This window comes from Canis lupus, chromosome 30, assembly GCF_003254725.2.
Source record: "Canis lupus dingo isolate Sandy chromosome 30, ASM325472v2, whole genome shotgun sequence".
NCBI lineage: Eukaryota > Metazoa > Chordata > Mammalia > Carnivora > Canidae > Canis > Canis lupus.
In genome coordinates this window covers 14,823,073-15,111,430 of record NC_064272.1, presented here as the reverse complement: position 1 = coordinate 15,111,430, position 288,358 = coordinate 14,823,073, and the positions used below count along the sequence as shown (strand labels likewise).

Below are 288,358 nucleotides of genomic sequence, written 5' to 3'. Positions count from 1 at the left end.
GCACTATGGAACCCACAGAGGAAAAGTTCTGACCAGATCAGAGTCTGAGATTCCTTCTCTAGACTCACTGTGAAGGCTTGTCACCATATTCATAGTGCAGGGGAAGAGGAAACATGTGGGAAACACATTCCAAGAGGGAATATATAGTTCATTATACAGAGATCTCATCTGTGTGTGGGTTCGGTTATTCTCAACAAGTTTATATGTACTCTTCAGTGGGTCTTGAATTAATGAACCCCTTCATGGTATTATGTGTAGATTCCTGTGCTGGGTGTACTTACTTAACCACAGAATGAATAATCTTATGAGTAAAGCCAATAAGCAGTCCTTTACCCCTTAGAGAATTCTGTTGGAGGATGTGTATGTGCAACTAACTGCTGTGTTACTTAATGAAATGTATTGATGATGAGTTGAGTAGTATTATAAAAATGTATTAAAAATAATAAATGAGGGGATCCCTGGGTATCTCAGCAGTTTAGTGCCTGCCCTCGCCTCAGAGCATGATCGGAGTCCCAGGATCAAGTTCCGCATTAGGCTCCCTGCATGGAGTCTGCTTCTCCCTCTGCCTGTCTCTCTCTCTCTCTCTCTCTCTGTCTCTCATGAATAAATAATTTAAAAAAATCTTTAAAAAATAATAAATGAATAAAGCCAGCATATAGTAAATGTTATTATGTGCCTGGAACTGTGCTAAGAACATTATGCCATGTAATTTTTACAACTCTGGGAGGTTTTAGCCACATTCTGAGATCAGAAAACTAAGACTCAGAGAGAGTAACTAACTTGTTCAAGATGGTAGAGCAAGTGCATGGCACTGAGAACTCAAACCCAGATCTGCCTCACCCCTGAGCCTATGCACCCAACCACTCTGGCAAAGCAAGTGGTGACTAATTGTCTAATCCTTTTTCTGGCCCTTAATTATTGCTTTCTGCTGCTTTGTGGCCTGAAATTTATTTTAATTTTTCCTGTGGCTGATGGCCTATGGCATAAGATTCCACATTCATATGCTATGATTGCAAAAAGCTTATGTGGATGGCCAAGGAAAACTTCCTTTTCAGATTGTAATCACTTGGAAATATTTGTCTTTACTTTCTAGGCTTGCATTTACAGTCGGAATGCATAAGCACTTCTAGTTACTCTGCTTGTCCATTTTTTTTTTTAATGTGTTGGATACTTACTATGTGTCAGCCAGAATTCTTAGACGTTGGGGATACCAAGTTCCTGCTCTGACAGAGTTATTATTCTGTATAGATATGATCTCACTGGAGGAGATAGATGACTTCAAGTTGACATAGATAGCATAAAAAATGGTAATAAAGTGCCAATAAGAGCAATACTGGGAGATAGTGACAGGGGTGTATGTGTGTAATGTATTTTTTTCTAGGATTCTCAGGTAGGCTTTTATGGTAAGATCAAGTTTGAACAAGGATATGAAAAAAATGAGGAAGAGTGTCCTGCAGATATGTGGGATAGCACTTGCTAGGTAGAGGACCAGCAAGTATAAAGGCCCTGGGGTAGAAGTGTACTTGGCTTGCTTGAGAAATGGCAAGTATGACTTGGGTATGAATACAATGTAGTGAATGAGGGGGAAATGGTAGAGAAAAGAGTAAGATAATACAGGGTCTTATGGGCTCTGGTAAGGACTTCGAATTTATTTAAAGTGAAACATTATAGAGCATTGATCGGAGGAGTAACATGATCTCAATTACTTTTCAGAAGGATCACTCCAGTAGCTGGATGAAGTTTATGATAAAGTAAGGCAGCAGTGCAGGCTCAAAGCCAAAAGAGGAAGCTCTGGCATTACTCAAGGTTTGACATGGATTGGATTCATGCGGTAGTGGTAAGGCTGGAGAAAAGAGACGGGAATCTTGATATACTTTGAAAATAAGCTTATAAGACATAGAATCCAAGTGAGTAGATAGGACTGGAGATATTTCAAGGGGGTTGTCAGCATATTGGTGGGACTGAATGAGATGTCTGAAGAGGGAGCGTAGTTAAGGGGCAGAAAAGGTCCTATGGTTGAACTCTGGGACACCACAGTGTTTAGAGGTTGGAAAGAGGAGGAGGAACCAGCCAAAACAATGGAGAAGGAGTAAACAGTGATGGGAAAGGAAGACCAAAAAGTGTGACATCCTGGCCAGGGCACCAAGTGAAAAAAGTGTTTCATGAAGGAGTGTGGGATCAATCACCTCAAATGCTGTTTGAGAGATTGAGTAGCATGGGTCAGATGATTGAGGATTAACCATTGGATTCTACAAAATTGAAATTGTTGACAGTTTTGACAATAACTCTTTAGGGGAATACTGGCATTGAATGAATGAGAAAAGTTGGTGTGGAGAGAGCAGGAAGAGCTAACTTTCTTCTTTATAGAGAAGTGGGCTGGAGAAGAATATTGATAAAAAAATTTTTATTTGGTTTTTAAATATGGAAGAAATGACAGTATGTGTGTTGATGCGAATGATCCATAGAGAGGAAAATTAGCCTTAAATAGGAGTGTGATTATCCACCTTTGAAATGGGAGGGAAGGCAATGTATAAAGACATAGATGCAGGTTAGTGGAGGGGGTGCATATAGATTTACCCTTCTGGTTGCTTTTGTTTTCTCAGTAAAATAATAACCAAAGTTAGCAAATGAGAGGAGGAAAGCAGAGTTTTGGGAATTTGAGAAGAGAGGAGAAAGGGTGAAATAGAACTGAACAGGAAAATACAGGAGTGCCAGGCAGTGTGAGGGCTCACTCAGGTTTTTGTAGCTATGAATTCAAATGGTGACGAGTCAATATGGTGGTGGGATTTTCTTCAGCCATCCTCAGCTGCTTGGGTAGAGGCCTGAGGGAGCATGTGGAGAACCGGATTTGACAGGATTGTGCTCAGCCTTGCAAGCACAAGAAATTTTTTCTAGGCAGAACACTTATAGAGGAACAGAAGGGGAAGGGAGTTGGGCAGATGTAAAGGAGTAGTTATAATGACAAGGTTAGATGCCCCAGTAGGGTCAGAGAATTAGCAGACTTCAGGTGCTAAAGAGGGGTAGCTGGATATATAGTTATATGGTGATCACAGAGTGGAATGCCGAAGCCTGAGTTTATAAAAATACTCAAGTATTGTGATGACACCATAGTTGTGTAAATTGCAACCTGGAGATTCTTGAGCAGTGGCCCTGTAATGTGGAAAGTAGTCAAGCATTCCTTGGTTGTAGATAATCTGCCATTTGGTTGTTAAAAACTCCTATTTTATGAAATGTATTATTGAAATAATGTTGGAAGAACATGAGTTTGATATTATTGTACTACTGAGTCTTTTTTCAAAAAGAATTTTACTTAAAATAATTAAGAAAATACGAAGACTTCCTTTGGGCCCAGGAATCCCATATCCAGAAGATAATTAGAGATGTATACTAAGATGTGTTTTCATACTGTTCACCACAAAATTAATTATAATAGCAAAATCTGGGGAGAAGTCTGATGGGCATATATTGATTAAATATATTACAGAATATATAATGGAATACTACTATACAGGCATTAAAATATGATATGGAAAGAATATTTTTTTGGCATGGGAATATCTTCATCACACTTAACTAAGAGAAAAGTATATAATGATATTTTTTATAAATAGCATTTATAAAATGCTAGCATTTTATATGCTATATATATATAAAGCATATGCATATATAGCATTCAAATGGTCTATTTGAATGAACAATATTGCATGAAAATACAGCAGGAGTCAAATTTGGCTGGTGGCATTGTAGATATTTTTTCCTCTTTGTGGAAAAAGTTTTCTCTGATTTTCAGGGTATTTTAATTGAGCATGTATTACTCTTGAAATCAAAAGATAAAAAACAATAGTTGCTATGTTAAAAATTCTACCTTTTTGCAGTAACCTATATTTGTTAACAATTATTGCCTGTTTATAACTTGGTTCTTTCCTTAAACTTCAGCAGAACAATTCATCTCAAGTTATTCTTAGTTTGATTAGGGTTCCTAGGCCTATAGGTAGCTAAACTTGACATTCTTAGAACAGTTATTTAGCTTCTGTTTCATCTGAGAGATTTTTAATGGCTATAGACTTTTTCACACTTTTAACCATATCTATTTCCATCTGTCACTTCACATGTAGCTTGAAAAAATAAGGCAATAACGATTTCAAGTCAATTCTAACGGCATATATAAAATAAAAAATAATCTTGATTCTTTTGTAGCCATAAAAAGATGGTTTTCTTCTTAAAAAACACACAACATTGCCCTCTATCATCATATATTTAGCTGATCAGTGTTTACTGATTAATTTCTTGAATATGAGTACAACTGACATCCCTTGCCAATAATGACTGCAGGCTTCCAGATCATTTCCATATCCAGATCTTTTAAGAAATCTGTCCCATTGTCTTTTCTGGAAACAAGCATTTAAAAACTATGTTTAATCAAAACCAACCATAGTTTTAGTTTCCGTTTAAAGAAAATCTAACAATCTCTTAGCATTCTCATTGGGTTGTCATAAGAATCTAGTCTTTTTTGTTAATGGCCTGGTTTGTTTCTGATTTCGCTGTTGCTTAATCTCCTGGGGAGTAGAGCCAAGTGCATGTTTTCAACATTCAACTATTTTCTCTGCACCCCAGGAAATGTGAAATGTGTGTCACATTCAATGAAAGATTGTACTTCCACCATGGAGTCTTCATTTGAACGTCTACGTTTGTTTATCATTTTCTATTTTCTTGCACAATCTGAGGCAAGTAAGTAGTTCTGAGTCCCTTATTCTAATACTAGAATTTTCCAAACCAAATTTCCTCTTAGCAATGTTCATTTCTAGATTTTAATGTGATGTAAAAATTTTACTATCTTTGTGGCTTGGTTTTATATTTTTCCCATATTATAAGCAAGATTGAGATAGATATGTGTATGTCAGAATTTTCTTCCTATCAATGGTTCTGTGGACAAAGACTGCATTTAAATTTGCAGAACATTTACTGGAAAGTCATCTACAATAAGACGCTGAATTTTGAGGAAGATGATGTCAGATTAGTAATTATTTGGTTTGACAGTCTAACTTTTGACTTTGTGTGTATGTTTCTGTGTGTGTGTGTGTGTGTGTGTGTGTGTGTATGATGTCTACCACCAGCTGTACATGCTTCTATTTCCTTAACTATAAAAAGAATTCCTAAATAGCAACCATTTAATTTGTCTGAATTCCCTTCCAATATTTACCCAGATGTATTAGTTTTACCAGAGGTACAATCATATACATATACCTTTTCAGTTAAATGTACACTATGTCATCACTAAATGAAAACAAATTGTGGAAGGCACAATTCTGAATGAGTGGAGAATTTGAATTGCAGGATATTTATGGAACTTGTTTCAGAGGCTTTGAATCAAGGCTGCTGAGTGTAACTCCCCAGAGGTTTTGCTTTACTGAGCAACCAAGACGGTTATTTATAATCAATTTCTCAAGGGCTTAATTGTTCTCAATGTAAGGAAGGGTGCTTAAGGAAGCTGTATTTCTTCAGTTGGGGTCTGTTGGATCTCAAGTATTTATTTAAAATGCAGCTTCTATTTTCAGTTTTAGTTCTGACATGCAACGAGCTTAAAAGTGGTCACTCTTGGCTTTACAACAAGAAAACGCTGAACAAACTGAAAATCAGCATCGTTTCTTGGACTCGTCAGAGAACTGAGGTTGCAGAACAAATCAGCACCCTGAAATCTGGAGAGACCAACAAATCTAGAGTCATAATTGAGATCTGCTTACCTGGAGAAGAACTACTAGAGTCACAGACTATTATGACCACTTAAGTGTTTGTTTTGATGAATTAATTGGAGGTTGATTTTATATTAGCTTAAGAGTGAAAATCTCCTTGGGGCAATAGTCTTGGAAGTGATGATGGAAGTGTCTCTGCATTGCATGGGTTTACCTCCAGGAACCTTACCATGTTCTCATAGTAAAGCGCAAAGAAAGAATCCCTTCATAGTTCTGTCAGGGAGAAAGGAAAAGCGATTATTGTGAAACATGACTAAACATTCTTTATCACAAAATCCTACTCTCTGTGGGGGAAACAATACCAGAGTTTTAGTCCACCTAGAGGAAGAGCATTTCTCTGATAATTGCCCCCTGTACCCCTCCTGTCTCACCTAAGCAGGATGGAGAGAGATAGGAAGCAAACACTGGTGAATGTCCTAGCCCAGAGATGCAGGCCCACTAAAAGACAGTTTAACCACCTGGCCACCACACAAATGGGACTCTAATACCTCAAGCTGGATTATAGCTTAAAAAGCTACAAGCTTCAGACTCCCAGTGAGAGTTTTTAGAGAAACCCAAAGATACCAGGAGAGAAGAAAATGAGGTACTAGAGGAATTTGAAGTTATTGGCACCTTATAGTTTCAGCACACATAAAATGCAACCCAGATAAACATAAAAACCTCATACTATAGGCTTATTTACCTTAGTTCCTATTAATCAATATGGTATGGTATACTTTCATCAAAAACTTACAGTGCATGGTAAAAATTAAGAAAAGTCACTATTTGAAGAGACAAAGTGGGCATCAGAACCAGACTCAGATATGACATAAATTTGAAATGATCAGATAGGATATTTAATGAATGAATGAATGAATGAATTAGTAGAGGGGCAGAGGGAGAGAGAGAATCTTAAGCAGACTCTGTGTCCATCATGGAGCCTGGTGCAGGGCTCGATCAGATCATGAGATCATGATCTGAGCTGAAATCAAGAGTCAGATACTTAACCAACTGAGCCACTCAGTACCCTCAGATAGAGTACTTTATCTTATTTTTTTCCAATAGGATATTTTAATTAACTGATTAATATGTTAAGGACTCCAATGATAAAAGCAGAAAACATGCAAGAACAGATGGATAATGTAGGCAGAGAGAAGAAAACTCTAAAAGAATAAAAAATGTTGGAAATAAAAAATATTGTCTCAGAAAAGAAGAATGTGGGACTCACAGGTAGCTCAGTGGTTGAGCGTCTGCTTTCAGCTCAGGGTGTGATCTCAGGGGCCAGGACTGAGTCCCACATCGAGCAGGGAGCCTGCTTCTCCCTCTGCCTATGTCTCTGCCTCTGTCTCTCTTGTATCTCTCATGAATAAATAAAATCTTAAAAAAAAAGAAGAATGGCTTTCCTGGACTTATAAATCACTAGACATGGCTAAGGAGAGTCAAAGAAAGGAAATGGCAATAGAAATTTCTCAAACTGCTGTGCAGAGAGAAGAAAGAATGGGAGAAAGAAAGAAACCAACCAACCAACCAACCAACCCAAAACTCAACCGAACAGAATGTCCAAAAACTGTGGGACAACTTCAAAAGGTGTAACATACATGTAACTGAAATATCAGGAAAAGAAAGAAGAAATATTTAAATTGATTATGGCCAAGAGGGGCATCTGGGTGGCTCAGTGGTTGAGCATCTGCCTTTGGCTCAAGTTGTGATCCCAGGATCCTAGGATTGAGTCCCACATCAGGCTCCCTGGAGGGGAGCCTGCTTCTCCCTCTGCCTATGTTTCTGCCTCTCTCTCTCTGTCTCTCATGAATAAATAAATAAAATATTATAAAAAATAATGGCCAAGAATTTTCCAAAACTAATTACAGACTCCAAGACACAGAATCAGAAGCCCAGAGAACAAGTAGGATAAGTAGCAAATGACTACCATTATACATATTATATTCAAACTTCAGACAGAGAAGAGAGGAAAGGAAGTCTTATGTATAGAGGAACAAGGATAAGAATTACAACAGACTTCTCATCAGAAATCATGCAAGAAAAGAGTGAAGTACTTAAAGTGACGCAAGAAACAACTCTACCAATCTAGGTTCTATATCCAGTGAAATCATCCTTTAGAAGTGAAAGAGAAATAAGGCTTTCTCAGGAAAACAAAACTGAGGGAATTCATTGCCAACAGACCTGTCCTGCAAGAAATGTTAAATGAGGTTCTTTAGGGAGAAGGAAATTGACACCATCAGCAACAGGGATCCACATAAAGAAAGGAACAACATCAGAGAAGGAACAAAATAAATGAATATTAAAATTATTTCTCTTAATTGAACCAAAAGATAGCTGTTCATTTTAATCAATAATAATAGTGCACTGGGTAATTATACCATATGATAAGTGAAATGAAGGATGGGGATGTCTTAAGGGACAGGTTGGAGGCAGTGGTGTACTCTGTTAAAGGTACACATGGAGTGGAATAGTGTTATTTAAAGGTGGACTTAAATTAATTGTAAATGTATATTGCAAACTCTAGGTCAAACATTAAAGTTGTTTTTTTAAAAAATATTTTATTTATGTATTCATGAGAGAGAAAGAGGCAGAGACACAGGCAGAAAGAGAAGCAGGCTCCATGCAGGAGCCCAATGTGGGACTCGATCCAGGACTCGATCCGGCACTCCAGGATCATGCCCTGGGCTGAAGGCAGGCACTCAACTGCTGAGCCACCCAGGTGTCCTTAAAGTTGTTTTTAAAAGAAGTATAGGGATCCCTGGGTGGCGCAGCGGTTTGGCGCCTGCCTTTGGCCCAGGGCGCAATCCTGGAGACCCGGGATCGAATCCCACATCGGGCTCCCGGTGCATGGAGCCTGCTTCTCCCTCTGCCTGTGTCTCTGCCTCTCTCTCTCTCTCTCTGTGACTATCATAAAATAAAAAATTTAAAAAAATTAAAAGAAGTATAATTGGGGGCACCTGAGTGGCTCAGTAGGTGAAGCATCTGCTTTAGCTCAGGTCATGATCCCAGGGTCCTGGAGCCCCACATTGGGTTCCCTGCTCAGTAGGAAGTCTGCTTCTCCCTCTCCCTTTATCTTCTCCCCACAGCTCATTCAGTGTATCTCTCTCCCAAATATATAAATAAATAGAATCTTTAAAAAAAAATAGGTATAATTGATAGGTTAAGAAAGGAAATAAAAAGGAATTACATAAAATCTTCAGTTAATACCAGAAAAGGCGGGGGGGGGGGGGGAAGGGGGGAAGGAACAAAGAACAAATACAATGAATTGAGAATAGTTACAAATGGTAAATAGGTTTACATTGTGTCTCTTTGGTTAAAATAAAATGTTTCAGACTTGTGCCTGCCATGGCCTGTTTGAGACTTTGTCACTACCACACAGCTAATGTATGAGGGCAGCCTCTGCATCTGAGGGACACTGGGCAACAGTGTCCTTAGTTTGGATCCCTTTGCTTGTTCCTGGGCCTCTTTCTCCTTTGTGGAATTGATTTGAACGGAACCCATGGAATATTAGACCAGAGGAAAACCCTGGACAGTTGTGGGGAAGAGGTTTTTCTGCCAGAGGGAGCCTGTGCTGATTGTTGTGTTCATTTCTTTACCCTGTGGAGCTCTCAGGAAAGATATTTCACTCAGAATTTTGGGGTAAGCAAATGAAGGTAGCAATGACAATAAACCCTTGGGGGAAATAATCATACAATTTATATTCTGGAATTCTATGACGATCATAAGAGCAAGCAAGTTCCTGCTCCCACCTCCCCCACTGGAATAGTCTAATTTCCAAGCAGATTTATCAAATGCTAGTTTTGTAATAAGGCAAATAGCATAAAACTTTAAGACTTCATATTGATCTAATAAGTAGTTGTTGGATGTAGTCAACTGACATAATATTAACTTTTGGGATTCTGTAGAGTAAGTAAAAGGGCTCTCATCAGTGCATGGCCTTAGAAATATCTCTGTGCTTTTTCTTGTCAAGCATATCCTTATCATCTTGCCTTTCCACCTCAGTTTCCTCTATTAAAATTCTATTTTCATCTTTATTTTTACTACAAAATTCACATGCTCATTCTGTCACGTTAAAAAAGTAGGCTAATGATTCACTCTCATGTTTTCTCATGTTTGTCACCAATGTGGGTCCCTTCTGCATGTCCTATATGGAATTAACATTTAACTTGATCAGAATAAATATGCTTTCTAGTACTGAAAGACAATTGCCTAGGGTTACAAAATTCCTGAGTGACAGTCCATTTTCATTGTTCAGTTTTTTTTTTTTCCTAGGGATTCCAAGAGTGTCTTTTAAGTAAAAAATAAGATCTGCCTTATTATCCACACTTAACAAATACTGGTCAGTTTATTTGCCATCAGAGGTCCATCAAATGTTTATCATTGTAAATTATCATTGTAAAGTACTACAGCCTCAAGTTCCTGAGAGGATACTTAAAATATTTTCCATAATTTAATATACTCAGATGCTTTCATACAATTAGACTACATTTCCTAAAATGATGTTCCCTGAATATTAATAGCTTGCCACAGAAGTTTCTTGCTGAAATATTTTTGAGAAAATGTACTAAAGTCACTTTAAAGATTTTAGTACACTAACATACATAATGAATTGCTAGAAAGTGGTTTATTGTTAAATATTTGGACAATGTTCATTAGGACACTTCCTCCTGCATGATGAATTTGGCAGTTAACTGGCATTTTTATTATTTAATTTTGAATAGATATTTTTTGAGAGAAACCATGGGAAGTCTGAACACACACACAAAACTACTTTAAACCTTGTTTGTGTTGGTATGTTTTTGTGCGTGAGCCAATCACTTATTTTGTAGGGACTGAACTTGATAAAATGGTGTTTATGATGCAACTGATATTCTGGTTTATTAGAAGTGATGAAGAGATTCTTAGGACAAATCAAGTACTTAAGTAGGAAGTCAGAGGTGGAGGTGGGAATGGGGGATTCTTGATAAAGAACCTGGAAGTTGGAAATATGTTAAGAGGCTGGTTAAAGTAATAAAAAAGAAAAGAGATGACATCCTTGAAGTGATACAAAAGATCAGAGAAGTTGGGTCTATAAAGAGACCATTCAGAAATGAAGCACTAGCATTCCCTTGCTCCAAAATATTAAGGAGCCTTTCCACGTGGGGGCAGTTTATGGAGTTCTATGATCCAGGCTGAGGAGGAAGAGACACAACCATGGTTGCTAGTGCGGACTTCTTACTGAGAAGAATGGAGGCAGCTGGAGAGAGCACACACATAGTAAATAGGGAAGAAAGCATTTCTCCTGGATTACATTTCCAAAACAAGATGGTCAGTGCTAAACCACATTACTGCTATGCATTTCTGCAGGTTCATGCAGAATGAATCACGTTGCCTCAGGAGACATGGACTGTTTATCTAGTGGTTGCATTCCTGAGAGGGAAGCTAAAGGGCATGTAGCAGAAAATAATGAGCTTTGGAGTAAAAAATCTGGATCCCAGTCCTAAAACTGTCGCTCATAAGTAGTGTGATTTGGGACAAGTTAGCCTTCCGAAATTCCAGTTTCTTTTTTCATTTCTAAAACAAAAATGATGTCTGCTTCTTCAGAACATATTAATAGGTGTAGGATAAATTTTGCACATAGAAGCAGAAGCATTTTTTAAAGTTCCAAATATATTTAATTCAGCTTTGATTAAAGTGAAAACTAGAGGTCCACAAGTTATTTCAAGAAACTTTAGAGAGCAAGAAGCAATATTTAAAAAAAAAAAAATCAGAACACGACATTCTGGAAAAGGGAAAAACTGTGGAGACAGTTAAAAGATCAGTGGTTTCCAGGGTTAGAGAGGAAGGAGAGATGAATAGGGGGAGCACAGAGGATTTTTAGGGCAGTAAAGATACTCTGCATGATACTATAACGATGGCTACATGCCATTGCATGTTTGTCCAGATCCACAGGATGTACAACACCAAGAGTGAACTGGCATGTAACCTATGGATGTACAGTGATAATGTGTCCAATGTAGATTCATCAGTTGTAACAAATGTACCACCAGTTAGGTGACAGGGGGCAATGTCGATAGTGGGGAAGGACACACATGTCAGAGTAGGGAGTACATGAGAAATCTCTCTACCTTCCTCTTGATTTTGCTGTGAACCTAAAACTGCTCTTAACAAAAAAGTTTTAATTTAAAAAATCAAAGTGTTAGGTTAGTCATTAAACTCTGTTTAAATGGAGAAAAGATAACAATTACTTAAATAGCCTTAAAATTAATTTTAAATCTATAAGTTACCATAAAGATGAATTTCCATTTCAATTTGTTTGCAAAAATATTTTTGTTTTAATAATTTAAGGACGATTGAGTTGTAGCCACAACTCATTCCATTGCATGAGTGCTTGCAATGGAAAACTCCAGTTGTTGAAAGGCTCAGGTAGAAAACAGTTCTCCTAAAATGATAACCACTTTTTAAGAGGTTGATTTCACCCACCAACTTAGCAAAAATTAATCCACTAATTATTCTTTGAGTGGTTTATTGCATGAACTACCAATATAGAAAGACTGCACAGACTCTCAAAATTATGAATAGATTTAAAGTGTTTTTTCCTTGAAAAATGTATCTTACATATAATTTTAAAAGTGGATAAAATGCATGAACTTTAAAATACAATGCAGAAACTGAATTTTCTTCAACACATATAAATATTTGTCTTAATCAGTTTGGTCTGCAGCCTGTTCCCTGTTCCTTGAAAGTTCCTATTCCCACATAGCTCACAGTCTGTCAAAACCTCAAGAATTCGAAATTAAATATTCTAAGTTAGAGGTAGAGAACAACCCTACCTGTCCTTGTTATCACCTTGCTTCCAAGGGGTTCTAACCTACCTGGCTGGCATGTTTGTTGGTTTAAGAGTCATTCTAACTTAGCTGGGAGATGAAGGACAGGGGAGAGATGCAGATTCCAGGCAGTCATAACCATCCTACCCTTTCATAAAGTTTTCATTATCTCTGGGTTGGCTGCTGACTCTGTTTAGATAGCACTCTTCTATATTGGGGGTGTGAATGTGTGCGTAGACAGCAAGGGAGAGGAAGAGAATGATAACGCAGATTGGCCAGAATGTTCACAATTAGTAAATCTAATGTATATCGGTGTTCTTTGTACTATTCTTACAATTTTTTTTAACATTTGAAATTATTTCAAAATAGTTAAAAATAAAAAAGAAGTATGGCCTGAGTTCTATAGAAGAATCTCCCGACACATCCCAGTTTGGTTGGGAGGTTGGTGTGGACATAAAAAACCTCTAAGACATGGTGCTGCCTGGCTTCCCCTTTTCGGCTCTGACTCAGCTGACACACTGTGTTTTAAGTAGATGAAGAAGTAGTAACCTAGAAGGAAAGATGATTGCCTAAGGAGGCGTATTACATCTCTGGTTTTTGAAAAAGTTGGGAATGTAATCTAGGCTTCCTGACCTGTGTGAAGCTGTAATAAGTGACTAGAAAGGCTCGAGAAAGCCAAATGGACATTTGTCATCCAAATTCAAACCCTAGTGAAATTGTCTTAAAGGAAAGAGAAGTGTGTGTGTGTATTTGTGTGTGTGTTGGGGCAGAGGGTGGGGAAGGGAGTGGCCTGGACCATTTTTCCACAAGCCCAGCCTTGTTCTCTCAGTTCATAGTCATAGTGCTCACATTTCCTTCCAGCTTCCCTCATCCCTGCCATATTATTCTTTTAGGAATGATTCCCGCCTCTGGAGGATTCCACACCAGTGTGGCTCATATCCTTATACCCTGAATGCCATGAAATTTTGCTTAGAAGCAAGAGTAAGCCAGGGTCCAGGAAGGGACACATGTTGCAGCAGCCCTGATGCGGAGTCTTGGTGCAATGCAGGCAGTGAGACAGCATCATGGCAGCAGATGACCTGATGCGCCATACGGATGTTCTCCATGTGGACACCCTTCTCAGCACCCTGGCAGGGGAGCTCTGGGCAGGGCTACTTCCTTTCTTGAGACAAGTTCATTGATTGGCAACCAAACTTGGGCTCAAATTTGACCAATGCTTTAAAATACAGTGTGTTAATGGAAAACTTGGGATATAATAAGACCAATATAGCAGGAAGTGATTGCCATAGACAAGAGAGTTTATTACTCACAGTTCCCAAGAGGAGGGGGCAAGCCATGCCATGAGGTGAGGACACATGGGCCATTTAAGAGGCAGAGGAAAGAGAGGATCTGTTGGTGGCAAGAACCTTTATTGTGGCTCCTGTGAGGATGCGTTTAAAATTTGCATCCAAAGCATTATCATATCCTCCATCTAACTGGGCAATTTGTGTTATCCTCCCATTACATCCACCGGTTTCTTGAGGCACCATAATACTAAGAATAATGTAAAAGATTCTAATGAAAATAGAGTTAGCAAGCCCAGAGGCAAAGGAAACTTTGATGTGAAGGTAAGATGGCTTTGACTGTTCAGAACTGGCATAATGGCTGGCTATGAAGGGAATTTGGAGCTTTCTGTGAAGTTCAAAGCAGGTAGAGACCAGACTTAAGATGGTAGACTTGATACATTGTGGTCCCCAGGGAGTAAAGCTACATGCACATGAGTTTGAACTAAATGAATTCTTACCCTGTCCACCTCTAGGGACCATAAGCTAACAGATGGAGAAGTTCAAGGAGAGAAGACAACAGGCCAGCAGGATCTCCAGTCCAAGTCTTGGTTTCCATCTCCTGAGTCCCAGGCCACAAATATTTTGGTACCACTTCTGGTCACAGGAGATTCAGAATACTTGCTTTCTTCTCCAAAGAGATAAGTTGCTCTTGATGTCAACTGCAGCCTGTCTTAAATCAGGTGCCCAAAAGCCCCCAGGACAGGGCTAGCTGGGAAACTGTGTGCGAAATGAGCCACTTTGGAAGGCACAGAGGAATTCTGTAACAGGACAGAGCATCCCCAAACGATGAGGGAGATGGTTATGTTGGTGGGACGTATACTTTAGATTGCTGTCATTCGTGTTACCACTTATCCTCCTGCAGTGTTTTATAATAAAGAGAAGGCTGAACGGGGTGGTGAGTACCAGGCCAAGTGTTTGCAGGCATGACCTCTTACTTCTGACTTTGTGAATCCTTGTCTTGGATCCTTGCCATTTTGCCTTCCTAGGCTGCCTCCTAATGCTTCCCAGTTCCTCATATTTCCCTAATAATATCTGACTCATAACTGGCTCTCTGGAGAGTTTGAAAAGCATTTTATATTGAGTGTCTGCCTTGGTCACCTCTGTGAAATCAGTCGGGGGCTTTGCACTATTGGATCATTTGTTTTTATGTTGGGCCACCTAAGAGGGCATTGGCTAGACTGATATTTAAATTTTCCTTTTCCCCTGTGATGTCTGGTTTCAACTTTCTTGTGATACCTCAGAGTATATCTCCCTTCAATGTGTTTTGACCATGCAACTGCCAGCTAGAACCAGAGCTTAGATATCCTGGGTGGCAAGATTTAATGAGTAGCTTTTATTAATTCCTAGGTAATAAAATTTAAAAATAGGTCTTCAGATGCATTTAAAAATGTGTCATGTATTATTTTAGGCATGTGAGCTATGAAATAATGGCAATAATGATGTGTTTAAACCCATTAAATCATGTAGCTGGCTGAAAGTGTTCCATAAAATAGAGTGGGAGTAATAACTGTAGGTCAAATTGAATTTTGAAAGATGACCACACAGGGACCAGGCAGGCTCAAGAACATGAATATACTCTGAGGCAGAAATCATTTTAATGGAATTTCCTGAGTTTTGCAGAGAACACATGTAGTTCATAAGACAAAGATAGCACAAAGGTGTAGATATTCAATAATTGATTCAGACATCAAGCAGGATGGCCTGCTGGGATACTCCTTCCCTAAATCAGTCAGTGATCAACAAGTCCTATGTGTAAAGCAATCTGGTAGGCACTGAGGAATTCCCTGTGGATTTGTTCTAAGATGCATTTTTATGCATCTCGTTCAGTTCTCTCATGGACCCTAGTGAGGCAGGCTGAGCAAATAGTTGTCTCCCCATCTCACAGATGAAGCACTTGAAGCTGTGGTACCTCTCAAATTTTAATGCACGTATGAAACAACTGGAGCTTCTGTTAGAATGCAGATTCTGCTACAGTAAGCCTAGAATGGAGCCTGAAAATTTGCATTTCTAACAGTTTTCCAGATGATACTGATGCTGTGACATATGGCGAGATCTTATAGGACATAAATGATTCCAACTGGTCTGGCCAGGAAAAATCCATTCAAGGCATAAATAAATGGCCATCACATGGTTGCTGAGTTATTATCCTGATGCTATTGGCTAATGGTTGAAAAATATGTAGTGCAGATCTCCATAATAGAATTTACCATGATGAATTATATTTTACTGTGCACTGAACTGCTTCCTCAAGCAGCCTGTAGGTTCCTTGAGGAGAAGTAATGGTGGTGGTGGTGGTGGTGGTGGTGGTGGTGGTGGTGGTGGTGGTTGTCGTCGTTGTCGTAAGGGGGTAAGGTGGTAACAAGTAATGGCAAAGATGATGATCCTGAAAGTAATAGCCAAAATGTATTGAGCACTTACCTTGTGTCAGGCATTGCACTAAGTCCTTCACATTACTGTCCTTAATCTTTACCACAATCTTCTTCATGGGACAAGTACAGTCATATTCCTAACCTACAAAAGAGATATGGAAGGGCTAAAGAAGATAAGCAGCTAGTTTTCAAACCCAGATCTTTCTTGTTCAGGATGGGAGCCTTATCTTCCTCATCTTTGTCTTTTGACACCTTGCATAGAGCTGCTGAGGGGTGGCTTTTGTTTTTGTGAAGTAGGTATTTTGGGCCAAGAAAAGGTTGGGCTTCCTCATAAGTGCCACAGTAACACAATAGACTACCCCGGTGGAGCGACTGCCCTGATTCTAGGGATTTTTGAATTGGGTGGGTAACTGGACTAACTTAGTGGTTTTTAAACTGTGTTTTATAGAGTTGCTTCAGAGATAACCTGAATGGGGTGAAATGCAAACCTAAAGGGCAGGCTCTGGACTTTCCTCTGCTTTTACTAGAGTAGCACTGTTTGATCTGATTTATAGATTCAGGTTGTGTGTTAGCTTGTGTTTTAATAAAAGTTTCTGATGCTATAAACATGTCTAAACATGTCTTTAGACCAAATGATCGCTAAGATCTTGTCTAAAATTGACATTGTTTAGTTTGTCAAGGACTCGTGCCAGCAATTGGCGGAGCTTGGATTAGAATCTGGGTCAACTGGCTCTTTCTTCTAACCCATGCTATTCTGATGCCTAGACCCAGTATCTTATTCCTCAAGTAATTCACTGATGAATTTAGTTCTCTGAGGCCCAGTAGTTTAGGGAAAAGAACTGCAAGTTGGATGACCTTTGTACAAAACCTGGCTCCTCCACTATTTAGCTATAGAATCTTGAGCAATCATTTATTTATCTCTCAGATATTTATTCTACCTTGCTACAGACCAGGCAGCGTTTGATACCCTGGGAATATACTAGTGAACAAGGCAGACAGAGTCTCCACTCTTATCAAATGCATATTTAAAGTGGTGATACAGAGGGGTACTTAGGTGGCTCAGTCAGCTGAGGATCCAACTTTTGATTTCAGCTTAGGTCATGATCTCAGGGTCCTGGGATTGAGCCCACGTCAGGCTCTGCTTGGGGCTCCATGCTCAACAGGGAGTCTGCTTGTCTCTGTCTTCTTCTGCCCCTCCGCCCCACTTGCCTTCTCTGTCTCTCTCAAATAAGTCTTTTAAAAAATTTTTAAATAGAGTGGTGATACAGAGAATACAAAGCATATTGGCAAACAAGATAATTTCTACCAATAAGGACCACCACACAGGCGAAAAAAATAAAAGGGGTAGGATCAGACAGGAAAGTGAGAACCGTGGAATGAGGATCTACCTTGGACTGTAGCAGGGGCTCTTGATGAATAGCTGTTTACTTTTCTACCTTCCAACAGGAGGAAAGATTCTGTTAAAAACAACAGCAACAACAACAAATGAAACAAAAACAAACTGAAGCAAAACAAAACGAAGAGATCCATATCTCTTCCCAATTGGATCCATCCTTTTGTTGTCAGGTGACCCGCACTCAAGAGGAAGGAGAAGACGTAGGTCTGTCTTCTGAGGCTCGTCTTCAGAAGGCTTGCCTGGGATGTGCAGGCACTCAGCACATGCTTGAGGAGGAATGAGAAGGCCCCACATGTGGCGGCACGGTGCTCCAGGTCTCCCTCCCCCCTGGGTTTCACAGTCTGCCCAAGCAGTGAACAAGCATCATAAGAAGCAAACACGAGTTCCCAGGTGTTTCTGCTGTTTCCTCCTTTTGTCTTGTCTTGGCAGATAGTTTGCATTAATAAAAGGAATCCTCCACCAGGAGACCTGAGCTCCAGTTAGAGACGTGTCAGTTGACCTTGAGGAGTCCTAGAATTTTAGAGCACAAAAAGATTTTAGGGAAATTCTTCCTTTTGCAGGCCAAGAGGTCAACCTTAATTCAAGATTATTTGGTAAATGTGGACAGGTCTAGAATCTCAGGTCTCATGATTTCCAGTGCAGTGTTCCTTCCGTAACAAAGTGTTCTCACTCTGTCTCTGGGCCTTAGGTACCTCATCCATAAAATGAAGAGATTAACATGGCTCAGGGTCCTCATCAGTGCACAGATAGGCTTTGTCCAGCTAGCATGGGGCTGTAAAGTCCTTCAATGTGAGTCCATGGGATGGGTCAAGTCTCTGGTTTGACACAGACCCTGCCAGTCCCGTTCACCATTCACTGTCATCTGCTTGGCCCCTGTTTACATGAGTTTAGGATCCCAGACTAGAGGTTTCTCTTAGATCCTTCCAACCTTGAACACATCTGATCCCCTGTCTACTCCCTTCATACTTTTAGACAGCAGACAGAATTTCTGATGGGAAAAGAGAATCTTTTGGAGCGACTTTGTCCCTTTCTGGCAGAAATACCACCCATCAAATCAGAGAGGAGTGAGGGAAATTACAAAAGTTTAGTCATCTCAACCCAGAGAGGCCAAAATCTGACTAAAGGCAGCCTCAGCTTATTAGAAATTTAACTCGTGGAAAACCACTCGGCAAGATCAAGAGGTGAGCCTCTGTGGGCTTTAGAAATAAAGGGCCCCTTGTAGCTAAAACTCCACCCTTTCAGGGAGACCCCTGCATCACACATGCAGAAAGTATGTGAGGCTGGAACACCATGTTTTCTGGGATGGCGGCGTCCCAGTGGATCCAGTCTGAAGCTTAGTGCTGGGAGGAGCAATGTTGGCTCCAGATATTGGCTTCGAATGAAACAATGACTATGCATGCTTCAGGGAATTTTACTAAGTATGAGATCACCCTGGCTGTTCTGGGCTTTCTTCACAAAGCCTGTTATCTATAATTGGGGAGTTAGAAAAGGCAGAGACTTTAAATATTTTGGGGAGCTTAGCCCCTGCCCCACAGAGTGAAGCTCCTCTAGCCCTGCTATCCCCCTACCCACAAACACTGGCCTCAGATTCGGGGAGGCTTTTACTTCCAGTCATTCTGCAGTAGAAATGCACATTGCTGCACGTTTGCTCTGTCAAAGGACCTGTGTGGCCCAAGTGACAAAACATTGATTCCATTATATCTCATCTACCTAATCTCTTCATTCCCCTCTTTGCTCACTTATTTAACAAATATTTATTGAATACTTGCCTACCATGTACAATGTACAGACATTATTCTAGTGCTTGGGGTACATGAATGAACAAATCAAGAAAGAAATTCTTGTGCTTATAGAGCTTACATTTTATCTGTGCAATAGGTGATTATTCTGGGTGGTTCCTAAAAAGGTCTAAGGTTTTATGAGTGCCTTCTTAGTTACTTGACAATCTCTTTGATGAGATTTTAAGGGATACCAAGGGTCTAAGACGTGTTTTCTTTACTCACTTTTCTCTTTACACCCCACAATGACTGTGAGGAGCAAAAATATGATTTCCCAGATTCTATGGCTCTTTTTCTTCCTCCAATCCTATAACCACTAGAGAGCCTCAAGGCTTCATTGTCATAGCCTGAACTCCCACTCTAGATTTCTGAATGCTTAAAATGGGCTTTTTAAACTTCTGGTTTATATCTAGTTTAAAGACACTTCTTGGATCCCCATGTGGAAACTCAAGATGTCTATAGATGAAATGGTCTCTCCACAACCAGCTATCCATCCTGGTTTTGATATCTCTGTCATCAATAGTAGTTTGTTTATTTTCTTTCTTTTCCTTTCATTTTCTTGGTTTAAAATCTTGTCTTCACTCACTTCCAATATTTCTGACACTCAGCTTATCTATGAATTTCTTTCATCTTGTTCCCCCATGTCTGTTCCTGTCTTTTCATTGTCATTGCCTCCCTCCCCCCACCCACCCTGACCCTCTGTGCTCATTCTTGGGTGGGTACATCAGCCCCTGCCCCCCCATCTCTCCTGCATATGCACTCCAGACAGATGTGCCTTAAACACAGCGTTCCTCTCACCACTCCCTGCTCCTGTCAGACGTCTAAATCCCTGACCAGGTTTCTGAGGCCCTTTGTGACTCCCCTCTACTGATCCGACAGCTTTTTCCATTTTCCCATTTTCCTCTACATGTACTCTCTGCTCTGAGTCAGGTGGGTCTCTTAACATTTCTCAGATGCACAAAGCTCATTCTGTTTATGCTCATGCTTTTATTCAGCCAGGATGGCCTTCTCTTCTTTCTTTCCTTAGCCTAAATAGATCACACACCTATTATTTGGAATAATTCAAGTGTCACTTCCTCCCTGGAGCCTCACTGGCCAATGAAGAACCTCCTTCCTCTGGTTTTCACAGGTTTGCCCATAGTAGTTAGCAATCATTTACATCAGTTGTTAGTGGTTTGCCCATTGTTTCTCATATTAATCTCATCTCTCCAGTCAATCAAAGCTCCTTGGTGAGGAACTGTAGACTATACTACAACATATATAGTCTGTTGTACTACATTATACCTACACTATAAAATTTTGAGCCTAAGCTTTCAAACCTAAGCTTTTTTGATTGATTGTGTTTTGGTAGACTCTACCCACATTTCCCCCATGAAATAGGATGCTATTGCACTTCATTGTCCCTTACAACATTTTATGTCAAGGATAAATAAAAGTTGATTTATATGAAGAAAAAATAGCTAACCATGTTTGGCCCATCTCTGCGATCCCTATTTATGTACATAGATACATTATGCGCTTTCAGGCACAGAGTTTATTCTGGTGTTCTTGGCCATATCTTTTATATTAAATTAAAGCTCTCACTTTTTAAAAAATCCCCTACTCACCTGATCTCAAAGGAGAAAAATAATGTTAAAAGATATTAGAGAGGTTGGTTCATCTTTAAGATAGGTATTTTTTCTGTTAAAGAGCTAAGGTTTTATAATCATTTACATAGAAGAGAAGTCACTTTATGCCTGTCAATGTGAAAAATAATTTGCCTAGAAGAAACGGGAATATGATTGTTTATGCTCTGGCAATATATGCAACTTAGAACTCAATGAGCTAAAAATCTGTTCTTTTCAGAATATAAATCAACTGTCAAGAATCTGTGTACCAAATGATTATGTGTTGCATATTTCTCTCTTAATTCATGCACACCATGTATTGTATAACATTACCTCATATGCCGTAATCATCATGTGTCACATGCAAGATACATAAAATACATCATGAATGTCCCACTAGATATCAAAGCCATCCAAGTCTAATTAACTTACTTTACAGACTCTTTCTAGTTCCTGTCCCAGAACATATAAACATTAGAAATCAGAAGTCAGCCTAAATGTTTGAATACCTTATCATAGTAAATCATAATATCTTGACTTGCTATTCTTTGGTTATCTGTACATTGAGTCTGGATGTCTTTCAAGTGTACTTCTTGTTTTTTAATGTCACTTCAATGCAATTTAAAAAATGATATAAACAGGAACCTCTTTTCATATTGAATAGGTTCATGAACTGTGAATTATTGGATATGGCTCATTTACCATTTTAATCATCTGTAGGTTTTTCAAGAGTCAGAAGGTTCTATCTTGCTTCCTGGCAGAGCAAAAATTATACTCCTTTTAATTCAGGAGAATCCATAGGCCAGAGGAAAATCTGCAGAAGAGAACAGAGATATTTTGTCCACAAGCCCCATGGGCATATTGAGGTTTCTAGCCATTTGGGATCTGCACTACCTCAGAAGAAGATAATATGCAGAATGTGGAGGGCACAGAAGGAAAGTACATGGGGTGGCCTGGCCTCCGTGTCTTTTCAGCGCATGTCATCATGTCCACAGAGCTCAGACAAAGGAGAATATGAGCTCCAGCCCATGACTGTGTATGTGCATTATTCATCAAGGGAACAAGCCTTAAACACATTCCTCCACCCACATCCATTCCCTTCTTCTTCTGACACATGCTTTCTGCATCCTCGACTTTTCCCATATGCATCAAGGTCTGGAACAACATAGGAGTAGCACGGGCTGGACAGTTTGGGGAGCCCTGTGTCAAGAACAGATATGCACCCTTTGCCTGCTTTGGAAGAGATAGGAATTTTTCTTCTCAAGAAAACTTGCCATATTCAAACGAAAAGGAGTAAGAATAAGAAGTAATCCTTACTTCTCATCCATTAATGTTTTAAAAAGCAAGACCTTGTAAGCACAAGGCCTTGAAACAGAACCCTCAGTTACAGGTTAAAACTCATGAGTTCACACAGTCTGAAGTTCTGATGTTCACTTGGATACGTGTTGCCACCAAGGAATCAGCAATTGTGTATCAGGGCTCCCCAACCATCTTACTCAGGGCAGCTGGCCGTTGCCATATTCATCCTGGTCAGGCCTGCTGAGATCCCCAATCTCAGGGTGGAGGAAGCCCTGAGCCTTCCCAGAAGACCACAAAGGAAAGGAAAATGCTAAGAAATCTTGCCAACTTGGATTGTAATTTCAGCAGTTTTATGACAAATTCTTGTAATGTTTACTCATTCCCCCCCCCCTTTTTTTTTTCCCAGAAAAGGGTATATCTCTGCCTCCCAGGGTTTTGCAAGTAATGCTTACACATTTTTGTAGCAGCTGTCATTAAACAATGCTTACTTTTCTCCTAGTTTTCATTATGAAGTTAGAATTCATTGAAGTGGGACAAATGAAGTATTGTTTTTCCTGCAGTTTTGAGACCATACTGAAGCAGCAGCAATGAAGGAAATGGGTGGGGAATTGCTATTAACTCTATTGGACTTGAGTGTTCCCAAACTGAACACATTATCTTTCTAGAAAGTGTCTCTGAGCTCCCTAAATACTAAATTCCTTCCTTTTTCTCTCTCCAATTTTGTCGCCTTTCTTTTTAAGTAATCTGAAATGTGAATTGTTTTTCCTGCTAAGTGATACAGAATACCTATGGAACAGTGCTTTGCAAATAATAAGTAGTCAATAAATGTTTCAGAATGAAAGAAAATCGATTGTGGTTTTAACTGTCATGCCTAGGAGTCATGAATTCCAACAAATAATTCTTTTCCTACCCTTTAAAATGGTGTTTACTTCTTTCTAATGCATCTTCTTTGTAGTAAACTATATACGGTACCAACGAGAAAAGATCACTCAAAATTCCCTTGTTACAGTGAAAATATCTTTTTTAAGATTTATTTATTTTAGAGAGAGAGAGAGTTGGGAGTGGGGGAGCAGAGGGAAAGAATCCTAGACAGACTCCCCCACTGAGCATGGAGCCCAATGTGAGGCTTGATCCCACAACCCCAAGACCACAACCCGAGCCAAACCAGGAGTCAGGTGTCCAAGTGACTGTAGCACCCCTACAATGACAATATTTTTATGTGTATTTTCCTTTGGCTTATATGTATATTTACATAATCATATTTATTTATATATTTAACTTTCTATCATATAGTCAACATTTTCCAAATTATAAAGGGCATGATTTTATTTTATTTTTTTAAAGATTTTATTTATTTATGAGAGACACACAGAGAAAGAGAGAGAGAGAGAAAGAGAGAGAGAGAGAGAGGCAGAGACAGAAGCAGGCTCCATGCAGGGAACCCAACGTGGGACTTGATCCCAGATCTCCAGGATCACACCCTGGGCTGAAGGCAGCACTAAACCACTGAGCCACCTGGGCTGCCCTAAAGGGCATGATTTTAAATAGAAATATCATATGTTATATAATTCTATCGTATTGGTTAACTACTGCCCTTTTAGTCAACAAGATGGTTTTTAATATTTCAGTATTACAAATAGTTTTTAAAAGATTTTATTTATTTATTTGACAGAGAGAGAGCAAGCACAAGCAGGAGGAGTGGCAGAAGGAGAGGGAGAAGCAGGCTCTCCACTAAGCAGGGAGCTAGATGTAGGGCTCAATCCTGTGACCCTGAGATCATGACCTGAGCCAAAGGCAGATACTTAACCAACTGAGCCACTGAGAAGCCCCTCAGTATTATAAATATTGAGATGAGGATACTGTGACCATTCTGATATATTTAGTTCTGAATGTTTTCTTAGGGTTGATTTCTGGAATTGAAATACTAGGTAAAGATGTATTGGCATGTTAAGGCATTTTTATTATGGACAATTTAAAGCATAAGGAAAAAGGACAGAATGGCAAAGTGAACCCCATGCACCCATCACTCAGCTTCAACTATGACCAGTTTATGGGCACTCTCCACCCATCCTGGCGATGGGCTTCTCCACCATCACTACCCACACTCCCTTCCCCATCCTGGGGGTAGTTTGAGGCAGATACCAGGCATCTGACCATTTGGTCCCAGAACTCACCCCCACAGTTAACTATTAGCACGTCCCATTGCTTTTGTCTCCAAAATATACTTTGTCCTCACTCCTCTCCATCTCTGTTGGCATCACTCCAGTTCAGGCCACCTACTCTGTCTCACCTGGACCACTCCAATAACCTCCTAATTGGTTTCCCTGCTTCTATTCTTGCCCACTTATCTTAAGGTAAAGATTTAATACTTCTAATAACTATTTTAAGACTAATCCCTATATCAACTCACAATAAATTTGTCTAATTCTTTACATTTTTCTGTTGAGCATGTTCTTTTTTTAAAGGATTGCAAAAAGTTTTCAACTTGTTTCAGAGAGATCATTCCAGGTGCAACTTGAGCAAGTAATCTCTTGATAGAGGAGGTAGGGGAGAGAGGGAGGGAGAGATGTAGGTATATATATATATATTCAGGAATATATAGATATATATGTAGATTATGAAAAGATATATATAGTTAAAATCAATCACTGAGTATATCTAAAACTAGTATATCTATAGGACCTCTAAAAATTATATATAGGTGTGTGTGTGTACACACATATAATTACATATAGATCTAGAGCTAGATTGTGGAAACAAATAGAGATAGAGATATAATGCCAAAATCAGTCACTAGGTGATATCTAAAATTGATGTATCTGGACATATTCTAAAAAATCATATATGTATTTTGATTTCTATGGTTGAGGGATAATTCTGCCTAGAGAGAGGAGGCTAAGTTAAATGAATTTTAATTAAACTCTTTTAGCTATTAAATTATTTGAATCTATGACTTTTTTTTTTTTTTAAATAGACTCCACACCTAGATTGGAGCCCAATGCAGAGCCTGAACTCATGACCCTGAGATCAAGACTTGAGTCGGAGATCGGGAGTTGGACACTTAACTGAGCTACCCAGGTGCCCCTCTGACATTTCTTGTTGTAATGTAAATTTCTAGGTAAAATATTTTTTTCTAGGTAAAAATTGAACGGAAAGAAACTTACTGCTTTTGAAAACATGACAAAGATGAGCTATCAGCCTTTATCAGGTTAAAGTCAAGAAGAGGTTGATTAAGTAAATGATGCTGATGCTGATGCTTACAATATGTCCATTTATATTTTGTCTGTCCTGCAGTTGCTGAAGCCATTGATGTCATGGAAAGTGTAGGAGGACTGGGACGTGGTAATTTATAATAGTCTGGAAATTTAATTGTGCTGACTCCTCAAGGTAGAAGGCCCAGTTTGTTTGTTTCTCTGTTTCTTTCTTTCTGAAAAAAAAAAAAAAAGCCAGAGGTGGGGAGGGGCAGAGGGAGAGAGGAAGAGAGAGAATCTTAGGTAGGCTCCATGTCCAGCACAGAACCTGATCCTGAGATCATGACCTGAGCTAAAATCAAGAGTCAGACATTTAACAGACTGAGCCACCTAGGCACCCCTAGAAGACTCAATTTCTATCACTTCAGTATTTGGACCTCAGACTATGTCAGACAGCTCTTTGCAACACTTCTGATCTCCCCATTTTAGCAATCTGGGGCAACCCACCCCATGCAGACCCTCTCCATCTTCATGCAGATGTGGTGGTGGCATAGCCTCTCTCTCAGGACAGTCCCAGGGCTGCTTCGTGTACCTCTCACCTCCTGCACACTCCTGGGAAGAAAGTAAGCCTACCTCAGCCTGTGCTTGGAGGAGTGAGAGTTCTTTTCTTGTGGGGCAAAACTTAATAGATATATGCACCCTCTTTTCCTTTCCTGGATGCAGCTCTGAGAAGCATATTATAGTGCTCTATGGGGGATCCCTGGGTGGCGCAGCGGTTTGGCGCCTGCCTTTGTCCCAGGGCGCCATCCTGGAGACCCGGGATCGAGTCCCACGTCAGGCTCCCGGTGCATGGAGCCTCCTTCTCCCTCTGCCTGTGTCTCTGCCTCTCTCTCTCTCTCTCTCTCCCTCTCTGTGACTATCATAAATAAATTAAAAAAAATCTTTATAGTGCTCTATGTCCACTTACTAACACCTCTGGGGCTGCCTCTCCCTCTTTTCCTATGCTGGGCCCCCACCCCTCCGGGTAGGAAGCCTCTACATTCCCCCTGGTATCCTGCTTCATAGTATTCATATAGTTGGTAATCCTTTGGTAATCCTCTCCTTGATTGTGGGCTGGACCTAGCGACCATTCTAAAAACAGAATATGGCAATGGTGGTAGAATGTCCCTTCTGAGGTTAGATTATGAAGAGACTCTAGCTTCTACCTAGTTTGCCCTCTTTTGCTTTCTCGCTCCCTCTTGGAGCCCTGTTTCTGGAGAAAGCAACCTGCCATGTTAGTGTTGTGAGCCCAGTGGAGAAGCAAAGGAAGGATGTCATCAACCGATCGCCAGTGAGGAGTAAAGGCTGCAAACACCCACCTGAGTGAGGCTGGAGCAGATCCTCCCCCAGCCCACCCATGAGGGACCTTCATTGCACCTTGTACCACTACCACCCCAGCAGATACTTTGTTGCAGCCAGCCCTATGGGGGAACCTGGGGGAATTTAGCACCAGGCTAAGCTGCTTCTGGATTCCTGATCCACAGAAATGGTGCAATAATGTGTTGCTTTAACCAGTGAACTTTTGGAGTGTAATGGAGCATCTGCAACAGTGATAGATAACCAAGGCATCCTACACCCTGCATCACCCCTCTCTTTCACTTCTGCTCCCTGTGTGCACACTCCCCAGTAAAGTGCTCACAAATAGGGTTTTGTCTTAAATGGTTTTCTGGGGAATGCTAACCTATCTTCTTCATGTTTTCTGGTGTTTATTTGCTCATTCTCCCTGTGACATGCAAGCCTCCATTTATTTATTTATTTATTTAGCCTAGAATAAGGTAAATCTTTTTGATTTGCTCACTCCCCTCTTTTTTTCAGCTCAGGGTAATTTTCCTCAGTGGTATTATTGGCTGTTATTCCTGTGCCAGGTTTTCTCATTTCTCTCTCAGGAGCGCTAACAAGTGTTTGGCATGCATCTCCCTGTCCTGTCCTCCCTGCTTGATATCTTCTCTCTCATCTCTCTGTCTGAAAAATTTTTTCCTTTGCATTTTGAAGCAGGCTCTCATGATGGTTTTTCATATTTCTGATTCTGTTTTCAACTATTTCCATTACGGACTCCAAACGATATTGACTTCTGGGATTGATGAAAATACCTTTTATGAAAAACCTTTAGATATTTTAAATTAAGTTTTACATTGCCCTTTGGTCGGTTGATAAAATCTATTTTTGAGATATAGAAGATTGTGGTAACTCAGGAGCCCCGGGGGACTCAGGAGAGGGACAAATCTGTGTAGGACCAGGGGTGTGGTGAAGACTTGAAGACAATGTAAAGAGACTAAAGAGGGGGGTATATTACTTTGCTTTAATAACAAGCCCAACTATATTATAATCAGCCTACATGTTTCCCATAAGAAGTGCCAGCCAGACAATATTATGTGCTCATGTGTTCCCCTGAGGCTGCACATTGCCTTTCTCTGTTTTCTTATCTCCTTCAAAGCTACACTTGATATTCATTGGAATTAGGTTTCATCTATATCAGAATATTTAGGGTGGGACCATGCTACTATGATTTATTCCAGGAATGGCCTTGGCAGTAAGCAGCAGTGTCTTTATTTCATAGCTGGGAAAAAATGGTTCATAGAGAAGTTAAATAATTTATCCAAGATTGGAAATCTGAAGGAAGAGCAGAGAACTTTTTAGCAGTCTCCTATTTTCAGAAATTCTTCATTTTAACATTTGCACTGTTTCAAAATCAGGTAATTATGAAATTTTTTGTTTTTTACTTTATTTTTTTGTTGAAAGGCTTTTATTTTATTTTATTTTATTTTATTTTATTTTATTTTTAATTGGAGTTCAATTTGCCAACATATAGCATATCACCCATTGCTCATCCCGTCAAGTGCCCCCCTCAGTGCCCGTCACCCAGTCACCTCAACCCCCGGCTCACCTCCCTTTCTACTACCCCTTGTTCGTTTCCCTACGAACTCCCTAGGAGTTCTAGGAGTCCCTAGAGACTCCTAACGAGTCTCTCATGTTCTGTCATCCTCACTGATATTTCCCACTCATTTTCTCTCCTTTCCCCTTTATTCCCTTTCACTATTTTTTATATTCCCCAAATAAATGAGACCATATAATGTTTGTCCTTCTCCGATTGACTTATTTCACTCAGCATAATACCCTCCAGTTCCATCCATGTCGAAGCAAATGGTGGGCATTTGTCATTTCTAATGGCTGAGGAATATTCCATTGTATGCATAGACCACAGCTTTTTATCCATTCATCTTTCACCGAGGCTCCTTCCACAGTTTGGCTTCCATATATTTCACCAAGGCTCCTTCCACATTGCTGCTACAAACATTGGGGTGCAGGTGTTCTGGCGTTTCACTGTATCAGTGTTTTGGGGGTAAATCTATCTCCAGCAGTACAATTGCTGGGTCGTAGGGCAGTTCTATTTTTAACTCTTTGAGGAACCTCCACACAGTTTTCCAGAGTGGCTGCACCAGTTCACATTCCCACCAACAGTGCAAGAGGGTTCCTGTTTCTCCACATCCTCTCCAACATTTGTTGTTTCCTGCCTTGTTAATTTTCCCCATTCTCACTGGTGTGAGGTGGTATCTCATTGTGGTTTTGATTTGTATTTCCCTGATGGCAAGTGATGCAGAGCATTTTCTCATGTGCATGTTGGCCATGTCTATGTCTTCCTCTGTGAGATTTCTGCTCATGTCTTTTGCCCATTTCATGATTGGATTGTTTGTTTCTTTGCTGTTGAGTTTAGTAAGTTCTTTATAGATCTTGGATACTAGCCCTTTATCTGAGATGTCATTTGCAAGTATCTTCTCCCATTCTGTAGGTTGTCTTTTAATTTTGTTGACTGTTTCTTTTGCTGTGCAGATGCTTTTTATCTTGATTAAGTCCCAATAATTCATTTTTGCTTTTGTTTCCCTTGCCTTCATAGATGTATCTTGCAAGAAGTTGCTATGGCCAAGTTTAAAAGTTTAAAAAGGGTGTTGCCTGTGTTCTCCTCTAGGATTTTGATGGAATCTTGTCTCACATTTAGATCTTTCATCCATTCTGAGTTTACTTTTGTGTCTGGGGTAAGAGAATGGTCTAGTTTTATTCTTCTGCACGTGGCTGTCCAATGTTCCCAGCACCATTTATTGAAGAGACTGTCCTTTTTCCAGTGGATAGTCTTTCCTGCTTTGTCGAATATTAGTTGACCATGGAGTTGAGGGCCCACTGCTGGATTCTCTATTCTGTTCCATTGATCTATGTGTCTGTTTTTGTGCCAGTACCACACTGTCTTGATGATCACAGCTTTGTACTACAACGTGAAATCTGGCATTGTGATGCCCCAGATCTGGTTTTCTTTTTTAATATTCCCCTGGCTATTTGGGGTCTGCTTTTTACCTTAAATTGGGTCTTACTTTTGGTGAAATTCTCAAAATTTGTCTTCACTACATAAAGTCTTCTATTTCTGTGGTCTTTTCCTGCCTTCCCTCTTCTTTCCATTTCTGCTTATCTGTAATGTTTCAACCAAGGATCCTTTATCAAAACCTGGTCTTAGCAAAGGAGCTGAATCTATACCCTCATACAAGAAAGGTATTAATTAATGTTTAAGATATTACATCTCCCTGTGAATTACAAATAAAGGAATCTTGTGCAATTAGGGGGACTTGATAGGTTAGAATACAAGGTTGGAGGAACTGAGGTGAAGAATAGGTAAAAAAGTTTGGAAAAATTTCTTTTCTTGGCCCTTATAGCTCACCATGTAAGTTCTACTTCTCCTGTTATTGTATTGTGACACAGTACACTGTACCCTGTATACACAGTACACTGTCACAGAGACTAGCAGGATGCACTAGTCAAAGTACATCAGGAATAGGTATCCTGCTTGCTCAGGTTTACATTTAAAAAAAAAAAAGAGAGAGAGAGATATTTTATTTTATTTTATTAGGCTCCATGCTCAGTGTAAACCCAATGCAGGGCTTGAACTCACAACCTTGAGATCAAGATCTGAACTGAGGTCAAGAGTTAGATGCTTAACCAACTGAGCCACCCAGGTGTCTCCAAAGACTAATTTTGAGAGCAGTTTTAGTTTCACAGCAAAATTGAATGGGAAGTCCAGATTGTTTCCATGTGCCTTCAAACCCCATCTCTCCCCACAGACTTCCTTACTACCACTATCCTGTACCAAAGTGGATATGTGTTACAACTGATGAGCCTACATTGACATAATAATAATTTAAATAATAATCCTCCAAAGTCCATAGGTTATATGAGGGTTCACTTTTGATGTACATTCTCTGGGACTGGACAAATGTATAATAATGTATCCATCATTATAGTATCACAAATCGTTGTTTCACTGCCCTAAAATTCTTCTATGCTCACCCTAATCATCTTTCCTTCCTCTCTAACCCCTGGAAACCAGTAATCTTTTTACTCTCCACAGTTTTGCCTTTTCCAGAATGCCATATAGTTGGAATTATATAAAATACAGCATTTTCAGATTGACTTCTTTAACTTGGCAATAACATTTAAGGTTCCTCCTTTCAGTCTTTCAATGGTTTGATAGCTTCTTTCTTTTTAGTGATAAATTATAGTCCATTGTCTATATGTACCACAGTTTATCCATTCACTTACTGAAGAACATTTGGTTGCTTCCAAGTTTTGACCATTATAAATAAAGCTGCTTGTAAACACTCATGTGCACATTTTTGTGTTGAGTAAGTTTCTAAGTGGACCATACTCTGACTGTATGGTCAGAGTATGTTTAATTTTGTGAGGAACTGCCAAAATGTCTTCCAAAGTGGCTGTACCATTTTACATTCCTACCAACAATGAATGAGAACTCCTGTTGTTCTACATCCTTATCAGCATTTGGTGTTATCAGTGTTTTGGCCAGTCTAAGATGTGGCTAGTGGTATCTTGTTGTTTTGACTTGCAATTCCTAAGAACAAAGGATGTTTAGCATCTTTTCATGTGCTTATTTGCTATCTGTATATCTTTTTTGGGGAGATGTCTGTTCAGGACTTAACGCCCATTTTTTAATCTGTTTGTCTTTTCTTACTGTGAAACTTTAAGAGTCCTTTGTATATTTTGGATGACAGTCTTTTATCAGATAGGTCATTTACAAATATTTTCTCTGAGTTTGTGGCTTGTCTCATTCTCTTGAGGCTTACTCTTTTTGAAAGTTTGCGTTACTGCACTTCACTTTTACAAAAAAACCGACATTAGTACCTACTTTCACTAACTGAAAGAAATCTTGGGATTTTTGCTTTTCCAAAAAAAGATTTATTCATTTATTTTAGAGAGAGGGTGCATAAGTGTGTGTGGGAAGGGCCACAGGGACAGAATCTTTGGCCATTCCCCCCCGCCTCCCCCAGCACCGCTGAGCGTAGAACCCATCTTGGGGTTTGATCGCACCACCCATGAGATCATGACCTGAGCTGAAACCAAGAGTTGGTTGCTCAATGGACTGAGCCCCTCAGGCACCCCTTAGGATTTTCACTTTATGAAAAGCAAAAAATAGCATTTAATGTTTGCTTTGTGGTGAGCTATTATAGAGGCAGCACACTCCCAGCAGCAACAGTGGTACTGCCAAGCTCCTTCCCTGGGAACTACACCCAAGCATCTCAGCATCAAGCTGCCATAGCTTTGAAATGTGTCTGTGAGCATCTGTGCTTTATCTCAATTTATTTTGTGCATCTGCTAGCAAGATGTGTCCTTAAAATATTAGAAAAGCCTAAGAAGAAGTTATTTTTTGGGTCTGGGAATGCTCAATTGTTTTTTCTAGTATAAGTTAATGGTGATTGCCTCTTTGTTTTACACCATTTCATCTTTAGAGAGAAATGCTCTGCTTGCAGATAAGGAGGGCAACCTGTATACGAAAAATAGTTTCTTTTCCATGTTCATTTCCTTATTTGTTTCTGAGAAGCAGCCAACAGAACTGAGGTGATGAGAAAAGAACATTATGTTCTGGTATCCATGGAGTAGGGAGGTCCAAAGAAGGACAGTTAATTTCTTGTCTGTTTTCAGCTGCTTGGTTGCATACATCTCAATACTAGAAGCTATACAGAGATTAAGGAGTGGAATATGTGGAACTGAAGTTTACCTAGATTTTTGCTATATTCTTTGGAGCTTTAAGGCCTTGTTGCTCTTGGAAGTTACAGATCCCAAATCTGTGTCAATGTCTCATATGGACTGTAGGATCAGCCCTGTCTCACAGGGACGCTTATCAATAAAACTTATCAGGTCCTCCAGTGTATAGTGATCTTATTGTGGTTTGAATTTGCATTTATTTGATAACTAATAATATTGAACATATTTTCATGTGGTATTTATATAATCTTATGAAATTTAAATATTGTGATCATTTTAAAAAATTGTTTTCTTACTGAGTTATAGAAGTTCATTTATATTTTGATACAAGTCCAATGTCAGGTATCTATTACAGCCATTTCTCCCTTTGTCTTTTCTTAACAGTGTCTTTGATGTTTTAGTTTTGGTGAAGTTCAACTGATCATTTTTTTCCTTTTATGATTAGTGCTTACATTTTCCCTGCCTAAAAAAAAATCTTTGCCTATCCGAAGATCACAAAGATATTTCCCCATATTGTTATCTAAAAATGTAGGTCCCTTTTAAGATTTTTATGTAGTGTTAGATAAAGATCAAGGCTTACTTATATCTGTCTGGCTATCAGTTTTACAGCATCATTTACTGAGAAGAGTGTCCTTTCTTCATTGACTTACTTTGGCACTTACATAAAAAATCAATGGGGTGGTGGAGCACAGCTGGAGCAGGAGTCAATATGGCAGCGAGCACCAGATGAAATCCTTGAAAAACCTGCTGCACATGAAGTTCATGCAAAGGGCACTGGACTCGGAGACCAAGAAACAACTAGAAGAGGAAGAAAAGAAAATCATTAGTGAAGAGCACTTGTATTTGGATTTGCCAGAGCTTAAAGAAAAAGAGTGTTTCATAAAAGAAAAGCAGATTTTCTTGTTACGTGAAGATCTTCTCTGTGGAAGAAAGTCAGAGGATTTAATCTTGAGGTTGAGAATGCTTCAGATGAATGCTAAGAACAAAGCAGGAAGAAGTTGAGGGTGAAGCAGTAGAAGCTCCATGTATCAGATGAAGAAATGGCCAGAAGAGAGGAGACCTTGGTGGGGACAATTGGAAAAAAATTTGCCAAGAAGAGAGACCATGTCAATTATGAAGAAGATGAAAATGGACACATATAACCAAAAGTTAAAGTAAAGAAGATGTTTTTAAAGCCCCAGGATTAAAGTGGATGCTTTAAAACAGAGCTCAGGGAAGCTTTGCAAGAGTTAGCATATTGTGGAACTCATTCTGATGGCTCTCTGTAATTAGTAATTAATACTGTAATGTTTATTTGTAAAGAAATGGATACTTTTGGAAATATGCCATTTTTGAAACAGATGTGTGGTGGATATTATACATCATTTGCTTAATGGTGTTCATCAAGAATGGATTTTTAGCCCTCGATCTTCAAATGTGCATAGGTATGTGATTCCTTCCTAAAGATCTTTATGACCTCAGATTTTTTCAGATTTTTTAATAGACTTTTCCAGTCACTGACCTTGAATTGACACACATTAATTAAACTAGTGTTTAAGTTGTCCTTATGTTTATATTTTACTTTAAGTTATTAATCATGAAAAAAAGTTATTAATCATGCCAAGCCAATTTATACATACATTTTAGAATTGAATGTCATGCGGACTTACATATAAATTCATCGAGAACAAATATGCCTCTCCAGACAGAAGTACTTGAATGCTACTAAGTCATTGTTAGTTTGTGAAATTATGGGTTGTTGTTTTTTTTTAAGATTTTATTTATTTATTCATGAGAGACAGAGAGAGAGAGAGAGAGAGAGAGAGAGAGAGAGAGGCAGAGACACAGGCAGAGGGAGAAGCAGGCTCCCTACAAGGAGCCCAAAATAGGACTCTATCCCAGATCCTGGGATCACGCCCTGACCCGAAGGCAGATGCTCAACCCCTGAGCCACCCAGGCATCCCTGGGTTTTTATTTAAAGCTTTTATTAATGAAAATTGTTCTGTAATAAAAAAATCAATGGCTAATATATATGTGGGTCTGCCTCTGGACTCTCTAATTACTTCATTGATCTATGAACTATCCTGTTACAAGTACCACACTGTCTTGATTACTTAATTACAGTGTAAGTTCCTCTAACTGTGAGATTTGTTTCAAATGAACTTCTGGCTCATCTAAATGTTTAGCTCCATTCCTCTCAGCTCTTTTTTCTTACAACTAAAAATCCTTGCATTTAACATAACCATGAACTTAGGAAGTCTCTGAAAGGTAGAAAAAAGAAGATGGGTTGCAGAGGGGCCACAAGACTTAAGGAAGATCAGGTAGTGAGTTTCTGGGTTTCTCCTTTATCTTGAACTAGGAGCTGTAGAAATCTTCAACCCAGATGGCTAACAGGTACAGACACAAATAGCTCCCAACCCTCTCCTTCCAAGTAAATAACAAGTAACTCTGTTCCCCCTTGCCAAAGTTTGGGAAAAAGATGGCCTAATAAAATAATATTTTAGGCATACTGGCCCTACTCCATCCAAACACCAATGGAAAAACCACACTCCCTTATCCTACCCCACAAAAACAAACTATGTGCTCCAGTTCCTCCATTGGATGTCAGCAGGGCTGAGCAGGAAGCTGATCTTCCATTCCTGCCCAATGGAAGCACATGGTGCTCTAATTTCTATGCCAGGGTAGTGTGTACAGAGTCCAGTGATCAGCTAAGTCTCCATGCTCACCCAGAAGCCACAAGAAATAAAGAGGCAGTGCTAGTCACTACTAGGTTGAATGGAGAGGTAGACACATCCACAGTTATAGTTGGGAATATCAATACCCCACTCTCAGCAATTGATAAAAATAGTGAACAGAAAACTATTTTTTGCCATTCTTAGTCCTTTGTATTTTCCCTAAAAATTTTGAGTCAATCTTTCAATTTCTGAATAAAACTCTAATAGAATTTTAATTGCGATTATGTTTATAGGTTGTACATCTCTAGCCCAACTTAAGAAACATGGACTTCTTACCAATATTGAGTCTTTCAATATATAAACTGCTATCTTCCCATTTGTTTAAGTCTTTAATTTATTTTTGTAATGTTTTATCATTTTAGTGTACAGATCTTACATGTTTTATTAAGGTTATTCCTATCTATTTCATATTTTTATAGTACTTTAAATGATTTACTTAACAAAAATGTCTTTATTTGTCCTTGGAAGATATTTTTGCTAGGTATAGACTTTGGAGGTGACAATTTTTGTTTGTTTCAACACTGTTAAGATACTGTTCCAGATTTTTCTTGCTTTCATTATTTCTGATAAGAGGTCAATGTTTCCCTTGTACATGATGTGTCATTTCTATATCTCCTTCCAAGATTTTCTCTTTATCCTTGCTTTTCAGCAGTATCAGCATAGTTTTCTTCATATTTATTCTCTAGGGGTTTCCTAAATACCTCTAATCAGTAAATACAACTTTCTCCAAAATAGGAAAATATGTGGTTACTATTATTCAAAAATTTTTCTGGTCTCTTCTCTCTCTCTCTCTTGTCTCCTTATATAATTTCAAATATATGCATTATAGACATTGATAAAATAAATCCTTGAGGCTCTGTTAATTTTTTTCCAATCTTTACTCTTGTGATCTTTAAATTGGATAAATTTCTATTGGTTAGTATTCAAGTTCCTTGACTTTTTTCTCTATTGTCTCAATTCTATTATTAAGCTCATCTAGTACATTTTTAGTTTCAGATATTTACCAATTTTAGAATTTTGGTTTTTTTTTAATAATTTCTATTTCTCTGTCTTTCATTATGAGCATGTTTTCCTTTGCTTCATTGATCAGAATTATAATACCTGCTTTAAACATTCTTGTCTGCTAATTCCAACACCTGGAACATCTCAGGGTTTGTCCCTATTGATTGTCTTTTCTCTGGAAAATTGCTTGCATTTTTCTGTTTCTTTGTGTGTTGAATATTTCAGATTATGTCCTGAACATTGTGAATTTTAAGTTGTGAAGACTTTCAGTTTTGTTGTATTTCTCCAGAGAGAGTTGTGGTTATGTTTGGTTTAACAGGCAATTAACTTTGCTGGACTCAGACTGTGAACTCTGTCTCTTGGGCAGTAGGCTCAAATTGCAGCTCGGTTCTTATATCCTTCACTGGGTTGGTTGCAGTCTGTCCACCTATCTGCAAATTAGGCAGATATTTGGGATGAATATATACACACAATTTGTAGCTCCCCATTTCTGTATTCTCCTTTTGGGGGATTCCACTCTCATTTTTAGCAACTGAATTGCTCCAAACTTTGTATTCTGTTTCTTTTGTCCTGAAAGACTGACTTTTCTCTTGAAGGTTTAGTCACCCTGAACAATGCTGGTTGCAGTCCTCTACATCCAATGTGGGGCTCAAACTCATAATCCCTATATCAAGAGTTGCATGATTTACTGTCTGAGCCAGCCAGGCACCCCAAGAAAAGATAAAGTCTGGGCAACTGGTAGATATTCAATAGCAAGAGATTTGCAGAGCCAGTATGGAATTTGGCTTGATGAGGGCCAAGGAGCAGAGAAGTAAATGTGGAAAGGGTCCAAAAGATGCCCATTAACTTGGGTCCCCTAGGTTCCTGGGGGCCTAGGAAAGTGGTTAATGTCTATCCTAGAAGCAGTGATAAGTCTACTAACTAATAATATCAACTTTTCTTTCTAATGCTGGCTATTTTTGCTGATGGACACCTAGACTGATGAAAATGGATATTCATTTTTGCTCAATAAATACAACAAAATCTTTCAACCATGGGTATCTGTTTAAAAATTAATAGAGGAAGACATTAGTGGTAAAAAGTTGGAGCATCAAGTGAAAACATTCTGGTTTATTTTTTGTTTTTAAAGATTTTATTTATTTATTCATGAGACACAAAGAGAGGCAGAGACATAGGCAGAAGGATAGGTAGGCTCCCTGTGGGGAGCCTGATGCGAGACTCGATCCCAGGACCCTGAGATCATGCTCTGAGCAGAAAGCAGACACTCAACCGTTGAGCTACCCAGTCCTCCCAAAACATTCTGGACTAAAATCAACAGCAAGAACATACCTTTAGGTTCCTGATCAAGAATGTAATTCTAAAGTATTCTCAAATCTCAAGTCAAGAGCTGCAGATTTAACTCTGGAAATGTAAATTTATTATTGCATATTATAAACAGATTTTATTTTGATTTTTAAAAAATTTTATTTTTTCTTTCAAAATTTTTATTTAAATTCCAGTTAGTTAATATACAGTGTAATATTCATTTTAAATGTAGAATTAAAATGATTCAGCACTTACATACAACACTCATTGCTCATCACAGGTACCCTCCTTAATCCTCATTATCTATTTAACCCATCCTCCCACAACCCTCCCTCCAGGAACCCTCAGTTTGTTCTCTAGGGTTAGGAGTCTGTTTCTTGGTTTGCCTCTCTCTTTTTCAACCTGATGTTCATTTATTTTGTTTCTTAAGTTCCACACATGAGTGAAATCATATGGTATTTGTCTTTCTCTGACTGACTTATTTCACTTAGCATAATACTCTCTGGCTCCATTCCATCATTGTGAATGGCAGATTTAGAATGAAATGAATGTTTTGATGGCTGAGTAACATTCCATTCTAGTTGATGACTGACTAACATTCTCTCTATATATAGAAAGTGGAGTATATATATATATACACACACACACACCACATCTTCTTTATCCATTCATCAGTTGATGGGCATTGGATTGGGCTCTTTCCATAATTTGGCTATTGTTGATAATGCTGCTATAAACATTGGAGACAAGTTTTAAAGAATTGCCGTCTCTTAAAGGATAAAAAACATTTTGCAAAGCTTTCTTTAATTGATGTCATTTGAGTACACACATGCATTTATAATATCATTCACAAATCATCCAGAAGCGAATGCAGTACATGAATGTAGTTTGTTAGTCATTCCCAAAATTCTGACCACAAATGGAGATTTGCAGGTCTTTTTTTCTCCTGGTATTTGCCAGGAGCAGGGTCTATTTCTGGTATTTAGAGGATGTCCTTTCTTTCCTCTTTAGTTAATCAAAATTCCTACCCTTCTTGTTAACAGAATCTGTTCCTAAGAATATATCTGAAACCAGAGGACAAATGCTGGTTAATTATAGGGTTATCCCCCCCCCCCCCCCACAAAAAATTATAGGGTTATCCCTTCCAGGTCAATTTGCTTATTTATTAGAAATCAAAACTCTAAACTATAGGAAAACACAATTTTAATTACCTGGTAAATATAATTTCTTACAGATCCTCACCCATCTAAACCCCTTGTCACTCCTAAACAACCCTCTGCATCTCCTTTGTCTACCAGCTACTCCAGCTTAGCTGAGCTGCCTTTAGAACTGCCACATATAACAAGCATCAAACTCATGTTCTTTTCTCTTCCACGTTCCCGATATCTCTCCTCCTCCAGTCCTCAATTCTGTTCATCCCCCATCCAACCTGTTTCTAGTTTCACTATCACCTTTGGTTCCACCTCTCCATTGCTCTTCATATCCAATCATTTATCCAGCCATGATAGTTCTACCATGGAATCACACAGTAATCTTTCTTTTGTTTCATGTGTGCTGTCATATCCCTGGAGCTCACACTCATCACCAAGACACAGAGGCTGTATTTGCTTTCTGACCTTTCTTAAAAGATTTCTGTTCCTCAGTCCCACCAGCATAATCACAAAAATTTTCTAAATCATGTCACTCCCATGCTCTATATTCTTTAATGTGGTATATTTCTTTAAGACCTCAAACTTCTAAAAAAAAAAAAAAAAAGACCTCAAACTTCTGACCCCACTTCCTAATCTCATCTTTCATTCTTCTTCTCCTTTATAGACCACCTGGTTTTGTCCATTTTCTAAACAGGTGGTATACTTCCTTGTCTTTGGCCCTACCTTGTACAAGAGTTCCTCTTCCCTTAGGAGAGAAGGGCTCTAGTACTCACCTGCAAAAGATTGTCCCAAGTTTTCAATCCTTACCTTAGCTCCTCTTTTCTCCATGGCCTCTCTTGTATAGAGTTCTCATTTTCTCCTCTGAACATCTAGATCTCCAATTCTCTACCTACTTAGTATTTAAATATGTATTGCCATATATTATTGGTTTCATTTTCTTAATGTATAGGTTAAATATATTTAATATAAATCTCATAATATTATATGAGACTTACATATGAACCTGTTTCACCCTCCAGCTGGAGAAGGATCCCAGGCTGATTTTTTCTTTTGTAGAACACATGGAAGAAGCTGAGAGAAGGGAGAAATACTCTACTTAATAAAGAGCTTGTGAACATGGAGATAGGCTGAAGAATCCCAGGAGAGAGTCTAGGGAGGAGAGGAAGAGAACCAGGGTGGGGGTAGGTGAAGTGGTTGTTCTGAGAGATTTGGAGAGAGAGAAAAGAGGGATTGAGAGAGAGTTTCTACAGCAGAGAAAGTCTTGCCATGTTTGGTGTGGCACAATTTTCCCTTTACAACTCCTCAAGAGACAAAACAAAAAACAAAAAACAAAAACAAAAAAAAAAAAAACAAGAAAACAACAACAAAAACCCCCCAAAACAAAAACAACTCCTCAAGAGATCTTAGTAGAGATTTACATTACTTTTTTTTTTTTTTGGTATTTTTTACATTACTTTTTATTGAAGATTGCCTCAGATGGTTTCTCATTACGTCAGGTTCTCTTTCTTTTGTGTGTGTTTGTATTATGGACTGAATGTGTACCCTCAAAATTCATATGTTGAAGTCCTAATCCCCAGGGTGATGATATTTGGAGATTGGATTTTTGAGAAGTAATTAGGGTTAGATGACATCATGAGGATGGGGCACCCATGATAGGATTAGTGGGAAGAAGAAGGAGAAGGAGAAGGAGACGAAGAAAGAAGAAAGAAGAGGAAGAAGGAGAAGAAGAAAGAAGAAAGAAGAGGAGGAGGAGGAGGAGGAGGAGGAGGAGGAGGAGAGATTGTTTGCTCTCTGCCATGTGAGGATGCACAGAGATCACCATCTGTAAACCAGGGATATGGCCCTTACTAGTGAAGGGGAGCAGAATATGCCATCCCAAAAATATGTCATTTTAGCATATTATTTTAAGTTCCTTAAGAAACAGTTTGGGCAAGGACACTCTGATCCTCCTTAGTTACCTTGAAAGCAGGAAATAAATTTCCCACGTGAAAGGTACCCTCCCTGTACCAGGAGCGTAGAAGTCATCCCTTACCACCAGAAATAAGGAAGTTAGGGCTGAAACTTTGTAAATGAACCTGGTTGCTTCTTCACTTACTTACTACCCCAAGTCCAAACTTCTTTGTCCTGTCAATTCATCACAAATTTATTATTTGTCTAAAAGATGTAAAAGCTGACTGCTTTAGTCACTTCTTTGAGTTTCATATTTTTTCTAGAGCTTCCATACATACAAATTAATTTTTTTTTCTCTTAGTCTATCTTATGTGAATTTAATTTTTAGACCAGCCAAAGAATCTAGAAGGGGAAAGTTTTCTGCCCCTATACCAGGAACTGAATAGGCCAAAACTTTAAACATTTATTTATTTAATTTAAAATTCCAGTTTAATTATCATCTGGTGTTATATTAGTTTCAAGTGTACAATATATTGTACAGTATAGCGATTCAACGGTTCTATGCATTGCTCAGTGCTCTTCAGGATAAGCATACTCTTATTCCCCTTCATCTTCGTCACTCATCCTCCCCATCCACTTTCCTTCTGGCAACCATCAGTTTATTTTCTATACTTAAGAGTCTGGTTTTTGGGTCTCTTTTTTTCTTTGTTCATTTGATGTCTTTCTTAAATTCCACACGTGAGTGAAATTATATGGTATTCATCTTCCTCTGATTGACTTATTTCAATTAGCATTTACCCTCTTGATCCATCCATCTTGTTGCAAATGGCAAGATTTCATTTTTTATAGCTGAGTAATATTCTGTTGTGTTTGTGTACATATTTATGTGTATATGTATTATATATATTTATATATGTGTAATATACCACATCTTCTTTATCCATTCATCTATCAGTGGACACTGGGGTGCTTCCATAATTTGACTATTGTAAATAACGCTGCAATAAACGTAGGGTTGCATGTATCTTTTTGAATTAATGATTTTGTTTTCTTTGGATAAATACAGTAGTAGAATTACTGAATTATACGGTAGTTCTTTTTTTTTTAAGATTTTATTTATTTATTCAAGAGACACAGAGCGAGAGAGAGGCAGAGACACAGGCAGAGGGAGAAGCAGGCTCCATGCAAGGAGCCTGACGTGGGACTCGATCCTGGGACTCCAGGATCATGCCCTGGGCTGAAGGCAGGTGCTAAACCACTGAGCCACCCGGGATCCCTCATATGGTAGTTCTATTTTAAACTTTTGAGGAACCTCCATACTGTTTTCCGCAGTGGCTGCTTAGGCTAGCATTTTGTTCTTGGACTTGCCAGCCTCCAAAACTGTGAGAAATATGTCTATTATCTAAGCCACCCAGTCTGTGGTATTTTGTTATGGCAGCTTGAACAAATAAAATGTTGAGATTGGCTTTCAGGTTCAGAGAGGAAGAACTAATTCTTGTGCATGCACACACACACACACACACACACACACACACGCCCACACACTCATCTAGTCTGTAAATGCCCTTGGACCAATAATTTTTACTTATTATGCAATACCAAGCAGTACTGTGAATATAAGAAACCCACCTGCTAACCTGTTTGTCTTTGTTATTCCTGGACCTTTGTGCCTCTCTTCACGCAATTCCAATAGACATCATAGTCTAGTGGGTATTCCAATGAAGTGGATATGTCCCAGTCACTATGCAAAGAGATACATTAGGGTTTGGGAAGAAGAGAAGGTGGGAGAAAATAAGATATAATCATTTATAGGAAATATATATTTTGTCATTTGGGTTACCAAAATATATTTCTCATATATATTTGGTCTTTGTCCAAATTCTTTGTCCAGTTCCTGGCTCACAGCTTCCAAAACTCTTGGAATTTCCTGAGTGATGAGAGCAATTGGGAGCATCTTTTGTTATATTTGGCCTCTTTTCCTAGTTCCCGAAAAGCTTCAGAGCCAAAAAGGTAAATGGGTGTCTTGTTATTCATAACAGGTCCCTATCCACCACAATTTGGTTTCTGTGAATGAGATGACTTTTGGAAATCAACTAAGGATGGGGGCTGGTTGCCAGCAGAACCAACCCTGAATAGAGGGGTTGAAATTTCAGTCCCAACCCTGATTCCTGGGAGAGAGGAAATAGGCTGGAGACCGAATCATCATGAATGACCAATGAATTTTTTTTTTTTAATGAAGTTCAGTTTGCCAACATATAGTATAACACCCAGTGCTCATCCCATCAAGTGCCCTCCTCAGTGCTGGTCACCCAATTACCCCATCCCCTCGCCTGTGTCCCCTTCCACTACCTTTGTTCCTTCCCCAGAGTTAGAAGTCTCTCATGTTTTGTCACACTCTCTAATTTTTCCCACTCATTTTCCCTTCTTTCCCTTATAATCCCTTTCACTATTCATTATTTCTTATATTCTCTGTATGAGTGAAACCATATGATAATTGTCCTTCTCCAATTGACTTACTTCACTCAGCAAGATACCAATGAATTAATCAATCATGCTTATGTAATGAAGCTTCCATAAAAACACAAAAAAGGAGAGGATTTGGAGAGCTTCCAGATTGGTGAACATGTTTAGATTTAGGGAGAGTGGTGCACTCTGAAATATAGAAGCCTTGCCCCTGTCCACATATTGCTTCCATCTGGCTGTTCCTAAGTTATCTGCTTTTTTTTTTTTATCTGCTTTTATAATAAACCTGTGATCTAGTAAATAGAATGTTTCTCAGAGTTGTGAGCTCCTCTAGAAGCTCTAGAACCCTCTAGAACCCAAGGAGGGTAATGGGAATGTCTGATTTATAGCTGTTTGGTTGGAAGTACAGGTGACAACCTGGACTTGTGATTGGCACCTATAAAGGGGAAGGGGCAGTCTTGTAGGAGTGAGCCCTTAGCCTGTAATGCAAGAAGGGAGCTGTTGGAACCTCCAATCTGTAGCTGGCTGGTCAGAAGCACAGATAACAAAGTGGGTGTGTAATTGTTGTTTCAAGTGAAAGGCATCTCATGAGACTGAGCCCTTAGCCTGTGGAATCTTATGCTGTCTCTGGAAGAACTGAGTTGAAACTGAGTTGATTATGGAACACCTAGATGGTGTCCAAGAACTGCTACTTGATGTTGTGGGGAACTCTCACCCCACACACCTTGGAAATTTTGCACAGAACCCCTTTACGCATACATGTACACACACAAAATCATCCTATAAATTTTTAATTTTTGTGTTTTATAAAGTAAAACTGGCATATAATAGAAAGTGCTTGGCAATTATAGCATTAGGATTATAAATGTCCAAGGTGCCTAGGTGGCTCAGTCAGTTAAGTGTCTGCTTTTGGCCCTGGTCATGATCCCAAAGTCCTGGGATCAAGCCCCAAATCAGGCTCCCTACTCAGCAGAAAGCCTGCTTCTTCCTCTCCCTCTGACACTCCCTGCTGTTTTTGCTCTCTCGTGCTCTCTCTCTGTCAAATAAATAAACAAGATATTAAAAAAAGAATTGTTAATTTCCTTTGAGAGGGTAAAGTTAAGGATTTTTATACCTGGATATACTTCAGAGAGCTGGTCACTTTAGAAGTACAGATTTCTAGGCCACATCTCAGACCTGCTGAATCAGCAGGGTGTGAATATTAGGGCTAAGAATCTGAAGTTTGACAAGCTCCTTAGTTCATCTTAAGCAACCCACCCATGGCTCTGCTTTTCGCTGAAATTTAACCCCCTCATTTTCTTTTCTCCGCCCCCCCCCCCTGCAATTTTCTTGAAGAGGAAACTGAGGCTCCCAGAAGTAAAGAGACTTGCCAAGAACACAGTAGGTTAGGAGCGAAGCCCAGACCAGGACCCACATGTGTCTTCTAATCCCATGCTTGTCCCATCCCAGTTTCTGTGGTTGATGTTCAAGCTACAGGCATCATTTTCTAGTTTCCCAGCCTCTCCCTTCTTCCATTCTATCACTCTGGACACTTCCCAGGGGCTGATTATCTGTGGAAAGTTATCTAGTGTGATGTCATTAACATTGTTACTAGCAGAAAGTCATGTAGAAATAGAGAAAGTTCTTGCTACAGCATGTTATGTTTCACAAATGGCTTGGTTTCCAGATGGAACTCACAGGAGGCAAATTTTAAGTTTACTAAGTCATGTCGATTGTGGTTAAAAAATACAAAAGCATGTGAGCTTTTGTGGCTGTAAGAAACACAAATGAAAATGTCCAGCAAATCTATTGTCAGCATAGGTGAATGGATGCATGGCAGTCCTGGCTATAGAAATAGAGAATTTAGGGGAAGGAACAGGTTTAGGGAGTTTGCTGATATATTAGTTATCTATTTCTGTGGAATAAATTAGCTCAAAATTTAATGGCTGCAAGTTCCACACATTTATTATCTCAGTTTCTGTGGATCTCTCTGGACACTGCTTAAGTGTGTGCCTTGGGCTCCAGGTCTCTCACAGCTGCAATCTAGTTGTTGGCTGGGGATATGGTATCAGTTGAAGCCTTCCAAGCTCACTCGTGGTTGTTAGCAGAAGTGGGTTCATCCAAGACTGGGTACTGAGGACCTTAGGTTTCGCCCGCTGTGCCCTCTCTCAGTTCTTTGCCACAGGGCCTCTCCACAGGGCAGCTCAGAACATGGCAGGTGCCTTCCAGCAACAGGAGCAAGCAGGAGAGCAAGAAAGGGCAAGCAAGATGGAATCCAGAGTCTTTCTGTAACTGTAATATCACAAGTGACATCTTATCACCTCTGCCACCCTCTAGCTGCTAGAAGTGAGTCACTAGGTCTAGCCCACACTCATGGGGAGGAGATTACCCAAGGGCATGAATACCAAGAGGTGGAGATCTTTGGGGGATGATCTTGAAGGCTGCTGCCCAGCCTGTGGGAGGACGAGGTGGAGACACCCAGCAGGAACTTGGACAGCTAAATTTGAAGCTCTAGAGGGATATCTGGGCTGGATATACAGATCTGGGAGTTAGTAGCATTTAATGAGCAGGAGGTGAAATCATGGGAATAGATAAAGTCAACCAGAAAGAACATTTTTTTTAAAAAGGTATCCACCATTTACTAGTATCCACTAATTACTAACTTCTTAGAGAAAATTCAGATTGAAAATAAAAACAAAAACATGGAGGAAAAAATAAATGTCACTAAGCAAAGCTACTTGTCATTGCTAACTTGATTAAGACTTTGAGATTTGCCATGAAAATTTGGGTTAGGGCATGCTGCATTTCCTGGTAAGATTAGAATATTATTAAGATCCTGAGAAAAGCTAGTTGTCCACAGAAATTACTTACAATGAGATGACAAATTGAAACCCAAGCAGTCTCCTGATGAAGAAGAATAAAGTCTAGTTTGTCCTCTATATTTTAAACTACAGATCTGATGGATCTCAGTGTTTCCAACAAGTTTGGGTGATGAATACAATAAATATTCATAAAATACAATTAATCATGGTCCTTTAAAGGCCTCCTCCCACAGGACCCCTCCCCTTCATAGACACCCGGCCCAGGGCGTGTCACCGAAGCCTTGGAGAGTTAGAGGTATGTCACAGTGAAGGATGGGAAAACACCTCATAGTCTACTTTGGCCCACGATCTTCCCTCCCTATGTGCCTTTGCCTCATGCTCATCGGTTCTGCTGGAATGTTCTCCCAGACTCTCTTATGCAGCCAAATCCTACCCTCCCTTAAAGGCTCTGCTCAAATCCCATTGCTTCCATTAAGTCTTCCTGACTGGACAGGCCCAGCCCAGCCCACCCCACCCCTCTTCTCCTGGACTTCTGTCTTGGTGCCGCCCATTTTGCAGGCTAATCTCCAGCCGTTTTCTGTGCTTGCTTTTGTCTTATTCAACAAGGGCTGGCAAACTGAGGTCCATGGGCTTAATCTGATCATACTGCCTGTTTTTATACAGCCTGCAGGCACAGAATGTTGCCTTTTTAAATTGTTGAAAAAAAGAAGAATAGTATTTTATGTGGATAATACGTGATATTTGAATACAGTGTTCATAAATATTAATTTTTGTCTGTAAATTTTGTGGAAATTTGCTTTCTTTCGCCTCTCTGCCCACAAAGCCTGAAATATTTGTCATTTTAGGGAGAGTTTGCTGACCTCTGCTAGTAGGCATCTGATGTCTCCCTCCTAAGAGAGGCTGTAACCTTTCCAGGAGGACACAGCGCTGGCACTTTCTGGTGGCTTCTGTGGGGTCTACCATAGCGTAGAGCACTGAGTTGGTGATTGGCAAATACTGTTGAAGGGAGCTGAGAGAGAAGGCATTTTAATTTGTGATGGATACAATGTTACATCCTTTCTTGTTGTTCAGGCCTTTTCTCTATTCTGTTATGTCTGGTAGAAAGAAATGACAGGGAATACCAGGGTGGGTCGCAGAACTTATGGCAAACACAAATGAAATGAAGTCTGGGAAACAGAGCTTTTGTTTTGGGTGGGGAGGAACTGTTTGCTTTGGGGATTGAGGTAATGAAATTTATTTCAATAACATAATTTAACAGTTGTACATGCTTTCTGCCAGAAGTACAGCTAGGCAAACCTCACCCAGGAACCCCCATCTGCAAAATGTGAAGATTAAACCCTGCAATGCTGAACAAATTCTCTTCCCTGTTTGGCAGAATGCAAAAACCATACACAAACACCTTGGTTAGACTGTGTAAAATGCACCATATCGACACAGACTAGAGAGGAAAGCAGAAAAATAAAAACAATTGTGTTAGTGTGGTGGGATTATGGGAAAAGACTCACAAAAAATACTGTTTTCTTTAAATAGCTCAAATATTTCAACAATAAAATCTCTGAAAATAATTAAAATGAAAAAAGTCACATTCTTTCTCCAGCATGCATACATTTTAAAGTTTTTTTTTTTTTCTTTTCACTTTTCTCCCTCACAAAGCCAGAATTTTACATTGAAGCAGAAATTTTTAGGAGCCTGGGTATAAATATAGACACACACATGTACAAATTTTCCCTAAAAGGAATATCTATTTATATCATCTGAAACTGCCCCTCCTTAAATTCAAAATCTCTAAAACTGTAAAATGGGAAGAACATTACTGATGTCCCACTTAACACAGTGCTTGGATAACCCAGGCTTCAGAAATGGTAGTTGTCACTAGAAGGGTCTCTTCCAATGCACTAGACCTTGTGATTCTTACAGGCAGATATTAAAGCTCCTTCATAGTCAAACCCTCAACTTCTGGCAATGGCTGGCACATTGTACCTGACTTTCAACTGAATTTGGTTAAATGAATAAATGAGCCAACTAATAATAATAATAATAAATTATATATATATACTGCTTCTATATATAGAAGTAGTCTGCTGGCAAGCAGGAACTTAACTCTGCCTTCATTTCCTTTTCAAAGCCAAGCCCCATTCATTCATATTGCCTCCCGGGATGGAACATCTAAAGCTCAGCCAGGCAATGTGACATGGCAGGGCTTCATCAATAGCTGGGAGCCTTAAGACTTTCCTTACAGAGTGATAAGGAAGAATGGGGTGAGGCTTTTAAGTGGCCATGATATCACCATCTTGAAAGGAAGTTAAGGTATTCATCTGTGCATTCAACAACTATTCATTGAGCACCTGCTATGTACAAGGAATTGCTCTATGTGAAAGAATGTGAGTAGGAACTAGAAACTGAAGCAGAGAGGCAGGGAAGTTGACTATAGTAGCTGTTATGATCCCTTCATTTCCTGGGGAGATGTTAGTGACTGTAGCATAGGGTAAATGGAGCTCTCAAATAGGATACAGTGGTATATTCAGACTGTGATAGAGCTCGAGGAATGAATTATCCATAATAATAGCATGTGTTATGGATACTGGGAGTGGCTTCCATCTACATCAATCCTAGATCTTGACTGGCATTTTTCTGGCTGATGGGTGAGGTAGTGGTGATGCAATGAAAAGTACCCTTGACTTGCTGTCAAAGGCATGGTTCTGAATCTAGCCCTGCCTCTAGTACTAGTTTAATGAATGTGAGTGAGTTTCTTGGCTTTTTCTGAGTGTGAGCTTATTTATCTATTAAAATTGAGACAGAAGTGTTTTCCGTCCTAAGTTTGTATTAGCTATCTATTCCCATATAATAGACCATCCTAATAATTAAGAGGCTTAATTAAAACTACAATGAGATCTTTATTTTGTGAGTTCACTGGGCAATGCTTCTGCTGACCTACTGGGCTCACATTTGTAGCTACATTTAGCTAGCAGCTTGGTGAGGGTCTCAACTTATTTGAGACAAAGTTTTTCATCCTGGACTTCTTCAAGGCATGACCATCTCAGGGCCCTAATATCTCAAGGCAAAAGAGGAAGCTGCGAGGTCTCTAGCCTTGGAAGTCATACCACATCACTTCCATCATATTTCTGCTGGTTAAGGGAAGCCACAAGACCAACTCCGATTCGAAGAGTTGGGAAATAGTCTCCACCTCTTGATGGAAAATGATAAGAAATAGTGTGCTTATATTTTTCAATCTACCATAAAGTTGTGGTGAGGATTAAATGAGATTATGTATGTGATTTAGTATTGTTTTTCTGATGTAAGTAGATATGGTTTCTGGTAACTGTCATATATACATTCTATTTTTGTAACTTCAAAATTCTATAATGAGCAGTATTCTATGAGTCCAAAGCTAGTATTTAATGGTATGACTGGTTGTATTATAAAGTATCTATTTGCCAGCATCAATGAAGAGAATTGGGGCTACCTGAAAGTCTAGTTAACTCATTTCACAAAGTAATGCTTTAGTTTTCTTTTTTTTTTTAAAGGTATTTATTTATTTATTTATTCATTCGAGACACAGAGAGGAAGAGGCAGAGACATAGGCAGAGGGAGAAGCAGGCTCCATGCAGGGAACCCAACATGGGACTCGACCCCGGGTCTCCAGTATCAGGCCCTGGACTGAAGGCGGCGCTAAACCGCTGAGCCACTGGGGCTGCCCAATGCTTTAGTTTTCAATAAAAGACCCAGAATCTGATTTTCGAGGGTACAGAGGACATCTGGACATTTCGTGTGTGTGTGTGTGTGACAAGCATCAATGCTCCCAGTTTTGGTAATAGTGTTTTGGTCATTCTTTATGGAGTAACCCCCTTCCCATGGCATGCATCTTGTTAGGACCATGCATCAAGATGCTCCATCATCTTCTAACTAGGATTGTGGGTAGGTTCCTTAAACTAGCTAAGCCCGTTGGACCCTAGCCTTTGAAATTGAAGCCTAAGAGAAGTGGCAGAAGGACTAAAGTGGTTGGAATTGATTCACCCAAACAGTATTACCTTGATGAGATTCTCCATTTGTTTCTGCTGCCTCTACCCAGAATTGTATGAGTTCCCATTATATTCTAGTGTCAGCTTCAATGAGCCATCTCATAACCTGATAATCCTTTAAACAATTATGTTTGTTTAAATTATCCAGAGTGAGTTTTCTTGTAGATAGAGACTGCTGACATAGATATTTATTCAGTAGCTATAGAGTAGTGAGAGTGGTCTGGGAGCAAAAATGCCGGAAGACTAAAGGATCAAACAGCAGCCAACAAAGTAGTTCGCTTTTGTAACGATTTTCAGGATAGTGTACAAATTTCCTTGAATAAGGCATATAGCCTCATCCTTAAGGATCTGTAATCCATCTAGGGAGAATAAGTACAATAATTACAGAAAAAAAATTATAGTTCACCACAACAATATGTATTCTAATTGTCAGTGCCTGACATAGTGCTTGACACACAGAAAAGCTGCCTATAATTATGCATTACATGAATATATTATTAGATGAGTGACTCAGGTGCAATGAAGTTCAAACAAGAGAGGATCTTGAGCAAAAATTCCTCAGGGACAAGGAGGAATTCGAGCAGGTTCTTTTACAGTGGGTAGAATTCTTTGAAACGAAGAGGAGGAACAAGGGATTTCTAGCCTGTAGACTTATTTTATAAACAGTGGTATAAACTGATAAGATTAAAGAGAGGTGGCTCCTGGATCATCTGGCATCAAGAAAATCTTTTTTTTTTAATTTTTATTTATTTATGATAGTCACAGAGAGAGAGAGAGAGAGGCAGAGACACAGGCAGAGGGAGAAGCAGGTTCCATGCACCGGGAGCCCGACGTGGGATTCGATCCAGGGTCTCCAGGATCACGCCCTGGGCCAAAGGCAGGCGCCAAACTGCTGCGCCACCCATGGATCCCTCAAGAAAATCTTATTACAAAGACATGAGTTTCTGTGTTTGTTACTGAATTTTGTTACTGGTAACATGCTGCTTTAATATATGTTGATTGCCTAGATAATGGAAATATTTCTTACATATTTAAAAGTACGTTTGGCTTCCAGTGATCAGTTTTTTTTTTCTCTTACCCCTTATGGTTAAGCCTTGAGACTTACTGCCCCAAAAGGGTGTAGAGCTCCCAACCATACAAAGTGGAAGTAGAAAGTCTTTGCTCTAGTGAAGGAGGGGGCCAAGGGGACAGAGGAGGAAAAAAAAGGGCAAAGGCCAGAAGCAAGCTTTAATCTAAATCTCTCCCTTTGAGGTAAAACCCTGGAAGGCAGTCTGGAGTTGAGTTAGGGGTACATAATGGAAATGTTCAGAAATGTTGGAAGGGGACTCACAGGGCACCAGGGTCTGCTCTTTGTTTTGTGGGCAAAGCCTTAGAAAAGCCTGTGTTTAGTTGCTTCTGTACAACATGTCACTGAGTGGAGGATTCTAAGAGAGATTACAGTGTCTCACATGCTGCTGGAGTGTAGGGATAGCAGGCAGACTTTGCAGATTCCTCAGAGGGTGAAGGACAATCCAGAATACTGTGGGGTCTTCTCGGATCTCCAATAGCCCTGCTTCTCCTGAGCCATGATTCCTCTGCTTAGATCCTTTTCCCTGTCTGAACAACTCCCTTACCTTTCCCTGCCTGGGGAGACAAACCATGAAAAACTCCTAACTCTGGGAAACAAACGAAGGGTTGCAGAAGGGGAGGCTGGGTGGAGGGACTGGGTAACTGGGTGACAGACACTAAGGAGGGCAACATGAAGAGATGAGCACTGGGAGTTATACTCTATGTTGGCAAATTGAATTTAAATGAAATGAAAAAAATGCCTGTGTCAAGGTTCCACTCTAGGCTATTTAAGTCAGAACCTCTGGGGACTGGGTCATGGTGTCAGGTTTTTTTGTTTTGTTTTGTCTTGTTTTTTAAGGTCCCCGGGCATTCTACTGTATAGCCACGGCTGAGAGCCGCTACCATAAGTAAAGTCTAATTACGGGTCTAGACATCAGTTAGTATCACTTCTTCAGGAAAGCCTTCCCTGATCAGTCCCAACCTAGGTCAAGTAGCCCTGTTATATATCCTCCAAGAGAGCATCCAGTATTTCTTCCTCTTGGCATTTAACAACTGGGTCATTACTCTTTCAAGTCAAGTTTTCCTGTAGACTATCTGCTGCTGTGTGAGGGGAAAAAACCTTTCTGCCTCGCTCACCAAGGAGCCAGATGCAATTATGCACCAACAGGTACATAGGTGGTGGTGCTCAGAAAATTCACATCTGGGATGAATGTCAACCAAGGGGGTGTGACCAAGCTGCCAATTCATAAATCTGCTAAGAGAACTTTTACAGGTGAGACCTTAAACTACCACATACTTGTAGGACTATGACTTTAAAGGGGCTCGTGTTTTTGACAATTGCCCTGTTTTCATCTTCAAGCTCAGTTGTCCCCAGTTGGGCAGGCTGATCATCGCCATTGTAACTCTGTGTGGTCAACATTATTATTTCCATCTGGCAATCAGAAAGAAGCTAAACAACTTGCCCAGGTTCCCATACTCTATTATCTAGGTACAAATAATTGCAAATAAGGAAAGCCCCCTTCAGCAAGAGCCCTGTTATTGCTGAGCTCTGATTTCTGGCTTGACAGCTGTGGCTGCTATGCGGGGATTTTCTGGGGTCTCCAGTTCCAGCGGCAAGGGCCCAGGGTGTGATTTCCTGCGCTCCTAAGCCTTTATAGAGTACAGGCAACACGGGGCCTTATCCATATAAGGATGCCATAAATACTGTATCCTTCAAAGTCACCGTGCCTTGCTTGTCCTGGAAAGGCAGTCGTGTGTGTGTGTGTGTGTGTGTGTGTGTGTGGTGTGTGTTTGGGGGAGGTGAGCTAGGATTGCCTAGAAGCTGCCCAATCTTAGCTGTCGGCTGGGCGCGAGGGCCACCCCAACCATCATCCTCACCTCCATCCCAAATTTCAGTTCCCAACATTCACAGGCCTCCGACTCCGAGGAATCCCCCTCAGACGCCTGGAGCGTCTTGGATCGGCCTGGGTGGCGTGACCTGAGCCTCAGAAGAGGGAGCCTCGAGTGGGCACTCGACGCCCAGGGGGCAAGTGGCAGCGGTGGGGACCCCCTTCCGCGCCCTCACCAGCCCCCGCAGCCACGCGCGCCGCGGCCGGACGCGCCCTGCCCCCCCCCCCCCCGCCCCCGGGACTCGGGGCTCCGCTGCGGGCCGGGCGCGAGAGGCGCAGCGAGGCGGCGCCGGCGAGGCGCGGGCGGGCGGCGAGGACGCGTCTCCCCTCGCGCGGGGGCGGCGGGGGCGGCGGGGGCGGCGGGGCCCCTCCCGGGCCTCGGGGCCGCCGTCTCCAGCGCGCGCTGTCGGTGCAGGTGGCACAGCCCTCCGCGCCCGCCGGGCCCCCGGGTCACGGGTGGCTGATCTCGGGGCGGGACCTCCCCGCGGCGGAGAGAGCTGAGCCGCGACTCCCGCGTCTTCCCACCCCCCCAGCTCCTCACCCCGACACCAACAGTCCCGGGCCGGGCCGAGCGCGAGCGCCGGTGCCGCCTCCCAGCCGCGCTAATCCCGCGAGCGAGGGAGGCCCCCGCGCCGAGGCGGCGGCTGGCGGAGGGGAGTGGAAAGGGCGGATGGATGGGGCCGAGGGGTGGGGTGGCGGGGAGGGGGATGTAGGAGGGGGTGTCGTTTTCTTTTTCTTTCTTTTTTTTAAAAAAAGTATTTCTCTCGCGAGAAACCGCCGCGCAGACGATACTTGAAGAGGTGGGGAAAGGAGGGGGCCGCGGGAGCCGGGCAGAGGCTGTGGGTGCCGCGGGCGGACGGGCGGACGCGCGGACGGGCGGCCGCGGCGGCGACAGCTGCGGGCGGAGCGGGGCCGCGGCTGCGCGGCCAGGACCGGGGCAGCCGCCGCCGCCGCCGCGGGAGCCGGAGCCGCCGCTTCTCCAGTGGGTGCCGCCGGGGTCCCGGCCGGGGTCGGCCGGCCACGGGGCTGGAGCGCAGCCGCGGAGGCTTTTGCGTTTGCGCCGCGCGGAGGCAGGGACGGGGACGGGGACGGGGACGGGGACGCGGACGGGGACGGGGACGGGGGCGCGGACGGGGGCGCGGACGGGGGGCTGTCCCGGAGCGTCCGCAGCCGGCGCCGGCCCTCCCCCGCCCGACGGCTGCCCGGCCCGGGGCTCCGCGTGCCGGCTCCGCGTCGGATGCTCGGGGGGCGGTGGCAGCGGCCGGGGCCGGCGGGAGAGGACGGCGGGGCGGCCGCGGCGGGCGAGGCGAGCGCAGGGCGCGCGTTTCGTGCCGTCAAAGTAAGAACGGTGACGGGCCCCGCAGTACGCGCAGCGAGCCGGCCCCGGGGCTGGGCGGCGTCGGGGAGGCCGGGGGTCGGCGGGAGCCGCGGCCGGCGGGGGGCGGGCGCCGGCGGGGGCAGGCGGTCCTCGCTCCCCCGAAGCAACTGCGCCACGCTCGGCGGCGCGCGGGCTGGGCTCGGGGACGGGGACCCCGAGGCTCCGGCGTCCCGGTGCCCTGACCGTCCCCCCCCGCCCCCCCGCCCCCCCGCCTCGGCGATTTGTCTGTTGCAGCTGGCAGGGGCCGCCTGAAGCGGGAGCAGCGCCTGGAGCAGGCGGGAGGAGCCGGCCCGGGGGACGGGCGGCGGGACAGCGGGACCCCGGCGGCGCGGCGCGCTTCGGGGCGCAGCGGCGGCCGCGGATCGAGCCCGGGGCGCGGCGAGAGGCGGCAGGAGCCGGCGGCCGCTCGGCATCATGCGGCGGGGAGGGCTGCTGGAGGTCGTCCTGGGATTTACCGTGCTCTTAGCGTCCTACACGAGCCACGGGGCGGACGCCAATTTGGAGGCTGGGAACGTGAAGGAGACCAGGGCCAGCCGGGCCAAGAGAAGAGGCGGCGGGGGACACGACGCGCTTAAAGGGTAACGGAACGCGCCGGCCCCTCCGGGGTGGGTCTCGCCTCGCCCTGCTGCCGCCGGCGGGGTCCGAGGGAGCGGACGGGCAGGGCCGCGTCTCCGCGCCTCCCGGATCTTGGACAGCGTCTCCCGGGGGCTCCCCAGAGGCTCGGGAGGTGTCCGGCCCTCGCCCCGCTCGGGGCAACCCACTCTGCTTCTGCTCCTTAAAGACTGCTGCCCCAGAGGGGATGTCATGGCTAAAAGGAATCTTGGGCCATTGTCGAGGCGGATTTTTGGAGGCGAGAAGGGCTCTTTGAGGAAGAAGGGGAGGAGCCCATTCCTTTCCCTTCAGACCAATTCCGGTTGCGTCCAGGGGAAAGTGCTGGTCTTGCGGGCACCTTTGCAGATGCCCCGTCGGGAAGGGAGCGCGCGAGGAAGGAATGTGATGACAGGCAGGCCGGGCGCACGCAGCCCTTGGCTCTCCTGGAGCTAGGCTCACGAAAATCGGGCTGAGTTTTCCGGCTGATACTGCCTTTCAGGTGTCCACACTGGAAGTAGAGCAGGGCACTTTTTATTATTATTATTTATTTATTAATGAGAGACACACACAGAGAGAGGCAGAGGCACAGGCAGAGGGAGAAGCAGGCTGCATAGAGGGAGCCCGACGCGGGACTCGAACCAGAGTCTCCAGGATCAGGCCCTGGGCCCAAGGCTGCGCTAAACCGCTGGGCCACCCGGGGCCGCAGAGCAGGGCAAATTTTTTGAGAACTTGGGTTCTTTGGGGTTGTAAACAGGTCCTCTTTTCATTGGGGCACTGATACTTCTGTGGCCGGCCTTAAAGGGATGTTTTTAACGAGTGGTGTAAGTGTTGTGTACATGCGACCAAGCATTTCGCTGGCTACTCAAGTCCCCATTACAGGAAATGTTTCAGCAGGAAATATTTACATCAGGCAGGTTGACTGTCTGAGCCCTGTCAGTTCCCTGAATTGAAGGAGGGTGGGAATACAGTTCCCTTAAAATTGTTCAGGTCGAAAGAAAAATCTGTCTTGGTGAGATTGTTGGAATTCGAGCCTCTATAGAAGCAGCAGGGTGAACTGTAAATGATCCATTTTATCTCCTTGGAGTAGTCTGTTAAATGAACCCAGACAGTGTGCGGCACACAGAGGTTTTCTGTTAAGTTCTCATGATTCTCATTGTTGATCCTTTTTGAATGATTCTGTAGCTTGATTATATGATCCTGAGTGACCAGGTGATGATGTCCAATCCGATATGTGGCTGAACATCTCCTTTATTTTTGTTGTTGTTGTTGCTGTGGGCTGTTTTGACATATATATATGGATATATACATATATATATATCCATATATAAATATAGCCATATATATATGGCGTAAAATTTATATTTTATATAATATTTTATATAATAGTTATATTGTTTGTATGGCCCAGGTACAGGAAGAAAATGTGTAGTAAACTGAATGGACCAGTTTTTGAGTCTTGGTCTAGACCTTGGAGGGACAAGGTGATTGTCAGGGCCAACCACTTGGGCTGCGGTAAAATATGCATGATTTTCTGGCCTCAGGAAGTAGTTATGATTAATTTAGTTCCATCTTGGCCTTTGTGGAAAATAAATCCAGGACTCCAGCAGTGTTGGAAAGGAAATTCCCTTATCATGTTAAGCCTGATTCTGATCAGGCGGCGGACCTTCACTGCTGTGTGCAAGGCCCATGCAGGCAAGTTCAACAGATGAACTAAAACTCTGATTTTCATATGTTCTTCAAAGGACCTGATTTAGTCAGCAGTGTTCTTTAAAAAAAAAAAAAAATTATATATATATATATATATATATATATATATATATATATATATATTTCTGCTATATGTATTATCTTAATAGCTATACTGGATGGCATTGCTCTTACAGAAAGAGAGGAAGTGAGGTTTAATTTTGTGGATGAAAGTCTGCAGGGAGACATTGGGCCCTGCCAGACATTTGTCTCATCTCTGTGCGCTATCACCAACCAGCGTTGTTTCCTCGGGAAGCACAACTCGATGTGAAAACAGAAACCAAGCTTTACTTTGTTGCTTAACAGAATGTCCCTAGTTTTACTCACACCAACACTTATTTCAAAGGTATTGCTTTTTTTTTAGGATTATAGGGCAACATCTCTCTGTGTTCCTCATGGGTTTTGGTCACTAACATAGATGTTACTCTATTGCAAACTATTCATAAAGTCTTCCTAAAAATGTGTTATTAGTAGAATAGTAATTATGAGTGCCTCACTCTCACATTACCTGTAAGATTTCATGTATATATAAAGATATTAGAAATAATTATAATTAACATTTACAGTGTACTATATCATATACTAATATAATAATGAACCTTTATAATAAAAAGGGTTTCGTTTTTAGAATTCTATGTTACCTTATAAGGTTTTATATATATACATATACACACACACACACACATATGTATATATATATGGGGGAGGTGAAAAATAATTTAAAAGGATATGTAATTAAAAAAATTCCCTCTTCCCTCTCAGGCACCATTTTTGTGTATAATTTTGTAGAACTATTATAGGCATCTATATGCATATACAAATATATATACATACATGTGTATGTATTTGGCTCGCATTTGTCCTATTTAATACATGCAATATGCTATACATACTTTTCTGAGCCTTGCTCACTTCCATGTATTTTTAGTGCATCTGTCTGTTAATTCATGTGGATGTACCTTGTGCATTCTCTTAGTATACGGAATCCCATACTGTGGCTAGAATAGTTCCTTAAGGTGGCTCTCTAGATTATATTAATTTTTTTGCCGCTCCCAAATTCTACACGCCTTTGTGTGCCCATGTGCAAATGTATATGTGGCACAAATGAATAAAAAGTACAATCTCTGGATGAAAGGTTTTCCCACAGATTTTTAAACAAGATTTTGAATTTGAGTAGCATTTACAAGGTATTCTCTCTGCTTATTGCCATTACAGCCTCACATGAATAAGTCTTTCAACCATGCCCTGCTGTATAAATCATCAGGAGAAGCAGTTGTGTGTAACGTTTTTCCAGTTATTGCTTAAAATCTCTATTTTTGCTAGTTAAAATGTTACCGGCTTCAAAACTAACCTCTTTGACTACAGCAAAAGCTGTTTACCATTTTGATGGCAATGCACAGTTCATGAAGTGAAAGTGATTTGTAACCCCAAGTCTGTCTGATGCCCAGTTGGTGGCAGCAACTTTCAGCACCTCACTAATATTTCCTCTAGTTAAAAGGTGCTCTAGATTCACCAGTGTCCACTGTGCCTGTGTCTCATCTCTTCCACAAATCGTGCCCTCTTGTCTTTCTCTGATGTGACAGGTGACTACAGAGTTTGCCTTGCTCTTCTTGGGATGTAAATTCCTTTCCTGTCAGCATCCCCGCTTCACAGACTAAGGACCTGCCTCATTTTTCCCTTTCTTGGAGTGTAGTCCTAGCTTGTCTTCTTCTCCTCCCATCCTGTTGCAGGTGTTTTTTTTTTTTTTTTTTTTTCCCTTCCCACTGGGCAGCAGAAGCTGTTCCACAGTGGAAATTTAAGCATCTTCAAGTTTCTTCCCAGCTTTCACTGTGTTTTCTTAGACTAAATTGCCAATTTCTGTTTTTACAGGAAATCCTTTTTTTATGGAATGAGTGTGGTCCCCATTCACTCTGCAAAAATTGCATATTTCTCTATTTTGAAATGAGAATTTTGCAAGTTTCAAAAATATTTTCAAATAAGAAACGTATAGCAGTTTTCCTTTGCCAGAGCACTGCTTCGCATGTGTGAAATGACTTTATGACAAATCATAAAATCCTAGCTTTATTGTGAGAATTTCAGTTCACAAGACTTTTTCAGCTAAAGTCTTAACTTCTGTGATTAGGCAAAATGTGTGGGAGACAATTCAATTAAAAAAAAAAACACACAGCTCTACTTGAATAGCAGTAGTTAGGAACCATTTATTTAAGAGTGCCTTTTTGCTTTAGCTCTCAAATAAGGAAATATTGCAGTTTCCTGTCAAAGGGAAAAAAATTCTTTAGAGTGAAACCTCTTTTTCTCAAATCTCTGATAAGATGGATTGAGAATTTCTATCTTCGTTACCTCATTTATAAGTATATGAGACTAGATGTATCTCACACAATTTGTGCTCTTGTGCGTGATTTTCTTTTTGGTCTTTGTTTGTTTGTTTATTTTTTCCAGAGGTCTTGTTACCAGAAAAATACACATGGAACAGTTCGTACACAGGGTAGATTATGTGACGGCAAACTCCAAGGGATTAATTACACAGAAGTCTGTTATTAAAGAACTTTAGCAGGGAACACAGAAAAGTTCTGTAGACTTTATAAAGTCCATTTATTTTACAAAGATGACTTTAAGACTTCATCTGAAGTCAGGTAGGTTAATAATTAAATATGGGGAAAAGACTCCTGCAGTGGTATGGTTTGTGCTTGTGTTTATTGAAAAGATTAAGCTAAAATATTGCAATATAATTAAAAAAATATATTTTTAAAAAGATTTTATTTATTTGAGAGAGAGAGACACTGCACATGTACGTGCATGGGGGCCAGATTGGAGAAAGGGTAGAGGGAGAGGGAGAAGCAGACTCCTCGCTGAGCAAGGAGCCTGAGTTAGGGCTCCATTCCAGGACCCCAAGATCATGACCAGAGCGGAAGGCAGACACTTAACTGACTGAGCCACCCAGATGCCCCCTCTCTCCCATAAAGGATATTCTTAAATAGAAGTTCTTAACAATTCTACATTTTAAATGAGAAGATGGAGACAAAATATTTATTTATGTGACTCACATTGTAGCATTAAGACCTAGAGGCTATTTACAAAAATGCCTAAGTTGTTGATATCACAAATTAATTAAAACATACATCAGCCTATGGTGAGATGAGCTTGAGGCTGATGGAAATGGAAGTACGACATCCCTCCAAGCTTATTGGGAGTTTAAAGAATATCGAAACATTCCTTTGCTGTCTTGTGTAGCTGATGATTAAAAAGATTACAGTATTATGCCAATGACGCTTATCAAACAAAATACTGAACAGATTATTAGTGTATTTGCAGAGAGTTTGTTTGCTTTTTCTTTCAGTAAATCAGACAACCAATTTGTGAAGTTTAGCCTTTAAAATGAAAAAATAAGATTTTAAATATTTTCTTGAAATAGAAATAAACTGTATTAACAATTTCTTCACTTCTGGAAACTAACCCAACAAATGGGCCTATTCAAGCAACTTAGAATTTTGTTTTCCATGAAATTTTTTAAGAAAGCTGAAATTGATTAATATATCAGGCCTGAATTATATGGCAGGCATTGTTAAGGTTGATATTCATTCCCATTTGAGTCATGAATCCTATCAAAGCCATTTTAACACTAACTGATCATTAGATCAGTTTCAAAGAGTTCATTAATTCAGGAAGCCTTGATTGGATGCCAGCCTGAATTTAACTCTGTGGAATGCCAGAGACATCCAGCCGGCAGTCTGCAGGGGCTTCATATTTGGTAGGAGGATGAGATGCATCATGGGAACCAGGAGTCGATGGAAAGGCAGTGGATGGCATGGGACGTAGGATTAAGTAAGAACAAATAACAACAATAATTGTAACAGTGATAGGTGACTTTCGGATGACATTTATGTGTGCCAGGTCCTGCTCTCAGTGTTTTACATGTGGTAACTCTTGATACTCACCACAGCTCAATGGGGTGGTTCTTTTATTAGCTTTTACAGCTGTAAGAGCTAAGGTGCATAAAAGTTAAGTTTTAAGGACAAATTCGCAATATTAAATTTTCTTTCTCCATTAATTTTAGTTATGGTTTTGGTTTTTCATTCCACTGGACAAAAAATGCAGGACTAAGACTTTGGTAAAATTCCACTTAAAATTCCTAATATTCCTTCGTGCTAGTTCACACATCCCAAGTGTGGCTAATAATATTCTAATATTTGTCAAGTGAGAAACTTTCTCTAACATTTCTACAGAGACATTGAAAAAAACACAGAAGGAATTAGAGAATGCCAGAGTTGGTGGGGGCTTTGGATGGCACATATATTATATTTTAGTATTACACCTTGAACTTTTACTTGAAGGTGGAAGGTCACCAGCACAGGTATCCTCCTGCATTGCCCATTTCTCTGAGTGGAACTCTTTCCTCGTGATGTCATTCAGAATCTCTTGTTCTCATGTCCTGTGTGAAAAATGTCTCTTAGAATAGAATCGCAAGAGATGTTCGTCTTTTCAGGGGAAACTGGTATGTGTGTTAAGTTTTTACCAACATGACAAGTTATTTGATTCTTCCTGTTTCATTTTTTCCCTTGGCCACCTGTAAGCTCAGAGCCATTACTATCATGTAATTTTTACATTAAATTGCAGTAATAATGGTAAAGGTTAGCAAGCTCTGATATATCACTCAGTAATATACATTACATACATTAATTCATGTAATGTATAACTTCTCTATGAGGAGGATTATACCTACTTGCCCATTTAATACGTGAGGAGACTGGGGTGCAGAGTTTCAGTAATTCTTCTGGTGACGTAAACTAGTAAGAGTTGGGAAATCTGGTCTCATAGTTTCATTGCTCTTAACCAGTCTCTCTTACTGCTTCCCAATTATAATAAATCTTATACTTGGTAGGTTTCTTTCTTTCTCCCATACTCGTGATAGCTTCATTTCCTCAATCTTCCCCCATCACTACTGTGGGAGAGACTCAGTATCTATTGAAGGCAAATGCAGTCACGTGACAAGGGAAGCATCACACTGGGAATAGAATTCATCAGAAAAGACTTCAAAGTGAAAGTCTATCGGGGTTGGCAAACTGTGGACCAAGCTGCCTCTTTTTGTGAGATTTTATTGAAAAAAAAAAAAAAAAAAGGCAGAGTGGAGTAGTTGTGACAAAGCATGGCTGGCGAAACTAAACGATTTACAACTTGGCCCTTTACAGAAAAGAGTTTGCCAATGTCTGGTCTATGTGATAAATAAGTGACTATCTACTAGCACTGAGAACTTTTTGAAGATAGAGTTCACCTTTGTTTTCTTTATCACTGGGATATTGAGGAACTGGGCACATGATAAGTGCTCAATAGATGATTTTTAAAAATTTTTTTTCAATAGATGATTTTTGATTGACCAATATTGATTGACTGGGTAAGGTAAATAATATAAGTTACAGCTTGGAGGAAATATAGAAGAGAAGTAAGAGAGAATTTGACCAAAGAAAGCATAAAGTGAACAGTGTGAAGGCATTGAGGACACTGAGTACAGTTGGGCAGGGTTTGCACAAGTTCAAGGGGTACAGTTCATACATAGGGTGGCCTAGGAAGTGGTAGTGCCCCCTACAGTATGCAACTGTGTGTGGCTATCCACAGCGTGTGACACTGTCAGGGGTGGGGGAGGGACTAAAGGAAGCAGAACATTACTGTCTGTTGTGAAAGGTGAGCTAGAAAAGGATTCTAAAATGGGAACATTTTAGACCTTTGCTGTTCTGATGAAAGGTGTGTGGTTTAGAGGGTAGGGAGGCCAGAGGCAGGGAGATTGGGAGGCTAATAGAGGAGTCAGGGTGAGGGTGGATGATGGCCTGAGTGGTGAAGGGGGTGAAGAGGAGGTGCAAGTAGTGTTTCAGAAGTAACACAAGTAGTGCTTGATCACTTAGTTGGTCAAGAGGAGAGGCAAAGGGGAGAACACACCTAGGATGCCTCCACTTCCACGGATTGTAAACCTCATTATACCTAGAAACATTACAGCACTGTTCATGAGAAACTAAAGAGAAGTGAACCATTCCTAGTCCCTCTACTACAAGGAAACAAGCTATTTTCACTTGTGAGTGTTTTGATTTTCTTATTGCTACGTAACGAATTACCCCAAACTTAGTGGCTTAAAACAACAACAATTTTATTATTTCTTATGATTCTGCAGGCCAGGAATTTGGACAGGGCACAGTGGGGAATCTTGTCTCTGCTTCCCACAATGACTGATGGGGCTGGAGTGAGCAAGATGATTTCTACACGTGTATTTCTGGTTCCATGGACTGGTGCCTGCTGCCCTGTTTACTTTGGTGTGGTTAATCTAAATGGATGGACAGAGGAAGGGAATAAAGGAAGCAAAGAGCTACTTGTCAGGCTCTGCTGAGTGCTTTCCAGGTTTTAAAGCTCTCCTATACAGTCTCCTGCCTGGGCCTATCACTGGGGGTGGAGGCCCTGAGTGTGTCTTTCCAAATGGAGAGACTGAGTCCCAAGTATAGCTACCAGGCCTTGCACAGGGTAAGTGTCTATCCTGGCCAGCTCTTCCCCCCAGTCACGTGCTTTGAGCCCATACATTGACTACAGAACTGACTTGAATGGCTGAGGGCTAGCCGGAAGGGCTCAGGTGGGCTTATGTGTTATCAGCATTGGCAGGGTTCGTCAGCTCTCCTCCAGATGGTCTCAGGTAGTCTCCCTTGCCACGTGGCCTCCCCACACGACTCTCCAGCAGGAGAGCCACACTTTTACCATATACCTCAGGATCCCAAGAGCGCAAAAGTGGAGGCTACCAGACTTTCTCCAAACTTAGCCTAGAGTGGCATGGCCTGGAATTCCAGCAAGTCCCAGGCCATCCACATTCAAGAGCATGGACTTATAAACCCAACCTCTTGATGTGTGGAGCAGCATGTGTCTGCAGGGAGGGGAGGAATTTGGGGGGACATCTCTGGAGACTAGCTACCACAGTAAGGGATTAGGTTTTTGAGGAGGAGAATCAGATGTTTTAATCCTACCTTGATCCAGTTGGATTGATTTACTTCTTCATTGAAGATGCTGCTTTGTATTTTGCTTCTCTAACTTCAGGATGAAAAATGCCTACCCGCACAATGTGTCTTCATGATCTGTTAGATTAATGTTAAGGATATTGTTCCTAACTCATCCATAGTTGTCCATTTAAAGGACTCACATACTCCATGAATAATTTTAGTCCCTAATAAACTAGCAAATTTTGTTTTTTCAAAAATTAGAATTATGAAACTCATAACATGACCCTCCTTTTTCCTTTAGCTTCTAAGACAGGGACCAATTGAATGCACAATCACTTTCATTTAGTAACTTAAGTATCTGGTGTGTTTTGCCTTCCTTCTATGGAATTTTGCTTTCAATTTTTATTAATAGCTTCATATTTATATATCTGTTGGGTAATTTGCCTCAAAAACATTTTTGGGGGAGCCAGGGATTATAACTGATCAGTAAAAATAGATCCGCAATTGCCAATAGTCAATATTGTAGTGAACCGAACTCTTTGTTATTTTTGCTGTAAATAGAGTAGCCACATTGTTAATAGGATAAAACTGGATTCAGAATACCATCAAGGTTGGATTGTGGATCCAGTGCTCTATTAGCTCTATTATAACAAATCCTAGTTTTAAGTTCTTGTGACTTCACCAGTTTCTCAAGTGGCTTTTTTGTTGTTGAAATTATCACTGAGTCTATTTACTCAGCCCTTCAGAGCGGAAGGGAGAGAGGAAGATTCCCTATGTCCGCCATTCCAGCCAGAGATAGATTCCAGACGGCGAGCAGGCTCCGGGTTTGGAGAGTTGCTCCATTAGACAAGTGATTTGGTTCAGTGTTTTGAAGAGTTGTGAATTCCTAGATCATCAGTCATACTTACATTCAAATATAAGTATCCAAACACTGAAGCCCAAATATAGAACAACCATGTTATGATGTTGGTGTTGGGAGACAGAATTTATGGAGGCCCTATGGACACATTATGTTTCTTGTTAAGTTTGTGGTTTTGAACTGAAGTATAGGAATATCTCTATTAATCAAGGGACAGGGCTTTGTTTTGTTTTTCTGTTTCTTTCCCTTTTCCTCCTTGCTTTCCTCTTTTCCTTCTTTCTTATCAGCATTTCCTCCTCCTTTTTCTTCTTCTTCTTCATCATCATCATCATCTCATCTTCCTTTTCTTGCTTTTGTACTAACTTCAGAAGCTGAGCTATAGATAAAATAGGGATAATAGGAATATCAAATAAGAGTTAAAACATTAAGAAAAATAAATTCTAAGTAAAATGTTAAATTTTTATTTGGTAGTCTCAGGATGTTGCAGAAGAAAAGTGGAGGTAAGTAAGGATTTTGTTAGGAGAGGGAAGGAGAAAGATTAAAGGAGACAAGGGGAAAGAGTTGGGAGAAACTCCTAGACTGGAGAGTCTTACCAGCCATGGATCTGGGCCAGATGGAGCAGGTGGTGGGTTCAGACAGATAGGAATGACTACCCCCCACCCCAGGTGGCCTTTGGCTTTAATTAGCCTCTTCAGGGGACTGGGAGCTTCTGGAGGAATCAGGGCACATGAAATAAAGACATCTGGATTTCAGAAAAGATTCCTACAAAAACATTTAGAGAGATGCCCTGGAAAAGCAGGTTAATTTATCATACATGATGAGCCTATATATATGGTGCCATGTAAAGTTTGGTGCATCCCCTTCTTCCTATAGATAATGATTTATTGTCCACCATTTCTCCTACCCATTGGTACTGATTTATAAGATTGTGTAATCAGACCCGAATAGGTTGGTACCTTTATTGAATAACTTTTAAAGACTCTTATTTGAAAAAAAATTTTTTTGGATATATTATAATCATGACTCAGATCTTTCTTTATACTCAGAGCATCTATCTTTACAAAAATATTATAAATTAATGTTATAGTGGGACAGACTTCAGAAACTTATAGATGCTGAAACCAAGGCCCAGAGAAAGTTCATTAAAAATTGCTCGCTGTACTTGCTTTCTTCTCCCTTTCACACATGTGGAAGCGGAGTCACACAGTGACAAAAGACAATTTAAGTATAAGTGTGTGCTTGGGTACAAGATTATACCTCTTCTTTGTCTTCATGTCTTAGGAAGGGCGACTGGTATCTCTAAGTCCTCACTTGTGCTTCACATAAGCAAACCTCCCGCAGCATGTGGATGTGGACATTTGTCTTGTTCTTGTTTATTTAGCCTTAGGCAGTGCCATCAGTCTCTCAGTGATCAACCCTGTTGGGAAGCTGGGCACTAGGCTTTAACTCCTCAGCGACACACTGGTATCAGTGATGTCAGTCCATATTAGGTGAGGTTCAATAAGATGGGGCTTTCCAATAAGATGGAGGTAGTCACCAGTTAGAGTATTGGGAAGGGATGGGAGGACGAGAAGGAGAAATCTTCTCTGCGAATCTAAAGAGTAACATCCCCTCCTACCACCACCACCCTGCTCATACTTGTAATTGCCAATTCGAGTGCCAAACGTCCTGGGACAGGCCATGGCACTTCTAGGTACGTAAGCTCAGACTCTTATCTTGTCATTACCTGACTCAGTTATCCAAACTACTGATTTATACATTTAGATTCCATGTAAGAGGCATGCCAATGAAGAAAACAAAACTTAAGTTCTTATCTTTTCTTCCATATCCCTCTTCTAATAATTTTGTAGAACATCTGCCTAAACCAAGGGACAACTATTTATTCGGCATTAAGCGGACCTAATGTTTAACTTTCAAAGTGAACACCCCATCTCAAGTCTGTTGATATTATTATATTCTTTCCAGTGGTTCTAGGCAGAACTACATTAGGAGTATCTTTCTCTCCTTTGATGGGTGGGATTAATGTCCAAGGTGACGTGGACAAGTGCTTTACAAAGAAGGACTTGATATGCAGTGTTCAAGTTGACAAATAGTTTTTAATCTTTCATGGGCTGCTGCTGCTTCACACCCAGAGTTTAGGCCACTGAACTCAAGTTTGCAAATTTTATATCCCATTACCACCCTGTGAGCTCTGTATTCCCCAGGGCCACATAGTTGATGTTTTAGCTGGAATCTGAGAAAGTGTCTGAACATTTCCTGAAGAGTTGGCTAGGAGTGATTTGGCAGTTCAGTCATAAAAACCGGGAGCGAGTGGCTGGGGTATATGTTATAATTACCTCACACCGTTTCCTATTTGAGCCTGGTTGTGGGTAGCTGGGTACAGTGGTATTGCTTGTGAGACTATATTTTAAAGGACTGGGGAGTCATTTTCAATGAACACTAATGACCATTGGCCATGTTTTTAGGGAGGCTTGGAAGTGTGGACATAGACATGCCTAGAGGCAAATCCTGGCGTCACCACCTTCTAGGAAGGAACCTCAGACAAGTGGTTTGACTTGTTTGACTGTCAGTTTCTTCACTTGTAAAATGTGATTATAACACCCTTCTGGGTTTTCTAAGGAGATGATACATTTCAAGTTCCTGGTGTAGTGCCTGATGTGCTTAGCTACGGTGATGAGGATGATTATAATTCTGTTATGGATAAGGATAAAGAGGGCTAGAGTCATACAAAGAGGCAGGATTTTTATGACCAAACATTTAGCAAAACATTAGATAGCCATTAGTATCTGGAAACCGCAGTCTCAACTTTCTCATTTTGGAACTTATTATTTTCAGAAACAGAGGGAGCAAACTTGAACTTCAAACATTTAAAAAATATAATTTTAATGGAAACTCACTTTGTCTGTGGAAATCTGGTTATACCTAAAGACAATGTGCTGATAAGGTTTTAATTTTTAAATTTCCCCTTCCCTCAAATTGTGTCATATTTATTGGAAAATAAATTTACTGAGTGTGTGAGTTCTCATTAAACCACCCTGCCAGAGAAGGTATATCTTTTTACTGGTAGCTCTGGCAAAGTGGCCTTGCTCCTTCCTGCCAGTCCCTTCTTTCGGCACCACTCCTGTCACTGTACCCAACACTGTGACCAAAGAAATGGGGCACTTGGGTGGCCAGGCCTGAGTCATGTGGAAAGGGTTTAAAGAAGTAGGAGGAGTGCTAGGTTGTTAAACACAGTATGTGCACCCAAATTGAGAAAACTCCCTTTCCATAGACCCAGAACTCCTTCAGCTCAGTCTGTCATTCCCATTCCCTCTGGGCGCTTTGTGGGCAGGCTATCTTATGTGATTTGGGGTGAAGCTGACACAGATTGGCCACCTCCGAGAAGAGCCATGGCCTTTGCTCTGCAACTGAGCATTCCCTTCCTTTGGCTTCACGCCGTGTAGCAATGTAATGCTCATTCAGTACAAAGGATTCTTACTTGTTGTTGTTTTCCTTCTGTGCCCAATTTCTCTGGAGAAATGGAAAATCTTCCTATTTTTTCATTTTCTTTTAATGATTCCCATTTTGATTCTAATGAGGGTTGACTTTTAAGAGATATTAAACTATTGGGCATCTGGGAAAGTGGAACAAAAACATATATTATCTTAATTTAGACAGTGCTTTGGTAGAGTTCCTATACCCTGCACCCTTACATACTAAACCCTAGTTAACTGGTTTGGCAATAAACCCGAGGAAGTTGCGGTTGCTTCATGTTCATTCACAGGCTATAAAAATAAGAGTGCCTTAAATAAGGAATGGCTTAAACAGACAATAATTATTTTTCTGTTTGTCATTAAAAATGTTCAGATTACCTAATCTCTCTCTCATTTCTTTGGGGTAAGTCACACCATCACCAATACAATCAAAGTTTATAAAAAAACAAAAATATGAAAACAAATGAACAACCAACCAGGTACTTTCTCTAACTTCCCATAAAAGAAATAAACCCTAAATAATGAAATAAACTTTTCTTTTTAAACTTTTGAAGACCTTTCAGGAATTTAACAAGAATATGCAAGTCGTCGTCGTCTTCTTCTTCTTCTTCTCCTTCTCCTTCTCCTCCTCCTCCTCCTCCTCCTCCTCCTCCTCCTCCTCCTCCTCCTCCTCCTCCTCCTCCTCCTTCTCCTTCTTCTCCTTCTTCTCCTTTCTTCCCTCCTCCTCCTCTTCCTCCTCCTCCTCCTCAATTATTACTCTTTTTTTGTTCAGCAATTCTGACTTTGTGTAGATATTTTTGAAGATCTGACAATTCTAGACAATGGAGCCTAAAATGTTTTTTTTTCTTATTTTTGAGGGTTTTTAATAAGATTATTTGCTTATTTATTTGAGAGAGAGTGAGAGCAAATGCATAGGAGCAGGGGGGAGGGGCAGAGAGAGAAGGAGAAGCAGATGTCCTGCTGAGCAGGGAGCCCAGATGCTGCTGGATCCCAGGACTCCCAGATTATGGCCTTAGTCAACGGCAGAAATTAACCAACTGACCACACAGGTGCCCCTAGATAACAGAGTCTAATTGGACCTTGGACTGACTCCTCTGCTCATTTGCGTTTTGGGCCCTCCTTGAAAATAGGTTTTTTTTAACACACATTCTCACGTTTTGAGGAGTCAGAAAACATATAGGATACCTTGCTAAATGATTTTCTTCTTCTGTTTCATATTTCCCATAACTATAAGAATTCTTCTGCTTGTGAACAGAAAAGCCAACATTTAGCCCCGTGATGGATGAGATGCAAAATAAGCCCTTTTCCCTCAAACTCATCTTTTGTTGAGTGATGAGTTTATGTTGGTCATAAGGAAAAACAAGGTGTACTTACGAAAATGGATCATGTCAAAAAGTAATTGTGATGCTCAAGGAAACCCATCCCCTGGGACTAACAAGCTTAGTTATTTGCAGGGGTGTGGTTAAGTCCTTTGTTTTTGGATTCCTTGTCTAATGAACATTAATTAACCTTCTTTAGTAGCTGCATAGAAACATTTTAGTTAGTTCTGCTTGTTTAAGATGGGAAACATTTTGGGATTGGACTGTTACTATTTCCAAATGGGGATCCCCATCCCACTCAAGAATGTTAAGTTGCAAAACAGATAAAAAGTGGGCCTTCAAATGAATGAAAACAGAAAGCAACATGTGTTGTCATGGTAGCATATAGGAGAGGATGGCTACCAGAATGAGCTAGGCCACATGCTGCCTCAGAGTTGTTATTTTAACTTTTTAATATGGAGAATTTCAAATATACATGAAACTAGCAAGAATCTTGCCATGCAGACTGTCCAGGTTTAGCCCTTACCAATTAATAGTCAATCTTATTTCATCCACTTCTTTCTCTTGCCACAGATTATTTCAAAGTAAACCCATGAGAAACTGTTTCATTTGTTGTGAACATCTCAATATGCACCTCTAAAAGATAAGGGCTTTTGAAGAAACATAAAATACAATACCACTATTGTTATTATTATTCTTTAAAGATTTATTTATTCATGAGAGATAGAGAGGGAGATCTCTCTGCAGAGACATAGGCAGAGGGAGAAGCAGACTCTTTGCAGGAGCCCAATACAGGACTCGATCCCAGATCCTGGGATCATGACCTGAGCTGAAGGCAGCTGCCCCACGCTGAGCCAACCACTCGTCCCACAATACCACTATTACACTGAAAATTAGCATTAGCTTTTTTAATATCCTCAACTATCCAGGCAACATCATTTCCTTCTTAGAGGTTGTCACTATGTTGAAGTTTTGTGCTGGCATTGAGACCCCAGGCTGCTTAATTATAGCTTGCAACAGGAATACTGTCAGACCTTCCCCAGAGCTCAAAAAGTTTTGAGAGGACAGGGCTGGCATCATTCAGGCTGAGAGGGAAATCTTTTGGGTTGGATTTCAGGGAAGAGATATGCTAGCAGTTGACATGTGAGTTGCCACTTTCTCCACGTAATGGACAGTGTGTCAGCAGGCTTCAAATTAAGTCGTAGAGACATGAAACTGGAGGGTTTTAGAGAACATCATCTGGGTCACCCTGGCCTTTGTGCAGCTCATTGTCATCCTAAGCCAGGTCAGACACTTGCCTGCATGATCTGATGGTTTTGCTTGAATGTAACTTTTAAAAAGACAAGTCATACTTGTATTCAATTACATGTATAAAACACATTCCAGGGACAGCTATGAGTAGGTTTTGAATTGTCACATTTTGAATCTCTACCTTGCCTCCCACCCACCCATTCCCTCCAAACACTGAACATATTAACAACTGACTCATATTTTCGCTAGATGGAATAGGAAAAGGATACTCACCACACAGAAGTATCAGTCTATAGGAGTTTTTTTTTTTTTTTTTTTTAAGATTTTATTTATTTATAAGAGTTACCCAGAGAGAAGCAGAGGCTCAGGCTGAGGGAAAAGTCCCCCTATTGGGGAACTCCATCCCAGGACCCCAGGACCATGACCTAAACTGAAGCCAGATGCTCAGCCACTGAGCCACCCAGGCATCCCTATAGGAGTGTTTCTAAAATGTGTTCCTTTTACCGTTGCTTTCCTTTTCCAACATGTTTTGTAAGATCTGTCTCAAAATGTTTGTTTTTGCAGACCTAAAAAAAGAAAACCAAAATATAAAAAATTATGCATAAACTAGTTTATATAAACGAACACATTCTTGTTAGGGTATTTATGGAAACATCTTTCTAATCTCTAATCTAAAAATCTCTAGTATTAACCTTGGAATGTTTTATTAATAAATTCTTTTTGTTTTTAATTAGTGATTGATGACATGTTTCCATTGTGTGGCCTTTGCGCAATTACTTCACTTCTCTGAATTTCAGTTTCCTCATCTGAAAACGAGCACAGCAATATATTTTCTTTGATAGGATGTGGGGGAAGAGTCACATGAATCACTTTGTAGATTATAAAGCTCTCCCCAAATTGTTAATTATTATTTTTAGTCTACAGTGTGTCTTCAGATGGACTAGATAAATTCCTGACTTAGTGAAATTTCTTTAAATTTAAATTAGAGGGACTCCTGGGTGGCTCAGTGGTTGAACGTCTGCCTTTAGCTCAGGGTGTGATCCTGGGGTCTGGGATTGAGTACCGCATTGGGCTCCCCATGGGGAGCCTGCTTCTCCTTCTGTCTATGTCTCTACCTCTCTCTCAGTGTCTCTCATGAATAAATACATAAAATATTAAAAAATTTTAAATTAGACTATTCTTTTTTTTTAAATTAGTCTATTCTTAAAAATAAAATTTTTCCAGAGATTTAAATGTTTAGATATAAATGTTTACAACTCTACCTCAATTGCAAAATTTTAAAAAGTTACCAAGTTCTTTATCCTTAATACTGTGCATTGTTAATTTCAATGAAATAATCTCAACAACTGCATGCTTTTAGCTAACTTCTAACTTTCTAGAGACTTAAATTCTATCAGTGATTTATTTTCTATTTTTTTGTTCCTTAGCAACAATGTTGCTCTATTCTGATGAAAAAGTTTGGTAGACAAATGTTTTAAAAGACCCATTGCGTCTGGATGGCTATGAAATAAAGTTTGAGGCACAAGGTTTCTGAAACTTTTGTAGCTGTAAAGTGTTTCTAAGCAATTCATCTGAAACATGGAAAAATTTCACTTTCAGATCCCATGAATTCTATTTATGGGTCTCTTACACATTTGATTTTTTATTTTCAGTTTAAAAGTTTTTAAAAAGTAGACGAAATATTGATTTTTGAGTAGTAATTATCTTTTTCATTACTATTTTGATATTTAATTTTTTATAAACATTTACCTTTTCAACAAATTAAATGCTCACTATTCTGACAGAAATCTCTCCCACTTTTGTCTTAGTCAGTGGAGATACATTTGGAACCCTAAACCTCCATTTACCATTGAAGATTCAGGTATTGTGCTAGGTGCTGGGTTGTAAAGATAAATATGAATTTTCTGTCTTTAGGGAATTCACATTGCAAAGCAGAGGGTAATCATTGGAGTCCAGGTGATCTGAAATGCCTGAGTAACTTGAATATGAGATTGAGGCCACCAAATAGAATTCAAAACTGACCCGTTCCTTTGCTTCATCTGGAAGCCCGTCTTCCTGGAAATGGCTCACTGAACTCTTGGTCTGTGAACCAGTCCAGGATACTGATCTCATATTATAGTTGCTGGCAGGGTGAAACCTTCTGGTGTTTAAAGAAATCAGGTATATTAAGGATTAGAATATCCAATTGCTCCCCAGTTTGGCTTTTTTTTAAAAATTTGAGTATAGTTGATACACAATGTTATACTAGTTTCAGGTGTATACTCTCAGTTTTTAAATCACTGATTTTTAAAATATATTTTATTTATTTATTCATGAGAGACACAGAGAGGCAGAGACCTAGGCAGAGGGAGAAGTAGGATGCCTGTGGGGAGCCTGATGTGGGACTTGATCCTAGGACTCCAGGATCACACCCTGAGCCAAAGACAGATGCTCAACCACTGAGCCACCCAGGCGTCCCCAAATCCCTGATTTATTGACTTATTGGATCTGCCCTGTTGGCTCTGACAGTCTCATGCAGGGGTGGGGGATGGCCCTGGGCCTGGGCAAGCTCCTCTTCCAGCTGCCCTCTCAGGACAGTGGAGTGGCCTGAGTTTAAGATGTTGGGTTCTCACAGCTCACTGGGCAGCCTACTGTAGCTGCAGGGACCATGAGTTTGAGTAGCCAAGTTTCCCTCTGGTTGCCTGCTGTGGAATGTGTTTTCCCATAGAAACAACATTTTAAGTTGTGGTCAGGTTCCCAGACCAGCCTACAATAGCCTATTTAGCTGATAGAGACTGCTATTTGACTAGCCTGGGGACCAAACCACCACCTATTAACATTGTTTCTATTGGAAGAGCCATTCCGAGTTTTAAATACCAATAGAGAAATGACATTTTGGAGCTCTACCTGTTTGTCCAATTGGGAGCTGCCAGTACTCAGAACTAGGGTATCGAATCGCTGTGCACTACTAGTTCCTTGAAGGACCCCATTCTTTCCCCTAAGCCTGACCCCATTGGCTGGTTTTCCTGTCTTTCGTGGGGCTGCCAGTACATTCAGAAGATATTATTATCTCCCTGGACAGAGCTCTTGGTTTGAGAATTTCTGGGAAGTGGTGAGAACCATGGTTTTTTCTGTTGGTGGTAAAGACAAGGGAAGAGTTGGAAGTGAAGGGAGCAGTGAATTCCCCAGACACCACCTGGCACTGCCTTTCACCACGCAGATTTTGGATCACCTCCTGATTTTACTTGCCTGTGTTTCAACCATTTCTATAATTTCATCGATCCTTTGGAAAAGTACAACATGGCTTTGGCTTGACTGAATGGAGTAGCAGCCCACTCAGAGAAACTATCACCATAATTCTTGAACTCATAGGTAAAGCCAAGGGGTTGCAGAGTTCTGGAAAGCAGTTTTCTAGAAGTACTCTGTGTTTTCATGGTGTCATTGGCCAGACCCTCTCAGATGCTGGCAAGATGCAAATTTGAAACAGGCTCATTTTTCTGTTTTGAGGCTATCCCTTCTCAACATTGTGGTGTCCAATAGTAAAATTCCAACTTCATAAATGCATACATCTCTCCCCATGTGTAGATGGAGGACCTTTTATACAACCAACTGTGAGTTCAGTGATGCCAGCTGGCCACATGCAAATCTCGCTCCCTCCCAGTAGGTTCAGTGCAGACTATGACAGCAAGTTAGTCCAGTCATTGCCTTTAGAAGCTTGGGGGCCACTTGGATGGTTCAGTAGCCTGTATTCTAGGGTTGTAAACAATCCAGAGTACTAGGAGCAGAAAGTACTCAGTACTTCAGCAGGATTAGGACCTGCTATACATAGTGATACTTCTCGTCTTCATGGTTCAATGTCTAGTTTCCTGTTACAGTGTACCCTGTGGCTTTAGATTCTTCTTTTTTTTTCTCAAAGGAAAGCATGCACACACACACACACACACACACACACACACACACATGTTCCAGTCACCTGTAAAAGATTCCAAGGATTTAAATTGGCCTCTAGTTTAATATGTCCTCCCAGATTTGAGGTACTGTCTTTGCAGCCTTCTGTTTCTTCAGTTTCTTTTAGGCCATTTGTGTGGTGTGTGTGTGCCCCTGATATGATCACCTAAATTCTTTGGCTTTTAAGTTTGCGGACAGTTGCTTTTGATCAACACAAAATCCCCACAAAAGCACAGTTTACGGTGCACAGCAAATGACACTGTTGTTGCAGTACCCTTGGTGTGGTGCCTGTGCTGTGAGTTACCTCACTCAGCAGTGAGAAAAGTGATCCCCCAAGAAGCATCTCCAGGCAGACCTTTTAGTGCACGACCCTGTGAACTTTGTGACTGTTGCCTTTAGGAATTGGCCACTTATGGCTGACACCATCTTTTGATCAGTTGCAACAATCAGCCACAATGAAATATGCACCAATTTGTGAGCTGAGAACTTTTTGTTTAGTTGCTTTGGGATTTTTGTTTTTCTTTAGCTAAAGAAATAAATAGACTCAATATTCATTTATGAGTGTTTTGTCTACACTGAGTTTTTGAAGGAATATATTGATCCCTGAAGTAGATATTGGTAACTTCACTGATCACAATAAATTAATGATTAGCACATCAGCAAAATAACCAAGGCATGAAATTATTATATATTATTGTTTACCTAACAATAACCTTTCAAAGGTATGAAATGTTTTTCTTTTAAATAGATTAATTTGTAAGACATTGTTCCCACTATTAGACAGTTTCCATGTTGGTGACATTGATAGATGGCCTATTTAGGAATTCAAAGACATATTATTAATGTTTGTTAATTGTACTTTGTACTTCCTAAGGCACTCAGTTCAGTCTTATCTTGTATGCTTCTACATAGGCTCCAGGATATTTTAGGCATGACAGACATAGTTTCTCTGCCTGAAGAACTATTCATTTTGGAACAGAGAGGGTAGGGGCAGGTTTCAGGGGTGAGAATCTAGCATATAATTATTTAAAATATATAACTACAGTATAGCATTTGTAGGGTTTTGAAAGGTATGTCTAGAATTGTGTTGGTAGGTTGAAAGGTGGTTGGAGTTAATTGAGGAGGAGGATTACCACTATAGCGGGATATGAAATTATATATTAAAAAGGAAAGATGGAAGAGCATGTATAAAGATAGAAGAAGCATTTGGATTTAGCATGTATGTCATGGAGGAGAGGTGAATGCATGAATGAGGGCTGAAATGATGAGGGGAAGGAGTGGGGTGGGAGGGTTGAAGTTGAAGGTGTAGGTGAAGATGAGAGTAGGCTGATAAGACCTACCTGGCAGAGATACGAAGCTAATAGTGAGATGTTTCATATCTTAGGGAGGGTGAAGGTCTATGCCTGGAATGTAGGAGAACAGAGCTAAGCATGATGAACACGAAAAGGTTAGGGTTGGCTACATTGTTCTAATGAAATAGAGAGGATGGAGGAAGCCAGGAAGAAAAAGAATGTAGTATCAGGCAAGCAGTGAAACACCAAGGGGTTGGCCTGAGGGTCAATGGAAAGAGGTGGGTGAGGGATGGGCTAACTGGGTGATGGGCCCTAAGGAATGCACTTGTGATGAGCACTACATGTTATATATAAGTGATGGACCACTGAATTCTATACCTGAAACCAATTTTACTATATAGGTTAACTAGGACTTAAATAAAAACTTGAAATTAAGAAAAAATAAAGAACAAAGGCTTTTTTGTTAATGGAATTAGAGAATTTAAGAGGAATCTCAGCAGTGGGATGAAATAAAACTAGTGATTCCTCTTAGCAAGTGGGAAACATTAAGTCTTAGCTCAGAGAGGTTTCTGCTGAGCGTACCTGGATGATGGGGCTGAGCACCCTTGTTCTGGACTCCTAGGTCTCCAGGCTGATCTTGATATTTGTGTTTTACCTCTCTGCATATTTGCCTGTCTTCTTCCAAGAGCAAATACTGTGTCTTAGTCATCATCAAAACCAGGAAAGAGTTTATTTATAATTGCATGGTTAGAGTATTTCATTTTACTTTTTTAAAAAAGATTTTATTTATTTATTTGAGGGGGGCTGTGAGGGGAGAGGGACAGTCAGACTTCCCACTGAGCGTGGAGCTCGACTCAGGGCTTGACGCAGGGCTTGATCCCAGGACCTTGAGATCACAACCTGAGCCGAAGTCAGATGCTTAACCAACTAAGCCACCCAGGCCCCCCTATTATTTTACTTTTTAAGAAATGTTTCACTGTAGAACACTTTTAGATTTACAAAAAATCAGGAGGATAACACTTCATGAAGTAGGTTGGAGAGGTTGGCTGGCTTATGCTTTCAAAGTTGGAGACCAGAATTGTCCGAGTCCCAGCCAGTGTTGACCCAGACAATCCAGAAATGGGTTGCTAGGTCTGAAGAGCCCCCACTAAACCTTGAGGAGACTATGGAAGCCGTTTTTATTACCAGGACTTGAAGTTTCATTACCTGAGATGTTGTGAATGTTGTGACTGACAGATGGGCTGGAGGAGTAGTCACATGTGGTATTCAAATCACTGCTAGTAGATGTGTCATCTCCCTCTAGCAAAAAGGCCAGAATAAAGGCATCCAAGTAAGGGGAGGAGCTCTTGCAAAGTTTACTGGAGTAGTGGCAGATCCCCTCCTCAGATAGTACTCATACTGTTTCATTTATTTTTTTTCTTTTTACCTTGATAAAAAAAAAAAAAATCTGTCAAAAAAACTATTAGAGCCAGGGTGTATTGTTCACAATATATATAGCTCATTTATGTGTTATCGTTTCTTTCATGATCTTTCACATTTTTTTGACAGTGAAAATTATGATTTTTAAAAAGTGGAACAGTGGGATATTAGGATATTACCTTGAGGCATGTTACATGGACAGTTGGGTACCCTTTATATTGTAGGGTGTATGCCTTTGATACCCCTCCACACTAATACTTTAGAGGACTAAGTCATCATCCCCCACACCCCCATTGCAGTTGAAAAAAGCAAGCAACTCATGCATGGAGTAGGGTCAGCCTCATTAACCTTTATCTTCTTGCCCAGGGATTTAATCACTTCACATGTATATGAAATAAGAGTCCCCTGAATTTGTTTTTATTACCCAGTCTTGTCTGAAAGGGAATTTGAATTTGGGATAGGAAGGAGAAAGGCTATCTTGCCTATAAGAGAGGCCAGACTTGCAGAAGTGGATTCTGGCTAAGGAATGTGGACACACTATAGACATCTTGCACAGAGGCCAGTTCCTGCAGTGATGTGGTCAGACATGGTAAAGCCCAGCTGTTTGCTCCACTGAGAGGGGCTTTGCTAGCCCACACACTCTCTGAGTGCTGTGTCTGAACTGAACTGGATCCGAATATGTAGCCTGCTGAGGCTCACCTACTCCCCACAGAGATTGGAGGTGGGTTGTTGTAGAGCGCTGTATTCAAAGCAATTGGTAAGAGAAGTTACAGATAGAGACTTAGCAATTAAAACAGTATGATATTCAGTGGTGAAGTGGACTCTAAATGCATTTTCCTGTTTCCCCCCTGAACTATTACAGTATCGGTAAAAACTATTTATGCTTAGTTGTTGGTTTATTGATGGACATTCTGTGGCTTTTGTTACTCATACCGTCATGAATGCCATTGGGTGGAATACCATCTTGCCCCTAAATGCATCTCTTTGCCTTAGCATAGGGATTGAAAGAGTGTACTCTGGTGTCAGGCTTCCTGAGTTCAAATCCCTTTTCTTTATTTCTAAGCTGTGGGACCTTGGCTGGTTTGTTTAACCTTCCTAAGTCATAGTTTTCTTAGTGTTAAAGACAATAATAATAGAACTTACCTCAAAGGGTTGCTATGAGGGTGAAATAAAGTAATATATCTTTAGCACTTAGCATAAAGTTCTTCTGTCTTTAAGCTCTACTTTTAATTTGCCAAATGCTGCTGCCACTTGTACTAAGCTTTAACCCTCAGCTTTTTTTCGTGGTGGGTTGGTGGGTATGACTGATGAAGTGAAAAGGAAGAGAAAGTTAAGAGTGCTACACTTTCATTTACACACACACAAAAACTTCATTAAAGATTTATCTTCTTTGTTAATGTTTTTTTTTGTGCTGAAACCTTAGAATAAAATCTTTTATAATGGAAATAATCCAACATGTCCACCTTAGACTCTACATATTTTTGTGCTTTCCAGCTTAAATAAGACATTCATTTATTTCTAGAATTAGAGTTGTTTTTTTTTCTGTGTATAAGTAGAATAAACGCTACCCAGTTTGTTTGAATGAGTGCTGTTAGTTTGCAGTTTTCAAGACCAAAGTTAGCAGAGGAAAAATCTCATGTCTTTCTACTACCTTGCATTAAGCCATATAACCTAGTAGTATTTAGGGTGTTAAAGAATGAATAACTATGATATAAAACAGTCATTGTTTGAGGAGGTTGGTTGAAACAATTGAAATTAAATCACATATTACTACAAAGGATAAAATGATTACACTTAAAAAAGATCAGGACCTTCAAACAAAATAAATCACAATTAGACATTATGTAGAATTTTAAGTAATGCAATGAAGTGCAAATGTGATCACTAATGAAACGGAACAGTAGGGACACCTGGGTGGCTCAGCAGTTGAGCATCTGCCTTTGGCTCAGGGCATGATCCCGAGATCTGGGATCGATTCCCACATCTGGCTCCCTGCGAGGAGCCTATTTCTCTCTCTGCCTATGTCTCTCTGTCTCTCTTTCTTCTCTGTGTGTCTCTCATGAATAAATAAATAGATCTTAAAAAAAAAAGAAACAAACAAAAAAAAAGAAACTGAACAGTAAATGAACAAAACAGTTCATACAATGAAGCAGAAAGTTCCCTATTTATGAGCGATGTTTATACTTTTAAAGTAAAGTTACTTCTTTAAATAAAAGAGGATGATCAAGTATGACAGCATGAATTAAAAAAATGAGCAGTTAGGAATGAGTATTAGGTGAGAATGCAAAAGAATTGTCTTCATTTCCCCAGATTCTCATCTTTTGAGGCAACCAATTTTAGCCATTTCTGGTTTCAGTTCTTCTTATGCTTACCTTCATGACACCATGTACTGTGCCTGTACCTCTATTTCTAGATTTAAACAGTACCCATTGCCTCCTTGCCATGAAAGCTAGGAATGTAGCTCACTTAGATATCGATACCTTTCTCTCTTTTCCTTCCCACTTTTTTGTAATAATAGTATGACTTTCAGTTATTGGTTATTTTAAAACCTATAATATACTTAAACTGCTATTTCGTGGATCAACTACTTTTTCTCCAAACCTTTCTTCCCAATTCATTTCCTGACTTATGACAGCTATAGTATTACTTTTACAAGTGCAGGTTTAAAAATTTACATTTTGTTTTGCAGTCATTGTAAATCATAACATCTTCCATGGTTTGTCTGTAGGTTGATTGTAAACATTGAAGAAACGATGAGGATTGTTTATATTATTGTGATTTTTCAAACACCTTGGAAAATAGTTTGAATATTTTGTTTTGTAGGACTGAAATTATTGATTCTGGCCTCTTTTTTCTTAGCCTTTTCCATGTCATACGTGTTATTGCTTCATAAATACACTCATTCTTGTCAGACAGTATGTCCTGATTTTTGTTTGGAAACATAGTTACTCTGACCGCAGGACACCTACAAAGGCTCAGAGGTCCTCTGAAGCTATTCCAGGATATGGTTTGGGATTGGACTGGATCCAGTGGAGTTGTTGTAATGAGCTGTTAGTGGGGAAGATTTGGGGTGGTTGACTCTGGCTTGGATTATCATTTTCAATATAGGGAACTTTTGTGGAGTTTGGAAGGTTCAATTGTTCCCCCGACCCTAGCTCCCTATCCTGACTTCTTGCCTCACTCCCCTTTCCAAGATTCTGAGTTGCCCCCAGAAGTTTTGGGTACTCTGAACTGAAGTTTGGGGCACTGTTTGTCACAGGAGGGGCGCAAGATTGAGAGCCACTGGCTTAGAATTTGTGATAAGCTCTCTCTTCCTTAACCTCTTATAGTTCCTTTGGTTGAGTCGCTAATTTAGGTGAGCAGATAATGCTGTGTTGCATTCTTGTCCATATTTCATCTGATACACACATGATGTGGCCAAGGGAGACATTTCATTATCTCCATGTGTGGAGACTCAGAGCCCCTCGTTTCGGACATGTAGTAAACCGCTCTATCCCATTATTCTCTGGCTAGCTTTGGAGACATCCAGGGCTATTGGGAATGGATTTAGGGCTCTTTCCCAGATTCTTTTAACTTTCTTCCTCCTTCTCATTCTACCTTGACATCAGTCAGTCTGAAGTATGCATTTTGCCCTGCAGTGTTCTAGGTCCCCTGGGGCTGTAAGATGAGTGCAGGACCAGGCAAAGACTTTACCTTGATTCCCAGTCCTGCTTATGCTTGAAGTAGTGAGTTCAGAGGAGGTGCAGGAGGCTTCTGTACTGTTACACGTGGTCTGCACACACAAGTGCGCCGCAGCCAGAAGTGCATTTAAGTTACACAGTTGTTTCTAAAGGGTTACGTGAATGGGACTCAGGATTTATAACACCAGGCCTTGGAACAACTACTGTTTATGAAATTGATTGCAAAACATTTGACCTTATTATTCTACAGCCCTCAAGCTTGAGGAAGTAGCATCAATGTTTAGGCCCTTGGATGTGGCATAGTGAAATGAATGGTTTCTTTGGGGTCACTGTGTGTTCAATCCTATGCCTCAGTGTCTAAGAACTAGTATAGAACTAGCTAGATCCTTACCCAGTTACTCCCTTAAATTGTTAAATATGGATCCTCTGGACTCTGCATGGAGGCTTTCCACCAAGAAACCTGATGAAATATCTGTATACAAGAAACCCAAAGTTACATTGACTTTATTTTTCTGTAACTGCCGGTATCAACTATTGTGTTTCCAAACTTTGGCTAAGGAAATATTTACATTTTTTGGCTTTTATTTTTTCTGACTAATGTCAGAGTTTGTATTCCCGTAATTCTGGTGAAAGGAAGAATATGGTCACATTTTAGGGGTGAGTTGGGTCATAGAAAAAAATATACACAGCTTTAATGAGTAGAAATTTCAAACTTTGTATGCAGGTTTTATGATGACCTTTCTCAGCTAGATTGGTAGGAATTTTATTGTTTAAATTAGACTCATATAGCCCCATAGATTTTTATATCTGTTCCTTGTGATAGGATGTACTGCATTTGGTATCTCTGGTTTTTATTTTTCTGAGGTATGCATAGGTGATATTAAGGGATATCCTTGTTGGTATCATTATGTTAAAGAGTCCCAAACTACGAAACCAGTATGAGTTTACCCTTTTTTTTTTTTTCCATCAAAAATTCGTCCTGTTCTTGTAACTCAGAGACTTTTTCCCCCCTTTTATTGGTCATATATATATTTTTAAGTCTGGAATTCTTGTGATTGGATTTTTTTTTTTTCAGACCCAATGTCTGTGGATCACGTTATAATGCTTACTGTTGCCCTGGATGGAAAACCTTACCTGGTGGAAATCAATGTATTGTCCGTAAGTAAATAGATGATCTGTCATTCTTCATGTTTTTTTGTTGTTTTGGTTGCATGGTGATTCTTAGTACTTGTTTCTTTGTAACTGTATACTATTAACATGTTTATAGCAGAGTCTTCCAGCTCTAAGATTTTCCTACTTCCTCTGAATCAAGATTGGGAAATACACTAATTTGGTCAAACCACTGTTATACTTCAGTTCAGTGGCTTCTTTTAGAAGATTTCTGATTTACAGGGAATAGAGCCACAGGGATATTTAGCTCCAGGGTAAGTCACTTGGCTGTGTAGACGTGTAATCACTTTTGATGGGATTTTGAAAAAAGAATACCATGTTACTGCTTTTCTTATTGTAATTTCTAACTGGGCTGGCCTCCCACAAGCTTACCCAAACCTTGTACATTGAATTTTGGTGGTCGAGACCAAAGACAGACCTAACTCATAGAGGGGAAAGGAAGTGGATAGAACATCAGCTGCAGATGAGTGGAAAGCTGAGGGAAGAGCTCAGATGGTACTGGAGATTCCTCTACTGATGCTGCTGCCGCAGTGAACCTCCAGATTCTCATCATATCCCACAAATCGGGAGTGACAGACCACATGCCAGAAAAAGTACTATTTAATGGAGATACTAAATCAAATTGGTTATGGTTTCTGTCCTGTGTGAACTTTTACTGTCATCATACCTATGAAGTAATTTCCAGTTTTCAGAAAATTCTGTCAGTGTAATGGGGGAATTTTAGAGCTGAAAAGACGTTAAGGAATCAGTTACTCCCCTTTCTTTCTTGGCCTAGAGTGGTCTGTGTAGAAGAACAGAATATTTCAACCATGTTCTTCTGGTGACCTGACAAAGTTAATCCCTTTCCCAGTTCTTGATTTTGACCAAAAGCATCTTGCTCATTTGGCACATCATGCTTTATTGAAGGATCAAAACTGAATCACTAAGAGAGACGTATAATGGTGTTTGTTTTCTAAATGAACTTGACAACAGAACCCTTTCCCTGGTGCTCTGTAGTATCTCTGAGAAATATTGTCTTCAGGTATTTAAGTAAACGTTTATAGGATCCTTTGACGGTTTATTTCTTAATAGTTTTCAATCTCTATCCTAAGATTTTTTGACGTTTCAGTGCACTTTCTATCAAGTGTATTATTTTTAGCCTTGTACATCTCATTTGCCTCTTGCAGGGTTATGCAAGCAGGCATTTGTGGAAGGGATCATGCTTTTGAGTATAAAAAGTAGTGGCCAAATCTTAGTCTGCTAATATATATAAATTATTTGCCATTTAAACTTATTTTTCTAGCCACCAGCAGAGCATTTGGTATATACTGTATAAGTCTCTCAGTGGCATGAAAGTGTTTATATTTCTCTAAAGAGTGAACAGCTTATTGACTGTAGAATCAGTGCTTTTGTCATGGATTTCAGACTCCTCTCAGACTGTTGATGTAATTGAGAATGGAACTTAAACCTAGGGTAAAAGCTGCTCCATAGATTATATGTTCCCAGTGGGCAGGATCTGATATAGAGAATTAGTCTGAGTAGGGGCTAATATTTTTAGAAAAATTATTAGGCAGTAACCATTTATAATAAAATAGGCCCCCAAGAATACTGCTACAATTTTTATATTATTACATCTTAAAGTTAATAGAAAAACAAAATGCTCCTAGGCATTAATTATATTTAAATGCAGGACTTCTGTTTGTTTTGTTTTCTCTAGATAGTATGTCCTGGGCTTTTGATAGATTGGGTGCTGTGTGGAATAAGCCGAGGGAGGTTGAGGACCGCTGATACGAATAAGGGAGTTACTGCATTTTACATCCAGAACTTATTTGGTCCAACACATTTGTTTTGTAAATGCATAAACCTGAGACCTAAGGTCACATAAGTCATGATGGCAAAATTAATGAGAAAGCTGAGAGTCTAGATTTCCTCATTTGAGGACTGGGTTCCAGTAAAGCACCATGCTCTGAAGCCATGTACTAACAGACCTCTGGTTTTATTCACAGCCATTTGCCGGCATTCCTGTGGGGATGGATTTTGTTCTAGGCCAAATATGTGCACTTGCCCATCTGGTCAGATATCTCCTTCCTGTGGCTCCAGATCCAGTGAGTATAACATGTTATTATATATAATATTATTTTATGTGGTTATGCCCTATTTTCTCCTAAATTTGCTTTTGGCTTTTCTCTTGCCTGCAATATTTTTTTTTTTTTTTCACTAGAACATCTGCCTTCTCTGTTCTGCCCAAAATACTTGGAATGGCTTTCTTCAATCTGGCCTCCCATTTTCCTTCTTCACTCTTTACAAGGAAATACCCATGGGACATAGTTACTATGAGTAATATAGGGATTATGACCTCCTTTGTAGGTATTGCCTTATTTATCTTTGTATCTCCAATGTAAACACTGTAAAAGATGCTCAATGGAATGACTGTTTAATGAACATTTTAAACAGTTTAAGACGGCTCAAGAAAACTAGGCATTTTTCCTTATGGTACTGAAATATGAGTCTGATTAAATACTTTTTAAAAACTGAAGACCCCTGCCTTTGCAAGAAGAAAATGTGAGAAGTCATTTATGGCAGTTCTGTGATTTTTCATGAAGCACAAATCTATTTTCCCTTTCACAATTTTACCACTTCATTCTGCGAAGCCAAATAAATGCCCACAGTTCATTCTCCAGAGCCTTTGCTTGCTTGTTATATTCGTTTTTTACACTTTTTTGGGGAAGGGGGGTTTATTCTTTAAATGTGGGGTACTCAGCAGTGAATTAGGGGAAATGCAGTGGTTGGGGACAAGGTGAGTCATTATTGGTCATTAAAAAAGTTGAAGGTTATGCCTATATAAACAGCCCCTCAACACCTGACCATTACCAAAGCAAAAAACTTAGGTTCCTTTTCCATTTCCCATTTCCTATGAGAAAATGAGTTCTCCTTAGAGTGTGTTCTGTGTCTGACAAGGTTTTTGGCAAAAGTATTATGGAATAAATTCATTCTCTTTTGTCTGTTGCAGGTAGAAATTTCAGTGTGGTCAAGGTTCATTACCTGTTAAGAGTCCTAGTATTTAGCTGTGGATCTCATGAGCTGATTAACAAGATAGGGCAAGTGGTCAGAATAGACCCTCTTGGTGTGTGCTAACATACCTTGGCATTCATGGGTGAACACTGGTAACTCTGCCTTAGAGGTCTATAAAACCTCTCTGGCGGGGACCATGCCAGGTCTGAATGCAGGGCAAGCTGGAAGTGCTGGAGGGTTGGTGGCCCTAGAAGCATCTGTTAGTGACAGACAGAGAGTGTTGGATATGTGCCCCAGCTTCCCTGCTTCTCAGTTTTCAGAACTATGAAGTGTGTTCTCAGCTGTCTCTTGGAGTTCCCTAGTGGCTTGAGCCCCAGCTGCCCCCATTGGTAATAGGCTTGATCATGTAGTGAGCATCTTGACCATCTTTCTTGTCTCACCTCCTCACTCTCCTACCAGTGTTTCCTGAAGTTACTTCTAAAACAGACTACTTGCCCTTAAATTCTTGTCTCAGAATCTGCTTCTGGTGGAAACCAAACAAACACAGCCTACTACTCCTTCGGAGTCTAGATATCAAGTTGGGAACAGACCCCATTGCTAGATTGGCCCTTGGACCAGCCAACAACAGTGTATTCCTCTGGCAGGGATAAAATGTAGCTGGATGATAAAACTAGGTATCCAGCTGGGAAGGTCTTCAGTATGATAGTGTGAGGTGCTGCTGACTTGTCTGTCTAGTAAAAAAAAAAAAAATCACAAGATGGAAAGATAGGATGTTAATAAGTTGGTCCTAGTAGATTTCAAGCTGGCCTCAAATGGGAGTGTAGCAGGTGGTCCTGTGGACCAGATTTAGGTTAGAGACTGACGTCCAAGACTTATGGATGATGTTCTCTGAAGAGGTTTAGGTCTACCTATGATACCTGGACTTTGGACCTGAGTAGCTTGTGGCTAAGAGTGTGTGAAGAGGGCAATTTGGTATCATCAGGATCTTTGAGGCATTTGGAGACTTTAAAATCATTGGCTTGAATTCTACTTGAATTAATGTTGTCTAAACATCTTATAAAATTAAAGATGGCAGAGTATTTTAAATTAAGGGTAGCAGTGATAATCAGAATTCATTTCTGGTCTTTTGAAATGTTGCTCTAAGGAATAGCTATACTATCCTCTAGAACTTCCTGGCCACGGTGTAGTTGACAATAAATATGGAGAGATCCCTTTGCTAACTTTCCTGCTAGTAGGAGGATAACTCAGCACAGCAAAATGTTTGCATTGATTACCTGTGGTTCCACCAAAAGGGGGCAAATTTAGATCATTTCACCAATAATTCCCATGAGAAATTTTATACTTGTTATATGATAGGGATTGAGGAGGCCTGGGAAAGTTATGGGTCCTCTGAGGCCTTAATTTTTTCATTTGAAAATGAAAAGAATGAAAGGAGGGTTGTTCTTTCAAGTTGTTTTCTGCTTTTGAGTGTCCTGGGACTCTGGGAATAGGAAATGATCTCTTAGTGGCCTGAAGGGGAGATTGCATTTCCAGGAGGTCCTAACTGCCAGCCAGCAATTCCTTTGGACACTAGGAAGACAGGGCTCCTCTTAACCTCTTGGACCTCTTGGCACTGGTCATAGGGGCACCAGAGCAAAAAAAGATTGGCTAGCCAGAGTCAGATAAATGGGTTTTCTGGACTTTTTGTTTTTTTTTTTTTTTTTTTTTTTTTTTAAGAGAGAGAGCAGGGAGGAGGGGCAGAGGAAGACAGGGAGAGAGACTCTTAAGCAGGCTCCATGTGGAGTCTGACAACAGGGCTCGATCTGACCAACTTGAGGTCATGACCTGAGCTGAAACCAAGAGTTGGATGCTTAACTGACTGAGCCACCCAAGTGCCCCTCATGTATATGTTTTTATATAAACATAAGTCTTCATTTCTCTGAGATAAATGCTTAGTAATGGAATTGCTGGGTTGTATGATAGTTGCATGTTTAGTTTTTCAAGAAACTACCAGGCTGTGTTTGGAGTGGCTGTACCATTTTATAATCTCATTAGCAATATATGAATGATCTAGTTTCTCTGCATCCTTACCAGGTTTTGGTGTTGTCACATTTTTAATTTGAGCTATTCTGATACGTATGTAATTATGTCTCATTGTGATTTTAATTTGCATTTTTGGCCTGATTTATGATGCTGAACATCTTTGATTGTGCTTATTTGCCACCTGTGTATCTTCCTCAGTGAAATGTGTCTTTATGTCTTTTGCCCAGATTATAATTGGATTATTTGCTATTTTGAGAGTTCTTTGTATATTCTAACTACTTGCCCTTTGTCAGAAATATGATTTGCAAACATTTTCTCCCATCTGTAATTTGTTCTTTCATGTTCTTAGTTTTTTATAGAGCAAATATTTTAAAATTTGATGAAAATACAGTTTTTCAATTTTTCCTTTAATGGTTCATGCTTTTAGTATTAACTCTAAGAGCTCTTTCCCTAGCGCTGGATCCTGAAGATTTTCTCCAGTTTTTTTTTAAAAAAAAGTTATATAGTTTTATATTCTAAATATATATTATTAACTCTAAGAGCTCTTTCCCTAGCGCTGGATCCTGAAGATTTTCTCCAGTTTTTTTTTAAAAAAAAGTTATATAGTTTTATATTCTAAATATATACCTGTGATTTATGTTGAGATACTTTTTTTAAATGGGGTGTGAGGTTGAGATCGAGGTTCCTTCAGTGCTTATAGTTGTCCAGCACCATCTGTTTTCGAAAAGGTTATCCTTCCCCATCGAATTGCTTTTGCACCTTTATCAAAAATTATATTTGTTTAGGTCTATGTCTGGGTCTTCATTTCATTCTGTTGATCCATGTGTCTATCCCTTCTCCGATACCATTCAGTCTTGATTACTGAAGCTTTATGAAAAGTCTTGAAAATTGAGTAAACTAATTCCTCTCACTTTGTTCTTCTTTGTCGAAATCATTTTAGCTATTCTAGTTCTTTTGCAATTCCATGTACATTTTAGATTAATTCTCTCTCTCCCTCTCCCTCTCTCTCTCTTCCTATATATATATAACTTTCTAGGATTTTGATAGGAACTACAGTAAGCCTGTAAGTCATTTTGGGGTAGTATTAACATCGTTCCTTTGTGGAATCTCTTACAGTTTGAAAACAAATGATCATTTTCAGTTTATTTCAACTCAGTGAGATTTGGGGGTGCTTTTATTCCCAATATAAATCCAAGCTCTAAGGGAGAAGGCTAGGGGAGCAGCTCTAGACCAGTGTGTGAGCAAGTTTGAGCAGGTTTGGGACAACCACATGCTGAAAATGGGAGGGCACTCAGGATAGGAAGGAGGTGCTATCGCTAATCCAAAAGAAGTGACCCTTGGAAAGGTTTTTCAGGGAAGTGTGGAATTTATATGAACAGGGAGGAGAGGAATGGGTGGGACCTGCTCAGACTAGAAATAGTTTAGTCCTTTGCTTTCTAGTCTGTTCTAAAGTGCCTTTATCACTGCTATCATTTAACCTTTCTCTGATTTTTTTTTTTCCAGCTATTACTAGGGTTTTGTTTTTGCTTTTGTTTTAGGTACTTTAGTAGAAGTTGCTCTTCTGAGTGGCGTGTCTTTCGACACCACAAGACGTTTATGCACGTAGGGGAAAATCTCATTGCTGTTGTCTCTCTGAATGAAAATTACTTTTGTCCTGCAGTGACTCTGCCTTTGTGTACCTGTCTCAGGTGTAAAGTCCAGGAATTAGTCTTACTCTCTAACTGGTCTGTCTGTGCTTTTCCTAGCCTAAGTTAAAATCACGTGCTTGCCATATAGATGCTTAGTTGCAAATTGCTCTTGATGTTCTTTCTGTCACTTGTGCTTGGTAAGATAATGGCAGGTCTCCAGAATCCTTCCCAACCTAATGCATCCCAAAGAAAATGATTACCCTAGCCCAGCATTTCTCTCATTCCCATAGCATGCTCAAATTGTTATCTTCTGGTTGGTGATCTTATGAACTAATTTGTACTGGGCTATCACCTAAAGTGAATTTCTTCTGGTACATGGCAAAAAGAGGGGATTTAGTCATTTATTTATTGAATGACTAAAATGATTGACCAAATCTGGGAAAAAAAAACCCTATAATTTGTTTAGGATCCTATATAGATACAGGTAAATGGCAACATTTCCTGCTAATTCTAGGATGTTGAGTCTTACTTGAAACCCTTTGAGGCTGTATTCTCATTTTCAAGGGGAAGTCCTCATTGGATCTTGGCTTTCATGGTTATCTGCTTGTAGCAGCTTGGACACTGACACTTGAACTCCCCTAGTATCATCAGTTTCTGGTAAAATCTTAATGCAGATTGAATTTAGGTATATATTCTGACTTAAGGTATTTAGAACATGTAACAAGTTTACAGCATTTTTACGGGTTTAAGTAGAGCTTTGGCTTTTTCTAGAGATATAGTACTTGGTCTTATAATTGCCAGACATCTGGGATGCTTGTTCAAAGCACTGTAAATTTGAATGTGCATCAATGGCAGAAAATAAAAAACTAAAACCAATTTATGTACATATGGTCTCTAAATTGTTCTCCAATGAAGCTACATGTCTAGTTCCTTTATTTCTTCATAGAAATCCAGTGTGATTATTCTAAAGAAATATGTTTCTCCCCTGAACATCTAAGACTCACAAAGAATGTGAAGTTTCTTTGGCAAACATATTTATGGCAAAGCAGATGGTTAAGATCCAATTATCTCTTGTTACGTCTGATCCCCCAGCTCAGAGATTCATAGTTCATTGGTTTATTGAGACCACTGGACTAACTATGCTTTACAGTTTCACGAGTCTGACCAAGGGTTTTATTTTTTAAAGGAGACATGGTATTTTATGCTGGAAAAGGTTTACCTGAAAGAGTAGGAAAAAAAAAAAAAAACTGTAGCAGAGTGATTTTTATTATATTGTATTTAAATGTAAACTTATCATTTTTCCTGAAAGAATTCATTCTATTTTTCAATTTGAACAAATAATGTAAAGTTACTATTTGAACTACTGTTAGCTTTTTATCTCAAAGTAGCTAAATGGCTTTGTTGCTCATGTGGGAATGGAAATTAGCTCTTGGCATGAACCACTTTAATTGAAATCAGTTTGTGGGTTGAGTTCCTATGCTGCTTGACACATGACATCATTTCCTGTGCTTTTCCCAATCCTCACTGTTTTTCTAAGATAGGATGAAGCTAAGTTTAACTTCAAATTTTAAAGCAACTATACACCTTTTCCTGACCTACTTAGAATATTATCCAAATTTTCACCAAATCATTCCTTTTGTATATTTGTAGATAGTTTTTTAATTCAAAAGCATTTTGGCTGAGACATTTTAATGGAATCATAGGAGCCTAAAATAACTGTTTTAATCAGTTTCCTGGGTTGCTTGACTTATATAACAATGTTCCAACAAAGGAATTATTTCTGCTTTTATACATAGGGAAGTGTAGATAAAATATTTTTAATAGCAACCTACTTACAGCTGTATAATAGCTTAGGACATAATGGGCAATTTCTCAGTCTTAGTGTTTGAGGATAGCTTTCAATGTCATTATCTGGTGGTGTGAGTTAAGTAAGTGGAGATTACCTTAGTAGAGTTTTGCGCCACACCTGCAAGTAGGCAAGGTACTACTCTAGGCACTTGAGGGTATAATTAATAACCACGATGCTATTCACTCTAATGAAGCTTTTAGACAAATGGGTTGGGAATAGGAGAAATAACTAAATAAAATAGGCTAGGTTATATAATAGACATTTCAAAAGAGAAGCATAAAGTACTCTGGAGTCAGAGAAAAGAGGGCTCATATCTAGTGGGAGAAGGAAGAGAAAACAGAAATCAGAAAAAAAGAAAAGAAGATACATTTGCGGTGGGTCTTAGAGATAGGTAGGGTTTCAGTATTTGTTAACAACTGTGTGTATGGTATGTTGGGGATTAAGGGTTAGGGATAAAGAGACAGACCAGTTAAAGAGGAGATTCCATGAGGAGACTAGAACGATGTGTTTGGCATTTTGCATGGCACACAGTAGGCACTCAGAAATATTTGTTGAGTGAATGAATGAATGATAAGTGGATTGGGGATTGAGTCATAGGACATAACTAGGAATATGTAGAGGAGCCCTGAAAAGCCCATGGCCATGCTGAGAGATGGAGGAAGTTCTTAGTGTACTAGAGATAGGGAGTTTCTGGTGGTGCCTCAGAACACTCTCAGATGTTCTTGAGAAAGTGTATCACTTTCAGTCTGACTTAATTAACTTTCTGGTCCTCTGTGAAGGCATCGGAAGTACTGAGTTTTGACATCTCTTCCACATTGTCATGCTGAGATTTGTGTAGCTCCTTATGAAAATGGTGCTTTCTCCTGGAGTCTGCAGCCACTTTTTGATATGGCATGGAGAATCCTAACGAGGGCTGCTCAAGCAGGTGGCTGCTGCGAGGCGTCTTCTCTCTACTCATAGCAGATTTGGCCTCTATGCTCCAGGAAGACTGAGCATAGGAGCAAGGCTGAGCAGCTGATTTCTGCTGTTGCACAGAAGGAGGGGTTCTCTTCTCCCTATGGAAAATTGTGGATCTTTTTCTGTAGGGATTTTCTTCTACAGCTTGGGGGACAGGTTGGAGTAAGCCAACTTCCAGTGCCCAATCCCGGTTTCCTTGTGTAGGGATGTGTCAACAAGGATTCATGACGAATTGTCAAGCCCTTAGTCTTCTCCAGGTAGGGTAGTTATTATTTCCAGAGGACGAAGGGACAGCCTGGGATTCTGAAAGTGTTTCAGCATCCTAAATTACTGAACTAGAGACAGCCTAAGCACTAGAGAAAAGAGAGCACACGCCATGCTGTTGTTCCCCTTCACACACGTCTATTACTCTAGTTTCCTCTAGTGTCTCGTCTCACATCCAAGGCTGCCACCCATGGTCCTTCTTCCCTGACCCCCAGAGTCACACTTCTGTAGGTGACAGTGTGATGAAGAGTGGATTTCAAACACTGTGGGTCTTCTTTAGTTTAAGAATATGGTTTAAACAAGCAGCTCTTTCTGAGCCAAGGCTGGCTACCTCCGTTATCAGGCAGCTTTGTTATTAAATGGTCTTATAGTTATTTTTTCCTTCTGTTTGCTGCCTCCAAAATTAATCTCCCTCCCTCCCTCCCTCCCTCCCTCCCTCCCTCCCTCCCTCCCTTCCTTCCTTCCTTCCTTCCTTCCTTCCTTCTAGATTTTATTTATTTGAGAGAGAGCATGAGAGAGAGAGAGAGAGTGTGTGAGAGAGAGAAAGAGAGAGAGAGAGATGTCACGAGCAGGAGCAGGAGCAAGGAGGAGAACAGAGGAAGAAGCAGGATGCTTGCTTGAGCAGGGAGTCCCTTGCAGGACTTGATCCCAGGACTCTGGGATCATGACCTGAGCTGAAGGCAGAAGCTTAACTGACAGAGCCACCCAGGCGCCTTTGCGGCCTTCAAAATTTCTTTAACAAAATTCCTTGGAATTTCTTACTCAGACTGTTTTCCTGGCCACCTACGGTGGGACTCTAAATCTTTTAACAGGAAAATTATTGCTGTTGTAATCTTGTCTCATACGGTTGCTCAGGGCACTATTTTCTTGTTAGTACAACTTACAGAAACAACATTGAGTGGGAAGTCCTGCTAAATTAGGGAAGTCATTTAGCACTATTAAGGTAAATATCAAAGAAACCATTACATTGTAATTGATTTTATGTTCACAAAAAGAACATGTTTAGTGTTCAGTAGGGTTATTTCTGCACAAGTATGTGAATCTTGATAAACCATTTTATTTTCTCTCCAAATCACAGCAAATCAATTCCTGTGAAGTGTTGCAACCTACTTACTTAAACTGCAAAAATAAATCATTCTATTTTTTTTTCCTTTTCAAGTCCAACACTGTAATATTCGCTGTATGAACGGAGGTAGCTGTAGTGATGATCACTGTCTGTGCCAGAAAGGATACATAGGGACTCACTGCGGACAACGTAAGTAAATATAAATATCCTAAATGCTAAACTATGCAGACAAATGTGTAGACAGATATGGAGACAAAAAGAATCCCGAGATAGTACTGATGGATTCTCTCTGATTATCTGAAATGTGGCATTTTTTACAAATGTCCCGTGAGTCTTACAGATGATCAGATCACTTTGGAGCACTTTGCACCAAATATCTGATTGGATCCTTGAGAGTGCTAGTTTGACTCATTTCCTTTTCATTTATCTGCAGCACCCCCCACTTACCTCTTCCTGTTAGTATATGATCAGCACCCAAGGGACAGAATTCTTGTTTGCTCCAGATGTATACCTTCCATTTGATTGCTGAATATGTCCACCTGAATTTTTAAGAAGCATCTCAAAATATTTCAAGACTCAACCTCATCTGTCTCCTCAAACATGTCCTTTTTCTTGATTAATGGTATCTGTATCTCTCTGGTTTCCCAATCTAGATTCTGCTACTGTAATACCACAAGGTGTTCAGTTTGCTGGTTCATACATGAACACTGTTTATTTTGTGTCTGCTCTTAACCAATCCCTGTAAAAGGCACAAATTCCTTTAAGAAAGCTTATTTTTTATTACACTAAGATGAACCTACACCCTGCAAGAAATGTGGAAAAGTGCAAAAATAGAAAACAATAAAGTTCTTCATAATCCCGTCATTCCAGATATTACTTTCTAGTCTTTTAATGCATATCTGGTACATGAGATCTTATTGTTTGCATGATTTTTCATACTCCTTTTTTACTTAATATTTTACTAGAAGTATGTTTAATGTTATTAAATATTTTGAAATAAGTTTTTTTTTTTTGAAATAAGTTTTAATGGTTGCAGAATACTCCATTACATAGATCTTTTACTATTTATTTAATGAATCTTTAACGATGAGTGTTTATTCTGTTTGCTTTTGGTCTTTGCCATTGTATATAGCTTTACCATGATGAATAATGTTATTATAAATAAACCAAAATTTATATAATGCTCCCGTGACTGGCCATGCACTACAGTGTGGTAAGAATAATGTAATGAGTGAGTTTTGTGTAGCCCACAGCAGCAGCATGGGGAGAGGAGACACAGGATGGCTTCTCCAGTTGGGGAGACCCTTGAGCTGAGTCTCGAAGGATGGGGTGGAGTTCACTTGTCTGATGATGGAGGATGAGCCTTTTATGCAGCTGGCACAGCGTGGGCCAAAGCACAAGAACATGGCGTAGGAGGAGATGTCAGACACAGCGCGAGTTTTGGTGTTGCTGAGGGAGGTGATGGGAAGGGAGATAAGATCAGAATGGAAGTCGTGGGCCAGATTTTGAGTGCCTTTATGCATCCCATGTTTGCAGCCAAAATAGAGCCAGGGAAGAGGAGTGAATTATTTACTGTGTACCATGTGCTGGACACATTTTCAAACTCTTCACATGGATTAACTTGTTGAATAAAACAACAGCCTCCTGAGTTAGAGGCCTCTGTTACCTCTAACAGATGAGGAGAATGGGGCACCGGGATGTCAGTAACTGGTCTACAGTTATATGGGGAGGGATTGGCAGAGTTGGGATTTGAACCCAAGCAGTCTGTCTTCATGGCCCGTGCTATAAAATGCTGGCCTTGTACACTTTACTTAAAATGGTTTAAAATGAGAAAGATCGTGCTGGCCACAGTGTAGAGGTGTAACTGCAAGGGTAAGAAACAGGAAGCAGGAAGACTAGTACCAAGGCTGTGTCTATAAAGGTGCTGGAATGGGAGTGTAGTCAAAGGCATTTTTGGAAAGGGAGTCATGAGTTGCTGCTGGAAACCTCCATGCTTCCTTTGATGCTCCTTGAAGTTTACCCCCCAAAACTACCACTTAACAGGCACTCAGTTAACACTTGCAGAGTTAGAAAAACTTTCCTAGACCTCATTTTCCTAATCTGTAAAATGGGATGGTTGGCTTAGGCTATCTCAGAATTTCTTTTCTGCTTTATCTTTTCCTTCTCTCCTGACTGTAAATTAAGAGGCAAATAGGAACAATGAATATATATAAACATCTCTAATTTTATGATGAGAAATGGACTCTGGCATAGTTTTGGCTCTAAGGGGTTGTGTCAGTTCAAGTTTTCTAATCCCAAGCAGATGCCAAGACAGAATTAGATATCCATGAGATTTATTGTGGAAAAGGCCTGTAAAGAATAAAGGGCTGGGGGTAGAAAGCAGGAGTAGAAGGGGAGGGCCTTTGTACTATAATGCTGGTCTAACCTCTATACGAGGAGAGTGGGATTGTGTAGATTGTGTAGAAGGTGCCTCAGACTATAATGCAGCTCCAAGGAAGCCTTGGCCAGGCTGATGGCAAGCTCAGAGGAAAGATTTCCCATCAGGAGAGTTCCATAATGGGCAGAAATGCTCAGTCTCTGCTATCCCACTAAACTTAGTCATTGGGTGGTAGCAGCCAGAAGATATGTGTCCTTGGCATGAACATGAAGCAGATCTGAAGGTGCAGCAGCTGGAGGCTATCAGCCAGCTAAGCTCCTTACATTAGGTTTTTTTGGAGGGAGATCTGAGTGGCTCAATTCCATGACTGCCACAAGGATACAGATAAAGTGTGCAGGAAATATATGAAGGAGGAATTAATTCAAAAGGAGGTATTAGGGAAGTCTCATGGAGGAATGAGATTGGAGCTGGGCTTTGAAGAGTGGGTGGTGCTGGCAAGTTTGATGCAGCAGAGTCCACCACCTGGGGATAAAGATGCCTGGAAAGAGGCTGTGCGTGAGAGAATTGCAGGAAATTGTACAGAGATGAGTTGTTCAGGGCTTGAGCTGTTGGTTCTTATTTTACTACCTTTTCTGGCAAGTAAGATGTCCCTCCCTCAAACATCGCTGGACTTATCTCACTGATAGATTCTGTTACAATAGTGGGATCTTCATTATGGTCCATAAATATGGTCAGAATGTATATCTGTAAGGGTAACAGAGGTCACTGTTTCCCTCATGGGAATCCTCAAATCATAAGCAAAAGAGTCAGCTGGCTAAAATGCAGTTCTCATTCAGTGACATCTCTTGTAAACCACCATTTTAGATGTAGAACTGAAAGTATTGCTCAGATACTTCCCAGAATGAAGCCGTCAGCATTAACAGAGGTACAAACTCACCTCTTCCAGGTGGTTTGACCTGAGTTGACTAAGGAATATAGACAGATCTGGGACTGTAAAGTAACTGTTTAAATGAATACCAGGATGAGTATTTAAATTTTTTATTGCTGTCCCTGCAGGGGATGGTAGGTTTTACTTTGTTAGCATCTACTTTCAGGTGAAGGCTCTCAGCTTCTCTCTTCTTACCTTCCAGCTGTCTGTGAAAGTGGCTGTCTCAATGGAGGCAGGTGTGTGGCTCCGAATCGATGTGCCTGCACATACGGCTTTACTGGACCCCAGTGTGAAAGAGGTAATTTTTTTAATGAATGAGTATAAATATGTTCTGGTGGCTAAATCTGTTACTGATTTAAGCACGCATTGTGTTTATTACAGCTATTTCATGAATTTTGCTGAGCTTTAAGGGGGTTTCTGAATTGTCACTGGGAGGGTTCCTGTGATGATAGGACAGTGGCCCCAAGTCTATGCCTGTATTCAGTAATTCTTGCTAGTGGACTGCAGGACTCACTCGTGAGCCTATGCATAAGCACCAGTTGGCAGGCATCAAGATAAAAAGAGGAGAATTTTCCATAAGGGTAAGGATTGAGCTCATTATTGTTCTAGTAAATTAGAGAAGTGGCTCCAAACGAAACATCTGTATAGAAAGGAAAAAATTTAGAATGAAGAAAAATACTTGAAAGATCTGTGAGAACCTACTGGGGGCTGTAGTAGCTTACAAGCGTAGCATCCAAAAGTCACTAGAAATGTCAATTGCTGAGGAACTGGGCTTTCATGTATGTGGTTTATCTAATAATAGTGCAGCCTACTGATGTGTGTATAATCCTCACTTTTCCATATGGAGACCAAGGCTTGGGGAGGGCAAGGGATCTGCCTAAGTTCACACACTAATAATATGCTTTATTTATTTTTTATTACTTTTTAAATTTAAATCCAATTTGCCATCATATAATATAACAACCAGTGTTCATCCCATGAAGTGCCCTCGTCAGTGCCCGTCATCCAGTTACCACATCCCCCCACTCACCTCCCCTTCTGCAACCCTTTATATTACACATATGAGTGAAACCATATGATGATTGTCCTTCTCCAATTGACTTATTTCACTCAGTGTAATACCCTCCTTTAAATTGAATGTGGGTATTGTGTGTCTAAGTCTGATGCTTATTGATGCTCTTAATTAAAAAAATGTTTTAGCCAATATGCCTACCTGTAAAAGGAAATATGATATTGAGATGTATTTAGATGTGTAATATTGTTGAGTTTTTCCCCAAACCCCCTGAAATTTGGCTTTATTGAATGTCTTGTCTCTACATTCATAGCTGTTTCTCATCATTCCTAGTTTCATGGTGAAAGTTTGGGAGGTTTATTTCATACAAAACTGCACAAATAGTCATGAAAACACTCATTAAAAATACTCATGAACCTTTTAAACTGTAATCATCACTTTTATCCAGAGTTTTATAAAGATTTTTTTCTATTCTGAGATGGAAAGCTAAGATTCAAGTAGCAGATGTTGAATATATGTTATGTAAAAACAAAGAACAGAGATTGGTATGGGAGAAATTATTTTCTGCTTCTATTTTTATAAGTTCATCTAAATTCAGTTATCTATTGATAAAGCAATAATACCAAGTTTAGTAGATAATAACTAGGTTAATAGTAATTCTAGTAACTCTAGGTCAATTACTATTATTACTGGATAAATTATATTGTATCTTAGTTCGTTACCACCAAATGGTATTGATGAGTAATCAATGCATCAAGTGTTTTTATTGATTCAGAGATAATATATCTCTAATGATATTCAAAATAATAGAGATACTTCTTTTGATTAGGTGGTAGCATTCTGTAGCCTTATTATTACTCAGCGAAGATGATCGGGGATTTAAATGGTTGAGAATAAAATTGCTGGCATGTAACTTGGACAGTAGTGTGTGAAAATAATTCCTCAGATAATAATACTAAAATAAATAATATATTTTAGAAAAATCACAAATAGGAGGAAGTTTTAGGGTATTTTACTTCTAAGGGAGTGGTTAATGATTTGCTGTAAAGAATATTGATGCCCATAGTTCAGACATTGATGATAATACAGTCTAAAATAAAAGGGGCATGATATTTTACCATTCCACAGTTATTTCTTCAAAGACTTCACCTTTGACCAAGATTAAGAAATGAGGTGAACACATTGAGTTACTAAACTTATCCTCAAAATTTACATATTACTTAGGAATTTCTCTAAGTTTGGAGTGTCTTTAACTGCTCCCTTTGATGATAACGCTATCCTGAAATTTGCACTAAGATGTAAATATATTTTGGTGCCGTAGAATCTTCACAGTGGTGATTATCTAAATAAAATTATTCCCTAAATGGTAGATTTTCAGGCATGTGCAGTAGTGGAGGTTGGGGAGAAAGCAGGCTCTCTTTGCCTGTTCAACCCCTGAATACAGTCCTAGACCTTCAGTGAGAGAAGGGAAACACAAGTGTAATTTCACTCACCACATGGGAGAGGGGAGTCTTTTTGATTCCAGAATTGTATTTAAACTTAGAGAGTCTTCACTGTTTTCTGCTCTTATGGAAGTCATCTGCTTACCTCTTTAAAGAACTAGAGGTAGTATCTCCCTTTACTCAAATGCATGCTCATGATTTCAAGAATGATTAACAAAAATGTAGGACTGAGTCAGGACAAATCCATCCTGAAGCATAGGAAAATGTTCAGTGTGATTTCTATGGTGGTTTAGTATACTAATGAAGTTGTTTATTACTTAGGTTGGTTTATTAAGTTGTTTCATTGCCCAGGCTAGTTGCATTGTGTTTTAATTGGGATATGGCTTTTTATTTTAAAAAATAACTTGCAGGAAGTCTTTACTAATCTCCTCTCTTCCTTCCAAAAGGCCGAGCCAAGTGCTCCTTCTGCTTTCTCCCTTAGTACATTCTCCACACTTGTTTTGATAGCATTTACCACATTATATTGAAACAGCGGGTTCCCATACTTCTCTCCCTGACTAGGGTGTTAGCTCTTCAGCAGCAACTATAGTTTCATCAACTTTTTAATTTGCACCCCAAGTTCAATGTCTGATGCATAGTATTTGGCCAATAAATGTTGAACTGGACTTATTTTAAAGCACCAGAAGGGCAGCCCCAGTGGCTCAGCGGTTTAGCGCCCACTTCAGCCCAGGGCATGATCCTGGAGACCTGGGATCGAGTCCCATGTGGGGCTCCCTGCATGGAGCCTGCTTCTATCCTCTGACTGTGTCTCTACCTCTCTCTCTCTCTCTCTCTCTCTGTCTCTCATGAATAAATAAATAAAATCTTTTAAAAAAAAGCATCAGAAAATCTGGAGATACGATTATCAGGTATGAATAAATATCTCCTGGAAGTAATTGCTGTTTACCTACTTGTTGATAGTCCTGGATATTTTTCATTGGTTTCGTTTTAAGTGGAGTTTACAGTGCTGATGACTAATTGAATTTGGCCCTATCTTTCACAAGTATGATCTTTTTAGGGCCACAAGATTGTCATTTTTTTCAGTAGGAAAGGATGTGAAAAGGAAGGCATATTTTGACTAAACCAGGTGACACATTTATACCCTTTGGGGGTGACACTGGCAGGATTTGGATCATTTTGAGCCAATAAGTGAATCTTAATAATCCATGAACATAGTGTTTGGATTTGTGATGGAGACAAGCAGTGGATCCATGCTTGAATTGCAAATCAGAACATTCATTCAACAGATGCAATCAGAATATGAAGCAAATTAGTCTTTCCAGGAAAATAATGTTTTAAAAAAATACCTTGGGAAGTTAGCTTTATGGGGAAGGTGGCAGTGATACTGTTGCCTGTCTCTCTATACTAAGAGGAACAAAAGTAGAGATCTATGACTTGCTTGGCCTGCAGTGTTTACTTTTTAAAAACCAAATTTGAATGCCTTTAGTTACATTTTCCAGTTTGTCACAGTCTTTACCTCTCCCTGTTGTGATGCATCCTGCTCTCTTCATCCATTTTTCAGTTGGTTCTATTAGTTGCATTAGTTTGCTTCTTAGCCCCGGCAGGCACTTAAGTCTGCCACCTCCTACTACATTTATACAAAGTGTAAATTTACACTTAGGATTTTCTGGATAACCTCCTCCCTCAGCTCCCCTTCATTTTTGCCTTCTCTCTGCTGGGGCCCTGAGCAACTTAGTAAAGCTTGTCTTGCCTACCCTCAGTGGTGCGGTATGTTAGTCTGTCTTTCTTTCTCTCTCTCCTTCCTTCCTTCCTTCCTTCCTTCCTTCCTTCCTTCCTTCCTTCCTTCCTTCCTTCCTTTTCTTCCTTTTCTTCCTTTTCTTCCTTTTCTTCCTTTTTCTAGCATTTCTTATTTGAATACTGAATTGAAATCAGTGCCTATTTGGCAGTGACAACACAAGCTGGTTGTGTATTCCTCTAGTTATTGCCAACAAGAGTATGTGGAATCATATTTTCTCTTGCCATCTTGCATCAGAATGCTGATGACTTAGAATCTTGTTAAATGCTCTTGTATTAAACAAAGTGAATCATGTGATAGATAAGATTTCTCTAGGTCATGAAAAAAGAGAAAAGGATGATGGGGGTAGAGCTGAAGTTGAAGATGGGGAGAGGATAATGATGAATAGGCTTGGGGAAGAAGAGAACAGAAGATAGATACTGAGAAAGCGTGAGGAGAAACAAGGCCACCGGGAGAACACTGAGTGAAAGAAACTAAAAGCAAGGAATTCAAGAAATAGCTTGACAATTGTTACTCAAAGGTCAAGAAAGAATGAGAATCACAAAGAGGCCCTTTGATGTAGCAATAGGTGATGTGTACTGGATGCTTAGAGTGTACCCGGCAGTGTGCTGAACACTAAGGCAGTTTGCAACAATCTTATGACCTATAACAAGTCCCACCTTGTAGAGTAGATAGAGACAGAGAGAGGACAAAGAGCTGGCCCCAGGTCAGAGAGCTCGTAAGAGGTGCAATCAAAAACTGAAACCAGCTAGACTGCTCAAAAGCCTATGCACATAACACTGTGCTATGTTTGGATTTCACTGGGAAAAGCTCATTAGTAACCATAGAGAATTTTTCTGAGGAATTATAAGAAATCCAGAACCATGAGTTTTAGCATAGAAAAGTTATAGATTTTTAAAAAAGCACTTCAAGAAATTTGGCTAGGTAAGTAGTTTTCTTCTTTGGTAGAGTTAAGTTGCTTTTAAATAATTTTATAAGCCAAGAGAAAGGAGTCTTGAGTATTGCTTGGGTGCATCTAATGTAGGAACTTGAACTATTTCTCTATTTGCTGATTTTGTTGTTTTAAGCATTACAGTCCACTCTTGGAGAAAGGGTGATACCTGTCTGTTTATAGTCCATGTAAATTGACTCCAAAAGACTGAACCAACATTTTGAAATGTAGACCTACAAAATGAATATTGTTTGTGCAGTTACTATGGAAGGTTATATAGTTTTCCTATGATATTATAATTCTTCAAATCATATTTGGAAACTTTTTTTGAATTATCTTTACAGAGTCAGCAATACATTTGACTAAGTGTGTGAACGTTTTGCCTTCCTTTCTGGGAGGCATTTAAATTTTAAGAAACAGCCTAAAATAGAGTCCATTCTAATGAGTCTAGTGGATAGTGGAGCACTTTAGTTATTTGGGGTAAAAAATGGATTTAGATTAAAAAGTTGTGTGACTTTTGAAGCACATGGAATTGGATTAATGTTTTAATGTTAAATTTTATGTGAGCCAGAAGATGAACTCTTTTGGAAGCATAGATGCTAGTAACAAGATATTTTCTATTATTACTCCATCTGGAGATCTTCATTACGTACCATCTGAATGTAAACATGGACATGGATTCTTCTCTGTCTCGAATCATTTGTTCAGTGTTTTCTAAAAGGTAACAAGCAATAAACTGCTTTTATTAAAATATGTTGAGGCCCTTGTGAGCTTTGTTTTTGGTATTTGGTCTGAATGGAAAGTAAATACCAGTGTGTAGATAGCAGGGTATCATGCCCTAAATGTTACTATGCATCTGAAGTGGTATTGCAATATTTGGAAGTTGGTGGATCATTGGATAAACTTGATCTTCCTAGAACACTTCCAGAAAATGCATCTGTTGACATAGATATTCAGTTTTTGTGGTTGAGTAATGATATGAACGTAGAGAACATATGCTACCATGCCCCTGGATGCTGCATGTGCCTGGTGTGAACAAGCAGGGCTGTTCACAAAATTAAAGCAGTTAATTTTTGTCTCCCACTTACAGTCCCTTTGAGCCCACTCAGTAGGCTAGTCTTCCTCCAGCTTGTGGATGGAATTTTCTGGTCCCTTTCAGAATGTTTCCCCTGTGGGTCCCTTATGTGAGCAAAGATGTCTGTATTCTTCTTGGTTGCTTACATTTCCTTCTTCAAGCCCTAGATGTCCAAAGGTACCTCCAGCCATTTGGCCTCTTTGCCACTCCACTCTAGGCAGCGCTTTGAGGAAGAATCTAAGTCCATTCCACACCAGCTTTCTCTTACAGTGGTCCACAACTACCTGGTAGAAAATACTCATGCGTTTTTTGCCACAATACATTTTTAGAGTGGACACCAACTTCAACAAAGAGGCAGCCTCTCCCTTGAACCATATCCAAGCATCTGCGAGCCAGTGTCCAGGCATTTGATGGTTCCCAATCTGCAGTGTCCTCCAAACTGCGGTGGATATAGTCTGAGTAATCTCCTTGAAGCCCCTCTCATGACTTGTCATCATAATGTGGTCTTCCACCAGCTTCCTAACTGTGTTGTCCCCATATCTTCCTACCTCAGATATTTTTATATTCCTGTTAGGCATGAGGGTTTAAGAGCCATATGACCAGATTGTCATCACCTCCTTTGCAAATTCTGCATCATAGTGTCACTCTTGACTTAGAATGTGGCATCTTTTATCTTGGTGCTTCAACTGAAATGTTCATTTTAACATCCTTTAATATAAAAATGAGTCATTTTGTACGGTTATTAAATTTGATTTAAAATTTGATATCATGGTTTCATCTTCTAAGACAGTTTGTTTTCAAATTTCTTTTTTTCCTTTTAAGCTCTTATGAACTTTTAAAAAAGATAAAACTAATTTTTATGTTAGTAGCCACACTTAATATTTGGATCACTTTTCAGTCTTGGGTATTCAAAATGCTATTGCAGATAACACTGAGCAATAGAAATATAATGTGAGCTACATATAGAAATTTTAACTTTTCTAGTAGCCACATGAAAAAGTAAAGAGAAACAGGTAAAACTAATCTTAATAACATATTTTGTTTAACCCAGTATATCTAAAAGTTTTATTTTAATAGATACTCAGTATGAAAAATTATTGAGATATTTTGCATTCTTTTTTCCACAGTAAGACTTTGAGCCCTGATGCCTGTTATCCCACATCTCAGTTTGGGCCAGCTAAGAACCAATGTGGCTAGTGGCTACCATATTGGACAGCACAGCTCTAGAGCTTTACTTCTAATATTACACATCAACACCTCCCCTAAGATCTCTATTAGATCTCCAGTTTTCCTTCTTCTCACTGCTTCTTCTTCACCTTTTAAGAAAGCAGCATCTTAGAGAATCAGAGCCTGTATTGATATTTAAAAAATAAGCCAATGTAAAAAACCCCACAAAATTAGAGGTTTTAGGTTAGAGTCTAATTTCTCAGGAATTGCTAAGTTGAATTTTGTTCAAATATAAGCGATTAGCAAAATCTCTTGTAGTCACATCAATTAAGTATTAAGAACTATAGCAAATACTTCATAAAGGCTCAGCCTTAAGCTAGGCACTGTGATGAAACCAGAAGGAAATTTATGGTTCTTGTCATCAGGGACTAAAAATCATTTTTCAAAAAGATAGAAATGTGTATGTGAAATAGTAAAATAACAGCAGGGCAATGATTTAGCTAGGTAGATGAAGGAAAGTCTACAGATGAAGGGGAAGAGATAGTACAAATACGAAGAGGCTGGAATTGACCAGAGGAGATGGAGGGCAAAGTTGCCCTTAGGAAGTTCTTGCTATGCTAGCTTTCTAGCATGTTGGAAACCTCCTCTGAGAAAAGACGAGGGGGCATGATGCCAACTTGCCTAACTCCAAAGAAGGAAAAATCTATTTCAAATCTCTCTGTGATACCCGTCTGTTCTACTGAATTGTGGCTTCTGTACCATTTCTGTATGAGGCAGGGTATTGGGATTTCAGAACATTCTTTGAATATATATATTAGTGGGTGGACTAGTCTATTTCTGAAACTGTTTTAGCTTAATCCTGTGGATAGCAGTCTGGAGACCCTTACCAATTTTATATGCTCAATTGAGAGTCCTTGAGAATGTTTGGTGTTTATGTTCCCTAGTAGTTATGGCCTCTAGAGAGTTTGTGCTGTTTTTGGTTTATGAATGTATATCGGACAAATATATGGGACTTCGTGGTCTAGATGATGTGCCAAAGTACTTTTTGTAGAACATTAGTCCCATGGGGGTTCCATGAAATGAAGTTTCCATGGTCAATAGCATTTTGGAAACTCTATACCATATCCTCTTTTGGAAAGGCAGTGGGTGTATTAGTATGTTAGCTCTTGGGAGTACTTCAAGGTAACTGTTTTTACTTAGTTTAACTCAGCACTTCTAAATCCATGAATTTTAGAATCCCCATCCTCCCCTGCCTTTCTCCATTAACACCTTTGACATCTTTACCTTGAAGATTTGGATTCTGATTATTTTAACAGTTATTTTGAAAATCATTTGACATCTCTGTGACAACACCTTCGTGTTTTACATAGATATTCTAAATCCATATATGGTCCTTTTCTGAAGATACGTATTTACTACATGTCTAGAGGTTCTTGGAGGAAGATTCTCAACATGTAGTAACTCACCTCTTGTGTTCCTAAGAGGATTCATTTGGCCATAAATTGAATTGCAGTATGAAACACCCATTCCCAGGGATTTGGTTTTCAGACATTCTAAAGTATCACCTAGGTTAGGTGGACTGTTCCATTAAGTAGTGATAAATACCTGGTTCAGAAAGGTTTGATGTGGGCAGCCTGGTGGCTCAGCGGTTTAGCACCACCTTTGGCCCCAGGGCCTGATCCTGGAGTCCCCGGATCGAGTCCCACGTTGGGCTCCCTGCATGGAGCCTGCTTCTCCCTCTGCCTGTGTCTCTACCTCTCTCTCTCTCCCTCTCTCTCTCTCTCTCTCTCTTTCTCTCTGTGTGTGTTTCTCATGAATAAATAAATAAAATATTTAAAAAAAGAAAGGTTTGATGTGATTGGCATTATGCTGTCTAGTTTTGATCAGCACTTGAGGGTTCTACTTACCAGAACTGGGAATATGTGGTATTCTTGAAACCAGAGCTTCTCTTTTCTAGATTGGTTAAATTCTTTTCTTTCAAGGTCAACTTTAAGGCTTATTCCTCCAGTCCTTTCTTGACCATAGGGAGTGCCACCTCCCAACTCCATCAATTTCCATACAAATTCACTGACATCACTCTCTCTGGTGCCTGGACCTCTTCTATATTTCTATTTGATAGTCAATGCGTACATTAAATGATTGGTCTTTGTCGTTCACTTTAAGCCACATTAGCCATTTTAGTATTTTTATTCCTCTAATGAATTATTTTTCTTGTACTTCATTACATTTTTAAATAATTGGGTGACACAGCCTTTGTCTTTGGGGATATATATATTTGGAGATATATATATATATATATATATATATCCCCACCACTGAGCCACCCAGGCATCCCTATAGTGATAGTTTTTAATGATGTTTATTAAGAAGTAAGAAATGAGCATGTTCCTCTTGTCAAAAACTTCTTTCCATGTACATTTATTGATTCTTATGTTGAGATCCTTATATCAGCATAAAAATATCTAGAATCCCATTTCATACCTCTTAGGAAGACTTATAAGTAATTTATAATATTTTAAGTTTTCTTAAAAATATTTTCTTTAGGAACACTTGGGTGGTTCAGTGGTTGAAGGTCTGCTTTTGGCTCAGGGCGTGATTCTGGGGTCCTGGGATTGAGTCCCCTATGGGTCTCCCCGCAGGGAGCCTGCTTCTCCCTCTGCCTATGTCTCTGCCTCTCTCTCTGTCTCATGAATAAATAAAAATTTTTAAAAAATATTTTTTCTTCACTAAATGAAACATAAATGATATACTCCTTTAAAAATGTAAATATACATACATACGCAGGCATGAATATATATGTGAATATATATATATACACATATTTTTTAACTAGTATTTTAAAAAAAATAAATTTGGGCTATTGGATCCTTTCTGATATGAGATGCATGATCTGAGAATTACCAAATTGCTGATCTTATTCTAGTTTGGGGGCTAACAAAATGCTGATTCATACATAGTCTTCTAGCTGGTCTATGGTGCTTTTCATAGAACAAACAAAACAAAACAAAAAAATCCAAAAAACAACAAAAAGAAACCCCAAAAAACAAAAAGTGTGTCTCATTGAGTACCAATGAGAGCCCAGTACTGTGAGGAGAGTAGGTATGCATTAAATCTTTGTTGATTTACTTAATTTAACTGTGGGACCTTGAAGTTGATGGGAGAGAGTATCTAAATATTAAATATATTTGTTTAATACATTTTTTTAAAAAAGGGTATTCTGAACAATAGCACCTACAAATGCATCTGTATTTCATGTGGAAATAGGAGTACAGATATTGATAATTGAAATGTGTGGGAAGTGAATTCTGTTGCACACATGAAAGGAAATGTTCTCCAACTTTCCTACCATATTCCCTCAGCAGCAATCCCTTTTCTCTGAACTGTTTCAGAAGAGCTTTGTAAGTAAACAATAGATCGGGATATTTATTTCCTCAGGAAATAAGGAATGTTCTAATGGTGCAAATCATAAAACAGGCCCATTTCTATCTTGGTCCCTGGAGACCCCTCACTCTCTTTCCTGCCTCCTCATAGGAGACATTGTTGACCTTCACTATTGTAGGACATTCAACTAGGTGAAAGAGAAGGCTTGCAGGTTTGGGGGCAAATTTTACTCAAATTGAAAATGGTTTTATAAATATTCATTAGCTCTTAGGGATCATTTCTCTCCTAAAGTCCTAATGGAAAAATCTTATTTTCTATTTAGGGATTTCAGTAATTTATTCTTTAAATTCAAACTGGTGAACTTTAAAAGACAAAGGCAAAAATCATAGCCCTTCAAAGTAAAATTTGATTCATTCTTTGTATAATGATTTGTAAGCTTCATTTGCAAAGTGGGGAATATTTTGGAACTTTCTTGTACTATGGGAAAAATAAAAGGCAAGGCATACATAGATTTTAATGATATAAAACTGGTTTTGGATAGCAGTGTGTAATAGAAGTTTGAATTGTCCTCTTTGAGGAAAATAACCCTTAAACACCATAGAAAATTCTTTATTTTTTTTTTAAAGCAGAATTTGGAGTTGGATAGAGCTATTTCTTTTCAGACCTTATTTAGGCTTCATTTCTTTCTACAGTGTTTTTCCACACTGCCAAGCAGAACAAGCTATCACAAACCCAAACAAAAGGCAATGACTCTAAAAAGTCATTAGAGCCCTTTACAGAGCCAATCTGCAGTGTGCATAGGGTTCACATGTTCTCATGACTTCTAGATTGTGATTTTTAAATTTTTTATGAATGAGAGGAAATGATAGGAAAATTGTTTTCAAAACTAAATTTTTATTCCAAAGGACTCCTCATTCCAACTTGTCAATATCACAGGACAATAATTTCAGTGTTTTAATTTAAGATGCCTAATTAGGAGATGTATGTTTTTTCAATTGCCTCACCATTCCTTGATAACTGGTTAAGAGCTCAGACTCTAGGAAAAAAATCTGTTCTCTATCTTTATAGGTCTGATTCTACTTTTTGTTTGTTTCTTCATCTGTTTTGTTTTTTATTCCACATGTAAGTGGAATCATATGGCATTTGTCTTTCTCTGTCTGACTTATTTCACTTAGCATAATACCCTCTAAGTCTCTCCAGTTGTCTCAAATGGCAAGATCTTATCCTTTCTTATGGCATAATAATATTCCATTGTATATACATGCCACATTTTCTTTAACCATTCATCTATTGATGGACATTTGAGTTACTTCTATATCTTGGTTATTGTAAATAATGCTACAATAAACACAGGGGTGCATGTATCTTTTTGAATTAGTGTTTCATTTTCTTTATGTAAATATCTAGTAGTAGAATTATTGGATCATGTGGTATTTCCATTTTTAAATTTTTGAGGAACCTCCAAACTGTTTTCCCCAGTGGCTGTACCAATTTACATTTCTACCAACACATTGCATGAGGGTTCTTTTTTCTCTATATCCTCGCCAATACATGTTTTTTCTTATGATTTTGATTTAAGCCATTCCAACAGGTATGAGGTGTGATACCTCATTGTAGTTTTGATTTGCATTTTCCTGCTGATGAGTGATATTGAGCATCTTTTCATGTGTCTGTTGACCTTCTGCATGTCTTCTTTAGAAAAATGTCTATTCAGGTCCTCTGCCCAGTTTTTAAGTTGGATTGTTTTTTGGTGTTGAGTTGTATAGGTTCTTTATATGTTTTGGATATTAAGCCCCTATTTGATACATCATTTGCAAATATCTTCTCCTATCCAATAGGTTGCCTTTCTGTTTTGCTGATGGTTTCCTTCATGGTGCAGAGGCTTTTTATTTTGATGTAGTCCCAACAGTTTATTTTTGCTTTTGTTTCCCTTGCCTTAGGTGACATATCTAGAAAAATGCTGCTATAGCCAATGTTGGGGTATTTTAAAACCATGCACTCCACACCTCACTTATTAGAGTTCAGTTTTGTTAAATGAGCCCATAAAAAGGCATAATATTAAGCTGAAAAGAAAATGTTCAATAAGATATATGAGTTTTTATGTTGTGTTATCAGTTTTTCCCCAGTACTGTGTTAACAACTGGAGATGTACAATAGTACATGAAACACACTTACTTCTGCCTTCTGGTGTTACACTCTAATGGGAAAAGAGATTATAAAAATAAACAGAGAAACACCAAAATACCAATGTGGCGAAGATCATGAAAGAAAATAGAGATTATGAGGGCAGGTAATAATGATGCATGTGGACTGATGGTCAGAGGTGACTCTCTGAAGAATAAGTTGCCAGCCATGTGAAGAGTGAGAGGAAGCTTTCTAGATGGGAGGAAGAATGTGTGTGTGTGTGTGTGTGTGTGTGTGTGTGTGTGTGTGTGTGTGTAAAAGTCCTAAGATGGCAAGCGCCTATGTATTTGAAGAAATGAAAGTAAGCATTTTATGGACAGAGTTCAGAGAGTGAGGAAGAGTGATAGGAGATGAGGTGGGAGCAGTAATCAGGAGAATATTCTAGGGAGCATTGTATGCAGCATATTAAGGCATGGACAGTGGTGCCGTGTCACCCACATTGGGGAATGAGAAGAACACTGTAGATTTTTCTATGGCACCTAAGAATCCTGTTGGCTCAGGTCATCCCTGAGACTCTGCTCTAAAGAGCCCCCAAATACTGACTCAGTTAAGGTGGTAGAGTTCTTTTTGCAGGTTTCCAATGCCCTTTGAAACTAGGGGAATCTTGAGTTTTATGTAACTTGTATTGCTTTTCCTCCAATCCTCCTGTTTCTAGAACTCTGACCCCTAGCAATCCCCTAGGAAAGTGGTGGTTAAACTGAAACTTAGATGCTTTTAAAACACATAAAACAAGTTCACTATGAAAATGGTTTGTTGAAGCATCAAGTATGTTGAGATAATTCATGCCTTTGAGTGAACTTCTCCCCAGGGAACGCCTTTGGATGTCATAATAGCAATTCTGGTATCAATAAATCATTTACTGTTTGGACAAGTTATAGCCACCACCTCAGTCACCAGATACATTTGTAATGGTTTATGTGTGAATAATAACAATAATCACCTAGCAACATACTGTTTGGTCATGTCATTTGTATAATACCACATGTGGTTTTGCCAGCTTTGGATAGACAAACTCTTGCTGTGTTTAAAATATATGTTGCAAATTAAACAACAAATATTGTTGGAGGCCCACTGTGTACACAATACACGAAATCATGCTGCATGGTGTGTGGCTTTACAGAAGAATGACACATTGATGTCTTTTGATAGTTTTTTTAGTATTTTTCCTGCCTTGTGAGAGAAGGGACTGTATCTGTCTCATTTACCATTTTACCTCCAGTGCTAGGCACCTAGTAGCTCAGTAAGTATTTGCGGACTGGCCGGCTGGCTGAATAAATGGATACTTTTTAGGCACATTTTATTTCTCATAACACAAATAAGAAATAAGTGAACTAAGGTCTCTGCTTGTAATGGATGGTTTTCCACTTGACCTTTTAAAGCCATGAACAGTGTCAGATATCTAGCTAAGTAAATAGCTAATTGAATTCTCTGAAATGTTAATACCTCAGAAGAGCCAAAGTTATGTGATACCTTCCATACATTCAGTACTTTATAGACATATACACAGCCTCATTTGGTTCTTGGAACAATCTTGAAAGGATACTCTTATAATCAAGGAAATAGATTGGAAAGACCCTCTGTGTCTCACCCAATGCACATCTCAAGAAAGAGATCTCCATTTTCGACTTCAACCTAGACAATGGTGCATCCATAGTTTCCAATAAATCTTTGCCTTGATTTTAGTTCTATAGTCCTCTGTAGGATTACATTTAGCCATTATCAATTATCTTTATTTAAGCTCTACTTTTCTTTGTTTCTCTCCATCCCATGTATCTCTTTGATTCTTAGTTGGCCTGCTGACACTTGGCTATTTCCATTCTTTCTGTTTCTCAGTCTCTAGATTAAGTTTTAAAATACTAAATTTTGTGGGACTAGGCAAATCTTTGCAATTGAATTTGTTGGGGAGAGCTAGTCTTTAATTGTAAGTGGATGCTATATGATGAAAATACTTTTGCCTAGGCCAAAGACAAATATAGTGATGGATATGGGAGCTTAGCTGCAATTGAGCTGTGAATGGAGTAGGAAGAGAATGTGGTCCCAGTGGAGCCTGAGAACACACAGACACAGAGAATTTGGACGTATGAATGAATTGCTCTGCTTTGGTGTAATTTATGTAAGTGTGAAATTAGACCAGGTATAATGCAGTGTGTGTTTAGGGAAGGGCTGAGAATTGATTTTCTTTTAGGATCAGTTTGTTTTCTTGATGCATGTGTCAGGGGATTTGCAGTTTTGTTCTTATAAAAATAACTGAGGATTTAGAGTAGGAGAATAGACTCATCTATAAGCGTGAGCTCCATAAGAACAGGAATTTTTGTCCATTTTTCACAATGCCTAGAATAATGGCTGATGCATAGTAGATGATCAATAAATGTTTGTTGATTAAAAGAATGGATCTGGTATACATCCAACCTCTCACATTTAACAATAGTACTAGGTTCAGAGTGAACTGAATGATTTGCAGGTGTGTTGTCATAACGATGTCTGAACTAACTTAACTCAGTGACAACTCAAGCTGAATCAGGCTTGGTGTTTGATTCTTGTCTGCCCCACTGTACCAGTGCATGCAGTTCTATTCACTGTTTCCAGGGGGCAGCTTCCTACCCCTCTGATTCACTGTATTTGATTTTGAAATTATAATTAGCTGTAATTTAACTCTATATGACAGAATAGTAACTTCTGCTAATCTGTGGCTGAAAATAGGATAAGAATGAAAAGAATTAAAATGGATTGCTTTGGATAGTCTAAAATGACATGGATTAATATGCTATCAATTTTCTTCCCTTGAGAAACATTTGGTCACAAGGAGATCTGGCTTTCAGAAGAAATTCAAATTTGGGTGTGTGGCTTTTGGCATAGTCTAGCATCATTGGAATGGTCTAAGTAGATTTTGTTTCTTTTTTCCCATGCCTTGTCATAGTTGCTCAAAAAGACCCAATCCAATGTCTTGACTTTAAGGTTATCTGTCAGCTATAGGGTGAGCATTAACTTGCCAAGTCTCATTGAAAAACCAGTTAATAGAGTGCACTTAGGCAGTATATAATACTATACTAATGTTAGGGGGGATATAATGTGGGATTTCCATGGAGAAGCTAAGAGAGAAAAAGATTGATTAAAAGATTGATCTCCAAAGAGTAGGCAATATATTTCATGTCTCATGGTGCTAGGGAACTTTTAACGGATTCCTTTGAATTGCCCCAAGAAATATAAATGTCATGTTTGTGAGATTTTCAGGAACTAATGTCCAAAAGACTGTGTTTTCTTGTAGCCATGGTGTGTGCATAGAGTCACTGTGTGTTCTTCTTTGATAGTGTCACGGTATGGGTAGGTATGAGGATCTGTTGGCTGAAAAGTAACAGGAAAAAATGGAAAGGAAGGAAAAGAAAATTAAAATAAGATGTTGGATTGAGAAATAACTAGAATGGTGGATATTTCAGGTTTACTTTTTTAACTTCAATAACTGCCAAAAAAAAAAAAAAAGAGAAGCAGAAATGTCATAATCTCTCCTCAATTTCAAAATTTATATTTTGTAGCTATTCATTGATTTCTGTTTCTTTTTCAAATCTATACAATATTAAACTTATTTCAGAAACTTCATCTTCACTAAATAAATATAAAATGTTAACATGAGATTATGCTATCAAAGCAAGTATTCTCATCCAAAATATTTTAAAGAAATTAAAGGGCAAGCCAATTATCCTCTTGAGAAATAAGGAAGAACTTATTCCTTGATCAAGTCACAAATTTACCTTTAGATTCTTATTATTTGGGCTCTTTTCTCCCATTAGTGTTTAATTCATTCCATCTTAGAATAACATTCATTTCAATGTACAACGGATTTTAGAAGACATAAGTAATTTATTTAATGAGCTCCTTTTTTACCTTCAGAAAGTTAATACAAATGATAACTCTTGGGGATCCCTGGGTGGCTCAGCAGTTTAGTGCCTGCCTTTGGCCCAGGGTGCGATCCTGGGGTCCTGGGATCGAGTCCCGCGTCGGGCTCCTGGCATGGAGCCTGTCTCTCCCTCTGCCTGTGGCTCTGCCCCTCTCTCTCTCTCTCTGTCTATCATGAATAAATTAAAAAATTTTTTTAGAAATCTAAAAAAAGTGATAACTCTTAGTTCAAATGATTGTTAGAAGATATATACACCTTTCCACCCTTAGGGCAGTTCAGATGAATTGGATCTAAGTGTGCATGGATTTGATTAAGTATGGAAGAGGTGCTCATTGACTAGGGCACTTCCTAGGACATGGAGCCTGAAAGGGCCTGATTTACGACTTAATTCTTCTTTCCTTCATAGTTTGTGAAGAGATAGAACAGAGAATGCTTTTTTTCATATATAGTTCTCTGGATCCAAGTGGACTGAGATAAGATGTAGAGTTAAAAGAACTCTACATCTAAGTCAGAAGATTGCTAAAGTATTCTCATTGCTGTTCACGTCTTGAGCTGTTCTAAACATCCATAGGTTTCAGAAAGCTAGCTCCAGGTAAGTTGAGACTTTATAGAACATAAACAATGAAAAAAACACCAACTCTCTTCCTTTCCTGCTTTTTTGAGAGGGTGGTAGAAATACACGTTCAACTGTATGTAGCTGAAAGCACAATATAAAAAGAAAAAAGAAGGGCTTGTATTTTTAAAAAAATTTTCTTTTTCCAAATTTTTATTTAAATTCCAGTTAGTTAACAGTGTAATATTAGTTTCAAGAATAGAATTTAGTGATTCATCACTTACATACAACACCAGTGCTTATCACAAAAAATGCAATCTTAATCCCCATCAGCTTTTAGCCCAAACCCCACCTTCCCTTCCAGTAACCGTCAGTTTTGTTCTCTATACTTAAGTCTCTCAGTTTGCCCCTTTTCCTCCCAGCCCCCCCATGTTTATTTGTTTTATTTCTTAAATTCCACACATGGGTGGAATCATATTTGTCTTTCTCTGACTCACTTATTTTGCTTAGCATAATACTTTCTAGCTCTAGCCATGTCATTGCAAATGGCAAGATTTCATTATTTTTGGTGGCTTAGTAATATTCCATTGTGTATCTTTACCACATCTTTTTTATCCATTCATCAGTCAATGGGCACTTGAGATGTTTCCATATTTTGGCGCTTATAGGTAATGCTCCTATGAACATCAGGGTGCATGTATCTCTTTGATTTAGTATTTTTGTGTTCTCTGGGTAAATTACACTAGTAGTGTAATTGCTGGATCATAGGGTAGTTTTATTTTTAACTTCTTGAGGAATCTCGATATTGTTTTCCAGAGTGGCTGCATGAGTTTTCATTCCCATCAACAGTGTGAAAGGGTTCTTCTTTCTGTACATCCTCACCAACACTTGTTGTTTCCTGCATTGTTGATTTCAGCCATTCTGACTGGTGAGAGGTGATATCTTATTGTAGTTTTGATTTGTATTTCCCTGATGATGAGTAATGTGGAGCATCTTTTTATGTGTCTGTTGGCCATCTGTATGTCAAGAAGGGCCATTGTTAAAATTAAGAGCAGACCTAGCAGTAATCGTGTAACTGGTTTGCTTCATACATGGAATTAGACCTAAGTTCAATGAAAATGATATTTCTAAGAATTGATTTTTGCCAGGAAATTATCTGTTTTTGAAAAAGATTTTATTTATTTAACAGAGCACACAAGCCAGGGGAGTGGCAGGTGGAAGGAGAGGGAGGGCAGGCTCCCCTCTGAGTGAGGATCCCGATGTGGGGCTGGATCCCAGAACCCTGGGATAATGACCCCAGTGAAAGGCAGACCCTTAGCCAACTGAGCCACCCAGGCACCTGGAAATTATCTATTATAAGCATATAAAGAAAACCTCATTCTCTACTATAATCGCTACATTCAGGCATTTATCATGACACCCCACAATACTTTCTAGTGCTCCGGGTGCAATCTCTGGTCCTCACATTGCATTTGCCTTGTCTGTCCTCTATTCAAAGCTGTGTTCGCCACTTAGGTACATAGTCACTATAAGTGTCTACAAGCTTTAACAAGTCGGAGATGCATTTTTGCAGCTGACATTTTTCACTTAAAAATAAATCACAGAATGCACTTTGGAGAGTACAGGTCTAGGAATGGAACATTAACAAAGGATACATCAAACCACAGACACTTTTAGTTGATCCAATTCACAGTGTTTCCACATCGCCTGAAAAAATAACATTATTACCAGCAGAAGTATTGTTTAGTCATTATTTCTGCGAACATACTTTTTGAGCACACATGTGGAGGCAAGCACCCTATGCTTCTTACCTTGGAGACTTGAATTTTCTTCCTTATTTTTCTCTTTTAACAAATAAGCTAAAAAATGAATTTGAAGCATTTGCCAACCTTAGGAGGTTTGATTTAAAAATTTTTTTCCAAATACTTGAATCAATAGAATCACTCTTGATTCTCTGCTTCATCCCTTGCCAAAAATATACTCTAATCTTCAAGTTCTTGTAAACAGTGTATTCTAGGTTTGTTTGTTGGTATAAAGAACAGTAATATTTTAGTAATAACTATATAATAACAGCTTAATTTTTAAAATTGAATTATTAAGCTACCTAAATCAGTCATTCCGTGTCAAATGAAGACTGTCAGTACAACAAAATATATATCATAAACATACCAATCTTAGTGATGTATGGTATCTCAGACCTTAGGGGAAAGGGTTGCAAATAGGATGGTCATGCTACAGAGCCAGCTCACTTACTAACTTTTATTCATTAATTCATGCAGTATGGAGAGTCATGTTAAAGTAAAAATGCCTTGTTGAGTAATCAAAACTGTTGACTATAGAATCTCCAGGGAAGGAGGGGCAATGAGCATTTTTTTGGACCACTTAGTTCAAGAAAGAACAGGCTTTGTTTATTTAAGGGGCTAGTTCATCTGTTTCCTGGTTGCATTCTTATTATGATAATGCTAGAGTATATTATAATGGATAAAATGGGAAGAAATAAAGTATAATTTAAGTGGGCCAGGAAAGAGTGGTGGTAGATGTTTGAATGTTCCCTTGGAATTAATCAGTGGTTCATAACCCTAAAATACTTTATCTCTAAAACTGAATTTCTGACTCAAGTTACACAGGAAAAAATACTAGTTGGCTTGAGAATGGAAAAACCTTGGTTCACATAAATTTGTACACATATTCCTTTATCATGGGAGAATTGTAATTAGGGATTCAGAATCTTGAGAACATGATTGTGACCTAGTTATTCATGCACTGCAAGTGCTCATAGGAGGTACTGGCTAGACCTGAAAATAATGAATTAAGAGATTCCAGCTGGGATATGATGAAAGCATTTTTGGGAATCTCTGTATCTTGGCTGGACCACATGGTTTACAACTTGGAAAGGCCTAAACTAGTAGTAGTATATGACAGATTTATAGCCCAATTGATGTTGGGCATCAGAAAAAAAGGCTGAGGTTAAAAACAACGACTTGAAAATTATGAGCTTTAAAAGAATTGCCATTGGAAGAGAGGCTGAAGAAGGAAAGCATGCATTCCTTATAAGAAAGAAAATAATAATAATAAAGATTGAGGGTAAGGCATTGAATGGGAAGCATGGTGGTTTGTTTTTCATAGCAACCCTCTCTTCTAGTACCCCTTATCCACCTTCTCTGCTTCATAGGTCTCCATGCCACTCCTCCCTAACACATTATATAGATATTTTTGGTCTAGCTTTTCCACTATGCTACTGAACTTCATGAGTACAGGAATTTTCTGTACCACTCCCCCCAGCTACTTTGTTGGATCCTCAGCTAGCAGAGTGGTGTCTGACGTATAGTGGGCTTTCAATAAAAAGATACTGAGTGACTGAAAGAATGAATGGTGTAACTTTAAACCAAAAACTCGTTTCAGTCTGTCTTTCCTTCACTCCTTCTTTCCCTCCTTCCCTTCCTTCTTCCAGCAAGTACTTATTAGGATGTGCCAGGGCACAAAGACCCAGAAAACAAGAATCCTGCACTCCTGGAGCTTACAGTCTGTGGGAACAAATCCAGTCACACAAACAAGCATATAAATGAGTAAATGAGAGATTTCAGTACAGGGTAATAATGTTGTGATAGATGTATGCAAAAGTAATGGGAGTAGAGAAAGAAAAAGCATATCAACTGAGAGGTCAAGGAAGATTTTTTGGAGGAATGGAAAATTAAGGATTTCTAGAATCTAGAATGATTTGTATGAGTTAATGAAAAAAAAAAAAAAAAGACTTGGCCTAGAAGAATAAAACAGCATTTCTAGGGAAACTGGAGCTAGCTGATTGTAAACAGAGACATGATACCAGAGCAAAGGGAGCTCGGAGGTAAGCAGAATGGATAATAATTTAAAAATCATTGTGTTTACAAGGTGTTTTGGCGTTTTCACTGAGTCGAATATACTGAGACTTCAGAATACTTTAGACAAATAGGGGAGATCATTCACTCTGATCATCTTACCTTTTCTATCTGTCTGCTTCCTACCTACCCTTCCCAACTTGATATCCTAGGTTAAGAATTAGGCAGAGCTCTAAAGCAGGGTCACCATTCCTCTGCCAGCACGTTGTTTAGAGTGTGGAAACTTCATTTGAGCATAATAACTGGTTGCAAGGCTATAAAGTCTATGTTAGGACAATGGTCCTTTCAGGCTAATTTTGTTATCTGTGATTGTGGGCAGAAGCTGTTCTGGGATAATACTCATGCCTACCGTGTTATTTACATATGAACTATTTCCAATTTCTAATCTGCAAGTGTTCTCTTTTGGAACCTATTTTTACAGTTAGCTCTAGGAATGCCTACCTGTTCAGTAAAGTGGTAGTTCTGTGTTAATTTGATCTAATGTAGCCTCCAAAGTTTAGTAGTGTTAGTATTAATATCTTCACAATAAGGTGGCTTTTTCATCCATATATATTCATTTAAATTGATATTTGGAGGTGCCTGGATAGCTCAGTCAGTTAAGCATCTGACTTCACCTCAGATCATGATCTCAGGGTTCTGGGATTGAGCCCCTGTTGCGCTTCTCATTTGGTAGAGAGTCTGCTTGTCCCTCCTCTCCCTCTCCCTGTGCCCTTTCTCCTGCTCATGCTCTGTCTCTCTCTCAAATAAATAAATCTTTAAAAATAAATAAATAAATTGATATTTAAAATTAAATAAACAAAGCAACATAAAATTTTTGTAAAATTGGGTGCTATTTTGTATCTTACTCGAGTTTTCAAATGGGAGACTCCTGATTGTCTTGATTTGATGTCAAATGGAAACCATTCCATAGTTTTGACCTTCCTCATATTCTTAATCATGTTAGCATTTCTTTGAATATTTTCTAGCTCATTACATTTATATTTTTCATATTTTCTAATGATAAAAAGAATGGGAGATGTTTTTTTTTTTTTTTCTTTTTTTTTTAATTTTTATTTATTTATGATAGTCACAGAGAGAGAGAGAGGCGCAGAGACACAGGCAGAGGGAGAAGCAGGCTCCATGCACCGGGAGCCCGATGTGGGATTCGATCCCGGGTCTCCAGGATCGCGCCCTGGGCCAAAGGCAGGCGCCAAACCGCTGCGCCACCCAGGGATCCCGAATGGGAGATGTTTAAGCTATAGATGTATCTGCACATGGGGCCTGCACAAAATGGATGCTTAATACATTTTTGTTGAATGGATGAATAAGAGATAATTTAAAAACCTACATTTGATCATTAGCAGCTTCCACTGTCTTTAGGAAAAAGTCCAGGCTCCTTTGCAAAAGCTACCAGTCCATTTACAATCTGGAACTGGTAGACCTTTTGGCTTTATCTCTTGCTGTCACAACCGATGTTCATGTTGTGCTCTATGCACTCATAGCCCCATGTCTTGACTCATTCCGTCCCTTCTGTCTGACAGATTCTTACTGATCCACTAGATATGGAAGTTTCCCTTAGCTCTACTGCAGAAGAATGACTTCTTCAATATTTCCAAAACATCTCATGTATACTTCCATGAGAACACCCATCTTGGCACTTCACTTGATGTATTTGTGTCCTCACTCAAGACAGGGCCTCTATCTTATTTACCATTGTGTCTCAGGGTCTAATATTGTGCTATTGTGACCATAGCAAGGACTCAGTAATGTGTTTTGAATGAATAACTGGTGTGATTGGGCCAGAGGCAGGGCTTGACGATCACCTGTTCTATAGCCTATGCTCCATACCATGAGGACAAGAGCCCTGTGATCAAGACAAGGCAACAGGGTTGGTAGGCTGAAGAAGCCTAACCCCTCGCCAGGGCATCTGCATGGAGGAGTAACCCTTGCCAGCTTCTAGAAAGCCATGGATTCTGGCCCGTCTGTCCAGCTGGCCCTCTTTCGGGAAGAGTCCTTGAATGGTGCTGCTCTCGCTGCCTTGCCGGCAAAGCCTTTCCCGAGAGATCTGGATCAGTCAGAAGCCTGAAGTCTGGTTCACAGAGTTTCTTTAGTTGTTTGCCAGGCATCTGGTTAAAGGAAGTATGACAGACTTCAAGGGACTGACGAGAATCTGAAATCTCTTTGTTGGGCCACAAATTGTAATTGAGAGCCATATCTTAGGAGCATAATAGAGATTATTTTCCTTAGGACTATGATTTTACATTTGCTGAAGCTTATTTCATATTTAGCTTTCTGTCCACTTAGCCTTATAACAGCTTTCTGTTTTATAATAATAGGCATTGTGCTTTTTAATTTTTATTGTGTAATAAGCCACATCATTTAATTTATGATTCATTGGATTCTGTTAGCATATAATGAGTCATAGTGATAGTACAGAAATGTGATTAGGTGTCGTTCATGGTGCCATATGAGATAAATGTGCTTCATCACATGAGCCTTGGATGTGCACTGCCAACATATAATTTGAATTGCTTTGTGTATTCTGAGCCATAACTGAGACTTTATAGATATAAATATAAATGCAAAAATTACAAACTTTCAAAAATCATTTCAGACAATCCCAAAAGATAGATCTCAGAGGAGGTTCCTTTCTTAGTTGAAATGCTTTGCTAACTTTGTTTTCAGGTAGTTTTCAAACTTCTTACCCTGGCACATAAGGGCTTCTTATAACCTTCTGTACCTCCCCAGCTCCTTTAGCACTTTTTAAAAAAGATTTTATTTATTTATTCATAAGAGACACAGAGGGAGAGGCAGAGACACAGGCAGAGGGAGAAGCAGGCTCCATTCAGGGAGCCCAACGTGGGACTCGATCCTGGGTGTCCAGGATCAGGCCCTGGGCTGAAGGCGGCGCTAATCCGCTGAGCTGAGCCACCCAGTCTGCCCTCCTTTAGCATTTTATATATTTTGCCTCTATGTGAAACAAATAAACCATAACATTTCAGATACAGCTGCTGTCTTTCTCTTTTTTTCCTTTCTAGCTCCTTGGCCAGTCCTCTCACTTAGAGGCTCCGGTCACTATGAATTTGTCATGTATTTTTTCATCTCTATACTTCACAATACAGAAGAGCTCTTGGCCGTTTGCAAATATGTAGATTTTGCTGTATACTTTCTCTTCCAGATTTTTAAGTGAATGCTAATTAAGCCAATCCCACTGCTGCTCCCTGGGAGCTCTTTGCTCCCTGTAGTTTGAAGGTTCTTTGTTTTGTTTGTTTTCTAACAAATTCAATTGTTGCTCATTTTTATTTATTTATTTATTTATTTTTAATTTTTATTTATTTATGATAGTCACAGAGAGAGAGAGAGAGAGAGAGAGAGAGAGAGGCAGAGACATAGGCAGAGGGAGAAGCAGGCTCCATGCACCGGGAGCCCGACGTGGGATTCGATCCCAGGTCTCCAGGATCGTGCCCTGGGCCAAAGGCAGGTGCCAAACCGCTGCGCCACCCAGGGATCCCTGTTGCTCATTTTTAAAAAAAGTTTTCTAAAATTTCCGATATGGTGCTTTTTCAGAGATTTTGTGGAAGTCTTGTAAATTTTGAATTTGATTTGTCACTGTTTTGGAAGGTTGGTTGATCTTTCCTCTTATAATCTTTCTGCCCCCATACCACAAATATTAATTATACATAATTTCTTTTTACAGAAATCATATTCCCTTTTATTAACAGTTTGCATCATCTGTTTATCTACACATAAACATTTAAAAATACCATGGAACCATTGTGTTTCCATTTTGTTGGGCATTTGGCCTCTACCTTTAGTTTTTATTCTTTTCTGTTGTATCACTGTGTGTAGCATTTTGTACATGGAGCTTTTTCTGTATTTAGAATAATGTGGAATTATTGGAGCATGGTGGTGAGCACCTTAAAGTTCTTGAAACATATTGCCATTGTGTTCAACATGTGCCTCCGAGTGTCTAAGTCCTGGTTTCTCCTCATTCTTACCACTGTTTCTTTTTATTTTTTATTTTCTTTATTTATTCATGAGAGACACAGAGAGAGAGGCAGGAACATAGGCAGAGCAAGAAGCAGGCTCTTGGCAGGGAGCCTGATGGGGGACTCAATCCCAGGACCCCAGGATCATGCCTGAGCCAAAGGTAGATGCTCAATCACTGAGCTACCCAGGTTTTCCACCACTATTTCTTTTTAAAATAATCAGAAAGAAAATGAGTTTTTGCTCATCACTGTCAATAGCCATCAGCTTTTTATAGAAGAAGTTCTTAAATCTTTATCTTATCTAAATATTTTTCAGGTATTTCTATTGTACAGATAGAAAAAGGTGTACAGATATTTTTGTTTAATGTTTCACATGGATCTTTTCTTTATGGTTTCATCTACGGTTTTTGATATTAAAGAGCCCCCCAACTTCCAAAGGTTCAATAAATATTTTCATTTACAATCTTTCGACTTCTTTATGGTTTGATTTTTAAATACATTTGATGCTTTAGTCCCATTTGGACTTGTTGCAAGCTTAAAACAGATACTACTGAAGAACCATTGTTCTGCCATGACTAGTTTAAACCCAGGATAACTGCAGTGGCTGATAAATTCCAGGATTCATCTTGCATTTTGAGTGTGTGTGTGTGTGTGTGTGTGTGTGTGTGTGTGTGTCCGAGTGACTCTTGTTAGAAGTGTCATTTAAATCAGATTGATGGGTGTTCGGACGCCTGGGTGGCTCAGCGGTTGAGCCTCTGCCTTTGGCTCAGTTGTGACCCTGGAGTCCCGGGATCGAGTCCTGCATCAGGCTTTCTGCATGGAACCTGCTTCTCCCTCTTCCTATGTCTCTGCCTCTCTGTGTGTCTCTTGTGAATAAATAAATAAAACAAACAAAAAAAGATTGATGGGTGTTACTAAAATGTTGGCCAACCTTAGATTTCCTCTACTCATGCTGCCTCCTGTGGCTCAGTGGGGATCTGGCAGTTGTCCCTGAAGGATACATTGCTCCTATTTTCTGATTGTCCTCCAGCTAGTTCATGCTAGGTCTTCTTGGCCTTTCTTTTGGGCTTGTGACTTTGCCTTTCAGCATTACTCAACAAACCCATTTTCCTGAGGCTCTGAAAGGCCTAAAACACAGAGTCATTCATCTGTCGGCAGGATCCTTTCCAATCACCTTCCTTCCAGGATCTGCTCACCCATCTCCTGCGGACTGGCCAACAGATGCAGTTCTCCTGGCCTCACCAGCAGACTTGGGCCAGCTCTTCCTTCTTACTAGCTGAAAGGCTTTCTTTTCTAGCTCTACTGCTTCAGAATAAGCAAACATTCTGTTTACAGCAACAACATTGTGCATGTTTTTAAAAGGAATGAGTATGGAGCAAGTGATTTAATAACTAATCAAAATTTGACTTTAAATAAGCTAGACTTTGTGGGTAAGACAGCTTTTGAAACTCCCCAGTTTAAATGTGATGAGCTCCTTATCACTCAAAATGTTCAAGAGAGATGGGAAAACACTTAAGAAATTGTATATAAGGGAGTCAAGAAGTTCACGAGGATAACCTCAATAACTTTCTTACCCTAGGGTTCAAAAGTTTTATGAGCATCTCACATCCTATCTCTGTTGTTTTTCTCAAAGTTTTCCCAACATTCATAATAGCAGAAGCACAAAACAAAATTTCCAATTCTAGAGTCAGTTTGGAAAAAGTGCATTTTAAGAAATACAGGAAAGATGTTGAAAAATGGGTTAGTTATCTGCCCCATGTGTTTAAAAAAATACAAAGCTTACTCACCTGGTAGGTAAAACAAACCACACATACACAAAAAGAGTAGCAAGCCTATATAGCTAAAAAAGAACTAGAACATCTAACTGCAGATTTGTAAGGTTCAATATATGGATGTATCAGTTAATACATGCATCTTTTAGATAAAAATAGGAATTGATGAGTCAGTTGGGTTTTTAAAAAGCTTTGTGGAGGTATATTTTACATACCATAAAATTCACCTGTTCTGAAGTGTACAATTCAGTACTTTTTAGTAAGTTTAGAGTTATGCAGCTATAGCCACAATCTGTATTTTTGGGGCATTTAGAACATTTCTATCAGCCCCCAAAAGATCCTTTTTGCTTATTTGAAGAGAATCCCTTGCCTCCATCCCAACCACACCCCAGCAACCACTTATCTACTTTATGTCTCTATAGATTTGCCTTTTATGGATCTCGCATATAAATGGAATCTTAAGTATGTAGCCTTCTACATAGTTTTTTCCATCTGACTTTCTTTGCTTTGCATAACATTAGTATGTGTAGTATACATTAGTAGTCTGTTCTTTTTTATTGCTGAAAAATATTCCATTGCATGAATATACTACATTTTGTTCATTCATTTACCAGTTGATGGACATTTGGATTGCTTCCAGTTTGGGGCTATTGTAGTAACTATGGCTATGAACATTCACGTACAAGTCTTTGTGTGACTATATGTATTCATTTCTCTTGGGCAGATACTTAAGTATGGAATTGCTGGATTGTAGGCCAAGTTTAACTTTTTGAACTGCCAAATTGTTTCCCAAAGTGGTTGTGCCTTTCCCCTTTATCAGCAATGTATGAGGGTTCTAGTTTCTCCATATTCTTATGTCTACGTTTTATTGTCTTTTATATTGTAGCCATTCTAGTGGGTGTGAAATGATGTCTTAATTACAGTTTTAATTTGTAATTTCTTAGTAACCAATGACGTTAAGTACCTTTTCATGTACTTATTCATTATTTTCTTTGGTGAAATGTCTACTCAGATCTTTTGCCAATTTTAAAGTTGGGCTATTTTTCTTCTCATTATTGAGTTGTAAGAGTTCCTTGTGGTTTTTGATGCAAGTCCTTTATCAGATATTGCAAATATTTTCTCTGCCTGCAACTTGTCTATTTTCTTGATGGTGTCTCTGGAAGTATAAAAGTTTTTTATTTTGATGATGTCAATTTATTCATCTTTTTCCTTAATGAATTATGCTTTTGGAATTGTATGTAAGAGTTCCTTGCCTAACCCAAGAACTTAAAATTTTTCTTTTATATTTCTTCTAGAAGCTGCATAGTTTTAGCTTTTATATTTAAATTTTGATCCATTTTGGATTAATTTTTGTGAGTAGTGTTAAGTAAGTGTCAATTTTGTGGGGGAGGCATTTGGATATCCAATTTTTCTAGCACCATTTGTTGAAAAACCATCCTTTTCTTCTTGAATTTCCTCAACACTTTTATTGAAAATCACTTAACCACAATTGGAAGGGTTTATTTCTGGCCTTACTGTTCTGTTCCATTCATCTATGTCTCTTTCCTTACTCTAGTACCATAGTCTATTGATTACTATAGCTTTATAGTAAGTTTTATAGTTCCCCAGCGTTATTCTTTTCCCAAATCATTTTTTCTCTTCCGGGTCCATTGTATTTCCTTTCCTTTTTTTTTTTTTTTTTAAGATTTTATTTACTTATTCATGAGAGATGAAGACAGTGGCAGAGACATAGGCAGAGGGAAAAGCAGGCTCCTTGAGGGGAGCCTGATGCAGGACTCTATCCAAGGACCCCAGGATCACGACCTGAGCCAAAGGCAGGTCAACCACTGAGCTCAACAACTGAGCCACCCAGGTGCCCCTCCATTGTATTTCCATATAAATTTTAGCTTCAGCTTGTCAAGTTGTGCAAAAAAATCCCACCAGGATTTTGATAGAGATTGCATTGAATCTACAGATCAATTTGTGGAGACATGTCATTTTAATGATATTAAGTTCTCCATTTCATGAGCATGGTCCTCAGTATCTTTTAGAAATGTTTTGTAGTTTTCAGTGTGAAGATTTTGCACCTATGTTATTAAATTTTTTATTGTAAATTTTATTATTTTTGATAGAATTATGAATGGATTTTTTAAAATTTCATTTTTAGGTTCATTGTTAGTATATGGAAAAATGATTGCTCCTTGTATAATGATTTTGTATTCTATGACCTTGCTGAACTTGTTTATTATAGTAATTTTTTGGTAGATTCTTTAGGATTTCCTCCATACAAGATTATATTGTTGGTGAATAGAGATAATTTTACTTCTTCCTTTTCAAAGTATACTTTTAATTTCTTTTCTTTGCATTATTGGCTAGAACCCCCAATACAATGTTCAAAAGAAGTGGCAAAAGCAGACATCCTTTCCTTGTTTCTGATCTTAGTAAGAATATATATATTATTTCACTGTTATTTATGATATTGACAATAGGTTGAGGGAGTTCACTTATATTTATATTATTTATATTTTGTTAAGAGTGTTATCATTAATGGACATAGGATCTTGTCAAATGCTTTTCTTGCATTTATTGAGATGATCATGGTTTTTGCCCTTCATTATATTAATATGGTATTTATATTGGTTGATTTTTCAGATGTTTTAAGCCAAACTTGCATTCCTGGGATAAATCCTACTTGGTCATAGTAGAGAATATTTTTTATATATTGTTGGATTCAGTTTGTTAGTATTGTGTTGAGGGATTTTGTGTCTCTGTTCATAAGGGATATCGGTCTGTAGTGTTCTTTTCTTGTGATGTCTTTGTTTGACTTTGTTATCAGAGTAATATTGACTTATAGAATAAGCTGAGAAGGAGGCCAAATGATGTTTATTTTTTAATTATGGTCAGGACAAGGGAAAGATGATATAGAAGTGTTTCTATATGTATGGTGGAATTCCATTTAAATGTCATTTTTTAAAAGATTTTATTTGTTTATTCATGACAGACACAGAGAGAGAGAGAGAGAGGCAGACACAGGCAGAGGGAGAAGCAGGCTCCATGCAGGGAGCCTGACGGGGGACTCGATCCCGGGTCTCCAGGATCATGCCTCCGGGCTGAAGGCAGGTGCTAAACCACTGTGCCACCGGGGCTGTCCTTAAATGTCATTTTTAATCTGTTGTGAAGTAATACTTTTATAAAACATAACAAAATATAGGAAAATTATGCAAAAATATAGAAATACAAACTTCATTTGTAAAATAGGTTTAGCTTATATAAAATAATCGTGTCAAATTGATACAACAATTTCTAGAGGCTTATTATTTTTTTAAATTGCAATATAATGGTCATATAGCTTTACATTGGTTATAGGTATACAACATAATGATTTGATATTTGTATATATTGCTAAGTGATCACCACAAAAAGCCTAGTAAACATAGCCTTGTGTAACCACACATAGTTACAATGTCTTTTTCTTGTGATGTGAATTTAAGATTTACACTTTTAGTAACTTTCAAGAGAGTTATTATTACTCTTAATTTCTATACCTACTCATCACAGACTGGATACGAACAGCTCTCACAAGTCTGTCAGCCACCTTTGAGTAGCACTTGAGCAGACTTATGCTTCTCAAATGTTAGTTGCATAGCAATCACATGAGGATTTTGGGAAAATGCAGATTCTGATTCAGTAGGTCTGGGACATGGCCTGAGATTCAGCATTTCTCTCAAGCTCCTAGGTAATGCTGATGCTGCTGGTCCACAGACCACACTTGGGTACTAAAGCTCTGAAATATAATGCAGATTGTAAGAGAGATGTGATTTTTCTTATAACTCTGTCATAAATTGCTTTGGGACATATTTTGTTTTTTCAAAGACAGTTGGATTGGTGTTCAGGGGTCAGGATACTCTAGATATCAGTTGTTTTCCTTGGCCTCTAACCTCCAACTGCTCATCTACAAATTGAGGAGGTTGAACTAAAGATCTCTGAAGTCCCTTCCAGATCCCATAGTCTGTGATGTTAAGCATGCACGTCAAGGGAGAATTATGGCTGCATTTACATTTTCTTTTAATATAAATCTAATAAAACAGGAACCCCAAATCATATGTTACCACAGTTCTTAACATGATGTTAAAAACTAACAATAAACATGCTCTCCTAAATTTTGGATGATACAGAAAGATTAATAACAACATTCAAGGATTCTTCCATGTTGAAGCCTTCAAAAAAGTGGGTGGGGGTCTGGCTTAACCTTATAGTTGGAAATAGAATTAAAAAGTAATTGACTTGCCTCAACTGTGGAAAGACAAGTAAAATAGGTGTTTATATTATGAAATTCAAGTTGACACAAAATAGCTGAAAGGCTTCAATTTCAGCCAAGTTGAAATGATCTCACTTTCCTTTATATTTCATTTTATTTACTGAGATACTTGAAACATTTCCCCCTATTGCTTAAAAGCAAATGGAAAAGGTGCTAAATGCATGGTAGAAATGTGTTGTCAAAGCCTCCAGGGGCTGTATCCTCAGTCTTCAGCACATATTAGTGTGATTCTGCTATTCTTACTACAGATGATTACAGCAAACTCTGCAATGATGGGTGGAGACACTTGGTTGGCTTCCAAAGAAAGTGACTAATAATTGACCTAATGTACAGAGCACATGAATAACATATTCTTTGGGCAAAAAAAAAAAAAATATGGTTTACAGGGTATATGAGAGTTCACATCCCTCTTTCAGTTCTTCCAAAAGATTTAAGATACTAAGTTGCTTTATTAAATTTTTAATCCCTTAGTCAACTGCAGATTATGCATTAAATGCCACTCTGCAATTCAAGAACACACTTCTGCCCTCAGGGTTTTCTTAAAGTAGTTGTTTAGAATTTTGAAGAGAAATAGTATTGATTTTGTTACATTTAAGTTTGCAGTGGCCTCACACTGTAAAACAAATTTATTATAGTTTTACATACCATTAAGCAATTGTTTGCTTTGGTGAAGAGATTTGAAGTCTCTAAAATATATAGGAGTTTTTATTTGCTGAGGAGATGAGTGGAAAGTTTAGAACTTTCCTTTTCTCTTTTCATTTAACACATTGAACATCACTTGAATAATACACTTACTGTATTTCTGTTATTTTTGGCTTGGCTGCAAGATATTTTATTTGGTGGATTTCCTTTTATTCATTTAGTAATAATGGGGTCAGCTCAGCAGACCTTTTTATTTTTAATTAACTAACCCTTGATTGTGTTATGTGCTAAGACACATCCATTAATGTTAAGAAGGACACAGATCAAAACATTTTACCGAGGTTCTTTCTGGGGGGTGAGATTATAGTTGAATTTTATTTCCTGCATTCTAATTTTTTGAATATTCTGCAAAGGCCATTTTTTAAAATTAAAAGACTGCAAATATAAAAACTAACAAAGCCTAGGGATTTCTAGCTTTATTTCTCTAGTTTTATTTCTCTTTGTGTGTATGTGTTTAGCATACATTGTTCACCTACTAGATGCCAGAGACTTTGGTGAGTTTGGGCAGTAAGGCCATTGAGACTCTGCTGTTATCCTGAAGGAGCTCAGGCTCTAGTCATCATCTCACCAAAGTATAGTCAGGGAGCCTGATAAATGGCACCCCCGTTATATTATTATCACCCATAAAGTGCATTAATAATGCCATGCCTCTCCCCTGGGGCATTAAAATGGTTAATTGAAATTGTGGATATCAGGTGCTTGGTCTAGTAGCTGGCACATAGGAGGCTTTGGTTATGATTATTGTGCTTTGAACATTCAACATGATGGGGAACTTGTTACCTCCAGAAGTAGCCCAATTTATGCTTGGACATGTCAGAGAGAAAGTGAGATATTACACCCAGGTTAAATCGGTCTCTGAAGAGCCTTCCCCATTGCTATAGCTGCTGTTTCACATAGCATCCCTTTAAATATCACAACTAGTATTTTTGGTTATTACATCAGTTTGAGCCAAGTTGTTGTGATGATTTCTCTGAAAAGGCATCTTTATTCGTATCATGGGGGATAGTGAGAAACTAGGATTTATTTTGTCCTTATGCAACTATATAGATAGTTGTTTTGTAGATATGTGAGGACCACCTGGAGTTTTTGCTTTTTATTTAACTAAATTAACTTTATGTTATTAGTAGAAAACAAGCATTTGAGAAGACAAAGCTGTAACTAGAAAAATATAGGTGCTGGACATCTGAAGCAATTCAGATGAAGACACTGAGTCCAAAGATTTCCAGTCAATTCCCTCCAAAAATATCTTTTCTCTGACCTCACAACAAAACACACATAAAACCCCATTGGCTTTGTATCACAGAAATGCTTTTCTGTCCTCACAGATGATTCTAATAAGTTTGCCTTATTGATCTGGCTGCAAGGGGTGCTGCCCAACAAATAATCTTATAAAATAAAAAGCCTCTGGAGATCCTTTAATAGCCAGGGTGGTGTTGGGTCTGCATGATGAAGAGGATTATGGGTGAGCAAAGTCCAGCTAATCACAGGTTTATTGTTCTAGAGTTGAGTGGCCACAGCGTCCCTTTTGAGCTTTCCGTATGCCTGCCTACCATACCAAACATTGCAGTCTTTCCCTAAAATTTCCAGACCACCCACTGTAACAATATAGTATATAAAAGGATCCAGATGCTCGGAAAGAGAACGGGTGAAGTGTAGAGCACGCGTGATACCTTCTAGATTTTTGAGTACTGTTTTTACATAGCTGGCTCATTAAAGATACCAAGCTTCATCTCTACATCTCCTTTCCAGGGCATTTACAAAAATTATATATATCAGGATTAGATGTATCACAGAAATATGCATTTTAAGATTGTACTTGATTCAGGGGTCTCTGAGCCTTTCCAGCTTTGCACCCCTCTTTAAGCATTTCCTGGAGAACGGGGCAGACATGGATGATTATAGGGCGTGTATGCACACTGAGTTGTTAAGACAGATAGGAGGTGGATAGTACCATGTAAGAGAGTGATAGCCCTGAGGAAAGTGTACCAGATACCTGTGGAGTTTACACCTGCAAAATGGAAGAGTAGAACTAGCTGCATACAGATAACATTACAGTTTATGGCTTAATTGCTTGAAGTTCTAAAAATGCTTTCTTCTGTATCTGTTTTGGAAACACATATGCATTTGGAATGTAGGCAGCTTTGCAGCAATTCAGTGGTGGTCTGTGGCTTTGCAAACCAGGTTTGTTCAAAAACAGGCTTAATAGATGTGTCTCACCCAGCCCCTAAACACTCTGTCCAGGAGAGGTGACTTTTAAGAAGGAATCGTCTTCATAGGAGACTCCTGATTAATTTATTTATCTTTACCCCTTTATTTTCTCTCACCATTCTGCCTAGTATTGTTTCTCCCATCCCTCTTTATCACATACTATATTTAAAAAAAAATACTCACCTGGAATTTTATCTCTTCCTCTAGAAAGGTTGCTTCAGGAAAGCAGGAGCTAGCCACCTGTCTTCTGCTGTATCTTTAGAGCCTAATAAAGTGCCTGGCATATAGTAAGTAGGTTCTCCATAGGGACTGATGATAAAACTTGGTCCATCAAGGAACTCTGGACAGGACTATGAGAAAAAGATCTTCTTTGTTCATTCATTTTTTTTCTTCAGGCATTTATTGAGGACCTGATATATGACAAAGACTGCAGTGCTAATTAACTGGGTAAAGCTTGCTTTAAAGGAATTTATAAATAGATAAAAACACATCTATAATGCAGTACAACCTCTTCATTAAAGAAAACATAAACTAATGAACACAGATTTAAAATGTCGCATTAAAAAAATAAATAAAATGTCTTATTAAGAGTTTTAGACTCTTCAAAATCTTTATTAAAACAATAAATAAAATTTCCCCTTCTAACTTAAATGCTGTAGTCAGATTATGAACAAAGAACTTGTGTGGGCTGCTCTCTGCCTAATTTAGACTAGGGGCCCCCACTTGCAGGGAGGATGCTTTCCCCAAACCATGGGCAGAGATTGTCTGTCTTTTGTGAGTTGGCATGCAAGTGTTTAAGTGGTGATCTACCAATGGGCCATCACTAAGTGCCATCTCTAAAAATAGCAGAACTTTATCCTTGAAAATGAAAATGCTTTGGTTTTAAAAATATGTTTCTGTTTCTAATGAATCCAAGGCTTGAATTTGTTTAAAGACATGCACATTTCCCTATGGTGATGGCAGAAAAAACAAAATATTCATGCCCAAGCACGAGGGCTATTCTGTATAGAGTCTCTTGACATTGACCTAATTCCCCATTTGTAATACACAACCCACCCACCATTTGACAAAACATGTTATCTGTGGGGGATATGTTCCAAGACCGCCCAGCAAATGCCTGAAACCACCAAACCCTATGTGTACTATGTTTTCTCCTATACATAAATACCTGTGATGGAGCTTAATTTAAAAACCAGACACAATAAGAGAATAACAACAGTAACTAATAATAAAATAGAACTGTTATAACAATATACTGTAATGACTTCTGTGAATGTAGTCTTTCTCTCTCTTAAAATATTGTATTGTCCTCACCCTTTTTTGTGAGGATGTGAGATAATACAGTGCTTATTTGATGGGATGAAGTGAGATGAGTGATATAGGCAGTATGGCGTAGTGTTAGGTTACTACTGACAGAAGATAATCTGCTTCTGCACCACCCTGACCTTGGGTACGAAAAACTATGGAAAGTGAAACCATGGATAAGGGGGACTACTGTAAGTAAAGTTTCTCACAATGATCTATGGTCGCTTTTTGTCCTATTGTCCATCAGAGTTGCCTAAGATGTCACACTGTGTGGGTCTCTAGAGCCAAACCTTGTGACCATCTGGCTCAGTGTCTGTCTTTTGTGGGAATGCTATGAAGGCCCAGTGAACCAAAGTTACTAACCAGGGGAGCTAATTGATGAGAGTCCAGACAGGTACCCATTTTCCCAACTTCCAGTTCAGTGTTTCCCAAATGTGGTCTGCTGAGCACTTGGATCAGAATTGCCAGGATTGCTTTGTAAAAATATGATTTATGTTCCCCTAGGGAATCAGAATTATTGGGGCTTTAGCAATTTGCATTTTAATAAGAATATCCTCAGTTATTCTTATGTACAGTAAAATTTAGGCTTCAACCAAACAGCCTGCTTGCCCAGAATGACCCACCTTCATATTGTCACCTGCTCAGTAGGTTGACTGTATCAACCATTTAAATATTAGTTCTTTTTTTAAAAAGATTTATTTATTTATTGGAGATAGTGAGTGAGCATGAGCGGCGTGAGGGGCAGAGAGAAAGACAGAGAGAGAGAATCTCCAGCAGATTCCCCACTGAGCGTGGAGAATGGCTTGGGGCTCGATCTCATGACTCTGAGATCATGAGCTGAGCCAAAATCAAGATTGGTTGCTTAACTGACTGAGCCACCCAGGTGCCCCAAATATGAGTTCTGATAACCTAAGAACATTAGTCTAGTTGGTGAGGTGAAGCCCCTAATATAGAGAGAGGTTATTTTTCCATAGTGTTAGAGTAAGAAAATTTTCATTGGAATGTTGTTGATTTAGTGGCTCAATTGGAAATTGTTAGTGAGGTCTACAAACATAAATATGAGGCTTTAAAATTTTGGATTGAATCTGATGAAGCTTGAGGAGTTGACATTTAATATATTCACATATGCTTGTGTTTTCATAAAAACCTCTCTGGATGAATGTTGAAGGCACTAATAAAGTGGTTACCTATTTGTTGGGAGGAATTGGGCACAAGGTGAGTGAAGGGGAAGGAGGAGTGAATACTCTGCATTTCTTGAGTTTTGAATCCTATGAATGTATTACCTATTCTGAATTACATAAAATTTTAGAGCGTTAACATTTACTATGGGACCTTAGCAGGTGATTTCTCTGATTCTACCCAGCCTACATGAACACAGGCTGAGGAATCTAGATCTTCCTGTAGCAGGAGGTAATAAACATTCTAAAGGTCAAGGCCAGGAAGGGAAAGATTGCAGATTCAGCTAGTTTTAAGGAAATCACTAATTGGCTTGAAAAGATAGGTCACTGTGATTGCTCACGTATACCCATGATCTCAAAACCTTTCCCCAACAGACCATTCATCACCAGGAACTCAATGACCTTGGGAAAATCACTCAGCCCTCTTGAGACTTAGTTTTCTAGTCTGTAATAATAGTGATGAAAACTCATTACTTTTCAATTTGCCAACTGTTTCTGAATACATTTTTTTTATTTAGCCTTCACAACAGCCCTGTAGGGTGGGGGGTGTGGTGCCATCCCTATTGTTCAGATGAGGAAAAATATGACCCAGAGAGGTTAGTTGGTTTTGGATCATATAAGGGGCGTTTAACTTCCATTACTGAATTCCTTTTATTGTAACATAAAGTGGCATGGATCGGACAATTTCTAAGGCCTCTTCCAGCATTAAAGTCCTTGAGGATATTAGCTGTTCAGAGCTTAGTCAACTTTTCTTGAAGTCTTCGGAGAAATCCAAAAAACCTGAAGTTATGGATCCTCAATTGTAGGAGCTCCCATTGTAATTGGAGTATGAACATGCTCATATGATGTAGACCAAGGAATACTTATAAATCTAGTATATACCAGTCGTAAATGATAAATATACTAGAAGTTCTCATATCACATAGCCTATCCTTGTGCACCTAACTACCAAGAGGGTAGGGAATTCCAGTTCCCAGGGAATAACATCTGAGTCTCCCATCCCCTCCATGAATAATAATAATAATAGTAATAATAGCAACTGCTCTTTGGTCACCTACTAGGATAAGCATTTATTATGTATTACCGCATTTAATCCTCACCACAACTCTCTGAGAAAAATATTATTACCCAGCTTCTATAGATAAGGAAACCAAGTACCTTTAGGTCCAGGGATTTGAACAGCCATCTTGTAGATGACAGAGCCAGGTCATTAACCAGGGTCCTTTATTGGTATTAGGTATGTGAGCTTCACCTCATGGCTGTTTAATCTTTTGTTTGTGAATGCGTGTAGGATGGTTTCAGATAAGGGTATATTGTAGAGAAAACTGACTCCTTTCAACATCTAGGGCAGGCTTGATCTCATGCAATGGCAATGTAAGTCATATTCCTGTACCCATTAGTAAAAAAGAGTCCATGAATTCTGCACTCTTATGAGCCTCACTTCCGTGGAACATCTGTTACCTTGTTTTGCCTCCTACATATATGAAGTAGGAATAGACAAATTTACCCTTGCAGATAATAGGTGATGGAAAGTAAACGATGAGCATACTAAATCATGTGACAGGCTTTGTCTCTGTAAAAGAAGGGTTTTGTGGATAAAGTACTTGCAGTCTTCTTTTCAGTATGTTCTGTTCATTATTTTTGTGCAATTAGATATGAAAACTTTCCTCTGTCATTCTCACCTTCCTATCTGCCATCATCTTTCCGTCCCTCCTTTGCCAGAGCAAATCCACTCTGTACTTGAATGCTGTGGAAACCTCTTGGCAGTTCACAGTCTTAGCATTTACTCAGTCATTCTGGGAAGCAGGGAGAGTTTACATTGTTTCCTTAATTCACATGGACACAGGCAAGGTTCATAGCTTGCTGGGTTGGCAGACAGTTTTTGAAGATTGTAAAAATTATGCTTTGCTCGGGACCCTGGCTGCTCACAGAGGCCTGCTTGCCTGTCCTTGGTCTGTGTCCTCGGCAGGCCTTTTACTCAGTCAGACTCCTCTAATGAGAGAGTTCTTGGATTTCAGTCTGGGGGAACCCAGCCTCCACCCACCAGACTTCCTGGAGAGCTCTCTGCCGAAGCTGAAAGTGCCTGGGGCCTTGAGGATTGCATCAAGCTCCCTTTCGAAGGGGTCTCAAAATTCCTTAGACATAATTTATTTGTGGCTACAATTTGTTACGAAAAGAACCACGCTATTCCAGCCAATAAATTTTCAGAGGAGCACATACCTAAGATAGAGAAAATGGCTTGAAGTACAGAATCCTTATTCCCTGTTCTAGTGCTCTGTATTCAGTATTTCCGGTAACTTTAAGTAAAGCTTATTTTTGAGCAGACCCCTGGTTTCTGCTCTTTGCATTTACAAAAACCCTTGGGGCATATGTTAAGTCAGGGCAAGCCATTTTATTCACCTGTTTCTTAGTCTGAATTTAAGATAATCATCACTTATTCCCAGTGTGAATTCAAAGAGCTCTGAATGAAGCAGCTCTCTTTATGGAAAATCAGATTAAGTGGATGTGTATATGCAATTCTCCATAGCTCACAGAGTAAGCTCTCACCAGAAAGTCAGAGCTATGTAGCACCTACAGCTACTTCCATGTTACGTCAAAGATCATCCTGGCTTTATTTTTTATAAAACTGGCTTTTAGAAAAAATAGACTTAGCTCATAGGCATTGCTTCTTTGAAGATACATTTGATGTCCATTCCTACTTAATCTTCTCTCTGAATCTGATCCTTCTGCTATTCATGTATCTCTGTTTTTGCATAAATATATACTGTAGCCAAATATTTTGTATGGGTTCTTTGGGATTGTTTGTTTTTGCCTTTTTGTAAAATTTCCTTAGCTACTTCTTTGGTATAGAATTAGGTATAAAATTTACAAAGCTAATGGTCAGTGTGCCAAAATCACCTTTATTTTAGCAAAATAACTTTATGCTTTGCTTAGCTGGGCTATAAGATGACTTAGATAATTTATACTTCTCTTTACTACACTTTAGGGAGTACCTGCTTAGAAAGGGTTTCATATCCTAGCTTGGAATAGATCTAATAATTAAAACTCTACTTTCTGGAATTACCAAGATATCAAAGAACTAAACCTCATGGTAAGAATGTTGAAATGATGTTCAAAATGATACTCAAGTATTTATAATCTTTGTATCCTGAACTACATTATTTACATAAACTTGGAGGAGATACTCTGGAATGGGACATAGTTGAAAACAAAGGTATGTGCATAGAAATATATGAAATGTGTTGTAGGATTGAGCAGTTTCAATGAAGCAAAGAGAATTCCAATAGGGAGGTGAGAAATGAGGTTGGATGCTAATTTAGCCTAGTTGAGAGAGCTTGCTAATTATTATTTGTGTCCAGCCTGTTTAAGAGTTTTTTGTTTTAGAGCACCTGGGTGGCTCAGTCGGTTAAGTGTCTGCCTTCAGCTCAGGTCGTGATCCTGAGGTCTTGGGATTGAGTCCTGCATTGGGCTCCCTGCTCAACAGAGTCTGCTTCTCCTTCTCCCTCTTCCCTTCCCCCTGATTGTGCACTTGCTCTCTCTTGCTCTCTCACGCTCTTTCTCTCAAAATAAATAAATAAAACCTTTAGGGAAAAAAACGTTTTTCTTTTATAAGAAAGCATATTTCAATGGGGGAAATGCCACTCTAACTTGTGACTTAGCCACTGAAAGGGAAGTCTAGTTAGTCAGATCTCAAAGCCTGAAAACTTTGTGGCCAGGTGGTGGCAAATTTGTGGCCAGGTTGTGGCTGAATTATATTTTAGGCATGGTGTTTAAGGTGAGTGTTATGTTTTATTTTCAAGTAAGAGCCTTGCAAATGCAAGCATATCATTTGCTGTCAATGTTATAAGGACCCTCCACAAATAGCTAATTATGCTCAGAGCAGCCCCAGTAGAAGAAAGATGCTGTAGAGGAAAACCGAGTTGTCAGGTATCTTTCCTTAAACTTTCACCTGATTCTTTTCCCTTCTCCAACCTACACCCATCTTGCCTAGCCTTCTCAATGAATACTTGGCTTGAACTTAGTTCACTCAACTTTGTCGCTGACACACCCGTTGTTCTGACGGAATCCTGGCTTGAATGGAGCTTGCTCAGCTGTGCGTTAGACAAACCCTTCTGGCTGACCTGGTTTAAACCTGGCTTTCTTGACGCCATCTCTGGCATGTTCCAAGGTGAAAAAGGACTCTGCTGCCCTTCCCATTGCTCCCCTGGAGGGGAAACCAATTGCCACTTGGCACCAGAGTTTATCAGGCCCACATCCAGAGTAGTAACATGATTTAGTGAGAATAGTCCTGGGCTAGAAGGCAGGAAACCAGAGTTCTAGTGCTGGCTCCACTTTTCAGTAGCTGTGTGACCTTGGGCAAATCATTTCCCTGCCTTAGCTCAGTTTTTTCACCTGGAAAGAAAAGTTAGGACCTTTCTGATCCTAAGGATCAGGTATGCACATAATGTTAACAAATCCTTGAATGAATGGGGATTTGGGTTCCACGTGCTAATTAATCCTTCTGCCTTCCACACTGCCTCTTTGCCCAACACATGTGTCCTCTCTATTGTAGTTGTGTAGTGTGCACTCAATGCACCTCTTAGGCTTGGGCACTTCAAGTCCTTCCTTCCTAAGATGAAAACTAGCCACTTGGGACACTTCCAGCTACTTTACATGCAATAGTTTTCCTCAGCTTTCCTCAACAACCCTGTAAAGTGCTGTTATTACCTCTACTTGATACGTGTAGGAATTGAGGTTCTCTGAGGTTCTACAACAGCACAGTGATGGTAATGGGTAGGATTGGAATTCATATCAGACTCACCTGTTTCCACAGCCTGAGCTCAGCCACTATCTTCTCTCTGAGAAGTCCCTGCCATTGACATAACAAGTACCTGACTTTTGTACAAGAGATCTCAGGGAACCCCTCTTGTTAAGGGCTCCAAGAAAATGATTCCTAACTTCATTTCAGATGCTTAGGATTTATGCTTTGCCAAGCACTTTTCCACTTAATTTTAAATCCGTGGATATTTCAAGGGGAATTTAACCCATATGTTTCTGTTTCCCTTGTACTTAACTCATCAAAGAGAATTGTTTTGTAAACCTTAGCCTCTTCTTATGAGCACTTTAGAGCTCATATTTGGCGGGCATTGGCTGGATTTTGAATCTGCCATGGTTGAAGCTTGATGTTAAATCCTTCTTTCCAACCACTACTTCATGGTGGTTTCATCTTGTGAATGGTTAGAAATTGAAGGTGAATTATAAAGACTCTTCCAAAACTGCACCAATATTCCACTGATATAAAAAGAGTCACTAACATTTGAAGTTTATTACGCTCACCTAAAACCTCACTCCATTAAGCTGTTGAACTTTGTGTGAATATGTTCCATGAGAGTAAAAAATTAAATTCATAAATGCTGCATTTTCTCCTGAAAATGGTATAGAGCAAAACTGTCTGTGAGAGATATTTGAGAAATTTAGATGTATTACTGCCTTGGAAAAGCCTTTTAGCTTAGAATATCCTGTTTGGGAAATATTTTAGTTACATAGCTAGTGAAAAGTTTTTCAGAGACCACCATTAGAAACATGGAAGGCAAAAAAAAAAAAAAAAAAAGCCTGTTTATTATCTTAGCATGTAGATTAGTTGGGTACATTCAGTTCTGATATCCTGCTGAGTTGGAGAATTAATTAACTTCACATGAGCTCATCTAAGGAATGTGTATAATTGTTGGTAGTTGTGCATGACCCAAAGGGAAACAGAACAATTTTTGTACCTGGTTAAAAGTTCAGTTCAACAAACATATATATTGAGTGTCTTCTGTCCCTGGCATTTAGGGATAGAGGAAGAGAGGTCAGAGGCAAACAAGGGACTGTCCCTCCTCCTAGGGAATTTACCCCATTCTGTATGCTTCTGTCTGTACCACAGGCCAAACAGTGTGAGTGCTAAATAGTGTAAAGGCATTGCACCATAGAAGATGATGATGTTCATTTTGACTGATGAAGTTGGACAGGCTTCCTCCAAAATGAAGTGTTTAAGTTTGAGCTTGAAGGATGAGGTCTTTGAAGGGGGCTAGCCATTCTGGGATGAGATAACCAGACATGTTCTTGGACAATATAGACAATGCCAAATAGTTTCCCCAGATTTCTGCCCTGTGTGTAGATGTGAGGTGGGGTGAGTCTGTGGAAGTGGATCAGAGTTCTAGAAACTCAAGCTGGGCTAATGAGGATTGTGTGTGTTCCTCATTAATGAGCACCTAGGATTAGCGTGACAGCCTTTAACTGGACACAGGTTTTCAGTGCTGGGAGCCTTTAGTCTTTAATCAAGGAGAGAACATGGGAAAGTGATAAGGAAAGGAGCAAGATAGTGAAGAAACATTTATGCAAAATTTACATAAAGTTAACATAAGTATCATGTATAAATGAAGTTAGCATAGCACATTACGTATGGCCTTATGTTTGAATAGTGCACAAATGAGGGTCAATTATTTCTGAGGGGGGAGAAACCAATCAAATGATGCTTGTTATATGAAAAGATCTCTATTCATGCTATCATTGTTACAGAATTATTAGACATAAGATTAAATATTTTACATACTTTATCTCCTATCATTCTTACGAACACTTTGCCTGTTATTATCCCTATGTATAATTAAGAAAACTTAATATCAGAGAGTAAATACTTTGTCCATGGCCACATAGGTATATAAGATGCATCCATCTCAGTTTGTAGATAGTTAGAAAGTTAATAGAAGAATATACAACACTTAGCATAAGCACTGGAACAATGCCAATACCTATTTAGACTTCCTGTCCCAGCTGCTGGAGGTAACTGCCTCTATTATAAATTTTAACACTTATATTTTCAACTGATACCAAAATGGCTTTTGTGTTTTCATGATTTAAGGTGGATATATTTACGAAAACAAAATTCGAGTGACTTGCATTTCATGCGAACACTCCAACACTGCCCTGAGAGTTTAAATATAGCTCCCGATTTAGGAGTAGAAGTAGGATCACTGACGCTAATACAAACATTGCTTGAATCTTGAGGGTTGTGATTTAATCCTGATGTACAGAAAGACAAAGAAATGGAACCTAAGAGGGGGTGTCAGTATGAAGGCCTGACCCAAGATTTGAGAAGTCTGAGTTCTAATTCCATCTGCTATTCATTTGCTTTGTGACATTGAGAAGATCACATCACTTCTCTGAGTTTTAGTTTACTCTTGTATAAATTGTATGATCTCTTTGAGGAAGGCAAAGTAGTAAGGGGAAAGCACAGATTTTAGAATCAGAAACCCCAAAATCAGAATTTTCATTTGGCCACTTAGCCTATGTATGGCCTTGGGCAAGTGTCTTTACTTTGAGCCTCCATTTCCTCTTCTGTAAAATAGGATGGGGGAGTCTCCCTCAGAATTGCTGTGAGAATTAGGTGAGCCAGCATGTGAAAGTAGTCAGAACAATGCTGTAATCAATGTGTGCTTTCTTTCCTCCATCTATAAGCTTTTTTCCGGTTCTAAAATGAGAGATTCCAGTGCTCATCTTATACATTGACTTTTGAAGCACAACCAGCTCATAATTATGGAATTTCCTGTATTAAGGGGCTAAGCACTTCTCTCAAATCAGACTTGTCATCAGAAGACTTTCCAAGGTCTGGATGAATCTTTTCTTTTTCACATTAACAACAACATCTGGGATTTAAAACAAACAAATAAAAACCCATCTCTTTTCACCCAAGCGTTAGGGGCAGGGAATGGAAAGCAAAGTGTGATAAAGTTCATTTACCATCCTTTTTCTTCCCCTTCTTTGAGCCAAAACAGATTAGAAGGCTGAGACTTTGTTTTTATTGGTTGTAGGGACCATCTGTCTCTGCATAGGGGATCAACGCTGCTATACTATGTGAAGATTGAATAATTCCTCATCTTGATGCAAATGCAGTGACACCTTTCAGGGGCCTTCCAGTCTCTCCCTACCCATTGGCCTCCTCAGCATTTACATATTTCTTTGCTTTTCAGTACATTCTTATTGACACATAGTTTGAAATTGCCACTGTTTGGCAATAGCTCCAGGATTCCATTAGTTCCAGATGTCCCCTGTATTTGTGTATATTTTTATGATTGTTATGGTAACAAATCAAATACACATAACAATTAGAAACCTGAGGGAGAGGGTAATGGTCTTTATTTTCAGTGAAGGGCAGTATATGGGACAGATCACATTAAAAAAATAACTTAAGAAAATAGAGAAACAAATTGGTGACCTAATTTTAAAAAAATGGAATGTGTTTCACAAATGAGAAGTGGCAGTAGTGTTGATGCATATGATTCTTTCTATCTTAGTTAATTTAACAATGCGTATGCATTAAAAGCAGAGTGTTAAGGCAAGTTGGCAGAGGCTAATCGTGTCCCAATGTTAGACACCTTAACCAGTTGCCAGGAAGGAAAATTAAGTTGATGTTTAGAATATGAGTTCATGAAAGAATAATATCTGGAATTCTCCTCTGAATTTAGGTGAAATTTATTTGAATGTACTTGATCTGCTTTGCTTAATTTTTTTGCTCTCAATTTTAAAAATACATGCTATGTAAAAATTTCAGAAATGTAATATCTTACTCTTAGATCATTCACTGATACATGTGCCAAATGATAACAAAATCCATGTACTTAGTGTCTCAGTTGGGAGGGAGTTTGGATGAAGTAATAGAAAACTACCACAGAGACTTAAACAAGTAGGGATTAATTTTTCTCATGTTACAAATTAATTTGTAGGTATCAAAAATGCCATCAAGGACCACTGGCCCTTCTTTGTTAATGCTTTAGTCATCCTTAGCTCTTGGGCTTTTGTCCCCATGATTGTAGGTTGGCTGAGGACTTCCAGGCATCACATCTTTCTAGAAGGACAAAAGGATAAAGGACAAGGAAGGTGATCCAGATTACTGTGTCTCATTTTATCAGAAAACGAAAAGCTTTCCATGACTCTCCATCTTGTACACGTCCACCTGCACCTTTTTGACAGACCTGGGCACCTGTCTACCAGTAGCTGGAGGGTGGGTAAGGAGAAAGGGATGGAGAGTGGGCAAGTCAGCTGTCCACCTGTGCCTTTCAGGTTCCTTGACTTGATCTTCATGTCAGCTTTTACTTTTGCTCTATTTTGCAAATCCCAACTATCATTCACAAGAGAAGTCCAAGCAAGAGAGTAGAGCAGATCCAGAACAAATCTATCAGCCCTGCTGAATGGATTAAAAGGTACACATCCTGTGGTCTGTTGGTCAGGGCCATCGTCTGTTTTTAAGATTGTCAGAGTAACTCAGTAATCTGTAATCATGGTATTTGTAGGGGAAAGGGAATGGAAGAACTAGGAACTCTGGTAAGTATTTTATATACATGCTTTCCTGCACTACTCATACTACCTACCTTGGGAGGCAACCCCGGGGAGCAGAAGAAACTGACTCAAGGGTAACTACTCACTGCCACACTGATCATCATAGTTTGAGGATTCAAGTCAGATGGGATAGATTCAGGGAATCACAAGTAGTTAATTATGGCTTGGCCAAGGGGAATGTGTAATGCACAAGATTATGGGTTTAGATTAACTTGGGAGATATGTAATTTTTCATGTTCATTCATTCATAAATACTTGAGAACTTATTATGGTCCCACAAACTAGTCTAGGCCCTGGGAATACAAAGTTTAATGGGATAAAATATTTATCCTTAAGGCTTACAGTCTGATGAAAAACAATCATATAAATCGTGATTATGGTGGAGTTTCATTAGTGCCACAGAGGAAGAAAGAAGAGAATGGTCAGGGTAAGACTTTCAGAGGAGGAATTTGTTGGAAAAATAGGGGGGGAAGGGCATTCCAAGGAGAAGAGACATGAGTTGAGGAGATACAATCCCCTCGGGGTCACAATAGGGACTGCACCAACGGGAATGGCAAGAGATGAAGTTGAGTAGGAACCAGAGAAAAGCAGAGATGGTTGGTGTTAGAGGAGGGGCAGATTAAGAAGCTGTCAGGGTGTTAAATTTTACAGGGTTTGCAGGGATGGCTAAGTATGGGACGTGAGGACTTTTGTAACACCCCCTCCCAAGTTTGTGGACTAGGTGATCTGGGCTATGATGATGCCTAGATACCAAAATAAGAAGGGTGAGAGGACAAGTCTGGTAGAAAAATGAGCTTCTATCTACGTATGTTTCTACTTACACTGCCTTTGTTGGGTGATGAAAATGACCTTCTCTCCCAGGACTGTTATGTCCTGGCTCAGACCAGCTGAGAGGCCACCAGGGCATCTGAATGGTTCATGGCTTGTCCACTTAAAGTCCATCAGACAGGAGGAGTGTCTGATTCGAGATGCTCAGAAAATTAGTTGCTAAGCTGAGACTGAAAAGCAAGTCTCTTGACTTTTTAGGCCTACTGCTTTTCAATTCTATCCCTATGGTGTATTCTGCTTAAATAGACAAGGTAAAAGCATCAATAAATGCCTGCTGCCATTTGGGGTAAATCAACTAGAACCTTGTGTATTACCAGGAATTAGCTACTGACTTATATATGAATGTGATAACTTTTCTGCAAATTTATTTGTTCTCATGTGGCCCCTCTTGAGTTACAATTGAGATAAGAGGGTAGCTGCTAAAGTGGTGTTTGTTTGGGCATGTGTTACTGGGAAGGGTTTTATGTTTTCACTTTTCTTTGAGAATGGAAAGTTACATATTTTATAAAACTCTTTCTGGTTAGTCTTGACAAGTTACCTAAGTAGTGCCACAGTCTTATTAGGTGGTGCAGAAGTTTATGCTTTTTTCGAGCCACAAATACTCTTAAGAATCTGATGAAAACTGTGGACTCTCTTCCTCCAAAAAGGTATAAATGCACACCAACCAGATCCGGTTGTTTACAAGTAACTCTAGTTGAAGCAGAAAGGGAGATTTATTCCTGAGGTGTCCCAGGAATTCGAGGGCAGCAGTGCACCAGAGCTTTATCGAGGGCTGGAAGCAGGAATCCACAGCTCTCTTGGCCTCTCCCTGAGGCCATATGGTCTCTGTCCTTGGTCCTCTCCACAGACATTGTCCTTCCTCCATGCAAATAACTTGCTCTGTGCTTCTTTAAATACATACTGGCCTAGAATTCCAGAGGTAACATCACCTGAGGTTCCTGCCACCTGCAAAGATGAAGACCAATACTTCCCAATCCCACTTCCAAGTTTCTTGAAGAGAACACGTGATTGCCTCCACTTGGATCAGGCACTTAGTGAGTAGGGTCACTTCACTGTTCAGCTCTGTCAGACTGGTACACATGATCTATGTGCAGTTTCTGGGCACTCTGGGACCTCCTGGGTCCCAGTTAACTGTGATTGTCAAGGTAAGAATTATGGACTAGAGAAATTTGAATGCTGATAACCCAAGGTGCTACCTTTTAGCCATAAAACTATTGCAGAAAATGGAACATACATTTGAGTAGAGGATGTTTGCATGAGTATAAGAGCTAAGAATACTTGTTCCATGCAGGAGTTGTGAGTTTTGAATATCAGTAGTTAAATCCCAGGATGGTGAATGTGATGTAGATTGAATTATAACACTCTCCAAGGTCATTGATATTATATTCCTAACTTTTACCCTTAAAGGTTTGGAAATTCAGTTTTAATTATTGTTAACATGCTTCGTAAATATCCAAGGGAATACAATATAGACCTGTTCATACATCCAGAGAGCCAAAATCAGGCTCAAGTTGTTTTTTCTTCCACAGTTGGAGAAAATTGTGGTGTTCAGCTTGCCTCTTGGGGCATGTTAAACCACTTTTAATGCTGTCTCTTATTATTTTCTGACCATATGCACTTTCCACACGTATCTAACTAGCTGCCTCAGATGAAACCCAATGTCTGGCCAAGCTGATGTAAATCTTTAGTAAGTGGTAAGAAAGAACAGAGTGACACAGTGCCCCTTTAGTGTTCAGACAGTACCCGATTTAATAGTTGTAGACCTTATAGTCTCAGGAGCAATGTGAGATTTTCTTTCCAGTTCTAGAGAATGGAAATTTCTGAGCCGTCTTTCCACTGGCTGCATGAGGTGAAACTTAGCTACAACTAGATTAACCTATTTGGCTACTATGCCTATAGCATAGTATTCATACTTAGCTCTTACCTGGGATGTCTGGAATATAATTTTCACTTCCAAACAGCATGATGCATACTGTGCAATTGCTAGCTATTCAATGCTGCAAAACCGTTGTCACCTACAAAACATACATGCCCCAGAACATCAAAACCTGTATGTTACCAGCGAAGCTGCCAAGAGGCCAGAAGCTGCCATGATTGTCCAGTTAGTAACATGTTCTCAGCACATGTGGTAGGTCTTACAAATGGATGACCATCAAATAACAGCAAAAATGCACTTCTAAGGTTCTAATCCTTTTAGTTTTGGTTTCTCAGAAAATCAGTCTTCTGCCATGTTTTGATATCTGAGCATGCACAGATTTTTGTTAGGAATCTTCTTTTGTTGATTAATTAAAAATGATCTGATTGGGTTTTGGAACTGTGGCCTCTCCCATTCCCTCAGCTTGCATGCCTGTCTTCTGTACAGTTCACTCACGTGTTCTAAGTAATGCTTATACTTTCTTCCAACTTATCTTTCTTCAGTTGAGTTCAGTGCCAGACTCGAGCTGGAAACAGTCTCAGGAAGTTTTCATTCATCAGTCGTTTTCTTCCAAAGAAAAATTCTGAGAACAGGAAGGTCACCTTGAGAACTGCTTGATAATAGAGTATCATAGTTCAGTGATGTGTGTGTGTGTGTATGTGTGTGTGTGTGTATGAGAGAGAGGTTGAGAGAGAGAGTCATACACAATGAGAGGGATAAAGGTGGAGGGGATGATTAACCTATATAATCACGTACCCATAAGCAAATTAATATTTGGTAAAAAGCCAATTCTAGAAATAACACTTCTTAACCAATGTATCTAAGCTCTCTCACTGCCATTTGTCTGTCTTGATAGTACAGAAAGTCCATATTTATATGAGTCATTTTTCAGTTGTGGTTCAATAGCTGAACTTTTGTCCTCGCTTTAAGTTTTTCATCAGATATTTAAGAATTGATAATATCATCGGAGTGTGGTATGTATCAATTTCCGGTAGAATGAGCTTTGGGCTGGCAGTGAGAATGCTCGTGGTCTTGGATTCCCTTGCCCTGTCATTTCATAGAAGCAGCAGTGAATTTCCCCTGGAGGAAATCCCACCCACATGCCAGGATTCCATCACATATTATTGGTCTGAGCCATGTGTACTTAACACTCGGGTTTCTGAGAGAATTGGCTAAACGCGTTTGAAGTAAGAATTTCAACCGTATAGTTTATATATAAATTTGCGAATGTGATATGACTACATGCTTGCTCAGAAAGAGGAAGGGAAGGGCAAGAAATATAGTGAAAAAGCTAAAATGCATAGACCCAGATTAATTTCATTATACATAGGTTTTATAGCATCAAGATGTACAAATAATACTGTTTTATGCAGGGCCAGCCTCATCAGTTCAAATCACCTGTCCTATACTTAGTACTTGTGAAAGTGTGAAGAACTTTTGTATTGCTTATTGCTGGTTAGAGACTAATTTTTGGTCAGAGTCCCCATTTTGGTAAGAGACTAGCCATGTATCCAGCTGCTGGAGCCAGAAACCCACAAGTCATCCTTGTCTTTTCAGTTTCCCTCACCCCTCACCTGCAAACCACCTCTAAGCGCTAATGGTTCTCACCCCCCAGGGACCCCTGCCCCTTCCCAGTTGCTCTCTACTTTTGTGCCATCACCTAGCCACCTCCATCTTCCCTCTGATCCTCCAGTAGCCTCCTTGTAAGCCTTCCCATTTCTGCTCTTGAACCCTCTATACAGCACTTTAAAAATAACCTGTTGTGTTTTCCATGGCTTCCTATTGAGCTTAGAGCCAAATCCAAGCTCTTTACCATGGCCTGGAATATGCTGTGTAATCCAGTTCCTGCCCAATGTTCCAGCCTCATGGTGTGTCCTTTTCTCTTTGCTCTCTGGGCTCTGGTCACTGTAGCCATCTCTCATTACTGGGGAAGCCAGGCCCTCTCAGGCTAGAGCCACTGTTCTCTGAAGCACTTACTCTCACCATGCGCAGCTGGTTTGCTCTCATCTTTCAGGCCTCAGTATAAATAGCACCTTCTCCAAGAAGTCTTCCATGGTAGGTTCCCCCAATTATTCTGTCATGGCAGCATGCTAATTTCATTTGTAGACTAAATCACGGCCTCAAATCTAAAGTGATTTTAAACATATTCACCTATTTGCTGACTACTTCCCCTGCCAGACTGTAAATTCCATGTGGTCACGGACTTTATCTCCTGCTGCTCACAGTAGCTTGATAAATATTTGTTGAATGAAGAAATCCTTGATTACATTTTACAGCTGTAAAGTTTACTCATTGAACTTTCTCGTTGAAGTCAGAATGTCTGATTTTATTTTATGTAGTGGGATTTTTTTAAATTGTGGTAAAATATATATAACAAAATTACCATTTTAGTCATTTTTAGAGGTGTAGTTCAGTGGCATTGAATACATTCACATTGTGTGCAACCATCACCACCATCCATCTCCAGAACTTTCTTACCTTCTTGAATTGAAACTGTACCCATGAACCAATAACTCCCCATTCCTCCTTTCCCTTACCCCTGGCAACCACCATTCTACTCTGTTTCTATGAGTTTGGCTATTCTGGCTATCTCATATTAGTGGAACCTACATCGAAGTAACACCAATAGGTTCATTTTTATTGCCCCTTTACAAACACAGGCCTTTATTCTCTATATGTGAAAATCTCATTTATAATGATAATTTTCCAATTTTAACAATAAACATTCCATTAGAATCCTTCAGAAATAGAATTTCTATAGAATTTGTATTTGGAAATTAAGCAATATCACAAGGCACTTTTGAGATATGTGAGTTGATCTAAGAATATGTTGACCCTGGGGAATTTTATATGTAATATCATTGATCACAGGGCCCTTTACTCTTTTGTTATTAATCTTGCTCTTGGAATGTGGGGAATGTTTCATACTTGGTGGCTTTGAAGAAAATATAAAAGAATAAATAAATCAAATTGTTATATAATACTATTGTTTTTGTCTTGCTGTTTAATAGCTGATGCTCTGTGGTGAAGCTGCAGTTTGGTTTAACATGGCATTCATGCAAGCCATTTTAAAAGTGCATAAGTCAGAGCCAGCTGGTTCTTTAACATGCTATTTGCAGACTATGAAAAATGAAGACACTCTATAATTTTATTATCTTTTTTTTTAAAGCTTTTATTTATTTATTCATGAGAGACACACAGAGAGAGCGAGGCAGAGACAGGCAGAGGGAGAAGCAGGCTCCATGCAGGGAACCTGACATGGGACTCGATCCCCAGTCTCCAGGATCACGCTCTGGGCTGAAGGCAGCGCTAAACCGCTAAGCCACCTGGGCTGCCCTATAATTTTATTTTATTTTATTTTTTTAAAATTTTTTATTTATTTATGATAGTCACACACAGAGAGAAAGAGAGAGAGGCAGAGACACACAGGCAGAGGGAGAAGCAGGCTCCATGCACCGGGAGCCCGACGTGGGATTCGATCCCGGGTCTCCAGGATCGCGCCCTGGGCCAAAGGCAGGTGCCAAACCGCTGCGCCACCCAGGGATCCCTATAATTTTATTATCTTGATGGTGAATATGTCACCCAACCCAGAGTTTGACTTCTCTCCACTCCGGCACCCATTTTTTTTTTTTTTCTAGTAAAGGTAGTTTGGAGATAACTTTGAGGGAAAGTGAAAATCAGTAATGACTTGTAGGATGCTCAATGAGGGAACAAATAGTGTCAAGTAAATGATTATTCAGACATGAGATTTTCTCTTCCCTGAACAAGATTGCTTACTGTCTTCATCATGGCACAGAATAAAATGTGATAACAGTATTTGGAAGTTGAATTGCTGCTGCACATAATCAGATTCCATAGAACTATGGCCTAGATTTGGTGAATCACTGAGTCTGCATTTAGAATTAAAAGGTGTATCACCTTGTTTCTGCAGTTTTGAATGATATTTATATTTTATCATATTAAATTTTTTTATCATATTAAATTTATAATGGTAATACTTTTATGAATTAAAGAAGTTAAAAGTCAGTGAAATGTTAACAGAAATAGCTTTGTGTTTTATTCTTATGCTCTATTTCTAAAATGTTTTAGTTTACAGTGAAGCTGTTGTCTCAGATACAGTTACTGAAAGTTAAACATTTTGCATAATGTAACTTAGTAAATTTTTTCAAAAGTTAATATTCTTTAAATAACATTATGGAGATCACATTCATACTCATATTTTGCATGTAGTATTTTGTAAAAAATGTATGGATTGGAAAGTATATTTGAAATTTATTATGTCATTTAAAAAAACATAGCTTGGATAAAATAAAAGAAACAATATTGCATAGTAAAAGTAGCCCAGGAAGGAATTCTTAACCCCTCAGAATTTTTATTATTAAACATTTCAAACTTACATTAAAGTTGAAATAATGATGTAAAGTGTACCCATATACTTCCCACCTACATTAAATATTTGTTAACATTTTTCTACTTTTATATATATAATATTTTCTATGTGCTTATTTGTATATGTATATTTAAATACATATTTTTAGTATTATATGTGATATATATTAAATATTAGTCTGTGTATATTATATGTAAATGTAGTTATATATTATATATTTGTGTATATATATTAATAGGTATATATTTATATATATTTGTTGTCTGTTTTGCTGAATCTTTTGAAAATTCAGTTGCATACATCATGACACATCACTTCATAGATAACCAAAATACCATGACCATATCTAAGAGATCAATAATTCCACGATATTATGTAATTTACAGCCCATATAAAATTTCCCCAGTTGTCTCTTTTTGAAACAGAATCCAATTAAGTTTTGGTTATTGTATCTTTTTAATCTAAATAATCCCTCTGCCATCTTTTTTTTTTTTTTTAAGAGAAGATGTCTTATATTTTTGGAAAAGTTCAGTACAGTTGCTTTTAAAAATCACACATTCTGGGTTTTCTGAGTATTTCCTTGTGGTGTCATTTGTCTTGTTCTTCTACCCCATATGTCCTCTCCGCTATAGGTTAGGTCTAGAAGCTTAATTTGATTAAGGTTTGACTATTTTTGGCATAAACTTCATAGATGATGTTTAGTACTTTATATTTAATCAAATCAGGAGTCATGAAAGTATTTCAAGGTGGCCTGTGATCGTGCAATTCTTGAGGAATTGAATGTTAACTTTTGGTGTCACTGATGCTAAGTTTGATCAGTGTGTTTGGAACCTGGGCGAAGAATCCCTCTGGCATTCTACTCAGGTACCATGTCTAGCACTGGGCAGAGCAGTTGGAAGTGGGAATTCATGGTAGTGGAATGGTGTCATGTATATAGATGTGCTTTATAACCCTGGGAAGGGAGAGCTTAGAAACGTGAATTCACGTGACTATTAGAACAGTGGAGCAGTGGGTGGTTAGCTTTCTTAAATTTTAATTTGCTGTTTTGGTTTAGTGAGCTTGTGGTTAGTATAACTAATAAAGAACATAGTAAAATGCCTCATAATCAGTCAACATTATGGAAATGAATGTTATGGAGTTGGTTTATATTGAGTAGCAGTGATCCTAGTCCATGGACTCACATTTCTAAGGATTCTAAGCTGACTGCTTACCTGACCTTCAGGTAAGGCATCTTGCAGATGCCTCCAATTATGGAACATAAGAACTTCTCAATAAAGTTAAGAGAGAGAGAGGGACAACTTAGAGCCCTAGAGGGCAAAATCACAATGGGGGGCTTTTGTAAAAGACAGATGGATACCCAAGACTCAAGCCACATCAACTGAATTGGATTCTAGGGGGTGGGGGTGGGGGAATGAGGAGAGAGGCTATGGGAGGACAGGGGTGAGGCCCAGGCATTAGTATTTTGAAAAACTTCCCCAGGTGATTTTGTTATGTCCTAAGGTTAAGAATAATTAGAGGAAGAAGAAATGGGAGGAGTTATGAGACTAATGATGATCATGGAACTTCTTTGCTTTAATTTTCTCTGGACTGAAAGTTCTCTGAACTCTTTCCTCAGGAGGTTGTATTGAAATTCCACACGTTAGGAGTCTAATGTGTCCCAGGCCAGCCTACCTGAAAGGAAGAAGCATGCTGTGACCCTGTCATGGAGAAATTGATAGCTCATTCTTTTGTTTGTAATTTTTATGAAAAGAAGGATTTAAAATAATTGGAGTCTACTGCCCCAAATTATATCCTTGTGCCTTCCTGTAGTTTGTGGTTTAGTGACTGGGCAGGAGTGACAAGAATTCATTGTACCACAGAATATCCTTTCTCTGTGCGTGATGCATTTTCTTTAGGGTGAAGTCTGATTGCAACTGAAAGTGAAGTAACATAGTAGGTCACAGCATTCTGAGCTGCGGACCTGGGAAGGGGCTGAGGATCTGAAGCCACACATACACATTAGTGAGATCCTAAGCCTTGAAGCTAAATCTTTGGGGACTGTGGAATAGTCCTGGAGCCTCACCACTCAGAATGGGAACATGTAGATGCAAAATTTCCCATGAACTAGCCATATTGGGGTAAGCCAGTTAAAAATAATTAAAATTGTATTTTAATTTGGGAAAGGCTTGGCCTGTTGCCCTAGTTCATGGTGGTCTTATAAGGAAGTGATTGTAGAGCAATTTGCAAACAGAAGTATTTTTAATACTATATTTTCGTTGCATCAGGAATAGTTATTTATGTTGAAGGAATGAGTCAGACATTACCCCAGCATTGAATTAGGCACATTCCCTGTCTAGTGCTGGGACTATCTGAAAAAAAAATAAATAAATAAATAAAAAGAGTGTGTTAATTTAGCCTAGTATCATGTAAGTGCTATGGGAATAATTGTAAATAATTGGATTATTAGTAAGGAATTGGGAGTGGGCACATTTTTTTTCTGTGGTTGAGGTATTGGACAAAAAACAGCATAGCTTTGGCAATCTAATAAAACACAGGACAAAAAGCACATGCTGCCAAATCAGAATGACATTTGAAAACCACGTTAATAGAGCATTTACCTTCCAAGAGATTTTTAGATCCAATTCTGTTTCATCCAGATTATGCCTCTGTCCTCTGCACTCAGCAATTTTTATTGAAAATGTGGCCGTACAAATACATTTATGTACGCTTACTAATCTGTACTGTCAAATGGTCTGGTTTTTATCCATAGTGGTATTTACTGTAGAAATGTGTTAAGTCTATAGATTCTGTTATGTATACTTCAACTATTTGCCAAATATCTAGTGTGTTTAATAAAGGTGGGTCCCTGTGGGCTCTAGAGATGCCCAAAGAAAATTGCCAGAATTAACAATAGTGCCATTTCTATTCTGTGTGTTTCATATTAAAATGAGGGTAAGAGGTTGTTAACCCTGGAAAAGTCTTAAGGATTATTTTTTTAATGGGGGTCTTCCAATGAGGAATTCATGTCCGAAATCACGAGGCAGAGTCAGACAGAACTGAATCAGATTTTCTGAGTATTTTGTAGTGTGCCTTGATTTTGCTGGTGTCACTCTCAAAACAGTGTGTTACCCTGAATCTTTGCAATCCTCATATATAAAATCTTTCCATAAGCATTTTGATGAAATGAACAGCAAAACTAAAGCTAAGCAGTGTTGAAGAGAGGATTATAAATTCAAATTCATGTTCCATTATGGTTTTTAAAGATTGAAAATGACATGCCAACATGAATCTGAGTCAAACGTTTGTACTTACCTCAGTAAATTAAGAGAAGAAAAAAACCTGAATTTCTTTCCTTGTCACCTAACATAGGTTTTATTTACTTTTTAAATAAAAGATTATTTTGCTGTGATCTTTCTAGTCTCAGAAGTAAAATATGTATATGTAATCAAAAAAATCTTGATGGTTGTTGTGTGAGACTAAACGTTTTTCATTATAAAGTAATTCATCAGTAATGTACAATGAATGTTGTGTATGATAATGAAGAATTGGAAGCAATTTAAGTAACACACAGAAAATTATTGAATAAATTATGTTATAACTTGATGGAAAATTAGGAGGCATGTAAAATCGTATTTTGGAATAGTAGTTACATGGGGAAATGCTTTTGGCAATTTTAAGATTCAAAGTTGTATCTTTAATATAGTTTCTATTTTGTGGTAAAGAGAAAAACCCCTGTAAAATTAGGTTAAGATAATATAACCAGTATGCATCAAAGATTTCTTTGGGTGCAATTACATGTGATTTTTCTTATTTTTATTGCTACGTTTTCCTAGTTCTCTAAAATAATTATTTTTGAATCACAAACTATATAATGAAGTGTAAAATAGAAAAGAAATGCTGTATGTTGGAAAAGTATTTGTTAAATGCCTATAGGTATTTGGAAGAATTGAGCCAAATTATGAATGATGGCAGCCTTTGAGTTTGTCCATGCTTTTTACTGCGTTTAAGAGCACTTTTGCTGCAAACTGTCATGGTGGTATCATTTTCCTTTATTGACAGAATGAAATGAGGGCAGAGATTTTATTCCATAGCATTTAATTTTTGTATTCTTGTTTGAATTCAATACTCTGGAAGAAGATAGCAGATTTTTTAATAGATCTGGCATACTCTGAAAAATATTAAATATCCAAATGTACCTAGAATTTGACTATTTAAAACTAAGAATAATCAGTTGGGTAAAAAAAAAATGCATGAACAAAATAAAAAGACAATAAACTGAGGAAGCAACAGGAGATAAGGCTGGAAAGGTGGGAGGGGCCAGAGCATTAGAGACTTGAGTGGAACAAAGTTATAAGATTAGTCTTTTGGAATGGTAACACTGGTGGTGTTTAGATGTTTACAAACTAAACAACTTTTTGGCCTATTTGCATATCTTGTATTAGTATTTACTTAATATTTTTATGTAATATTTTTCTTTAAATCGAGTTAAGCTTCTTTTATTCATCCTCATAGCAAACATATTTGTGAAATCATGAGTAAGTTATGGTTATAGTTTTTAATAATACAAATTAGAATTAATAAGTGACTATTCAAACCTGACTATCTAGGAGCACCTCGGTAGCTCAGTCGGTTCAGTGTCTGTCTTTGGCTCCGGGTCATGATCTTAGGGTCCCAGGATGGAGCCCTATGTTGGGCTCTCTCTGCTCAGCGGGGAGTCTGCTTCTCCCTCTCCCTCTGTGTTCTTTTTCCTCTCAAATAAATAAATAAATTAAATTAAATTAAATTAAATTAAATTAAATTAAATTAAAAACCTGACAATCTAAAGCCATCCTGCATCCCATCAGTGATACACATAGCACACTTTGGTAAGCACTTGCATGGAGAAGGAGATGTGGAGATGGAGACTCCACATTTTGGTCATCCTGTCCATCTCTTAAGCATTACCATAATTTGGGCCTAGTCCTCTTGTTCAACTTGACCAGGTAATATTTTGTTTTAGGATCTACTAAGAAGGCTCATCTTTCCACATGGGCATTAGGGCAGTGCCATTGACCACAGGTGGCTCATTCCAGCAAGATAGAAGGGAGAACGAGGAAGAACATTTAGTGATAGGGAGCTGCTAGGGTCATAACTGCAACAGAGAAAGCAGGAGAGAATACACAGAACAGAGGCATGACTGCAGGTAAGATTCAGCTATTGTCCAAATGTGGTCACGCTCCATCCTTCACTCTTACTGGTACTGTAATGAAGAGTTGTCCTTGGTTAACTGCATATGTATGTTTCATGAGCTACCTAAAGAAAGAAAGAAGAAAAGTGAAAACCTAACCTAGCTATTACATTAGCACACATGGTGATTTTCATAAAACTGTGGAATTCAGTGGTGAAAGGAACTTAGTTATTCAGTTATTTATTATTTGTTTACTCCATCCCTGGATTCACAAGAAACTATGCATTTCTGAAAATGACATAGGGAAGCATGCAGTGTTGCGTAGTGGATAAGCCCATGGGTCTTGCTGCAGCTCAGCCTCGCTTATCTGTCAAGGTCATTGTAGAACAGAAAGGGATATTATGGTCTCAATTTCTCTCATAGGGAGACTGAGGACAGCCTGATTTTGGTCCTCTATGCTCACTACATGTTAATCTTTCTTGTCTTTTGGCTGCTGAATCCAGATTGACTTTCTCCTGCTAACAAAACAAAACAGAACAAAAACGGAGGCAGATTTCATAGAATACTTGGAAATTCTCCTATGGCCTTGGCTTATCCCTGTTTGCTTGAAGATGGACTTTTGCCCAAGGGTTACAATGATTTCAGACCAATGTCCCTACTGTTTATATTAAATACCTAATGTCTTTGCATGGGTAAATACTTAATAATGCTTACTTGTTTGTTGGCTTGCTTGTGTTTTGTACTTGAAGTAAGATGGACCAATCCAAAAGAAATGAGTAGTCCATTTCTTTTGTTCAAGGAACTCCCAGGAAGAAGGTGCTATGACTTTCCTCATTGCAAACTTTGAAATTTTTTGCTTTCTCCAGCCTGAGTAATAATAGACCGTAAGCTCTGTAAGGGCAGGGATTTGGTCTATTTTAATCACTAAAACATCTCCATCAAGCACAGGGGCTGATTGATAGTAGGCACTGGCACATTTTCTTGAGTGAATGAGTGCTTCTTACTATCATAATGCTGTATTTGTGTAGGACACTACAATTGTAAAGTGTTTTCCCTTAGCTCATTTGATCTTTGCAACAGGGTTTTTTCACAGTGGATAGGAACTAGTGTTTTTACCCTTGTGTCATAGGTGAGGAAAATGGAGGGGGGCAGCAGAAGGGTCTGCCAGAGGCTTCACACAGAGTCACTGACGTGTGGTTCTCTCCCTGAAGACTGTTTCCCGATTCGGAGTCAGACAAGATGGGGCACAGCTGTTCCTCTGCGTGATGGTTCCTGCTTCTCTGGTCCTTCATGGAATTCTTCTCCTTTATTTTCAGATTACAGGACAGGCCCATGTTTTACTGTGGTCAGCAACCAGATGTGCCAGGGACAGCTCAGCGGGATTGTCTGCACAAAAACACTCTGCTGTGCCACGGTGGGCAGAGCCTGGGGCCACCCGTGCGAGATGTGCCCCGCCCAGCCCCACCCCTGTCGCCGAGGCTTCATTCCAAATATCCGTACGGGAGCCTGTCAAGGTAAGCCGCTGGCTGATGCAGTTATTAATGGATTCATCTTATTTGCTCTGGAGAGCCATTCTCCAGCAAAGTTGGAGAGAATGGAAAAGCGGTGTCAGAGACATAACTTCACGATTTCGCTGACGGCATGATATCCAACTTAGCATTAGGAGTGTGGCTCGGGAGAGAGCAGCTGGTCTCCCTGGACCTTTCCTTGCCAGCAGTTCCCCCTCTGACCCCAAAGCTGTTTCTTTGGGGTGATATGGTTTTGTTTGCAGCAGTGCTGTGCATTAGGACAATGCTGTGTATCGACACTAAGCAAAATCTCTGAGCAACGTAGTTTCTTTTTCTTCATTTTCTTCATTTTTTCCCTTCATTTGGTGTTGTTGGAGTTCCTCTGTCTCATGGGTTGTACTTAGTTGACCTCAAGAAAATAGTTCCTCTCTCCATTTTACATGCTACATTATGCTTTTTTTTTTTATAAGTCAGAAATAAATTAAGATTTGTTTCACAGTTTTAAATATCCCCAGATGTCGCCTGCTTGCTTCTTCTCCTACCTCCCATAGAAGCCCTTACTCTGTTTTTGGCTTTTACTCCTGTTCTTCCAGCTGTACAAATTCTTTTATTGTCTGGATGTCTGGCAGGAAACAGGAGGAAGTGAACGGAGGCAGTTCAGCACTAAACTGATGGGATTGAAAACTCCCAGGCTGTATCTGTTTCCTTTAGACATCTTCAGGGCTTTTTTAGCAAGTTGCAATATTTCCAGAAAATTCAGGGTATGCACTTTTGAGGCAAGTAGATACCAGTTTGGTTTTGTTCTGTACATTAATTCTAAGGCTGATATGCCGTAAAATAGAATTTGAGCTTAATCCCATAGTTTAAGCTCTGTTGGTTTCCATTAAATTATACTTCCACAAATTCCACTTGTGATAAACACTGTTGGTCCTGGCTCCTGATTGCTATGTATAACATACAGCCCCTTTATTTGCCCTTCAACTTGTCCTTCTGAAAGCCAGGAGCTGCAAGAAGTCACTTTGAAACAAAAGAGTTACAGAGGGGTCTAGCGTGTGATTTTATAAAATCATAAGTAAGTTTGGTTCCCTCTCTCTTGGGTACCTCCTTTATTTTTCTCAGCCTTAGAAAGCCCCAGTGAGTTTTGAAGAAATTCTTGGTCTTAGTGTTGTAAAGGCAGCTAGTACCCGTGAACTCATCAACAGAGACCAGAAAGCCGGATTTGGTGTCTGTGAGTCCTTGTCAGAAGTTGAGGCTCTGAGAGAACTGGGGGACAGAGAATGGAGAGGGAGAGGGAAGAGCAATTGCTCCGTGTCTTTGCTATGCATTTCATACAGTCTAGACTTGTCCAGCATTTTCTTTCTGTCCCTTCCTGACTCTTTATCAGAAATTTTGTGAAACCCTTGAAATCAAGATGGCAGTTATACTGCCACTTTGAGAATGAAATTCCCCATGTTTTATTATGGGTTTTTCCAAGCGATTCTGCTATCTGCTTGGGGCTGTGTCTCTTTGCTGGTGTTTTTCAGACCTTGGGCTAGATGGGAGGGGCTGTGGACAAATGAGTTCATAAAGGAGCTCATTCTGTCTTCAGTCTTGAAAGATGTGGCCAACAGAGAAGTGCCCTCATATATATTTCCTCTTGGCCAAAATTTATGACCAACAAGACTATCAAGTTTTGCTTATATGTGCCATCAATTTCAAATAACATTTTAATAACATATTCAGTATATTAAGAGAATGGAAACTTCTGGTCTAAGAGAAAATTGAGATCAGCTATAAAATGTAATCTAATTATATTTCACATATAGTGGTTCATTTGTGGGCCAGGACCTTCCATTTAACATAGTGACACTTTTATAGCAAAATAAATTGTTGGTTCTTTAGTATCCTTTCCATCATGCCAACTTTTCTTAAGAACACAGGTTATTAGAGATCTTAAAATTGGTGCTCACTCTCTTGCTTCATACAATGAAGAATATGACAAAGGAGTACACTAGGTTTCCAGATTTCTAAAAGAATATCCAGAGTGAGAGAAAGAAAAGTTAGACTGCCACACTGGGGGTTCCTTTATTAAACTAGACTTTTGTGTGTTATATATGAAGAGATGGAAAGAATGTACATGTATTTTTTTACAATCTTTCTAACTGAACATAATGAGCTTGGAGTGATTCATTTTGTTCCTAAGGGGTTCGTATTTGGGACTACATGTGGGACTATGTGTCAGGGATATTAGGTGTCAGGGATACAGCAGTGAACAAAATAGACAAAAAACCTGCTCTCTGAACTTTGTATTAAAGACAATGGATTTATGAAACAAAACAAAGCAAACAAGTGTTCACTAGGTCAGCTGGTGATTTGTCCAGTGGAAAAAAAAATAAGCAAAGGGTGGTGAAGGATAAGGGAGCTGGCCATTGCTATTAGATTGGCCAGGGAAGGAGGATCCACTGCTACAGTGGAGTAGACACCTGATGAACAGGGCAACATGAATCTTTATGCAACTTTATGGAGGGAGAACAATCCACGCAGAGGGGCCACTGCTCCAAAAACCCAAGGCAGGTACATCCTTGGTATATTTAAGGAATGGCAAGGGAGCCAGTGTAGAAGGAGAGGAGTGAGAGAGGAGGCCAAAAGATGAGGTCAGAGAGTAGAGAGGGCAAATAGGATCTTCTAAGATAAGGGCTTGAGTTTTAAGCCAGGAGGACACACTCTGACTTACCTTTCAAAAGGTTCCCACTCGTGGCTGCTCTGCCAGCAAAGTGAGTCTGCAGCTCAGACTGCACATTCATCTAGGGTATCTCACACTTCTCAGTCTAATGTCCTGGGTTGTTTAATTTTCACAGTGCAAGATAATTCTACAGAGTGCAAGGTGAACATTTCTCATTTCATTTGCCTAAAAACACCTTCTCATGTCTTCCGAGAGATCTTAAGTAAATTCTGTTTTAACTGAATCATTCAATGTAAGTCTTAGAGACAGTTTTATTATAGAAATGTGTGGCATTTTGATTCTAAGGATTTCTTGTATAACTCTAGTTGTTACTGTCAGCCTTTTAATTATTGTACCCCTATAATTTGCGGCATGCATAATAAACCCCACAAAAATTAATATAAATACTGCCCTTTACATAAGGGAAGATGGAAGATGGGAAAATTAACAATATTCATGACTTCTTATAAACATTATTGACCAAGTTATGTTACTCAAATAATTTATTTTACATAAAGTAATTGTGAAAAATCATTTCTCTCATCATATTCCAAATATTGTGATGGACAAATAACTCACTGACATAATTATGGTAATATAAATGTAGACAAACTATCACATTTTCTTCTGCAATGACTTTTATATGAATCTCTCCCTCTCCTCTCTCTGTCTTCTAAAATCTGACAGATGTGGATGAATGCCAGGCCATCCCTGGGCTCTGTCAAGGAGGAAATTGCATTAATACTGTTGGGTCTTTTGAGTGCAAATGCCCTGCTGGACACAAATTTAATGAAGCATCACAAAAATGTGAAGGTAAGAAATATCATGCTTTGCAGTCAAGGGGTGGAGGGGCAGGCAAAATTCAAATCAATGACAAGCTTTATTGCAAATTGTTCCAAAATCCTTCTGTCTTTGTCATTCCTGTGAATGTGTAAATATAATATTCTTACCAGGAATAATATGCCTTTGTGCTATTGAACCAGAAAAACCCTGCAGCTTTTTCCACTTTTATAGACCCAAAATAAGAGATCCATCTGAATCAAATTAGATATTAAAACATGAAATATTTTTGAACCCATATTTGGGTTAAAATGTTCAAGACATGTTTTTGCATGGTTCTAGAGACATGAATTTAAATTTAATCATTACATATCATTCAGAAAGACCTATCTTCTGATGTTTTCCTAGTTAAAATGTATGTTTGATTTTTTTGAGATTAACTCATATATTTATGCTCCTACTACAAATTTAGTGTTTTCTGCCTATCAGATGGAAGCCTTTTAATGTTAATCAAACAGAAAAATAATTTATTCTCTGGAGGTAAATTTATCTATTTGCATTTAGTTTATAGATTGAGCTCCTGAAAATGTGTATAGAGAGAATGTGTTCATATTCACCACTACTGCTACTTGCCAAAAAGAGGCCTGGCATCCAAGGCCGTAATAAATGCTTTTTCCATGAGAGGGAAGTAAGTAGGCAGCACCAAACTCTCTTTTCTTTGAGGAGTGCATGTATAATGTCTGACAGTCATGGAACAAGGCACCTGTCTCATCAAACTCAGCACAGCAAACTTCTTCCTTCATTTTCAGCTCTACTTGATGTGATGTAAAGTTTCATTTCAATGCGTGAACTTTTGTTGAAAGCAATTGCTGTTGTGTCTGCTCCCAGCAACGAAGAATAGTTCATTCTAAGCCATGTGTCTGGGATTGAATCATTAATCTTCTTTGTAGGTAGCTATAGTGTATCATACGTGGGAAAGACAGCTTCAAATTTGAGGTGCAATTCATAAATTACATTTAAGAAGTTTAATACCTACTTACCCTGAAACTGAATAATCTGCAATTTGACTCTGCTAGAATTATCTTTATGGGCTAGAGTTGTTTTTAAGTTATTAATCATCATAGAATTTATAGTGATACGTTCTTGAACATGCCATACACAGTTGAAGTAGCTGTGAAAAATAGGTTCTAAGGAAGTAGGACTTTTTAAGAATATTTTAAGTTTCAAAGAACAATAAAGTTGATTCTTACAAGCCCAATGTATTCTTGAAGTTATATTGTGGATCTATGTTAGCACAGAATGTTGATACTGAACAGGGTAAAGAACTTACTGAGCTGTACCTTTCACATTATAAAGAACCAGCTATGTTAAGTGGCCTGATTGAAGTCATTTAGATCGTGCTAAAATTTACTTCTTTTGATTCATACTCTGGTACTTGCTGTACCATATTATATAGTCTTTTTTCTTGGATATAAGCCATAATCTCTAATATTAATACTTAATATTTATATTTCCTAATATTTTGAAAATTTACAATATTATAGATTTTCAGGTGCCATTATATATGTCTCGTTATGCCATTACTAAGCTGTTAGGTTTATAATAGCATGCAAAATCCACAGCAGCAGTAGGTTGTGTCTTAAATTTTCAGGCTTTCTCAGCTTGATATATTCAGCTTAGATATAGTCAGCTTCAAGATTTAGGGCAGTATGGTCCATATGATTTGTCCAGTCTTTGTTGTTTTCTGGAATTTGATAGCTTCCAGCTTGGAGTACAGTTGTTTGCTTGTGTCCCTGGCCTTTCCCTCAGACCTATCAGTTAACATGGGTCAGGATCCATCACCTTGTGTGGTTGGGAACAAGTCAGAAGATTTAATACTGAGATTGAAAGAAAACTCATTCAAAATCCTTTTGTTAATGCTAAGCAGCCTATTATGGTGGTGTATCCAATGGACAAAAAAATTCAGTCTGAGAATGACTTAATCCTTTTTCACAAATTTTTTTTTTTCCCGGCTACGTATTGAAATCAGTAGCAAGATAAAAACAGCATATTTTTGGCTAGACCTTTTTTTTTTCTCCTAGCCATCTACGGTTACATTAAATTCAGATGATGGGGTTTTTCCCCTCTTTCTTATTTTTTTTATGCAAAATTGATACTGGAAGAGAATGTCCCGTTAGTACTACATGTTCTCTGGCCTAGAGCTCGTTTGGGCATTGTTGACCTGTCTTACTCGGGTAGGAGAGTAAATCAGAAAGTCCTCCAAGAATGCTTGGTGAGCTTAGTCCCCTCCTCCTCTCCCTTGCTTTTCTCCAGCTCCATGCCTCATTATGGGAATGCCGTAACTCTGGGCATAGGATGATTGATAGGATGGTCAATAGAAGGAATTCCAGAAAATCTGGCCTACACTGCTGAAAGTATGAAGAGAACATCTGTGTGCCCTGGGAAGATGGTCAGGCCACAGTGGGATTCTGTGCCCTTGTGAAAATCTTTCTGGCATCTTTGCCATTTCTTTGAGTGGCTTTTTGAAATGCATCTTCCTCTTGACTTGGAAAGGAAGGAACTGGGTGCCTGGAAGCCCGCAGTAATTTATTTTAAAAACCAATTCAATAAAAAATTGGCTTTAGCAAATTTACAAGATGCTAACCTTCACTCCCTTGGTGATGGTAAGAGCAGGTTTTTGGTGAGATCTTCCTTTTGCAGGACCCTCCCTTCTTAAAATATCCCCTTTCCCTGAAACTGAAGAAAGCCATGTACCAAGTTTTAGATCCAGGCGTGCAATTTAGATTCATTTGAAATGTAAATTAACAAGCTGAAATGATTAAATAACAATTATTAAATTTTCATAAATTTAAAAAGAAAAGATTGAGATTTATAGCTGTGATTTGAGAAAAAGGGAAACAAAGTTCATGCCCACCTTCATTGTTGATTTTTCCAATGACTCTCGAGTATGCACACTGAAAGAACACATGAGCCTTTTCTTTTCGGAAACCAAGTCCATATTTGCATAGGTTACTGTGGGAGGAAATTAAGAAATAAAAAGTGTAATTAAAGGATTAAGTTTTATTTCTGGAAGAGGTCCCTTGGATTCCTAATTAACCACTAATATTTTGGGATTTAGATTATCGCCAGCCCAGCCTTTAGCAATTATAATAGCACTGCATGATGCAAAGGACTTTTTAAAAATGTAGCTCTTAAGTCCGTGCACTCCCTAATACATGGCCAAAAACCTTAAGACTTCCCTCTTCTAGAATAATGACATATTTATCCAATGGCTCCTTGCTATTAGGGGCTTTTATCCACTCAGGCAGCAAGGAGAATTCCTAGGGCTACTCAACCCACTGCTCTAGATGGGGCTCCACCCTCTGCAGCTACTTGTAAGCCCTTGACTCCCATTGTTCAGGGTCACCAGCTCCCTACATGTTGCTGAACAAAATCTCTGCCATGTAGGCATAAGAGCGCTAGGCACAAGGTAGCCCTGGCCCGGGTCCTGGCCCTCAGGTCCTCCCATATTCTGTGTGACCTTGGACAAGTCAGTTACCAGCTCTGAGATACTTCAACTTTCAAATGAGGAGGTGGAACAAGATGATCTCTGGAGGTCCTTTCCAGTTCTGCAATCCAAACTCCATCTCCTCACATTTCTCAGTGTTTCCCAGTTGTGATCAGATAGCAGGTGCTGCATGAATAAGAAACCACACAAGCAGGCATATGTGGTATGACCATAAAATAGTATAGCTGCTGTTTTTTTCAACATGATTTGAAGAATTAGCTGACACATTACCACCCTATGTCTCCTGACTCACTGACCTTTGCAGGAGGGCATCCACCTTAAGTTGGACCCCTGCCCCTCTCCCTCCCAGCCCAGCCCCTGGCAATTGAAGACCTGGGTTTAGCATCACTTTATAAATGATCTTCTTTGCTCTTCAAGTTTTACTCATGTCAGCTTTCTGAAGGTCTCAGTGTAATGCAAGAGTTATGCCCAGGCACCAGACTTGCAGAAATCAGTGCTATGCTTGGACCTATACTATGAGAGTTAGATGAGTTGACAGTCATAAAACCTTTAATCAATGTCTGGTGCTCCGTACGTGTCAACTCTCATTATTATTAGTACTGTTGTACTATCCTCTCAGCCAAGGAGCCAGATCTAACAGCCAGCATGTGAAGGAAGGATGCCTCCTCCATTCTGCCAGTTCATTCTGTTTTTTTCAGTAACTCTTTCTAGTATATTTTGTCGCCTAAATAACCTCTTTGGTTATTGACCTAAGTGGCCTTAATAAGGTTAGTAGCAGTCACTTATACTAACAGGTAGAAAAATATTTCATTTAATAGACACTATTTCCTCACATCTTTTTTTTAAAGATTTATTTATTTACTTATTTATGATAGACATAGAGAGAGAGAGAGAGAGACAGAGACACAGGAGGAGGGAGAAGGAGGCTCCATGCCGGGAGCCTGATGTGGGACTCAATCCTGGGTCTCCAGGATCACGCCCTGGGCCAAAGGCAGGTGCTAAACCGCTGAGCCACCCAGGGATCCCCTCCTCACATGATCTTTGATAGGAGTTCAGTGACCCAGACATTCACCTTTAGGGACACTTTGGGGAAGGTACCTTCTTCTTAATACCTTTGTGTTACAGGAGTGCATCCTCTTTCATTATTTAATGAGGTTGTTGAGTCCTTGAGGTTGAACTTCTGTGGTTTGTTGTGGTGGTGGTTGTTTGAGAGAGAGATAGCATGCTCGTGCTGGGAGGGGAGTGGAGGTTAAGATAGAGACTCTCAAGCAGGCTCCACTCTCAGCGCAAAGCCAGACATGAAGCTCGATCCCAGGACCCTGAGATCATGATCTGAGCTGAAATCTAGAGCCCGACACTTAACTGGCTGAGCCACCCAGGTGCCCCTTGTTGGTTTTTAAGTAGGATTGTGGCTGGTAAACGTGGGAGGATTGATGGTAAAGAACTGTCTTAAAATGTGCCTTCTGATACTATGCTAGTTTGAATCTTTAAGCTCCATTCCTGGCTATTTCTTGGCCTGACTTTTGCCGACTCCAGTAAAATGTCTATCTGTCGGAATAGAATATACATTTTTACCATTATACAACTTCACAATGAGAATGCTGTTTATGTTAGCATTGACTCTAATATAAGCAGGGGAATATTGTTTGCTTTAGCCTCTAGCCTAGCATAGAAGAATGGGGATTTTGCTTTTAAAAAGGTTAAACTGCATGTAAACAGTGTCACTGTTGCCTTTTTGACTAACAGGGTGAACTTGAGTCAGACAACACTTGAATCTGGTCTACTCAGAATTCTATTTCGTTTTACAAGTGAAGAGCAGTACTTAAACGAGAGAAGAAATATTCTCTCTCTTTTTAAAAAAATTTGGGCTGAGTACCAACAGTGTAGTGTGGCCATTGCAATACTCCCAGGGGGCTTGGGTCAAAATCCATGTGTCCTTAGGTGAGTGCAGAAAGCCTCCTCCTCTTGGAGTCAAGGTTGTGCAAATACCACTGTTACTCTGGGTATTTACTTTTAGCCTAGGCAAGAAGTTCTCAACTTCTTCTCCCCTCGCTGGTGCCACATCTATTGACAGCTGTCAGTGTTGAAAAGTCCTTTAAAGGAAATGGTTGGATTTGTCCTCAGGAACTTTTACTGCTTCCTTGGAGGAGACCAGTAGTCTCAGGCCCTGAGCACTGATTCTGACTATGGCCTCCACTGACCTCACAGGGGATTCGGGAAGTGGGGCAGATGGCCAGACCAACCATTATCTCTCTTCCACGATCAGTCATAGGGTGTGGGCTCCCAGGAAGGGTGAAGTCTGAGGTGAGGCAGCTCTCTACAGCTCACACAGTCCTGGCAGTAGCTGAGAACCCAAGCTGTCTACTGATGGCACCCTTAATGCTAGGACAAGTCCTCCCTTGAGAAGGATCTGGATGGAGCATCCCAGTGTTCCCCACCATTCACTCACCGAACCCACAGAAAACCATCATCATAGCAGATTGGGTGTCCCTGAGAACCCCACAATGGCCAAGTCTTGGTCAGCACTCAGACCAAATGCTCTTCTCTATAGGATTTTCGTACCTGCTTTGTGGAAAGTCAGATTGAGAAGAAATGCAGGAATTGATGCAGAAGATAGAGTAAACATAAGGGACCCTAACTCAATGCAAACCATAGAGAGAATGGAGAAAACAAAATTTTAAAATAAATGACATTGGAATATTAGCAGGCTATAGTTGCTTGGTAAAACACTATATAGTTTTAGATTTTACAGGGGAGGTTTCTTCTATTTTGCTGTAATCTCTTGAGTTTTGGAAGTTCCTTGGGTAAGCCTGTGTTGAGAGAATCACCCTTTTTAAAATTGACTATTTTATTTATTTATTTTTAAAGATTTTATTTATTCATGAGTGAGAGAGAAAGAGAGGCAGAGAGACATAGCAGAGGGAGAAGCAGGCTTCCTACATAGAGCCTGATGTGGGACTCGATCCCAGGATCCTAGGATCATGACCTGAGCCAAAGGCAGGTGCTCAACCACTGAGCCACCCAAGTGCCCCTAAATTGACTATTTTATATGCAGCTTTTGTTCTGGAGATTGGTTTGGTTGGTGTTCGCTATGAACCTTGTGATGATGAACAGTTTTCTGCTGTGTTCTGTGAATACTAAACTCTTCTTTATGTTCCAGATATTGACGAATGCAGTACCATTCCTGGAATCTGTGATGGGGGCGAGTGTACAAACACAGTCAGCAGTTACTTTTGCAAGTGTCCTCCTGGTTTTTACCCCTCTCCCGATGGTACCCGATGCGTAGGTAGGTTTTTTTTTTTTTTTTTTTTTTTTGCGTAGGTAGGTTTAATGATAAACAGCATCCCTGTAAATCAGTTCCATAACAAACATCTTTCTAAAGACATTTGTGCAGGGGGACTTATAAGTTCTCACTTGATGTAAAATTTACATTGTCATTTTATCAAACAGTTGAGTGCTCTCTTCAAGAAAAGAGGCATCTTGTGGTGTTGTATTAGGATTTTTACCTCCCAGAAAGAGGGATGATCCAGGAGCCCATACAGATATCCTCAGTCTATAAATTATCTTTGTGATCATGCAAGTGTCAAACCTTCAGCCATTTCCTGGGACCTGTGTTAATTTAGGTCTGAAATTTTGCAATAATCTCTTAATTGGTCTCCCTGCTTCCTGGCTTCTCTACAATCCATCCTGTCAGATTTATCTTACTAAGATAGTGCTTTGATTCAGTAACTCTGTTGCTCAAAAACCTCTAGTAGTTTTCCATGAGGATGTAGAAATTGGTGTTTTCCAGTGTGTGTCACATGGATTATTCAGGTGCAGGGCCTCTAGAGCTTCTGGGGTGGGAGAGGGGAATAGTACAAAGGAGTAGGCAATGATGCTTTTATTTGGTGGTGTGTTAGGCTTCTATGTAAAATATCAGTTGAATAGTGGATTTTGTTGTCTTAAAAAACAGGTTTGGAAACTGCTGGATTTAATGATTGCTAAGACTTCCTTCCAAGTCCAGTTTTCTAGTGTAAAGTTCCAGTTCCAGAGTGTGCAGCCTGATAGTTAAAGACCTTCACTCTCTGACCCCTCTCAACCTTGCTTCCTTATCTGCACAGTCCCTGCCTCTCCCCCTCAAACACTTGTTTTGATTCATTCCTGCCTTTTTTATCATATGTGTGGTACCACTCAGGACAGATACTCTTCTTCCAGCTCAGGCCTCCTTTCATATTCCTCCTCAGCTTCTCTGTCTTTGAAGACATCCCGGATCAGCCTACCTGAAAGCAGTTTCTCCCTTCTCTGAGGATATGATTCTCATAAATGATCTAGGGAAATTTTATGTCTGTATGTTTTTATCTCCCTAATTAAGATGTAAGCTCTCCTTAAAGGCTAACTGCTATCCTCATCTGTCCCCAGTGGTTCTCGGCATGATGCCTCGCATGTCATAGGCACTCAGTTAAGTATTTGTTGAATATCACAATGAGTACTTCCTTATTATTAGGGCAGAGCTAGGAAGCCCATGGCACATGGCCTTGGAGAGAAATGAACACTATCTTTTGATGTTTGTTTCTGGCCCATATTTTCAAAGACACTCAGCTTCACATCCTCACCACAAGCCATGAATTTCAGACCCAAACTGAGTTGCACTTGAAATTCTGAATTCCTTTTTACTTAGTCACATATAATAAAAGCTGAGGGCGATCTCTTAAGTTGACATTTGAATAAGTACAACCAGTGAGGGAAGCCTATCTGGATTTCTCCTTAAAAACAATGGTGGGGCCTGGATTGCCTGATTTTCCAAGATATCTTTGTACATACTGTCACTGCAGTGAAAGAATGGCCAGTGCAATTCATGTATCTCCTTTTTCTTCCCAAACCATTCCAATTAGCATTTGACATCCAGTGGATATGCTCAGCAAAGAGGTAGATCAGAAGTTCTTTCCTGTCCAAATAATAGGTAGATTTATTTTTTAACTTTCAAAGAGAGCCACAAATTAAAGAGATGAAAACATTTACATAACAGATAGTTTACACTCTTAACAGATATATTCATACTATTTACAAAGAAAGGGAGATGTGGAGAGTGAACTAGGATTTGGGGGTAACCTCCTAGGTGTGAGGTGTTCTACGAGAATTACCTGACTTCATGTTTACAACCATACTGTGGATGGGAAGGAGCTGAGGTGTACGGAGCTCAGATAAGTAATTTGGTTTGATTGCTTAAGCAGCTAAGAAGTGAGGGAGCTGGGATCCCAACTTGAACATGAGCCCACAGTCCCAAACCCTCTCATTGCTCCTTCCCAAATGACTACTGGACACAGTAAATGCTTTCTAACCATACACCTAGACAAGTACAGTTTCTTCTTCTTTGGAACTTTATTGTGCCCACAATTAGGAACTTGTTATATAAAATGCTCCAAGAGACATTTCTGCCTTCCCTAATGCTGATATTTCCTGCCATGTTAAACACAGAGACACCCTCCAACCCCCTGCCAAACCATCCCTAGTGAGAAGAAAATGCATATAGTTTCCAAATTACAAACAAATCTAAGCTTTGTTGGTAAGTTGGCTCTTTGGAATTAGTCAATCTAACCAATAGAAACCCCACCTATAGCTAGTGGTGTGTCGTACTTCCTTATATATCTCTCCTAAGCACAAGATTCCATCCGTTCCCTTCAGTCACTACATTCTAAGGCTCGCAGACCTCTCTGTCCCCAGCATTTCCTTTGTTCTGTAAGCTCTTAAAGTTTATTTTATGTTTTTATTCTGTGATCTTCTTTTGGAGGTTTATAATATCTTGTGTAGGGTGATCTTTTCACATTAGTGTGCTCTGTCTCATCAATTCCCAGCAATCCCGATGATATCCTGTACCTAGTTTGGGCCTCACGGTTCTTAGCTCCTGGTTGGACACAACGATGCTAGTGATTGGTTAGGAGAGGCCTACTGATAGGCTAGGATGACCTGCAAACACCTGTTTAATCCATAATATATATTTTTTGATATAGTATGGTTTCTGGATTCTGAAAGGAAGGAGGCCAAATGATCCAGAAAGGGAAAAAAGGAAGAAAGCATCCTACTCCTTTTCTGCTAGATTCCTTGGTCAGAGCAGATTCAAAATAGAAGAAGGTGTCTATGCTTCCTCCTACCTCCACTTACCTCCTCCAAATCCTAACATTCTTCCCCCTCGGCTTCCACAGGTCTTCAGATTGCCCACAGCCACTCCTTAGCCTCTTTGCAAAGTGATCCAGCACCACAACAGTTTCCTTCCCACTTCCTTTGGCACTGCTGCCTGATGGCATGGGAAACTTCAGGCTGGTGTGCCCGGGGTGGGGGTTGGGGGGCAGTTCCTCCAAATGCTTCCTGGCTTTCACATATTTTCTCTTTCTTTACTTATTAGCCAATAGGTTTGTTTCAAAATTATAAGTTGTGTCAATGTGTGTATTTTTAACCAAAGCTCTCCTGCACAAAGAGAAATTAGCAAAATGCTCACTGTTGGTAGAGGTGCTATTTGTACATCAGAGACTGCCAGTAGCCCAGCCATGGCTGGTAATGTTTTTAGCCCCAACATTCACCATTTTGATCAAGAGTTTTCTAGTCTACCGATTTAACATGTAAGTGAGCCAACTGGGCAGTAAAATAATATCATCGTCAATGTGCAAAATAATAGACATTAGCCCATTAGGAGTTTGCAGTTGGCAGCTGTAGGTCTCAGTTTTGCTCCGAAAGATAGCCCGCACTGAAAATTGTATATACAAATTTTGGTCAAGTGTTTATACCAAGTTTTGACCACCAAATTCATTTGAAACTGGGATATAAGCCAGTTTTGAATATTTCTTCCCATTCTTAACAGCCTTTGGTTTCCTTGCCCCCAAACATCTACTAAGCACTGAATAGATAAATTATCAGTGGCTTTAAAGCCATGAAAATTAGAAAGTAGAAAGTTCTATTGCTCTTTCTTCTTCACAGGGAAGGTGCCATTTGTGGCTTCAGAGAGCCTATCTTGTCTGCACTCCTCTCTCGGGCCATTTACCCTGGACCAGGCTGGAAGGAAATGTTCTGCCTCTCTGCTGAGACTATTAGTCTAATGAGAAATGTAGGAATGGGGCCGCAGAAAGCACATGTATACGTGCTAGTGGTTTTAAGTATTTTTCAGAAATAATCTTGTATTCTTTAAAGCTGATCAGTAATCTTATTTTATGGTTTGTTTAGGTTTTGTGTAGCCTTCTTCATGTGATATTAGTTTGTAAGTTAGCCTTGCTTTTCATTAAATTCTTTTTATTAATTTATTGCAACCTTCAAAATCTGAGTGCTTAGTGTTCCTAAGAATGATGTTGATGAAAACAGTCATAGGGTTGGCGTTCTCTGATCAAACATGAAGTTTCTATTTCGACTTACAGGAAACATAGGGATGAAGTTTTAGCTATAAAAAAATTCCTCATTTTATAAAAAAAAACTTACCACCTTATAGTTCTTCAAATAACAAGTATGCTTAAAGTATAATTTACTTTTTAACTATACTGCATATGGACTATGCAATGATACCCCTTCCTTAAAGAGAGTACATCCTCAACATGTCAGGTGGATCAAGGTGTTCTGTACTTAGCTACCTGCCTCCTCTGTTTCACGGCACTTCCTCAAAGGCCTATGAAGTAGTTAGGTTTCTAGTATGTCGCAGGCTCTTTTTTGATAGCCTAGACTTGCACTTCAGTGTGTCAGTGTTGTCATGACAGACATGATGTAACCCAATAAAAGTGGTATATAGAAATATGTCTTCCCATGTTGCTTTGAGAAGATACCTTTCTGCCAAAAAAAAAAAAAAAAAAAAAAAAAAAGCCTTCAAGAACTATTGTATCTTATAGGACTAAGAACTTGGAATCATGAACATTTTGAACTTGTAAATAATTAGTGCCTTATAAAATCTGTTAGGGCCCTAGGACAAAAGGAAATCTCTATTAACAAGCATTGGATCTGACTGCAAAGTGGCTTACTCCTTAAAAAAAAAAAAAAAAAAACTCACAAGTCTGACTCACAGTTTCAGTCTGAAAAGTAAGAAAGATCTCTTAGAAATGTAGACTATAGTGCAGACTTAATGTTGTTTTAAAATAGATTTATATCAATATTTGCCTAAAATGGCTTGAATTAAGTAGTTTGAAACCAAGGACAACACAGTCTCCCTTCAGTATAGAGACATGTCTTTATAACTAATTAACTGTCACTGCCAGTGATTTTCTTAGTCTCTCTTTTCCTCTGGCACATATGGTTGTAATCATTCGTTCCCACCTTGGGGATGGAATGTGGGACTTGGGCCAAGTGCACCAGCTCACAGGGGCGAAAGGTGTGAGACGAAGGGAGTTCTGACCAAGCATTGTTCCTGAGCAGCACATACTGCTTCTCTTCCAGGGGGCAAGGGTGTCAATGCATCCCTCCAGAGCCTGAGTGTGAGGCATAAAGGTGCTGGAGCAGAAGAGTGTTGTCACGAGTTCCATCTCAGTGATGTGTGTGTGGGTGTGTTTCTTTTTTCTCTCAGATGTTCGCCCCGGATACTGTTACACAGCTCTGGCAAATGGGCGCTGTTCTAACCAACTGCCCCAGTCCATAACAAAAATGCAGTGCTGCTGTGATGTTGGCCGATGCTGGTCTCCAGGGGTCACCGTTGCCCCTGAGATGTGTCCCATCAGAGCAACAGGTAAGAGCCCTTCCAGTTATCTGTAGAGTGTCCCACTTCCACCTCCACAAGCCCACATGCATGATGCACATCTACTGGAAATCCAGGTAAGTGAAAAAGATTCCTGAAAATAAAGAGAGACAACTCCCAGGAAAATTTGCCCTGGATAATTGGCTTGGGAAAATACAGAGGTTCATACAAGTAATACTGTTTTTTGGTACTGCTTCTTATTGAGCTTGCTTATTACTACTAACTCGCAACCTTTTCAGGAGTACTGGTCTCTCTTCTTACATATTTCTTTTGGCTTTCACGTAGTCCTCAAGAGCTCTGTTGAATAAAGTTCAGGTCTCTCAGAGCCTTTTCATGAGTTATGCGGGATACATGTTTCCTCCTTCCCTAACATTTGACGCGTTCCTCTTCCTTGGTGCCAATTCTTGTTAACTTTTTTTTTTCTTTGTAATACTTCTCTCATCTGTCATATTCCTTCTACTTTCACATAAAGCTCATTTTCTCTCATCTGGACTATTGCAGTGGCCTCCTAACTTGTCTTTATGAAATCTGCAGCTGCCATATATATTTCCCAAAGCATAATTTATCTGAAGTTCAGTTAAAAAAATTATGGCTGGGGGAAAGGTAGGGAAAGATGTCCAGAAAAATTTTCCCAGGATGAATTCAGGAAGGATCTAGTGGTCCAAGTCACTCCATTTCTTGAAAATAAAATTTTACTACTTGGCGGAGCATCTAGCATCCTCATATCCGACCCCAGTTCATCTTTTAATTCTTCTTCTTTATAGTGGCTTTATTTTTCTAGTTAAATTATATGATCAAGCTTTCCTTGAAGCCAGTCTGGAGATCTCTAAACTCAAATGTTCTTTTTCCCTAAAACTTCTCCTTACTTCCTAACCCCTGCCACCTTGCTTGTTAAATGCCATCTTGTTTGGTAAGGACCCTAATATGATTCCCGATAGGACCTAATTCATGAATGTCCCAAGAGAACCACAGCTGGAAATGATGCCTTCTGTCTCAGGGCACCAGGCATTTACTGCTGCTGTGGCACAAATCCCACTCTGGGCCAATATGTGTTCACGTATTGCTTTTTTACTCTTTGATAAATCTCATTAGGAGGTGTCATTCATTCTTATAGTCCCATATTCCTTATGCTTTCTTACCACTTCCACCATAGTTAGCAAAATCTGGCTCATAGGGGGCATTCAGGTAGAGTGAACAATTTATTAAGTGATATCTTTCCCACTAGTTCTAAGTGAAAACTCCTTCTTAATCAGATTCCTGAACAGTGTGTTTGACTCAGAAAACTGTAGCAGAGCAAATCAAGGTGAAGAAGGATAAACACAAGAGTTAATGGAATGCTGCAGAATGTTATTCACAGAATGTGAATTTACCATTATCCTGGGTTCTACACCTGCTCACAGATGTTACTATAAAATTTCTTTTATTGCTGAGAATTATATGTGTGGATTAAAGAAGCAATAAAAATCTTTCAGTACATTTTAACATATAACAAGTCATATATTTTGTCTGAGTTGCTTACTGTCTATGACCTAAAAATATAACCCACCACCCTTAGTGCACTGGGGGGACCATTTAGTAGGTCCTGTTTAGAAGTACGTGACATTCTATTAAGACACATGGCTTGAGTACCAGGAAAATGGCTTTTTAAATACATATATTGGGATGCCTGGGTGGCTCAGTGGTTGGGCATCTGCCTTCAGCTCAAGTCATGATCTTGGGATCCAGGATCGAGTCCTGCATCAGGCTCCCTGCAAGGAGCCTGCTTCTCCCTCTGCCTATGTCTCTGTCTCTCTCTCAGCCTGTGTCTTTCATGAATAAATAAATAAATCTTTAAACAATAAAAAATAAATACATATATTAATTTAGGAATCAGCAGCATTGATGCAGATTCCTTTCTGTGCTGAGGCCTTGAATAGAGGACAGAGGGACAGCAGGTTGAGGTGCCCAAAGACCTGCTTTGGGATGCATGGTGCAGAAGGCCCTGTTCCCCTGTGTAACTTTGCAGGGAGCTAGCTGCTCTCTCATGTGTACCACTGAGATACCTCCAATCTAAAATAGGCCCAGGGCAAAGCAGATTGACAGAGAAAAGCTAATTTGCAAGTTGGTACGTTTGCTTGCTCAGATGTTCTGGTAGCAGTGCTGTAGAGCTCTAGGTTTTTAACTTATGGAGAAGGATTTTATATAGATATAAAATACATATATATATAACATATATATGAAGGATTATTTTAGGCTAGTCAGCTTTTCACAATGTAAAAAAAAAAAAAAATCAGTATCGTTTCTAGGTTAAATGGAGTTAGGAAAGATGGATATCAGTTGAACAAAACTAGCCCCGGTTCGCTGATCCTGAATGTAAAGGAGCTCATGGGAAAGTTATGAAGCTTAAGAGAGTAGAAGAGAGAATAGGAGCCACTCCGATATACTTTCCTATAGAGGTTAAGATGAATTTAATAGCATGCTTGAAGTCATATACCCACCTAATTAGCAGAAATCCTGATAAGCTATTCAACTTCTTTCATGAAAATCCTAAAAGACTAAAGAAAAAGAAAGGTTGAATTGGTGCTTGGAAGCAAAATGAGTCCCTTAATATAATTGCTATCCAGTTCAATCCAACACATAGTTAATGAATTCCTCTTCTGTGCAATCCACAGGGCAAGGCTCAGAGTGGGAATTAGTCATAAGTTAGACATGATCGTTGACTTCAAAGACTGTGCACAGTCTTAGTGGTAGAAATTTGGTGGAAAGTAAGTAGCCAGGAAATGATAGATATGGCACATCCAGGTGATAATTCTGTAAGAAGGATCATTATGGTTTGGTAAGTGGGATTGTAGCATCCTGGTTCAGGAAAGCATAAACAATATATAAATCCTTTCCAGATGCAGTCAAGTGCTGCAGAATCCGTGTGGGTTAAAATTACAGATAAATAATAATTAAAATATTATTAGAATAGAATAGAATTCTCTGAATACATAATGTTAACCTAAGTTGGAAATGCCAAATTTAATTGAAGAAGTTTTAGTAATGGACCCATATGAAACCACAAGGTACATGATAGCCAGGTATATTTAGCTACCTGTGTAAATTGGCAGATTTTCCCCATGACGTTGAATATAAATGTATTTGCATAAAACATATTACAGTACTTTAGAATAAGTCAGATTTAGTGCACAAGTAAAAGTGTAATATTAGCCTAATTTCTGTTAATGGATAAAACTAGTATAGAAATGATCTGTGGGAGAATCCCTGTGTGGCAGTGATAATAAAATTATCAATACTCTGGCAAGAAGGAGAAAAAGAAATTTTTAAAGATCACATGATTACATACAGAAGGAAACTAACAAGATGTGGCTATTTGTAGGAAACATGAAAATGTACAAATGGTTAAGTAAATACATCCCTGGAAATCTGGATACTGTCTTAAAACACCTTTTTGGAAGCTCAGAAAAAAGGGTGTCACAAATCTAAAGATAATTTATACTAGTAAAGACCTGGCCTGAAAAAATCAGCCTGTATGTGCAGTCAGAGGGAATCCTTGATTAACTCGTGTGCTAGTTCAGGGAATCATTATGCAGCATTAACAACAGACGCACCACCCCCTAGTATTCCACGGGGTGCTGCTTCTCCAACACTTTATTGTCTTGTACAAATAGGTATTCCTCAGGGCTCTGTCTCTGTACACTCTCCTCTTCACTTTCCACACTTTTCCTAGGTGAGCTCATTCATCCTCATGGCTTTAAATACCACCTATCTACTGATAATTCTGAAACTTATATACAGCCCCCACTTCTCATCTAGGCTTCAAACTCTTACGTAGCTGCTATGTGACAAATCTACTTGGATATCTGCTATCGCAAGATTCATATATTCAAAGTGGAACTTGGCTTCTGCCCATCAAACCTGCTCCCATTGCAATTTTTCCCATTTGGCAAATGTCCCCAACATCTACCCAGTTGGTAAACCAGAAGACTATCATTCTTGATTTCCTGTTCCCTCCGCTCTGACATTTACTCCTTCTTGAAGCACTACCTACTTATCTCTAAAATATGCTTCAAATTTGTCCACTTCCACCCAGTTACATGGCTGTCTCCCTTGTCCAGCCAATGTTTTCTTGCCCTTGGCTTTCTGTAACAGCCTTGCCTCCTTTCAGCACATTCTCCATGTGTCAGCAAGACTGATCTTTTGAAAATGTTCAGTTGATTACATCCCACATTAGTCTGCTGAAGACAATCCAATGGTTTTCCGTTGCACATACAGTAAAATCCAGTTTTTTAATGTCCTCTTTAGAGAGTTGTGGGATCCACAAATGGGACTGAGTTAAAAAAGTGGCATTTGATTCTTTCTTGAGATAAATCGTGACTTAGGTAAAGACTTCCTAAATTTTGGGAGAGGTATGTGGTACATACTCTGGGGAGTTTGGTTTTGGTTTTGAATTACTGTTCCAGTATGGTTGCTACTGTAGCTGTTAGTATGGGAATGATGTCAATTGGCTTTTTCCCCCGTTCTCCAATTGATCTATGTGGTTCTATGACTGATCTTATTCAAAGTTTCTTTGAAATGTAAGGATGACTTGCACAGAGTATGAGTTACGCTACAACTCAGCTTTTGTGTTCTGTTGTGTTGTGTTTTTCCAGAGGATTTCAACAAGCTGTGCTCTGTCCCCTTGGTAATTCCTGAGAGACCAGGATATCCTCCCCCACCCCTTGGCCCCATTCCTCCAGTTCACCCTGTTTCTCCTGGCTTTCCTCCTGGACCTCCAGTTCCAGTCCCTCGACCACCAGTGGAATATCCATACCCGTCTCGGGAACCACCAAGTAAGGACTGAAAAGTCATCTGGTTTTGTTTTGTTTTACATTAATTGGCTTAACTTTTTTTGTTGTTGTTTATGCTGCTTTAGTCATTAAATTAGTGTATCAATTCTTAGATTAACTGGTATACGTAGTGTGGTATCTAAGTTTCTCAATTGGCCCCTTCCTTAGGAGAAAAATAGGAGGTTTCATATTCTCCAGATTAATGTCCTTTTGTTATTCAACAACTGTGGGAGAGGGAGAGATTTAAATCTGATTCACAGGATGAAGTCATAGAGGAGGTATAAAATTATACTTTGAGTTTTGTATAATGCAAAGTAGTTTTGTAAGTAATTACCAGAACTCATTGCCTTTGTCAGTTACCCAAACTGGAGACTTGAGAGCAAGGCAGAAAAGAGGTAGGGAGAGGCAGGCTACAGTGAGGCTACAGGACCTGGCTGCATGCGATCTCTGTAAGTGGGCATGAAATTATACTTTATTGGTCCCAGGTGACCTTTACCCAAAGAGCGTCTTCCTTCCTTTATGATTTAGCATCTTGACCATTGTGAATGGGTTAAGAAGTGATGAAAGATACCCTAGTTATAAATGATTTTAATGGGGTTTAATGTTATTCCCTTAGGGGTGCTGCCAGTCAATGTCACTGATTACTGCCAGCTGTTTCGATATCTCTGTCAAAATGGACGCTGCATTCCAACTCCTGGGAGCTATCGGTGTGAATGCAACAAAGGATTCCAGCTGGACCTTCGTGGGGAGTGCATTGGTATGTGATGCCTAGGGTTAGGTTGGCATGAGAAGCTATTGCAGTTCTGTCCCATGACTATATGGGTTTTCTGTTGTGGCTGTAATAAATCACCTCAAACTTAGTGGCCTAAAATAACACAAATCTGTAGTTCTGTAGGTTAGAAGACCTACACAAGTCTAACTGGGCTAAACTCAGGTGTCAGCAGCCTGTGTTCCTTCCAGAGCACTCAGAGAGAATCCATTTCTTTGCTTTTCCAGCGTTCCTTGACTGATGGTCCTTTCCTCTATCTTCAAAGCTAGCAACATAGCATTTTCAAATCTCTCTCTAAATCTTTGGTTCTATCTTCCAATTCCCTCCTCTACTTGTAAAGACCTTTGTAATTACATAGGGTCCATTTGCATAACTCAGGAAACACTACCACCACCACCCCACCCCTGCCCTCCGTCAAGGTCTACTGATTAACAGCCTTGATTCCCTCTTGCCATGTAGCATATTTAGAGGTTCTAGGATTTAGGACATGAATATATTTGGGGAGAAGCATTATTCTGCCTACTATAGTGACTTTTAGCTTTCATGGTAAATACATTCAAGTCTTGCTGGTCACTTCAGCTTAAGTCATCTTCTCAAAATGACCATTAAAATAAAGCTTTAAAACTGTCTCCAAATTACAAATTTTTGCACATTTTACTAATTCAAATGGATAACTCACCAATTGTCTGTAGTTAGTCATTAAAAACTGAAGAGTGAAACTTTGAATTGTTGACATGAGTCATTTAAGCTAGCAAAAGGAGGAAATGTAACACAGGAATAATTCATCTGTTAATTGGAAAAGAACACCCAGTTGCCATCTAACTTTAAAAAAAAAATAAGTTAAGTTATAGAAAGCAATTATGTAACTATGAATCAGGCAGAAATCAGGAGTTCTTAGTTTCTCATGCTGTGTAGTTTCCTGGTGTTATGAATGCCCCTTCTGGCACATGCTAAAAGAGGTCATCCAGAGCTGGTGGAAGAGGGGACATCTAGCTCACGGTGGAAGAGTGCACCTGCAGCAAGAAGCATGTGACTATGGATAAGTAGGTTATCTTCCAGAAGCCTTAGTTTCCATCTTTACAAATAGGGGAATGTAAACCAGGTCACTGTTAAATAGACTAATAGTTCTATACAACTGTAAAAGTAGTGGGAGCCTGTCTGGGGATGAGAGTTGAGGGGTGGACTCTGTGGTAAGTGAGAATAAGTCATTAAATGACAACTGTTTCATGTCTTATTCTGATGTTCTCAGCAGAACTCAGCAGGGGATGCTTAGATAAAGTTAGGCTTCCTTTTTATTGAAACATAGAGCTCCAAGAGATACTCAGAATTCTATCTAGAAGCCATTTCTGAAATGTTAGTCTGTTTGATTCCCTTAGGCCAGACTCAAGGAAGAGAAAATGTTTCTTAGCTTGGAGTGTTGAGTTGCTACATGTTTGGCATTTTTCTCTGAAAAATGACACAGGAAAATAAGACACTTTACTCCACTGGTTTTCAATTGGTTGGTGACACAGTACCTTGTGGCAAAAAGAAAAAAGACCCTCTTCATTATGCTATTTATTTCTTAAAAGGAAAGTGTTCTAACATGTAAAGGAAAGCAATAAAATGTTCTTAAAGTTATGAGTTATTGCCATCTAATTTCTTACTAAAATGCACCATATTTTTCAGATGTTGATGAATGTGAGAAGAACCCTTGTGCTGGTGGAGAGTGTATTAATAACCAGGGCTCGTACACCTGTCAGTGCCGACCTGGCTATCAAAGCACACTCACCCGGACAGAGTGCCGAGGTATGGTCCTAACGTGGAAGATGCCAAGTGAGGGGACATATACACTAAGTAGGAGGTTTGCTTCAAGGGAATTTAATGGAGTTTAAATAACCTTGCTGAAGAGGCTCATAGGCCCTTGTTGTTTTCTGCACTTAATTCCAGATATTGTCACTCTGAAGGACAGCATCATAAAATCCAGCAAACATTCAAATCATTTTAAAAAAGATACTTCTGTTCCTGGAGAAATATCTTATTTTCTATGTGTGTGTGTGTGTGTGTGTGTGTGTGTGTGTGTGGAAAAAATTTTTTTTTGCCTTATCACTGTTGCTCTTAATTTTTCATCTGAGAGCCAAGGAATGGGGTTGTCCTTTGTTGACGCAGAAAGTGAGGACAGTTCTAGGTGAAGTTGTATTTCATTAATTTCTTAATGGGAAGATCTAAAGGAAAAGGAAGTAGCCACAGTGGTCACAGCAGCATCGCCTGAGAGCTGATTGGAAATGCAGAATCTTAGGCCCCACCTCAGACCTACTAAATCAGAATCAGTATTTTAATAAGATGCTCCCAGTGATCCATAAGCACGCTAAAGTTTGAGAAACACTACTATAAGTGTTTGCTGATAAATTTTTCCCTCTGTGTTTATTAATTAATTTATTATGTCATCCTATATGCCTTTTATCAGATGACTGATATACTAAAGTTTCTGGGACAGAAATAAGTAAGATGGACTTTCAACCCTTGGGGAACTCAAATATCTATGTCTCTATAGATTTGGCACAGAATAAGGGATTTCACTGATCCAGGAAAGCCAGATAAAAGCGTGTTCTGTGAGAATTCTGTGTTAAAATTAAATTCCAGGAAAGGTCAAAAGGTTTGTATCACTTTAAAAAAATTGTCAGCTGTTAACAGGAGTGTTTTTTTTTTGTTTTTTTTTTTTGTTTGTTTGTTTTTTTAAGCAAAAGCTCTTCATATGAGTTAAAGACATAGAGCCTTTATTTTTAACAGTGACTGGTTGCAGAGTCTTAGAATGTGGTTCTGGCTTAGAGATTTCTTGCCATTTGTATATTTTAGTATACCACCTGTAAATGGCAGTTTTGAGCAGAAGAAACTGGAGCACAGAATGTCAACCTGCTAATATTTCTAGTAATGGCCTTACTCCCTAGATATAAATATAGGGAGTTTGAATGTATAACTGAGTTTAGAACATCATTAGTGTTATGACTGTTGTTTACAACAATTAGCATGTATGGTGTACTAGGCATTTTTCAATAGTGGAGAATAAACCAAAACCAGTGTCTAGAAGACTGCAGTATTAAGTAAGCAAATAGAAGAGATTCTTGAGGACTCAGCTGGAGTGAGAGCCAGCCAGTATAGATGCCTGCTGGTGTTATCGCTCTGAGACTTAATTTATTGGAGGTTTAGGATTACCTAAAAGCTTCAGATAATGTCTTCTTTAAGAGCTAGTGCTAAGCTTATCTCAGACATAAGAAGTTGATGACATATTCATGCCTTGGGGTCAATGGAAGTGGCCACAAGACAGTCAGAAAGTTGGTGTACTTAGCTGAGGAGAAGAGAAGGAGCTGAAGAGACAGACAGAAACACAGTAGGGAAGTTTGTATTCCTCAGCCATTAGAAACGACAAATACCCACCATTTGTTTCAACGTGGATGGAACTGGAGGGTATTATGCTGAGTGAAATAAGTCAGTCGGAGAAGGACAAACATTATATGGTCTCATTCATTTGGGGAATATAAAAAATAGTGAAAGGGAATAAAGGGGAAAGGAGAGAAAATGAGTGAAAATATCAGTGAAGGAGACAGAACATGAGAGACTCCTAACTCTGGGAAATGAACAAGGGGTGGTGGAAGGGAGGTGGACCGGGGGAGGGGGTGACTGGGTGATGGGCACAGAGGGGGGCACTTGATGGGATGAGCATTGGGTGTTATACTATATGTTGGCAAATTGAACACCAATAAAAAATATACCAAAAAAAAGTTTGAATGGCAAGCTTTCAATTTATCTTGCAAGGCAGTGAGCAGACTGATGGTGCTCTGAAATTAGTGAGGAGAGAAAATGCCGAACTCTTTATACTGTTTGTTTTATCCTGGGGCCTCAAAAGATTATAGAATCCTAAAAAAAAAAAAAAAAAAAAAATTTTCTCCTCAAGAGTATGTGGCTTTTACTATTTTTTGGAGTGTGGAGCAAGTCAGATTTTTGCAAGGATTAAGAAATAAATGAGAGAGAAAAAGAGCGTAGGTTGTTGGCACAAAGATCAGACAGAAGAAAAGCCCAGACTGCCTCAGCTAGTCCAATGACTCGTGTGGAAACCACTGCTGGATCTGCCCAGAAAGAAAGTGCGTCTGAGGGTCAACCTCCAGACACCGTGCAGACGCAGGGTAGACAGAGTAACCAATGTGCCGTGAATGCACATTCTTGTCGTCCAGAGGATGTTTAGGGTGCTTATACTCAGGCACATGTGGCCTCAGCTCTGCTCCCATGTACTACGACACAGTACCCAGGTCTCCGTCTTCTGGGGAATGAGCCCTGGCAAAGGTTGTGCGCTATGTAGACAAAGCAGCGTGTATTCATCCTCTTTGGTGTTCATCCAGGTATCTGGCCTAGAAACTGAGGGGAACAGATAATCCAGGGTACCATGTTGTCCAATTTGAGTTCATCATTGATCTTTAAATGAGAGATCTGATAGACGTTATTTGAGTTATTGTCCTTTTTAACACTTCCACGTCAACCTCTGTTGTTTACTTTGGCATAGTATTAGACAGAACAGAAAAGAAGGGGAAATGCCCCCATATTTTATTTGGTAGATAGAATGCTTATGAAGTTGTCAAAGAAACTAAGAATATACAAACAATAAAACTATACTTGGACCAGAATTGCCATAAGGAAGGTAAACATTTCATGCAGTTGCTGGTTTTCAGATGGCATTGAAATTTTTTATAGGATTTTTGTTTTACTGTTCTGATGTAGCTGTGAGATCTGCCTTTTTGAGCATGTGTTGAAAGATGCCAGCCAAAGTTTAATATAAATAATGATATATACTGGCTCATTAAATTAGCTAGGAAAATGAAGAAGAATCTATTTTGTGTATACAATTGAGATTTCAAGGATCTTGTTAGAAATTAGAGTTAGATCAAATGCTCTTATATTGGCATTCTTTTTCTGTGATAGGTCTTGGAAACTAATTAGTCATCTAAAATCTCACATTATTGGATATCAAGTTTACGTCAAAGAATATCATTTAGTAATTAAACCCCGAAACTACCATCATGGGTTTGGAGATGGAGGGCGGGAGAGAGGGAGATATAAAATAATTGTCAATCTGCCAACTGAAGACATATCTTCTGTTTTACCTTTAATTTTAGACATCGACGAATGTTTACAGAATGGCCGTATCTGCAATAATGGGCGTTGCATTAACACAGATGGCAGTTTCCACTGTGTGTGTAATGCAGGCTTTCATGTGACACGAGATGGGAAGAACTGTGAAGGTAAATGATAACAGTATGGCAGTCAGAGTAGCAGAATAATACTAATCCCCTTCTCCCATCCCGGTTTCAGTTTCAGAAATCTTTAACAAGACCAAGCCAAACATTGAGTGAAAAGTCAAAGTAGCAAATATATTTCATATATTGTTATTATGGGTGAGGCAAACATACTTGTCAATAATATTCATACCTTTAATTACATTTCTGTGATTCACATAACATTTCAAATATATGAAGAGAGCTTGTCCTTTAAAGATACCTGGTGATGATGAAAATTCTGTAACATAGATTATAACTTCCTAATTTTAGGCAATCAGAATTTGTACATTGTTTTTTTAATAGAACACACCTGAACTCCTATATTTCGTTTTTTTAATTCTTAATTGAAGCATAGGTGGCAAAAGCCATATAGTTTTTTTACATTTATAATTCTCCTGTTTAAAATGTCTGTCTAGTGGGACACCTGGGTGGCCCAATGGTTGAATGTCTGCCTTCGGATCAGGGCCTGATCCCAGGGTTCTGGGATCGAGTCCCGTATCGGGTTCCCAGCAGGAAGCCTGCTTCTCTCTCTGCCTATTCCTCTGCCTCTCTCATAAATAAATAAATAAATACATAATCTTTAATAAAATACAATAAAATAAAGTATCTAGTAAGAAAAAACTACAGAGTATCTGGAACTGTAAAAATTTTTGAAACATTGACTATTGAGAACTAGCTATCTTGCCTCTCAAATTAATCACCTCATTTTGAATTGGGCTGTTTCAAACGTTTTGTCTTTTTCCCCTGCAATTTTTTCCTGAATTGAAAATATGACCATTATTGATGAGTTTCCACTTCTTAGACCTTTAGCAAAAAATGAAGAATGCTTCTTATCGTCTTTCCCAACGTCTTTGGGAAAGATCCCAAGAATCTATTCATACATTAAAAGAATTTCAAAATTGTTCTTAGAAACATTTTTGGCAGAATATTATCTTAGTGATTCAATTCAAAGACTTAATGCCAGAATTCTCGGTTGGGATAGAATCCTGTTTAAAAAAAAGAAAAAATCATAAATTACATTGGTTTGACTAAAGCCTGTAAGTGAAAACACACTGTGTCTAGAAAAGCAAGTGCCTCCCAAGACAACTGTAGTATTAAATAAAATAAGGTATTGATGAATTTAAAGAAATAAACCTATGATCAAGGAGTTCTAAAGGTTAGCTAACGTGGCTATACTCCATAGAGTGTTGCATTTTAAAAATACATTTTTTCCTACCCCTATTTAAAACTTCAAACTTGAAGCTGTTCTCTGGTTTCTACTTTATAAAGAATCAGAAGGTGGTCTAAGTCTGTTTTAAGTTCCATCATTCTTGGTTTTGATTTTTGTTTTTATTTTTCAGTGTATTAGGGGTAATATCAGTGAAGTAAATAGAACTGTCAGACAGTTAACACACTTTTCAGTTTGCAAACTACTGTCTTTAAAGAAAAAGTCCTGGTAGCTTCCATACACATGAGGTTTTATATAAACGATTATATATGGATTTCATGTCTATACACATGTGTATATATGTGTGTATATATATACACATAAAATAAATTTAGCTCTGTAGTTTGCATGCACACGTCAAAAATTGAGAACATAAGAACACACATTTTATATGGCCCTTCTTCTTCTGTATGCTATAATTTGGAAGAAAATTAGCCTTAGACTATATAATTACAAGAAAATAGAAGAAAAGTGAAGAAAAAGAACTATGTTCATTCAGGTTGTCTTCTTTTGTAAGCTTGCTCTTCTGGGCATAAGGAAATGTATCTTTTTATATTTTTCAGATATGGATGAATGCAGCATAAGGAACATGTGCCTCAATGGAATGTGTATCAATGAAGATGGCAGTTTTAAATGTATTTGCAAACCTGGATTTCAGCTGGCATCAGACGGGCGTTATTGCAAAGGTTTGTGCTGTAAAACTCTAAGTTGTATTCTCCTCTTGTTTTTTCTCCCTTCTGTATCGCTTAGAGGTGCTTTGCCTCACTGAGTCTCCCCAGTTAAAGTGCTCCTAATTTGGTTTAGAAAATCTGTCTGGACCTCCTTCTTAAGGATAGCCATCCAGAGAGGTATGGTTTATGCTAAAGAGGCTGCTCTTATTGCAGAAAGGGTGTTAGGGGTCTCCTAAAGGAGAATGAAAGGGTACATAGCAAAGGAATGAGAGGCTGAAGTTGGTCCACTGATAGATGTGAGCATCTTTTCAAAGAAGCTGGATTCTTCCTTTTCCTTGCATTGGGGAATCACGGAAGTTAGGTTTTATGATGGCTGTCATTTGCTACCTCTTGCATCTTTACCTGGACAAACTATTGTAGATTCTTACTGCAGCAATCTCTTCTCTGTAATTTCCTCCAGATATCTTAAGAAACAAAGTTTCTTGTGGATGATTTATTTAGGCATTCTTAAGTCACATAAGCATAAAGGGAAATAGAATTGGGCAGCCCAGGTGGCTCAGCGGTTTAGCGCCGCCTTCAGCCCAGGGTGTGATCCTGGAGACCCGGGATTGAGTCCCACGTCAGGCTCCCTGCATGGAGCCTGCTTCTCCCTCTGCCTCTGTCTGTGCCTCTCTCTCTCTCTGTGTCTCTCATGAATAAATAAATACAATCTTTTTTAAAAAAAGGGAAATAGAATTAAGCAGAAGAGATTAAACTAAGAACCATTGTTTAGCTTGGTAGCTTTTGAAATAATCTCATTACTTCAGGTATGGAAACAAAAATGAGGATTTTTACTTGTGCTGTTGAAAACTGGGGTTCTAAAAAGAGTCATCGAGATAAATTTGCACTTAGTATGTCTTGCCTTATGTAGTCAGGGATGAGTGATTATTGCCCTTGGGTCCAAATTCTAAGTTGAAACCATACTTCTCAAGGAATCTTGTATCCAAACAGGCCCAGGAAATCTTGTAAAATACTGCACTCAAAGCCTTCTGCTCATAGTTTCAGATGGAGAAGTGCAGAGTGTCAAGCTGTTTGGTACTGAGAAAACAGAGTAAAGTCCTATGATGCCTTTTCTCCAGGTTCCCCTGGTAGACAGTTTTGGTAAAGGTGTTCACCAATAGATGAGGCTTCTTCTTCTTTCTTCTATGGAAGAAAGCCTTGTATGAAGTTGTTGGCAAGATGTGCATTTTTTTCTAGGCTTAAAAGAACTTCTATCCTTTGGTTGTTTACCTGTATCCTCCATGACCTTCACATCAGTGTCTCTTAATATCGTGCAACTCTGTCCTCTTAGTAAGAGAAAACATTTTGAGTTTTTAAAATTTGAAATAAGAAATAAGTTTCTATATTACTGAGCCCTGTGCGAGGAGGAACTTATTGTTTGGAAGACAAGATTAACACGTGGAAATATTCTACAATGTAAAACAGAATACAACTAAGTTCCAAATTGTGCAGGTTGAGTGCTATACAAGTGAAAAAGAAAGGGGAAGGAAATGATTGCTGGAATACTTGGAATTAGGCTTCCAAATAAAATAGCAGAAGGAAATGTGAAAGCCCCTTTGTGAGCAGACCTTTTGCAGGAACACACACTCTTGCCTATCCACAGGGCATACTGAGATTGACTTTGGTGCCTGTAGGCTGCTGGTGACCCAGGCCACTGCCTCTCAGCATTAAGTATGACCAACAGATAATGCTGATGTAATTATTTCAGAAGACCTTATGACCTCATAGATTAAACTAGGTTTTCCAACTGTTTGCAACCCATGAAAATAGACTTCAGACTAAAGAGAAAAGAAAGAAATTTCTTGTATGCCAAATTTTTCCTTTTCTGTAACTTTTCTCTTGACATCATCGGATAAGATTTTCTTTTAGTACTGAGTATTTAGTTCTGAGACCACAAAGATGTGACTGTTCAAAGCTAAAATAAACAATGCTAATTTAATCTCTATGGTTGACTAATCTGATAAACAGCATGGCCTCCCTGATCACTCTCTGAATATTGGGGCCACTCAAATTGAGTCATGTCCTTTAGATCTATGTTACAACTCTGTCCCCATTAAAAAGCCTTTGTGTCACTTTTCAGGCTATAGTTGTCACTGTATTACTGTATATCTCAACTTGAACAAAAAGGTGACCTGAATAACTGAACCAGTTTGAGTTCATGTATTTAAATATAACTGGTGCTTTAAAATACAATCTGTACACAGAATCTTGGACCATCCAAGCATATCTTGTGCCAGATAACACATGCTAAGTAAAATGTAGAGGTGTTTCAGTTTTCATTTGCCTTTTTAAGGTCAGAAAAAAAAGAAATAGTTGAATACACTAGGTATATATTATAAAAAGAGTTGTTAGAAAGTGACTTGCTTCTAAGTGTTAAATGTTTTCCAAAACACAATTTTGGTACCATTTCTACTTTCTCATATTGAAGGGGGAAAATATTTGCTATTATTAGCATATGCCCAATAAAGTCTTTTACCAGACCTCCCTAAGCATATACATACAATACTGTAATGTATCTGTAATACTTAGGAAAGATTTTTCTTTGCTGGGTTCCAGTTGCTTACAGTGCTGTTGTTGGCCAGAAGTGGTCATCAAAATATTCTATATTCATTTTCCATTTCTTTTCTATAATGTTCCATCAGGGTTTTAGTTCTATATCTCTTAATGCCACACTAGTCATCTCAGAGAGTTTAGGCATGAGTGATATTGGAATGGACCCCAGTCTGAGTATTGGATGCCAAATGGAGAAGCTTCCTGCCCAGGTCAAAGTTGCAGTCTATTATCAAGCTAGATTTCTCACAGTCCTGGAAGAATTGCCGTGTGAAATGTTCCATAAGACCCTTTGTCTGTTAGCTGTCACTTTTCTTCTTCCAATTCTGTTTTTGCCTTCTTGATTCTTATTTTGGATAAAAAGATCTCAGGAGGATATTATTGAAATAGCTTTCTCTGTGGTAAAAAAAAAAAAATGCTCAGTGTAGTTTGTCAATTTTTGTTACTATTTTCTCAAAGGACAATGAAATGTGTCTCATTGAGCTTTGATTGTTGATGCTGCATATTACTTTCCATCTTCCCCATTTTCAAGTGTTGTAAAAGAATTATAAACATGTGATGGTCTCATATAAACATCACTATTTTTAATACGTGCTTTTCCCCACCACAGATATTAATGAGTGTGAAACACCTGGGATCTGCATGAATGGACGCTGTGTCAACACTGATGGCTCCTACAGATGTGAATGCTTTCCTGGACTGGCTGTGGGTCTCGATGGTCGTGTGTGTGTTGGTAAGATAAAGCTATGACTAGATAAGACACGTGGTAGAGATCCACACTCTGTCGACCACTAAATCCCGCCAATAACAAATGCACTCTACTGTAACGGATAGGACAGAATTAATATTTGTGGGGGAACAAACCAACAGTATCAGTTTTCTTCTTGCATAAATTTAATATTAATCTAAGAGGTAGAAAGATGAGCTGAGATAAATGAAAACCAAGGGAATCCCCACCTCTCTTTCCCCTTTTTCTTTTCTAATCATATAGATGTACTTAATTTTCACCAACTCTCCTTTGTTGATAATAGTTATGGAAATTGGCCTGTATATGCTCATTATCTCATAGTGGACATTTTCATATAGGAAATTGAATGTCCGAAGGGAAATCTAGAAGGCAAAGGAGGATACAGATAATCAAGAACTTTATGTAATATTTTTATGTCTTTGCATGAATTTTGAAATTTATTGAGAAATAGATATTAATTTTATCCAAATTATTTTTAGAAAAGGCAGTCAGTAAACACTTGAATTGGGAGTGGGTTGGGCATGGCTGGAAACTCCCTCTCTGGTGGTAAAGATGATACTACTTAGTAGAGCAATGTCTATTAACTTGTATAATGAAACTTTTATAGATTAAATTTCCTCCATTTTGAAAGTACATCTAATTCAAACATTCAGTAATTGCATGTTTATTTTGAGATAGGCCACGCTTCTAAGAAAGATCTTATTTATCATGGGATGAGGGTTACTGGTCATCCATCATTCATTTAACTTGTATTGCCCTCGTCTGCAGAAGTTTGAGGAAGACAAAATGAATAAGATAGAATCTCAGGATAGAATCTCACAGTTGAGTAAACCATTGGTAGTCCCTAGAAAACTGAGAGTCTGGCAATTGGTTTCCAGTTCTTGGAAGCTGAATGTAGTGTGTTTTATTTTGTCTTTTTCTTTTGAAACCTAAGACCAGAGGCATTTTCTGTGAGTTAGAACAGGGACGATGGCTAAATAAAGCCAGCTTCACCTTTGACCTGGAGAGTTCTCATCTGTTTGAAGTGATAGTGTGATGACAGTTGCTTCTTTCTGTTTAGACACACACATGCGGAGCACATGCTATGGTGGATATAAGAGAGGCCAGTGTGTCAAACCGTTGTTTGGTGCCGTTACTAAATCTGAATGCTGTTGTGCCAGCACTGAGTATGCTTTTGGGGAACCTTGCCAACCATGTCCTGCACAAAATTCAGGTATGTGGTGTCATGAGGATGCCCTCGTACTACCAGCCTTCTGCCACCATCTACAATCTTTGCGTCTATAAAAGTCACAGGGAAAGATTATATTATGTTCTCCAGATATATCATTTACCTTCCTGGGGTCTTGGCAGGGTTACCCAGGGTCTGATCACACGTTTTTCACCCAATCCCAATAATCTTTGGGAACAGGCAGCATGTTTAGAACCTCCATCCTAACTCTTCCACCTTAGTAATAGTCACGCTCTTTGGAATTCATGCAACTTGCCTTGTTTTCTAAAGTAGTTTCACAGTGTTTGCATTTTGCAGTAACTATTATAAAAGCAGAATTTTACAGAGTGTAAAAGTAAATAATTTTCAGATTACCTGAATATTTCCAACTTTTTTCCAAAAGGCCATGTGAGAATTTTGTTCAAATCCCTCATGTTGATTTAAGTGTGCTTCTCCTAAATGATTTTATTCAACCCTAGGGAAAAAGTATTTTTCTCAGTTTGAAGTGACATGGTATAATGAAAAGAAAACTGGTTGGTGAGTCAGAATTCTTCCCAGCCATGGGCAGACAAATTACTTAATTGGGGGGTTTAGTTCTTTGTAAATTTTTGTTTATTTAGGAGTTTTGCTCACCTACTTTCAAAAGGACCGGAGATGGCTTACAATAGTAAACAACTATAAAATAGAATAATATGGAAAAGGGATCCTTAGTTTTCTCATCTACAAAATGGATTATTTAGGTAATCCAGAAGATCCTCTCCAGTTATAAATTATTTCTGTCTGTAAGGCAAAAATAGTTTATTGAAACTAAAGCAATAAACTGTCAACATTTGGAAACTTGGCAGTTTCCTTTCAATGTTCTAAAATAGATCCAATATTGAAAATATGTAGCTCTGATTGGTTGGTTTAAATCTAAGATCCAGTTAGTTCATTTCTGGCCTAGATACAATCAATTAAAAATTAACTCACAATTTTTAAACATTTGCCATTTTGAAAATAATATTTTAAATTAGAGAGTTAGAGATTAAAATATGAGAAGTTAGAGAAAGTTAAATGGAAGACTTTAAAAGAAATGAAGGAATGCCAGTTAAAGAAGAAAGCCTTATTCTGGCTGATTTCTTCACAAATTGCCATTTTATTACCAATCAGTTCAATTCATGCTCACAATAATACTTCAATTACACACCATAAAATACAATCTTATTCAACAAAGATACCTCCATGTAACTTTATAGTTGTATATCGTTAATACTGTCCTTTTGTAAGTTACTTTAACTTTTCAAAGTACTTCTCTTACATACTTTGAATTTATAAGATGAATGAGTATCATGAAAACTGAGTATAGGTGATTTGTTTACATCTTCAGTAAGTGGAAGAACCAGAACTTAGAATCCAGGACCTTTGGTGCATATAGTTCTTTGCTTTTGCATTTTCCTCTGGACCCAGTACGTGTCCAAAGAATTCTCATGATACCTAGGGAAATGAAGTAATATTATAAAAAGATGACTAAAAGAGACCAGATTTCTTCAAGCAATGAAGCTTAAGGAGGGTTAAATTTGAAGCCCAGCCCCACTAGCTTCTGTTTTATATTTGAATGTACTTGCACAGAAAAGGTCCACATGTGGAAGTGCTTTCCCTCAGTTTGGTTTCTCCACCTCTTTGGTAGATGAAAATGCCAGATCATGAAGGATCTGAGCATAGAATATCCCTTATTTCAGGAGAAAGGGGATATTTTAAAAGGTACTTAAAATATCTAAAAGTTTCCTTCTTTAGTCAATTTAATGAGAAACTCCAACCAGATTACATCTAAAGTCCATCTTTGTGTCCTGGAAGGAAGCCAAGGAAGCTATATATGAAGATATTTCTCACTGGCTGCTGCATGTTTATTTCTTATAGGAATCAGTCAGTTAAATCCACAGAAGTATAAGTATTAGGAATCTTCTCATATGTCCACATACGGTTGTCTCTGTGGCACAACACCAAATTGGCTCAGCAGCACGTACCACTTATTAAATGCATGAACTGTGTGAGGAGCCATGTGGAGCACTTTACATGTTCTCTTGTGACATCCATAGAACTGTCATGTGAGTTGGGTATCCTTGTCTCCAGTGTGTAGAAGAGGAAACTAACAAAGAGAAACGGCTTGCTCCTAAATAAGCATTGTCCTCAGCGTTCAAACCAGTGCTGACCTGAATTGACTGACTGCAGAGGATAGTCTAATATCAGATCCTACTCAAATGGAAAAGAGCAGTGACAATAATTTGCTTCCATTTAGGCCAAGCATCAGTTAATTTAGCACTAATTGTGAAACTGCTCTTTGCAAAACTGGCATGATATTGTTTTTCTTATTCTGTTACTTACAGTATTTTGAAAGTGTTTTAATTAATCACTGACATGAGAGAATAATGACATGGCATTTCTTTTGGCTATGACACGGCAATTCTTTTGGCCTCCAGTCCCAGGCTTTCAAACACACAATGGCAGCTACCTTCCCAAAGGAAGGTCCCATTTAGCTGGATTTAAAAATTAAGGAATTTCACCAATTCTCTCAAATTGACGTTTGCATGAAGGCAGAGGCTCTGAAGGGTTCAACCTTCATTTTAAAAAAATTCTGTGTAACTCATTTGCATCCACTGTCATCAGGAACAGTTTTCTAGCACTCAGAAGTTCAGGAGCTATTTGCTTCAGCAGTGAGGTGTGGTTGGCCTCTATAAAGAGGCCGTCCCTAATAGCTGTTCTCCTACCACTTCAGCACAAATGATTTGCATTTGACCGTGATCAGACTCCGTGGTTGCCGGAAACTGTGGGCAACTAAGAGGACACTTTGTTTTCCTTGGATAATGTATGCTTCCAGTTAGTTCTCCATTTACATCATTCACTCTTATGTTCATCTAAGTATTGTTGGAACTGTATGTGAAACATTGCATCAGTTTTAGGAAATAGAAATCTGATTCCATCAGAATTTGGGAGCATATTCTGCACACCTCAGTTTCTTGGTAAGACCTCAGTTTTAACATTATGCAATACTTTGCCTATGGATTTATCAGAGAGGATGAATTTAACATTCCAATGAGTGTGAGTTTTAAAAATATACTTAAATACAAGTGCAGAGAGAAATGAGAAAATGTTAAGTACTTGATTGTACTAAAAAAAAAAAAAAAAAAAAAAAAACTCCAACAGTTCACACTAAGAAGCAAAATTATTCCCAAGATAGTGGGAGAAGGTTTTATTAACAGTTAAGAAACCACATTTTAACAGGCACATTTCACTGTAAGTGTAAAGTGTTCCCCAGTGAACGAAATCAAATTATAGGAAAAACACCTTTTCCAAAAGCGCTTTGCACAAGGAATTACTGTAACTTGCTTATGTCCTTCAAAGTCGTTTTCCACAGTGATGCAGAGCCTTTCAAATGGGAGCCTGGGATACCAGTGACTCCCTTGGGAGATGCCTCCTTTTTCTGTTACCACTTTCTTTCGGTTCCACTCACTTAGGAGGAAATGATGTGTGCAAAGCCAAGCACAGGATCGACCTCTTCTACAAACAAAGGAATCATTTACTATCTGTTAATTTATTGCAGCGGAATATCAGGCACTCTGCAGCAGTGGGCCAGGAATGACATCAGCAGGCAGTGGTAAGGACTGGTTTGGAATTCACTTCCTTCAGCATGTGCAGAAGCAGCAGTGGTGGGCCCTCCTCTGGGTTTCCAGTTGGTCCCTTTACATGCAGACTGAGGAGGTCTGACCTCTTCTCTGGTCATCACTGCATGATGTACCTGGAACACCTAGAAGCCCCCAGGGGCAGAGCAACTGTGGTACACTGGGTCCTGGGATTGCTGGGTTGAGGTGTGGGGCTTGATACTGAATAGTTGGGTGTTCTCCCAGGGTGATTGATGGGAGGACTGCAGATTAAATACAATGAGTGTGGTCTCTCATTCATGAGAAGAGACAGTCTGGTCCCCCTTTGGCTCTTCCACCATCAAGTGCAGTTCAGGGTTATGGGCTCAGTTGAATTATTAGACATTCACATTTGAATAATTTATTGACTATCAAGTGTTCAGTCAGTATAAGATGTCAATAGGGGGATCCCTGGGTGGCGCAGTGGTTTGGCACCTGCCTTTGGCCCAGGGCGCGATCCTGGAGACCCGGGATCGAATCCCACATCGGGCTACCGGTGCATGGAGCCTGCTTCTCAATCTGCCTATGTCTCTGCCTCTCTCTCTCTCTCTGTGACTATCATAAATAAAATAAAAATTTTAAAAAAAAAGATGTCAATAGGGAGCTATCTTATATTTTGTAGCAAGCAGAGATAGCAATTAACTGAGTGGGAAGAAGATGAAATATTTCAGTAGACGGGTTAGAACTAGAGAAATATCTGTACCATGAAAGAATTAAAGTTAAAAGGGAGAATTAGAATGAGGGTAAAAACAGGTGACAGGAAAGATGAAGGGATTATTTTATTAATATAAAACTAAATAGTTCAACTCAGGACAGGTCTGAAAAAAAGTAGACCTCATGATTCATTTCATCATTATATGTGGATGAAGGTAGAGAGGAGATATTTGAGGGAAAGAGGAGTAGTAAAGAAATTTATAATGAATAAAGAGTGAGTGGGGAATAAATAAAGTTGTGATAGGGACCTGGAGAAGGAAAATCATGTCAACCTTGACTTATAGAAGATTTGAGACTAGCCATTCACTGATTGTCATCTGCATCACTCTTGACTAGAGAGCTCTCCTCAGTCTGTAGGCACACAGAAGAGGGAGGACTTAGCCTCATCTGGGCTGAGCAGCAGAGGGGTTTCCAGAACAGGTGATGTTTGAGTGTGCTTTGAACCAAAGAATAGGCCTGGTTCCAAACACTCCCCACAAAGAGCAAAAGGACATTGTATGTTCATGGCAGAACGAGAAATTTAAAGTAAATAGAGTTAATATTTTAACTTAATCTTGATTATTGAACCTACAAAAGTTTGAACCATGAGAGTGACACAGTCATCTTGTTTTTTAAGCTAAGTCTGATGGCACTGTGGAAGGTACACCAAAGAGGCTGGGCTGGTGGCAGGGAGACCAGCGGGAGGGACTGGGGCTCTGTGGTGATCCACTTTTCCATCTTGATGTTTGAGTCAGAAGACCAGGGGTTTTCCTTCAGCCTGATTAAAGATTGGTAATCTTGTAGTTTGAGCTCAAATGCCAAGTTCTTCTCTAGGACTGGTGGAAGGAAGATGTGAGTCAGAACATCTTGTAGTGAGAAACAGTGATCAAGTTTCCTCATCAAAGTGAAACTTTATTTTCACTAGGTTCTAACGTTGTTACATTTATTGTAATGTTATTTTCTTTGGTAGTTCTTTGATGTTAAATTTAGAATGTTATTGATACTGAACTTTTTTCTGGTGGTGCAGATATAAATGAATGTGCGTTAGATCCGGATATCTGTCCAAACGGAATTTGTGAAAATCTCCGTGGGACCTACAAATGCATATGCAATTCAGGATATGAAGTGGATCCATCTGGGAAGAACTGTGTTGGTAAGAAGTTTTACCTGTTTCCTAAGACATCTCACACATCATGCATTGCTTCTTTGTTGCTTTGAGGAAACTGCTTTCAGTAGATGAAGGGCCTGGGCAAATGGATGGCCTTCACTTTGGGTGTCAGCATGGCACATACATGCCTTGATTAACTAAAATTTACATACCTGAATCCTGAAAATTTATAAGTAGTCATGTGTCATGTTCACTCCAAAAAAGAGAAGCTCCTTAGATGTATACAAAATACAGATTGTGAGCCATTTCTTATGTGTCTACAAAGATAGCCCTATTTTTACCGAGAGAAACAACTCTTTTCCCAACCACTTTATTAGATTTAATCAAAGAAAACCCAGTTTATTTTCAGTAATACCTGTTCTCTGTTAAGTTTAGCAAACACCATATATTTTTTAAAGATTTTATTTATTGGGACATCTGGGTGACTCAGCGGTTGAGGGTCTGCCTTCCACCCAGGGCATGATCCTGGAGTCCCAGGATCGAGTTCCACATTGGGTCCCTGCATGGAGCCTGCTTCTCCCTTTGCCTGTGTCTCTGCCTCTCTCTCTTTGTGTCTCTCATGAATGAATAAATAAAATCTTTTAAAAAGATTAATATTGTATATATTTATTTGAGAGAGAGAGAGAGGGAACAAGCAGGAGTGGTGGTGGTGATGGCAAGGGGGGTGGGGAACAGAGGGAAAGGGAGAAGCAGGCTCTCCACTGAGCAGTAAGTCCCATGATGCAGGTATCTATCGCAGAATTCCAGGATCATGACCTGAGCCCAAGGCAGATGCTTAGCCAATTGAGCCACCTAGGTGCCCCAAGAAAACACCACATTTTGATGCTCTAATAAAATCTTAATGAAAGTACCAGCCAGTAACTATAAAAAAACAAAAACAAAAACTTTGGGAATAAAATGGTCAATATGGGCACCATTATTATTTTTTTTTAACTTTTTCCAGTTGCCTAGACTAGTATTTTCTGAAATCTACTATCTATTCTATGGTGCAGTGACATACTACTGCAGATTTCCTGAAGTTCAGCTTCTAACACCAGAATATTCAAATTTATGGGAATATGCGAGAGTATACCAAAAGCAAAATGTAAGACGGTGTATCTTTTTGATTTGAAAGCAAAACAAATTTTACATAAAAAATAGTTTCATGAAGAAGGGAGAAAATTAATCAGTTTTAATAAGTATAAAAACGGGGCCTCAAATATACTTTTAACTCTCTAAAAGCCATTTAGGGTTTAGGTGTTAGAACTTATTCTCTCCTGCCATAAGTGGTATTTTAGTTGCAGGGTTTGAAAAGTACTGCCATACGGTAGTCAGTCATTGGAACATGTAATAATTCTGAGATGCTGCAGATTGAAATAAACACAAATGTCTTTGTTTTCATTCTTTCAACACATAATCGAGCAAGTATTAACTACTCCTCAGGTGCTGGACTCAACTATTGCCTAGACAGCCATAGTTGCTATATGTTCTGACTCAAGAAAAGAAAGTTCCTTCTCCTATTTGTCCCTGGGTAACAAGCAATTTTACTTGCCATGGCTCCTTACTTTACCATTGCAAATCTGGTGTTGAGGAGCTTGCCGAAATACTTAGATCCCTCCCAAGAGACTTGTTACCTCTGATTAGACAGACAATACTTTAACCTTAAAAGGATTAAGATTAAATTACATCATATAGAACTTCATTCCTTTGGACAGGGAAAAATGGCCATGTCAATTAAATATTTTGAAAAAGTTTACTATTTTGAACTATTAAAACATGACCATCTCTGATATATCCATGAGTTTTCCTCTGTCTTCTTGTCATCGTGCAATTCTTTTCAAAGCTCCTCCAACCTAATTGTGTATTTCTGTCTCCTTTCAGGAATCTTTGTACACCAGAAAGTACTCTAGTTCGTTATAGTCCTTTTAATGTATTACAGAAGGCCTCATTCACATTTGATTCTTTTATACTTTACCATTTCTTCTTTTTCTTTTCTTTTTTTCATAGCTTCTTCTCCTACAAAATTCTGTGTTTCTATGGACATTGTGAGATCAGTATTAAAACAATATGTGCACCTTTACTCTAGACTCTATGTGTGGCTCTGTGTACAAAGACTCTATGTGTTTCTCTGTCTGTATACAAAGAAAAGAGAATGATTCTAGAGATAGAATGGAGAGGAAAGATAACTCTAGATGTCCTGAAACAAACCCTCTATCGCTTTGCCCCTTCTGGCTCTCTGAACACCTGAGTCATTTCTGCAGGTCACCTATGCTCACATGTTCCTGCCTTCTCTTCTTCCCTGTACTTCCACTATTCACCATAAATAATTTTTCTTTTTGTCTTCTGTCGAACTGCTTGAAGGACAGAACATGGCGAGAATACAGTCCCTCTTGTACAATGTAGAGTTCTAGAATTTTGCAGGTTGAAGTAAAGAGGTTCAATAGGTTGAACTCCTATTTTCCTCAAATTAGGTTAGTTAGGCAAAAACCAATGTTAGAGGAATTTTGCCTCTTTGCTTGAGTTAATCATATCATTGGACCTTAAATACTTAACCTAAAAAAGCATGAGAAGTTGCGTGCAAGGGAATGTGCTCCACTTAAGTTCATGTTTATTGGTTTTCCAGATATTAATGAATGTGTATTGAACAGTCTGCTTTGTGATAATGGACAATGTAGAAACACTCCTGGAAGTTTTGTCTGTACCTGTCCCAAGGGATTTATCTACAAACCTGACCTAAAAACCTGTGAAGGTAATCTGTGTTTTTATTCTTACACTGTGTACTTTATTGTCTTTCAGTATGCCAGTGAAAAACCATGAGAATAAGTTAGAGTCACCTCTATTTTAGACAATTACGTCATTGTAATTGAGATTCTGTGGTCCTAAATGACACCTGTATGCACTTTGTAGGCTACTGATGGTACTTACTTACAGTTGCCATTTTATTTGCCATCATTTAAAAGATGAAGAAAATATCACACTAAAGTTAGTAATTTGGATATCACATCTAATGTTTGCTCCAGATTTTCTGAATAAAAAGATTCAGCTGTATGCCAGATTCTGTGCTTAAGAGATATGCTCAACCATTATTTTTGACATTCCATCTAGTCTAGAAAAGAACTTCCTAGGTCAGCTTTACTATCTAATAAAGAATATATGGTAGCAATTGAGGCCAGAGTTTAAATATTCTTTCATGCCCAAGACTACTCTTTAGCAGTAATGTGGAGCTGTTTTTGTTTTAGACATCGACGAATGTGAATCAAGTCCTTGCATTAATGGAGTCTGCAAGAACAGCCCGGGCTCTTTTATTTGTGAATGTTCTTCCGAAAGTACCCTGGATCCAACAAAAACCATCTGCATAGGTATTTATCCTGCTGATCAGCATTGTATTTAATGTTCACTTTTAGTGCAAAAGAGTTTATTGCAAAGAATTTAAATATGGATGAACAAAATTGTAAATGACCACTATCACTTGTTTCACATGTCATTCATGCTGTAATTCCAATGCACATTTGCTTTTTTTATATAGATTCTGTTATCTATTAACGTCATCTCCCACCTCCCTGCAGAAACCATCAAGGGCACTTGCTGGCAGACTGTCATCGATGGGCGGTGTGAGATCAACATCAATGGAGCTACCTTAAAGTCCCAGTGCTGTTCCTCTCTTGGTGCTGCCTGGGGGAGCCCTTGTACCCTATGCCAAGTCGGTAAGAGAGTTGGACCCATTCCACTGGTCACTTGCTTAGAAACTGGAAACCCAGTACTTTGTTCATTTAGATATACCTAGGAATTCTAGATTTAGTTCTTATGACCTCTGTGAAACGTATTGCTGAAGAGGAAATTAAGAGAAGTGTCAAGGACAGTAATTTTGTGTGATTTGGTGATTGGGTTATTTTCTACCACCCGCACTGTAATGTGGTTACTTAGTGTTGCTTTCCTAGATCAGGAATTCCAATGGGTTCTCTTGGAAACTCATAATTAGGGGTCTTGAGGTTTTTACAGGCACAGATTATCTTCCAAAAAATGTATTGATGTTCTTTACATTCAGGACTTAACTTCTAAATCTGTTGCAAAGCTGAGGTCTGAGATCCTTGCTGATGATTTTATTGATTCAGTGTTCAGATATATAAATGTGTGGATTTAAATAATGTGAATGCTGCATGGCGGGAGATCTTCGAATTCTAAAGTTTATTTTCCGTGTTCATGTTCTAGGAGTCATATATTATGATTCCTGTTTTAGAGCTGATAGCAAAAAAGAAGTCTAGCCAAGTTCCTTCTTAGTCATCACCTTAGCATGATCTTTAGGGGATCTTTGGGTCTTTCAGGACCTCTCAGAGGAATTGAGCTTAATTCAAGGAGACATTTCATCCTCTTCCTCCTCCTCCTTCTTCTTCATCTATGCAATCTCAGAAACACTTTGTTATCTTAGACTTATTCATAGCAACAAAATCTAATTCATGCCCAGGTCCTCTTTTGGATTTCTTATACTATGTGATAAAGAGTCAGGATATTGTTATCTCAAATTTGTTTTTTGTTTTTGTTTTTGTTTGTTTGCTTTACAGATCCCATATGTGGCAAGGGCTACTCAAGAATTAAAGGAACACAGTGTGAAGGTATATTTATGCCTATTTATAAACCATAAATTTCTGTGTGCCTGAAGAATGCTTGTGTGAACTTGGACTGGATAAAGTTGTCATGTAACTTCCCAGTGAGAAATATGCAGCAGAGAGGAAAATAATGAGAACTGCAGAACATAACAGATGTTAATTTCACAAGCATATATATGCTGTTGCCAGTGTTGGATCACTCTGGCCACAGGGCAGGGTGACTGAGAATGGTTTAGGCTGACCATGGTTTTGAGTGACTTCACTTTCAAAATACTATCAGGAAGAGAAAAATGGAAGTTTTCGATGAGGCTATAAAATTTGCATTTTTTTTCTTGGTTTGTCCTGGTGTGTGTGTGTTTGTTTGTTTCATGGTCATGGATGACCTTTAGAAGGACATACTCTATTGTCTCTTTTTTGAAAGCTTACATGGATTCTCTCCAGTTTATTGTGATTCTTTCTCACGGAGTCCCAGATAGACGTAGGTCAGGGTGACTAACACAACCTGACATGACACGGCAGCTGAAAAATTTTAAAAACAGCAATTAGTCCCATATGTGGAATGAAATGAAGTTTTTTTTTTTCCCTGCTAAAATAAAGAGAAACACTACAACCCCCACCCAAAGTTTTGTTCCAAATGATGACTGAATCCTTTGGCCTTTCTCTGGTCCAGACCCACTGTTAATAACTTATCTGACCTCAGCAGCACATTTTGGTGTACAAGTGGCCAGAACAAAAAAACCCAAAAAGGTAAATTTCCCACTTCCCACTTATCTCTCTCACAAGGAAAGACTTAAAATATTTTTTTATACCATCCCCAGCTTAAAAAGTTATTTTTTCTGAACAGAGACACAGTATGGCATTGGGAAGTGCTTTTCTTTGAATTAACTTGATGGTGAGTATTTATCCAAATTATGTGCAGGGAACACACTACTTTCTATTAAACAAACTGGGAAGGACTGGTACATTTGAGATGTTTGGGTAAATGGTGAATGAATGAACATGAGCATCTTTTGACTCTCCCTAACTCAAGCTGGGACCACCAAGGCTTAGAACAGTCTGAGACTGTTGCTGAGCTAGAACTAGTCATACACTTTCTGGGGACATCTCAACATTTCTTAAAAGACATTCTCTTGACTGACCCCACATATTTATTTCTCAGTGGGATTTTTGTCTTCAAGCGATTTCTTCTTTGCTAGTTTGAAAGATGAGATTTCTGTTTCTCTATCTATTTTGGATATCTGATCTCATAAAGCTAGTTATGTGGCTCCTGGGGGCCTTACCTGAGATGTCCATAGTACCCAGAGCTGTCCCCAAGAACTCACACCAATTCCCAGCCTCTATAATTAAAAAATTACTCCCTCAGACTAATGGAGAAACTCCTATCTTTAGTAAAAGGTGGACTCAGTCTGGTTGCAATTCAAAGTTCCTAGAAATTCTACATGAACTATTTGGAGACAAACTAGTTTTATGAACTTATTTGGTTCAAAATGACCTTTTCTGTTGTGAGAATAATTATGACTCCATGAATGAAATAAAGTAGAATGATGTTATACAGATATTTTAACTTTATTTTTTTTCCTTCATAGATATAAATGAGTGTGAAGTATTTCCAGGAGTATGCAAAAATGGTGTATGTGTTAACTCTGAGGGATCATTTAAATGTCAGTGTCCCAATGGGATGACTTTGGATGCCACAGGAAGGATCTGCCTAGGTAAATCCTGAACTCATTACTTTTCTAATGGTCATTTCTTAAAGATTTAAAAACTCAGTTAATAAGATAAAGCTGAATATTTGGTTCCAAGTACAGAAACACACATCCCAAATTCAGCATTTCCATTAGGATTCATAGTGGTTTCCTTGATAAATAGCCTTCCTCCTCAAGCTCTTCATTTATTCTTTATAAAAAGAGGCTGGAACATGTTAGTGAAGAGAAACTTTAGTTTCTTACTGATGTGTAACTATTCCTTAAATCATTATCATCACAATCATTATTCCAGAACTCTTAAACCTGCCTCTATATGCCACCAACTATATGGTATAAAGTGAATGGTGGGAAGAACAATTTTGCTTGATTAGAAACTGTAACCCATACCCACTAGGCATGTCCTGTCATTGACCAGATGGACAAGTCATCTCAGGAAACCCTTGTGGGTGTGAGTGAAGAGTACCAGATTCCTGAATAGTGAACCTGAAGGTGCCCAGGCCACTGTCACTTCTGATCATGGTGGGATTCTTCATGCCAACTGTTAGAGCCCAAGTGGCATTGATATCGAAGAGACTGGACTCTGAGTTCTCAGAAAGTTGTCCTGTGCGTTCTTAGTGGCAGGAGGTCTGAGATCCCACAGTATGTGTGTGGCATCTGGCAAACTTATTCTGAAGCTACTTCAAGGCTTCTAACTGCCAGGAATATGTCTCTTGGATCACTTGTTTTTGAGTCCATGGCTCAGGTACATTGTATATCTGAAACCATATTCTCTGAAGGTCATCCTGAGTGAAGGACCACCATAGATGGTTTAAAAGAGTGGTATGAGGTTAAGGGATTTGGATCATGTATGAATCAGAACTAACAAACCTTTAAACGTAGAGCTTTATATGGCTTATAAACATAAGCAATATGGAATAGAAAAGCTGGAATCCAGAGGCTAGAGTCTTTTCATGCCCGTGGATGTCCGTTAATCTCATTTTGAGTCTGCTTTTTTGTGTAGGAGGAATTGACACTTAATGAGAGCCTTCTTTCAGGTTCTTCAGTTCAAAGATGTTTCAGTGTTTAATTTAGAAATCATTTAAAAAGTATCCGTACATCATATTGGAGACAACCTGAATGTAAGTTTGCCCAGAAGGCTTCAGAAGCTTTCTAACATTAAAGAAAGTTCAGGCACGTAGGTGAATGATTAATGACCACATTGTGAAGGAGAGAGGGAAGATAATGCCTAAGGTTTCAATTACACTTTACAGTTTCTAGATACACAGTCTCATCTGAGCTTCATAGAACGCTTTCAGAGATGGGTGCAACATCATTTTATGGATGTGGAAATTCAGGGTCAAGGTTAATAATTTCTAAAACAAGCAACTTCTTAGTTGCAGAACAGCACTACATTCCAGATATCTTGACATCTGGTATATCACTTCTCTTCCTCACAATTCCACAAAATTGGGGTTGGGGCTGGATGTATCCCATGTGTACCCAGAAGAATATACATGTAAGCACATGTAGAGGTGAAAGAAATACTTGAGAAGAGGAGTGAATGACTTTGCTTTGTTGATTTTCCTCTTCAATATTGAGTAGGGCAGTTTCATTTTGGAATTTAACATTACACTTCTCCAAAAAAGAAATGGATGTCAGGGAAAAGTGTGGGAGCTAGTTTAGATGTTCTCCACTGATAAAGAGTTCAGTTTCTTTTTAGCTAGAGAGGAGATTCCAAGGCATTATGGAATGCATCGTATTGGTAGTAAGCATGTCTTACAGAGAAAACATCTCCCAAAAGAGCACTGTGGGATTTCTCAGAATACTGTTCTTTATGTAGAATTATCAGAAAAGGCCTAAAATTGAAAGGAAAGTTTCCAGAAATAGGAGGTGCAAATAAATATGAGCTGCCAAAGAAAAGAAAGTATTTTATTAGGTGGGAATATTCATCAGAAAGCCTGGACTCCTTTTGAGGAAAATAATTAATTCCAGCCAATAAGTACATAGCAAATTATTATGTGTATTGTACTTTGTCTAACACAACGGGTTGACAGTTTGGGGTGGTGAAAACAGGGTAGCTCTCCTTAGCCTCCCTGTGTTCCGTCTGGCAGATATCCGCCTGGAAACCTGCTTCCTGAGGTATGAGGATGAGGAATGCACTCTGCCCGTTGCTGGCCGCCACCGCATGGACGCCTGTTGCTGCTCCGTTGGGGCAGCCTGGGGTACTGAGGAATGCGAGGAGTGTCCTGTGAGAAACACGCCTGAGTACGAGGAGCTCTGTCCCAGAGGGCCCGGATTCGCCACAAAAGAAATTACCAATGGAAAACCTTTCTTCAAAGGTACGATGGTTTCAGTGGCTGGTTGCTCTTCTTTTTAAACCAGCAGGATGTTCTGCAAAGAGGAGAATAACAGTGAATATCATCAATGTGGTCATCCCCTGGTCATCTCTGCAGACATTCCTCACTTTCTGAGTTACATTCAGCAAATGTTCACTCTGGAGCGGGTTTTCTTTTCCCACCTTTCAGGACTTCCTGAGGTTACTTGCCCCCCCGCCCCCCCCACCCCCCACCCCCGCCTATTAACCATTTATGAAGTGTTAAAGTAGATTTTAAAACTACCCTAAGCCAAATATCAACAAAAAGGAAATTTTCTTGGGGAATTTTTATTCTGTCTGCTAAAGCCATAAAACTTGACCTCTTCCCTGATTATTTAATCCAGGTCACTGCAGTTCACCTGAGTATACCGTAGTGGAGGTGAATGGCATGACAGACCCAGGGGCAGATCCTCTTTGTCCAAAAACAGTGAAAGTCATTCTTATGGCAAGCACATTTCAGTGACTTATGATATTTCAAACATTATTTCAGTTTATTATGCTATAATCTAAAATTTGTATAAAAAATGAGAAGTTATAGATCTAATTCCAAAATTGATTTAACTTTTTATGCACAAGGATACAGAACTTGTTTACTTTAGCATGTGGAAAAATCATGACTGGTTTCCCAGAATTCCAATTTTTCAGAGAGGCCCAGCGTTTGTTCCTGGTATAGATTTTTGTCTTGGTTGCCATTGTGTCTGGGCCTAGTTATTATACTTCATAACTAAATCGACTTATAAAAATGGGAAATGAGTATATGAATATTGCTTAATTATCCTTATATAAATGTGTAAAAATAACTTTTAGTACTGAGTGTTTAATCCAAGAAGCCCTAGGGGTTGAAATTCACTCTAGAGAGACAGTTTCTAGATGATCCTCTTAAATGTCTCCTAAGTAAATTCAAAGGAATTTGAATGATTTGCTTCCAAAGGCTGTGGCACTGCATTGCCACAGAAAGACATGTTCTTGAAATTTAATCTGCTAGTTCTGTCTTTCATGACATTTTATAGAAATGAACTTGTATTTCTTGAGCTTTAGGTCTTGCTTTAGAAAGGCTCCTGAAGGAGATCTTTCACCCATTATATATACAGTCTCCCACTGTACAAGAAACTCTTTTCATTATATTAATGAAACCTTAATATTAATTGAGAAAATATTTTTAAATTATATACACATTTGAGAAAATATTTTAATAGCATACACTTATTTACAAATCATTTCAATTATAAATAACATCTTTTTTTGAAATTCTTATATTGTAGACGCATCCAAGAAAGCATACATGGATATCTCATTTCACTATACTCTTGGTTGGTTGACACGGACATTTTTTTTGTCAGTCATCTACTGTGTGCTTTGGGAATAGATGCTAGTGGCTTAGAATATTTATTCATTCATTTGGCAAATACTTAAGTATTTGGTATATATCAGGCAGTGTGCTGGGCTCTAGAAGTCCGAATAAACACACCGTCTACTTCCCTAATAAACTTTCTAAAATGTAGAAGTTTAAAAGTCTAGAAATGTTTACAAAGTCATAGTTCTCATGGATCATCACACATTCTTTAAAATGCATATTGCCAAGACCTTAAATCAAGACCTTTCAACTCTCTGGGTTTAAAATAGAGGCATTGAGAACTCCTAACAGGATGCTTAGGAACTTTCTGCATGTTTTATTTTTCTTGAAGATATCAACGAATGCAAGATGATTCCCAGCCTCTGTACCCACGGCAAATGCAGAAACACCATTGGCAGCTTTAAGTGCAGGTGTGACAGTGGCTTTGCTCTTGACTCTGAAGAAAGGAATTGCACAGGTCAGTGAAGGGCTTCCCTTTGCAGAACGCCCTTTAGAACTCTTCACCTTTACCACATTGCCACAAGAATGAAAGCTCTCCTGTTACTCATGTGTTGCCACTTACTGCTTGCATTCAGACATCGATGAATGCCGAATCTCCCCTGACCTCTGCGGCCGAGGCCAGTGCGTGAACACCCCAGGGGACTTCGAATGCAAGTGTGACGAAGGCTATGAAAGCGGATTCATGATGATGAAGAACTGCATGGGTAAGTGTGTGACCATCTGATCCTATTACACAGGTAATAAGGGATTCCCCGAAGCTTTGATGACTCAGAGCCTCCCTCCCAGCTTCTCCCTGCCCACCCCCCAACCCCCCTGCATGGGTCTCCTGACCAGTGTGTCTGGAATCAGTCTGTGGCAGAGGGAGACTGACGTGTGGAAAGCATGAGGGACTTCTTGCCATGGGTTGGCGGGTGGCCTAGGACATTAGTTATGGGTCCCAGAGAAGTGAGTTTAACACCTGGAAGAGACACCCCAGGGAAGAGAAACGATTCGAGCATTAGCTATATTCAAAGTGACATTATAGGGTTTCTATCCAATATTTCTAGAAAAAGAGCTTGATTAAGCTGGCTGCATTAGATTAGGTTCCCTAGAGAGAAGCCTGAGAAGGGGATTTTTTTTTTTTTTTTTTTTAAAGAGAAGCTGTAGAGAAGTGAAGGAAGGAAGTTAGGGCAGGGGAAAAGGCCTCTTAGCCTTAACCTGATCCCACTGAGCGCTCTGGAATGTGAATGGTATCAAACAATTGTCCTGCTTTTAGGCAAAACCAGACTGCATACTCCCTTGTCTGCCACGGGCAGCTGCCAACATTTGAGGGGGATGTAATTCTCACCTCTCAAGCATTTCTGAATGAGGTGGACAGCAGTTCTCCAAGAAGGGAGCCTGTGAGGCCTAGCAGCCAGGACTCCCAGCGACCCTGATGCACTGAGGAGTGCCCTGGCTTGGGGTCCTGAGCAGGACACCACCACCATCTTCAACTTGGGTCATTGTCATTTTGCAGATATCGATGAGTGTCAGAGAGATCCTCTCCTGTGCCGGGGTGGCGTTTGCCTCAACACTGAGGGAAGTTACCGCTGTGAGTGTCCTCCTGGTCATCAGCTCTCTCCCAACATCTCAGCATGTATAGGTAAGGAGGAAGACTTTCAGACCACATATTTGTGTCTCAACCCACATCTCTGCCACAGTCAGAAGCTTCTGGCTGGGTGTTTGCTATTTTTATTTTCTAAACAGACATCAACGAGTGTGAACTGAGTGCGAACCTCTGCCCTAATGGCCGTTGTGTGAACCTCATCGGGAAGTATCAGTGTGCTTGCAACCCTGGCTATCATTCAACTCCTGACAGGCTGTTTTGTGTGGGTAAGTTCTCTCTTTTATTTTATACTTTATTTTATTTAGTCTCTTTCTAGAAACACTCCAGTAATGTTCTGAGTTCTGTTTTCATCACTAGTTACTTTTACTTAATCTCTCTTGTTTTCCGTAAGTAAAATTCTTTTCATAGTGGCTCACAGTCTTTGGATCTCACCTCCCTTGTCTGTTTAAAGAACCATTTAAATGAAGGCTATGAAATGTTTTCGCTCTAACAAGTCAAATTTGAGCCATGCTGCTTTGAATACTGAACGATAGCACATGCTTTGTTTATGCACGTGCATACCCAGGCAAATCAGCAAGCAAGTACTAACCACTTACAATAAATGAAGCATGGGTTCTGTGAGAAACACAAAAAAACAGAGGGTACAGCGTCTGCCCTTAGGTGGTTTAGATCAGCTGTGAGATTTCAAAGATTAATTATTGGCAAGAAGACCATGTTCTCTTCATTCCTTACATTGAAATGGAGGCCAGGTCTGGCACTCCTTAAAGATGGGGTTTTGTGGGACAAGCATTTTGCTTTGTGGCTGGCCCTCTGTAGGTTTAGTTGTGCTCGGAAGAGTGGCACAGAAAACCCTCTGGGTTTATTGTGCCCAAAGTCAAAGTGAAACTTTGTGAAAACTGCCAGTTTTTGCCTGGTTTGGGGTGTACATCATGTGGAACTGCCAAGTCTCACATGGTTTCCACCCAAAGCCATAAATCAGCCCAAATTTTTCTGAATCATGGCCCAGGACAACTCAGAATTCCAAATCAGGTTCTTGAAAAGGATCAGAATCTCAGCCAATCAAACTGAATGTCAAGTTTATAACTGAATATGTGACCCAGAGAATTTCATCCACGTGCCTATTATCATAACTGGGGTTGTGCGTTTAGCCCTACCTGGCATGTGGCACCCCATGTATCATGTAACTGATTATTCACCTAACTCCCCAGCTGCAACATAAGCATTATGAAGGTAGGTATAGGTCTGTCTCATTCATGATTAGATTCTTATCTGTAGCATGTAGTAGGTTTGCACTTTATATTTGTTGAAGGAATTGAATGATGCAATGATTTCCAGTTGCCTGAGGATGTTTTTGTTTTGTCGTGTTGTGCTTTGGAAACTTGAAATGCATGCCATGATCATAGACACAAAGAAAGGTGATATTCTTTTTCTTTTTCTTAGACATCGACGAATGCAGCATAATGAATGGTGGTTGTGAGACCTTCTGTACAAACTCTGAAGGCAGCTATGAATGTAGCTGTCAGCCAGGATTTGCACTAATGCCCGACCAGAGGTCATGCACTGGTGAGTAGGTTTTAGCCTCCCGTGAAATACCTCAGTAGCCTAGAGAGAGGTTCAGGGCCCAGACTGGAGTCAGACAACCCTGAGTTCAAAATTTTGTTTGTCACACATTTTAACTATGCATCCTTAATAAAGATCCTTAGCATCAGTTTCCTCATCTCTAAGATGAGGTTCAGATTGCCTGTGTGGGGGAATGCATACAGCACTTTGCACAGTTCCTGGCACGTAGAGTAAGATATAATTTTGAAGAATCTGATCTTTTGACTTACTTCAGAGCTACTCTAGGTGTGCTCCTTGGACCAGCCGCATCAGCATCACCCAAGGGTATGTTAGAAATGCAAAATCTTAGGTCCCACTCAGACCTACTGATTCAGAAACTTCTGGGGATAGATCCCAATAATCTATTTTCACAAGTTCTCCAAGTGATACAGATACGTGCTAAAACTTGAGAACTGTTGCTCTAATTCACACCTCTTGTTGTATCATGCTGGGCTGGAAGAGTCATGTCTCCAAACTAGAGATGAGAATGGAGGTTGATGATACAGGTTTTCATTTTGGTTTTGGCTAAGAAGAGAACTTGGGTTTGGATATCAAAATTACTTTATCAGATCTAGGAAAATCTCCAAAAAAAACTTTAGATGTAAATTGACCAAAAAAAGTTAAATGTTGAAAATAAATATTTTTAACCAAAAGTACATGTAAGTAGATATGCTTGTTTTAAGCAAGTTTCACCTTTACAATATCAGTAAACCAGAAGATAATCAACTTTAGGCATTGAAATATGACAATGAAAAAATAAAATTTAATCATTGTTAAATGATCAGTTCATGTCAGGGATAAAATTGCTAGTTAAATGATGGATTTCTAATAAGGTGTAGAGATTGATCCTAAATAATATGCTATAAATCTTGAAAATGGATCTCTGCTTTTTCACCCAGGATAAATTGATGGGATAATTTAACCCTTCGTCTGGATTTGAAGCAAATAGGCTGTTTATTTGACTTGAGTTAGTTAACTTTTTCACCACTTATTAATAGAACTAGTGTTAACAACATGTTGGTTTTCTTCTCCACAGACATTGATGAGTGTGAAGATAACCCCAATATCTGTGACGGCGGTCAGTGTACAAACATTCCCGGGGAGTACAGGTGCTTGTGTTATGATGGATTCATGGCATCTGAAGACATGAAGACTTGTGTAGGTGAGCAAAGAACACAGAATTTCCCATTTTGTCTGGTTATTCACAAGCATGGTTAAATTACATAAACATTAGTTTGGGAAGTTGATAAATGGATCCTATCGGAAAAGTAAGGATATTTAGGGACATATTACTAATGTTCCAAGACCAACATTCCAAAGAGCAACTTTCTTGTGACTGTGATATGATGTTCTTATCAGATATGTTATATGGACTGAGTTGACCATTGGTCACTCCACGTGGACATTTATTTTATGTCTGCGCGCTATTTCTGTCCACTTAACCCTAGGCCTTTAAAATCTTTTACTAAAGGCAAGCAAAATTTATTTCTGACAAGAATGAAGAAAACTCTAGAATTGATTGTATTGATGTATTCTATTGCTGTGTTTTCAAATTTCTCACACTTTTCTTCAGTATATAATCCCATTCAGTATCATTGTAATCTCAGACATTTTAATTTTCATCTCTAAAAATTTGATTTGGGTTATTTTTCACATCTCCCCCGGGAGCGATGTGAAAGTTAAATCATTCCTCTAACTTTTTGAGCCCATGAAATAGAATTGTAGTAACTGCTCTAATATCCTAATTCCATCATCTGTGTCAGTTCTGGGTCATTTCAGTAAATTGACTTTCTTCCTCATTATGGGTCACATTTTCCTGCCTCATTGAATGGCTGGTAATTTTTGACTGGATGCCAGACATTATAAATTTTGACTTGCTAGTTGCTAGATGTTTTAAATCCTGAGAAATATTCTTGGGCTTTATTCTGGAACCCAGGTAAGTTATTTGGAAACAGAAGGATCCTTTAAAGTCTTGCTTTTATGCCTTTAAGCAGCAGTTACTTAGAGGCTTATTTTGCCCCATTACTGAGGCAAGACCCTTCTGAATTATGAGATTTTCCAGTCTGACGAGTAGGAATAGGCACAATTCCAGGCTTTCTGTGAGCTCTGATGATTGTTCCCTCTAATTCTTTTGAGTGGTACTTCCCCTAGCTTTGAGCAGTTTCCTTACATGAGTGCATTGATCACTACTTATCTGAATACATGACGGGGCTCTCTCTCTATGCAGCTTTCTTCTGTCCTTTACTCTGCCCTGTGAACTCTGGCTGCCTTGGTCTTCTGGGACTTCCAGTGTTATCCCCTCAACTCTAGGACACCACTCAGCTCCATCTCCCCTATGTCATGGCCTTAAAACTGTCCCTACACCATAACCTGGGACATTCCTAGAACTCACCTAGCTTGTTTTCTTTTTGTCAGGCATGACAGTCTTCTGTTGCCTCTGTTGTCCTTTTGCTGGTGTTTTCACATGGGAAAATAAATTCTGTGTCTATTACTCCATCTTGGCAAGAAGCGAGAGTCTAAAATTGAAAATATTTAAATTCTGTCACATTTATATCTTTAGAAAACCTTTACTGAATATTTATGAAGTCCTATAAATTAAAGTGAAGTCATAAAAAAATAATTCGTAATTTGGGGAAGACGTCAAGTTTATAACTATCTGCACCAAGACTACCAGTTCATCTATCCTTTATTTTAAATATTGGAAACTAAAATGTTGGCAGCTGGAGACTGAATTAAATTTTGTATCTTACAACAGAATATGCTGTCTTTAAAGTTTCCTAGACTGTCACATAAACAGACTCAATACGCAGTCTTGAGTCAATCAGTTTATTTGATTACCTCCTGCTTATGGCCCAGATAAGGAGGCAGTCTACCTGGTTAGCCTGCAGTATAGAAAGCAAGTGTGAACTGCTTGTGAACCTGTAAATATACTCCTTTTTTTTTTTTTTATGAAAACACTTCACCTTTTGTAATTTATTTGTCATAGTTGTTTTATCTCAGGAAAAATGTTTTCAATGATATAAACACATGACTGTATGTATTAATAATATCTGTATTTTACAGATGTCAATGAATGTGACCTAAATCCAAATATCTGCCTAAGTGGAACCTGTGAAAACACAAAAGGCTCGTTTATTTGCCACTGTGATATGGGATATTCAGGCAAAAAAGGAAAAACTGGCTGTACAGGTATGTTTTTTCAATTTGAACAATAAAACGTTTGATGGTTAAAAGACTATTACCAGAGGAATACAAGTTTTAAAACTGCTAACATTTTAATTGCTTTGTAAAGCATTTTATATAACATTTTTCATTAACTTAGCTTGCCCTTCTTTGAAACTTGTCATATTTTAGATTAGATCTATGCTGAAGCTTTTTTCTTTACCCATAAAAAAGGGCATATTGGATGAATTCTCACTATAACTAACACCATAAATATCACATTTTATGAGGTTAAATATCACATTTTTATATCAAAGTAGTTAATATGCTAATTACCGTACATTCCTATCCCTTTTTTAAAGCAAGCCTCCCTTGTCAACATTTCATTTGAGGGTTTATAGTTAAGGTTTTTAAAGAAACATCCTACAATTCATATTTTTCATCAATTCTCATCAGTCTTCCAGTTCCTTAAATTAGCGTGCTTTGGATATATTAAGTTGCTTTAGCCTAAATAATTCCTGGGACTTAGCAAACTTTATGAGGTGATAATTAAACCATTTGTAATTTTGTTTGTCTCATACCAGTAATCCATAAAAAAATCTTTTCACAACATTTGTAGAAGATTATTTTATTAAACGTCAAATTAAAGAAGTCACTCTGTGTGGATGATATTGTTATTAAGCATTTAGTTGGTGTTTTCAAATTTGAGGCGATGGTGGTAAGTATGTGGAATAATATAATAAAGTTTTACTATAGTTACTTGTAGTAATATAACAGATTATGGGATATAACATAATTTAAAACATAATGGAGATCATGGTGAGCTTGATTAGGTAATGGCATAATTTCTTTACAAATAACAGACTATAATTCCAAAAGCCAGTTTGGCCAGCCCTTGTGATTTGAAACGAACATTAAAATATTTGCAGATTGGCAATGTGGTAAATGTCCTTTCTTAATTATATCAACATTTTTCAAGAAAGTTTGCAAGGATATTTATTATCATTCCAAACTGTCCAATAATGCTAAGTTTCAAATTTATAGATATACAAGATAATGCCAATAATATTACTATTGGTTAAAAAATGACAAATTCTAGCCAAATTACAAAAAGAAGTATGAAGCTAGAATGCCTTCATGCTCACTATGTTCCTCAATCTTCCTATGAAGCAGGGTCAGCAGTCCATTCTAATAAGTGGCACAGTGTTTAAAATCTCATCTGTTGCTCTCTGGGATACAATATGTCTGTGGTTCATGTTTTATTGTAAGCTCTCAGGATAAGTATAGGACTTGAGGTAAGGGGTGGTGTTCTGGCACTAATGAAGGGGAAGATAAGATTGTTTCATATTGCATTTTACCTGATACAGGCTAATACCATTGTTTGGTTCAGTTAAACTCATGAAATTCGTCCCAGAGAACCAAGAGGCTTACAGAGGGAGAAGTTAATCTAATGGGACCATCAGTCTTCATTCCCTATAAGAAAAGGATCTCTAGAACTTTATGCTCCAAATCAGAGGCATGAGCAGAGGCTGATTATTTTAGGCCTTTCACCCTAAAGAAAGCTTAAATTCTCATACAATATTAATATCATTTTAGGTAAATGAGATATATATATAATGCCTTTGGCACAATATTTGGTATATAGTAGCTGGTTAATAAATAGTAGCCAGTGTCATTGTAAAATGAGACCTGCAGGCACAGTATCGAGAAGCCATTTTAAAGACATAACTTCTAGTTCAGCAAAATTTTATAGTACTATTTACTGATACATGCTTGAAATCAGTTTAAGAAGGGAACTCTTCCTTGGTATTCTAAAAGGCTTGTTTTTTATAATTGAGTTTGCACTGTGGTGATGAGAGCCATGTACTCTATATTAGATGAGATGACACACCAGTTTTACATTAAGAACAGCAGTCTTTTGGTAAATCTCATGAACAGAAACTTAGATTTGAGGTCCAAGAAATACTCTATTCTTTCCTAAGGCCAACATCCCCTTACTTTTAAATTGTAGCCTAAAATGACTTTTCAATTTCACAGAACCCAGCCAGCACTGTAGGGAGAAAACTGGAGTTTCACAGCCTCTTTGATATCACAGCAGCAGGACATGTGATATTCTCACGTGAAGTAGTAGAACTCTAGATTTTATTGTTAGTTCTTCCACTGATTCATGAGCTTGAACAGCTTATCAGGGTGCTCTGTAGTTATGCAAGTGTTCCTCTTAGGTAAGCACCCCTGCAGTGAAGTATGGAAAGAGGGGATGCATGAGGAAGGGAAAAAAAGAGGTCCTCTGTAAATACTTTAATTCATCCAAATGTATCACATTTGATTGGAAATGACGTACACAAACAGGAATTGGCAGCAAGTTTGGTATACTTAAAAACAAGTTTTAAAAAATCTGAGCCAAAATGTATTTTTAATACCATGTAACTAGGGCTCTTTTAGCCTGCTTTTAGTTTAAAATTAGTGTCACTCCCAGCTTAGAATATCATCAAGTTTCCCTGGTGATAGTCATGTTAAAGACAAGTGTTTATAATGTCCCAGGCAACTAATGTAAATAGAGATACGTATCTTGCCTAATGGGATAAGCAAACCACACCACAAATAACAGTGAAGAACAAACCTGGAACAATGTTTTTGATGATGATATGTAAATATATTTTTGTACATATGTAATATGTATACAGAATACAATGTGTATACTCATATATAATATATATGTATATGTGTATATATGTATATATATACACATATATATATATGAGTACCCTATAAAGGAATTATAAAAATATGTATGCTATTTCATAGAGAACTTTGTTTCATGAGAACTCAAAAAATGTCCTCTGGGTTCCATTACAGCTTTGTCTAAATATTTCAGCTTCCTTGTCATTACTGATTGTTTCCATTTTAACAAATAAACATGTTTTTTTCTCCCAATCACTTTAGCAGTGCTCCGAATCCACCCACTGACTTACATTCCCAGCCCACACAGATGTTAAGGGCTTCTTTTTTTCTCCTTAAGCTTTGTTCATGGGTATGCTGAGGAGAACATTCAATTTAATGGAAGGAGAATGTACATTTGCTTAAGATCTAGAACACAGCTTTTCTGTCCTTAGCTTATGGGGGCTGGATTACAGTGTTTCCAGTCTGTGGACCACATGCAAGGCTTCTGCTGCTCATTCCACATATTTGTAATTAGACAACAAATTGGAAGATGGAGAACTAGGTTGCTGCTACGTACCATCTCTGTGGGTCCTGGCTTTCACAAACTCACTTGTAAGAACCTACCTTCCATCATGTGCTCACTCAGTTTAGGTTAGTGAGAAAGAATGCCATTAAAATCAGAATTGTTTTCAGTTAAAATAGCAGCATAGCTGGGTAATGCCGTTTCTCAAACTCTCGGCTGCTTTTCACATGAGAAATGTTACTCATAGGTCTTAGTCCATGACAGAGAATCATATACTCCAAACCATCAGGACTCAGGGAGAATTTGTACCCATTTACTTCCAGCTTCTTATCACTGCTAATTGTCCTCTACTGGCTGTCAGCCTGTGAAAACTCCGTGGGTGTTCAGTTAAACAGTCTTGGCTCAAATTTGGATCCAAATTGAGAAATCCAAGCCTTCATGTTTGGACTCTCCATTTATTCTAATGTCCTCTTCCCCAATGCCCAGTCAACGAGATCTCCCAGTGTGCCAGCTCTGCCATCATTGATGCCCAGATGACAGGAAGGCAGGTGTGTGGGGGTAATACAGCCTCTCCTTATATGACTGGCAGAAGAGGCCAGAGCAGCTCAGAGCACAAGCCTTTACTTGAATGTCAGTGGGACACACCCAGAACCTGTACTGGTGTCTGCTCAGACCACACCCTTGCCTGTCAAGACAGCCATGCAAGTAGGACCTTTGGGTCTTTGTGAGGGAACTTTGGTGGGGTTAAGGAGGTTGCAGTGTCAGCCCTAAATTTGAATTTCCTTGCTTTTTTTGGCTTGGCCTTATTCTTAATCTTTAAAAAGGAATTTTCTGTCTGGAGCAAACTTGTGGGGGAAAGAGAACATTTGTACAGAAAGAGATGTTCTTGGCAAGCATGTGCTATGTTTCCTTCACACTATTGAAGAGTAGATGTTTGAATACAGCATTTTGTTTGCTTGTTTTCCTTATGGCTCAGTTTCCCCTTCTGTTTGCTTTTATAATCAAGTGCAGTCTTAGGCCCAAGTCTGCCATGGAAATAATTAATAAATAATAATTTGCAATAGTATGCATGCACATATACACACATGCAAAGAGCTTTTACTCAAAGATGCCTCTACATCTTATGACCAACTCTTTCTAATTCATTTATTACATATTAAGAGTAAATAATTGAGATGATGACTTAAATATTCATAAAATAAAGAATTGAATATTGTCTCCTGAGTATCACCTCCTAGTATCCTAAAGCCTATGATACATGGCTTCTTGCCAATGGAATTTCTTTTCACCTTGAGAACATTGCAGGAAAACTACATGTATTTTCTTGAATTAGAAATTTATATTGTCAAAAAATAAAAAAAGAAATTAAGAAAAGAAATTTATATTGGCATATTATTAATGATTTAAAAATGGAAGGAGACTCCTTTTAAAAGAAATCTTAATTGTATGATTAAATGTGAAAGCTAAAATAATCCATATGAAAATCAGAATATCTTTGGTCATTTGAAAATTGGAAAGAAAACAATTCAGAATTACCGGATTGACAGGTTACAGTCATCTCTGAAAATTGTATTAGTAGAAAAGATTAGTGAAAATTTCTACAAGTCTGTTAATACCAAGATTTTAAAAACTCCATAAAGTGGTACTTAGAATAAAGTCTTTATGTGACTAAAGAAATCAGCACGATTAGGCTGTTGTGGCCCAAGAGAAAGAGTGCCAAGCAGCAGACAGGGAAAATGAGTTCTGACAGACTTAGAAATGAGTTCTGCTACTTATTGACCTTGGGGCCCTAGAAAGTCCCCATGTGCTTGGGGACTATGGTATCCTCCTCTGAGCAATTGAGAATTAGGAAAGTCAAATTCTGAGTTTTTTTCCAATCAGAAAATTTCTTGACTTTATAACATTTAGTAGCTTCAGTGCTTAGGCAAGGGAAGCTCATTGTTTCTACTTAACTCAGAGATCAGGACAAATAAAGGAGGGAAATGAAGATAGGACTCTGCAAAAGTGGTCCTTAACTCTGAGGGGAGTGATTACCTGAGGAAGAAGAAGTGTTGATGGTCCTGCTTGGGAGCCCATGAGGTCAGGCTTACTTTTCTTGAATTTCCGTGCATACTTACCACTATTATCCCTGGGCTGGCCTTCCTCCTCATTTCCTTGGAATGTGCCGTGCTCAATTATTCAGTTGGTTAAAGCTTCCAGTCACAAGTCTAAAGCTGCTTGGTATGTGCCTCCCTTGACCTGCTTTAATAACTCAATAGATTCATGTGGCTGCCAAAGCTACATTAAAATTCACCCATACAATACATTGTAATTGTAAGAACTTTCTTCAGGCGTGTTTTCATTTTATGATTATTAGTGATGTTATGAAGTATTTCCATAGGAAAAATGTCATTCTTTTATTTCATGTTTGCTCTAGAAGTTATGAAGAAGCCAAATATCCCAAGACCATTTCAGGGCTTCAGATGGAACATTTGGCAAGCAGTGTGTTTCCAAACACTTTCAAATCATTTAATTGGGCTTCTTAAGTAAACAAAAGGGTAAACACAAGTTGCATGCCTGGTTTCTTTTTCATACCACTTTTCAAATGATCACTGAAAATTCTTGCAACATTTCACATGCCAAAATGATCATTCTTGACCTAAGTTTTGTGTTAGACAGTGGTTTCCATGTAGAGTCATTGTACCCATGCTTAAGAGTTCTTGTTCGTAGTTAATGAAAAAGTTATTATAAGGTGAAGTCCCTGTCTTTCATTATGGATTCATTTTGGGCAATAAAGATTCTGGCACCAATTTCAATTCTGATCACCAGCAGGGTGTCTTAAAATTCAACTCCATTCTGACAACAATATCTACCTGAAGACAGTGAAAGACTTCACAGGTTAAGGGCTCAGTTACGCAAGACTGTCTTCATTTCAGATGCCAGTCACAAGTCTAGGTTGTTACCTGGGCTTTTGAATGGCTATTAATCCTATAAATTAGAGGTTCCCACCACCTCTCTATCCCATCACAGAATGCAGGAAACCAGTTTCCTTGTTAGATTACTAGTTTATTATAAATGGATAAACTCAGAACCAACCAGAAGGAAGGGATGCATAGGGCAAGACATGGGGCAGGGGTATTTAGCTTCAAGGCTTTCTCTAAGCAAGACATTCTTTCTGAATCTCCATATGTTCACCAATCCAGAAGCTCTCTAAACCCATCTTTTTGAGTTTTATGGAAGCTTCATTACATAGATGTGATTAATCAAATCATTGGTCATTGGCTAGTGATTCAACCCCCAACCTCTCTCCCATGGAGGTCAGGGTGGTAGAACTGAAAGTTCTAACCCTCTAATCACATGGTTCATTCTCCTGGCAACAAACCCCATTTTTAGGTGAAGTCCAAAATTACCTCATTAATCTTACAAAAGACACCTTTGTGCTTTCATCACTTAGGTAATTCCAAGGGTTTTAGGAGCTCTATTCCAGAATCAAGGACAAAGACCAAATGTTTATTTATTTTTATAAGTTACAATAACACAGAAAACAAAACATTTCACTTTATATTTTATGGCGCTTTTATGTTATAGAATCTATCTTGGCTAAATTTGGAAATAGAATTCTGGAGAACGGAGAACTTTCAAGAATTTGGAGTCTTTTAGTGATGTTAAAAAAAATCAAATTCAACTGAGTAAATTGGCTTTATTCCATGACTTATGCATCCAGCAGTATCCCACCTGGCAAATTCAAAGGAGCTCCAAGGAGCTGTATAAAATGGAAGGCTTTGAGGGGTAGAAAGAGGGAGAGAAACAAGGGAAGAGCAGATTGTTTCAGGCAAGGTCATCTTCCTATAGGTCTATCAGGTAGATTACCTCTTAGTGTTAACCAGGTAACTCCAGACTGACTGGTTAAAAGTTTCATTCCTGGAAGAGGCTATAATTAAGTTAAGTATTAAGCCATTGTTTACTGATATGGGGCTTAGCACAAGTGACTTCACTTTAGGCCTGATGCCTCTTTTTGACAGTAATGTGACCTTAATCTGGTATTCCTTTTACAGAAAAATCTCCATTGGATTGATTTGAGTTTTACATGAAATATGCAAGAAGGCTTGGGTCTCCAACATGCTAGAGGTCTAAGAAGCTAGAGGAAAGATGGTTCACTCATTGCCTTAAAGAAAATTCTCTGCAAATGTTTGAATTAGGAATGCCTAAAGTAAAACTTTTATAGAAATAAAGCATAATTAAATAATATAGTATTTCCGTTGAAGAATAAAATATATTTAATATATAGCATATGAGTGAAAAAGTTTTCTAGCATGCCAACAACATTGTATTCCTTTGTTTGTATGAGGTATGATAACAATGTGCACCATTACTCTATAGTTGACTTAATAAAAATATTGAGAATAGAAACATGTGACCATGCGTGTTATTACCATAGAATGTTAGGCAAATCACTTTTTAAGGTCTTCAACTAAAAAGAGGTTCATTTTGGTTTTCGGTGACAATGAAAGATTAATGGAATTAAAATAATGGAAGATAATTAGAATTAATAATAGCAAGTAGCTATTATCATATTGTCCTTTACAAATATTCAACAGCTTTAAATTTCAATTTTTAGAGTTATATATGTGGATGCTAAACCAATCTATATTATACTATGGAAAGTGTGAAAGTGAGTCAACTTTTGAAGTTGCTAGTTGCTGTTCCTAAGTTATTTAAAAGACCAAAAAGGCATCTGTGCTAAACTTTTTTTTAACCACTGGTTATTTTTCCAGACATCAACGAATGTGAAATTGGAGCACACAACTGTGACAGACACGCCGTATGTACCAACACAGCAGGAAGCTTCAAATGTAGCTGCAGCCCTGGATGGATTGGAGATGGCATTAAGTGCACGGGTGGGTTGGAAAATAATTGCTTCTCATGAGCTGCATAGGTTATAAATACGAAAATATTAATTCTGTAAAGAAAAATTTGTATGCTACTGATCGTAAATGTGATGTTTTTTTGTTCATAATGATGTGACTTTTTTCCATTAGATCTGGATGAATGCTCCAATGGAACACACATGTGCAGCCAACATGCAGACTGCAAGAATACCATGGGCTCTTATCGCTGCCTCTGTAAAGAAGGATACACGGGTGATGGATTCACGTGTACAGGTAGGCTCATGTTGGAAACAGCTGTATAAAGGGCAATCAGAGAAGCCAGGTGTTTCACCATCTCTCAGACTGTCCATTGTTTGGGACAGTTATAGTCAACTTTTAACAGGAAAGATTAGGTATTTGAAACTACATCTCTTGGGAATGGAAATTTGGTGTCAGGTCAATTAGGGAGACCTCAGAAGCTAAATATAGTTATATAGTTGATATGGGTATCACTGTATGCAGTGATGTCCTTACTTAAAAAAAAATCACACTTCCTTTTACAATCCTTAGCCTTTATATTTTTGTGCCTATTTCTCACTGTTATTTTCTATACCAAACCCAAGAGTGAGCTTGCTGTAGAAAGCTATGTAAGGAAAAGAGATTCAGACATTCTAGATCATAATAAGATACTGAGATCCATTTCATATGACTTGAAAGCATTAATGAATGTATCCTGAGCATTTTGCTCACAAGACGCCATTCAAACATAAAAGAGACTAAGGCGTAGTCAGTGGTTTACCTGGAATATTTTCAAGGTGCTGAAAATTCTTATCATATTTGAAATAGTTTTTGTCTAACCCAGTGAAGTTTTGTCATCATAAACCTCCCGTTACTCCTTAGAAAATATTCAGTTTCATGTATTAGGCATATATGATTTGTGTGTTTGATATTTAGTGCCTGTGCTTATTAGCAAAGCTCAGTAGAGATGGAGCAGAAAGGAATGTTTGGTCTCCTCTATAGTTGCTGTTCTAGGTCTTTTGCTGCCCATCTGAGCCTAGTCTGAAACCTGAGAAATAGGCACAAAGCACAGCACATCATTTCCTGTCATGGATGTGTCCGCCTTTGCACGACCCTGCTCGTGAAAGCCTTAATTTGAATAATTCATTTGACTTATTCTTCATTTTACATCATTAGGGATAATTTAGCATTTAGCATTCAGCATTCTGAATCCAAGGCCCACATTCATGGACTATTCAATACTAACATTCAAAGGGAAAGAAAGAATGGGTTTAAATGTATCAAATACAAACTATGATGAGACTCCACTACTCTCAGGGAGTTGGCAATGATAAATGAAAGATCTGAGGAACTGAAAAGCTCCTAACTGAGGAAGAGTAACTTGTGTATCTTTCTGGCTGTAGATCTTGATGAGTGCTCTGAGAACCTGAATCTTTGTGGCAATGGTCAGTGCCTGAATGCCCCAGGAGGATACCGCTGCGAATGTGACATGGGCTTTGTGCCCAGTGCTGATGGGAAAGCCTGTGAAGGTAACTGATGGGGAAGCTGCTGGGGCACTTGCAGGGCCTGACAAGATTATGTTATTTAAACATTACTGATTTTTTTTTTTTAATTAAGTTGTGTTTTGGCTTCACATCTGAGCTGGTCAGTTCAGTCTGTGGAGGTATTAGGCCTCCAGCTGGACCATTTCTCTTTTGTGCAGAGAAAAATCTCAGCTTTCTGGCCACAAGCTGCACATCCAACCTTGGTCAGATGGTCTGCAAGAGTACATTCATTGGTCATAGGAGAGACAGGCTAACCAAATGTGGTTAGCTCAATGCAACCTGTTTATTCCCATTGCTAGGGGAAGGAGCTCAAAGTACCTGTCCTCCAATAATGTCCCATTGAAGGAGTCTCTTTAAATATGTTTTTAATCTCTGCCATGGTTTGGTGTCTAGAAATAAAAGCTTTAAAATAATAAGAGCAGATAATCTTCTCCATATGCAGAATAATGTACTGGGCATGTCTCACGTGGTCTCTAAATATCTAATATATGTGAACATGGAACAGTCTTTTGCAAATCCATTCAGTAGGGGGCCCCTAGGGATAATGTTGTATGTCATGCTGTCTCTCAGTGCAAGGCTCTGTCTTCCTGAGATGTTGGTCAGACAAGAAGAATCCTGGAAGCCTGTTGGCTAAGGATAGCTCTCACTAGGAAACACAAGGTTCTTTTCTTTCCCCACGCTTGTCAAATTTAAGTGCATTATCTCTCACTGAGAAGAATTAGCATCTACAGTGAACTAAAAAGATTTCAGTAGAAATAAACAAATGATAACAATTGACAGTAAAAGTTTAAACAAGACCCTGATTAATGTCTTAACTAATAATTGTTGCTTGTTAACAGGACATTAACTCAAAATCAGTCTTTAGCTATGACATGTATACTAATTCTCTCATATAGTTCTATGTAAATACTTTTCTTTGTTATGGAACCATTAGGTGTTCTTTATACCATTTTTATTAAATATGCAGAGTTTGATACAAAATTCCTCTGAGGCAAGAAACCAGATTATTCTCTTGACTGTGTGCCTAATGCCTGTTTACTTTTGTTACTCTGAACATCCAACCAAAACAGGTACTGTGCCACCTCTGGTAACATAAATAGTCACAGTCAAAGTTTTGCTTCTTTTCATGCTATAAGGGAAGGTTGTGTTTGTTTGTTTGTTCTTAATATAAATCACTGCCGGTGGAAAGGTTATGGCTATTTAAAGCCAGTTTCAAGGCAATGCCTGCGTGTCAATTACACAAGCAGAATGTTAACGTGAGACGGGGATCAGGCCCTGAAAGAAGTGTCTGCAGTTTTTAGTTCTCCATCGACAATAGCACCCAGCATAGCTCTAGGGATAGAGAGGATTATAAAACTGATTATGAAAGTTACCGCAGATCCTTTGTGGTTTGTAGAATTTTAGCCTACAATAAAAACAGTGACTATATGTGAATAAAAACCCCTAAAGAATTGGGTCTAAGGTAGCCTTTTTGACTCTTACTTCACCAAAGTGACATGGGCCTGTGTGAAACACCAGAAACTATACATCTGTAATGCTCAGCTTACTGCTTGGCATGTCATGGGGCGGGGCGGGGCGGGGGGCTGAAAAAAGTGATTTCTCACCTGTGAGGCTTCCTATATATGGCAGATAATCTAACAGGCTACAGGAGAAGCACCTAGATTAGCGTCAGATAGCCTTTTTCTTCATAACATCAGGCGCCTAATGACATGAGGCAATTCCTTTGGCAAAAAAATAAGTTTCATTTCTCCCCCTTTGTGTCCCTACCCAAGATATCGATGAGTGCTCCCTACCGAACATCTGTGTTTTTGGAACTTGCCACAACCTTCCTGGCCTGTTCCGTTGTGAGTGCGAGATAGGCTACGAATTGGACAGAAGTGGCGGAAACTGCACAGGTAAGACATCTGTTGCCGTCGGAAGCTGCCCCTGGGTGCCCTGGGGACCTGGCTGTTGGGGCCTCACTGGAACCTCACAAGAATATTCAGTCACAAAAGAAAAGTGAGGATGAAACAACAGGAACCACAGAATAAATTCCCTGAAACTGGCTACATGTAAGGATGCACAGGAAAGAATGGCAGGCCTTTGAAAGAGCAAGATCTGTAGCCTCACAGGCAAGCTCATGGCTGCCAAAGAAGGTGCCAGAGGTGCTCTGGCTGTAAGGTTTCCTAGCTATTCCTTTTCTCCTTAGGCACATTTTCAGAGAGTTTCCCTTTGAAGGCCATGCCCTGCACTGGGATCATGAGTTTATCTCCTTGCACTTCTCCACTGTAACACCCACTTCTTGCCAGCCTGACCTGTCTGTAGTCGCCAGAGAAGGTGATACAGAGAGCTTGCCTGCAGATTCCTAGCATATAGATGGTTTTCATGTAGATCAAGGGACTCTCAGGGAACATAAGAAAAAAAATTAGAAGAGCTAAAGCACCTAAGTAGACTGTCACTTGGTTCCCTTTGGCACTGAATTAGGGACTTTGCAAGACATTTGCAATTCTCTTTCCCAGGCCACCGTAGTCCACTCAAGGATATTGAGGAAACATGATCTAGGATAGGCCCAGGATTTCAGGCAAAATATGTGTTTTTTCCACCTACCTAAACAAGCTATGAGTCAGTGGCTCTCCAGATTACAACCACTACCACCACCATCATGACCACCTCCTTAAAATAAGTTTAGACCAGGGTTCTCCTCCCCAGGCATTTTTCTCCTGTGTTTTTTTTCTGAAAACGATGATCACACCAACCTGGGCCTCTAGCACACCATGGCCCATACCCCTTCCTCAGTACCCCAGATTACCATCAGCATCATTCTGTCTGGTCTCATTTCCTTGAGTCTGCCCTACTGCTCCACATTCATGTGCAATCTGAACAAATGAATTTCCTGCAGTGGAACCTATAAGAGGGTTACCAGATCCAAGGCGGGGTGGGTGGGAAACCTGAGAGGAGGGTATCACCCTCAATCCCCATTCCCTTCTCTCTGAGTCAGCTTGTCTGTTCTTGAGCATTTCGTGAGTGTTCAAAACAGACAAAAGGATTACACAGGGTACTGTTTGCCAAAACCCATGTCCTAAATCTGGAATCCTGTGCATATTTTTGGAACAGAAACTGAAAGGGAAATATTACACACAGCCTTAGTGATGGGAGAGTAACTCTTAGCAGCTTGAAGGAACACGCTAAGCCTCATGCATATGTCTGCACTTGTACTCAGCTGGACCAAGGCAAGCATGCCCAGTTGGGCCAGCAGCAGAAGTTGCCTGCCTGCTCCCAAGGCTTCCCTGGGACATCTTGCTCTAATTTGATGAAATAACAAGCCACACATATTAAATATATTTTCTTAAAACCTGTGTCTGAATTTTTGGTTGACCGAGGTCACAGTAGTGTTTTGCTTTCAGTTACCTTGACTGGAATATTTTTCCTAGTTCCAGAGTTATATTTTCTCCTGATGACAAATTTGAATGCTAAATGTGTTCCAGGGGAAAAAGACCAAAGACGATGACCTATTTCCTTCCTGAGGGGTTTTATTTCAGAAGTGGAAGACTGTATCCCTAGGGGTCATTATAACTAGTAACTCTTAAAATTCTTGTTGGGGGCCCCAGGTTCAGTGCTACCGTTTTGTGGTGATGTCTTCCCCACATTGGCTGATAATTGTGCCCCTCATTGTTTGGTCTTAGATGTTAATGAGTGTCTGGATCCAACCACATGCATCAGTGGGAACTGTGTCAACACTCCAGGCAGCTATACCTGTGATTGTCCTCCCGACTTTGAGTTGAACCCAACTCGAGTTGGCTGTGTCGGTAAGATCTTAAAACTTCTTAGAGAAATATACTTTTATTTTTTTTTAAGCAGCACTGACCATTCCACTCTCAAATTTTAAAAAAGTGATAATGTAAAAATTTAAACATCTTCTAAGTCTGGTTTGTACTTTCAGTTATTTTTTTCTATACGTAAATTCCCAGTATATGTGTTTGGACACTTTTTAGTTTCCTAGTAAAAGTAGATTGTGGTTTTTAAACGGTTTCTTAAAGGAACTTGAATTTTCAATCCTCATATAGAGAGAATCTTCTTGATACTCTTTTGTTTATATATGGAAACAGATACCCGTTCTGGAAATTGCTATCTGGATATTCGACCTCGAGGAGACAATGGAGATACAGCCTGTAGCAATGAAATTGGAGTTGGTGTCTCCAAGGCTTCCTGCTGTTGTTCTTTGGGTAAAGCCTGGGGTACTCCTTGTGAGCTGTGCCCTCCTGTGAACACATGTAAGTGAGCATCCTCCTGTTTATTATTATTATTCCACTCAGGCCAGTTCTCCTTTATAGATCCACAGGATAGACATCACAGAGGGAGAGAGCTGCCACCAGTCCCTACTCTTCGATCAGGGAAGGGAGATCAAACCTCTTAGCTCTGTTGAGGGACCCCACTACCAATTTGGGTCTCAGAAATATCCCTAGTTGGCTTATAGTAAATGGTCAAGTGGGGCAGATATTATTTCACTTCTATCTGAGTAAAAAGTAGATAGCATTATTTTAAAGAAGATTTTCCAGGCTAGGTTACTTATAGAATATTGCTTACCTTCCAGGAACACATCAATTTATCTCTCTTGTCATCTGTTGGCTAACTTTCAATAGCTCTAGGACAGACTAGAGTGTCCTGGGTGAAAGAGAAGCAATTGGTCAAGTGTGAAAGGGAAGACTCTTTTCTGTTTTTGTGACATGACTTGAAAGAAAGCTTTAGAATGTGATTTTTTAAGGACATAAATAAGTCTTCTAAAAAATATAAAGGGCTTCTCATTTTTCTAAGTAGGTCCTATGTTAGGATTCAGAGCTGGGTATAGCTTCTTAGGCAAAGTTTAGTGGTTCTGCTAATAGTGTGTATTAGGATAGGTACTGATTCTTTCCTTGCTGAAGGGTCATTTAATACACTTGTTCTAAAATTATTTGTTGAGTACCTAGAGTGTGTACTTTGGATGCGCAAAGATGAACTAGACTAGATTCTGCTTTCCAGAAGTATACAGTCTAACAAAATATGATCCAGACAGAAAAGCTATAATTCAGCATAAATCTCAATAAAGGAAGAAAGAAACAGTTACAGTGCCATGAGCAGGAGAAGAAGCACTCCTGGTTCCAATTAGGACTCTATCACTTGCCGCCCATGTAACTTTGGGCAAGTTACTTAGCAAGACTGAGTTTCATCATTCATATAATGCCTTATAGGATTAAGAGAAGTCATTCGTGTCAGGCACTCAGCACAAGGATGAATGCTTACTTAGCAAGCACCTCCTTCTGTCTTCTCTTCAGAAAGGAAACTCAGTTCTGAATGGCAGAGGTGGTGATGAATTTGTTTTTTGAATGAATTTTTGATGAATTGTCCTTGAAGGAAGGGTATGACCTGAAAGAGAAGAATAAAAAAGAGTGAAGATTGCAGAAAGAGGAGAAAAGAAAAAAATGAGAAACGGATAGTTAATTTTTTGATATTGAAAGAAGCAAGCCAAGATTTTTAAGTAGGGGAGTCAGCTCTATTGATTAATAATGATTAGCAAAGCAATAGAGGTCCACTCTACCCCAAACTGGACCAGAGCTAGAACTGGAATATATGCACGTATACACTTAGGTGTATACACATAGCATCCCAGAAGGCCAGGAGAGGGATTATCAGATTTGGGAAGATCAGGATAGAGTATAAATGAGCTGATTCTTATTGAAGCTCACCAGGATGACACAGCAGAATTGGTATATTCTTATTTGCGTGTTCCTCTATGTATCACACTGCTGGTGGATGGCACTGAAATAAATGTTTTTGATTGAAATACTTGAATGACAGAACTAATGGAGGGAATCAAAGGACACTTTAGAAAGTTGGTTTGGGAAACCAGAGAAATCAATACTGCCCTCCATAGAAACAGGGGCAAGAAACATCTCTAGGCATTAAAGAGAAAAGTACAATGGGAGGGACACCTGGGTGGCTCAGTTGGTTAAGCCTTTGGCTCAGGTCATGATCCCAGGGTCCTGGGATAGTGCCCCTCTTGGGGCTCCCTGCTCAGTGGGGAGTCACCTTCTCCCTCTGCCCATCTCCTCAGCTTGTGCACTCTCTGTCTCTCAATCAGTCAATCAATCAATAAATAAAATCCTAAGAAAGAAAGAAAGATGAGATGGGAACCAAGAAATAACATTTTTTCCTAAGTTTTTGTTTGGAGAGGTTTTTGGAGACAGGCTGATCAACATTACTAAGGAAGGAATTACAGCCTACAGAAGTAAGGCTGAACAAAACAAAAATCAAAGAGTTCTCTAGGAAGTAAAAAGGGGAAGAAAATCTTTACAACAAAATGGTGACAGCAACAGGGAATAAAATAGTTCCCAAGAACTTGAGGCCAAGAGATTAGATGGAGAGTCCAGAGACTAGGGACAGTGGCTTACATTTATTTGGCACACATAGAAAAAGCCATTTGAAAATAACACGTAGACATCAAGTTGTTAACTTGCTTATGACAGGTGGGGTAACTGCTGAAGATTTGTGAAAATGTTGCAGTTGGATGCATCAGTATTTGTCTATTTCTAGAAGTTTTAGGTTCAAAGGAACTCAATTTGATTTTTTTTTTTTGTTTCAATAGCTGAGTATAAAATTCTCTGTCCTGGAGGAGAAGGTTTTCGGCCCAATCCTATCACTGTCATATTGGAAGGTAATTCTGTGTCCTTGATCTTCAAGTATGCACATTTTGAACTTCCTTGGGTTTATTTACAATGCTGAAGAAATGCTACTGTTTTCATTGTGACAGACATTGACGAGTGCCAGGAGCTCCCAGGGCTGTGCCAAGGCGGGAAATGTATCAACACGTTTGGCAGTTTCCAATGCCGCTGTCCAACTGGTTACTACCTGAATGAAGACACCCGAGTGTGTGATGGTAAATGGTCCTTCTAGGATTATAAGTTCTTTCAACTATTGAATACCAACCTCAAAAATCAGCATACAGTCACCAGTAAAACTAAGAATTTAGCAATATAGTGCAATGGTCTAAACATGAACATAGCCAGGTAAATATGCCACACATGGGGCAGATGGCATTAAGGTTACTGACATGCTGTCATTTCCAGTACACCCCAGATCTTCCTCTTTTTCTAAGAAAAGTAGAATTTGATTATCTTGGGCCATACTCCCACTGATGCCTACAGTTTTCTGGGCTCTTTAGAAAAGCTATTTTTGCCAGAGTAGCACAGAACTCATTTCAGTGACTTCTATATTCTGGGAAGTTCTGAATTCCTCTTCTTCGTGTTCTTCAGCACTTATCTGTACTAATGCATTGAAATGAGCTTCCCTTAAAAAGGCAGCCTCTTTGGCTTTATGATGTAGATAACTCCTCTTTATCCTGTGTTACTGGAAAGATGGACCACTTTTGGCTTTCAGAGCACTTGGACCATAGACCAGGGTGGGAGAGATGGTTTCCATCTATATGCAGGAGTCACATGACTAGTTAGGGAAGATATCTCCGTGTGTCCCAGAGGAGAAATGTTTCTCTGTCTCTCCAAAAGGCTTATTAGGTGACCTCGATAAATGATGTCATTGGATATTAGTTGAGTATCACAATGTAACCTTTGACAATGACACAATTGTAAGACCTCTGGAATTAACAAAGATTAGAATCAACCCCTATGTTTGAAAATGGGGACAAAGGTGTGAAATACCTACTTTAATACCTTACCAATGCAGGTTCTTGAAACCAGTTGTTGATGGCTTCAGGGCATATCATATCCTTCCATAGATTGTGTGAACATTTGAAGCATTAGCTGTCTTTCTGAAGGATATTTGAAAATTATAATTTGTCCACATTTCCATCTCTGCATGCCTTTGAGAATGTTACAGACTCATTTATTAGGAACTCATTCCAGAAGGCAAAACCTCTTTTTCTGGAGCTTCCTTTCCTGAAAACACACATATTAGCATAGACAAAGTACACTGATGAATTAAACATCTATTTTTCTTACACGGATTTCAAAGTGCCCCTGTGGCTTTTTTCCTCAATTGTCAGCATTTATATGGACCCTGAACATTAGCCATTCCACAGAGTGAAGTTTTCATATTCACATACCACTTTCTATTTGGATTACAGATGTGAATGAATGTGAAACTCCCGGAATCTGTGGTCCAGGAACATGTTACAACACTGTCGGCAACTACACCTGTATCTGCCCTCCAGACTACATGCAAGTGAATGGGGGGAATAATTGCATGGGTAAGTCCAAGCTTTTCTAAAGCATGCTTGTTTGGTCCTCATCTATGAGGAGAAAAAGAACTTGTAAGCACAGCAGTTGGTCCTTAGTGTTACATTACTCATCAGACCGAGTGCTGTCTGCCACCCTTTCACTGTCTTTGTGAGGGCCTCCTCCCTTATAAACCATGAGCTTGGCCTTTTTTCCCCACCTTGTGTGGGTGGTTGGGAGTTTTCTTTAAAATGTAATGTTGGAAAATCCCAAACAACAGTTTAATAGTACTTCTTTTGTTTGACTGGGTGTATCTTTATACAATTATATTTACAGCACTGACCTACAGTATTAAAACATCATGAGTCGGAAATGAGAAAATTGCTGCCAAATAGCAGTGGAGAATTGTTACTAAGAGACTGGGTGGAGAGTTGTATAAAGTTTATTAATGCTGCAGTTCCATAATGACTTAGTTCTGTGGCACAAAATACCAGGGAATACATTTCTCAAAGTCCCCTTTCATATGGCAGCATATGTGGATAGAAAATTGGGTAAGGGCAGGCCAGGCCATTCTTGCTCTCATCAAATTCACAAGTCACAATAAAATCCAAAAGAAATACACTCCTTGAGAATCCCCTTAGAAATCGGTCGTGCTTTCCCTATGACATCACCAACCCCTTCTCTCTAGATATGAGAAGAAGTTTGTGCTATAGAAACTACTATGCTGACAACCAAACCTGTGATGGAGAACTTTTGTTCAATATGACCAAGAAGATGTGCTGTTGTTCCTACAACATTGGCCGGGCCTGGAATAAGCCCTGTGAACAGTGTCCTATCCCAAGCACAGGTGAGTTGCACCATCACCAAAAACATAGGTTGGTACATTACCCATGGCTTATTGGTGGAAATAAGTCTCAGCAAGGGAAGAAAAGGGCTCGTCATTTATCTTCCTAAGCAAAAATTCGCTCACAGAGACAATTGTTTAAATTCACTGTTGATTCTGGTCCTTCCAGCTGAAAATTGAGTCACAGAACACACTTTCTAACTTGTTCATTCACCAGACTGATAGACTCAGCGGATCATAAGAATATAAACATTGTTAGTGTTATGGCGTTCACCATGGAACTAAAAGACTGGAAACATTAAGCAAAAGCAATATGACAAATAGGTGAGCCATATCCCTATTATTCTTCCATATTTATAACTGGTCTTGTTCCAAAAAGAATTTAAGGCAGCCCACAAAGATTTGAATGTAAAATAAGAAGGCCTAAGGCAAATGGCAAACAAGGGTAAGAAACTTGGAGCAAGGAGCGAGGCTAATATGCAAAAATCCAAGCTGGGAATTTCTACACTCTTGCCAAAGATGAGCAATAAGTTTGGCTCCAAACTTCCTAGCAGCTCATATAAAAAGCAAGAGATAATCAAGTCTAAGAGTCTCAATGACTACAAAGCAAACTCAACACCAAGCAAAAGCACAACTCTTCTTGAAAGAAATTTTTTCTTATATCCTCATAGAGAACAATCTATATGATGTTATTTGTGTAAAAACAACAAAAGTCTAACCCATGTCCTTGGAGTAAATGAAGTGAATTGGCGCCTGGTTCTTAGATGGTAAATGATGACATTATCATTTAGAGTGAATGAACTGTGATGCAGGTATTGCTTAAAACATTCTATAGTACCTACTCCATTTCCCCACAGTGATCTGGAAGACATTAAATCTCTTGTCTAGTGCTATCTGACAACACATAAAACAGAATATTCTTTTTTAGTGAAATATACCAGTTCATCCAGTGTTTACTCCAGAAATAATGTAATCATCATCACTTAGCATTACCTATGAGTTATCTCTGGTCTGTCTTTAGACCAGGCGTTGGCAAAACTATAGCCCATGGACCAAATCCAGTCCGCTGCCAATTTTTCTATAGCCCAAAAGCTAAGAATGGTTTTTACATTTTTAAAATGGTTGGAAAATATCAAGAGTAGTAGGTCATGACCTGAAAAACATGTGAACTTCAAATTTTCGTGTCTGTAAATAAAATTATATTAGAATATAGCCATACTAATTTGTTTACTTATTTTCTATGGCTGCTTTCATGGGATGGTTGAACAATTTTAATAGAGACTACACAGCCTGCAAAACCTAAAATATTTACTCTTTAGCCCTTTAAGAAAAAGATTGCTAACTCCTGATTTTGACCAGTGGTCTTCAAATCTTTTGATTACACATACCTATCAGTAAAAAAAAAAGAAACTAGCGATTACATGTACTTGGTGTGTGTGTTTACATGTAAAAGTATATGTGTATATGTCTCTACACATTTTTCAATTAGATAAAAAATGCATGTATTATTTTCATACAGTGTTCTATTAGAAAATATGCACAAGACTAATTTTTTAATTAGATTTTACAAAGAGAAATAGAAGTCTTAGTATTTTTCTTTTTTATCTTAATGGATCATGGTTCTTCTACAGACTTCTTGGCAACCCCTAATAAAGATTATCATTTACTTTCAGAAACATCTGAGTTTTTAAGAACTTAAGTATTCTAAATATAAAATACAAGATTCCTTCTTCGTGTTGAACCTAGCCAAATCTGGTCATGGCTTTTCATTAGGTATATGGTCTGCACACATTTTAGGAGTTCCTGAAACTTGTCTGGATGACCAGTGTTAGCTTGGCATTATACTTGTTATTTAGATGTAGGCACTCAAATATCAAGGAAATAAGGCACTGGGGGAAGAATATGCTACATGTTTTATTAAAATACTTCCAGAAACCTTTTATAATTTTCAGTGGGTTTGACCAATAGGACAACCTTGAGCTTAGATCGATGCCATGCTCTATCAATTAAATTACACTCAGGATCTGGAAATACAGGACCTCAGAGTTCAAAGGGACTGCAAATGGCACTTAGTCCATCCTTTATTATCAACTTTGATGAATTCGGGCACATGAGAAGAAGATAGAGGGTTGAGGGAGGGAGAGAGAAATAACGAGAGAGCTGCACCAAATGAAATCCAGCTCCCCGAATTGAAGTAATGCCACAAATTGGTTGTTTGAACTGAATTAGTCATTAATAGACTTGATGTCAAGAACTTGGCTAGATTTGCTATGGTCTCCCCCGATCTACTGAGGAAATGGCTTTTGTAAGCATTCCTCAAATCCTAGATCTCTTACTATGAATGGAAAGAGGCACTCTTGTCAGTCCCTGGGTTCAGAGCTGAACAACATCCTTCTAGAAACCCAAATTCCTACAGGCAAGCTCATACAAATGCGTGGGCTGTGATAATGGAGACCTTTACTTTTTCCTCAGTATTACGTCAACATGAGTTCATTCCATTCAGTGTTTACCTTCAGGACAAGGTTACAACATCTGTGGGAATTTTCAGATTTATTTCTTATTTTAAATTCTTCAAAATACAGATAAATATTTTTCAAGACATTTATGAAGTTCTTTCAGCCTAGCCATTGCTCTTTGCTGACCCCTATTCTCGCTCCCCTCACCCCATCTTTTTTAATTACTACAGATGAATTTGCTACACTTTGTGGAAGTCAAAGGCCAGGCTTCGTCATTGACATTTACACCGGGTTACCTGTTGGTGAGTTATGATGTCATTGTTGGAATTTTCTGGTTTTGCCTTTGTGTTTAAAAAAGGGAATACATACCCTTATTTTCTCAGTTTGCTTTTTTTTCTTCTTAGAAGGAGAAAATCATTAAACAATGCCATTTAGCTTTATTGAAACACTGATTCTTAGTTTGAAACAAACTACAAACACCCTGTGTAGCTCCACCTAATTGGCAGCTGCATTTGTTGCTCGTGATTAAGGGGACTGGGAAGCTTTTCCCAAAATTACAATCAAGCTTAGTTTAACCAACCCTAGGCATCAACAAAGAGAGAGATTCTGGGAGTAGGGCCAGTTGACGTTTGATTTGACTCTAATTCCCAATCTTTCCTTCTGACTAAGACATGAGTTTAATATGACTTTTCATACTGATCTCTAAGTGTAGGTTGTTCACATAAAGCCCTTTTGGGGATCAATTTTATCTCACATGGAATCTCCTCAGTTCATCTACTTCGGGAATTTCAGATGTGAACTAAAAATTCTTTCCAATCGGAGGCCCCATCTGGTAACTGGAGCAGAGACCACTGCAGTGTTAGAGATGCTTGTGCAAGATTCAGAAGTATTGCACAGCGTTCAGCCAACAGAGGCAAGGCCTTTGTGGTTTAAAAGCAAATAACATAAAAGTAGATGGAAAGCTATTGCATTCTCAGACTTTTTCCCCAGTGTGATTTATATGCATCCTTAGATGCCCCTCTTAAGTCTGAGCAATTGTGTCTAGTAGCAAACATCACCACTTGCTTGTTCCACCTTATTCCTAATAAGTAAACTGAAATCCACATCAGCCTTTCCAATGACCTTGTTTAAGAAAACAAGGGTCTGGTCCAGCAATCAGCCTGGCTACCTTAGTGCCAAATCCATATGGCTCCACAGGCTAGTCAACGTCCAAAGAAACTTCATGGTTTGGAAGGAAAAGCTGCTAAATGACATTGGCATGAAACACCTGGCCCTCGCTGCTTTGTTTTTCCCCTTCCCAAAACAGATCTTTTCATCTCCCTAGAATCTCTGATCCAAAGATAAGTGGTCTTTAATAGTAATGGTTCTTCATGGACAGACCAGGCGTGTCCCCCAGCAAGGCCTGCCCTCCAAGGTTGGCAGCAGGTGAAGATTCAAAACAGTATCGACATCGTCCACTAGTTGAGCTGGAGACATCTCAGACATCATGTAGTCCAAGTGCATTGCTTTACAGCTGAGGGGACAGAGGCCCAGAAGGGGAAGGGACTCAGCCGAGGTCACCTAGCTAATTAATAACAGAGCTGGGACCCAAATCCAGTCCTGACTCACAGCTTGCTTTGCCTCAAGCTCTTGAAAGCTGGAAATATGATAGTTAGCAATATACTTATTGTTACCAAATTCCACCATGACAAAATATTTAGATGACTGAGAAACTTTGTTTTATTTGAGTTTTATACTCTCCTTCTGAAAGTCTTAAGATTGTTGGCATATAGAGCCCATTCGTATGGGGTTAAAACTATAGCAAGTTTATTAATCTTGTCTTAAAATATAAACTTCTCCAAGTTGAAGTTCAAATGAAATCCAGACAGGAAAAGAAAATATAACTTTTAATATGTCCTTTTGCTATTTTATGCCTGACAATGGCTAGAAATTGGACCCAGTCTGTTTTTGTTAGACTTGATAATGTATCATTTTTATTTAAAATAAATGAATGTGAATATAATGTTTCATGTTTGAACTAAAAGAATATCATCTGAATTGTTTGTTTGCTGATGGTACATTGTTGTGATGTTACTTTGCAAAACCTTTTAAGAACATGAATGATAAATGTGTGAAAAATCCCAAAACACAATCACCTGTATTCAAAATAGCAATATACACTAAACTTTTTTTTTCATTAAAGAGATCGATTTGCCTTTAAACAAAATCAAACCCTTTAGAAAAGGGTCTAAAATAAACCTGTGGTCTGTCAACTTTCTCCTTCAAAGCAGGCTGGCTTTAGAGTATGATTATTCTGAAAGCATGGCAGCTCTTGTAAGCTTCCCATGTACAACTGTGGCCGACTCCTGATGCTGGAGGCAAACAGAGTTCCTTGTAGAGGCTCCAGACTATAATATGTCAACAGAAGTATCTCAACACCCCCTCCCAACTTCTGAAGTGCTCTGTGAAACTCCAGCAAAGGGTGGTAGATGGGTCCTCCAGGATAACGAGTCATTCGATTGTGGTTTTGTGAAACTGTGGTGTGGAAGAGCCTGAAGGAGGCAGAAGAGCCTGTTAGCAGATTTCTGATATCAAATCCTCACTCTGCCTCTCCTGAGCTGTGGGGTCTTTGGTGAGAGCCTCAGTTCCACCATCTGCCCAGTGATGGTAGTCCCAGTACCTGGAGACCATCTCATAGGGTGGTTGTGATGATTCAGTGAGTAAATCCAGGTTGAATGGTGAGAAATAGTCCAGGTTTAGAGCAAGTGAGACACTGTCAATACTCCTACTGCTATTATCCTAGAAGACACTGTATGGTTGGGAGTTGAGAGCAGGTCAGACAGACAGGGAACCACCGTGCCAGTGAGGAGGCCAGACCTACCCACAGGGCCACCTCGCCAGCTGGCAGCCTGTGTTCTGGCTCTGCTGTCATTCCTCCTTGGTCCTGTTTTAATGCTCACTGATCCAACTTCCAGATACGGATTCTTAATTTACCAAATTTTAATTGACTCAGACAGCATGCTAGGGACTGGGGAAACAGTGGTGTCACAGCCAGCCCCAGCCCCTGGCCTGAGGAAGCCACAATCTATGGTAATGGGCTTTCCTCAGTGCTAGCCCCCACAGTCACCATGGGCCCTGCATACAACTCCCAGACCTCACTCACCCACTTCTCAAAGCTACATGAGGGAGGAAGGGGTATTGAAAGGGAGTTTGAGAGTTCAAAGTTGTCTATGACCATGGGTTCCTCAGTTCTCCACCAGCGCTCCTTTCCCATTCTTGTCAAACACCACCACACCCTTTGGGTAGAGAAGCTATTTATTCTCAGAGGTTCTTTGATTCCACTCCTCCAGTACATAGTGCCCAGTGGGAACCAAAATGGCTCCTACCATCAGGACAAAGCTGATGTTCTGAAACAAAACCAAAAAGACAGACACTAAATCCAGATAGACACTAAAGGACAGACACTAAGTCCCGGTACTAAATCCAGACAGAGTGTCTGAAAAGCAGTTTATTATTTCCACTTAATATTGATTGATGTCCCACATTCCCATCATCACCACTCCAACACACACATGCCCATCCAAACACCCATGCACTTTCTCTTTTTTTGTTTTTGGATCTTATGTAAACATTGAGTTAGAAGCTGCTGGCTTTCACGGTTGATTTACCCTATACAGAGATCACGAATTATGCCATCACTCATGTGTGGCTGCTATGTTTCCAGATATTGATGAATGCCGGGAGATCCCTGGGGTCTGTGAGAATGGAGTGTGTATCAACATGGTTGGCAGCTTCAGATGTGAATGTCCGGTGGGCTTCTTCTATAATGACAAGTTGTTGGTTTGTGAAGGTAAGTGATGTCACTATATCATGTCCAGAAATGAGCTGATGAGCTACTTGCCCACTTGCCCACACAGACTTTGCCAATTTCACAACATTGGAATTTCAGAAATTCATCAAGCTCTAGTAGTAGCATAGGGCACCATAAGGAACATCATTTTTCCATGCAAAAAATTCCCTAACTCCCAGTGGGAAAAGCAGGATGTACATTCCCCAGCCCTGCCCCCCATCCCCATACACAATGTAGTAGATTTCCCAGCTGATATAAGAAAGCCTTGAGTTCCTAGGTGTGTCGCATAGACTGCTTTTGTTTCATGTTGCTTGAAAGTGAGCATGGGTGGTGGGCGGTCATCTTTACTTGAATCTCAAAATAGTGTTCTCTTCCAAACGGAGCCTACGCTACTCCCAAGTGAAAACAAGGTTAATGCAAATATTCCAAATGCATGAGAGAATTCCAAATGGCAAGAACAGCAAATTCGATTTTATATGAAGAATGTTGGCATGTGTGCAAGTGGTACTTTTTTCATTTTCAAATTACCTCCCTTTGCCATGTGTATGTACTGTGATTCTGTGCATTCCTCACAGCACTTCATATTTTTCCTACATCTGGGGAAGATAGTATACTTTTACATTTTAGTAAAAGGGACATTACTGGTTATTAAATATACCACGTACCCTAGGATAGCTGGAATCATTGTCTATTCAATACTTAAACTCGGGCCTCTTGCAGAGTTTTTGTTCCTGTCGGAAAGGATTATTACCCCTCACCATGTGTGAGAGCACATGTGTCAACATTTTAATGTTAAAAAACCCTTTTTTTCTTAAACTAGGGACAACTTGCAGACCATGAGTAAAGTTTTGGTCCTCAGCACATGCTTGTTAAATTCTCCTCACCAGGCTTTCAGTCACGTGGCCAAGTGGGCACTTGTCCCTGACTCTGCCTGCCCTGGTGGTTGGGGTGGGGTGGGGGGTGCTGGGGGGGCATTGGGGTGATAGCCATTTACAGCCTTCCTCAGGAGATAGTCATCTCAGGCCTTGGCCCTAGCCCCTGTACTCTGTTGGAAGGCCATCAAGGATCAGGTGTCTGGAGAGGAAGCATGAGAGGAAGCGTGATGCAGAAGAAAGGAGCCCACAGCAGATGATCTGATAATGCTAACCTTGGCTAGCCAGTCTTTCCCCTTTCATACATGCCTGGGATGCCTGCCACTGTCCTGGGGCCTCTTTTGTTCTCTTCCATTTAGAGATCCCAAACCTATAGGCATGGCTACCTGTGACCATCAATTCAACCTAGACATTGCTAACAACATGAGATAGCTATACCAATGTTAGGGCACTTTGCTGTCAGGATAGTAGTCAGTGGACACTGAGATTACAAAGCACTCCAACTTTTGGGTTCTGTTTCACAGGATATCCCTCATCAGGGTGAATGTTTAATCCAGGGCCCACTGCTTCCTAGCACACTCTTAGCTCTCTGAATCAGAAAACGAAGGTTGATTTAATACAAGCCTCAGTAACCCTGAAAGTGGAATGGATTCCAGAAGTGATTTAGGGAACATCCATGAATCTGTTCTCCTCAATATGCATATAATCCCAAGCAGGACCTCTGATGCCCCACAGCAATGCTTCTCTGTAATACCTTGGCTTCTCCAACAACAGGCTACTCTGTGTTTCTGTATGCTCCTAAGATGAGGGCAGACCTACTGGGTGAGGTGGTGCCAGTCTTGGGGCATTGTAACCCAAGGCAGGCATACTTCTGCACTTGTATCTGCTGCCCAAAGAGGCACCCCCGTGCCCCCCTCCCCCCCATATTAGAAACTCCTACTGACAGTAGTCCTGTGGTCTCCTCATCACAAAAGCAAACACCTGTGAGGTATCAGTTGATGTATTTGCCGCCCCCTTGTGGGAACTTCTTTGGCTGAGCCCATTTTGTAAAACCCTAATACTGGTGCTAAGAGCCAGCTTCCTTCTGCTTGTGTTTAGGCTATTCCATTTACTAGACTTAGCCTGAATTAGATTGTTTTGTAGAAGCAGGGACAGAGAACATGAATTTTGTTCCATGGCATAGACTGGACTATGCAGTAACTTTCATAATGGCATGAATTTGAACTATGTTAGCTACCTGGTTAAAAAAAAGAAAAGATAGGCAAATAAACCCCCTGAGTATAGTCAAAGCTCTGAAGCACACAATATCCATTTATTCTTTTCTTTAATAGTAAGAGTTGGGTTGTTTTCAGTAGTTTTATGTGCAGTCTCTCATGTTAAGTTTCTTGGTTTGACTGGCATGTGGCAGTACTTTAAGTAGAAGCCTCTACAGCCCTGTAGTTAAACACACTGCCTGTGAATCAGGAACATCGGCATCAATTGCAAGCTTATTGGAAATCAAGAATCCCAAACCATTCCCCAGACACACTTAATCAGAATCTGTGTTTCAGCAGGATCCCAAGTGATTCATAGGTGCATGAAGTCTTGAAACGCCCTGCTTATAGAACTTAGAAGGTTCTAAGTTCTATAAGCAGAACTTGGCAACCTGGTAGATTCATAAAACCCTGGGGCTTTGAGCAAGTATATTTCCTTAGGATATTTAGTCTAGACCATGCCATGTCCTGGTCCTAACAGCTGAGTTTTATGGCTTTTTTTTTTTTTTCAGACACAGCATCATTAGAGACCATATGTGGTCATAAACCAAGTACTCGCATTTATGAAAAATATTAGCAAAGCGGAAAAAGTAGAAAGGGACTCTTCAGTGTTCCCTTGTGTTCAATAGAACTGATCAAAATAAGAAAATAGAAATCTGTTTTATGTGAGAGGCTTCATCAGCTTGACACCACATTCTGTTCTCCTTCTAATAAAATTCTCTTCTGCTTGGAGATATTGACGAGTGTCAGAACGGTCCTGTGTGCCAGCGCAATGCCGAGTGCATCAACACAGCAGGCAGTTTCCGATGTGACTGCAAGCCCGGCTACCGCTTCACTTCCACAGGCCAGTGCAACGGTGAGTGCTCCACCCGCACGCCCTCATGAGCTGCCTGTGCCCACCTGTGGGTTAGCTTCATCATGTTTCACATACCTGAAGGTTTTTGAGGTCAGGTTGAAGAATACATGAGTTACAGTTTAGACAGCTGAGTTCTAGTAGCTAGACTAGCAAAAAGGAAAATTATTGAAATGTCTAAACACTTAGAGATATGTTATCCAAACAAGAAATATATCATCTGCATGCATAGATTTCATATTTGCTTATCTCCTGCCCTGCTGCAAACAGCCCTTCCCACAAATACACACATGTGCGTGCACATGCATACATGCACACAGCCCCCTAGCCCGTATTCAGGGCCAAATACTTTTTTGTTTCCTTTTACATAATCCCCCTTAGGGTAGGAGGTTGTCACCATTCCAGCCACATACCCCAATTCTAGATAGTGAACCTCTCCTGGGCTGAGTTAGATTATACTGCATAAATCAAGCAAAAAGAACCAAGAGCACCACTTTTGCTCCTAAACCTCTAACAGAACCAGGGGCAGCAAACATTAACAGTCTTTTATCAGCTATAAGTCACCTACAGTAAAATGAGAAACTGTCCCCTAGAGAATAGATTATTTCGTTGTTCACTTTTGTCACTGGTGAGGTACAAATAAAAAGGATGAGTGAGCTCAAATGGGTGGTAAAGTTTTAAATATCTGATGGCATCTCCTAGCCAGTGGTACCAAAATTAAAACACCAGTGTTTCAGCCCAGAAGCAAAATTATACCTCAGATGATTTTCATGTGAGTTTTTGAGTAATTATAAATCATTGTATATTTAGCACGAAGGTCAGAAAGAATGTTATTTTGCTATGGTTCATTTCCCAAGGAGTTTCCTGGATATTTTATGCATTTGTGAATGAAACAACACAAGGGAACATGGTCAGATTTTCCTTGGATTTCCTTGCCTACCAGTGATTAAGTGGTAGGAAGTGCACTGCTCTCTGTAGGGTATTTTGCATTGTTTTATTAGACCTTGGTGGGAAGAGGGTGTAATAGCAGAACAAAAACTCACTTTAAGAATCAAGGCTTGTTTTGTTGGGTTTAAGGGAACATGTGCAAGTGTTTAGCATTTTGTCAACAAAGCAGTTGTTATCCGTGTATTAAAAAAACAGGACAGGAAAAGTGGGGACGTCTCTGATATGAGTCACAATACCCTAGTGTAACTTGGCATTTATACCACTTCCCTGCATTTTGCTCTTAATTTATATTTCTTTGAAACTGGGCAGAATAATTCCAATCAAAATAAAGAATTGCTGATAATATAGAACGTGTCGTTTCACACCATTTCACGCTCAGGCAAGAAATGGGACAAGCTATTTATACGTCAAGACAACACATCCAACCAGGGCCTACTGCGGCTTATCCCTGCCATATTTTCCTGTAGAACATTAGCACTCATAAAACTCATCCAGCACTAACCAAGGATAAGTACTGTGAGTGAGTGCTGTTTGTAGCCAAAGCTCACTTTCCCTCATCCATTGGAATCCTCAGAAGAAAGAGAATGTACTTGAGTTTTGCAATTATTCAGCCTCTAGGGCTGAAGACTTCACTCTGGAATTGTCTTCATTTATGTCTTTAAAAAACTGTTAAAATGTCTTCAAATGCTATCCTATGCATGGCATTTTTTCCAGCATACCGCAGAAGATGTTAAGAACCAAAGTTTCCTTTCCTGTGTTTAAGATGAAAAGAACCAAAATTTCCATCCCATCATTAGATTTTTACTTGAATTCATAAGTACATCATTTCAAATCCCAAATTACACCTGGCCATATTACCCACATTGTTGAGAGAACGTGTAGGTATCTAAGCCCAGGATGCTAGTCTGATGTCAGGAACTGTATAGTTAGAGCAAATGCAGCCCCCTTCTGAAATGTCTTGCCCAGCTAAAAGCAAGAAACATGTTCTTCCTCACCACTTCCTCATAGTCTCCTCTGTCTGTTGTGTTTTTCCCCTTAAAACCCTGTTAAAACCTATTTCAGCCTCAGATATAATTTCCTGGGAGCTCAAATCTGGTGCTTGTAGAAACCTAGTTTTCTGGTCTCAAGACAAAGCAAACCTCACAGTTAAGTTCTCTAAAATTGTAACTTTTGGGGCACCTGGGTGGCTCAGTGGTTGAGCATCTGCCTTTGGCTCAGGTCGTGATCCCGGGGTCCTAGGCTTGAGTTCCGCATTGGGCTCTTTGCAGGGAGACTGTTTCTCCCTCTGCCTATGTCTCTTCCTCTCTTATGAATACATAAAATCTTTAAAAAAATAAAAATAAAAAAATAAAATTGAACATTCTATTTTACCATTAGAATCTCAAGGTGCTCCATGTTTCATTTTCTTAAAACCATCATGAAATAGGCAGTGTGGGAAAGAAAATCCCTAGCTGGAATTTTTGTAATTCCTTTTTTAAGATGATCCTTAGTGCACTCATTTCCTGTGAGCCCCAGAGATAAGACAGACCTAGTCCCTTGCATACTTTGAAATCCACTACTACCTTAGGGCACCCAAGGTTTGGTCCATCTCTGGTATGGTGGGTCCCGAGATACCCTTCCTCAAAACCAGCTCCCTTTATGGAGCTTAGCGATGGAAATCAGTTTCTTAAATCCATTTTCTCCATTGGGGATGTTCATAATTTGTTAGGTTAATAAGCAATCTAGATAGGTGAGCAGTAGCTCCTAAGCTGCATTTCCTGATTTCTCCATTAGGATGATCTATTCAAGCTCACTTGAGATTTTTAAGTTACATGGTGATTCATCAAACCTAATGTGCTGTGTATTGGAAGAAAGTAGTTGTAACAATGGCAGCCTGAGCACATGGAATAGAGGGCATCTCTTCTGGCATGAGCACAACTGCTTTGTGCAGCAAAAAGTGCCCATTCCCAGTTGCTGTCTTCTCAGGGGACAAGACAGGCCAACAGCAAGTTTGGATTATTCAAATGGAAGCAGGCTATTGCTGTGCTTTTACAGAATCTATACTCAAGTTGGCATTCTGCTTTTTCTTCTCTTTTATGACAGTAGGAAAACCAAGATGATACAGTGCTCTTCAGATGACATGTGTCCTAACCATAGAATCTTGAGAGCTTTAAAAAGAAATTAGAGACATAAGTAGGCACGCAATTATATCATTTGTAGATTCATCTAATAAATTCTGCCCCTCAGAGCATCAGATTTCAGGAGAGCAACAAAGATTCACTTGATGATAAATACAATATAGAGCTTAGAGATTGGCAGAGGCAAGATGACAGGGCTTTCCTCTGAATGAATAGGAATAAAAAGAAACATTGTTAGGATTGTCAAAAGGTTATAGGAATAAGACAAAACAATGAAGTAAAACTGGAACAAGGGACAGCTTGGGTTGTCCATGAAGAAAACCTATCTTAGCAATGGGATTTGCTTGACTTTGCTATAAATTTCCAAAGGAAGCCATGAAGCGTCCATGATTTGAGGCACCAGGTCTGGATAGACAAAATACTTAATGCATTCCACAGTCTGTGATATTACTTAGGCACATAATCAAATGGATTATCTCCCAACTTGGATTCTTCTTCCCCATTCTACTTCTAAATCTTCTCAGCTTTCAGAACATGTTTTTTCATCCTTTCATGAATTGTTAATATACTCTGAGTGATCTCAGTAAATGAGAATAAGTTTTAGCTGGTTTTGAGGTAAAAGTAAATATAATGCCAATGTCTGTTCTACTGGCTTGGTTTAGAGCTAGGATCAGTCCTGAGCATGATACCTAGAAGTAAGTTATTTAATACAATTTTGTCTCCTAAGATCTACCTAAGATTCTTAATGATACATTTTATCTACAGATCGCAATGAATGTCAAGAAATCCCCAATATTTGCAGCCATGGACAGTGTATCGACACAGTTGGAAGTTTTTATTGCCTTTGCCACACTGGTTTTAAAACAAATGCTGATCAAACCATGTGTTTGGGTGAGTATACGATTATCATTTTAACTCCTAGCCTATTGAAAAATTCATTTGCATCTGAATATATATAAATATTAACACTAAACCTTCAGTATTAGTTTTGCTATTTGTAAAAAAAAACACAGGCAGGCATGTAGCATTAACATCCCTTGGTATTTAATCTTTGGCAATCTGAACACAATAAACCTCTTCCTTGATAGTCATTTGGCTGCCAGGTTAGAAAAACTTTTAATGAAGGGAAAAACTGAGAAAAATATTAAAACAAAAAATACTTTTTATTAATGCTGATAGCCTATTATTTTATTAAATCTGTGTGGGTTTGCCTTATTGGAATAGAGTGCAGCTTTTGAGTGTTTGACTATGAGCATTTTTTGAGAAACATCTACAGTTTGTACCAGATCCTCAAAGGCAAACTTCTAGATTCCACAAAGACGATAAACAAACAAACCACCATGTTTTTCTAGGGGAAAAGCTCAAGATTTTAAATCTCTTACCTCTTGCTTTCAGCACTAAGTCATGATGCTGATTTGGAATATATTCCAATATTAATCATTGTCTCTCTTTTCCTCCTTCCTTTTTCTACTTTCAAACAACATCCATTAAGTGTTTTGGGGACTTCATGAATATGGTTCAGTTTCACAACTGGAAAAAGAAGAATCAATAGAGTAATTTTTAAAGACCTTATCTTTCACTGTAATTGAGTTGATCCATTAGGGAACAGTCTTTTAAAGTTTTGTCTTCTTCAGAACAGATAATAGGTTTTAAACTAACGGAGTATAATCAGCCCTACTTGTCCCTGGGAAGCTAACCCCTAGAGCAATGGCACCCTACGTAACAATCTTATTCCCTCTTCCATCTGGATTATCTGGAACCCTCTACCAAAAAGCCTGCCCTATAGAGGAATTTCACTGGCTTGGCTAAAAATGAATCAAAGCAGCAGCTCTTGATTGCTGGCAGTGTGACTCATCTGGATGTGATCTTCAACCACAGACACACACGTTGGACCACTTTGTGGTCAGCAATAGCTTTCTGATTTAGGATCATAGATAACTTATCTTCACGTCCAAAATTTGAAAGTAAAGGAAATCCTAACTTGAAACACTGCATTTTGTTAACTTGAGGTGTTGTCTTCCACTCCCAGAATCTCCCTACATTTGCCCTCACTCTCCTCATTGTACAAACCAGCAGAATCAACTTTCCTTCATTTTAATTTTTTATTTTCTTCTGAATATAACATACACCTGCTCTATAAGAAAGATGTTAGTTGCCGTGGCCCAATGCAAAGACACAAAAGATGCCAAAATAGCTTTATAAAGTAATCAAAGAGAAAAGTCATAGACCAATAAAAAGACAAATAATAACACAAGTGTGTATCAGAAAAGCCAGATTAAGTGCCATCGATTTGGGATAATTGAGAAGAGTGAGATAAGTCACTAGTAGTGGGGAGTGGTCATGGGTTTTTTGGGGTGGACTGGGAAGAAGGAAGAGATGTCAAAAATATCAGGTGAATTAGAAACCTAATTTATTTTGTGCTGATTTCAGGGTAATATCAGGTGACTCACTGCTTTTTGGTAAACTGGAGTGAGAATCTTAAAGGCTGAAGTTTGCCAAAGGTGGCAGCAAATCAAGACCCAGATGCGCACAGAATTTTCCATTTCCAAGTGAAAATATTTGAGAAAAGTGGCAAGGGTGGAGAATTCTAGAAGTAAATAGAGTAAAATAATTCTTGTCCAGTTCTCATGTCCTTAGCTTGCCTCCCTTCACATGCCAACCAAGGAAATGGTTTATTCCCAAGGTTTCGATCCTTGCCTCTTGCTGATTGCTCATGGGGAGCTGCCACTGCTGGGGCTAATACCAACATCAAGACATTCTTAGCCTATGCCTAACGCATGGTGAACCCACAATGCCCTTAGCCCCCAGGTAACCACTCACGTCATCTTCTGTTAATGGCCATGTTTCTCTACACTCTTTGTTCCTACTAGACATAAATGAGTGTGAGCGAGATGCCTGTGGGAATGGAACTTGCCGCAACACGATTGGGTCCTTCAACTGCCGCTGCAACCACGGCTTCATCCTTTCCCACAACAATGACTGCATAGGTGCGTATGCACACTGGTGGGCACTGATGGAAGGCAGTTTCAGATGCATCCTTTGTAATTAGCTTCTTGGGGTGCCAACTGGTTTTCTTAAATATATGCCCTCTAATACATGACAACTGGTTAAAGGAATTGTCAAATATAATATCCTAAGTGAATGTCAAATAGTCATGGCTTTTATTAAAATACCTCATTAGCAGCTATAATTTGTATATGTACCCTACTGTGAATTGAATACATTTTTAAATGAATTGATGACATCTTAAAACAAAAGTGATTCTTTGTATAGAAATTGCATAATTTAAGAATAATGTGGACCTACTCATCTCAATGTTTCACTATAGCTTTTCTTTAAAGAATTCAAGTATTGAGTCTATAAATTCCTCCTTATAAAACATGCTGTTATTTATAAGTGAGATTAATGATCCAAGTTTTATATCCTGCTAGAGGCTAATTTTATATACTTCTAATTAGAAGAATACTTAATACCTTCAGCTGTATTGTGTACTAGTAATTCAGTTTTAGCTTTTAAAAATGAAACATAAAGGAAGATCAAGGTGAAATTCATATAAAGTTCCAATATAAATTATCAATCTCTAATTAATAGAATAGCATAATCTTGTTAGGTTTTGATAGGTGAGTAAAGCCAGGTGTGTTGTTACAAACTAGATCTTTATTGGAATTTTTAATGTTTGGCTGAGCCAGCCAAGGCCACTGAAATTTAAAATAAGTATTTTTCCCTTTAAAAGTTTTGATCATTGCTGGAATTATGACATTTTCTTTGGAATATATCAAAGGATGTTTTTTTGGCAGATGTTGATGAATGTGCAACTGGAAATGGGAACCTTTGCAGAAATGGCCAATGCATCAATACAGTGGGGTCCTTCCAGTGTCAGTGCAATGAAGGCTATGAGGTGGCTCCAGATGGGAGGACCTGTGTGGGTAAGTGCTGCCTCCAAAAGACCCTCCAAAGAATGCTCTCAGAGATGAAAGAATACTGCAGTCCCTATCATCATCCTTCCTTCAGAAGCCTGGAGGGAAAAAAAATCAGAGTAGAATTACACTAATTCTACCTGTAGACTCTGTGTGTGTGTGTGTGTGTGTGCACACGCATGTGACAGAGAGATTTGTAATTTGCTTTCTTATATATATATTTTTTTTAAATAGCTTTGTAGAAAGCTCTTATATAGTCTTTTGGGTGCCCTCAAAAATCTTCATGCCCATTCACTTTTCACATGCTATACTTTTATGGAAATACTAAATTTGTCATAGGTCACAAAAAATATGGTTGTTCTACTGCACACTTATGAAAGCTGATAAAGCTTCTTTTTACTGAGTCATTAATTTTTCTCCATGGTAGTTTTATGTATTTCTTTGATTGGATTCCAGTTTCTTGAAATTTTAATTGCTTGATGGAAATCATGCCAATGGGAACTTCTTCCTTCTTTTTCCCTTTTCTTTGCAGATATCAATGAATGTCTTCTAGAACCTGGAAAATGTGCACCAGGCACCTGTCAAAACTTGGATGGGTCCTACAGGTGCATTTGTCCACCTGGATACAGTCTACAGAATGACAAGTGTGAAGGTAAGAGTAGGAGGACTGTCAGTGTTTGGAAGCGAGCAGTGTTTATTACTGCACTGGCATATTCAAAGTTAGTTTTTGTGATGGTGTGATGGTGTCCTGGTGTCTTCATTTTGGAATACTTTATCAGAAACAAATCCAAGAACAGAGGGTTTGACTTACGTTCTTACACTCAGACGATGAAACTAGAACATCCAATTCTCATGCTAATAATATCTGATGACACTGTGCATTTGGTTGGTCATATGACCCTGACTCTTTTCCAGTGTGCTTTTATGCAACTTGTAAAAAATCCTGGATTCCATGTTTTTAAATGCTAATAGGTTGCAACTAAAAATAGCTTCCTGAGTCCAGCTAAAATCTTTAAGTGACCACATTCAAGGTTGAATGAATGTGGCTATATAATTTGTCTATGTTGTTTTGACCTACAGAGCAGTGAAAATGTGTTACTACAAATAAATTCTCAGCAAATTTTATAGTACTGCAATCCTCAATATATATGTCATTAAATTCAATGAAGGACATTAATTGCTAGAACTTCATAAATAACTAGCAGAAAGGATTTTTAAGAAGTCACCTAGTCCTTGCTCCCACATTTAAATAGGCCTGTATCTAATCCAAAGTAAGTAAGAATTTTCTCCACTTTTAATACCATGGAGAAATTTTATTATATATCCAGTTTAAATCATAGTCAAGCAATAATATTCTAAGTGCAAACAGTTTATCAAAATTGGGCCTACATGCAAATTATTATAAGTGTAATTTTACTTTTACTAAAGATCAACTTTATTTACTCCATGATTAATGCAAAATTCCCCTAAGATGAACAGAATATAAATGTATAGAAAGAAAAATGACTTCCCAAATACTTAATAATGTGCCCATTCTACCATCCTTGTCCCCATCTTTATGAAGTTGTTACCTATGGGTTAATTTCTACCATAAGAGAAAGAATCCTAACAACAATGACAAAAACAACAACAAAAAGAAATACTTGAGTATTTTTACAAAAGTTGGCTTTTCTCTTAAGAAAAGATTGGATGTGGGAGTGGAGGGCACATGGGAATGGAGTCATTCATTCAGCAGCAGCAGCTCAGATTCACTAATATACCAAAAGCAATATGACACAATTGTAAAGGCAACAGAATAACATAACATTATTATGAAGAAATTGGTTTTGCACTGAACAGGAGGATACTCAACTTTGAGTTGCCAATTTTGAGAATACCTACCTATTGTGTGATATTTACAATATTAAGCCAAGATAATGGAATTTCCTAACTTCCCCTTAGATGATCTCATGAGAAGTCATATAATATGAATATGAATTGATGTAAGTAGAGCTCTCTGCACAAATGCAAAAATAAAGAGCCCCATGGTACAAGAGATACATGTTTTGTTGAAAAGAAAAGGGATTTCCATAAAAATAGCATGGCTCAGAATCAAGACTTCCCTCTTTTTTCTTTTAATTTTTTATTTATTTATGGTAGTCACAGAGAGAGAGAGAGGCAGAGACATAGGCAGAGGGAGAAGCAGGCTCCATGCACCAGTAGCCCGATGTGGGATTCGATCCCGGGTCTCCAGGATCGCGCCCTGGGCCAAAGGCAGGCGCCAAACCACTGCGCCACCCAGGGATCCCAAGACTTACCTCTTTTTTACTACAAATTCCTGCTGAAAATCAGGGGTGGATAAGTCTGTTGGAAAGAGTAGCCATACTTTTCCCACACATAGGGTGATCATGCAATTTATCGACCAAACCAAGACAGTTTTAAAGAGGGTACTCTTAATAATGAGGCCACGACAGCAAGTATAAGCTAGGACTCTCCTAGGAAAACTAGGGCATTTAGTTACCAAAGCCATTCACACTTCACTGTAGATCACCTTTAATCAACCCTTCCTCGTGCTAAGGTATATTAATATGCTACAGGAAACATGTCATAATTCTATCAAATTCCTACTATCCATAAGATGAAAGAAAAACTTCAGCCTCTACAAGAAAGACATTTTTGTGTCTTAAGAAAAATTAACCAGCAAATGAGATTTAGGAGCCCCATATTCTGTGATATCTTTAATTTACACTGCACAAGATTCTTTTCATGAATGTTAGTATTCTTGTAAAAGTCATGGTTTTAGGGCTGTAGCACGGGTGTTGGGAAAAGCACTGCAGATGGATGGAGGGGAATACATTTTTGATTCAAAGGCCTAGATCTCTCACTAACTCATTGTCAACACAATTAAAATTTTCAAGATTCTGCTTACTATTCAGTGGTGAAGTTAGACTCTCTGGAGTTTCTCGTTTCTTGTGTAAGTTTAGGGTGGTAGGAAATTACCCTACTTTTCTAACTAGCCAGGCAGCTGAAGTCTAGGTAAGAGATGTTTCTCATGGTATCCCTTAGAAGGCACTCACAGATTCTATTTTTCCATGAATTTTCAAGATTAATTTCCAAAAGGTATCACAGCCTAGAAACCCACTCACAGCAAGATGATACAGAAAAGATCTTAATTACTGGAAGAGTTTTGAAACTCAGTTGCCTTTGGTACTTCTGTACTTTGCACTTGGTATCTAAAGGTGACTCCACTGTGTTTTGACTTTGACACATCTGATTCTTATAGATATTGATGAGTGTGTTGAAGAGCCAGAAATCTGTGCCTTGGGAACATGCAGCAACACAGAAGGCAGCTTTAAATGTCTCTGTCCAGATGGATTCTCCTTGTCCTCCACTGGAAGAAGGTGCCAAGGTAATTGCCTTTGAGGGCTTTTGACTTTCATTACTTTGTGTTTATTTGTTGTGGTTGCAGTTTCTTAAACATGACAAAGCTTTGACTATTTGCAAAAGAGAAGATGGAGAGTTTTCATTGACCCAGAGGTCTAATGATAACCACATGTCAGAAAGATCATTTTTACTGTTAATATTGAAAACTCATCCATCAAGGTATGGTTGCTTGTACAACCACTACCCTAGCCCTTAAAGCTCTCTCCCCGCTAAGACCACATTTGCCAATAGGTCAGTTGGGGGATCAGCCATGAGCCACCCAACACTGTAAAGCCTGGGGGAAGTTCAGCTACATGGTCCCTGCCTCTGAAGAGGTAACTTGTACAAAGGTGGGCCAAAATCTAGACTCTCAGTCGGAAAAATGCAGATTAATCCATATACTTTCAGGATATAGCACCCATCCCTTACATCACAAATTTTCTAAGAAAACAGAAAAATAAATTTGAACTGACTGGAACTCTTGCTGGGACATAATCTGTTTTCAGGACTAATACTTGTGAACTTTGAAAAAAAGGAAGCCTGAACTTAAGTATAACACAGTATATTATATCCCAGAAAATGGTTTAGATTTTAGCAAACAATGCGATGGTGTATGTCTACCCATTTATACATGCTAGTTTAATGAATTTAGAACAAAAAAATCCCACACAAACGCACATTTCTCCCTTCTACCTCAGTGTTTTGTTGTTGCTTGTTTTATTCAGGTTTTTTTCTTGGTTGTTTTGTTTTGCTTCTGTGTTACTAAATAAGAGGTAATGGATATCATTTCAGATTCCAAAAATTGGATTTGGGGGCTCAGCTCTGCCATCTCTATCCTAGGGCAAGTCATTTGATCCTTTGGAAGCTCATTTTCCTCCCTTTAAACAACCATAATAATACTTGCCCAACCAATCATATTGAATATGTAGCAAAGCTTTGTCAGTTTCTGAGTTGCTTGTAGCCTCTTGTTATTCTATTAACTTTTTACCTTCCTTGCAACTGGTCCTTTTGTTACCTAATATTTAGAAGTGTGAAGGGGGAGTTGAGAATTCTCTGGTTGATTTGATCTCGCTGGTGGCTGTAAGAAGCCCACGTGGCTTTCAGGCTTGTGGGTGGGGTGATACTTGACTCAAGCAGATATTCTGTTATGGTACAGACCAGCCAGATAAATTCTAAGTCCTACTCCCTTGTTTTTGTGTGCCTTTGGCTTGGCCCACGTTTGGAAAGAAAGCAGTGAGAAACCAGGTGTGAATCTGCCGATGTGGCAGGCCAGAGGAAACTCATAGGCTATTAATTCAATTTGCACTGGCCTGTCACAGAGCAAGCTAACGCTGCAGGAAGAATCAGCCCAGCTGTGAGCAGCCCTGCCACATGCTCAGCTCCAAGAGGCAGAGCCAGAATTGAGGAATGCAAGCAAGGAAAGTGACTTTTGTAGTTCTGATGAAATTTCAAAGGTCATTAAGGGCTCTTTGCAGATGGACTGGTAAACAGGCATCCTAGTGAGTCCTAGTTAAAGTGTGTGGGCAAGCACAGCTCTCTTCCCCAGTGCAAGGCACCTTTGATTAATAAACCAAACCTAGAGGATCACCCCAAGCAAATGTAAATCTCCCACAGGGCACAAAATTTCCAGAAGCCAGGGAATTAAGAGCTGGGTTTTACTTATGACAAATTAGGAGCTCGTGAAATGAGAAAATTCTACAGAACCACAGATGTTTTTGAAAGAAGAATTGTGATAAGACTCAGGTGAACAAATCCTGGCACCTGAAGGCCACAGATGTAAATGGGCCATTCCCCTTACAAACTTCAGTGAAGAAAATTTGTCACTTAGGCTCACTGTAAGCTTCATGCGTTTGAGCCTATGTCATGGCTAGATTTTTTCTTCAGGAGGTGGGATGGTAGATTGGTGCTGGGGAGACAAGGCTGGTTTATGGAGCAGGGTCAGTGATGAAAGGAAAAGAGAATGTATCTATATTTAAAAGAAACATAAGCTGGAAAACAACAGACAACTGAATTTTAATATATTGAGACATTTTTGTGAGTAGTCATTGAATTATACCTTAAGACAGTTATAGATATAAATAACACAAAACATTGTGACAATGAACTTGAAGAACAAGGCAAATCAAAAAGTGTTCTTCAAGAAACTATAATCTGTTAAATCTTGAAACTTCTCAGCAAAATAGATATTTGGATGGCAGACGTACCACAGGACAAGGACTGGCTTTTATTGCACTTGTCTTTCAGAAGACAGTTCACTGTGCCTGTTAGGTCCTAGCTATAACAGGTGTGAAAGGAGGGTAAAAACTAGCAAGAAAATGTATCTGGAAGAGTCAGTTGAAGAAGGTGAACAACAGATTCATTGGGGAGGCCAACTGAATTTGACTTACTAGACCCTGGTAAATATGATTCATTGATTGTTATTTTTACTTAATTCACAAAAATGTTTCTTTTGTGATCTTTGACAACTCAGTTATTCTTATATTGTCTCCTTTGTCATGAAATAAAAGCTGTAAAATTGTCTTAGCAGAAATGCATAGATAGCTATAATAATATGTCATAATATGCTACCTAGAGTTGAGAAACAGTGATAGGAGATAGCATACCTGATCATAAAGGGGAATTGTACAAAATGACTGAAGCATTTCCTTAAAACCTGCAGATTTTAGTCTCTGTGTAGCTAGAGAGGAGTCTGCGAGGCTTTGGATGTCAAATTTGAGAGAAAACACTCCAGGGTTTTGGATGAGCTCACTTTTTAGAGGCACCCAATTTGCTCTATAAGAAATGGAAGAGTCAGTTTCCAAAATTATGTCAAGCACTGTTGGAGAATTTTGTAGCAACTAGATCCCATCTTCCGTATTGGAGTCACCAAAAAATAACCGATATTAAAGAAATACATTCTTTGAGAGATTATCCTGCCTCTTATTCACCCATCTCCCTTCCTCCTCTTTACCTTTTCTCTGTTGAGCTAAATAACCTTCTGTATCTTGTGTGTGTGTGCATGTGCACATGCGTATAAAATCTGCAGAAAGCCCCACGTGCATTTTGTGGACAACAATTACATCAGTAGCTGCTTCAGCGAATGGCCATTATTGTCATATTTTTGCCAGTCCACAAAACTGCCACGTCTTTATTTACCCTATGCCTGGAATCAGGGGTTTTGTTTTGGTTTCAGGGCTTAAGGGACACAAAATAAATAAAATAGTGTGATAGCACAGTAAGTACCAGAACTGGGAGGTCTACCTCAACCTAGTATGCCTGCTACATGCTATCCAAAACACAAACACAGCTGTCAATGCAGGGGTCTTGTGAATGGTTCCACTTCTGAATGTCTCCACCCTGAAGTCACTGATGATGTCAGGTTTGAAATGTGATAGTGTTGGATTTTGTTATTCATATCAGGTTATTTTGGAAAATTGGCTAAAATGAGAAATAACATGAAAGCCACATAGATGTATTCATTAGATCTTACTATAAAAGTTATCTCTGACTTTAAAAATCTGAGCTGAGTTACTGTCATGATGACTTATGTTATGGAGTCATCCTATTGTAATGAAAAGGAAACACATTTAACAGGACAGACTGTTTCTTACTTACTGTTATACAGTAATGATGTAGTAAGAAAGCATCTAAAGGGTCTCCTGGATTTATACTGCAGATCTGCGAATGAGCTACTGCTATGCCAAATTTGAAGGAGGAAAATGTTCATCACCCAAATCCAGAAATCACTCCAAGCAGGAATGCTGTTGTGCCTTGAAGGGAGAAGGTTGGGGTGATCCCTGTGAGCTGTGCCCCACCGAACCTGATGGTATGTCCACCATCTGCCTTTCTCTTTGGGCTAGTCATAGGGCAGACTGGCCATGGAATAAGAATCGTATGTAGACCTTCAGGAAAAATAAGACAATTTCATTTTAAGTCTACCTAAAATATTAATAAGATAATTTTAACTCATGAGCTGGGTAGTTGTTTTCTTCTGAAGTGTGCTGTTAACCATGGCTGTCCAAGTAGTAGGCATACCAGCACTGGGAGACTTGTTCACTGTCCCTGGTATCTGGGCTTGTCTCATTCATTGTTTCATGATACATGCAGCATGTAGCCATCTGGCCACCACACGCTGTGTGGGAAGCACCCTAGCCAGTTGCCATTGGTGTATCTATTAACAAGTGTTCATCTCTGCCACAGAGGCTTTCCGCCAGATCTGTCCCTATGGAAGTGGCATCATTGTGGGGCCTGATGATTCAGCAGTTGGTAAGTGGACTCCATAAGATTCTCAGCATTTCTTTATATTCTTAACCAGCCTCTTCCCCTGCCTTTTCTCCAGCTGTTCTTTTTTTTTTTTTTTTTTTTAAGATTTATTTGAGAGAGAGAGAGAGAGCAAGCATGAGCAGGGGGAGGGGCAGAGAGACAGAGAAAATCCTAAGCAGATTCCCCACTGAGAGTAGAGCCCAATGTGCGCTCCATCTCACGACCCTGAGATCATGACCTGAGCCAAAATCAAGAGTTGGACAGTTAACCACCTGAGTCACCTCCAGGTGCCCCTCCAGCTGTTCTTATTTCTCCACATTCATCTTGGAAAATAACGCCCTATTTTTCATTTGGATACCAATTATATTATTTGTATTGTATGGTAATATTGTATTGTAATATTAGATATCTCATTGATTAGATGCTGAAATGGTCATAGTTTACCTTTTTGTTTAAAAAAAAGGTACCTTGTGGGATCCCTGGGTGGCTCAGTGGTTGAGCATCTGCCTTTGGCTCAGGGCGTGATCCCAGATTTCTGGGATCAAGTTCTGCATCAGGCTCCTTGCATGGAGCCTGCTTCTCCTCCTGTGTCTCTCATGAATTAAAAAAGAAAAAAATACGTTGTTATTCACTATTTTTTTTTCTCCTTTGTGTAAGATATGGATGAGTGCAAAGAACCTGATGTCTGTAAACATGGGCAGTGCATCAATACAGATGGCTCATACCGCTGCGAGTGTCCCTTTGGTTACATTCTGGAAGGGAATGAATGTGTAGGTAAGTAATAGATCAGTTTCTTCCATAGGGATTTTAAAAATTAGAAATTAGGCTCTAGAGTATTCACACTAGGAAGTGTAAGTACCAAGATTGGGACAGAAGTAAGTTTTGTCCATTCGTTCATGCATTATTTATCTGCAGTAGTAGTTGAGTTCCCTGTGTCCTAGGCTCTGTGGCTACAGCAGTGACCCACGCCAACATGTTTCTTCCTTGCATGGACCTTACAGTCTAATGAGGAAGACACCATAGACATATCTGAAGTCATTGTGGAAAGAAAAACTATCATATATTTTTTTAATTTTTTAAAAGATAAATGGTCATAATCTTATTCTCTCAATATATAAAACATTTATCCAGATTTTATTACATTCAGTAATGTGAAAGCTATGTACACAATATAAACTCCTCTTGTTTTTGCTCTTTTTAAAATTTCAAAGAATGGCTATGTCTGACCTTTGACCTCTTGATCCATAATAATTCAAAATTGAATCCAAGTATTATGTTTATTCCTCTAAAATTTCACCCACAGCTATGACCATGAAGCATAAGCAAGTTCCTTAGTTTTTCTAGGCCTTAGAATGTCATATTATGCAAATAGACTTATTCGTAATTACCCTGCAGCTCTAAAAATCAGTGATACTGTGATGTTTATTGACTTAAAAGAGATGCAATATTCTGGACAGTGAAATGCAATTTCATAGCAGAATAAAAGCAAAATTGTTAATGTTTTCTCTCTGGAATCTTCAGTTAGTGCCTCTATGTGCATGTTAAATGAGCCTTTTCATGCAGTCTGTCTACAACAGCCTCTTGCCTTCACTTTTTGACTCAGAACCCACCAGAAGATATAACCCCGATCATAGTCCATTACTATTCCATGTCCTAGAGAACTAAGATAACTATTATTTCCCCAAAATTTCCCTTTCCCAAAGGAAGATACTCTCCCCAAGTGATTTGTCAGAAGAACAGTCAGTATATTCTAGGTGGATGGGTTGGGAGGTATATATATTTTTTAGACCTCTTTGGTAAAACTTGTCCTCTCTCCATGGTTGTTTACAGAGATCATACCCTAAACATATTTCTTTCTAGTTTTTCTTCTGCCTGATGTAAACCATCTGGTTTCAACAGAATCAACAAAAATCTTCTTGAATCTTGATTTTATCCAGTGTATTAATTTTGCTTAACCTCTAGTCTCTTGTTTTGTGTAAGCTTAGTCTTCTATTTTATGTCTGGCAAAGATCCATCATGTTTAAAGCTTCTTGGAGAATGATGTAATGTAAGGCCAGACTGGAGATGTATTTCTAGCTTTATGTAAGTGAAAACTTTTGACTTGTGAGAGAAGCCTTGTTTTAACCCTTGAAGCATCTATTCCTGGTAGATTTATTACAGGACCCTGGAAAAGCTCATGGAGAAGAACACTGAGAGGTGGAAGCCCAGATATTTTAGTGCCACTGCCACTTAGCAGGTCAAAATTCATAGCTATCAATCTGTGGAGTTAAGACACATGTACTCCTTTCTTGCGAAGGCAGAATGAAGATAAAACAAGATGCCACTGATCAAAGTGCTCCCATAGAGTGAGAGGTACTATTTGACTCCAAGTCCATTTTTTTCTTAGTTCATAATGTCTTGAATACTTCTTGCTTGCAGATACTGATGAATGTTCTGTGGGCAATCCTTGTGGAAATGGAACCTGCAAGAATGTGATTGGAGGTTTTGAATGTACCTGTGAGGAGGGATTTGAGCCTGGTCCAATGATGACTTGTGAAGGTAAGCCTCTTTGCAGAATAGTTGGTTACATGTTCTGGTCCTGTCTTAATAAAGGACCTGATATTAAATACCACTCAGTGTGTATAGAAGAAAGAACATCTAGGCCTAATGGGCCATACCCTTATTCTCCTGAAAAAGGTGGAAGTGGTTCGTGGCACAAATTACACTGCGTAATATGCAGAGTTCTTTTTGCTGTCTCCCTACTGCAAGTATTTGGATAGAACTCCTGTCTTGTTTGCTACCTTCCTTCTTATTTTCCATTTTCCCCTTCTTTTTCTTTCTTCATCTCCCATGTTCCCTCACTTTTTCCTTTCTACTTACAGAAACATCTGACATAACTACTAACATCCTATAGCCATCTGGGGACAATTACAGCAAAAGAGTTGCCTATGCTCTGTAAGCATCTATCAGTATGCCTAGTGAGCTAGATGTATGGAGAGAAGGGAAGGAGAGGGAGTGTCTAGAACAGTGGGTCTCAAAGGGTGGTCCCTGGATCAGCCACATCAGTATCACCTGGGAACTTGTTAGAGATACTGATTTTCAGGCCTCATCCCAGACATCCTGAATGAGAAACTTGAGTGGAGCCTAGTAGCCCTCCAGGTAATTTTGATACACTCTCAAGTCCAGACCACTGGTCACAAAAGAGAATGAAAGGGAGGTGAAAGTGAAGGATAAAAATGGACGTATCTATCTATCTAACTATAGAATGGACATCTATATCTATATATAATGGACATATATATCAACATATATATATATATACACACACACACCAATATATAATAGATACATCTTTAATGAAAAGAGAGTTTTTTATTAGAGATATGTCCTATCAATACCCATTGTCCTAGCTGTTGCTGAATTTTTAAAGGCTATGACTAAATATAATTTAGGGTCTCGGGCAGCCCCGGTGGCTCAGCAGTTTAGCGCCACCTTCAGTCCAGGGCATGATCCTGGAGACCTGGAATCAAGTCCCACGTCAGGCTCCCTGCATGGAGCCTGCTTCTCCCTTTGCCTGTGTCTCTGCCTCTCTCTCTGTGTGTGTCTCTCATGAATAAATAAAATCTTTAAAAAAAAAAAAAAAAAAGCCAGGGTTTCACTGATGTTCTCAGTCAGCATCATTGGACTTAGAAACATGATAATCAAGATGGTCTGTTTTAACCCTGCTTTTCCAAAATGTATTTGGATGCTTCCAAACTATGAAATCTGTAGAAATCACTTTTATCTATTAACAGCAAAGTCATGGCTATTTAAGGTCACGACTTGGACATCAGTATAAACTTTCCATAAGTATAAAATTATTCAGAACACCATTTGCTTGGGCACAAGAATCACTGTTATTTTACAGGACCCTCTTTTATATGGGGAAGGGGAGCTGCTTAACAGTATTGGGTGGGTCTGCTTCTGTTCTGATTGTAATTGACTTCGCAATTGTTTTGACTAAATGGGGGTAAAACTGACTCCCACCCTATGTGACTTCAGGGAATGGCAAGTGATCAACTTGAGACTTCAAAGCCAGAATTTCAGAAAGGCTCCCTATATGTAGGGTGGTCTATAATTTCTCATCCATCTAGATAACGTTAATAATACTTATACCAGGACAATAAGCCAGAACTGGGACTATGCTAGGAGAACTATGCTAGGAGAACCAGGACACCTGATCATTTTCCCTATACCAATTATAAAAAAGCCAACTCATTTTATGATTCTTTGGAAACCAGTGATTGCTTGGTATATCCATATTGATGACAATGAAGCATTTCAACTTTTGATTAAAATAGGTTTTTTTTTTTTGGTTGATGCCCATGATACATTATTTTCCATGCTCCTTCTGCTGCAGATATAAACGAATGTGCTCAGAATCCTCTGCTCTGTGCTTTCCGGTGTGTAAACACTTATGGGTCATATGAATGCAAATGTCCCGCTGGATATGTTCTGAGAGAAGATAGAAGGATGTGCAAAGGTGAGACATCATTTTACCTGGGGGGCTCTCACTCTACCATGGGAAATGTCTCTCCAAAGCTTCTATTAGTAGAGAAAGACTGGGGATCAGGGAACTCTTCCATAGTCCATGGACAATATGGGATCATCATTGCCTATAGTATGATAATAATAAATTAGTTAAATAATATTTTTTTAAAAAAATCTCCATCACTGAGGATGTTATATTCCAAGAATAGGGATAGCATATGGAATCCACGTTAGTTAAATAATTTCCATTTAGTAAGTAAATGCTTACTGAATGCCTGCAATTACGTGGTTCTGGACTAGGTTCTGCTACACAAAATTATATAAATCATGGGCTCCCGAAAGAGCACTGATTTGCTCCTCCAAGGTCTTAAATGAGCAGCTACTTGTTCTCTTCAGATGACTTGAATAGGATTTTTATTGAAGGTGAACAGATTTCCTAAGAGCTCTACATCACATGCAGGATAAGTCCAAATTTTCCAGCTCAGACCATGTAAAGGAGAAAGATAAAGAGAGGGAAATGCAGTAGGGCAACAAGGAAAGAAGACCTGTGCACGCCAGAAAAAAGGAAATGAGAAAAGGAAGAACCAGGAGAGAATATGATATACATGAATGTTTGTCTTTTCCTCAAAGTATTAAAACCAAAGTTTGCATTATATAATAATTATTCTAATCATATTAATAATAATAAAATCAGATATATTAATATTACATAAAATTTCATATATTACTATAATGATTATAATGGAATTTGTGGTTAATTATACCATATTGTAAGTATAATGCTGTTATAATTATTATGAAAGTTTTATAGGAGGCCCTTTTAGTAGAATTCATCAAAAAGAATTAACAGCCATGCTACCTACCTTTGAAGAGGTTGTCAGGGAATAATTTCTTCATCAAGTTCAAAGGTGGTTAGAAGACTCCTTCCCATCTTAGGAGGCCAGCACCCACAGTACAAAAGGAAACAGGTTCACATGGAAATAAGTGTAAATCAAAACTGATGACTTGATACCATCTCATGCTTAAAACACAGGAAATTAATGCAGCTGCTTTTATAATTCGCGGTTGTGTGTTCTCTCCAGATGAGGATGAGTGTGAAGAGGGCAAACACGACTGTGCTGAGAAGCAGATGGAGTGCAAGAACCTCATTGGCACATACATCTGCATCTGTGGACCTGGCTATCAGCGGAGACCTGATGGAGAGGGCTGCGTAGGTAAGGGACTCCTGGCCCCAGGAGCTTCAAGTAAGTCAGAAGTAACAAGTGACAAAAGGAACCTAGATTCTGAGTCCCTGTGGGCAATGTGTTCTTCTTGGCCAGAGCCATCTTCCCTCTCTACTTCACTCATGCCACCATTTCCCTTAGAGAGCCCCTTGCCTCTTGATTACCTCTGAGTTCCACGAGCACTGTTACTCTCTCCCTGCCTCTGTTCTCAGCCCATTTCACTGCCAGGATTTGGCAGCAGGTGTCTCCTCTATTTCTTTCCTTTACTTCCTAAACTTTCTGTTGTTTCAGGGTAAGTTCTCTTCACCATACTGGAATGTCTTTCTATTGACCCAACTTTGCTGTTCACACTCTGACACTCTGTTCGCACAGAGGCCAGGTCCCTCTGAACCAGAAATAGCACTAAACTAAGGGGATCTTCCTCCAGAGAGTCTCTTCTTGTCTAGAGTAGGGCCCAGGCACTGGCATCTCTTAAAGCCTCCTTGGTGATTGTACTGTGAAGCCTCCATTGAAAATCACAGCTCCAGACCCTGGGTTGGCAAACTACAGCCCAGGGGTCAGATCCAGCCTGTTAGCCTGCTGCCTATGTTTGTAAATAATGTCATATTGCAGCGGAGCTGTAACCATCCATTTATACATCGTCCATGGCACTCTCATGCCACAATGGCAGAGCAGAATAGAGTGAAGGCAACAGAGACCTATGGCCTGCAAAACTTAAAACAGTTACAATATATAATAAAGTAATACTGTAATATCACTACAATTTAGAGTAAAAATTTCCTAACCTCTGGTTTAGATAGTCCATACAGGTGAAAATTACCAGAAAGTTCCCATATGCTTCCTGTTGATTTTTAATGATCAGTGACACCAGAAAAATAAATCTTATGCTATCAGCCAAGAAGCTTAAGAATCTCATTGCTGCCTAACCCTGTAAGATACAGAATTAAACAGTAATTGAAGAACAGACTTTAAAAGCACAGAAAAAGTGTTTGGACACTAGCTCTTCCAGGTTCAGTGGTTCTCAGCCCCAGTTGCACACTGGAATCACTTGGAGAACTCAGGTCCCGCCCTAGACATTCTGATTTAATTGATCAGGGGATAGCATGGGATGGGGATTTTTAGCCTATTTCAACAGCACTGTAGCTGTCATCTCCCAAGTCTGCCTCTCATAATGAGATCCCTGCCTCGGGGGTTCAGAACTATTCTACATGGCATGTACCTAAGCAAGTCTATTTATAATCTTTCTAAAAAATCATCAGATCATTCTAAGAACCTCCAGTTTGTTTTAATGCTTTTTTTTTTAAAGCTGGGAGACTGGACTGTTTCTCAGTAATATTGTTGAAATATTACAATAAACCTAATCTATGTTGAATTGGAAGAATATGTTAGGCAAACTCTCAGGTCAGAACTGACCAATCACAGACTTATTCTGATGAAGTATAATATTCCTGTAACACAGGATCTTTTTTTTTTCCTCCTTCACTTGAAATAATCCTTTGGGAATCTTTTATATGAACAGATACTGAAAATCTTTAATTTTTATTAAGTGAAAAACTGTACATAAAATGCTGCCATCTACATTTAAGTGTATCAGCGTGCCATCAAATATGTTTTTAAAGGACAGAGGAACACAAGTACACAGATACATGCACATATATATTTGCTTGTATATGCGAAATCCATTTCTAGAAGGATACGTAAGAAACCGGCATTGGCCTGGTTGCCTCCCAGGAGGGGAGTTTGGTGGCTAAGGAAGCGGGAAGGAAGGGATACTTTTGCTGAATATTCTATTATACCTTTTGAATTGGGAACCACTTTCAGAGGTTATCTCTTCACAAACTAAATTGGAAAAAAGAAAGACTCCATCCTTTGTGCAAAGGGGTAAGATGACTGCTCTTGTTCTTGCTCTTTCCATTAAACCCCACAGATGAGAATGAGTGTCAGACTAAGCCGGGGATCTGTGAGAATGGGCGCTGCCTCAACACGCGGGGGAGCTACACTTGTGAATGCAGTGACGGCTTCACCCCCAGCCCTGCCCAGGATGAGTGCCTTGGTAAGTACAGACAACAGGATGCTTTCACAACCCAACCTTCGCGCTGGGATGCTTGTCGCCCAGATCTCTGATCTGAAAGAATAGACATTGTGAAAATTTGAGAAGGGTTCATATTTTGGAAATGACTTAATGACCGTGATGGCCCATGGGGCTTAGCACCACCCTGCAGCTAAATTCTTCCTTTGCTAATTGTATCAATGAATCACTTGTTTGGAATTTCTTTCTCCCTGCCTTTTTAAGCTTTAGGTGCTCAGGATCAGTTTCCATGTGTTTTTCTGCTCCTCTTTTTTTCAATAGCATGACCACTCCTCCATATTTCTGGGAGCAGAGAGAGTTGTAAACTTGCATAGGCCACTGACTGAATTTCTTGTCTTGTTTCCTTCAGACGTCATCCTTTCTCTCTTACTGCTGTTTCCAGCTTTCCCTTCTCGCTTCTTCTCACCCAGGGTAAAGTGTTACATCCTTTTTGGGTTTTATATTTAACCAAATTCTTAGTACCTTGTTACGCTCTTAAAATTCCCTAAAATCCTCTTTGCAATATAATGTCCCTTCCAGACAACCGGGAAGGGTACTGCTTCACGGAGGTGCTCCAAAACATGTGTCAGATCGGCTCAAGCAACAGGAACCCTGTCACCAAGTCTGAATGCTGCTGTGATGGAGGGAGAGGCTGGGGCCCCCACTGTGAGATCTGTCCTTTCCAGGGCACTGTGGCCTTCAAAAAACTCTGCCCCCATGGCCGCGGATTTATGACCAACGGAGCAGGTATTTCCTTTCGTTCTGATTGAAGTGAAGCAGGTAATTCACTTATGATCCAAAAATACTTGCAGGGAATCTGCTTGTTTTATGGAAAACAGTTGAGAATGTGGAATCTACAGTATAGGCTTAGGCTGAATTGCATGGTTTTCATCAACCAAAACTCTTTATTTATAGTATTTTAGGTGTTCAAGGTCAGCTTGCCAAAGTTGTGCTTGGGTCCCTGCCTCTGCATCACAAGGAATCCCTGACTTTTTAAACAGAAGTTTGTTATAAGTCAGTTATTGGTTACTCAGAATGTAATTTTTTTAGATAAACTTTGGAATAAATGATCACTAAATTCCTAGACTAGTCCACCAGTATGCATTTTAACTCATAAAATTGGCTGGAATATGCTGCATGAAAGAAATATAAACAATGCTGATATACTGGCAATTAAAACACAACTGCCTCTGGAAAAGTTCCAGCTGCTTTCACCTGGTAGACATGGAGGAGGCTGTCAGGGTGTGTGAGGTAGCTCTGGAGAAGACTCCCAGGCCTGTGGTTCTCACCAGTAAACTGCACTTGTTTCCAGTCTCCTAAAATGAACAGAGAGAGAGACTTCTCGAGCTCCATGGGAAGGAACTGGAAGTGAGAGGGGAGAAAGGAGAGAAAGCAGGATTTGTGTTGATGTTAGAAAGACGTGGCTAAAGGTAGAATAACAGAACTGGATGTGGAAAGACACAGAGCTGGATTAGACGGGGTGACCAAAAGCAATTTATGTCTCTTCCAAAGATGTGAAAATGAGATGGTGGATGAGACCTGTTTCTCGAGACCAGGGAGGGCAGGCAAAATTACATTTCAGGGTAAATTGGAAGAGTTAGGATAAATAACATTTGTTGGTATAATATGGTTGTTTGGCAATCGAAGGCTATGAAGTCATTTGGCATTGGTGCCCCAGCAAGCAGTAGGGAGCTAGATGGGTCACGATGTGAAAGGACAGTGGCTTTAATGCTCAACAGTGCATATTGACCAGATCTTTCTCCCTGGGGTTGAACTGTGAATAAGGGTCTCTCTTCCTTATCAGGCTGTGAAAATTCAGCCCAGAGATCCAGCCCGGAGTCCTAGTGCTTCCCTCACCAAAGGAAGTTTGGTCCCATTTCCTCAGTAGTATGCAATTTGATATTTTTCAGGATTAACTTTACAGCAAAAAGAATGGAAGGAAACCTCCCTCCTTATCTTGGACATATAATATTAGAAAAAAAATGGCATTTTCTTGTCAAACGAGTCTACTGCTATGATCCATTTATGAGAGGTCAGCAGGAGGCAAGGTTGATGGCATAAGATAGAGCAAGGAGCCGGATATGCCTGGAAGAGACAGATGTCTGGGGACCCAGAAGGGAAAATTACAACTATAGAAAACTGATTATTTTTAAAGTGTTCCCCTAGCCTGATTAGTTATTATACTATCATCCAGTGCAGTTATTCATTTATTACCATTACAGATGAAATTTACACTGTCATCCCTTTGGTTTCATTTCTCAGGTCCATGAGATGTTAACACAGTTTATTAGTATTTATAGTGAGGTCACCCCCTGCATACATGTTTCATAATGTCTTTATTTTAACTTCTGTTACATTAACAGATATTGATGAATGCAAGGTTATTCATGATGTTTGTCGAAATGGGGAGTGTGTCAACGACAGAGGATCCTATCATTGCCTATGTAAAAATGGCTACACTCCAGATATAACTGGAACTTCCTGTGTAGGTAAGTGCTCTGCCTTTGATGTTTGGGTTTATTCTGAGGGGAAATTGTATATTATGGGAAAAAAATATAAAGTCCTCAAACTGAACATCTTAAAAGGCCCTGTAATTTCATAGGAAAACATAAGACAGTGATTGCAGACAACACAGAGTTTTTTTCTTTCCTCAAAGCTGAAATTCTCTGTTAGACCCGATGGGTACTGATCATCATTATAGATGGACAATCACACTGTATCGTTTTGATCATAGATCTGAATGAGTGCAACCAGGCCCCCAAACCCTGCAATTTTATCTGCAAAAACACAGAAGGGAGTTTCCAGTGTTCCTGCCCGAAAGGCTACATCCTGCAGGAGGATGGAAGGAGCTGCAAAGGTAAAGTGAAATTTGCCTGTACCCTCTCACCTGTCTCCTGAGCATGTTTTTGCGTTCCTTGTACATTTGAAGAATCCAGAGGCAAGCTCGCCACAGGCAAGAGGTGCTTCCCTGGGGTTAGTACCTCCCTGGAATCTCCCTGCCACCCTTCTCCTAGGCTGGATGGATGGAGGCTGAGGCCAGGAAGATTGGGGTTGGGGGAACAGTGGCAGCCTCCATCCTCATGACCCACCCCTTGGGTATCCATGGGGGCTTCCCATGATGGTCTCAGAGTGGGGCCAGGGGTCTAAGGCTCAGGTGGAGCAGATTCCTAATATATTACTTCCTTTCTGCTTTCCATTATTCTATTTATGTAGTTAATCAATTCAGCAGCTACAGAGCCCAGGTCTCTGGTATTGTCCTACCTCAGATTAATTACTGCCTAAAAGACATTGTGCCCAATTAAGTAAACCCTTTGTCTAGGTTTTTGTTCTGTGAAAGAGGACCACTCTTGCCCTCCATGATCTTATGTGAGCCATAAGTATCACAAAGAATTAAGCAGCAGCAGAACTCTATGCAGAAATCAGTCCCTCCTCAACTAGAAGTTATCTTTTGCAAAATTCTGTTGGTGTAAATTTACTCCTAGAAACATCTTCTCAACAGTAAGAGCTTCACATATTGACTGAAGAGCACAAGACTATCAGACTTAAGGGTAACTTTGAAAATGAGGGGTTTGGAGAAGGAAAGGTAGACCAGATCTCAGAACAAATGTTGGAGCGTTTCCGCCATGAAGGGTTGTCAGAGTAAAAGGAAAGTAAGAAAAGTTAAGTGATGGGGCAGAGTGAAAGTGGAGAGCAGAGGGAAGTAGGACCCTCAGCTCCATTCTTGTGTCTGCTGGAAAAAGAGAGTTAAGAGACCTGTAACACAGGATGACATGATGAACAATGTCTGAGGTTTTCCTATGCAGCACAAATCTTATATAATCCTGTAATTTGGGGAGAGGAAGTCGAGAGACCTACTTAAAAATTCTGACTATCTTGGGGATCCCTGGGTGGCGCAGCGGTTTAGCGCGGCATGGAGCCTGCTTCTCCCTCTGTGTCTCTTCCTCTCTCTCTTTCTCTCTCTCTGTTGTCTCTCATGAATAAATAAATAAAATCTTTTAAAAAATCTATCTTAATAAAGTTGTTTATACCCTTGTTCTTCTTACACATAGAACTTAATCTCCATCTGTGCATCACAGTGAGCTCTGGGCAGTGTGAGGCTATAACTCAGAGCCATAAACTTACTCATGTAAATAGAGAACCAAATTAAAGAGAAAATATCTCTCAGTGTATATATTATCTATGCCAAGCAAAACAAATTTACAGTCTTTTTCCAGCCTGTGGGGAGAAAATCCTCAGAAAGGTCTAGCAATTAATAGATGAAAAATGGAAATTAAATATATAGAGGTAACATTGTTTTTTCACAACGTATCAAACACACCAGCGATGCTGTGTTTATGGGTTCCAGAGTGAGCAGAGAAGCAACACGATTCCTACAGATCCCCTCAAAACATAAGGCCCTTCCTCCTGCTCTTCTCATGACATTTAGATTCTTCCACATACTTGGCATGTTGGACTGAAGATCAAACCCAGTGGTACAGATACATGTACTATGAAAACTGACAGGAAAGAGGCTCAAAGGATGCCCAGGGGAGATGTGGGACCAGCACTTCCCCCATGAGAGCCGGGTAGGATCCAGATAAGAGGAGACAAGGGGAAACAAGATGTTCCTGGAGGTGAGAACAGCAGCAAGTGCCGCTGTTCTCAACATGTTGTAGTTAGAAAACAGGGAAAGAAATCACTGAGCTGTCTCTCTCACCTGTGTGTCTCTTCTGGCCAGGGTTGAGACATACAAGTCAGAAACTCAGAACTACTTCCTAGGGCAGTGGATAGGTACCTGTGCTAGCAGTTCAACTCTAATACTCATATTACTTGTTGTTGTTTTTTTTAATAGATCTTGATGAATGTGCCACTAAACAGCACAACTGCCAGTTCCTGTGTGTTAACACCATTGGCAGCTTCACTTGTAAATGTCCTCCCGGATTTACACAACACCATACTGCCTGCATTGGTAAGTGGGAGAGAAGAAAACTCGAGAGGAAAGGTAGCTACTCCTTTAAGGAATCATTCTCTGGTTCCTCTGCTATTGGAAGAAGATGATAAAGGAGTCAAAAAAGAAGATGTGTGTGTGTGTGTGTGTGTGTGTGTGTGTGTGTGTGTGTGTGTATGTGTATGCCTGCACGCACCTGTACGTGAAAAGTTACTGGCCTTATTTGACCTTTTTCTGAGTGAATCGTCCCTCTCTCCCTTTCAACAACAGAAAGAGAGCTTCAGTGAACTTTAATTCTCTTCCCTCATTGCTTCTTATAGATAACAATGAATGCACTTCTGACATCAACTTGTGTGGGTCTAAGGGTATTTGCCAGAATACTCCAGGGAGCTTCACCTGTGAATGCCAGCGGGGATTCTCACTTGATCAGAGTGGTGCCAGCTGTGAAGGTGGGTAGGATCCTCAGCCAGATGCAGCTGCTAAGTCCCAGTGGAGGTAGTCTGTGACGTTCAGAACCTTCATCATCATCCTCTAAGAGATACCAGAACTGAGCAGAGGGAGAACACCCAACTGAAGATGGGAAATATTTCATGGGGTTGGCACAGGTGTCCTATCTTAGAGACCCATCTTTTTTTTTTTTTTTTTTTTAAAGATTTTATTTATTTATTCATGATAGTCACACAGAGAGAGACAGAGAGGCAGAGACACAGGCAGAGGGAGAAGCAGGCTCCATGCACCGGGAGCCCGACGTGGGATTCGATCCCGGGTCTCCAGGATCGCGCCCTGGGCCAAAGGCAGGCGCCAAACCGCTGCGCCACCCAGGGATCCCAGAGACCCATCTTTTGTCTCATGCTTATCATGTCTATAACATGTGCCTTTCCTCAACTTATCAAGGCCTTTTCTACTCCATTAGTAATGTAATATAATAGGGCATGAATTAGTCCAGAAAAATAGCTAGGTTCCTGAATTTGATTCATTAATATTCTGGTCATTGGATCCAGATCCATAAAAGGATTCCCCTAATGTGGATTAAATAAATGAAGAAGGACTCCTCTGATAATATGTAATTAAAATATAAATTTTTTTTGTTTCCTTTTTGTATTGACATCTTTTAGTCTCTAATCCCGGCACAAATAAGCAAATACAAATAATTTACACAGCTATCCCATAGAGTACTCTTGTGCCTTCCGTTAATTTCGCCATCATTTTCATTTGTAGACTTTACTGGGAATATCTGAATGTCTTTCTCCTTGGACTTATCAAAACCTCCAGAGCACATAATCTTGTAGTGTTGGTGGTAAAATAATTTTTAGTGGTCAGATTTCTTATTAAAATCACCTTTCCCATTACTGTGCCTATAAATGTTGCTTCTAAGAACAACTCCGAGACAAGGGTTGATGTGGCTTAAAGGCGGCTCTACCTTTGTTTTCAGATGTGGATGAGTGTGAAGGAAACCATCGCTGCCAGCACGGCTGCCAGAACATCATCGGAGGCTACAGGTGCAGCTGCCCCCAGGGCTATCTCCAGCACTACCAATGGAACCAGTGTGTTGGCAAGTAGTTTTTCCTTGTTACTAAGACAAAAATCACTACTGGCTCCTGTGAGTCAAAATAGTGCTTTCTTTCTGAAAACTTTAAACTTGTCATTAAATCAACAGATAGTCATTTAAAATTGCCCCAACCTGGTTGAAACCAGAGAGTTACAGCCTTTGCAAAATAGTAAACTGAGGAGAAAAAAATGACAAAAAATACTTTGAGAATATTGGAAATGAAATGCCCGTAGAATTCCTTCACTCTCAGTACCCCTGACACCCCTGCTCTTCTGCTGCATGTAGTCATTGGCCTACACTGGAGTTCTCTTCACATGAGGGCCAACAGAGTTCCTACCTCTAACTGAAAAATATCAGCCAGCCAAAGGCTATTTTGAGTGACTTTTGGCCTGCAGACAGAGAAGTCCCATTCAGCTCTACACACCTTTTGGGGCAGAGTGCAAGCAGCACACATGGCAAGTTTGTTCAGGTTGCTGAAAATTCTTTTGAAAATTAAGGGAGACCTACAGATTCATTAAATTGAAATTATGTCATTTTTGATTCCATAATGTCATGGGAAAGTCAGTCTTAGAGTGCATCAGAGAATCCAAGCACTCTGAGTTTAGAGGGACCTCAGATCCATCTAGCCCGAGCTCTTAGTTTTACTATAAAAACCTGAAATTCCAAGGAAGAAAATTAATCTGTCCTTAATCCTGGTTGTGGCACACCTGGAGCTAGAACCCCAGATTCTTAACTTCCTGATTTAGGACTGCCTTTCAAGTGTCATGTTGACTCTTTTTTTTTTCTTTTTTCATTCAAGTATCTACGCCGCACCATGGTAAAGCTCGTGCTCAGATAACCTGTTCTAGCTGCCACACACCTGGGTATAGAGCCCTCCTTAGCAAAGACACAAGGATTACCACTTCCTGGGTGCTGCTCCACTACTCAGTGCTTCGCTTTATTCCAAATGAAGATGCATTTTGTGTGTTTTCATTTATCAAAACTGCATCTCTCTCATTTGGTTTGATACTTTTCAAGACACAGTTTTGTAGGAGTGAGTAGGATTGGCTAAAATGATGTCAGCGCTGGGAAAGTTTAGACTACACAACTTGCTGACCAGCCCTCCTTTCCTCTTCTTACCTTCAGTCTGGGGATAATGGAGATGGACAGGTCATGTCCTCGTTGCCCGGAGATTCTACTTTGGCCCCTTGAAGATCATCTCCCAGCTGGGTGTTCTAGAATAAATTAAGAAGTTGGAAGAGGCTTAGGGGTTTTTGATGCCTGAGAGATACTAGCCCAAACTGTGCTCATAACTCTTAAGAATTATAGCTATCCAAAATGAGTGTTGCCTTGAGCCAGAATGGCTTTCCTGAGCCATGCAGAGCAGAGCAGAGCTTTTGGACCAGACGTCTCTGGATTCTCAGTCCTGGGCAGCCAGGACTCTTAAAAGATGGATGGGTTTGGGGTCAGGGGCCACTGGATCTCATTGTTTTGTAGAAAATATCAAGCTTGCAGCTGCAGTTGGAGTTGAGCCAGAGAAAATTTGTAAAGAAAGCCCATCCTACATTCTGGAATTCTCCTAGCGGTCCTCTTCACACCATAGCTAACACATGCTCTGCAAGCCTAATGCTGTAGCCTTTGATTTAAGAGGACAGAGTTGATAGGTTTCAGTCTGCTTCTAAGGAGGGTTTTTTGGAGAATCTAATGTTTCAATAAAATTAAAATGTCTCTCTTTATAAAAAGGACAAAACCCTCCCCAATTTTTTGAAGATTTTATTTATTCATGAGAGACAGAGAGAGGCAGACATAGGCAGAGGGGGAAGCAGGCTCCCTGCGGGGAGCCTGATGCTAGACTTGATCCCAGGACCCCAGGATCATGACCTGAGCCAAAGGCAGACACTCAACCCTGAGCCACCCAGGTGTCCCAACCCTCCCCAATTTTAAGTATTGACTGAGAGTAAAAGATTTTGGAGTACAGAAAAATTGCTCCGGGAGCCATTTGCTCTGGAGTGCACAGGATGAAAATGGTCAGAGTAGAGCAAAGCGTGTGAAACAAATCGTGTTTGCACATTGATGAGCAGGATAAGTGCACAGACTCTTTTCAAGCTGTAAACATTGAACATTTGCCAATTTCTTATCTTAATCCCTGCTCTGCTTGACCCCAGCTCTCTCATGCCGATAAGCAAGTTTAATTTAAACTTTGTTAGATTCTCAGAGAGTTTAGAAAAAAAAAAAAGTAAAATAGAAAAGAATGTGAAAGGGGAGGGGAGAGTTCTTGACTGGGATGGATATTTATAGTAATGCAGATAGATGCCCAAAGCTAGAAAGAGCCTTAGAGATTATCTAGTCTGACCTCATTCCTGAAATATAAATCTTTCCCTAACCTCCCCAGTTATCCGAGTTTGACTTGAATACCATCTGGAAGGGCATTCTTTTTCTTCCAAGAAAGCCCAAATTTTGTATAGAAAAACTTTAATTCTTAGAAACATTTTTTTTTCATAGAAAATTACCTGTCCCCCCCCCCCACTTCTAAACATTGGTCCTATTTTTGTCCTTTGGAACAATATGGAATGAATCTAAGTTTTATATTGATGGGTCTTATCCTACATATACAGACATGGGCTGCCTTAGAGGTTTATCTATCAGAGTCCCAGCAGGAAACCAATGGCTGAGTCCAATTAAAAGCACAGGATGAAGGAGAGGAGCCTGTTGATGCTCCATACAGGTCAGCTTCTGGGAGCTGAGGGCGGGTGAAGTCAGGAGATAGACATGGAGGGGCAAGGAGAAGATATCCAGCCCAGGGATAGTCTTTCCACCAAAGGAAGCACCCTCAGCTCCTCATTCATTCTTTGGTGCCCATGATCTCCATCAGATCTATCACATGTTTCATTTCTGCCTTAAAGTAAGGGGAAAAGAACAAAGGCAGTGGCATATTTAATTATTTCTGTAGGACCCTGAAGTCTAAATGACCTTGGGTGGATACTTGAGAGTCCTTGGATATAAAGGATCCTCAAACAGACCTGTCACTAGGCAGTGACTATAGCAGGCAGTTCAGTGAATGGGCTTTCTTATTGTGTATTTATTCCTTCCACATAGGAAAGAAGGAGGGAAGGAGAGAGGAAAAGGAGAGAGAGGGAAAGAGGGAGGAAAGGAAGGAAGGGAGGGAGGAAAGAAGGAAGAATATTATACATATGCAAGCACCCTGCCCCCACCATTTTACCCACCTGTTTTTCTAATTTAAGGACAGGTATTTTCGGGGTGTCTGGGTGGCTCAGTTGGTTAAGCATCCAACTCTTAGTCTCAGCTCAGGTCTTGATCTGAGTCATGAGTTCAAGCCCCACATTGGGCTCCATGCTGGGCATGGAGCCTACGGAAGGAAGGAAGAAAGGGAAAGGGAAAAGAAAAGTACAGATGTTTTCTTAGAAACAGTTTTGTTTTTTATAAAGGAATCAAAAAAGGTGAAACCAACTAAAAGACAAAGGAAGTACCAGTTTAAATGGTGCAGAGTCTCTTGAGAGACACTGACAAAAAGGCAAACACATGGCTTCTGCCATCAGACAGACCTTGGGTGTGCATCTCTGCCCAGCTGCTGCTGTTGGGAGATTTCAGAGAGGCTCCCAGGGCCTTACTTTCGTCATCTGTAAAACAGGGATTATAACACCTACTGCCCATGTTTGTTGGAAAGGTTGAGTAATGAATGGGAAGCACCTCATACTCTGCCGAGCAATGGTCATCTAACAAACATTAGTTACAAAAATGAAATAAATAAAAGTTAGTTACATTTTCCCTCCCCCTTCCATTGGCAGTGTTTGCTCAGTGAAGGTAAGGCCAATGGATGTGCATTCAAATGAATATATGCTTGAAAATGGGCTTTGGCAACTAAGGAATGTTTTACCAGCAAGCTTCCAACCTGCCCTACAAAGGCAGGCCTACAAAAATATATTAGAGATTTCAAAAAGGTATAAATTAGAAATAGCGAGATACTCAAGGTTTTCTCCCTCAAGCTGATTTTTTATAGTTCGATTTCTTTTTCCTGCTTTTTACTGTCAGACTTGGCAGGTGCCTACGGGTAGCCAGTCCTGCAGCATCTGTCTCTATTGTGGGTTTTTTCCAATTATTGCTCGTGAAGTCTGCACTGAATCTCTTCCAGCCATACTTTGCTTTAGACACGGCCCAGACACTCTGGGCAGGAGGCTGGTTTGGATAAGGGGGGGCCCATTCAGAGATGGGAGCAGACATACCAGAAGGCACTATTCATCCCCAGGACAAGCACCTGGGGGCTTTTGCAGATTTTTGCAAAGGAAGTGCAAGTGGGGCAGACACTTCCTGCAGGATGTCAGCCCTTGCCAGCCCTGCACATCCTGAAAAAGGACTGGGAAAGCAGCCTCTAGGAGTATGGTTGGTCTCTGCTTTGGAGATTGTCGTCCCGTTCATGGAGAGCTGGAAGGCTCCTTCCCTCCCACCCCGAACCTTGAACCTTAGCTCCAAACGAGATCCACGTGCTTCACAGAAGGCTCATGTGGAGCGGAACATACTAGTGTTGGCTTCAAATGAGACCTGGAATTTGTCGGTCCTTGGCATGCCATCCTCTAATGCACTCCACCTGGTACATTTGACCTCATCGACCACGTTTGCTCACCACGTGGCAAGAGGCCACATCCATTTCCACATCTTTCTCTCTCTCTCCCTCTCTCTCTCTCTCGTCCCTCTCCCCACCCCAGCCACCTCGGCCTGCCCTACCTTCCTGAGAGTGCTAGCTGAGGGCCAGCTGGCTGGCAGTCCCTGATGGAAATGCCTGGCTGGTGTCACACATGCCGTGTGTTCTGGTTTTCCCTGCAGATGAAAACGAATGCCTCAGCGCACACATTTGTGGAGGAGCCTCCTGTCACAACACCCTGGGAAGCTACAAGTGCATGTGCCCCGCCGGCTTCCAGTACGAACAGTTCAGTGGAGGGTGCCAAGACATCAACGAATGTGGCTCTGCACAAGCCCCCTGCAGCTATGGATGCTCCAATACTGAGGGTGGCTACCTGTGTGGCTGTCCACCTGGTTACTTCCGAATAGGCCAAGGGTAAGCGCTGCTCTTCCTGTTTGTGGCTAAAGGCTCTCTTGCTCCTGATTTCCTGAAGTATATGTAATTCCCAGTGACCCATCCTAGTTGAGGAAAGCCATGCTTTTTATAATCCTATAGTGCATTTGGTTAGCTCTGCAATGGTTTTAGGCTATTTCATATGAAAGGAGGCATCAAGATTTCTGGAAATTCATGGACTATGAAACTAATTGTAAATACCTTGATATATGTTTCTCTTTCTCATTCTCTTAATCTTCTTGTTGAAAATTGATTTCTCCAAAATGCGGGGGCCGACCCATGCCAAAACTGGACTCACATTGCACACTGCTGATCCCCCTCTTCTCCTGGGGCAAGCAGGATTCTGACTTGACATGAAATGCCTTCTCATCCTTCTACTCTTAGAATAAATCACAAAGATACCTGGTTTTTAAAATATATTTTACACCTCAGACTTAAGTTTACATTAAGAACTACCCAAAGAGCATGAAATATGAGAGTTAAAATAATTATGGTCTTCTCTAGGTAGAATACTTCACCACATTGTATGTGTGAGTGTTGGGGAAGGGAAGAGACATTTTTATTTTACTCAGTAATTTGAAAGTTTAGTGGCGAGTTTTCAAATATAGGTCTTCTTTCCCCTCTGAATTCATCTAGACTTGATGTCCATGTAGTTTTGTCTGTCCTGTTAAGGATTTCAATTTTTACCTTTTTCATTAGGAACACACAGACATGAAATACACACGCACACGTATGCAACCACACATACACATATATACAACCCACAAAATCATGTATTCCATAGTACAGGTACATGTATATATCAAGTTAATTTAATTTAGTGGCCTTTGATTTCTTGACACACAAACCTCAAGTGATTCATTTTGGGTCCATATAGGCTTGAAGGTAAAAGAATGTTTCATGGGAAGCACACAGAATGCCAGCAATAGGACACAAATTCCCAGATGTTTGTGTCTGGCTCTCAGTAGACTCATTCTTTATAAGTTGAATGCCAGAACCATTTTCCCAGCAAAAATTGTGACACTCCAAACTGGCTTCTGGCCAGTGGGACTTTGTAGTCACACTTCTTGTAAGTGCTGTTCAAGGGATACGAAAATACTGGAAAGGAGTTCTGAGAAAAGAAGCAAAGCATACAAATTTGAGGTTTTCCTTCCAATAACTTAATCATTATGTGAATGTATACATACACACATGATGAGCATTCATCATTTCATCCATTTTATTGTTTTTGCATGTTTCATGCTACAAGATGAAAGAAGAGGAAAGGAAATGTATTGGGCTCTGGCAGGATTGCAGAAAATAGTAGGAGCCCATATATTGCTGAAAACACAAAGAAGATTCTGCTTAAAAAGATTCTGCTTATTGGCATTATATTTTGAATCTTAAGGGCATAAAGGAAAATGGGTTATAAGAAAATAGACCAACTAATATAGAAAAAGAGAGATAGTTGGTCTTCATTATGACCCATTAATAGAAATCTAATCATTTGTAACCGTTTGGGCTTCTTTATAAATCACTAGAGTGGACCCTGCCCCAAAATAAAGACTTTTAGGATCATTCAGATATTTCAACACATTTTGAAAGAGGAGCCTGGTAAATACATTCCAAGAGGCCTATGAAATAGTAAGCAGAATAACAAAACAAGGTACTTGTGAAACATGCAAGCCTCCCTCTGTAATTTGGCTTTGATAACTGAAAGGCAAAGAAAAACAGCTGAACTAGTTCTCTCTTGGGCATGGGTTTGTTTATCCAGCCTCACATGAGTCAGAGCCAATGGCCCTAGTGGTTTTGAATGACTTGAAACAATTTCCCACAGTTGGGCAAGCTCTGATACATGCATCTTACACATTACACATCTTTACAGTTTGTGTCTAAGTCAACTTCAGTTCTACCTAGAACTTTATATTTTCAGTACCTTCAGCCATAGTGAGTGGTCAAATAGAAGAAATTGCTCAGAAACTGGAGTGATGAAAGCTGATGATTGTGGTTGTGGAAAGGGAGGCAGCAGTGATGGGGTCAGTGAAGCAGGAAGAGGGCAAGGAGCTCAATAGTAGTGGCTCATACCTTTCTCACTTTCTGGTTCATAAAAAGACGTTTTCCTTTAACCTTCCAATTCACATGGGCTCCCTCACCCCCCATTATTCCCCTGTTTCCACTCCATGTCCCCTCTCTGGCATAAGGACAGCAAATACCTGCCACAGTCGGGTTCAGAAATGAAGGGGAATATCAATATGTGACACAGGACCTTGAGAGATAGTAGAAAGAAATCAGCCAACCCCAGGAACTGGGACTCAGAACCTAAACACAGAGGACTTTATGTGGCTATCAGAACCAGCGTATCACCTAATGAACAAGAATCAATGGCTAAATGTCACTAGATGGGGGTCCATACTTCACCAGAACTCTTGTACCTCCTCCCATATCTCCCAGTTCTAATGAAAAAGGGCTGTGTTCCCCCCTTCCTCTATAGGCACTGTGTTTCTGGAATTGGCATGGGCCGAGGAGGCTCGGAGCCACCTGCCAGTGGTGAAATGGATGACAATTCTCTCTCCCCGGAGGCTTGCTATGAGTGTAAGATCAATGGCTACCCCAAACGAGGCAGGAAACGGAGAAGTGCAAATGAAACAGATGCCTCCAACATTGAGGTGGGTCAGAAGGTGGTTTCTCCTGATGTCTTCTGTTGCAGAAGAGCTTTCCAGATTCCTGTGGTTTCCTCCAAGGATGTTCCAAAGTGTGAAAAAGCTCCCTGGGGAGAAAATCCAGACATTCCCTGAGCTCTAGGCTACATTTTACAAGAGTCTGTGGGACTCTCTGGAGTTTCTTGCTGCTTTTAGGGAGTGGCCACTCGAAGGTTTTCACATACTTGCTCATTTCCTCTGTCTCGCCAAAGAGAAAGTCAAACACCCACCCAAAGTCTGCTGAAAGGAAAGGTCTGAGCTCCAGGACAGCAAGTGGGCAGAATAGTGAAGTGACATAGTGCTCTATCCATGGGGACGCCAAGTTCTGAAAGCTAGAGGCTCCTCTACTGAAAAGAGCCATGTGGAGTGTGAGGGAACTTGGATTCTAGACAAAAACAACATGGGAGCTCAAGCAGCCTGGTTTTCTTTGCCTACGGCTGCTGCAGCCTTTCAGTCAACTCAGAAAGGCACAGATATTCACCCAGACCTCTGGCTCCAGGCCCAGAGAATCCTGCACATGTGGTCCCAGAGAGGCAAGCAAGAAGCCAGGTGAAAAGCATTGAATATTAGCAGATCATCAAAGTCAGGAAGTAGGCTCATAGGCGTGTCCTTCAGAGGGGATGCTTTTGCGTCAGTGAACAAAATTGAAATAGACTGGTTCTTTCTTAGCATCGGTTGCTTCAACCCATCCGCTGTGGTTTGGGAAATGAGATAAGTCTACGGAAAGAAAATAGTCTATGAAAACAGTGGTTTTCGAACTTGAGCATGCATCAGAATCATCTGGAAGACTTGTTAAAATGGATTGTTGGGAGACACCCCCAGGGTTTCTGATTCAGTAGGTCTCAGGGGGCACCAGGAATCCTGTGTTTCTAACAGATTCCCAGGTGATGCTTATGGTCCAGAGAGCACACTTTGAGACGCACTACATGAGAAGACCTCCAGCTAACTACTTGACTTCCAAACTTGACATCAGTTAAATAGTTTTTTTAATATTATAAGCATGTGCCAACTTAATAGATTTGTGACTTAAACAGTGTTTTATGAGAATAGGCATTTTTGACATGGTGTATACAACCTGAGCAGAATGTGATATTAGCCTGAGATTCGAGTCACTTTTTCTTTAAGATGAGAAATGAGTGGCATATTTACCTTTAACCCATTGCCATGTGTCTTTCCAGGACCAGCCTGAGAGAGATACCAATGTGAGTCTTGCAAGTTGGGACACTGAGAAGACAGCCATGTTCGCGTTCAATATTTCCCACATCAGTAACAAGGTCCGAATCCTAGAGCTCCTCCCGGCCCTGACGACTCTGACAAATCACAACAAATACTTGATCGAATCTGGAAATGAAAATGGCTTCTTTAAAATCAACCAAAAGGAAGGGATCAGCTACCTCCACTTCACCAAGAAGAAGCCAGTGGCTGGAACCTATTCATTACAAATCAGTAGTACTCCACTTTATAAAAAGAAAGAACTTAATCAGCTAGAAGATAAATATGACAAAGACTACCTCAGTGGTGAACTGGGTGATAATCTGAAGATGAAAATTCAGATTTTGCTTCATTAATTCACCATACAGAGACCAAATAATTAAAAAAACAAAGATAGATAGGTAGAACGGATTTTTTCCCCCAATCAGAATCTTCATATCATAGGTACAATCTTTCACCAAATAAATTTCTATAAATTAGCACTATTCTTGTATTACAAAAAGCAAGGTACAGGTGACTACCCTAGTTCAAAACAACCACTTTCTCAGGCTTCTCATGTGTGTAGCTGAGCTACCTTGTCATATGTGTTGATTCTTGAAAACTGGGACACGTATTTGCATTGGGGGTCAGCCCTTCACGCTGACGCACCAGCCTTCTAGCAGATGTACAGGAAAGTGCTTTCAATCGGTGGACTGTCTTATTTTTTCAAATTTTTAAACTTTGCTTCTCCAAACACAAGTACTAGGTTGGCCAATTATAATATCTATTTGGTGCTAGTAAATTCTCAAACTAGATTTATAAATGCACTGTAATATTTACACAACTTAGAAACCAAATTACAAGTATTCAGTTCAAATACTTCATTAATTTCAATCAACCAAAGTTAGTTCAGTAGCTTATCTCAGTTATGAGTATAATACATTACATGTAAATTAAGTGTGTGTATACTGTAATCGTGCTATTTTTTATCATTGAAACATGTATAAACTAGAATAATAATGCCCTTAATGTGAGGGTTTGTAATGGTGCTTATTAAGACCAAAGACTTGTTAAATGTATACACCAAGTGGTAAGGAAATTTCTGTGACTGGCCCACACGTGCATGGAGGTCTGGGAGGACCAAGAACCAGCCTCAGCAGCCAGAGGATCACCAGTGCATCCTTCATCACACCTGTGCAATATGCCAAGATTACCCTCGGTCATTCCTATCAACAAGGGGTCCATGTCATAAATGTCACAATAAAACAGTCTCTCTTTTTTTTAGTGTACCCTTGGCTTTGTGTTCTTGCATGGATGTGGGATTTGAGGGGGGACATTCTGGAGGCGAAATAAAGTTTCTCAAGCTTAGATGATCCTGGGCATGGTAGTCACCGCTTCAGAAGATGCCAGATGAATAACCGCTAGCAGAAAAATTATATTTGAGTTAGTCCTTGTTCTATTCATTAGAGACACTTGAGTACTTCTTACCAGGAAGAAACTGATATTGTAGCATCATTTCTAAAACACGACCTAATTAATCCTGTGATTTTTAGACCACTAGATTTAAGTATCTTAAGATCCCAAGTTTGGTCATCGTCTTAGAGCACATCTATTTCATTATAAAAGATTGATCATGCCCTCTCCCCACACACACAGTGTTGGCAAACCTTAGGTGCTCCATCCTTTAACCCCCTGAACATCTGTTGTTAGGGCTAGTCTAAGACAAAAGGAGAATCCCCAATTGAATGGGTTCTAGCTCTTGTTTTTTGACTGTCCTGATTTGAAAATGCTATTTTAAATGCAATATTGAATCCTGAACAGTTAAGCTCACTGAACTGATATGAAATAATTCCTATAATCCCCAAGGACAGTAAGGTGAGGGGCGGTGAAAATAAAGGTGAAATTAATTTGCTGCACGAAGGGGGAAGAAACGATACAGAACAAAGGAAAAGTCCTCTCAACAACATCTTCAAAAAACCACACTAAAGACAATAGAGTATGTGTGTTCCATCTTATTCCAGAAGACAAAACTCAGGTTAGTTGCAATGAAGTTGACTTTAACACATACCTTCCTCACTGCCACTGAGGGACAGGTTTCCTGTGATGTGGTGAGCTGTCACTCTTTAGAGGGCTCCAGTCTAGGCATAATGGCAGTCAGTGGACAAGATGCTTTCTTCTACCTAACAGGCCATGAATATCTTGAAGGTTTTTTTTGTATCTCTGATTTTGCCATCCAAAAAATCTTGCTCGTAATAGGTGCTAAATAGAAATGAATCAAATGACTATTTTGGAAGCAATTTGTACCTTGGTTAGGAAGTGAAATATGACTCAAAATTTCCTTGTAACTCTGTGCCTGTGGGTCTGCAATAGATGTGTACTAAAGTTGTTAGAAAAGAATATATAGCATATGGTAAACAACAGTTTGCATTCGGAAAACGTCTTTGATAATTTAACCAAAACTGCATTATATTCAATAATGGATTTTCTTTATAACAAACAACAGAAGAATATAGAGTTGGCACATGGTAGATCACTTTGATATTTTTAATAGTCTCAGTCTGGATTTTATTTATTTCAGAGCCAACAATTTTCAACAGCATATTTTCCATGTTTCTGTCTGTAACAAAACATTTTCCTCATTGTTCCATTGTAAATATTCCTCTTGTTGGAACCCCTTTTGAATCCTGAGATTTAAACCTGTACCTTTTTAATTGTCTGTGACCTTTCAATTTTACTTTCAGTGGTTGACGAACTTGGTTTTGTAAATCTCTCAGAAGCTTGAAAACGTCTCGTCTCTACCCCCCAGCCCATTCCATTTGCCAATAATTATTTTGTAAGTAAGGCTGAAATGAACTCAGCTGGCCTTGTGAAATGTTTAAACTTGCACAAACAACTACATTTTTGTTCAACAAATAGCACTTTACTCAGCCAAAATTGCTTTGGACATTGCCATTACAAATACTGTTAAACTTCAGAAATCATGTTTGTAAATTAGATGAGCCAAAATAAAGGACAATTAGGTTGATACTATACTAAAAGTTACATACCTATAAATTGTTGGGAGATTTTTAGATCATTGTTTTGTCCACAGAATGTACTTTATTGTGATTTTTAACTGTAGTTCTTAGAGATCTATCAGAAATGTCATTATTGCATGGTTTAAGGACCTTGTTTTTAAATGCTAGAGGACTATTGCTGGGAGGATTAATTTTCACTCACAGACCTGGAGACAGTTATTTTCCCCTTGCCAATTTTAAATAACACTTTGCAAAAAGAAAAAAGAGCAGCAGCAAACCGATTTACTTCATTAAACATTTTAAAACCCAATGTGAGCCTAACGTTATATTGCTAGGAATGGATTCTCAGTACACTGAGTTTAGGGTTAGAGAGAAACAAGTCTGTGAATTTGACTTTGCAGATCCCTATGTGTATCCATGACTGGGCTCACTGACAGGTCTGGGTCTCAGTGAAAGGTTCTGACATTCTCACAAATATCTGTATAAACATGAGGGTCTTGTATATTTGACACCTGACATACATTTGACAGGACCTGGCAATATCACAAAATCTGTTATTTCAGCTAACTGCTAATGAATCCAAAATGGTTTTTCTGGCACACAGAGTCATAAACCTCTTTTTAGGACATGGGCTGTTTTGCATCCTCGGGCCAAGCCTGAATCATGACCTCTAACAAACGGACATCAATTTCATTTTTACTATTGGACAGTGGAAGGTGCATTCTTTTTAAATGAATGAAGTTGTAGCAGGTAAGTGGGTCTGATTTCCTGCTAGCTTAACTCTCCTCATTTTGTCCACTCTGGTTTTCTTCCACGGAGAGTTATATCCATCGTTATTTCTTCTAATCCCTGTGACTATTGCCATTTTGTAAATAACTGCAGCACTGCCCTCTCTGGGCTCCCTATTGCCCCTCGTGGGTTGGTTGTAGGGTCAGTTAGAAGGTCTCATGATCACTCTTCTAGTTGGAAGTGAAGCAGCACCAGGCAGCGAGTCTCCCGAGAGAGCCACACAGCTCCATGCAGCAGTCGCTGCGTCTCTTCCATAGCCGGCCCGGGGTATTCCTCGCAGCCCAGCGGGAGTTAATAGAAATCAGAACAGGTCTGTTTCCTCTCCAACATAAAATTCTCTCGGGGAGAAAATTAAATCAAACCTAATTGTTTCAGCTTTTTCTTCTCCTGAAGTAGAGATACGGAAAACATCCTGGTGATCATCACACATTTCATTGATCCCGCCAGCCCATGGCCAGAAAGAGGTCACACACCCCTGTGGTTGTGTCTGCACGGTGAGCTCTGCTCGGGGAGTCCCACACCTCTGCTAGTTTAGGAAAGATTAACGGGACCCTGATAGATGAGGATTTCAAAAGCATGAAAGGCTGTCTATTTTTGCCGCCAGGTGAGATCAGCACAATCAGCGGTTGGCCTGTCTTCGGTTGTACCAAGATTATCCTTCAGGATCTTCATTGCACCTCTGTAGGGCAGGGTCCTGATCCAATTCCAGGGATTCTGTGCCTCAGGCAGGATTGCAAGCTCCCCAGAGCCCTGCTGCTTCCTCCACGTTTCACCGTAGCAGGCTGTCCTGTGGGTCATTCACAGCGAGCACTGAGCCCAGGAGTCAGTCTGCTGCAGAACCAGCTCCGTGAGGAAAGTGACTCTGATCATGCCTGCTCCATCCACACACACCCACCCACAGCTGCCTCACTCCCATGGGGAGGGGACCGGGAAGCCAGGGCCACTCTTCTTCCAGGCTGAGCTCAAGTCCTTCTCCCAAGGTCTGTGATCCTTGTTTCAGAGCTTTGACCGCTCTTTGGCTTATAAAGCAAGTTCACTGAGAGCGCAGTTCAGACCTCAGGTCCTGAGGAGTGCCTGGTCCAGCGTCCTGACATGGCAGGAAATCTGAGGTCAGGAAACTGTGTTCAAACCTTAGTTCCCTGAGTTATTTGGCCAGGGGAACTCCTTGATATCTCTGAGGCTTGTTATCATCATCATCATCACATATAGATATTTGTAAAGCCAGCACATATGCAAATGCACATATGCACATACATATGACAGGACAGCTCTCTCCCCATAGGTCTTTAGTGAGGACATGGTTAGACTTTGTAGGTGCCTGAAGTTGCAGGGTGTAGGGGGTCCCCACTCCCCACAGTCAGGAGGCAAGGAGGGCAGGAGGCAAGATAAGTTTCCCTAGTAAATTCACCTTTGACATCTGCAGGCCCAGGTCTAGATCTTTCTGAATCACCAAAATTAGAAACCACCATTCTAGCATATCTCCCCCAGTGTAATGCTGAAAAGTGATGATTTTCAATAGAGAATTTATGGTTAGAGTTAGATTCCCAAGTTTAAATGAAACTTACCCTGAAATCTAACACATAAAATCAGGCTGAGCTCTTTGAGTTAAAGCAGATCTAGGTAGCCTGGGGTCTCTCTGCTCACTCCCTTCAAGACAATTCTTAATGGAAAATTAAAACTGAAAGGTCAGTTAAACCCTGATTGTTTCTCCTAGGCCCACAAAAAACACTGTTAGGTCAGTGCTGTGTGATGGATTCTAACCATTGGGATGTCGGAAGGATGACATATGCTATTTCCAAGTCTAGCAAAAAAAAAAAACCCAAAACAAACAAAAAACATACGCAATCATCCACACTCACAAGAAATAAACTTTACTGCATTAAGTAACTAACACTTTTGGATTGTTATAGCAGCAGCCATTAATTACCCTAATACAAATATACATGTGTAAATATAAATGCATACATGTATAATTATATTAGGGTAATAATAGATATATGTATTGATACTATGGTAATTTTCTATACAGACACACACACACTAATGTTTCTCCACCTCGCTTGCAGCATTAGAATGACTCAGAGTTTTTTTAAAAAATCCCAATGTCCAGGCTGTATCACAGATTCATCAATTCAGAATCCCTGGAGTTGGGACCCAGATGGTATCAGTTTTAAAAGTTCTCCAGGCAGCAACCAAGGTTGAGAAGCACCGCTCTGAATCTTCAGCCCATTGTAAAAGGCAACTTGGGAAAATCTACCAGATAATTCGATATGCATCCACTACTGACACTGCTAGTTGACAAGATTATCACATAAGAACATTAACCATGTCCATCCCTGACTCTATAAACCATATCTTTTCACTGGAGTTTGGGGTACAGCATCAGCAAGGAACAATCAAGCAGTGATGCAGTGTATATGTTGCAAAGTTGGTTATTTAGACTCATTAACGGGCCGTGTGACTGTCACTCACACTAGCCTAGGGGCAAGATTGCAATCCTTGCCTCCATACTGGGAAGTTCCTGGGAGTCAGCATCTCCAGGTGAAGTCTATTAGTAACAAAATGCTGCCAAAATCCTCCAAATATATTTAAATTGGAAATATGGCCCATTGAGCTCATTTATTCATACTGCTCTTTACATTATAAAACTGGAAAATATAAATTAGTTCATTTGAAGGAGGCAGTTCTCTGAAGTGAAAACAGAAACTTCCTTTTCAAGAAGTGGTCAGCTTTTGTGAAGAAACTGCAAGTTATTTTTTTTTTAAGATTTTATTTATTCATTCATGAGAGACAGAGAGAGAGAGAGAGAGAGAGAGAGAGAGAGAGAGACAGGCAGAAGTAGGCTCCATGCAGGGACCCCGATGCAGGACTCAATCCCGGGTCTCTAGGATCACACCTCAGGCCAAAGGTGGTGCTAAACCGCTGAGCCACCGGGGCTGCCCAAGAACCTGCAAGTTATATGGTGGGAGACAGGTCAGGCCACCATGGAGCCCACCTACTGCCTTGGGGCTGATGTCTCTCAACCTTGAATTGCAGAAATGAAAACATGAGGCATTTGCCAGGAACAGGTGATACATTCTGTTACCTAAATTTAAACCCTTACTATGCTTCCCACAAGCTTTTTGGTTCAGAAAACCACAAAAGACTGAAGACAAAACAAGAACTACAGAAAAGTAGGATGTTGTTGCCAATTTGAGAGTCAGAAAAAGAAAGTTCAAAATATATTTCAAATAAGAATGCTCAGTGATATTGCCATGTACTTAATTATGAGGGAATATCCAATTACACATAAGAACATTATGTTAGAATGTTAGAAACACATTGACATAATGTGAAAGATGATGAGAAAAATGTGAAATAAGAGAGCATTTCAAATAAGTTTAAATGTTATGGTACATTCAGTGCATGTAATAATTTCCCTATGTTGAATATGAAGAAAGAAATCCATTTGAATTAAGAAAAAAATCAATTTCTATCTCTGGTAACTAAATGTTAACTAACATTCAACAATATTTACTTGAAGTCACCATATTAACCTGCCTGGAGCAACCAGGTGTCAATCCCACTGCCTTAAAATCTCCTACAGCAGTGCTTCTCAGACTTCGCTGGCCACACACACCAACTGCGGAGCTTGCTAAAATGCAGCTTATGATTTTGGAGGCCTGGGACAGGGAGTCTGAGATTCTGTATCTCTAATAAACACTCACGTGATGCCCATTCTTCTCCAATACAACTTTACTTACAAAAGCAGGTGAACAGCTCACAGTTTGTACTTTGCTATTTGAATATTTTACATTTATATTTATCACAGTTACTGAGTGTTTTTGGTGCATACGCAAGAAGCATGCCTCACGTACCTGGCCCTTGTCCCAGCCCCTGGTGCAGCCTGCAGACCACACTCCCTGCAGCGACACCCCGGTGGACTGCCTCCTTGTTTATCGCTCCTGGCCTGTGAATGATCTACACTTCACATTCAGATCCATAGCTATGCCTCCCAGCCTGCTTCCACTCTACACTTCCAGTTCTCCTCTCACATGGGATGTCTTCAAAAGCCCCAGATTTCAAGAAGATCCTGGAATGTGTAATTACATATGTTGCCTCTGAAATTTTAGCTCTCCCTAAATGAAATTCCTGTATTAGGGAAATAATTTTTAAATTGCCTCGCTGTACTTGTAGATGTTGCATTTTCTGATGGTGTGCGTGTAGGTGTGCATATGTACCCCCTTTTAAAGCAAAGGCCTTATATTCTAAATGTTTTCTTGAATGAGACTCATGAAAAAAGTGTGCCTCCCACTCTGGTTGGCCATTATTCTCTATCTGCAGTCAACAGAATACACTCGTGTTATTCTCCTTTTCTGGGAGCTTTTGTCTGAAGAGATTAGGAATATATTCTTATGTATTAAACCATGTCAAACTGTCAGATTTAAAAGAAGCTTCAACCAAGTCATCAATGGTCAAGGATAGAGCCTCATTTATTTGTTTAAGATACGTTAAACTTGCGTTGGCTCAAAATAACTTCAGATAATCCATCATTCCTTCATTGCTCTTATTCTTTAAATATGTGTCCTCCTCTTAGAAACACATTGACACAATTCCCAAAGTCTCAACATACCAATATGATGAGATGGTTGACCTTCATCAACTTGATATTTTATACGAGGCAGAAGGGCTTAGCAACATCCTCCAACTTGCAGATTTCATCATGCAACTCGTGTCTATGGCTCGTTTATAAAAATATGAAACAAGGTCACCTCCAGCATGGTTTCTTCACTATCTGTTTCCAAAGAGTTTAATAATTGGCCCCCTCCCTTCCCTGACTGGCCTCCACTCCACTGGTCACAAACCACAAAAGCGCTTTTATCCAAATAGATACACCCATTTACTCACATACTGAGCAACAAGATACAAAAAAATACACTTTAATGGGTGGGTCCGTGGGAAGCCAAGGAAAAGGAACTTGGCCACGTGGGCGGGAGGGGGGGATCATACATAAAAGAGAATTAAAAAAAGAGATGTCTGATGGGCTGGGTGGTGGGTGGCCTATGGAGAAGATCATCAAAAATGTAGCACAGGAAATCATTTTGCTGATATTTTAAGCCAAAATAGTTTTTGCCTCTTAGTAAACATTTATTGAGATTTTTTTTGAAAGGTTTTATTTATTTATTCATGAGACACACAGAGAAAGAGACAGAGACACTGGCAGAGGGATAAGCAGGCTCCCTCTGGGGAGCCTGATGCAGGACTCGATCCCAGGACCCCAGGATCACGCCTTCAGCCAAAGGTGGATGCTCAACCACTGAGCCACCCAGGAGTCCCTTATTGAGATTTTCTATGTGCTTTGCCTCTGCTAGACATCATGGTGATTACAGACAGGATCTACAACATTGAACTGCTATGCAAGGGATTTACAATCTACTGACAAAATTAACACAAATTAAGTCACTGCATGGGAGAGCTTACACACACACACACACACACACACACACAAAGATACAGAAAATATTTAGTTCTACAATGTCTTAACCATTTCAGAAATATCTAAACTATGCCTCACAACCATCCTACAAAGTTGGGGCCTTTGATTCCTTCTTAGTGATAGAGAATCTGAGGCCCAGGAAGGGTAAGTAATCTTCCCAACATCACACAGCTCAAGAAATGGCAGAGATGGAATTTGGTCCAAACTTACATAACTCTGTTTTGGTCAAGGAAAATCTCAGTAGTTTATCAAAATGTATTTCTTCCCCAAATCCGCAAATATTCTTGGTTGTCTGGGCTTTCCTGGGAGGTTAATCTCCAGGTAGTGACTCAGGAATCCAGGCCCCTTCCATACTGAAGCTCTGCTATTTCCAATATCTGGAAATATCCAAAAGTGTCAATGATGGGGAAGAGTGATAATGGCACATGAGATACTATGACAGTCTCCACCCAAAAGGAATATAAATCACTTTTATTTCATTGACCAAATTAGCTTCATAGCCCCAGTAAGTTGCGAAGGGGTTGGGAAATGGACCAGCTGGGTAGCTGTGTCCCAGAAACAACCTGACCTAGTGGAAGGAGAGCAGATATCTTTGGCGCCTGGCTAGCACTCTCTGCTACAAACTCCAAAGCCACTAAATGTCATGCTTCTGAACTAAACAAGGAAGAGCTAAATTACGTGGTGCTAAATTACAGTTCCTGAAAGAAGCTCAAAGAAGTGGGAGATCATAAGGTTGGACCAGAAAGAAGGGAAACCGAGTAAGGTGCTGAAAAGTGGGGATGAGAAGACATTTCTGGCTGAGAAGAACCAGAGCGAACTTGCAAAGTTGGGAAGATAATGATGTGCTCACAGTCATGTTACAATATGTATTTACGAGGCGCATCACAGGCAGTGACACGTATCATAGGCTGAGCTCCCAGAGCTTAGCAAATGCTTTTCAGACAATCCAGACCGTAGCCTTCTCAGGGACTGCTCAAAATGTAAACTCACAGAGGCTAGGGACAATGTTTTACATGCTGCATCTTGCTCTTCTTTGCCCAGAACTTGGCAATTGCTCAGAAAAGATAAATTATGAATGTTCTATGAATAAGAGTGGGCTTTCAAAAAATGTGCTGAGAGGTAGATTAATCCAAGGTCCTCCATTTCCCTTGTCTACTATTGGGCTTTTCATTGCCTAAAAGGAGTTATAGATTCCTCTAATCTTGTAACATTTATCTTTTCCACAAAAGAAGCCCTAAAACTCGATAAGGGAGTATACAGTGGAAGTGGTGAAAGGTCATTTCCATCAGAGGTGTGGGCGAAAGCTTCTTGGAGATGTGGTGGCCATGCTGAGCCTTTAGAGGAGATCCCGAGTACAGGCCCTCAGGTAGGCAAGAACAGGGTGGGCAGCAGTACCAGCTGGCACGGGCAGTGCAGAAAGGGAGTAGGGTCCTGCAGTTGTGGTCATGGAGGGGCTAGAATGCCTGCCTAGAGAGGTCTGGAATACAGTGGGTTGCTTTGAGAATATTAGGAACGTTAATCCAGGAGTATATATGATTGCCCGAGAAGCCTGGACACTGACACTGTAGAGCAAATCCAGAAGGCTCTTTCATTTTTTTTTTTTTTTATTGCTCATTGCGGATCCCTTGGCCAGTGCCCACTTATCTTACTGGGCATTTAGACATGAGGGCAGGCGTTGTTTGTGTCTCAACTGTTCATTGAAAGAATGAAATCGTGTGGGAGTCCAGGCAGGAGCCCTTAACAAGGTGGTGGTTTGGGGAATGGAAGGGAGGGAGTGGACTCAAGACGACAGGTGAAGCGAGACATCTTCCCTGCTCTGTGGCGTGACCTAGGGAGAGTCATCTCTTGTCTGTTTTTTCACCTTTACCTGGTCCCCTGCTTATGACTACCGAGGAGACACGATTATAGAAGAGGTTACAGAAGACTAAACTAAATGTAAAGGGGCCTGCAGAAGTAGTTGTTGTTAAAAGAAAGGGGAATCCAGTGTGACCAGGGCAAGCATGACCTTGAAGTCTCTGGAAGGGGGACAGCTCCGGTGGTGGGTGCCTTAGTGGCTGTGGAATCAAGGAGCTCGTGGGAAGATGGAAGAGTGAAAACAAGCAACTGCGTTCATCATGTGTAAGTGAAATTAGCAGTTCTAGAATGTGATTTTGCTCTGGAGGCTGGAAAAGAAGAGTAACATGTAAGATGTAAAACTCTCTTAAACTTGTAAAAAGGCCAAAAGAACAAAAGGAGGGGATCCAGGGAGGCAGCAGGAGGCAGCAGTGTGGGAGGTAGAACTGGGCGAGTAGGGAGGCCTTTCTATGCTTCAGTTGGCACCTCCATAAGGGAGAGGACATGGTGGTGCCTGAAGGCTGTCTTGGGTGACCTCCTGAGTCCCCTTCCTCCCCATCTCCCTCCTCTGAACCCACCCTGTGTGCCCCCAGCTCTCAGACTCTATGAGACCCAATGCTTGGGATGGCCCAGCCCAAGTCACTCTCTACACTTCTGGTTTCTCTAGATACGGACAGGTTCCTGGCAAGAACGTGGAGCCCAAGACTTGCAAACCCGACTGGCTAATCCGGCATCTCCACCCCAGTATGACTTGAGTGACACGAAGCCCCTTTTGGGAGTAATGACAG

General features: G+C 39.5%; 1 protein-coding gene, 1 long non-coding RNA gene and 1 pseudogene across 4 annotated transcripts; 2 read left to right on the top strand and 1 right to left on the bottom strand.

Moving 5' to 3' along the window:
* The first annotated feature begins 33,181 nt into the window (after nucleotides 1-33,181).
* On the top strand, nucleotides 33,182-34,028 carry LOC112675461 (M-phase phosphoprotein 6-like; annotated as a pseudogene).
* A 20,548-nt stretch (nucleotides 34,029-54,576) lies between these two features.
* FBN1 (fibrillin 1) lies at nucleotides 54,577-277,744 on the top strand. 3 transcript variants are annotated; one of them, XM_025472864.2, is made up of 65 exons: nucleotides 54,594-54,814; nucleotides 81,834-81,916; nucleotides 83,914-84,012; nucleotides 92,799-92,894; nucleotides 96,213-96,308; nucleotides 155,697-155,894; nucleotides 159,277-159,402; nucleotides 166,038-166,163; nucleotides 171,387-171,545; nucleotides 176,186-176,365; nucleotides 176,979-177,119; nucleotides 178,797-178,916; nucleotides 182,273-182,398; nucleotides 184,205-184,327; nucleotides 187,512-187,634; nucleotides 188,710-188,862; nucleotides 192,434-192,487; nucleotides 194,251-194,376; nucleotides 196,994-197,119; nucleotides 197,610-197,729; nucleotides 197,937-198,074; nucleotides 198,930-198,980; nucleotides 200,561-200,686; nucleotides 202,771-202,998; nucleotides 204,719-204,844; nucleotides 204,963-205,091; nucleotides 205,883-206,008; nucleotides 206,113-206,238; nucleotides 207,413-207,535; nucleotides 208,608-208,733; nucleotides 210,635-210,760; nucleotides 218,672-218,794; nucleotides 218,936-219,058; nucleotides 220,186-220,311; nucleotides 222,099-222,221; nucleotides 223,989-224,111; nucleotides 224,412-224,576; nucleotides 226,925-226,993; nucleotides 227,090-227,215; nucleotides 228,419-228,541; nucleotides 229,198-229,356; nucleotides 232,040-232,111; nucleotides 235,513-235,638; nucleotides 238,497-238,619; nucleotides 242,447-242,572; nucleotides 244,552-244,668; nucleotides 245,479-245,607; nucleotides 246,131-246,250; nucleotides 248,861-248,986; nucleotides 252,656-252,805; nucleotides 253,180-253,245; nucleotides 253,900-254,016; nucleotides 255,661-255,780; nucleotides 257,621-257,743; nucleotides 258,834-258,965; nucleotides 260,902-261,027; nucleotides 261,583-261,789; nucleotides 263,406-263,531; nucleotides 263,777-263,899; nucleotides 265,874-265,990; nucleotides 266,290-266,418; nucleotides 267,402-267,521; nucleotides 272,337-272,568; nucleotides 275,057-275,231; nucleotides 276,443-277,744. In XM_025472864.2, exons 1-65 carry the CDS (start codon nucleotides 54,651-54,653, stop codon nucleotides 276,830-276,832), a joined length of 8,616 nt encoding a protein of 2,871 aa, XP_025328649.1. In that variant the 5' UTR covers nucleotides 54,594-54,650; the 3' UTR covers nucleotides 276,833-277,744. The 3 variants fall into 3 exon arrangements, with proteins under 3 accessions (XP_048960093.1, XP_048960092.1, XP_025328649.1); XM_049104135.1 differs by lacking the exons at nucleotides 261,583-261,789; nucleotides 263,406-263,531; nucleotides 263,777-263,899; ... (4 more) ...; nucleotides 275,057-275,231; nucleotides 276,443-277,744 and adding an exon at nucleotides 261,413-261,525 and having other exon boundaries at nucleotides 54,584-54,814; XM_049104136.1 differs by lacking the exons at nucleotides 218,672-218,794; nucleotides 218,936-219,058; nucleotides 220,186-220,311; ... (29 more) ...; nucleotides 275,057-275,231; nucleotides 276,443-277,744 and adding an exon at nucleotides 217,952-218,183 and having other exon boundaries at nucleotides 54,577-54,814.
* Nucleotides 235,341-275,062, bottom strand: LOC112675963 (uncharacterized). Its single transcript, XR_003146178.3, has 6 exons — nucleotides 272,788-275,062; nucleotides 268,638-268,732; nucleotides 258,615-258,682; nucleotides 257,761-257,876; nucleotides 243,064-243,211; nucleotides 235,341-238,694 (listed from the first exon to the last, which is right to left on the bottom strand). It is a non-coding gene; the product is annotated as an uncharacterized LOC112675963 (long non-coding RNA).
* Nucleotides 277,745-288,358: the final 10,614 nt, after the last annotated feature.

What these genes read in the sequence shown, in the direction of transcription:
- FBN1 (XM_025472864.2), top strand. Translation starts at nt 54,651, where the DNA reads ATGCGGCGGGGAGGGCTGCTGGAGGTCGTCCTGGGATTTACCGTGCTC. An exon ending in TTACACCGGGTTACCTGTTG is followed by an intron (nt 232,112 to 235,512) that starts GTGAGTTATGAT and finishes CTATGTTTCCAG; the next exon opens with ATATTGATGAATGCCGGGAG. An exon ending in TACTTCCGAATAGGCCAAGG is followed by an intron (nt 272,569 to 275,056) that starts GTAAGCGCTGCT and finishes CTTCCTCTATAG; the next exon opens with GCACTGTGTTTCTGGAATTG.